At 44.5% G+C, this 249,315-nt stretch overlaps 2 protein-coding genes and 2 long non-coding RNA genes across 55 annotated transcripts; 2 read left to right on the top strand and 2 right to left on the bottom strand.

The window, feature by feature from the left end:
- Nucleotides 1-22,465: 22,465 nt before the first annotated feature.
- CLRN2 (clarin 2) lies at nt 22,466-34,966 on the bottom strand. Its single transcript, XM_003482347.3, has 3 exons — nt 34,714-34,966; nt 25,695-25,874; nt 22,466-22,731 (listed from the first exon to the last, which is right to left on the bottom strand). The coding sequence occupies exons 1-3, from the start codon at nt 34,964-34,966 to the stop codon at nt 22,466-22,468; spliced, it is 699 nt and encodes a 232-aa protein (XP_003482395.2).
- A 2,292-nt stretch (nt 34,967-37,258) lies between these two features.
- QDPR (quinoid dihydropteridine reductase) lies at nt 37,259-57,623 on the top strand. 4 transcript variants are annotated; one of them, NM_214343.3, is given in 7 exon segments: nt 37,259-37,521; nt 39,828-39,920; nt 45,737-45,833; nt 48,480-48,620; nt 53,621-53,729; nt 55,298-55,381; nt 56,962-57,623. In NM_214343.3, coding segments are annotated over 7 exon segments (732 nt in total). In that variant the 5' UTR covers nt 37,259-37,419; the 3' UTR covers nt 57,068-57,623.
- Nucleotides 57,624-61,574: 3,951 nt separating this feature from the next.
- LOC100739688 (uncharacterized) lies at nt 61,575-249,003 on the top strand. Of its 49 annotated transcripts, XR_014813640.1 has the most exons (12): nt 61,575-61,774; nt 80,104-80,278; nt 92,294-92,382; nt 119,517-119,674; nt 151,555-151,753; nt 188,524-188,748; nt 218,550-218,642; nt 221,025-221,297; nt 236,386-236,426; nt 237,182-237,239; nt 239,178-239,335; nt 248,397-249,003. It is a non-coding gene; the product is annotated as an uncharacterized LOC100739688 (long non-coding RNA). The 49 variants fall into 49 exon arrangements; XR_014813654.1 differs by lacking the exons at nt 236,386-236,426; nt 237,182-237,239; nt 239,178-239,335; nt 248,397-249,003 and adding exons at nt 75,371-75,603; nt 205,500-205,604; nt 220,320-220,481 and having other exon boundaries at nt 218,550-218,630; nt 221,025-223,170; XR_014813647.1 differs by lacking the exons at nt 236,386-236,426; nt 237,182-237,239; nt 239,178-239,335 and adding an exon at nt 220,320-220,481 and having other exon boundaries at nt 221,025-221,099; nt 248,402-249,003.
- Nucleotides 188,099-204,922, bottom strand: LOC146400326 (uncharacterized). The gene is made up of 2 exons (XR_014813685.1): nt 204,575-204,922; nt 188,099-191,516 (listed from the first exon to the last, which is right to left on the bottom strand). It is a non-coding gene; the product is annotated as an uncharacterized LOC146400326 (long non-coding RNA).
- Nucleotides 249,004-249,315: the final 312 nt, after the last annotated feature.

The raw sequence follows: 249,315 nt of genomic DNA, 5'->3' as shown, positions 1-249,315 counted from the left end.
CAGACCCTTATCATCACCCCACCCGCCTCACTGGAATGCCTCCTCCCCCACTTGAGCAACCTGGCCTACTCCTTCCTACCCCTGCTAGGAAAGGTGTGTGGCCCACTCCTCACCCTGCCTCCTTAGGGACAGTATACACGCCCAACCAACCAGCAAGTGTATTGAAGACCCCCTCTTTCCCCAACCAATCAGCAGGTCAGCAGGTGTATCATGAGACCTCTCATCTCCCTGGGTTATAAAAACAGACCATGAACTCTCTCTGATCATTAGGAAGTCATCCCTCTACACTTGCAGCATCTTTTATCTCAGTAAACTTCACTTCCTCTTCACCTTGCCATGCGGGAAATTATTCTTCTAACCCACATGCACTGACCATGGCAATCCCTACATTCATTTAAAAATGTTTGCGTAGCATCTACTAAATGCAGAGCAAGGTTCTAGGCGCTTGGGGTTCATTAGTGAGTAAAAGATATCCTTGGCTTATGCTCATGGTTGCATGTGAATTCAGGCATCATATCCACACTCAGGGCAGCGGGAAACAGGAAGAGCGGCACCAGCCACACTGGTCTTTTGTCTGAAGAGCAAAAACTTTCCCAGAAGCCCCCTAGGTCCACTTCCACTTACTTCCCATTGGCCAGAACTATGTCACATGGCTAATTCTAGCTGTGAGACATGGAAGTATTTCTTTTCCCCAGCTTATTTATTTATTTATTTATTTATTTATTTATTTATTTATTTTTAAAGTATTATGCTGGAGGCCAGCTCCGGTGGCCAGGGAGTGCATGTCCTGAAAGGAGATGGACAGCATTGGAGAATGCACATGGAGACAGCCTCTTTGTCCCTTCTTTCAGGGCTCTGGATGGCTCAAATTTTATTGGCATAAGTGCTTGTTATATAGACAGTTTCTAACTGCAGATTACATGACAGTGTTAAAAGTACATTGGTTAATTTTTACATTTTGTTTTTTAGTCACATGGTACAGCAGCAATACATCATGTTCTAAAATCTTCAACGTAACTAAATTTAGTGAGTGCAATTCAAGGACAAACAGGCACAACATATCATGTGGGAAAGAGGAGACCCAGCACAAACCATCCCATGGCCAGCCAATTCTGACAAACTGAAGAGGCCACATAACAATTCTTGCCTTCAGACTAGTGTCTATCTTCAGAGGGTCCTTGGCAGAGAGACAGCGTGAGAAAATACAAATTAACTTAGCCAGCTATCCCTAAAAGCTTCTAAAATCAAGGACAAAACTCACAGCTAGGTTTCTTTTGATCATGAATAATAGGTGTCTAACTTCTATAAACTTCATTAAAATCCTAACTCTAAAGTTTACTGTATAACTAGTTAGTAGATAAACACTATGTCTTAATTAAGTTGGATTTAAATAGGGGAAAGTCCTTTAGAATGAAATTCTTATTATGTTATTATTGTAATTTTGTTAAATCACAAATCACTACAGGAAAATAAAAATGGGAAATAAGAATAATAAGCAAATAATCAGGAAAGACTGAAGAAAACTGAATAACAAATAAAACAACAGGAAAGACTAAGTCACCCGAGAAACAATCCATGTTCTCCGGCGCAAACATGGAAATTGTTTTCCAAGGAAAGCCCCAATTCTTCCTCATCAGTGTTGACATGAGAGCCGTGTAACCTGAGGCCTGCCCTCGGATTGCACCCTACAGGCAGGCCTCAGCCTGTCCTCGGTTTTTCACCATAGAGGCAGGCCTCAGCCTGCCTTCGGTGTTTTACCATGCAGACAGGTTTCTATCCTGACCAGAAGCCCACCTTCGGCTTGCACTGTTCAGGTGAGCTCCCTTCCTTGGTTAGGAACCTGCCTTTGGATTTGTCTGCCGTCAGGCAAGGTCCCTTCCTCGAGTCCCTGCATCTCCTCGGCTCCCCGCAGTATTATTGTGATAAAATGACATATAGCATTCTGTAAGTTTAAGGTATACCAAATAATGACTAAACTCACGTGTATTATGAAATAATTACCACATAAGTTTTGTCACCATTCATCATCTCATGTAGATACCAAAAAAAAAAAAGGGAAAAAGAAAAGTGTTCCTTCTAATGAGAACTTTTGGGATTTATTCTCTTGGCCACTTTGAAATAGACCATAAGCAGTGTTAATTCTAGCCACATTGTACACGATACCCCCAATTCTTATTTATCTTATAGCTGGAAATTTGTACCTTTGCTCATCTTCATTCAGTTCTGCCCCCCTTCATCCTCCTCCTCTAATAACCACGAATCTAATCTCTTTTCCTGTGAGTTCAGGGCTTTTTTTGAGGTTCTGCATATGAGATCATACACTATGTGTTCTCTGATTTAGTTCACTTAGCATATTGTCCTCATTCACAATGACTTCGTTATAAGTTTCTCTGTGTCATTGCACATGGCAGAATTTCCTTCTTTTTTATGGTTGACTAGTATTCCATTACATATGTATGTACGTATATATAACATTATATTTATATATAATTATATATATGTATATATTTCACATCTTTATCCATTTATCTGCCAATGGCTACTTAGGTTGTTTCCACTGACATTGGCCATTGCAAATAGTGCTCCAGTGACTATGGAGGTGCACGTATCTCTTCAACACAATGATTTCATTCCCTTCTGATATATCCCAGAAGTGGAATTGCTGGATCTTTGCCAGGTTCTCTAGCAGAAGCAGGCAAGAGGGGGAGGGGATTGGGATGGATGTTGTGATAACCAACCATTGGTGTTTAAGGCTGCCTTATATCTGTCTATCTAATTTTATTTTTTATGTTCCTAGTTTCAAGAACATGATGGTTTATGGAATGTAAAATACTGGGAGTGAGATCTATTAAAAAGGAGTTACAGGAGAAAATAGCGCTGACAGTGGCTCCATACAGGCAGCAGAAGCCAACCCTGGCTGATTCAGCAGAGGAGTTTATTGGAAGGGAGGTTTGTGGGCTGGAGAAAAGACCTGAGGGGCAGAGCTTCCTGAAACAGTGCCCTAGACCTGCCACAGGACTGATCTGATGAGACAACTCCCCATCGTCCCCACTCAAGCTCCCACGCCAAGGTGATATTGCCCACATGTCACCAAAAACTCCACCTCCCAGCCGCAGCTACCTTGGAGCATCATGTGTCTCCTCTACCAAACTGCCGGTAGCTCTGATGCCACAGGAGCCTCTCTCCTCTGGTTCCTCTCTGAATTGGAATCTGTGAGGGTGCTGCTGGCTGACTGGCAGGACTGGGCACGTGCCTGCCTGGACACTGGGAGAGGGAGGCATCTGGCTGCTCCCAGGCAGGGGACCTTCCCTAAACAGCAGAGGGGTGGGTAAGAGGTGCTGGGAAACCAGCAAACCCGAGAGATGTCCACGGCAGTCCTGTACTTCTGGATGAGGAATTGGACAGCCACGTAGAGGAAAGAAATAGGAAGGTAGCTGAAAGAGGCAAGAGGCATACATCGTTCTTTTTTATGATTAGAAATTATTTTAAATGCATTATTTTGTACACCAGAAGAGTAAGTGTAATGTATATGCTACTTATAAAGCATAGCCATAAATCAGACACGTGTGCACCCAATACTTAACCTCAGACTAGAAATTTCCAGCGCCGTTGCAGTTACTGATGTGCCTCTCCCTCATCCTGTCCCCGAGCTTTATTAAAAGGTGTTTATACTAGATAGAGCTTTCTGTGATGTTTTTCCCTTAGCATTTTATTTCTAAGCGTCAGTCATGCCACTTTATGTATGTGCGGTTGGATCAATTTCCTCGACGTACAATATCCCATTTTATTTTATTTATTTATTGTCTTTTTAGGGCCACACCTGCGGCATATGGAGGTTCCCAGGCTAGGGGTCCAATTGGAGCTATAGCGGCCAGCCCGTGCCACAGCCATCACAACACTGGATCCGAGCTACATCCATGACCTATACCACAGCTTGCAGCAATGCCAGATCCTTAATCAGCTGAGCCAGGCCAAGGATCGAACCTGCATCCTAAGAGAGACAACATCGGGGTTTTTGTTTGTTTTTTAGGGCCACAAAAAATAAAGGAGCATATACCAACCCTGAAATGGAAAAATATTTCCACATAAGGTGACAAGTCCAGCACAGGCCATGTGGATTCTTTCTCTCTGGGTGAGACACTGTTCCAAGCCCAAGGGTCACTCTGTGTGCTCATAAAACACTGCGTGCATGAGACCGCCTTTCCCAATGTTTAGTGCAGAGTTTCCAGCTTCGAGGTTATCAGGCTGCTGAAACATCAGCCACCACCTCTACCTTCCAGATAAGAGGCAGGGTAAAAGAAAGAGCAAACCACCCTTCCTTTCAGGGGAGTGTTCCCTTTAAGGAATGCTTTGGAAGCTCCGTTCAACAAATGTTGCTTTAATTCCCTTAGCCATCCCTATCTGTAATGAGGGCTGCTCCCCAGGCTAAGATCAGTGTTCTAGGAGTGCCCGTCATGGCTCAGCAGTTAATGAATCTGATGGGCATCCATGAGGACGAAGGTTCGATCCTTGGCCTCTCTCATCGGGTTAAGGATCCGGCATTGCCATGAGTTGTGGTGTAGGTCGAAGACACGGCTTGGATCCTGCATTGCTGTGGCTGTGGTGTAGGTCAGCAGGTGGTGCAACTCCGATTTGACCCCTAGCCTGGGAACCTCCATATGCTGTAAGTGTGGCCCTAAAAAGCAAGCAAGCAAGCAAGCAAACAAACAAACAAAAAAAACAGAAAAGAAAAAAGAAACAACAAAGGTCAGAGTTCTAAAACTAACAAAGAAAGGGAGTCTGGATATTGTTTAGGCAACCAGCAATGTCTGCCTTCATAGTAATTGCTACTCATCCCTTAGGTCCCAGCTCAAAGTTCAAACAAAGTTTGAAAAAAAATCAAAACTTTGGCTGCCCTCATATCCAAGCCACAATAGTGACAACGCTGAATCCTTACCCACTGGGCCATCAGGGAAGTCCAAGCAATTCTTTCTCCACGCCCCTACCTATATCAGGTTTCCTTTGTCTATATAGGGGAGATAAAAATTTCTCCTCTACCCTTTTAGGGTCTCCTGCTGGACCTAAAAATTAGGCCAACATGACAGACTAACAGAAGGAAAGCCTACAAATTTTATTTAGTCATTTTTACGTGTTCAGGGGAAACTTCACAAGAAAAATGAAGGCCTAGAGAAGCAGTTAGAGCTGAGAGCTGATATACTAGGTGGTTGATGTTTTTTAAATCAATGCAATTCCACTGTGTATTTTCAGTGTTAAGTTCATGGTCATGTACAAATCTAAGTTCAGTGTCTAAAATGAAACATAATGAAATTTATGTTTGAATGAAATAGTCCTACAAGACACATTCCAGTTGGAAGGAATCTCATGTCCTTTTTGTCCCTTTTTTTTTTTTTTTTTTTTTTTTTTTTTTTTTGTCTTTTTAGGGCTGCACCTGAGGCATATGGAATCTCCCAGGCTAGGAGTTGAATTGGAGGTGTAGCTACTGGCCTACATGACAGCCACAGCAACACGAGAGTCAAGCTGTGACTGCGACATCTACCACAGCTCGTGGGAACCCCGGTTCCTTAACCCACTGAGCAAGGCCAGCAATCAAACCTGTGTCCTCATGGATGCTAGTCACATTCGTTTCTGCTGAGCCATCACAGGAACGCTGAAGGAATGTCATGTTCAAAGATCACTGACAAATTTATTTTCTGAATGATATAATAATAGCTCCTATATACTGAGGATATGCTATGAGCAGATAGAGACTGAACATATCCTTAACACAGATTTTTTAATGTGCATCTTTATCCTATCTCCTTGTCTTTTTGTTCTATGAATTTCTTATGTCTGCTACCACATATTTTAATGTTTTATATTAAATATCCAAGAGCTCTCTCTCTTCTCCTTGATACAATATTTACTGCTATTTTCTGTAAACATTAATTATAGTTCTTCCGAAGCTTGCTTCTGCTGTCTGAATTGTCTCTGTTGCCTCTGAGTCCCTGTTTCTTCCTTGTTTTGGCCTTTGACTTTAATATTGGCGGATTTCCTCGAGTGTCTGGCGATCTTTGGCTGTCTAATAACAGTTAAACATGGAACAGTGAACGTCTAAATGGAACCCCTTTGTATTCATGAGAAGACCTTGGCAATTTGTAGCCGTCACCTCAGGGCAGTCAGGTAGGACCCCGTCATTTCATTGGAACATCCCCAAATGTCAAAATCTATAAGTGTTTTCTCTTGGGGTGCCCCTTCTCCACCAAAAGGATCCTTTACTTGCTTGTCAGTCCTTCAAGAGCCTGACTGCTAATTTTTTGGAATCAAATCAGGAGAAATGTCTGTTTTTTTCTTGCTTTTTTAGGGCCGCGCCTGCTGCATATGGAGGTTCCCAGGCCAGGGGTCTAATCGGAACTACAGCTGCCGGCCTACACCACAGCCACGGCAACGCAGGATCTGAGCCGCATCTGCAACCTACACCACAGCTCATGGCAACATGGGATCCTTAATCCACTGAACGAAGCCAGGGATCAAACCTGTGTCCTCATGGGTATGTCAGATTTGTTTCTGCTGAGACACGATGGGAGTGCCTATATTCTGTTTTTTTAAGAAATGTCAAACTATTTTCTAGAGAATCTGTACTGTTTTACACTTCTAGTTTTTGTTTTTGTTTTTTTTTTCCAAAGGTGGGGTGACAGAAAGCCTGATTGGGTGTTCTGGGGCCAGCCTGAGCCAGCCACCAGGAAGGAGAAGGAGAAGGAGAAGGAAGGGAGAGTGAATCCAAAAGAAACAGGTGAACGTGGAGCAAAGCAAAGAGATGGTCCTTCCACTGCAGGAGGAAGGAGTGAGGTCAGAGGCGGGTGGCGTTATAGGTTGGTGAAGGAAACTTGATGGCTTCTCTTTGCTCAATGGAACAGGGAATGAAAGCCATGCTGAGAGCCCAGAGCTCTGGCATCAAAGGGCTCTGTGTCACACAAGGTTGGGAAATGCTTCTTTTCAGTGCCACACCCTAGTGAGTTATTAGTGCATTAAATTTAGAAAAATCCCAGAGTAGAAGAGAGACTTGTCACACTCTGTGGCTTGAACAAATGAATTTATGCGATGAAGGATTACTTTTTTTTCCCTTTCCACTTATATGTCTAAACCCTCTTCTCCATTCCCCGCTCCCAAAGAACACTTTTCTCTTCACACCAATTTGGAAAGCTCTGGAATAGTATATAGCTACAATGGAGTATGGCATGTATTTCATGCAATACATGGAATCTCACCCTCTCCACTAGTGGCACACACCACATTGAAATACGCATGGGATCAGAGGATCACAGTCAGATTTTTAGTAACATCTCCTAATGTTTAAAAAGCATTCCAGTGTAATTTAGTTAATGCACTATTTATGCCAAACACACTTAAAAATGAATTAACGGAATTCCGTGGTTGCTCAGTGGATTAAGGGTCAGTTGTCACAGCTGTGGCTCAGGTTCGATTCCTGACCCTGGAAATTCTGCGTGCTGCAGGTGCAGGCAAAAGAAAGGGGGTGGGGGAATAACTAACATTCTTAGATTAAAAACTTGATATATTATAAAAGTGTAACTGCAGAACAAGGGAGAAAGAGCAGTCTTTTTCAAATAAACAAAGCCCTTTGATTTCAATAAATGAAGCTGGTTAAACTGGATATTCATATGGGAAAATGTAAGTTTGGACCCTTACCTGACATCAAACACAAAAATCATTTCCAAGTAAATGTGAAAGGTAAAACAATAGAACTTGTAGAAGATGACATGGGAGACTATTCTGATGAATTTGTGTATAGGTAAAGATTTCTTTTTACTTATTTATCTTTTTATAGCCATGCTTGTGGCAGCTAGGGGTCAAATCGAAGCTGTAGCTGCCGCCCTACGCCATAGCAACACTAGATCCGAGCCGAGTCACCACAGCTCTCAGCAACGCCAGATTCTTAACCCACTGAGCAAGGCCAGGGATTGAACCTGCATCCTCATAGAGACTACATCAGGTCCTTAACCTGCTGAACCACAGTGGGAACTCCAGATTTCTTAGACTACAAAGAGCACTAACAATAAAGGAAATGATTGATGAATTCAGTTACATTAAAATTAAGAACCTCTTTTCAGAAAAAAGACCCTGAGAGTGAAAAGGCAAACTGTTGCATGGGAAAAGACATTTGCTATCTGTGTAATCAGCAAAGGATTTGTATCTAGAATAAATAAATACTATACATCAGTTATACACAGACAGTGCAAAGGGAAAACTGGAATCCAGGGCCAGAATGCCTATAGCTACCGTGTGGTGTGACTTTGGATTCGATATTCAATGCTTGTTTGTTTCCTCATTGGAAAGGGGAATAAGTGTATACCTACCTCCTACAGCTGCTGTGAGAAATTAATCAATATGGATAAAACACTTTAATTAGCATTTTGCATATTAAAAGGGCCCACCTGAAGTTAGCACTTCCTATGTGTCCTCTGTGTTTTCAAAAAAAGGTGAAAGCTTGAAGCAGAGAATTGAGTATTTAAGTGCTTTCACTAAATACTAAAGTGAATAAAGTGCTAAATCAAAGCAAGTGTCACTCAAGTACCTGACTTGCTTGGCTATCACTTTTCCTATTACATAGCAGAGGTGTGTGTACACACACACACACAAGCGTGGTGTAATGCCATTAAATATGACCCACCCCTTCCATAGTAACTGAGGGGCATTCTAGCTCAACTACCAAGGACCTGCAATGAGCTTGGCTGTATCCTCCTTCACCCAATAATTATGACAACTTTATTATGCCATTAAAATAAAATCATAGCATCAACTGCAAAATTGTGCAGTTCACTGCTTCTATCAGTATTGCATTTGGACGCTTTTCCTATAGATATATACAGAATTACTAGAGAATATAAAATCCCTTACATTTCAGGCCTAACTTTATCTTGTTATGGTTTGTGTTTGTACAGGTGTTTCTGTCCTAAATAACATGCTTTCCTCACATTTATCATTTCCAAGTGAGTGGTCCTGAGTCAGTGTTCTTCACTGTGACTGTCAGAGGCTCAAGTTCAAGGCACCTCCTGCCATCTGGCCGTGGTTCACTAAGCAATTTTCTCTAAGTTGTGACTAGCTCCACCGGATTTCATTGGCATCGGAAGTGCTTATAAAGTTTTAACTAACCCGTCATCGCTCCTTGAGAAGTGATCTGTGTGAGTATGAGGTAATCATTAACAACCAGACCCATGATTCCCAAGTGTGACTGTGGTCCAAGTTCAGAAGATTCACCTGGGATATTTGCTAAAAATGCAGATTTCCATGTCTCATGCCAGACCCTGGGAATCAGAGCCTCTGGGACTGTCTATTGAAAGTTTACACTAAAAAAAGGCTTCCTTGGGGATATTAAAATGTGAGGAGTTCCCATCATGGCTCAGCGGTAATGAACCCAACTACTAAACATGAGGATGCAGGTTCAATCCCTGGCTTCACTCAGTGGGTTAAGGATCTGACATTGCTGTGAGCTGTGGTATAGGTCGCAGATGTGGCTTGGGTCCAGTGTCGTGGTGGCTGTGGTGTTGCGCCAATTTGACCCCTAGCCTGGGACATTCCATATGTTGTGGGTAGGGCCCTAAAAAAAAAAAAAAAAAAAATTGAGAACCATTGAAATGTATGTTGCTGAATCTGGTTCTAGAGTTTGAAAATTAACGCCCAAGAGCTTGAGTAGGATACAGCAAAATACGAGTTGTGAAAATGGAGGCTGGTTGAATCTATGCAAGGATTAAATTCAAGGAAGAAGGGGTATGAGAAGGGGGGGCGGTGCCTGGCAGGCGGTGAGCTCAACACACGTGATGTGATTTTCCTAGAGTGGAGGGTGTTTTGCCTTGTCTCTGAGAAGTGAATTACTCAAAAATAGACTTACTTCATCATTACCAATTTTTACCATGAATTCATTTACGGTAATTACTATGGGTATGGACTTACTGCCATTTTGTTAGTGGTTTTCTGGTTGTTTATTTCCCAGTTCTTTCCTCAGCCTTCTGTCCCACTGACCTTTCTGTGCCTCAGACACCTCTGGTTTTAATGACCTATTTTGGCAGGAGTCTCACTGTGGCCACTGGCCTCCCTTCCACCTCCCCTGTCGTTCAGTCTCAGCAGGGAATCCGGTTCTTTGGTTGGTTTGTTTATAAGAACCAAATGCCAAGGTCTCTACACTTCAATATGCGTCCACCTGTTGTTGAAAGAATTTTCTTGCATTCTTCTGCCTCCATGAGCTAAGAGCAAAGAAAGGTCACCCTTTTCTCTTTTCTCATCTCTATCAGGTCCGGGATCGTCCTTCAGTAGTCCCAGAACTTTACCTTCTTGGAGAATAATTTGCCTTTGTAATGTGAGTGACAGTCCTGGGAGATGCTGTAAGGGGTATTTTTGTTTGTTTTTACTGTGAAGGTCTTTAGTAAATAAGAATTCTTATTCCTCTGTTCAGCAGTTTGTTCATCTTTATGTACTTTAAGAGATAAAGCGTTGTCAGCAGTTGAGGTTGCAGATAAACTTTTTTCTCTAGTAGCATATCACAGACAAACGCATTATTGGAATTGTCAATGTGTCAACTATACACCTTCCACAGTTTTTCCTGTAGCAAAGTATTGTTTGTCTGTCTTTCTGTCTTTCTTTCTTCCTTCCTTTCTCTTTTCTTTCTCTTTCTTTCTTTCTTTCTTTCTTTCTTTTTTTCCTTCCTTCCTTCCTTCTTCCTTTTGTTCTTTATTTTTCCTTCCTTCCTTCCCTCTTTCTTTCTTTCTCACTGTGCCTACAGCATGTGGAAATTCTTGGGCCAAGGATCAAACCCATACCACAATAGCAACTCAAAATGCTCCAGTGACAACACTGGATCCTTAACCCATTGCACCACAAGGGAAATCCTGCAAATTATTTTTTGAAAAATAGTTTAATTCTAATTTGATTTCTACAATTTGGGTTAATTAAAGTACTAAACAATTCAAATGCTCTATATTTTCTGTGGCATCACCCACACTTTGACTCTAAATTATCATCTGAGGAACTCAAAACAAGCACATGCAGAGAGACATAGACACACACTCAGGAATCCACTTCCTCTTCTTTTCTTTCCCTCTTAACGGTGGGGGGGGGGGGGATGTGCTTGGGCTGTGGGATGGAAATCCTGTGAAATCATATTGTTATGATCATTATATAACTGCAGATGTGATAAATTCATTTGAGTAATTAAAAAAAAAGCTCACTAGGTAATTTTGACTATCAGCCCATTTGGAAACTTTTTTTTTTCTTTTTCTTCTTTTTTTTTTTAGGGCTGTGCCTGCAGCATAGGGAAGTTTCTAGGCTAGGGGTCGAATCAGAGCTGCAGCTGCCAGCTACACCACAGCCACAGCAATGTGGGATCCAAGCCAAGTCTGTGACCTACACCAGAGCTCATGGCAATGCCAGATCCTTGACCCACTGAGCGAGGCCAAGGATTGAACCTGCATCCTCATGGATACTAGTTGGGTTTGTTTCAGCTGAGCCACTATGGGAACTCCTGGAAACTATTGATATGGTTTCTTGTCTGTCTGTCTCGCTCTACCTCTATCCATCCATCCTCCTTTCCTTAGTCTGGAAAAGATTTAAGGTATTGTCTTAAAAATAGTAACTTAGAAAAGTAACAATTTAGGAAAATAGATAAAAAGATCAATAATGGTTTAATCTTTATCATCTTAAAATTTTAAGTGTTTCAAAATTTATTGCCATGTATTATCAAAATGACAATAACTTTTAAAAAGTGTGAATATTTCTATGGATTAAAAAAAATCGATCCAGTGATTTATTGGCATTGCCCTGCTTATGCATTATTTTATACTTGGTAAGTTATTGGTTAACTAAGTATTTTAATTTTTAGGACGGTCTGTTCCCTCGGAGGATTAGAAAGGAAACCTTTGACCCTTGTAACTTTACAGATTCCTGGTAAGATGGAAGACCTCTGAAGTTCTAAGAGTTTCTGTTATTTCGGGTTACGCAACGCCCCCACCCCGCCCCGGAAGAATGACACATATTATCCTTAGTCAGCGATGTTATATAAAACATAAAAAGGGCTTTCCTTCTTTGATTGGGATATGAAATTGTCATCTAGCCTATGGGCATCATAAAAATGAATCTGCGGGAAGAACTGTTTGAGGTCCCCACCCAACCAGTCACACACCCCTCAGGCGCAGTTCATTTGCTGTAGTGGATTGCTACCCTCTAGTGGTGAGGGGTGGTCATACCACTTCAATTTTAGCGTTTGGGTTTTTAGTCTCACATAGTTTATAAATTATATTACACCGTGTATTGCTTTGATTATGATTATTACAATCTATGCTTTGGTGATAATGTCACATAACATGGATGCTAAAACCATTAGCTCATGAGTTTAATAATCAAAGGAGTCGTAGCTTGTTACTTCTCTAATTTCTTTGACTCACTAATTGTTTCAAATGAAACGACTTAATCTCTGATTAATAATACGCCTACTGTTAAGACATCTTACAGAAGTGTATGTAATTGTTATAGTTATAAATTGGCTCTTATCACTAGGCAGCATTATAAGTGATTATAATGTGATTACATTTCCAGAAACACAAATTGCCATCCTGTGGTCATAGCCTTTGGTGACAAACAGAACAAAACAAAAAGGAAGGATTTGGACACTTTACTACCAGATCCCAGGATTTGATAAACAACTCATGTCTAGAAAAAACTTTGTCATTTTTTTGTTTGTTTGTTTGTTTGTTTGTTTTTGTCTTTTTGCCATTTCTTGGGCCGCTCCCGTGGCATATGGAGGTTCCCAGGCTAGGGGTCCAATCGGAGCTGCAGCTGCCAGCCTACGCCAGAGCCACAGCAACGCGGGATCCAAGCCGCGTCTGCGACCTACACCACAGCTCAGGGCAATGCTGGAACCCCGACCCACTCAGCAAGGGCAGGGATCGAACCTGCAACCTCATGGTTCCTAGTCGGATCCGCCAACCACTGCGCCAAGACGGGAACTCCAAACTTTGTCATTTTGGATCAAATTACTCTTAAGAAACTCAAGGAGCTCAGTCAAGTGTCAATCATTCTTTGATGTCCCTTTCACTTAAACTCTCAATAACTCCAAGGTAGAAGGAAAGATATTATGGTCCTATCCTTTTTGAAAAAAATTAATTAATTAATTAAATTTGCTTTTTAGGGCCGCACCTGTGGCATATGGAGCTTCCCAGGCTAGGCGCTGAACTGGAACTTCAGCTGCTGGCCTACACCACAGCCACAGCAACGCCAGATCCAAGCCGACTCTGCGACCTACACCACAGCTGATGGCAATGCTACATCCTTAACCCACAGAGTGAGACCAGGGATAAAACCCACATTCTCATGGATCCTGGTCAGGTTCGTTACTGCTGAGCCACAAAGGGAACTCTCTCTCTCTCTCTCTCTTTTTTTTAATGGTTGGGGAAACTAAGGCTCAGGGAGCACACAACCAAACAGCCCCAGAAATGGGGCAAGAATCACGGTTGCCCCACTCTTTGTGAAATGCTTCAGCCTCAACATTCAGTTTTCAGCTATGCATTTTTATTTTATTTTATTTTTATTTTTTTGGCTCTTGTCTTTTCAGGGCCGCACCCACAGCATGTGGAGGTTCCCAGGCTAGGGGTCCAGTTGGGGCTACAGCCCCAGGCCTATGCCACAGCCACAGCAACGAGGGATCCAAGCCTCATTTGCAACAGCTCATGGCAATGCCAGATCCTTAACCCACTGAGCTAGGCCAGGGATTGAACCTGCAACCTCGTGGTTCCTAGTCAGACTCATTTCCGCTGCGCCACTAGGGGAGCTCCTCGGCTGTGCATTTTATTTGGTCCCTCAGCCCAAACTCCTCCTCCTTCAGGACAGCTGTCACAGGGAGCAGCCTTACCCTCACTAATCTCAACAGACCAGAAGTCTGACAGACCTCCCGGCCTTCTTCCTCCTCTGCCCCCCCTTGTCACCAACAAATCCCACTGGATCTTCCTGACAACCCATCCCCTGCCCCACCCCACATCCTGTTAGACCTTTATATTACTTTCCTGGGGCTGACACAGCCCAATTTCACAGATTGGGTGGCTTAGGCCTCAGAAATCCTTTTCTCACCGTTCTAGAGGCTGGAAGTCTGAGGTGGATTCGTTGGCAGGGTTGGAGTCTTTTCCTTGGCTTCTCCCTGTTTCTCCACATAGTTGGTTTTTTTTTTTTTTTTTTTTGTCTTTTTAGGGCTGCACCCAGGGCATATGGAGGTTCCCAGGTTAGGGGTCTAATCAGAGCTGTAGCTGCCAGCCTACACCACAGCACAGCAACGCCAGATCTGAGCAGCGACTACGACCTACACCACAGCTCACGGCAACACTGGATCCTTAACCCACTGAGCGAGGCCAGGGATCGAACCCGCAACCTCATGGTTCCCAGTTTGATTCGTTAACTGCTGAGCCATGACGGGAACTCCCACATAGTCTTTCTTCTGTTCGTGTTTGTGTCCTAACCTCCTTCCTTCCTTCCTTCCTTCCTTCCTTCCTTCTTTCTTTCTTTCTTTCTTTCTTTCTTTCTTTCTTTCTTTCTTTCTTTCTTTCTTTCCTTTCTTTCTTTTCTCTTTAGGGCTGCACCTGTGGCATATGGAACTTCCCAGACTAAGGGTCAAATTGGAGCTGGAGCTGTTGGCCTACACCACAGCCACAGCAATGCCAGATCCGAGCTGAGTCTGTGACCTACACCACAGCTCATAACAATGCTGGATCCTTAGTCCACTGAGTGAGGCCAGGGATCGAACCTGAATTCTCATGGATACTAGTTGGGTTCTGCTGAGCCACAATGGTAACTCCTTAGTCTCCTCTGAGCCCAATGGTAACTCCTTAGTCTCCTCTTCTTATAAGGATGTCAGGCATATTGGATCGGGGCCACCCTGGTGACCTCATTTTAACTTAATATCTCCTTAAAGACCTATCTCCACATCTGGGCATATTCTGAGGTCCTGAGGGTCAGGACTTCAACATAAGAAATGTAGGGGGAGTTCCCATTGTGCCTCAGCGGGTTAAAGACCAGACACTGTCTCCATGAGGTTGGGGTTTGATCCCTGGCCCCAATCAGTGGGTTAGGTATCCGGCGTTGCCACACACTATGGTGTAGTTCTCAGATGCGGCTCAGATCTGGTGTTGCTGCGGCTGTGACATAGGCTGCCAGCTGCAGCCCCGATTTGACCCCTAGCCTGGGAACTTCCATATGCCGCAGGTGCAGGTACAAAAAGAAAAAAAAAAAAAAAAGAAGGAAATGTGGGGGATGCATGTCAGCCCATAACAACCCTGTTACAGTTCTGAACTGGCTGGGGGCTGCTCTCTTCAGCCCCACGCTCTGCAACATGCTCCCCACCTGGCTCTTTTGTTCCATTTCACTGTCCACAGGGATCAATTCAATGAACAAGTCTGATCGTGCAAGCTCCCCCTGCTTCTATTTTTATTTATTTTATTTTATTTTTTGTCTTTTTGCCATTTTGGGGCCGCTCCCGAAGCATATGGAGGTTCCCAGGCTAGGGGTCTAATCGGAGCTGTAGGAGCCACAGCAACTCGGGATCTGAGCCGCGTCTACGACCTATAACACAGCTCATGGCAACACTGGATCGTTAACCCATTGAACAAGGGCAGGGATTGAACCTGCAACCTCATGGTTCCTAGTCGGATTCGTTAACCACTGTGCCACTACAGGAACTCCTCCCCCTGCTTCTAATCCTTCAGCCAAAGCCATGTTCCTCCTGGACCGAAGGGAGTTCTCTTGGGCCGGGCTCTGCTTTCTCTTCTGCCTCGTTTCTCCCCGCACCTTTGCCTTGCCCTTGACCCCCACGGATGCTAAATGCTTCGTGAGCAGGCCATGCTGTTTCATGCCTCAAGGCCCTGGCTTATAGTTACGCCCTCTTGCCAAGACCTCTGACTTCACCTGCCTGCCTCTTCCTCCTTCTTCAAAACCAGCACAAATGAGAGCCTCTCCTGGTTCCTTCAGGCTCATCAGAGCTCTGGCTCCCAGAGTGACCTGTGGGCAGAGAGTGTCTTGGGGCTTTTATGAGCAACTGAATAGGGGAAGATCACTACCAATCTCTGCTGGGACAGTTTGCTAAGGGAACGATGCTCCAGCTCTGACATTGGGAACTTACTGCCCCAACAAGCTGTCCCTGAATTTCTGGAGAGGACAGCTGCCCTAGATCAGGTGGCCTCTATGACCCCTGGATGCATGAAGCTTCTTCATGGTTTCACATAGATATCTCAGTTTCTTCCCATTATGGTTGATTACATATGTATTTCTAATTTATTTAGTTAGTTTTTTTAGGGCCACACCTGTGGCATATGGAGGTTCCCAGGTTAGGGGTCTAATCGGAGCTGTAGCCACTGGTCTGCACCACAGCCACAGCAACACAGGATCCAAGCCACAACTGCGACCTACACCACAGCTCACAACAATGCCAGATCCTTAACCCACTGGACGAGGGCAGGGATTGAACCTTCGTTCTCATGGATGCTAGTCAGATTCGTTTCTGCTGAGCCATGACAGGAACTCCTGTATTTCTATTTTATATTCTCTTTTTATTTATTTTTATGTATTTATTTAATTTTTTGGCATACAGAAGTTTCCGGGCCGGGGATCGAACCCTTGCCCCAGCTATAAGCAGAACCATGGCAGTGACCACGCAGGATCCTTAACCTTCTCTGCCGCCAGGGAAGTCCTATTTTATAAACATTTTTACTTAGATTCCTACCTGTGAGGTGGGTGCTAATTTGTAGAGATATTCATTTATATTTTCTTTTTTACCACCCCTTTCTCTTTGCTGCTTCCAATTGATCCCTGGCCCCACTTCCCATTGCCTCGGGGGTGGATTGTGACAATGTGGACAAGCAGAGGGCTGTCACAGCGGCTTTGCTGTACATCTGAATTATGCCCACATGCCTGACCAAGGGTTCAGTCAGAGAAGTGGCTCTGGGAGTTCCCGTCATGGCTCAGGGATTAACGAACCTGACTAGTATCCATGAGGACGCAGGTTTGACCCCTGGCCTTGCTCAGTGGGTTAAGGATTCAGCGTTGCTGTGAGCGTGTGGGGTAGGCCGGCAGGTACAGCTCCGATTCCACCCTTAGCCTGGGAACTTCCACATCCTTCTAGTGCAGCCCTAAAAAGACAAAAAAAAAAAAAAAAAAAGAAAAGGTTCTGCTTTCACATTTTAATCAGCTCCCACCCCACTGCAGGAGTTCCCTTAACCTCAGCTAATCTTTAAAATGATATCACATAAGCACTTCCACGCCAAAAAGTTTAGGGGACCCGTTCCCCCCACCCAGCATATGGTTGCTATTAATGATTTATTTACAAACCCCACCACCGCTCGTGTGAAGATGTGTCAGGAACCAGCTTTGCCCATCCTCCAGCCTCGTGCTATAATCAAATGCAGTATTTGTGTTTCGTGTTCCTTGTGTGTCAACTGCCCAGACAATGTCCTATTCATGTTTGGATCCAGCACTGCACACGGAGTAATTCTCCCCACCTATCTACTGCAAATAAAGTAATCAGAGCTATGGGAGGACGGGGCACGGGTGTCCAAGCAATAGTTCAGTGAGAAGCCTTGGGTAACGGAGGTGAAGGTACAGATGGAATAAGATCAGCCATGTGTTGATTATCGTGGAAGCTGGATAATGGGGTCGATTTATGGTAACCTCTTTGCTTTTAAATATATTTGAAATTTTCCCTAACTCCCCCCCGCCACATACACACAAAAGATCTATTTGTTTATAAACGGTCGTGAGAAAGAAAGCTTTTCTTTTCTTTGCCTCACTTGTCACAATGGCCCTTAGTTGAGGAACAAGGGCGGTGACCTCCATCTCGTCTGGGGAGAAGCCCAGATGGGGATGTCACTGGTGTGGCTAGTCAGTCCTCGAAGGGTGTCATAGTTGCCCGAGAATAAAACCTTCATTTAGCTGGAGGAGGGGAGAGCTGTGTAATGAAGTGATGATTGTTTATTGGCTCTGATTTTGTAGGCAGCTTTGTCTTTCATGACGGCATGAGTGGAAGTTTACAGGAATTTTCCACGGCAGGGGGATCCCGTGAGATGTGGTACCCATATGCCCGTTAGAAGTTACAAAGAAGAAAACGACAGAGAAATGAGAGAAGTAGATTGGCTATTTTAATGTGATGAAAGGGGGATGCAAATAAGTAAACAACGTATACTATGTGGGACAGAACGATGGCGCACAAAGATTGCAACATTGAGACATTATGCTGCAACATGGATGAACCTTGAAAACATTAGGATAAGTGAAAGAAACCAATCACAAAACCCATGTGTGGTATAGTTTCATTTATATCAAATGTCCAGAGTGGGCAAATCCAGAAGACAGAAAGTGGATTAGTGGTTGCCTAGGGTGAGGCTGGGAAGATGATGGAGAGTGACTATAATGGCTGTGAGGTCTCCTTCTGGGGTGAAGAAAATGTTATAAATTGTAGTGGTGTTAGTGCAATGCTGTCAATTCGCTAAGAACCATTGAGTCATACACTTTCAATGACTGAAGTTTATGGTGCGTAAATTAATTCCCAATAAAGCTGTTAAAAATGTTGGGGTTTGGGGAGAAGAGGGTTTTTAAAAAATGATCTTATCATGTCATGTTGTACTCCATTGCATTATCTCTTCCATAAATGCTGCACAATGCATTGTCACCGGAAGTAAAAAAATCCATCCCTTTCACTAAAGATAATGTATTTTTCCCAAAAGCAAATCCCAGACAGCATGTTTCTGATCAACGCTATACTTGGAGAGTCTCAAAATTAAGTTCAACCAGTTTTTCATTAAGTGCTTGACACTTAAGCACCTGATGATGGTCAGGTGTTTGGTTTCCTAGCGGAGGCTGCACGGTCTTTGGACACCGTTTTCTCTCTTCTGTTTCTTTGTCAAGGAAGAGGGTGGCAAGTGGGGTTCTCCTCCAGATCAGCCCCAAATGGGAGTTAAACTGGTCTTCCACATCGCTGCAACAGCCCAGTCGCTATTTTGTTTTTTTGTTTTTTGTCTTTTCTAGGATGCACCCGTGACATACGGAGGTTCCCAGGCTAGGGGTCTAATCAGAGCTTTAGCCGCCGGCCTACGCCACAGCCACAGCAATGTGGGATCTGAGCCATGTCTGTGACCTACACCACAGCTCAAGGCAATGCTGGATTCTTAACCCACTGAGCAAGGCCAGGGATCGAACCCGAAACCTCGTGGTTCCTAGTTGGATTTGTTAACCACTGAGCCATGACGGGAACTCCTGGGTCTGCAGTTTTTAAGGTGTTACAGACGCTTCTGAAAGCTTTTGTAAAGGTATAGAGTCTGTCATTGGAAGAAATACACATTCATTCAAAAGCCTGAATGAATACACATCTTGAAACATACACATCTTGATCAAGATTGCCATCTCGATAAGATAATTCTGTCAGAAGCAAAATAAAATCCATTCTGCCCGCACCTGATGGCCTGCACGCATCTGAGGTGGCCATCAGGGCAAAGGCTATGGCTGGGCTAACGTTTTTCGTAGCTCCATCGCCAGCTGGCTCAGTGTGAATCCCCACTAGCTGCTCAGAGAATAAAAATCTCTGGAGGGCAGGAATTTTTGTTTGCTCATGGCTCTACTTCCAAAAGTTTCAACACTTGTTGAATGAATGAATAAATGTACCAAGAGCCTCAGAGGTTTATCATATAAACTGTTGCCAGAATCTTCTATGTTTATGCTACTGTTTTAAAAAGAGCTGTCAGCAGGAGTTTGTTAAACATGATAGAACATAGACATTGCCACTTGTTTTCAAGATAACACTGCAGTCTGTCGCTATCTTTTGGATCCGTCTCCTATCACATTGACTATCCCTTCCAGCCCTGTGCCATCAGCATATTTAATGAGTGACTGCAGTCTGCTAAGTAGGACCGCAGCTGTGTCTGGGTGGGGTGAGAGGGCTAGAAGGCGTAGAAGAGCTCAGCAGGGAACTACAGGCAATTAGAATGGAAGAGATTCCATAGAAACTTTTTTTTTTGGTCTTTTCTATGGCCGCACCCGGGGCATATGGAGGTTCCCAGGCTAGGGGTCGAATTGGAACTGTTGCTGCCGGCCTACGCCACAGCCACAGATCCGAGCTGCATCTGCGACCTACATCACTGCTCACGGCAGCACCAGATCCCCAACCCACTGAGCAAGGCCAGGGATCGAACCCGCAACCTCATGGTTCCTAGTTGGATTCGTTAACCACTGAGCCACGACGGGAACTCCCGTGGAAATTTTCTGAAACTCAATGTTAAATAAAGGTAGAGTGGATCCAAATCAGGTGTCATTTTAGATGAAACTAATGTGGGGGGATTAGATAACTTTCACTTGGTGTTAAAACAGGAGAGCTGGGAAGGGAGGCACTCCAGCTGGCATCGTGGGAAAATGAATGACTACCTGTATGGGTGAGGGTTGGTCAAAGAAATAGAACCAATAAGGTGTGTGTGTGTGTATGTGTGTGTGTGCATGTGAGAGAGAGAGAGAGGGATTCATTTTATTTATTTATTTATTTTATTTAGGTCTTTTTAGGGCTGCACCTGAGGCATATGAAAATTCCTGGGCTAAGGGTCGAATCAGAGCTACAGATGCTGGCCTACACCACAGCCACAGCAATGCTGGATCCTCAACCCACTGAGCAAGGCCAGGGATTGAGTCCTCATGGATGCTAGTCAGGTTCATTACCACTAAGCCACAATGCGAACTCTGAGAGAGAGATTTATTATAAGGAATTGGCTCACATGATTGTGGAGACCAGCAAATCCCAATCTGCAGCATAGGCTGGCAGTCTGGAGATCCAGGAAGGAGGTGCAGTTTGGGTCCAGGGGCAGTTTGCTGGCAGAATTCCCTCATTCTCAGGGGAGGCCAGTCTTTTTCTTAAGGTCTTCAACTGCTTAGATGAGACCCCGCCATGTAAGGGAGGCCAATCTGCTTTACTTAAAGCCTACTGATTAACCCCATCCAAAAAATCCCTCCATAAAAACATCTGGAATAGTGTTTGACCAATATCTAGGTACCGTAACCTAATCAAGTTGACATAAAAATCACCATCACAGAACCCCTAGGGAAATCCCAACACAAAACAGCTGGGTTTATCCAACAGCTGCATTAGAGTAATATTCTAATCCCACCGGGTATTCACACACATCCAAGCCCTCTTTGTAATTTCATATCTTGTTCTCTCTCCCCTCTCCCCATTACTGTCTCATCCTGGTATGCCCTTCTCCAACCTTGCTTCCTTCACCACTGGAAAAAGTCTCCTCATCTTTCAAAGCTCAGATCAAGTGTCAGCTCTGGGACACTCTCTAATACCACATCCCATTCTGAAGAATGAATTCCTTCTTGGGTCCTAACTCCTCCTTGGGTCCTTTCTGCACGTGCTGTTAGAACACTGATCACATCGCCTTGCAACTGCTTGTACATCAGATATCAGATTATCAAAGTGATTAAAAGCATAAACTCTGGATCCAGACGGCCTCCATTTAATTCCTGACCTCGGCAAGTCACCCAACTTCTCTCCATGCCTTTGTTTCTGCATCTCTGAAATGGGACTAAAGGAGTATTACGCCAACAATCGGAGTTTGTAAAGAGGACCCGATGACTTATATGTATGACTTCTAGAACTGCACATGATGATAACCACTCCAAGAAATGGTAGTTATTTTCATTCTTTTTTCTTTCTTTTTTTTTTTTTTTTCGGGTCACACCTGTGGCATATGGAAGCTCCCAAGCTAGGGGTCAAATCAGAGCTGCAGCTCCCAGCCTTCACTACAGCGCATGGCAACACTGGATCCTTAACCCACTGAAGGGAGGCCAGGGATTGAACCCACATCCTCATGGATACTAGTTGGGTTTGTTCCCACTGAGCCTGACTGGAGCTCCCAGTTATTTTCATTCTTAGTGTTATTGTTGCTATCTGATTCCTGTGTCGTGTGGAACAGGAATGGAGGCCAGGGACATAGCGTATTCCTCCTTTTTGCATCCCTCCTAATATTGTGTGCAGTGGACCAATGATCCATAGCTATTTCCTGGAGTGTGCAGTACTTTATATTCATAGGGTGCTCTACAGTATACAAAGGCTGACCCCATTAGCACCCATTTAAGCCTCATGACAGCCTTGTGAGGTTATTAACATCCCCATTTTACAGAAGAAAAAACTGAGACGTGGACATTAAGGGAATCGTCCAATGTCACACACAAGTGGCAAGCAAGAGGCTCTAACTGCAAGGTAGGTGAGAAAGAAGGACAGGGATGCCGAATTTGGGAAAGTTTTTTTTTTTTTTTTTTTTTTTCCTGGCCCTGGGCACCACCCTTTCTCCTCCCGCTTCCTTCTTTTTACTGCCAGGAACACAGAGAGTCTGAGCTGTGAAACCTGGTAGAGGCGGTGGGAGGAGGAGGTTTCCCTTTGCACCACCGAACGGATTTTAGAAGGTCGTCAATACAAGATGTCCTCGGCCGTGACCGTGACCTCTTCTATTTTGGTCTTCATCTCCGGGAGTGGAATCTGACTGATGGCCACCACAACCAGGTTAGTGGCGTGGGCGGAGGCGCTGGCCACGCAGATCCAGAACGACTCTTCGTACTGTTCCTCCACCACCACGAAGCGGAAGAGCTTCTCCTGGAAGTTGGCGATTCGTTCCGTCAGGTCGTGAAATTTCACCGCGGCCACGAAGCTGGCGATGGCCAAGGCCACGACTCCGCCTGAAACCCCCAAAGGACACCCTCAGTCACCGCCCCTTTTTGCAAATCGATGACCACGTGTGAGGTGGCATGTCTGTGGCCCAAGCCACAAGTTCGCTTAGGGTTTCAAACATTCTTAGGGCGACCCAAGTTTTAATTTGCGTTTAGAAGCGGCAGATAATCCACAGTGGGAGGGGCGGAAGGTGTGGGAATGAGCCTCGTGTTAGATCCACTTTGAATCTCGACCTCTCTAATTTTTCCCTTCCGCGGTGGGCGCTCTGCACACGTGGGTAAACTCAGTCTCTACACTTTTCAGCAGGTGGGTGCCGACCCTGAGGGCTGTGATAGACCATCTTACTGGGCAGACTGGGGATCCCTGGAGGGCTAGATTGCTCTGTCCTCTTTAGTTGTCTTCTTTCCAAGCTTAAGGATAAGAGGACATAAGAGGAGGAGGAAAGGAGGGGTTGGGGGGGGGAACCTGGATGGATTTCAAGTTTCATGTCCTTCCCTACCTGTTTCTTCAGCCTTTAACCTTCCAGGTTCCCTCTGTTTCTCTCTCTCTTTCTCTCTCTCCCTCTCTCTCCTTTTCTCCTGCCCTGATTTTAATTCATATTTTAAAAATACATTTATTATGGTCTCTTTTTAGATTATTACTTCTTCATTGAAGAAATGTTGGACACCAGGGAAAATCATTCAGCTGAAAAGACAAATTTGATTTTTCCTAAAAGCCAAATATAAAGACTTTAAATATTTTAGTGTATTTCTCTGCGTTTCTCTCTCTTTAACAAAATCAATACTGTGGAACTCTTACCATTTTACACTTGATTTTTCCTCCCTTACTTGAATATTTTTCCATGATGTTAATTATTCTGTTACAGCAATTCTTTAAACTGGCGAATGATGTTTTATCGAAGCGACACTCCAAATTAATTTAAGTTTAATTAAATGTGACCTGTTTTTTAGACATCTGGATTGCTTCTAATTTTCCTGCTGCGGGAAACACCTTTCTTTCTTTCTTTTTTTTTGTCTTTTTGTCTTTTCTAGGGCTGCACTTGTGGCATGTGGAGGTTCCCAGGCTAGGGGTCCAATCGGAGCTGTAGCCACTGGCCTACACCACAGCCACAGCAACGCAGGATCCGAGCCACGTCTGCAACCTACACCACAGCTCATGGCAATGCCGGATCCTTAACCCACTGAGCAAGGCCAGGGATCGAACCCGCAACCTCATGGTTCCTAGTCGGATTCGCTAACAACACTGAGCCATGACGGGAACCCCAGAAAACACCTTTTAATGGACATTTTTGTTCTCTTTCCAGTTATTTCCTTAGCACATATTATTGTTTGGAATTGTTTAATCAAAGGATAGTCACATTTTTAATCCCTTTTGAATACTTTTTTTTTTTTTTCTGGCTGGCCTGCTGCATACGGAGTTCCCAGGCCAGGGATCAGATCTGAGCCACAGTTGCTGCCCGCAGCTCCAGTAATTCAGGATCCTTAACCCATCGTGCCAGGCCAGGAATCAAACCTGCGGCCCAGTGCTGCAGAGACTCTGCCAATCCCATTGTGCCCCAGTGGGAACTCTTTTATGTCTTTTTGACAGTAAAGCATTGTCAAATTGCTTTATTTTTAAATATTCTTGTTCGTAGAGCTTGAGAGTGTTATCTCTCTGAGGAAGGAAATTGACAGCGATGAGTATGTATTTAAAAGGCAGGACTTTCCACCTGCCAGCCACTGTGAGGATCAGGCAGAGGTAAACAAGTCTAGTTGGGGGTGAGCTGTGTTTATAAGAAATTCTACAGGATGGCCACAGCCTGCAAACTTAGGCAAATAAAGACAAAATAATCTATTTACTGCATTACATTCTTTTTTTTCTTGTCTTTTTAGGGCCACACCTGAGACATATGAAAGTTCCCAGGCTGGGGGTCAAATTGGAGCTATAGCTGCCAGCCTACCCCACGGACACAGCGACACCACACTCACGGCAATACCGGATCCTTCACCCGAGTGAGGCCAGGGATCAAACCCTTGTCCTCGTGGATACTAGTTGGATTTGTTGCGGTTGAGCCACAACGGGAACTCCGACTTACTGCATTCCATGCCCTGTAAACCATCACCTGTTTATCTGCTTTATGGTCATCCTGGATAAGGTAAAGGAAGGGAGGGGCTGTCGCCCTCAGGATCCCGTGATCACGGGACCTGGGTTTTCTGAAAGCATTCTTGGGATTTTGTTACTTTCGTTAGAGGTGATGTTTTTCAGCCCCTACCTAATTAACTAAATGTGAATTGATATCTGTGTATCAGTATATGCCCCCAAATCCACACACACACACACACACACACAAACACACACACACACACACACTCACACACACACATCTTTTGTCTTGGTTTCTATATTGGAAAATAGCTCATGATGGTCATAGATGAAACCATGGATTAATGAAAAGACAAAAGGCTTAGCGTCATTTATGCCTGGGTTGGAATCCCAGCTCAGTGCTTCATCTCTGCGTGACTTTGGGTGCATCTTCCAACGTCTCTGAGCTTCAGGCTCTTCACCTGTAGATATGGGTCTAATAACACGGCCTCATAGGGAGGCGGTGAGCTCTACAGAAATTGAGGCATATAAACCCCTCAAGTCCTTCTCTACCGTCATTTGTGAGGTTCCTCCAGGCTCAGCACCACTCTTCACTTGTCCCATGGTCCCTGCCTCCCAGCCCCCAGCTCGCTGTCTTCTCCATCACCCCGACTTTTCGTTGTCACTCTATGTCCTTAGCCCCTCGTGCATGCTCACAATTTGGTTCCTTATGATGACAGAGATGCTGCAACTTTTAGTAAAAAAGACATTAATGCCTATGAAGAAGGCCACAGGCCCTGGGAGGGGAAGGAGGAGGCATTTTGGTTCCTTCACACGTCTGCCCCCCTACTTGGAACTCAGCCTCCTGATGGCATGGACAGGAATCTCTCTCCCCAGGGGCTTTCCTTACCTGCAAGAACATTCCACAGGCAGATGCCGCCGGGGCCGTTGACCGCGCGGTACGGGACCTGGATCATGTTGAGAATGGCAAAGCCCGTGCTGACCAGAGCCAGCGCCAAGGCCAAGAAGAGGAGCAGCAGAATCATCACGTGCAGACCTGCGTTGAGCTCCCGCACCAGGTGTGGAAAGACTGGGGAGAGAAGACACAGCCGACACATCAGCCTCAGAGCTCGGTCACGTTCATATGGCCCAAGCTTGCTTACCACGAAGGCTTCTGTAGACGGGAGTGAGGGCCAGGCTGCAAGTGCTGGGTTTTCAAAAAGCAGGAGACTTCCTGAGAGATGACTTCGTAGCCCCCAGATTCCCTCCGTGTCTGTTGACCAACACTTGTCTCTTCCCTGGAGTGGATGCAAAATCAAAATGTGCCCTGGCCGGGCACTGAAGATGATGGACCTCACAGCTCTGGGATCTGGTATGAGTGGATGCACACAACCCCCAGATGGTGTCTCTTTAGCAAAGGAGGCTGGCAAGAGAGTCTGTCGGTGAAGGTTGATCACAGTGCTTTATTCTGGATCAGAGAGAAGCCTTCATTAAATCAGAGACTTCAAAGAACTCGGAGGCATATCTTGAAGAGTGCAGAAGCGTGCAGCAAAGTGAAGCCTAGATGTAGCATCCAACATTCCGAGTTCAAATCCTAGCTTTACTGTTTTGCATCAATTACAAAATGAGGTCATCTAAACCCTACTTCTCCTACTCACCTTACATATTGAATGGGTCAAGTGAAGTGGGGTAGGAATAATTACAGTACCCACTTGGTGGCACTAATTCGTAGCCAGGAGCATCATGGTTTTTGTTTGTTTGTTTGTTTGTTTTTTTAGAAAGAAAGATTTTATTGGTGCTACGTACCCATGCGTTCTATTCTCAGCGGCCAGGAGTCTCCTGCATCCTGGGGATCCTGTGCACAGAGCTGCCTCTGGCATCTTGGGTTCTTCATGACTCACGCTGCATGATACTGTATTAGAATATTCACTTGCCGTATTAATGTGGCAGGATAATCTAGTGAAATATTTGGGTTTGTTTTCTCTATATTTGTCACCACATACTGTCCGTGAAGATTAATGATATACCAGAGTAGATTCAAATATTTTCTGGGAAGGAGTTCTCAAAAATGGTGCCTGTGGTTGTTGCTATTATTTTGCTCTCTGACTTGGGCAAAGTCAAGTGATCTCAAGCCTCAGTTTCCTCATCTGTATAATGGGGATAGTAATTGTTGTTTATGAATTGAGAGTAACTAGCACTTACTGCCCCTAGCCGTGGGCTGAGCACTTTTCATCTGTTATCTCATCCAATCCCTTTTTTTTTTTTTTTTTTTTGGCTTTTTAGGGCCACACCTTCAGCTTATGGAAGTTCCCAGGCTAGGAGTCAAATCGGAGCTACAGCTGCCAGCCGACACCACAGTCATAGCAGCTTGGGATCTGATCTGCGTCTTTGACCTACGCCATAGCTCATGGCAACGCCGGATCCCCAACCCACAGAGTGAAGCCAGGGATCGAACCCCCATCCTCATGGATATTAATCAGATTTGTTTCCACTGAGCCACGACGGGAACTTCTCATCCAATCCTTATGACAAGGATATGAAGTAGATTTTATTAAACTCCTTTCCCCACAGGCCTGGAGACGCTTAGTCCCTTATCTTCAGGCAAGGTGACCCTGAGCTCTATTTAGGACCATAGTCCTATATGCCAGGTGGTATTTAGAGTTCAGAGTTAATGATTTTAGTTGTTATAAATGAATGATTTAAAATAATGAAAGCTTGGAGTTCCCGTTGTGGCTCAGTGGTAAAGAACCCAACTAGTATCCATGAGGATGTGGGTTCAATCCCTGGCCTTGCTCAGTGGGTTAAGGATCCGGCATTGCTGTGAGCTGTAGCATAGGTCGCAGATATGGCTCGTATCTGTCGTTGCCGTGGCTGTGGCGTAGGCTGGCTGCTACAGTTCCAATTCGACCCCTAGCCTGGGAACTTCCATATGCCACATGTGAGGCCCTAAAAAAAAGAAGAAAGTAAAATAAAAATAAAAATAAAATAATATGATGGAAGCTAAAGAACTCCTGGGCATCCTGGGCACCCCTTCCTCTGCATCTCCTCTACAGGTTTCTACTGAACACCTCCTGGTCAAATCTGGGTCCATCTCTTGAACTCCGATCTCTCTGCGTTATTATGTAGTACCACTGACCAGCCTGGCTTTGGCCCCGATCAGAATCCAGGGCTCAAAGCTTTCCTGATTCCACACGTTCCCTGACCATGTTCCCCTCTGGCTTCTTTGCTAGCTCACCTGCCCACCTTTATCCATGGAAGACTGGTGATCAAGAATTTTTGCCTTCTCCCTTTCAAGTGTCCTTTCCACTCAGGAGTTTCCAGACACTCCATGCTTACGTCTTTAGTTCCGATCTTTCTTTCCAGTTCTGTATTTCCATGTAGTTTTATCTCCATGTAGTTACCTCATGGGCACCAGAAACTTTACCCTGGAAAATGAACTCCTTCTAAGGGGTTTGTTTCTGTGGACTTTTCTCTTTTATTACTGTACCTTACATCTCACTGTCCTTTAGATTTTCTCTCTCTCTCTCTCTCTCTTTTTTTTTTTTTTTTTTTTTTTTTGTCCTTTTCCCTCATCTAGGGCTGCTCCTGTGGCATATGGAGGTTCCCAGGCTAGGGGTCGAATCCGAGCTATAGCCAACCTGCCTACACCAGAGTCACAGCAACGAGGCATCTGAGCCACGTCTGCAACCTACACCACAGCTCATAGCAACACTGGATCCTTAACCCACTGAGCAAGGCCAGGGATCAAACCTGCAACCTCATGGTTCCTAGTCAGATTCGTTAACCACTGCGCCACGTGGGGAACTCCAAGATTTTTTTTTTTTTTCTTAATTGCAAACTTAGCCCCTTTGCATTTCAAATTTGGTAGCTTAGGCCTGATTACCTAATTGTCTCATTATCCCCTTTCTTGCACATACAATCCTCAGGACACAGTATCAGCCTAGTAATCTTCACCAAACACTTAAAATAGAAAATGACCACCTATGTGATGGGCAAAGATCAAAAGGTTTGCTAATACACCGTGTTGACGAAGGCATGGGGAAGGCGCCGCTGTCAAACCTTTCAGGGGTATTAATTCATACAACCTCCTTAGAGGGCAGCCTGGCAACCTCTATCAAAGCAACTTCACGTCCAGGAAAAGCACTCCCATGTGTGCTCAAAGCTGTATCTATTGGATATTCATTACAGTAGCAAAAGACTGGAGGAAAACCAAAATATGAATCAATAGGAGATTGATTTAATAAACTAAAGCACAGTCACACGACGCAACTTAAAAAAAATCATATCCGTATAATGATATGAAACCCATCTCCAGATTTGATTTAATAAAAAATTGAGAAATAGCCATATTACAGTGACAGGGGGGAGGGGGTTTGGGGTACATGGAGTGATGTGGAGAGGCGTGGGGAAAGAGTGCCCTGGCCTTAGCTTCTACAGCAGGATAGGTATTGACTATAGTAAAAAAATCTTTACTGGCAAGGACTGAATCTCATTCAGCCCCCACGGTCACAGGCCATACCCCAAGGCTCCGGATCTCCTAGTTAATTGAGATCTTGCTATTTTTCATGTGTCGTTATTTAGAAATTCAAATCTTTTCTCAGGAGTTTTAATGTGTCAGTTCCTTCTGTTGATAATCTTTTTAAGGGTGACTCTATATTTGCTTTTGTCACTCAAACGCCATCCCAGGAAAGCTGTTGCTTGCTTGCCTTTCATATTCATACCCAGTTTCCAAAAGTTTGGGACATCTCTGACTTAAGGATTAAATTTAAGTTTCCAGGAGTTCTCACTGTGGCACAGTGGATTAACAGTCCCACTGCAGGAGTTCCCGTTGTGGCTCAGTGGAAACGAATCTGACTAGGAACCATGAGGTTGCAGGTTCCATCCCCGGCCTTGCTCCGTGGCTTAAGTATCTGGTGTTGCCATGACCTGTGGTGTAGGTCGCAGACATGACTTAGATCCTAGGTTGCTGTGGCTGTGGTGTGGGCCACTGGCTACAGCTCCGATTTGACACCTTGCCTGGGAACCTCTATATGCCATGGGTGCGGTCCTAAAAAGTGGGGGAGAAAAAAAAAAAGAATCCCACTGCCGCAGCTCGGGGCACTGCAGAGGCAGGGCTTCAGATCCCAAGCTTGGTGCAGTGGGTTAAAGATCCGGTGTTGCTGTAACTGCGGTGTAGGACACAGCTGTGGCTCGGATTCAATCCCTAGCCCTGGGAACTTTCATATGCCTTGGGTGCAGCCACAAAAGAAAAAAAAATTAAGTTTTCCAGCTTGAAATCCACAACCATAAAAGCATACGATCCATAGTGACAAGTGACAATAGCTACATGTATTGAGTACAGACTGCATGCCAGCACATACACACTTTTTTCCCTTTTACTGCTCATGGCTACCCTCTCTCACTCCTAAAAATGAGTCTTAGAAATGGAAGGTTAAATAGCTTAGCCAGGGTCACATGGCCAGGAAGGGCTGCCTTCAGGATATTGCCAAAGGAGCTACTGCAGGAAAATCAGATAACTTGGATAAGCAAGGATTTAAAACATTTAATCCTAGGAGAGCTGGAATTTTAGAGGTCTTATTTTGAATCTGAATAACTATTCTTATTGTATATGTATTAAACCTACCTCATTTGAACCCCAGAAGTCATTCACCATTGTATCAGCATCTCTAATTAGATAATTACCTGATTATTATAAAATTTGTTTGCTCCTCACTCCAGAAAAGTCCATCAGGGCCTCTTGCCATGGCAAGGCAAAAAATATTGAATTTTCATTGTTTTAAATTGAAGTATGGTTAATTTACAGCTTTGTGCCAATTTCTGCTGTACAGCAAAGTGATCCAGTCATATATACATATATATATATGTATGTATACACACACATTCCTTTTCTCACATTATCTTCCATCATGTTCTATCCCAAGAAATTAAGTATGTGAACAATATTAAGAAAGTAAATCACTGATATATTGGATTTCATTAAAATGAAAACAATCTGCTGTATGAAAGACAATGTTAAAAAAAATGACAACACAGCCCCTGAATGGGAGAAAATTTTTGCAAAAGACACATCTGAGAAAGGACAGTTATCTAAGCTAGATAATGATAAGGAAAGCATGTGATTTGAATACAGATGCAGGTCCTGGCTGCAGATGGAATGTGTAGGGGGGCGGGAATGAGGAGGGAACCAAAACTAGAGATTACCAACCCCCTGCTATGTACACCTGGCGTTTCGGCAGGTGCTTTTTCACTCATTGATGTCTCTGCTTTCCCCTGAGAAGGGAGAGGGCTGAGGGAAAGGACCTTTTGCCCGCTGAGTTGCTCCAGTGGGCAAACAGGAAGTGCTCCTTTGCTTCTTCTGGCTAGAGGTAGTTAACATTTCTGTGAGCTGAGATGGAAGGGGTTTAGTTGGCACCACCGTGGAAGGGCTCAGCCTTGTCCTGCCCTCCTTCAGCCTCCTCTGTCTGCAGAGACTGCCTCTGCTTTAGCTGCTTCTCCAGAAACAGTGCTTGTGCCGAGACACACCTGCACAGAGAGAGGACCGCGTGAAGAGAGATGGGGGGAATGCCATATGTAGGGTGGAGTGATGCCGCCCCAAGCCAAGGGGCATCTGAGGCTACCGGAAGCTGGACAAGGCAAGGAAAGCTCCTTCTAGAGGTTTCAGAAGGGGCCTGGCCCTGTCGACCACCTGATTTCTTTTTTTTCCTTTTTTTTTTTTTTCAGGGCCACACCTGTGGCATATGAACGTTCCCAGGCTAGAGGTCAAATCTGAGCTGTACTTCTGGCCTGTGCCACAGCCACAGCAATGCTGATCCTTTAACCCACTGAGTGAGGCCAGGGATGGAACCTGCATCTTCATGGATACTAGTTGAGTCTGTTACCGCTGAGCCACAACAGGAACTCCCCCCACTGTTCTTTGTTTGTTTGTTTGTTTGTTTGCTTTTTAAGTCTACACCTGTGCCTTATGGAAGTTCCCAGGCTAGGGGCTGAATCTGCGCCGCATCTGCGACCTACCCCCCAGCTTGCAGCAACAACGCCGGATCCTAACCCACTGAGTGAGGTCAGAGATTGAATGTGCCTCCTCGAAGACCTTATGATGGGTTCTTAACCAGCTGAGCCAAAAATTTAAAAAAAATTAAAATATATTTTAGACAACCTGATTTCTGACTTCTAACCTCCAGAACTGTGAGAGAACAAATTTCCGTTGTTTAAGCCACCCAGTTTTGGTACTTTATTATGGCAGCGTGAGGGAGCAGATACACGATGCACCCTCTCAAAATGACCCCTTAGTCATTTCCAGCAGGAGCTGTCATTCTACATCCCCCCACTCTGGAGAATCCGGTTTCATCTGCCACCTCCCCAACATCCTCTGCTCAATTCCAGGAGACCAGTAAAGACTGCTGGGGTGACACTCTGCCTTGGGAAAGGTGCCAGTCACAGATTCCAAAGGAACAACATGCAGTAGTGGAAGGTGGGCTGACTTGTGTTGGGGCTTGGCTCTGGGCACTCTTGGCTCTTGAGCAGGTTGCTTAGCCTCTCTGAGCCTCATTCTTCTCCTACCTGGCAGGTGGTGGAGGCTTAGTGTCATAGGTCCCATGTCTTGCGTCTTGTATATGGACATTCCATATGAATGAGTTTAAAGGTATTTTATCGTTAATCATTCAGCCACAGTTTTTGAGCACCTACTGTGTGCCAGACACTGTTCTAGGGGTTTGGGATCATCACTTGGACAAAATCCTTGCCCTAATGGGGTACATACTAAACGGATGGAGACAGATAATAATAAATATAACAGATAAATAAATTATCTAACATGTAAGGAGGTGGTTATGAAGGTAACATGATGTTATCTATCATGCTATATAATTACATGGGATATTTTTATTATATTCCCTAGGCACTATCTGACTTATTAAAGTCTTTGTAATATTACTACTTTTGCTTCTGTTGCTCCCTTGCTCAAGCTTTAGAAAGTCTTTCATGAAGTTTTTTTTTTTTTTCTTTTTTTTTCTTTTTAGGGCCGCACCTGTGGCCTATGGAAGTTCCCAGGCTAGGGGTCGAATCAGAGCTGTAGCCACTGGCCTATGCCACAGCCACAGCAACGCCAGATTCGAGCCACATCTGTGACCTATACCACAGCTCATGGCAACATGGGATCCTTAATCCCCTGAGTGAGGCCACGGATCGAACCTGTGTCCTCATGGATACTAGTTGGATTTGTTTCCCCTAAGCCATGATGGGAACTCAGTTCTGTTTTTTTTTTTTTTTTTTGTCTTTTTGCTATTTCTTTGGGCCGCTCCTGCGGCATATGGAGGTTCCCAGGTTAGGGGTCTAATTGGAGCTGCAGCTGCCAGCCTACGCCAGAGCCACAGCAACTCAGGATCCGAGCCGCGTCTGCAACCTACACCACAGCTCACGGCAACGCCGTATCGTTAACCCACTGAGCAAGGGCAGGGACCGAACCCGCAACCTCATGGTTCCTAGTCGGATTCGTTAACCACTGTGCCACGACGGGAACTCCTCAGTTATGTTTTTAACAGAGCTATTTTCCAGATACTCCTTGTCCAATTTAATTTCTGGGTAAATATAAATATTCCCAGAGATTTTTTTCACCTACTATACATAACATATATATATATCCTTCCTATATATAAATGATGCCAATTTGCATTAATTATTTGTCAATGTTTCCAGCTTTGTCTTTATGTGTTTAATAAGATATCCTGCCCAGGATTCTAAAAACTACAATTCTGAAATATAAAATAAAATAAAAGTTTTTATCCCTTTGTATTTGCATTATGTTGACTGATTATGATTTTGTAGGATACTGTTCTGTCACCAGCGATCTCATTGTATGATTCCAAAAGCTTGCACAATATGCCTTTTTTCAGTTTTTCCTTGCCAGAAGATCCTCCATAAGCTGGAGTTGGATTCCTGCTCTGTTTACCTGCAGAGCAGCTCTGACGTGACATTTGGATGCCCGCCAGCCCATGTGGGTTCCAGCTCACGTTCGGGGACAGCGGCCCTGCCAAGGTCTCCCTGCCAGGAAACATCCGGGTTGGGCTTTGAACCCAGGAAGTCTGACTCCAGAGCCCCTTTGCTTTTTCTCAGATTCTGAAACTTTTATATAAACAGAAGTGGAGAGTTCATTTCAGCAGGCAGTCTACACCCTTGGGCCAGGCTGGCCAAGCATACCCAAGTCACTTGGCCTGGGTCTAAAGTCTGGCTCTCTTTCCTGCCAGGCTGACCTCAGACACGTTATGTAACCCTTCCAAGCCTCAGTGTAGTCCTCTGCAAAATGGGAAGGTTTTTAATTCCTTCCTTATAAATTTGGTATAAGGCTTAAAAGAGAGAAGCCATGTAAAGCATTTAGTGGAATGTCTGACACATGTAAGCATTCTATATATATATATATACTGTCTTTTTAGTGCCACACCTGTGGCATACGGAGGTTCCCAGGCTAGGGGTCTGATTGGAGCTGCAGCCTCTGGCCTACACCACAGCCACAGCAACGGCAGATCTGAGCCGTATCTGCAACCTACACCACAACTCATGGCAATGCCGGATCCTTAACCCATGGAGGAAGGCCAGGGATGGAACCTGCGTCCTCACTGGTGCTAGTCAGATTTGTTTCCGCTGAGCCATGACGGGAACTCCAGCACTCAATATTTTAGTAGTGATTATTCCTAGGCATAAACTACAAAAATATACAAATCCCTATTTCTAATGTTTCTATAAGCTTTGGCAGGGGAAAAAAAAACAAGGTCTCTTTTTGGAGCTGAACAAGATTAAGTCCTTGGCTTATTGTGGACTTTATCACTATGCTTTAGATTGAAGCAGCACTTGAATTCCTCATTTGGACATAAGCACTCTTATAAGTACTTAAAAATAAGTGTTCGAAGGCAGCTTTCCTGCCCCCCCAGTGTACTCACTTGTGAATTGGGACCGGCGGCCCCCCAGCCCGCACTGTCGCACCTTACACCCGCGGAAGAGTCCATAGTAAATGTCCCCGATGAATTTCACCAGCTCTGGATCCGTGGCGTTGACGAGATCCACTCCAGTCTGACAAAGAATTTTCCCACTCAGCCAGTGGGGTACCACCAGAGCAATGACGATCAGGATGAAGGAGGAGAAGCTGAGTAAAGATGCCAGCCCATACCACACCTTTTTGAACCATCCAGGCATCCTAGTGGGTGCAGGTCATGCCCCAGGTGTCCTAGCAACAGTGAGGGTCCTTGGCATCTTTGGGACACTCGAGCATCCTGTGCGTCAACGTCAGCTCTTCCAAATGCACCGTTTCAAGATTTCAGGTCCATCTCCTGAAGGGAGAGACTGGTGGTCCTCCCTCAGCGCCTGCGTCCACAGCCCGTGTTTCCTACGACCTCAGCGCAGGTCTCTACAGAGACAGTCTTCATCTGACTTGTGTGTAGAGGAGTGTGTTACCGAAGGAAGTAACCCTATCTCTCCCACTAGACTAATGTTTCAGCAGAGAGTGTAATTGTTCCCCGTTTCAGGTATTTGAATAACCCTGGTGTGGACCTCTTAATGAGGAGGAAGTTTTTAGCAGGCAAAATTGGGTGGATCTGACTGTAAGAGACCCTAGCCAGTTGCAAAAAATACACATGGTGGAAGGAAAACAAAAATGGAATGATGAGCGCTCGAATATTGCCAACAAGGCACAGTATCGAATGTTGATCTCTGATGCAAGCCTCGGCATTTCTGTCTCTAAAATGTCACTGCTGTCAGAATCCCCCGAGATGTTATTAATTCCATGAAATGATCTCTGTTCTCTAGCCTTTTAATTGAAATGTGTAAACAAGTCTTTATGATTCCGAGATTTATCATCCGGTGAATCTGAGGTGGGTAAAACTGCAAAATGGGTCAGAGTCAATTTGTGACTGCTGGGGCTGTCTGGACCCCAACACTTACAGCCTCCCTTTACCTCCCATCTGTTGTGTCGTCTGAAATGGGAAAGTGTCAGAGTTCCCATCGTGGCTCAGCAAACCCGACTAGCATCCATGAAGACTCGGGTTCGATCCCTGGCCTCGCCCAGTGGCTTAAGGATCTGGCGTTGCTGTGAGCTGTGGTGTAGGTCACGGACAGGCTTGGATCTCATGTTGCTGTGGCTGTGGCATAGGCTGGTGGCTACAGCTCTGATTGGACCCCTAGCCTGGGAACCTCCATATGCCTCGGATTCAGCCCCCCAAAAGACAAAAAAAAAAAAAAAAAAAAGAAAGAAATGGGAAAGTATCTTTCTAATGTGTTAGCAAATAATAATCACCCATCACCTTGCTGGGGTCTTTGTCTCTTCTTAAAAGTGAAGATCTGTCTTTTTCTTTTAAATTACAGGCACAGAGAATTAAATACTCTCTAATTTCTATCTTATACTGTGGCTTTAACATTTTGACTTTTAGTTTATTGCGGAATGTCAACTTTATGTCATGTGAGATTGGCAATCACCACTGTCAATAGCTTTGGGGGGGACAAAGTGGGGCAGAAGTGGCATAGTAAAATTCCTTATTTGGTCACAGAAGTCTCCAGGGGGTTTAGGAAACAGCATGTTAACCAACAGGAGTTCCTGAGAGGTGCTATTCCAGCCATTTCTCTCAGGAGAAAACTGGATGTTAGGGTTGGGGCTGGAGATCAGGTCTTTGAAATCCAACAACTTCATCACAATGACCTTGACATAGCAAATGTTTTTCTGGTAATGAACAACAGAACACATATAAAAGGCTTAGAAAAGTGCTTGGCCCATCAATAAACCACCCATAACATTAGCTATTGGTACTGTAATAACATTAAGCCCGCTTTGAGAAGGAAGGCCATGTGTAATACCTTTGGGTCACATCTCTGATCCAAATGATGAACCTCTGGGGTTCATTCATGGCTCAGAGGTTAAGGAAACTGACTAGTATCCATGAGGATGCAGTTGGCTCCCTGGCTTTGCTCAGTGGGTTAAGGATCCAGCTTTGCCGTGAGCTGTGGTGTAGGTCCCAGACGCGCTGGATCCAGCATTGCTGGGGCTGTGGCTGTGGCTGTGGCCTAGGCTGGCAGCTCCAGCTCCAGTTGAACCCCTAGCCTGGGTGTGGCCAAAAAAAAAAAAAAAAAAAAAAAAAAAAAAGACGAAAACCGAAACACAAACGATGAACCTGTGTCAACTTTTGGTGTTTTAGGGGTTAAGCACTTATTTTTAGAAAAACTATGGGAATCAACAGATTGTCAACAAGCTCGTGCTCCTCCAGGCTGAGAGGAGGTGCGGTTAGGCAGAACTCTGTTGAAGACCGGGTTCAAATTCCTATTCTTCTGGCTCACAGCCCGAGACGCTCATGTTTCAGTTTCCTAATCTGTCATGGGTTTGCTGTGCAAGATACAATGGAAGAGCACCTGGAGACGGCTTCTCACAGTGCGTGGCATAGGAGGGCCAGGAAATAAAGGGTGTGAGCCGGCCCCTGGGGCGGGGCCGCGGGCGGGGGGCGCGGCGGGGCTGGCCGAGGGCGGCGGCGCGCTAGGCGGCAGCAGCGGGCTCGGCTGGCAGCGCGGACACCGCGCGGTCCCTCTTGGCCGGGTCGGCGGCGGGGCGGGGCGCCGCGTTCTTGCCGGGGTGTCCGGAGTCGCGGGAGCCGAGCCGGAGGAGCGGGATGGCGGCGGCAGCTGCGGGCGAGGCGCGCCGGGTGCTGGTGTACGGCGGCCGGGGCGCCCTGGGCTCCCGATGCGTGCAGGCGTTCCGGGCCCGCAACTGGGTAACTCGGTGGGACTGCGGGCGGGCACCAGGGTGACTGGGGCGCGGAGGGGCTTATCCGGTGCGCCGCTGGAGGGTGGTCTGGAAGGAAGCTGGGGACCTGAGCTTCCTGAGCACCCCTAGACGTGGGTGCTTGCACGTGCAGGCACGGGCCTACACTTGTTATGTCTTCGAGTGCGTGCGCACTCTGCGCCCCGTGCAGGGCCTTCGCTCTGCAAGGCGGATGGTGAAGGGGTTGCTCCCTTGGCCTCCGCCAGGCCCAGAAGTCGCGCAGGAGTCGCGAGAGAACAGAGAGGGAGGAAGAAATAATGGGAAGGAAGAAATAATGAGAAGGAAGGATCTGGAATCACACTGCCTAACTCGGGTTACCAGCCCTATGGCCGTGTACTGATTGCTTAACGTAAGCAATCCTCAGTTTCCCCATCTGTAAAATGGGGATGATGATAGTATTTAGCATTGGTGGGGTTATGAGGATTACATGAGGTAATTGGTAGCTTGCGGATGAATTGTAAATTACCCGCCTCGTGGTAAAAGCTCTTTAAATGTTAGCTATTCTGTATATGATATATATTATATATCATAAATAATATTATATATGTAGATACATACACACACACACACACATCCCCCTGTTTCATTAGCATCCGTTGGACGCGATACTTTGAAGATTCAGCCTTAATGCTAGTGGCCTCTTCGTTTTTGTGAAAATTACAACTTCTTGCATAATCAAGTATCCCACTCCCCAGAAGGGGGCATTGTGCCTAGGACCTTGACCCCAGCCGCCCACCATGGCTCTGGGCTTTTCTAGTGGAGACTCCGCCCAGTGTCTTCTGGCTGCTGCTGTTCTTGCTCAGAGACTCCGCTGTAGCTGGGGGAGCTTTTCTGGGTGTTTACACAGCAGCAGGAGCAGCAGTAGTAGTAACCTGAGCAAGGGTAGGACCAAAGAGAAAGCGACTCAGAGTTTTCTTCTTAGCTCGCAAACTGGTTTAAGATTGTGCTTCTAAGGGCACTCAACACACACCACCTTCCCACAATGTACCTGCTTTGGGGTGTCTTCCCAGGTCTGCAGAGGTGGATGGTGGTGACAGTGGGCACATTTAAGGACTGCCAGAAGGCAGGGCCCCGTGCTCCTACATCCCAGAGCCCCTGTGTTCTCTTGGTTTCACTTACTCTTCCCTGTAACTTTAATACAGGGCTCCTGTGTCTGCATGTTACAGATGCCAAGGCTGTGCTTCCTCCTGGTGGGGGCGCTGTGGGTTGCCTTTGACTTGGTGGGGTCTGGCCTGCTGATTTATCTTTGACTGTCTTTCCCTCCCCTCCTTCCTGGGAGTTCTGGGCGGCTGGCATGGAACCTTTTCTTTGTCTCAGTAAACTCCCCGTGGCTGTGACACCGAAGGAGTGAGTGTTTTGAATGCATGGCATGTGGTGTTGTTCTTCACAGCTCTTGGTAGAGATATTTATCTCTGGGGCCTTCAGACTGCTGAGCCCTGGAGCTTTCTGAGCAAGAACTGGGTGTCTGTGGTGCCAGCATCCTGCATTGCATTTAATTTTCCCACAAACTCTGTTGTTGACAACCCCCATTTTACAGGCGAGGACGCTCTGCAGAGCGGGTGGGTGAGGAAGCGCCTCTTTGGCAGAACCGGGATTCAAACCCTGATCCGATTCCCAAACTCAGCAGTCCCTCTGTGCTCTGGGGCAGGAGTCCGAAAACGCCAGTTCTCCATGGACCATATCCTGCCTGGAACCTGTGTTTGTACAGCCCAAGAGCTAGAAATAGTCCCCCACTTTTAAATGGTTGAAAAGAAAGCAAAAGAAGAGTAATATTTTGTGACATGTGAACATTATGGGAAATTCATAAATCAGTGTCTCAAGTTGCATTGGCACATAACCATGCTCATTCTTTGACCCTTGTCTCTGGCTGCTCTCTGGGTCCAAGAGCAGAGTTGAGTAGTTGCCACAGAGGGTGAATGGCCAGCAAAGCCTAAAATATTTACTCTCTGGCTCTTTACAGAAGAAGGTTGCAAACCCCTGGTCCTGGGGTGGGGGTGGGGGGGTTTGCACGTGCAGGGCTTGGCTTTCAGAGGTGAGAGTGGACTAGGAAGAGCTGTTTTGGAGCTGCCATGGGCTGGCCGGGGACTCAGGAAGCCAGACGCCCCGTGTGGAGTGTGACAGGTTTGGTTGCTAGATGCTTTTTCTAGTGGCTTTTCATGTAAGCCTCTTACTCCGCCCACTCCCCGTGTCTCTGGGCATGGAGCTCTTACAGCTAGGATGGTCTCCTGACCAAAGCTGTCTTCTCCTTTGCTCCAGTGGGTCGCCAGCATCGACGTGGTGGAGAATGAAGAGGCCAGTGCCAATGTCGTCGTTAAAATGACAGACTCGTTTACGGAGCAGGCCGACCAGGTAATTCCTGGGGTAGGGGTAGGGGAACCTTGGGGAGAGCGTTCCCCTGGCTAAGTGTTCTTCCTTTTTTTTAGCTATTGTTTCTCTAATTATTCAAGCCATTGCGCTCATGGAGGGAAATGTGGGAAAAAATACTAATATAAATAACCCATAATTCATGTCTAGTTAGTTCCATTTTGACCCATTTTCTTTCTTTCTTTCTTTTTTTTTTTTTTTTTTTTTTGTCTTTTTGTGTTTCCTAGGGCTGCATCCACGGCATATGGAGACTCCCAGGCTAGGGGTCCAATCAGAGCTATTGCTGCTGGCCTACACCACAGCCACAGCAACTCAGGATCTGAGCCACGTCTGTGACCTACACTACACTACTCACGGCAACACTGGATCCTTAACCCACTGAGCAAGGCCAGGGATCGAACCCGCAACCTCATGGTTCCTAGTCAGATTCGTTAACCACCGAGCCACGCCGGGAACTCCTGACCCATTTTCTTATCTTTCCTACTCACTCTATATGTTATACGTTTTACGAGTTGAGGTAAATTCATATTTATATGCTAGAGTCAGCTTTAAAAAAAAAAACTTAAATACTTATTCAGATCACTTGATTAAATCTCTGTGTCGACATGTAAGTTTTCTTTGGGTGCCTATGTCACCATTTCTTTAGTTTGCACTTATTGTACATTTACATTTTTTTCAGTTTTTTCTTTTATTTGAACCATCATAAAGAATTCTGTGGTGAACATCTTTGTCTTATCTCTGACCATTTATTGAGAATACGTTGTAAAAAAGTGGCGCTCCCCCCATTCAAAGCAAGAATACTAACAAAGCAGGTGGGCTCATTGTAAAATAAGACGTCAAACAAAACTATGCAAATATATGTGTAAATTGTGAAATACCCCCTTCCTCCCCGTGAGAGTGTCACCTTCAGAGGAAGCACTGTTGACAGTTTGCTGGATGTCTTGGTAGGCACGTCTGAGATGCTCTTACGTGGTTCTGTCTTTCTGAAAGAGCTGTTCCCACCAGCTGCGTGAAGGATGTGCATTATGTGGTTCTCATTCCAGCCCAACAAGCCAACAGGCCCAAGGAACTTTCCACATTGTTCTTTGTGTGATGCACCATGTTTTTCACAAGCATTTAATGAGGCAGGCGGGCAGGTGAAGGTAGACTCATTTCATAGTTGAGGAGACTGAGTTTCAGACACTTAGTGGCATAGCCCTCGAGCCTAGTGGTGGAGATGGGATCATGGGGCTCCTAACAAGAGACACTAACAACTTTTAAAAATTAAAAAAAAAAAATTTTTAAGGGCTGAAGGTGCGGCGTATGGAGGTTCCCACGCTAAGGGTTGAATGGAGCTGCCGCTGCCAGCCTATACCACAGCCACAGCAGCTTGGGATCTGAGTCTCGTCTGCAGCCTACACTGCAGCTTGTGGCCATGCCGGATTCTTAACCCACTGAGCGGGGCTGGGGATTGAACCTTCGTCCTCATGTATACTAGTTGGGTTCACTACCGCTGAGCCACAGCGGGAACTCTGAGACATTAACAACTTTGATTAAAGTTCCACTTCTGCTTTTTGTTTAGTTATACTCTCCTTAGTAATCTGAACACTGTTGGGGTTCTGATGCTGTATGGTTCTTAACTATTTCTTATAATAAATTATTTAAATGTTAAAAGTGGGGCTTTTTTTTTTTTTTTTTTTTTTTTTTTTGGCTTTTTAGGGCCATAGGTTCCCAGGCTAGGGGTCAAATCAGAGCTATAGCTGCCAGCCTACACCACAGCTCACAGCAACGCCAGATCCTTAACTTGCTGAGCGAGGCCAGGGATCGAACCTGTGACCTCATGGTTCCTCGTTGGATTCGCTTCTGCCTCACCATGACAGGAACTCCCCCAAAGTGGTACTTATGTAGAAAGTAGAAAATACAGTAAAGGAAAAATGAGGAGGAGTCATCTCTAGTCCCACTGTGCAGTTAATACTTTATTTCCTTCCAATCCATTTCTCCAAACATATACGTGTAAATATCCAAAAAATTAAAAAAAAAAAAAAACAAACCCAAAACACTGAAATTGTGCCTCTACTGTACTGCTCACTTGCTCTTCTGAAAGCATTGGTTTGGCTTAGGTTAGAACAGAAATACCCAGGAGAGGTTTCGCAGGGCTACCTGAGATGCAGTCTCCTGGGCTTATTTCCTGATTTTGTCCCAAATAAAACTTAACCCTCAAAAAGAAAAAAAAAAAAAAAAAAAAAAAAAAAAAAAAACCTAGCTGACTTATTCCAGAACACAGAACATAGATTTTCTGTTCTTACTTTTCATAATATGCTCCTAATGTTTCCTATACTTAGTGATATTATCGGCCTTAATGGACTTAATAGTAAAACTTGACATGGCTTTATCGTCTGTCGGGCACCATGCTAAGTGCTTTATTTGCATTAACTCAATTTTCGTAAATCCCCAAACCAAAGTTTCTCATTTATCTCCCTTTTGGAAATGAGGACTGAGGCGCAGAGGTGCCTGGTATTTGTTCAAGGTCGAACAGGTAGTAGGCGGCAGAGCTAGGATTAGAACCTGGGTGGGCAGTGGGGGTTTGATGCCTGTGCTCTTAACTGTACGCTAAGTTGCTTCCCAGCAAAATAGCTTCAGGTGAATAAAGTGATCAAAACTAAAACCAGAGGCAAGGGAGGCACCTAGGCTTGGGTAGCAGCAGCATTTCTAGAGGCAGTTCTCTGTAATCACTGTTTTTTCAGTGTCTGTTCCTGTTAATTCTATCAATTGCAGGTTTCTGATGTCCATGTCATTTTTCAAATAATTTTTTTTTTTTTTTTGCTTTTTAGGGCTGCACCCATGGCATATGGAGGTTCCCAGGCTATGGGTCTAATCAGAGCTGTAGCCACCGGCCTACACCACAGCCACAGCAACCCTGGATCCGAGCCACATCTGTGACCTACACCACAGCTCACAGCAGTGCCGGATCCTGAACCCACTGAGCAAGGCCAGGGATCGAACCGACAACCTCATGGTTCCTAGTCGGATTCGTTTCCGCTGTGCCACAATGGGAACTCCTGTCCATGTCATTTGTAAAAATTTTTATTATTATTATTTTTTAATGGATGCACCCCCGGCTTATGAAAGTTCCTGGGCCAGGGATTGAATCTGAACTGCAGCTGTGGCAACGCTGGATCCTTTAACCCACTGAGCCAGGCAGGGGATCGAACCTGTGCCTCTGCAGCAACCCAAGGTGCTGTGGTCAGATTCTTAACCCACTTTGTCAAAGTGGGGACTCCTCTGTACCCTTTTTTGAACATGAAGTTGTATACATCTGAGACTTGAATATACAGAGCATCTTTAAGACAAAGGTCAGGAAATGCCTTAGTTATTGTAAGCTTGGCTTTTAAAATCTTTAACCCCTTCCTACTCCCTCTTATCCCCCAGTCACCCAATTAAGAATTTCTGGACAAACAACATGACAACCAGTTTTTGCTTTTTAAGTCCAGAAGGGGAAATTCAATCCTAGTAGATAAAAATTAGCCCCCTAGGCTGGAAATTCACTAATGACAGTGAGAAGATGTGAGAAAGATACTAAATCTATAAAAAAAAGGTGAGACAGAAAGCAGAATTTAAGGGGGAGGAGTTTTATTTTATTTTTATTTTTAAAGATTTTTAAAGTTACGGTTGATTTGCAATGTTCTGTCAATTTCTGCTGCATACAGCAAAGGGACTCAGTCATACCTACATAAGTGTGTGTGTGATTCTTTCTCTCACATTATCCTCTGTCATTTTCATCGCAAGTGATTAGATATAGTTCCCTGTGCTGTACAGCAGGATCTCATTGCTTATCCACTCCAAATGCAATAGTTTGTATCTACTAACCCCAGACTCCCAGTCCATCCCACTCCCTCCTGAGGGGGAGGAGTTTTAGAATGCCTCATTTGAATTTTATTATAAAAATAAAGCATAGGCAGATCAAGCAGGTGCATTGTTGCTGGGGGCACCGTGCTTCCGTAAAAGTAGGGCACAGGTTGTGTGTACATACAGAGGTCAGGGGAGGTGATCCAACCACCAGCAGCTGGGATCTGGGCTCTTGGCAACAGGGCTTGGCTTAGAAATGAAGTGGGTGGGGTGTGGGGGGGTGGCAGCCGGGGAGCCAGGGTAACCAGAGGAAGGTCAAGAAAAGCTAAACCAGGATTAGGTGAGACACCTGCAAGGAGATAATCAGGAATCTTCTTTTTTTTTTTGTCTTTTTGCTATCTCTTTGGGCCGCTCCCACGGCATATGGAGGTTCCCAGGCTAGGGGTTTAATCGGAGCTGTAGCCACTGGCCTAAGCCAGAGCCACAGCAACCCGGGATCCGAGCCATGCCTGTGACCTACACCACAGCTCACGGCAACGCTGGATCGTTAACCCACTGAGCAAGGCCAGGGACCGAACCCGCAACCCCATGGTTCCTAGTCGGATTCGCCAACCACTGCGCCACGACGGGAACTCCAGGAATCTTCTTAAAAGAAAAGACTTAGGTATGGAATCGGTTTCCATTGCCAAAGCAGTCTCTTTGAAAGAGGAATTTGAGGCTTAGAAATTTTTAGGAAAATTAATCAGGGACTGAAATATTACTCCGGGAGAATAAGTTAAGTCGTAAAAAGATTGATCTTAACAAAGCCATTGAGGCTGGTTCAGCCATTCCAGAAAAATAGGGAAAAAGGGTCGTGGATGCTGACCAGGACTGCCTGTCTTGCCAGATTTTTGCTTTAATAAATTGTAACAAAAGGACATGTATATATTTTCAACCCTCTAAATATTTTAATCAAATAGAAGTAGAGAATTAAAATCAATCCCCATGTACTCATCATGTGCCAGCATTTTGCCACTGACTATTTTTTATCATTTTTAAAATTTATTTTATTGTATTTTTGGCTGCACCTGTGGCATATGGAAGTTCCCAGGCCAGGGATTGAATCTGAGCCACAGCTGCGACTTAGGCCACAGTGGTGGCAATGCCAGATCCTTAACCCAGTGTGGGGGGCTGGGGATCAAATCTGTGCCGCCACAGACACAAGGTCAGATCCTTGGCCTGCTGTGCCACAGTGGGAACTCCCTATTGCTTTTTTTTTTTTTTTTTTTTTTTAAATTATTTCTTATTGGCTTTTTCTTTTGGAGTTGCAGTTAACGGGATGTTTGTATTGGAGGGAGAGTAGACTTGATTATCTCAGATTATGATTCTGTGATTTGGAAAGAAATAATACCCAGAGGTTAGCTGTAGGGAGCACCCTTTTCCTACTTGATTATTTTATTCCAGGGATGTGTATGTCTCCACCCTTTAGAATGTTCAGAAGAAGACCCTAGGTTACTTGATAAAAATCACAGGCTTCTCTATCCAAAATGTTCATTGTGAATTGGTCCTGCACCTAATTTTCAAAGTGTTAATTGCCAGCTACTGTAGACTGACTTCAAAAGAAGGAATAAACAGAGGTGATGATAAAGATGCCAGCCTGCTGGAGTTCCTATCGTGGCACAGTGGTTAACGAATCCGACTAGGAACCATGAGGTTGGGGGTTCAATTCCTGGCCTTGCTCAGTGGGTTAACGATCTGGCGTTGCTGTGAGCTGTGGTGTGGGTTGCAGACACGGCTTGGATTCCATGTTGCTGTGGCTGTGGCATAGGCCAGTGTCTACAGCTCCGATTAGACCCCTATCCTAGGAGTCTCCATGTGCCTCAGGAGAGGCCCTAGAAAAGGCAAAAAAAAAAAAAAAAAAAAAAAAAAGCTGCCCGCCTGTTGAGGTTTGCCTGACAGTTTGTGCATCTTTCTGACCCTTTTTTTTTTTTTTTCAGGTGACTGCTGAGGTTGGAAAGCTCTTGGGTGCAGAGAAGGTGGACGCCATCCTTTGTGTGGCCGGAGGATGGGCTGGGGGCAATGCCAAGTCCAAGTGTGAGTCCTTTTATGAGTTCATCATTCTTTCTGCTGCACACTTAGTCCACCTGCAGGGGTTGGGTCTGTCCTGTGTGTTAGGCCAGAGGTTTTCTCCCAGAATCTTTACAGTGGCTGTTTGGTAGGGATCAACACCCCATGGACTGGTGTTAGAACAGAGCGACCTTGAGGTTGAAGTTTAAAGGAGAAGCAGAAGGAAATCAGCATTGTTCCTGCTGCAGTCTTTCAGGGCTTTTCGCTGGGAATGGGGGGATGTGTATGGAATGGAGAAGTTATTCTGAAGGTCAGAAGGACTCAAGATTGAGCTCTTTGTTAAAGCTGAGTGTATTTTTCTTTCTTTCTTTTTCTTTTAGGGCCACACATGCAGCACATGAAGGTTCCCAGGCTAGGGGTCAAATTGGAGCTACAGCTGGTGGCCTACGCCACAGCCACAGCAACGTCAGAGCCGAGCCTTGTCTTCTACCTACACCGCAGCTCATGGCAACGCTGGATCCCTGACCCACTGAGCAAGGCCAGGGATCGAACTTGCATCCTCACGGATACGAATCAGACTTGTTTCCACTGTACCACGACGAGAACTCCTGTTTTTCATTTTTTATTATGAACATTTCCAAATATGCAGAAGAGTTGAAAGAACGGTTCAGGGCACACTTTCATGCCCCCATCAGTGCTTGTTAGCATTTGCCTTTCCTGTGCTTTCTTGCTTTCCTGCATGCGTGTCTCTGTGTATGTATTTTTTGGATAATCATTTGAAAGTAATTTGGCACTTCACTGTGTTTCAATAGCATCTCCAAAGATGAAGCCATTCTGCTACATGATCATGATACCATTCTCATACCGAAGAAAATTAACAGTGGTTCTATAAGATTAATAGTATCAGCCCATATTCCAGCTACCTCAGTTTATTCCACATCTTCCATATTTTTTCCCCTAAATATTCCAGTCAGGGTTTATGTACTGCATTTTATTGTTGCTTTTAGTCTCTTAATCTAGATTTTTTTTTTTTTTAATCTAGGCTTTTTTTTTTTCTTCCCCCCGGGATAGACTTGGTGAGTCCAGGGCAGTTTTCATATAGAATGTCCCCCACATTGACTTAGTCGAGCTGTTTCTTTAAGGGATCATTGACCTTGTTCTTCTGTCCCTGGTATTTTCTCTGAACCCGAACGTAGGTCTAGAGACCTGCTTAGATTCAGGATAAATATTTTGGAGGTAAGGATGCTTCCTGTGTGGTGTGGACTTGACATTGCATCCTCCTGGGGGCTCACCACGTCAGACTGCCCTTCCCATCCATAGGGATAACAGTTTGATGCTTGGTTAAAGTTGAAGCTGATAGATTTCCATCGTAAAGTTACCTTTTTCTGTTTGCAATTAGTAAGTGACCTGTGAGGTGGTACTTGGGCATCATGTATGAATATCCTATTCCCACGCACCTTGAGAACCCCAAATCCGCACACCCAGTGGTTGTAAGTGTCTATTGATAGTCTCTACCCGAGTCAGTCATCTCACTGGGAATTGGAAATGGGTAATTTTCTAATTCTATCATTGCTTCATTGCCCGTCAAAAAGCAAAGGCCCCTTGACTTTCTGTAGACCACACTGAAATGTGAAATTGGTGTGTCAGGTGGTGATCAGGTTGGCAAAAGATCCAAATGGTCTTTTGTGTGTATGAGAACAGGAAGTGATAAATGTGGGTCCATCTAGGAGTTCTCATCATGGCACAGTGGAAACAAATCCGACTAGGACCCATGAGGTTGTGGGTTCGATCCCTGGCCTTGCTCAATGGGTTATGGATCCAGCGTTGCTGTGAGCTGTGATGTAGGTTGCAGATGTAGCTGTGATCATGTGTGGCTGTGGCTGGGGCATAGGCCGGCAGCTACAGCTCCAATTAGACCCCTAGCCTGGGAACCTCCATATGCCACGAGTGCAGCCCCAAAAAGCAAAAAAAAAAAAAAAAAAAGAATTCCCCTTTGTAGCAGGGCAATGCAGTACTTGGTTGACACCTACTGCAGACCCTCCTCCTGTGTTAGGAGGGCTCTCTTTCTGGGTCATGGGTACTGCTTCGCTGGGTTCTGGGTGCCTTGAGAGAGAGGAAGGGGACAGCTGTTCGGCTGGTGACGTGACATCCTCTCCAGTTACTCCTCCTCACGTCTCTGGCAAGGCCAGAGGCTGACAAGTGCGAAATGGTTGTTATTTCAGCTTTCTTTTAAAGAGTCTTTAAAGCTGACCTTAAACTTGCAGCCATGAAAAACGTAGCTCCATAAAACCCTCTTTATGTCTAGACAGTAATGGTCAGATTTTCATCACAGTGAAACCTGGCTTAGGTGTACGTTCTGATTACAGATCCAATGAATGCCCTTTATAAGGCAGGACAGCATTTGAGTTAGTGCCAGGCCCCCATATCCGCCAAGAGCCCTCACGTGTCGCCTGGCATTTTACTAGTTTACAAGTGAGGACGTTGAGACTCGAGTGGTCACGTGGCCTGGATTTGAACCCGTGCCTCTGACCGCAGGCCTGGGCTGTTTGTATTAGACCTCCTTGCAGACGCGGAGCGGAGGACGGGGCTTCCCTGGGTGTCAGGCGCCAGGAGGTGGGAGCATCGTCCGGTTTCTGCCCTGCCAAGGCTGACCTTGCGCGTTTCTTTGCTCAGCTCTCTTTAAAAACTGTGACCTGATGTGGAAGCAGAGCATGTGGACGTCAACCATCTCCAGCCACCTGGCCACCAAGCATCTCAAGGAAGGAGGCCTCCTGACCTTGGCCGGGGCCAAGGCCGCCCTGGATGGGACGCCCGGTAAGCCTTCTCTTCCCAGTCTGGGAGGCGGGAAGGCTCACGCCTGCTGGCCGGGGATGCTGCGCGCTTCCGGGAGAGGCGCGGTATTAAAGCCCTTTATTCTCTGAGGTGCTTTACAGGTGGGTGGATGCTGCGTCCTTTTAGGCCTGAATCTTTTAAGGGAAAAACTCCTGATCCTTTCATTTGCATTGTCCTTGTGTTCATTTCGGTCCAGGACTGATGTACTCCCGCACCCCCCCCCCCCATCTGCTGTATCTATCTGTGAACCACGAAGGGTGTTGCGGGAGATGTTAACTCGCTGATAAGCACGTGTTGTTACCGTCGCGTTCTGTTCACGTCCCAAGGAGGCAGCTTGGCTGCTGGCAGCAGTGGGCACAGTAGAATGAGAGTCTGGATTCTTCGCCCTCGCTGGGTGGCCTTGAACACATTATTTCCTTTTTAACCAAACTTCTGCCATAGTTTCCTTAATTGTAACATAGGAATTAACATCTCTCTTGAAGGTAGCTGGAAGGCCCTAGAGGTATTGATAGAGGCCCAGCGCGCAGTAAGTCTTAATACGTTCACTCTTTTCATTTCACTTATGTTCTCATTTAATCCTGGGGTAGAGGTTATTAGTATCATTTTCTTTCTTTCTTTTTTTTTTTTTTTTTTGTCTTTTTGCTTTTTTGAGGGCCGCTTCCGAGGCATATGGAGGTTCCCAGGCTAGGGGTCTAATCAGAGCTGTAGCCGCCAGCCTACACCAGAGCCACAGCAGCTTGGGATCCGAGCCGCATCTGCAGCCTACACCACAGCTCACGGGAACGCTGGATCCTTAACCCACTGAGCAAGGCCAGGGATCGAACCCGCAACCTCATGGTTCCTAGTCGGATTAGTTAACCACTGAGCCACAACGGGAACTCCCTTTCATTTTATAGAGAAGGAAACTAGAACTTAGAGAGGGTAGGGTATTTGTCTGGGTTATACAATAAGTTGAGCTGCAAATTTTTGGTTCATTTTCGAATGATCCACACATAAGCTGCAGATTTACTGATCATTTCCAAATGTTGTGCTTTTTCCATTACCTCAGGCAGATCTCAGTGCCCTTGGCATTTTGTACCCCCTCTGTCAGTGTGCTCGGGCTGCCATGACAAAGCACCACAGACTGGGTGGCATACGTAATAGAAATGTATTTTCTGACAGTTCTGGAGGCTAGGGGTCCATGACCAAGGTGTCAGCAGGTTTGGTGTCTTCCGAGGCCTCTGGCTTTGGCTTGGGGTGGCCGCTTCCCTCTGTGTGTGTATCTGTGTCCTCATCTTTTATCGTCTAAGGACACCAGTCACACTGGATTCGGACCCACCCTCAGGACCTCGTTTTAACCTAATTACCTCTTTAAAGACCCCCACCTCTGAATACAGTCGCATCCTGCAGTGTGGCGGTTAGGACTTCTGAATTGCGGGCCGTGGGTGGGTGATGGGGTGGGGTGTGTTGGGGAATCGGGGCCGGAAGAGGCGGGGAGTGCAAGTCAGCCCATCACACTACCTTGGGATGGGGCTAAAGGGATTTAAGCAGCATGTGGGGGAGTTAAACACAGGGAGGCAGAATCTGTCTACCTCTGCTACCTGAATTAAACTCTTCTCTAAAAAAAGACATGAGAGCTTTTTGGACCTCTTTAGTAGACGGTAGAAGCCTTGAACACCGTTTTCCAGGCTAATGTAACTAACTGAACTGAACTCTTACAAATTAATAATTTCTTGCCACTCATTTTCTTCTTACGTTTTCCAGAGCCTGTGGTCTTGCACGTCCATGGCTGCTGCCATAATTAAAGCTGTGTAAATGTTAGATGGTAGTTTGGTTGAGATCTGATTTTTATTAAAGGTGACATAGAGCAGAGTCTCTAGAAAGTAAATAGAGGAATGAGTAATAGCTTGACATTTAGAAAGGCAAAACCCTAGGATTGAAAGGCTAATTTTTCTAAAGGACACAAGTCTCCTCCTTGCCTTTGGCTTGTAAATTTTTTGTTTTATTTTTTATTTATTTTTATTTCATTATTTCATTTCATTTATTACTTTTATTTCATTTTTTTGTTTATAGTTTTGGGTACTGGTGAAGACTCTAGGCCCTGGAACTACACAGATTGCTTTTGTACCATGGTTTTGCCCTTTAGGTGCTGTGTGATATTTGGCAAGGTCCTTAATTTCTCTGAGCCTCAGTTTTGTCATCTGTAAAATGAGGATAAATAGGGATACCTTCTTTACAGGGTTGTTGAGACTTGTAAACATCTCATTGGATGTAAATGGGTTAGGAAAGGTATTAGAGTCAGTAGAAAAAGCGAATTATTATTACTCTTTACTCCAGGCTTACTTTTGCCCAGTTGGTCCTGCTTCAGATGCTAATACATTTGTTCATCTTTCAGCTCTTTTGTTAGATGTGGTTAAACTTATTATTATTATTATTATTTTTGTCTTTTCTAGGGCGGCTTCCCGTGGCATATGGAGGTTCCCAGGCTAGGGGTCTAATCGGAGCTGTAGCCTACGCCAGAACCACAGCAACACTGGATCTGAGCGGTGTCTGCGACCTACACCACGGCTCATGGCAATGCCGGATCCTTAACCCACTGAGCAAGGCCAGGGATCGAACCCGCAACCTCATGGTCCCTAGTTGGATTCGTTAACCACTGAGCCATGGCAGGCACTCCAGTTAAACTTATCTGAGTCATAAAATTTTTCATCTTTGATTCAGACCCCAGGAAAATCTGGCGAAATTTATGAGAGCAAGGGATAAACATGCTTAGTTGCTCTTCAGAGCCAAGAGGAATTGTTCAAAAACGGGATGGTTTTGGAGTTCCCGTCTTGGCTCAGCAGAAACGAATCTGACTAGTATCCGTGAGGAAGCAGGTTCACTCAGTGGGTTAAGGATCTGGTGTTGCCTGTGAGCTGTGGTGTAGGTCACAGATGAGGCTCGGATCCTATGTGGCTGTGGCTGTGGCTCAGGATTTCAGCTACAGCTCCAATTTGACCCCTAGCTTGGGAACCTCTCTATGCTGCAGGTGCGGCCTTAAAAAGACGGAAAAAAAAAAAAAAGAAAAAGAAAGTTACTGAAAAAAACACCCAACCTTCTATTTCCCCTGTTGTATTTACAGACTGTCCACTGGAGGATCAGTGGTGCTTTGGTTTACCGTTTAAGGATCTGTGCTGTGTTTGGAAATCAATCAGTCTGTCTTTAGGGACTACCTTGAACATTTTGTAATTGGAAAGACAGTATTTATCTTTTTTTTCTCTCTCTTTTTTTCTTCTTTGGCTTTGGCTCCACCTGTGGCATGTGGCAGTTCCCAGGTCAGGAATCAGTCCTGTACCACAGCAGTGGCCTGAGCCACAGCAGTGACAACTTCAGATCCTTAACCCTCTGTGCCACCAGGAAACTCCCAGTATTTATCTTCTTAATGAAATGCACTTTGTTCTGTATCTTGCAAATGATCCATGACGGGCGGGGCTGCTGGTTTCGGGTTGTTTGTTTTTTTCTTTATCGGATTCCCTGCTCTTATGCTGTTTGAATGGAATGGAGAGGGTCCTGGGAGTTTGCTGGGGCCCTGGGTTGGACGCAGGAGATTCACACACTGGTTTATTTTAATCCCTACAGAGTTTGTTAGACCTACATGCCTCTAATTAAACAGAGAAGATGGGCATGGTGAAATATTCTTCCTGTGCTTTTAAACAACTTTTTGAGACTTTGACCCTCTTTTGCAATTTGAGGTTGCTGTTGAAGTAGTGCAGTGATTGGTTCCTTGGCTGGGGTGTGAGCCCCACCTCCCCCTGGATCTTTGATGCCTCCTCAGCTGTTATACTTTAAACAGCACGCCTGCTGGGGGTTTTAAGGGGGCTGCTGACCTTTGGAAGTAGTGGTTTACTGACGGTGGAGGGGTGTTTACAGCAATTAACCATTCTTTGTTGCTGTGATGGCAGTGTTTAGTGCGTCTGCCGATGGGTGCCCTGATAGACTCTGGAGAGAGATTTTTGCCTACAGGTGTCTGCAGGGCAGATAGAAACCTGTCGGAATAAAAAGCACGCTTTGCTTCAGTTGGCAAACTTGCAGAGTGGTAGAAAGAAAGGAAGGCTAATAGGTAGCATGTATATACATATGTCACGATAGCTCAAATGGTATACTTTATTTTTTATTTTTTGGCTTTTTTAGAGCCACAGCCACGGCATATGGAGGTTCCCAGGCTAGGGCAAATCAGAGCTGCAACTGCCAGCCTACACTACAGCCACAGCAATGTGGGATCCAAGCCGTGTCTGCGACCTACGCCGCAGCTCAGGGCAACTAACCCACTGAGCGAGGCCAGGGATGGAACCCGCATCCTCATCACCACTGAGCCTCGATGGGAACTCTATCAAGTGGTGTACGTTAACTGGGGAGTCGGACTCCAGGGCACAGCACTTGTATTTATTCGATGGGAGATGTGTGTGGAGGTCCTATCCTGTCCTGAGCCCAGCGTGAAGAACTTTATCCCTACTTTACAGATGGGGTAACTGAGGATTAGAAGGGTTTTTGAGAACTTGCCTAGGATTTCTGTAGTGGCGAGTCCAAGAGCTGGGCTTTGAACCTGTGCAGCCTGCACTTCAAATGATGGCTTGATTTTGCCAACCCCCTGGGCACCCAGAGGGTGTGTGCCGGCTGCTCACAAGCAGATATTGATCCCAGGGTTCAGAACCCGGCTTTTGCCTGGCTTTTAACCTCTCCGCTGGCCTGGGCGCGAGTCTGTATGTGAGCCTGGGCGCATCGCTCACCCTGTCCGAGCCTCGGTTTCCTTGTTGATAGAAACAGGGTTAACCTCATGGCTTCTGTGATCAACGATAAGTGCCAGGTCACTAGCAGGTGCGCTCGAAGTGGCCTGTCCCCTTCCCTCTCTCTCAGTAAATGTCCCTGTTCTCTTTGCCCAGCCTCCTCTGGACGCTGGCGTGGTGTTCTTTGGACAGACCAGGGGCGGCCGGTGGTCACTGCAATGTTTTCTCTCCATTCCGCAGGGATGATCGGCTATGGCATGGCCAAGGGCGCCGTCCACCAGCTCTGCCAGAGCCTGGCCGGGAAGGACAGCGGCATGCCATCCGGGGCTGCCGCCATCGCCGTGCTCCCGTAAGTGGCTGGGGAGCCCCCCCTGACCGCTGAGAGTCCCCAGTGCCCTGGGGTCACTCTCCGCCAGGCGTGCTCACCTCAGCTTCTAAAATTCACCCATGGCCCTGAAGATACTTGTTCAGATTTTAGGTTTTCCGGGGCTTTCCAGAATGGTTGCTTGGCTGATGGGATGTGTCTTTCTTCCCTGCCTTTGTCTTTCTTATTTTCTCTCCTTTCCTCCTTCTGTCCTGTCTTCTCTTCCTATTAAAAATTAGTCTAGACATTTGTTTTTTTAATTTTTTAATTTCTTGGCTTTTTAGGGCTGCACCTGCGGCATGTGGAGGTTCCCAGGCTAGGGGTCAAATCGAGCTGCAGCTGCTGGCCTACACCACAGACACAGCCATGCAGGATCCGAGCCACGTCTGCGATCTACACCACAGCTCACGGCAACACTGGATCCCTGACCACTGAGCGAGGCCAGAGATTGCACCCGAATCCTCATGGAAACTAGCTGAGTTTGTTACCACTGAGTCACAACGGGAACTCCTAGACATTTAATTTTAGTATCTGTAGTTCTGTCTTCAGGTCATTATAAGGTTGGTTGTGAAAGAGAGACCGGTCTGTGTGCATGTGGGGGGCGGGGGAGGATATGGGAAACCGGGAGACATTTCTCGAAGGATCCCAGGACCCAATGGCTTATCTCTTAGCTGTGGTTCTGTCACGAGGACGTCGGTCTGCTCGAGGATGGGACTGTCTGCTTAACCTTTCATTGATGAGCTTCTGTGATTCTGTGACCTGGTCCCACAGCTATTTTGAATGATTTCGGAGGCCCGAAAGCTCTTGGGAAAGTCATGCATCTCTGAATTCTGTATTCACCTTGTTGAACATCTTAAGATTTCATGGAAAAAACAGGCACAAAATGAAGGATGAGGCTGTTCTTCCTCATATTTAAAGGAATATTATTATTGTACCTAAAATATCCTGAGACATGAGTGTGCCGCACTTTAGGGAGTGACTGTAGACATGCACAGCAAAACAGTTTACTTCAATAAAGCATGTATTTCAGAAAAAGGCAGGAGTTCCCGTCGTGGCGCAATGGAAGCGAATCCGACTAGGAACCATGATGTTGTGGGTTCGAGCCCTGGCCTCGCTCAGTGGGTTACGGATCTGGCGATGCCGTGACCTCTGGTGTGGGTTGCAGATGCAGCACTGATCTGGCATGGCTGTGGCTGTGGAGTAGATTAGACCCCTAGCCTGGGAACCTCCATATGCTGCGGGTGTGGCCATAAAAAGCAAGAAAAAAAAAAAAAAAGAAAGAAAGAAAGAAAGAAAAAGGCACATCATGTCTCCTTCGTTTTGCTCCTGTCGGCCTGGAAGGTGGGCCCCACGGGCTGGGGGCTGGGACCTGAGCTGGGTGAAGGTGGATGGTTTTCTGGCCTCTCTCTGATTATCTCCGTGTGCTCTCACCACATCATTGCTGGCACCCTTAGTGCCAGTGGCTCACAATGCATTTTCCTGGCTGAGGAGGACCTGGCAGCTGCTGCTCTAAGGGAGACGTGCCCGTGATATGCTTGTCTCTGTGCCCGCAGGGTCACCCTGGACACGCCCTTGAACAGGAAGTCGATGCCCCACGCGGACTTCAGCTCCTGGACGCCCTTAGAATTCCTGGTCGAGTGAGTGTCCCAGCCGTGTCAGGGGCTCAGCAGCTTCTGGCCCCTGTCCCCTGTCCCTTGTGGGCGAGGGGACAGGCTCGAGTTCTCTCGGCTTAGCGCCCTGGGTGGGTGGTGAGGTCCTGGCCTCTGAGGGCATCGCGCACATCAGTGTGAAGCTCACGGGAGAGGGGTTGATGGTGCCAACGGGAATCGTGGCTCCGCTTCACCAGCCGGCCAGTCTGAGCATGTTGTTTAACTGCTCTAGGCCGCAGTTTCCCCATCTGTGTAATGGGTCCGAGATGACTGTTTGGAGGATAAAGTGGGCAGCCGTGTGCCAAGCGCTCGGCACCGTGTCTGACCCACAGAAGTGCTGGGTGAACCCAGCTCCTGTTAATCTCATTACCTCTGGTAACGAGGAGCAGCTGCTGACCTGGGTGGACCATCTGGGTCCATATGTCTAAGTTGTCTGATGCACAGAAAGTGTCCTGTGTCCCTCAAATTATCTTCAGCCCTTTATGAACATTGGTGCCATTGGAAGGTCACCATTGGAAGGAGGGTGAGCTTTCTAGGTCTTTTGTGTTTGCCTGGACCTCAGCTCCCCATACCCCTTTATTCAAGGGAGTATTTAACACGTGTTCGCTGAGCACCCACTGGGGCAGGTGCTCTGCTGGTGAAGCAGGTGCAGGCTCTGTGCTCACAGAGCAGGGGTGGTCACCCCGCCAGAGCCAGTGTGTGAGCTGCTGTGATGGCCGTTTGTATGGGATGTTTGGAAAGCTTAGGAGGCCCCCCACTCCCCAAGCACGGCGAGCTGCCTCTCTCCACGCAAAGCTGGTTTTAAATGCCCCTTTCCGGCACTGAACATATTTTCTTGTAATAGACCGTTTTTTTTTATATCTTTTTACATTGCTTGGCAGAGCTGGAGGTGCTCCATAAATGTTTGTTAAGAAAGAAAAAAAGGAATACTTGTCTTTTTCTTTCTTTTGAAATTTCTGGGAAGTAATATAGCAAAGTATAAAGTATTGTGCCTGCATCCGTTTCTTAGAATTAACTAATTAAAACCTTTTCTTTTTATAATCACATAAAATCGTACCATTGTGGGGAGTTCCCGTGGTGGCCCGGTGGTTAGAGAACCCGACTAGGAACCATGAGGTTGCGGGTTCGATCCCTGGCCTTGCTCAGTGGGTTAAGGATCCAGCGTTCCCGTGAGCTGTGGTGTAGGCTGCAGATGCGGCTCGGATCCCAAGTTGCTGTGGCTCTGGTGTAGGCTGGCGGCTACAGCTCTGATTAGACCCCTAGCCTGGGAACCTCCATATGCCGTGGGTGTGGCCCTAAAAGAAAAAAAATCATACCATTGTGTCATAAAGGATTCCAACAACGCACAAAAATAGCCAAGTGGCAATCTTGCCAAATCCTGCCACCGAGGAGTTAGAACCAGTAAAGTCCTAAAGTGCCTCAGGACCTGGGTGTGTGTCCATGATGCTTTAGTGGCTTTTTTAAATAGCTGCTTCTGTGCTCCTCGCCCCCACCCATTCAGGTGCATAAAATAAGCATGTGTCCGGATTGTTGCTTTTAAAATGTACAGCTTCTCTTCTTTGTTCTAGAACCTTCCACGACTGGATCATAGAAAAAAACCGACCAAGCTCAGGCAGCCTCATCCAGGTGGTGACCACGCAGGGAAAGACAGAGCTCACCCCGGCGTATTTTTAAGCTTCATTTTGTTGTCTGTGAGGGGCCTGTCAGAGAAGTCATTAATCCATCCGTGGGGCCCCGCCCGGCCCTGCCTTTTCTGTAATCCTGTTCGTGGTAGGAGATAGTCCTATTTGTCTCCCACCTCATGTGCATTTGTTCTCCCAGGACAGTGGCAAAGGTTTAAGTGAAATAAAAACACGTGAGGCCCACAGCACGGTCAGTTGGTGTCAACCACGTAATTGAGGCCTCAGGACGGCCCCCTCTGTGTCCACGTTGAATTGCATTTGTGATGCTGTTTATGTGTCCCCGATGGTGGCTGTCCACCTGTCTAGGTCAGAGATTTGCTGGGATGGGGGAGGTTTGGAGCTTGAGTTATTTTTGAATGTTATGTTCATGTGACTGATGTAGTTTTTGGAGCTTCGAAGTAAACTGCCTTAAAACGCCTCCTGTGCTGTAAGCCAAACCCTGTGGACTCTGTTAAGATATCTTTTTCCTGTGCAGTCGCCACGTGCTCAAGAGAACTACTTGTGATTGTTTGGAATTTAACTTCCTAATAAATGCCCTTCATTTATTATGTTGTCGTCTCTAATTAAAATGCATCTTATAAACAGTCACAGATGAATGTACAAGGATTATGGGCTGCTGGTGGTCTTTAGTCCGATGTTCACGAAAGGGGGCTGGACTCAGACCCTGAAAGTTTTTGCAGCACAGTGACACGGGTGCAGTTCCCTCTTGGGCATATCAGGATTGAAGGTGCTGGGATGACCCTGTGTTTTTTTTTTGTTTTGTTTTTTTTGCCTTTTTGCCTTTTCTAGGGCCACTTCCTATGGCATATGGAGGTTCCCAGGCTAGGGGTCTAATTGGAGCTGTAGTTGCTGGCCTACACCAGAGCCATGGCAACGCGGGATCTGAGCCGTGTCTTCGACTTACACCACGGCTCATGGCAACGCCAGATCCTTAACCCGCTGAGCGAGGCCAGGGATCGAACCCGAAACCTCGCAGTTCCTAGTTGGATTCATTAACCACTGCGCCACGACGGGAACTCCGACCCTGTGTGTTTAGAAGCAGCATTCCACCTGCCTGATACAAGCTATTGTGATTGAGAACTAGTGATCTGGTCCAGCTCATCATTTTATAGATGAGGAAACTGAGGCCTGGAGCAATGACTGTCCATCCTCATGGCCGTACGTGGCAGAACTGAACCCCAAACCCCAGTTACCATGTGGCTGCTGTTTACAAAAGCCTTTACCATGTGTTTTCTTTTTCTTTCTTTTTTTTCCTCTTTTTTTCTGTCTTTTTGTCTTTTCTAGGGCCACTCCGATGGCATATGGAGGTTCCCAGGCTAGGGGTCCAATTGGAGCTGTAGCCACCAGCCTATGCCAGAGCCACAGCAAGGCGGGATCTGAGCCGCATCTGCGAACTACACCACAGCTCACGGCAACACCGGATCCTTAAGCCACTGAGCAAGGCCAGGGATCGAACCTGAGCCCTCATGGATCCTAGTCAGGTTTTTACCGCTGAGCCACGATGGGAACTCCAAGGTCAAAGTCCTTAAAATGCACACTGTTTTATTTTCAAACTGCACCAAGGCACCCCAGGGAATTCATAGGAATAGCCCAGGATAGTTTCCATTTTCTAGGTTAACAGCAATATCCACCCATGATGACCCTTGAACTGTTAGCATCTCACTCCTTAGAAAACCACCTCCTGGCCCAGGTGGGCCCACTGGGCTCTTCCCTTCAACTCAGCCCTTGGGGTGGCAGTGGCTTCCCACTGTTGCTAATCTTTGGGTCACATCACCATCCTCTGTTTGGATTCTGGATTTTTCCATCCCACGTATGATTCATTTCCTTTATTAAATCCTCCTTGTTTGGGTAGTTTCTGTTTGCAGGCTGGTCCTTATCTGTAAAATGGGAGTGATCAGATCTGCCTTATGGAGTGGCTGTGGGTATTCTGTGAGAAAGTACATGATTATTTATTCTTATGCTCATACTTTGGGGGAAATAGTGGGCTTATTTTGGGAAAGAGTACCTTTTTTTTTTTTTTTGCTTCTTAGGGCTGCACCTGCAGCATATGGAGGTTCCCAGGCTAGGGGTTGAAATGGAGCTGTAGCCGCCAACCCACAGCACAGCCACAGCAACACAGGATCCGAGCAATGTCTGCAGCCTACACCACAGCTCAGGGCAACACCAGATCCTTAACCCACTGAGTGAGGCCAGGGATCGAACCCGCAACCTCATGGATACTAGTCAGATTTGTTTCTGCTGAGGCACAACGGGAACTTCAGGAAAGAGTATGTTTTGACTTCTGAATTTTTTTTTTTAGTGGCTGTGCCCAAGGCATATGGAAGTTCCTGGGCCAGGGATCAAACCCGCACCTCTGCTGCAACCCAGAGCCACTGCTCTCAGGTTCTTAACCCACAGTGCCACAGCAGGAACTCCCTGACTTCTGCTTTTTTCTTTTGCCCTCAGAGTCATTAGTCCTCAAGTTTGCAGCTTCTCACTCTAGGGAGGTGGTGGCAATGTCACCACCTGCTCTCCTGGACGCTCATTTGGGGCTGGACCAGAGCAGCTGAATAACCTGGGATTGGAGAGAGGCCCTCCCAGTGTGACCACGTTTTGTGGCAGGTCATGGCTCAGCAGGGGACGTGGGGATGCAGCGGTGCTAGTCTGAGCATGTTCAGGTCACCACTGCTTAAAAGCCCAGGACCTGGACAGTTGAGTGCTGTGTCTCAGGAAGGCGTGAAGGCAGGTCCTTCAAAGTGTAGCCGAGAGCCCGTGGGGGCTGGGAAAGAGGGCCGGGAATGTTCTGCTTCCAAGTCTCTGTTGGTGGGAAAAAATCAGGGTTGAATCCAATTTTTTTTTTTCCATAGATCAATTTCTACTATGACACTATATCACTTAGATTAGAATAAATACCACTTGAGATGTTCTAGGGGAAAGAAAGGGGAAAAAAAATCTTCCATTTCTAAAGAAAGGGACTAAAGCAAACACATTGAAATAGAGTTTTAACTAAAGAACAACCCCCCTTGGCTAAGAAGGCAGCTGCAAGCCTTTCCAGCTATGCTCCTCACTATACCACCCTTCTTGTAATAATGTAACAACTGTGTGCCCTATGTCCAAGCCAGCAGCCCTGCTAATCATGTACCCAACATTGCTTATCAGTTCTGCTTCTTTAACCTTGTTCGCTCAGTTTCTTAGGAACACTGTCTGCTTGGGGATGGGGGGAGGTCCGGGATGCTTACATGGGAAAATCAAGACCTTGTAGTATATAAAAGTTACTGAGAACAAAGACCTGGTGCTCCTCTGAGCCTATACCTGTGCTGAATAAACCTTGCTTTTCCATATCTCCGAGTGCTGTTTGTCTCCTTCCACTGCCACGGTTTTTGCAGTTTCTGCAACAACATTAGCTAGAGAATTCTACTCAGCTTTCTGCTGTCTTGGGGTCCAGCCCAGCCTTTGTGCAGAGGATTCTAGGTAGAAACCTGACATGTTTCTAGAATGTTCTTAGCGTTGAAAGACTGCCTCCTGGAGCATACTCCTAAGTTAGGCTTATCCCTTTCTGACTTCTGTCTCAGTTTCCTGGATATACGTTTACTCCATTTTCAGGGAGGATTTCTTACTAAAATTTTGGCCAATGATGTTATCTCTGCATAACGTAATTTGGACTAGAAATTTGAGAGAAAAATGAAACTGTCCCACCTCAATGGTTATCTAAGAATCGTAGACTGAAACAATGGGATGGCAGCAGCAATCGTTGACCAGTGCAGGGGTGCCCAATTCGCCACCCCCAAATAGATCTCTTTGGCGTGAGGATTAGGTTAGGCTGATTACCTCTAAGAAAAAGAAGATTCAGCAGTTAGGTGGTATCTGGAAACTGGAGGGGAGAAGCCCAAACGGAGGAGGAACAACCATCCCATCAAGAGCCCACCCAGGCTGCAGACACCAGACAAACAGGAAAAGCAGACTCCAGCAGGGCTGAAGGCCCCAGGACCAACATAATTTAAGGAGCTGTTAAACCTCAAAATAAACAGAGCCACAAGGACGGTTCCAGTTCGCACTTAACGACCGAAATCCTCCTTCCCTCTTTCCCAAGCCCCCTTCCCTTTTGTTTCCTTGAGCCCACGTACCAATCACGAAACCCTAACTATAAAAAAGCCCTCGCCCGGGTAGCGGTAGCGGGAGCCCAGTTCTCCCTGCTCAGGGCTCCAGCCTGTGGGCTTTAACTCCGCTGTCCCAACAGGAAGGCATTTTTTTTTTTCAGCCTCTCCCTTAGCCGCCTAAGGGATTCCCGTAAAGGACCTGTTCCTGGAAAAGAACTACCGCCAGAGAGATTTGCCAGAAATGTGGGCTCGGTGTGGCCAGGGGAGATACGCCTCAGGTCATTGGATGGGGATGGGGGGAGGCCTGCCTTCAGGTTCACACCCAGGGCAGGAGTTCGAGGACTGCCCTCCTGCTGATTTGAATAAACACCGGAACCGGATACCAAGGAGGAGCTGCTACTCAAGAAAGAGGAAGAGGCGGGCTTTTCCGACCCCCACGCCCCTGGGATGGTAAAGCTGCAGCCCACCTCGTCCTGGGGCAGAGTCTCCTTGCCTGCCTGCTTGCATCGCTCACCAGCGTCCTATCCTAACACCTCTGTTTCGTGCCCATCACTTTGTCTCTCGCTGAATTCCTTCTGCGTGGAGACATAGAGAACCTCAACCTCAGTGAGTCCAGACGCAGGGTGAGTGATTCTCATTGAAAACTGTGTGTTTAAGCCCCAGTTTGGGTTTAGGCTGGCTTTCGAGTCTCAGAACGTGGGTTCAAGTTGCAATCTGTGTTCTGCCCAGGTTCAGGCCGTTGGCACTGTCAGGTTCAGCTGGTTCTAACCAGGTTTTGCGATGACAAAGTTTTTAAAGTTTGTGCCTTGCGCCCTTTCCTCCAGTTCCAGAAGAGAGAGGGCAGAGGAAAATTGCGTCCTGACGTGAACTAACAACTATTTTTTTTTGGCTGTACTCACAGCATGTGGAAGTTCGAACTCATGGCACAGCTGCGACCTTAACCCACTGAGGCACCATGGGAACTCCACAACTATTTTGGTGTTTTTTTTTTTTTTTTTTTTTTTTTTTTTAATGTGTGTGTTTTTTTCAGGGCTGTACCCATTGGCATATGGAAGTTCCCACGCTAGGGGGTCATATCGGAGCTGTAGCTGCCAGCCTACACCACAGCCAAAAAAAACACCACCAGATCTGAGCTGCATCTGCATCCTACACCACAGCTCATGGCGATGCTGGATCCTTGACCGACGGAGCAAGGCCAGGGATCAAACTTGCATCCTCTTGGATGCTAGTTGGATTTCTTTCTGCTGAGCCACAGCAGGAACTCCTTCCACAACTGTTTTTAATGCATGTGCTGACAGGTGTTTCAGAACCCCGCTGTTGGGAGGGCCAAGGAGAGATTTTTTAGAAGAGTAATTTGAGGGCCTCTATCACTGCTGCTAAAAACTTTATACATCTGACCTAGTAACCCCATATTTTAGATTCTAGGAAATAATCAGAAACAAGGACCAACAATGATAACAAATATATCAATTTCTGCATCATCAATTGCTGGAAACTTTGAAACAACTTGAAAGGCAATAGAGTATTGTTAAGTAATTGCCATAGTGAATACTTACACAGCACTTTCTAAGCTGGAGGCAGTGCTTTACAAGGATTAACCAAGCTCACAATTCTGTTGAAGAAACTCCTATTTTTAAAAAATTGATGGACAGTGGAGTTCCTGTCGTGGCTCAGTGGTTAATGAATCTGACTAGGAACCATGAGGTTGTAGGTTCCATCCCTGGCCTTGCTCAGTGGGTTAAGGATCTGGCGTTGCCGTGAGCTGTGGTGTAGGTTGCAGATGTGGCTCAGATCTGGTGTTGCTGTGGCTCTGGCATAGGCCTGCAGCAACAGCTCTGATTGGACCCCTAGCCTGGGAACCTCCATATGCCGCGGGAGCAGCCCTAGAAAAGGCAAAAAAAAAAAAAAAAAAAAAAATTGATGGGTAGTTGATTTAAAATGTGTTCGTTTTGGGTGTACAGGAAAGGGATTGAGTTATGCACACGTTCACCTTTTATCGGGTTCTTTTCCATTGTGGTTTCTGACAGGATATTGAGTATCGTTCCCTGGGTTCTGGAGCAGGACCTTGTTTACCCATCCTATGTGTGGTGGGTTACACCTGCGAATCCCCAACTCCCAATCCAGCCCTCCCCTGCCCCCCTTCCGCTTGCCAAACGCAAGTCCGTTCTCTATGCCTGAGAGTCTGAAGGAACTCCTATTTTTATGTCCATGTTATTATAGCTGAGAAGAATGAGGCATAGAGAGAAGGTACGTGCTCAGGTTGATACTGGGAGGCAGTAGAGAGAGTCAGGATTTGAACAGGTGTTCTACAAAGTTTGTGCTCGCAACCACTGTAATAGAGCAGCCTGCGAATAAACCACACATTCAGTGCAATTTAGTTATGCTAATAACACAGAATATTGTGATTAAAGATGAAATTTTCAGACAATTCTTATTGATAAGAGAAAGTCTTCATGGCATGTGAAAAGATCTGTTGTGGAGAAACAGATTTTTGGTTGATAAAAATTTTAAGCAGAAAGCCCATTCTTCCTTTTTTCTTTCTTTCTTTCTTTTTTTTTTTGCTTTTTGGGGCCGAAACTGCAGCATATGGAAGTTCCCAGGCTAGGGGTCGAATTGGAGCCACAGCTGTCAACCTACACCACAGCCACAGCAACGCCAGGTCCTCAACACGCTGAGCAGGGCCAGGGACACACCCTGTGTGCTCAGGGTTACTAGTCAGGTTCATTACCGCTGAGCCAAACGGGAGCTCCTCTTTTTTTTTTTTTTTTTTTTTTAATTTCCACAGGCAGAAGCAGACCCACCCTTTTGAAAATGATTTTGTAACACCCCCTTTTTTGGTGGTGTTTATTCTGACTTCACAGTTTTCCTGTCTGATCTTCTAAACCAGACCTCTCGGGAGGCAGATGAATAGGCTTCAGCTTAGGCAGCCAATGGCTGGTGAGCAGCAGAAAGGCTTCAGGCTTTGAATCCGATTTCAGCGCTTGGAGACGGTGGGCTTTCAGCTGCCTGGGAGGGCCAGTGCAGAAAAGGAAAACACTCCTATGAGAGAAATGTTTAAAGTATCCACTTGGGGGTGCTGTCCGCTTAGGTGGAAGCGTGATTGGCTTAAACATTTGCAGATCCTTCCAGGGCCGTGTCAGTGACTATTAGAGGCTGAGGTCCCTCCCAGACCACTTCCTAGCTCCTTCAAACACTGACTCCACAATTGTAAGTAAGCAGCTTGCAACTAGAAGATGACTAAGAGATCTGGAAATCTAAAGCACAGCATACGGATTATAGTCGACCATGCTACATGATATACTCCATGTTCTAAGAGAATAGATCTTGAATGTTCTCACCACAGAAGAGAAAATGATAATTTTCTTTTATGATAACTTAATGGTAATTTCCACAGTCTTATGGAACTCTGTGGTGGCCATTGTCTGGCGATATACACGTATATCCAGTCCACACCTTAAACTTACACGATGTTATATGTCAGTTATAGGTCAATAAAAATAAAATCCCCAAACCGGAACCACTATTTGCTGTGATCATCTCCTGTTGCACCCACAGGACCGAAAGCTTCCTGGTGGCTCTGAATGTCAGGATGCCAGAGATACAGCCTAATCCTCTTCTTCCTCTAACTCCAGGTAGTCCTCCAAAGTATAATTTAGGGAGCTTATTCAAAGCGAATTCCTGGACCCAGGTCTGCATCATAGCTGTGGGCGGAGCCATGTATTGACTGTCTACTGCACAACTAATAGGGGCTTAAAAGAGCAGTGCTTATGATCTGTTACAGTTTCAGTGGGTCAGGAATTAGGGAGTGGCTAACATGGGGGTTCTGGCTCAGGGTCTTCCAGGAAGTTGCTGTCAGATGTCATCTGGGGCTACATTCATCTGGAGGCTTGACTGGGGCGGGAGTATCACTTTCGAGGGCCCTGGCAAGCTGGTTCCAGGACGGGTCCTGGGCAGGAAGGATGTGCTGGACTGGTTCAAATACATTCAGCCACAGCGGCTGTCCGGGAGCAGCAGAGTTTTAAATGCTGGTTTTTTGATTGGGTGCATTCCTGCTGGCGTCCTCTGACCACAGCCTCTGACCAGCAACCCTGCAGTAGGTTTCACCTCTGGCAGATGTAACACTCGGCTGCTAAGTGGCCATGGTTCCCTTCTGTGCCGGGCCACTTTGTCTTTCCAGGCCATTCTCCTGGGCAGTGTCCTTTTCAAGATGCCTTGAGGCTGGCTCCGTCCCACAGAGCGCACATCTGGGCTGTGCGCAGATATAAGTCTTTGCCTCCTGTCGCTCACAGAGAAGGGAAGGGAAGGGCCGCAGTGCTCCAGTGGTTCTCTCCCAAGACGTTTTCTCTCCCTCTCCCACCTCTTTTCTGTCACAGGCTGGGCGTGGGTGACAATGACTTCCCAGGCTCTTGATGGGCCCTGCACAGATGGTCTAATGCTGAGCTTGGGAATGTGGGGACCTGTTGTGTTCTATCATGTTCTCACCTGTGGGCATCAGCAGAAGGATGGACACACATCAGTTCCCTTTGGACATTCTGGGCCATCTCTCCAGACTCCAAAGCTAAAGCTTCTCTAAATGCCAGGCTCCAGTTTCTAGGTGCTACTTTTTTTTTTTTTTTAAGGGCCGCTCCCATGGCATATGGAAGTTCCCAGGCTAGGAGTCAAATTGGAGCTGCAGCTGCTGGCCTACACCACAGCCACAGCCAAGCAGGATCCTAGCCGTGTATTTGATCTACACCACAGCTCATGGCAACTCCAGATCCTTAACCCATCCAGCAGGGCCAGGGATCAAACCCTCATCCTCATGGATACTAGTTGGGTTCATTACCACAGAGCTGCAGTGGGAACTCCCTCTAGGAGCTGCTCGACCCATTCCACTTGGGTATCCCAGAGGTAACTTGAACATGGAATGTCAGAGCTCAGTATCCATCCCTGTTTTAGTCCGTTCTAGTTGCTATGACACAGTACCACAGACTGGGTGGCTTGCAAATTACAGAAATTTATTTCTCATGGTCTGGAGAATCAGGGTACCAGCATGGCTGGGGAGGGCCCTCTTCTGGGCCTCATACTCCCCCTTGGACCCTCAAATGGTGGAAGGGGCTAGGGAGTAGTCTGGGGTCTCTTATAAAGACACTAATTCCATTCATGACAGCTCCAGCTTTATGATTTAAGAAATTCCCAGAGTCCCACCTCCACATGCTGTTCTATCAGACATTAGGATTTCAACATATGAATTTGGAGGAGATTCAGACATTAAAACCACAACAATTTTTCTTTTCCTTTTTTTTTAGGACCGTACCCTCAGCATATGGAGGTTCCCAGGCCAGGGGTTGAATCAGAGCTACAGCTGCCGGCCTACGCCACGGCCACAGCAATGCCAGATCCGAGCCATGTCTGTGACCTGCACCCCAGCTCATGGCAATGCCAGATCCTTAACCCACTGAGCGAGCCCAAGGATTGAACCCGCAACCTCATGGTTCCTAGTTGGGTTCATTTTTGCTGCACCACAACAGGAACTCCAAAACCATGACAATCTTTGAGAGTCAAATTTTTCTGTCCCGGATGGTGGCACTCAGGTTAAGAACCAAGTGTGACCCTGGACCACTGTAGCTGTCTTGCATGCGTCTGTTGTCTCACCAAATCCTGCCTATTTTGCCTCCTAAGCAAATGCCTTGACTGTGCCCCCCCTCCACCTCTGCTCCCCATCCTCCTGGCATGGCCCAGCTCAGCCCCTCATCCGCCTTTTCTCCCCACTGCTTTGGCTAATTTTGTCCCTAGCCTGGGGTAACCGGGCATCTTTATAGGATGAAACCCCAGCTCTTTGACCAAAGGCTGAGCCATGTTAGTAGCTCCCGTGATTTCCTATGCCATCACTGATGCCTCTCATGTCTGGCCTGGCCTCCTGTCAGCCCTTGTTTAGTCCAGCTGTTGCTGGGGCTGCCAGCTCTGAGCAGGTGCCAGCTGCCCACACTTCCTCAGCCATCCTGCTAACTTGGCTTTCTGCTTCTGGGCTTGCCTGACCTGGGGGCTCAGGACGCCTGCAGAAAGCCAGGGTCCTTGCATGTGCACAAACCTGGGAGAGTGAGGGAGTCTGCACTCCAAGGGGCAATTCATGACCATTGAGGCTTAGGAGCTGGTGGGTAAATGTCCCCTCTTCTGTCCCCCAGGTGGTCAATATGAGGCACATGCCTTGTGGTTCCTTAGAGAGTCCCCGTGGGCTCAAGCCCCAACTGTCCGTGTGATCCAGCTTAATAAAGCACCATGTACTGGCTTTCCAGGAAAGCCTCTGTCCACACTCTTCCCAGGCCCCCAGCATCCATCCTTTGTCCTAGGGCTACTTCCCCCAATAAATTAAGGTCGGCAATTCCTTAACTTAGGTTTGCTTTTTTTGAGGGGGGGGGCGCTATCTTTAACTCTACTACTACCTTTTGCCAAAATTAAATATTCCTCATCTATATTTCTTGCTCTTCCACTTGACAACAGGGTCTTTAAAAACTGTGTCTTATTGTCATCCATGTCATTTATAACAAATGCTTGGGTTTGTTTTTTTTTTTTCTTTGGTCTTTTTAGGGCCATACCCATGTCATACGGAAATTCCCAGGGTAGGGGTCCAATCAGAACTGAGGCTGCCAGCCTACACCACAGCCACAGCAATGTGGGATCCGAGCTGCGTCTGCAGCCTACACCACAGCTCATGGCAACCCTGGATCCTTTAACCCACTGATTGAGGCCAGGGGTCAAACCCACATCCTCATGATACTAGTCAGGTTCATTACCGCTTAGGCATGACGGGAACTCCACGAATGCTTGTTAAATGAATGGCTTAGAGGTAGAAAGATTATGATGAGTTTGCAGATAGTGGCTAAAAGATATCAGGGCCTGGGACCTTTGTAAAGACTCTTCCCGTGGTTGTCACATTTAACTCTACAGCAACTCTAAGAGGGAGGGGCTGTCATTAGCCTCATTTTACAGATGACAAACAGTCTTAGGGACGTTAGGTATCTTACCCAGAATCACAGCTAGGGAGAAACGAAGCAGGATTTTGAACTCTGGTCTAATTCTCAGGTCGGCCTCTGATGAAAGCTGTTCTTGGGGAGCGAATGGAAGCTTGTATTATTTCTGCATAACATTCTGGTGGGGGAGTGCTTGGAGAGAAGTCTTGGTTGGCAATGGCTGGGTCATGAAGGAATCTTTGTTTCATGAATTTATCTTGCAGTCAGTAAGGAACTTCTGAAAGCTCACAGCATTTTCTCTTTGGGAGCCCGTTTCCTTGTTTTAGAAAATCCAACAGTGTGAAGAATGTCCACCAGGGGGCAGGCGTTGGTAAGAGATGAGGACACTGGTGCAGAAAAGCAGCCTGTAAAACAGGTTCAATTTTCTTTTCCTCGTGGGGCCTCTGCTCAGCTCTCTGAGTAGGAATAAGATCGATAAGCAACCTCAAGCACTGGAGACTTGCTGCTGTTCATTCTGACTTTTTTCTCCCTCCCTCCCTTCCTCCTTTCCTCTCACCCTTCCTCCCCTGCGTTCCTCTTGCTACTTTCTTCACTGAAACGGAAACTCAGGTTCAAAGAAGTAGTAGACCCTTCTTAACCATGACCATGCTTGCAACATCTTAAAAGCCCAGTCCCCATGCAAACAGATGACCACACACACACGAACAGTAAGTATTCAGATCGCTAGAGTGTACAACAGCCCCTGGGAAAAGGACTTGTCCCCTGTCAATATGTCCAGTCCTTGTAGAAGTTCCATCACTGTACACACTAGGATTGATCCCAGTTCAGGCCTTACTGACATTTATTGATGAGCTACCGTGTGTCAGGCTTGGTGCTGGGAGAGCCAGACTTTGTGGAGCTCCCCTGTGGCTCAGCAGTAACAAATCTGACTAGTATGCATGAAGACACAGGTTCGATCCCTGGCCCTGCTCAGTGGGTTAAAGATCCATTGTTGTCATGAGCTGTGGTGTAGGCCAGCAGCTGCAACTCTCTTTCAATCCCTAGCCCGGGGAACTTCCATATGCTGCAGGTGTGGTCCTAAAAAGCAAAAACAAACAAACAAACAAAACCAACAAAGAAACCCCCCGAAAAACAAAAACCCAGCCATTGCACAACATTGTCAATCAGCTTTACTTCAATAAAACTTTGAAAAATGAAAAAAAAGAATACACCGGAATAATAAGACAATGTATATATATGTATGACTGAGTCACTTTGCTGTACAGCAGAAATTGGTACAACTATAATATAAAAGTAATATAATAATTAAAAAAACCCAACAAACAAAATAGCAGAACAGCCAATACAACATGGAAGGGAAAGAACAGTTATAGACTGATGTTACTTGACTTCAAGACTTACTGTGAAAGCCATGGTAATCAAGACAGCGATGGGAGTTCCCGCTGTGGCACACGGGAATCTGTAGCATCTCTACAGTGCCAGGATACAGGTTTGATTCCCCGGCTCGGCACAGTGGGTTAAAGGATCTGGCTTTGCCACAGTGTAGGTTGCAACTCTGGCTCGGATCTGATCCCTGGCCTGGGAAGTCCATATGCCACGGGGTGGGCAAAAAATAAAAATAAATAAATAAATAAAAAAGACAGTGAGGTACTGGTGAAAGAATAGACAAATCAATGGAACAGAATAGGGAGTCCAGAAATAGACACCGATAAATACAATCAACTGATCTTTGACAAAGGAGCACAGGCAATATTATGAAGCAAAATCGTCTCCTCAACAAATGTTTTTGGAACAGGAGAACATCCACACGCAGTAAAATTAACCTAGATGTAGACCTACATCCTTCTGAGAATTCACTCAAAATATAGGATCATTCCTCATTTCACAGACTCAAATGTAAAAGGCAAAATTATGACCTCCCAGAAGATAACATAGGAAAAAACCTAAATGACTTCGGTTACGGTGATGCCTTTTTAGATACACCACCAAACACCTGATGTGTGAAAGAAATAATTGATAAGCTGGACTTCATTAAAATTAAAAATTTCTGCTCTGTAAAGAAATCATAAGTGAATGAGAAGAAAAGCCACAGACTTGCAGAAAATATTTACAAAAAAGACACATCTGATAAAGGACTGTTATCCAATAGGTCAAGAACTCTTGGAGTTCCCATCGTGGTGCAGTGGTAAATGAATCCGACTAGGAACCATGAGGTTGTGGATTCAATCCTTGGCCTTGCTCAGTGGGTTAAGGATCCAGCGTTGCTATGAGCTGTGGTGTAGGTCGCAGATGTGGCTTGGATCCCGTGTTGCTGTGGCTCTGGCGTAGGCTGGTGGCTGCAGCTCCGATTAAATCCCTAGTCTGGGAACCTTTATATGTTGCAGGAGCGGCCCAAGAAAAGGCAAAAAGAGAAAAAAAAAAAAAAATGAACACTTAAAACTCAACAATGAGAAAACAAACCACCCAATTAAGAAATGGACCAAAGACCTCAAGACCTCAATAGACAGCTCATCAAAGAAAATATGCGGATGGCTATTAAACCAAGGAAAAGCATGCTCTACCTAATATGTCACCAGGGAAATGTAAATTAAAACAACTGCATACACATTAGAATGGCCAAAATCTGGAACACAGACAACACCAAATGCTGGTGAGGCTATGGAGCAGCAGGAACCCTTGTTCATTGCTGGTGGGAAGGCAAAAATGGTACAACCCCTTCGGAAGACACTTTAGAGTCTCTTACAAAACTCAACATACTCTCACCCTATGATCCGGAATCACCCACCGTGGTATTGACCCAAAGGAGGTTTATACAAAAACCTGCGCATGGGAGGGACCACGAGCCAAGGAAGACTGGCAGCCTCTAGACACTGAAAACGGATCCTCCCCTGATCCCTGCAGAGGGAATGTGACGCTAATGACACTTGTTAGTCATGACCTCCAGAACTGTAAGAGAATAAATTTGTGTGTGTTTTTTTAAAAAAACAAAACACCTGCACACAGATGTTTATAGCAGCTTTATTCATAATCACCAACTTGGAAGCAATCAAGCTGTTCTTCAGCAGGTGAAAGGATAAATCAACTATGGTACATCCAGACCATGAGATACTATTCAGCATTAAAAAGTAAGGAGCTATCCAGCCATGACAAGATATAGATGAACCTTAAAGGCATATTATCAAATGAAAGAATTCAATCTGAGGGGGCTACATACTGTGTGATTTTACCTATATCGCATTCTGGATAAGGCAAAACTATGGAGGGAACGGGAGGGGCACCATAGAGGTAGGAGGTTAAGAAATTCCAACTATTATATATAAAATAAGCTACAAGAATGTATTGTATACCACAGGGAATATAGGCAACATTTTACAGTAACTATGAATGAAGTAGAACCTTTAAATATGGCGAATCACTATATTGTACGCCTGTAACTTATTTAATATTGTACATCAACTACACTTCAATAAAAAAGAGATGGTACAGGAGTTCCCGTCGTAGTGTAGTGGTTAACGAATCCGACTAGGAACCATGAGGTTGCAGGTTTGATCCCTGGCCTTGCTCAGTGGGTTAAGGATCCAGCATTGCTATGAGCTGTGGTGTAGATCGCAGACACGGCTCAGATCCAGTGTTGCCGTGGCTCTGGCGTAGGCTACAGCTCCGATTAGACCCCTAGCCTGGGAACCTCCATATGCCATGGGAAGTGGCCCTAGAAAAGGCAAAAAGACAAAAAAAAAAAAAAAAAAAAGATGGTATAGATATTTTAAAAAAGTTTCTGCAGGTAAGGAAAATATTGAATACCAATTTATCTTATCTGTCCATCCATCCATCCATCCATTTTTTTGCCTCTATCCATTTTCGGCCTCTGTCTCATTTATCTATCTATTTACACCTTGTAGATCTTCTTAGAGCCTCTAACAGGTGCACTGGGAATCTCCAAGAGGGGGGATGTGACAGGCAGGCAGCTTTTCCGTGGGGATCAATATCTAGAGAGAATGCGTGCCTGACACAGAACAGGTGCTTCGTGACTGTGTGTAGCATGAATGAGTGAATGAACGTTGTGGACAATGTCTTGGAGGTGTTCCCAGAGGGGAAAAACAAAATCTCTGATCAATATGTGGCTCAGGACTATGATAATGATCGAATCCAAAAATATTTATGAAAAAAAAAAGAATTAAAAAAAAAAAAGAAAAGTTTTGTGGAGTTCCTGTCATGGCGCAGCAGAAGCAAATCCGACTAGGAACCATGAGGTTGTGGGTTCGATCCCTGGCCTCGCTCAGTGGGTTAAGTATCTGTCATTGTCATGAGCTGTGGTTGCCAATGCAGCTCGGATCTGGCATTGCTGTGGCTGTGGCGTAGGCCTGCAGCTGCAGCTCTGATTAGACCCCTAGCCAGGGCTGCACCTACAGTAGGTAGGAACGAAAATATTTATGAAACTTTTACTATAGTTAAGTTGATAGTTGATAGTTACCATTTACTAAGTACCTACTGTGTGCCAGGCATGCTGCTGCTGCTTTCTTATATCATCTCCTTAGTTAAAATGGGATCAGGAGATATAACCAGTCATCTGAGAGGGCGTCTTCAGGCTCTGTCTATAGATGTAAACTTTACAAGCCATTGTGACAGGCTGACAAAGACTTACCCCAACCTGTGGTCATAATAGGAACGACTAAGGACAAGCTGACCCTTCAAGCCACTTGAAATGCTAGCAGTTAATGGCAGAATGTTATGGATAATTAGACACACAACGCATGTGCAGCTTTCTAAAAAATACAGGGTTTCCACTGGCTGTCAGTCTTTCCTTTAGCCAGGGAACCACCAGTGTACCGTGCACTGTTAAGTGAAAGCCGGCAGCCGAGTTAAATTCTAATTAAATGTTACCATTGTTATTTGAAAAATAACAGCTTACTATTGGTGTCAAATTGACTGTTATCAGTAGATGGAATTAGAGCATTTTGTCATTCTAGGGTTGTCTAATACATGTGACTAACGCTGCTCAGGAGGCCTTGCTTGACTTCAGCTAAGGTTGAAACAAAGAGAATTAATATCGGGAGGATGTAAATGAGAGTGTTATTTAACACAAGAGAAGGATTATGTTGCATCTGGTTTTCTTTGAGCCTCTGCCGGAGCTTTGGAAGCGGGCTGGGCCTTTTCCTGTGCTGTGAATTCCCAATCTAGCTCAGGTTCCCAGGGAGCGGTTCAGTGGACTCTCGGATCTCTTTTCCTGCGTACACCTGCCCTAAACTCGCTGTCTGAGCATGGAGACGAGAGGCCTTTCCCAAGGCGCAGAAGGATGAAATATGGAAGAGAACTTTGAACTCCAAGAGGGCAGGTGCTTATCAAGAGGACAAGCTAATCAAGAGTCCTCTTAAGGAGTTCCCCATTGTGGCTCAGGGGTGATGAACCCAACTAGGAACCATGAGGATGTGGGTTTGATCCCTAGCCTCGCTCATTGGGTTAAGGATCCAGCATTGTCATGAGATGCGGTGTGGGTGGCAGAGGCAGTTTGGATCCTGTGTTGCTGTGGCTGTGGTGTAGGCCGATAGTTGCAGCTCCGATTTGACTCCTAGCCTGGGAATTTCCATATGCCTCTGCAGTGGCCCTAAAAAGCCAAAAAAAAAAAAAAAAAAAAAAAAAAAAAAAGAGTCACCATAGGATGGGAAGTAACTACACGGCAGAGTTGCATGTTTCTGCAGCTGTCAGGGAGGTGGCCTGACTGCAGCCAGGGACATCAGAGATCTGTTCCTGGTTCCTGGGCAGTCCTCTTGTGTCCATGCTGTGTGGTGTCCTGTGTCCCAGATTCCAGAACAGTGGGGGAGACCGACTGACTCTGAAGTGGTTGGCAGCACCCAATCCCCAAGGCTTTCTGCTGCTCTCTCTGTGAACCTGGCCATGTTACTTCAGCCCCTGTGGTTCTCAGGCTCCTCATCTGTAAAATGGGAGCACTGACATCTACCTCACAGGTTCTTTGTGGGGGTGAAAGGATGAACGGGATTAATCACTCCCCGTATACACACAGCAGGCTCTCGGGAACCTGCTGGTTGCCTTTCTCCCAGTGTCTCCCTTCTTAGAATAAAGAATGACTAACGAATCTGACTAGGAACCATGAGGTTTCGGGTTTGATCCCTGGCCTCGCTCAGTGGGTTAAGGATCCGGCGTTGAGCTGTGGTGTAGGTCGCAGAGGCAGCTAGGATCTGGCATTGCTGTGGCTCTGGTGTAAGCCAGCAGCTGTAGCTCCGATTAGACCCCTAGCCTGGGAACCTCCATATGCCCAGGTGTGGCCCTAAAAAGACAAAAAAAAAAAAAAAAAAAGACTTTGACTGGACCAGTTAGGAGGGGATTGTCTCAAGAAAACAGGTCACACCCATCCTTGGCAATGATAAAGAGGAGGCAGGAGTTTCCACTGGGGCTCAGTGGGTTAAGAACCTGACTAGTATCCATGAAGATGTGGGTTCCATCCCTGGCCCTGCTCAGTTAGTTAAGGATCCAGTGTTGCTGCAAGCAGCAAAGTAGTTTGCAGATGTCCTCGGATCTGGCATTGCCGTGGCTGTGGCATAGGGCTGCATCTGCAGTTCTAATTTGCCCCCTAGCCTGGGAGCTTCCATATGCCACACGTGTGGGCCTAAAATGGAAAAGAGAAATGAGAAAAAAGAGGAAGCAGCTCCATTTTGTCTCTTCTCGTGGGGGTTGGCATTTAAGCATGTCACATTCCAGGTCTGGGAATGATCTCAGAACAACGGTTCTGTCCTTTTTCAGTATCAGCTTAAGTCACGAATAAGTGTTGACATCATCTGTTCTTTTATTCTGCAGACATGGGTCGACCAGATGGGCGGTGTGGGTGAGGATGGGTGACTGACAGGGAAGCGGGAGGGGCTCGCGCTCTGGAGTTGGGCTACTTGTTGGGACATCCTTAGGAAAGTCACTTAACATCTGTAACACATGAAGGATAATTTCTCTCTCCTAGGGTTGCTACAAGGTCTAAATGAGATAATATATTTTAAAAAGTTAAAGGAGACAATATACGTTGTATAATTCATCTACACACAATATATATGTATGTCCGATAGAGAAAGGAGTTGGTACCAAAATTTACATTCCATATCTGAAAAACCGTAATCTCTGCACGTGCAAGGCCATGTCTTATTTGAAAACTTTGCAATATTGCGCTCAAGTGGACCTGTTCCGAGCCAATCTTGGAATTTGTTAACTTCGTTCTGCTATTTACCAGCTGGTGTTTTTGTTTGTTTGTTTGTTTGTTTTGGCTTTTAGGGCTGCACCAGGTTAGGGTTCAAATTAGAGCTGTAGCCACTGGCCTACGCCAAGGCCACAGCAACATGGGATCCGAACCGCGTCAGAAACCTACAGCACAGCTCATGGTGATGCTGGATCCTCAACCCACTGAGCGAGGCCAGGTTTCGAATCTGCATCCTCGTGGATACTACTCGGGTTTGCTAACCGCTGAGCCATGACAGGAACTCCACCAGCTCCTGTTTTTGAGCAAAGTAGGTGTCTCTGAAACTCAATATCCAAAACTGAAAATATGGAGAATAATTTCACCTTACAGGGTTTTGTGAGAATTCAGGAGTGTACAATGCACTTCTGCCGAAGGACGGCGGGCAGGGCCAGCTGGTAAGAGACCAACCCTGCCAAAAACAAAAATATCCAAGTTGGAAAATTTACAAAAATGACTGTTTGAAGGCATTCAGAGAACAACCAAGGCTGCAATGAATTTTGATAATATCCTGATTCTTGATCCAGGTAGGGGTTGCTTAGATGTGTTCACTTTGGGCAGATTGATCAGGCTGTACACTCATGGGCTTTTCTGTGTGTAGGCTGAATTTCAATAAGAAGGTTTACAAAAATATGGAGCGGATTGTTAGAAGCACTGATTATGTGCCATTTGCAGCTTCATGGATGGACCTAGAGATTATCACAGGAAGTGAAATAAGTCAGAGGAAGACAAATGCCATGTGTTATCACTTATATGTGGAATCTAAAATACAGCACAGGCGTTCCCATCGTGGCGCAGTGGTTAACGACTCCGACTAGCAACCATGAGGTTGCGGGTTCGATCCCTGGCCTTGCTCAGCGGGTTAAGAATCCAGCATTGCCGTGAGCTGTGGTGTAGGTCACAGGCATGGCTCGGATCCCGCGTTGCTGTGGCTCTGGCATAGGCCGGTGCTACAGCTCCGATTCGACCCCTCGCCTGGGAACCTCCATATGCCGTGGGAGCGGCCCTCGAAAAGGCAAAAAGGACAATAAATAAATAAATAAAATAAAATAAAATACAAATGAACCTATCCACAAAACAGAAACAGACTCACAGATAGAGAACAGACTTGTGGTTGCCAAGAGGGGTGGGGAGTTGGGAGAGGGATGGAGTGGGAGTTTGGGGCTAGTAGATGCCAACTATTATATATAGAATAGATAAACAACCAAGTCCTACTGTATAGCACAGGAAAGTATATTCAATATCCTGGATACCAGAGTGGAAAAGAATATGAAAAATTATGCATGGATGTATGTGTAACTGAATCACTTTGCTGGACAGCAGAAATTAACACAACAGTGGAAATCAACTATACTTCAATAGAATTAGAAAAGAAGCCCTGATTATGGCACTAGAATGGAGTATATACACCCAAATATTATCTGGTCTTTTTTTATGCCCAGGCCTCGTCCTGTCCTGTGTCCCACACATGCATATTCAGCAGATTTCTAGAGACTCTGAATCGAAAGCTGTTTTGCTGCTGCTTCTTTTTTTTTTTTTTTTTTTTAGGGCTGCACCCACTGCCTATGGAAGTTCCCAGGCTAGGGGTTCAATCAGAGCTATGGCTTCTGCCTTATACCACAGCCATAGCAACGCAGGATCCGAGCCATGTCTGCAACCTACACCACGGCTCATGGCAATGCCAGATCCTTAATCCACTGAGCGAGGCCAGGGCTCGAACCTGCATCCTCATGGATGCTAGTCACATTCATTAACAGCTGAGCCATGATGGGAACTCCCCTGGTGCTTCTTGAAAATATATTTCTTCTCCTTTGCTTTCCCTCTCAGGAACACACTGGGATATCAATGCCAACTTCTATTGTTTTTAGCAAGTTGATTATTTTGGCAGAAACTTGAATTGCACCCCTTGTTTCTGGGAGGAATCAATAGAATATGAAGTTTGATTAGAAAGAGATAATTTCTTCAATACTATCCAACGGCCTGCCAAAGCCGGGGCTGAGTTTTCAGCACGCCTTGAACATGACAGTAAACCCATGTGTGATGTCCTCATGACCACTCACCAGCGGCTTCTCCAAGTGGTGTGCTATTCCCTCACATGAACTTGGGATTCGGAGGTGTCTCGGATGAAACCTCTGAAGGCAAACGGGCTTCATTGCCCCATGGGAAGTGGGGTATAGAGCCTGGGTTTCACTCCAAGATTTTGCACTTACATCCTCCCTTCCCTTTTCAGATGCTCCCCTTCTGAACAATAAGTTAATTTCTCGTTTGTCTTTTAAGTGAGTTATAGCCCTTTGCAGAACCAGCTTTAGATGTAGGAATTGGAAATCCACCTTAGAAAGGGGTAAAATATAAGAATTGGCCAATTGGAGCAGACTCAGTTTTGTTTCCATTCTTTCCAGCCACTGCTGAGTGGGATTCAAGTTCTGCTGAGTCAGAAAACTTGAGTGAAAGCTAGTTTTATTTTATTTTATTTTATTTTTTTGTCTTTTTGCTATGTCTTGGGCCACTCCGTGGAGTATGGAGGTTCCCAGGCTAGGGGTGGAATCAGAGCTGTAGCCACCGGCCTATGCCAGAGCCACAGCAACGCGGGATCCTAGCTGTCTGCGACCTACACCATAGCTCACGGCAACGCCGGATCGTTAACCCACTGAGCAAGGGCAGGGACCGAACCCACAACCTCATGGTTCCTAGTCGGATTTGTTAACCACTGCGCCACGACGGGAACTCCATGAAAGCCAGTTTTAGAAGTCAGTTGTTCCCGTTGTGGCTCAGTGGTAACGAATCTGCCTAGTTTCCATGAGGATGCGGGTTTGATCCCTGGCCTCACTAAGTGGATTAAGGATCTGGTGTCACCCTGAGCTGTGGTGTAGGTCATGGGCATGGCTCAACCCTGCTTTGCTGTGGCTGTGGTATAGGCCGGCAGCTACAGCTGATTCAGGCCCTAGCTTGGGAACCTCCATATGCGGCCAGTGCAGCCCTAAGAAGCCAAAAAAAAAAAGAGAGAGAGAGAGAAAAGGAAGTCAATCACCTCCTATTACCACAAGCTGTGATTTAGGTTGCAGATGTGGGTGGCTCAGATCCAGTGTTGCCATGGCCATGATGTAGGCCGGTAGATGTAGTTCTGATTCGACCCCAAGCCTAGGAACTTCCATATGTCCCAGGTGCAGCCCTAAAAAGAAAGGAAGGAAGAAAGGACAACAATTTATTTTAAAAAAAGAGAGCTAAAAAAATATTATAAAAGCTCTATTTACATTTTAGCTCAAAGAGCTAAAAAAAATTATAAAAGCTCTATTTACATTTACTTTTAGCTAAAGTTTTGCCAATACCTTTCCAACCTTTCAGAATATTTCTAAATTTGTTTTCATTTTTGCTTTCTCATAATGGAACCCACCATGGGTATGTTAAACCCGTGAGTCCATGCTTGAGGCTAAAGATTTGCTGCTTAAGATATGTGTATAATGAGCTCCATCTCGTCTCAGGCCTCTCAGGTTTAGGATATTTACCTTTTTTCCAGAGTATTCAACTTCGTTTTTCCAGATTTGTACTCGCTATATGAGAGAAGGATTCAATGTTCAAGCAACATAATAGTTGATCTTTTTCATAAACAGCTTACTTTGCTATGGACACTTTGGTAAGTGAGCTTATCTCATTTCATCCTGGGAGAGGAGTTACATGGCATCTCTGGACCACATGATAGAACTGCATTCCGTCCATTGACTTATCTGAGAGAAAGGGAAGTTGACAGAGTTGGAAAGATCACCATGGCCCAATGAACAGTGCCTAAAAGAGACGATTCACATTCTTTCAAATTTCAAATAGAACTGTAGTTATTTCAGCGAATGAATAATCTCTTGGTTATACTCTTCAAGTACATAAAGGCTAAAAAAATCAGGTCGTCAGCCAATAACTTCTGAGTTCTCATTAATCTGGGGTGAATACGTGGGATTCCCTCATGAGCCTGACAGATGTGGGTTGAAAGTCCCCCTTGCCCACTATTTCCAGCCACAGCCTGGGATGAACTACTTAAATTTTTGCACCTCAGTGTATTTGGCTGTAAAATGGGAACAATCACAACAGCTTCGAAGTGTCGTGAAAAGGATAAAATGAAATAATTTGTTGTTTGTAAAGAGCATATAGCGTGAAACTGGGAACGTCGCAGTTGTTCACAAAGTGCATGGGTCCCCGTTTTCTGCAGTCAGGTGCATTGTGGGTATTTAATGAATATTTGCTGGAGGTGTTGAGTTGGGATATTAAGAATGAAAGTCAGGGTATAATATTTAAAATGAGTTATTGATGTTTGAGAGAGGGCTGAAACCTTTCAAACGTTACTCGTTCTTCCCCTCGTGGTCAGGGAGCTCCTGAAGGCCAGATGTCCTGCAGTGGCTGATTGTTTGCCTAATTGCTTTGTTCCTGCATCCCCACCTGCTTAGAACCCCTCCGTTTCAGGAACATGCTGCCAGGTGAACGAGAGTGTAGATGAGAAAGGGGAGGAAGGATGCTCTTCATCCTTCTGCTCCGGGCAGGTAAGGTCGGATTCAGGGGATGCTGAGGCCACTTTTCCTGGCTTCTCAGGTGTGTCTTAGGATGAAAGGCAAAGGGCAGAGAAGCGAGCTGTCTCTTCCTCTGCCCGATGGGCGTAGAGGTTCACAAGGGGAACAGGCTCGATGGGAAGGGCACGCACACGTTTCTAACCTGCAAAGTCCTTGAGAAGCCTTGGGAGTGAATAGCACCAGAGCACATCAACATCTTGTTTCCTCTTCTTGTTTCACAGAGGAGAGCGTTTCCCAGACTCCTTGCCCCTGAGTGAGGATACGTGCCTGGTTCTGGCCAAGGGGCTGTGGCTGATACAGCAGGTGTCACTCTGAGTCAAAGCAAAGGATGTGCAGACATGAAGTCTCCACGCTCTCTCTTCTTCACCCCTTGTCTCAAGGTGTCAGAGGCACCAGGTGAGCCCCCTGCATCCCTGAATTCATGCATTAGTCACAGGTGCCCTGAGAGTTGCCCAGACCCACAGCAGACTTTACAAAAGCGAGAAATCAACTATTGGGCATCCAGGCACTGCCATTTCTTGGCATTTGTTACTGCATCATAATCTAGTTCATCCTGACCAGCAGAGACTCTTTAGGAACGTTTCAAAGAAGATGGGGAGCATTCTGTGCTACCAACAAAATAAATACCTTAAGATTTTTCTAGATAGGGGTTCCCACCGTGTCTCAGTTGTAACAAACCCGACTAGTGTTCATGTGGATGTGGGTTTGATCCTTGGCTTCGCTCAGTGGGTTCAGTGGGTTGCCACGAGCTGTGGGGTATGTTGCAGATGTGGCTTGGATCTGGCATTGCTGTGGCTGTGGCATAGACTGGCAGCTCTAGCTCTGATTGGACCCCTAGCCTGGGAACTTCCATATGCCGTGGGTAGGGCCCTAAAAAAAAGCCAAAAAAAAAAAAAAAAGATTTTGCAAGACAAATAGTCCTCTCCTACCTTAGGGGGGATCAAAGCTTGAGGTGGGAGGTGAGAACAAGGGAAACAAGGCGTCAAGATAAGCGGTGACAGAATTACTCCATAAAACAGTGCCCGATTATTTTTTCTGGGTTTTGAATCAGTTTATAAACTTTTTCCATTCCAGAAGTCTCACATAAATTCTGTATTCTTTGCCTGGCTCCAAAGAACCCCCCCTGGAGACCACTGTTTTCAAAATGCCTTGATGTTTGCTTGCAGCAGAAAGCTGCTGAGTGCTGGGCTGTGGTCAGGCTCCTTTGCAAGCTGGGAATGATAACTGGGAGACTTCAAGCTACCGTTCTCCCTTCCCTTGAAGTGAACAAATTTGGCTCAACATGTACACATGGGGGGCTTACTGCATCAAGTTGTGAGTCTGGCTCTGGAATGCAAAGATGAATGAGGCAAGGCACTGGGAGAGATAGATGCATACATAACTAGCTGCAAAACAAGTTTGCCTGGGGAAGCGCTTCAGTGGAGGCAAAAACAACAAAAAGCCAGGGTCCTGAGCAGAAAGAGATTCATTGGTGGTGGGGGGAGGGGATTGTGGGAAGATGAGATGCTGAGCCGGTGCTTGAAGGATGAGAAGGACCTTGACAGTTTTCTGTGAGAAATGAAAAACAGCCAGGGTGGTATCTCTAGCTGTTCGGGTTTTTATTTCCGTGCTGCAGAAACATTAGTTCAGAGGTGTGTAATTTGGGCATTTTCAAAGCCCATGTAAGCAGAGATCTGGGCTAATGGGAAAATAGTCATAACATTGTCACTGAATGCAAGAACATGTTGATATATTTTGCTAAATTGCCCTTATTAATGATTCATCAAATCTTTTTTGCTTTCTGTACGAAAAATAAAAAATAAAAAATCTTGCTATAGGATTTAACCCACACGTATACATATCCAGTTGTTGGCCCTTGGCAGCGTTCCTGAACAGTGTGCATTTTCTAGATGTGGTTGCTGGCGTGCAAATTTTGGAATTCAACAACAGCAAACATGCATAAGGGGGATGGAGGCTCAGAACAAATCTCCCACTTTTGAGAAGGATCAGTGTTTCTTAAACCGTGGTCCCCAGAAGGTTATTTTTGGAAATATAAATAGATGTAATAAAAAAGGTTTATGTGGTGTGTTTTAAGTCAGTGTGTCCGTTATCAGTTTACTACCTCTCAGTTCCAAGTGCACCTAGAATATTGCTGGCTCCATCCCGAGCTTTAAGTAATTCTCCTTTGTAGCGAACGTGATATTCAACTTTGTCCGTAGAGGGCGCTGAAGAGACGTTGCAGGAAGAAAGGGAGGAGCTTCCTGATTTCCAGACAACCGTGGGTTCTTGCTTCTGAGGCACCCTTGCCAGCAGCCTTCGGCCCCAGCTGCAAGCCCAGAGCACGCAGTTCCTGAGCAAGCTCACAGCCCCTGCCCAGCCTGATGACCAGCTCACACAGTCCCCATGATGCAGATATTGTGCACTCAGGCTTTGTGCCACCTGCTCCTGGTACAGCCTCGCAGCCTGTCCCTCTGTGCTTTGGAGGGGAGTTTCCTGGACTGTGGGCCACCTCCAGTCCGGGGCCCTTCTTGACTATCCCGTGGGCTGCAGCCACACCTTCTCCTCTGAATCCCAGCTGTGGAAAGGGCCCTCTCTTGCAAGACTTCATCTTCCCTAGGGTCCTTGGCACTAGAGCATCGTTTAGAGTTCTCTATTCATCTTTAGAGTTACTCCCTGATTACGTTGAAAAATTCTTTATAGGAGACCCTGTTGTGGCTCAGCAGGTTAAGAACCCAACATAGGGTCTGTGGGGATGCCGGTTCAGTTCCTGATCTCGCTCAGTGGGTTAAGGATCCGGCATTGCGGGCAAGCTGGGGTGTAGGTCACAGATGCAGCTCAGATCCAGCCTTGCTGTGGCTGTGGCATAGGCTGCCAGCTGCAGCTCTGATTTGACCTCTAGCCTGGGAACTTCTGTTTGTCTTGGATGAGGCTGTAAAAATTGGGGGGGGGGGGAGAAAAAATTATTTATAGTTTGTAATCTTTCTATTCAGCGTTCCCTGTTCAAGTTTCCCTGTGGTTTCTGTCTCCTCATTGGATTCTGACTGTGACAGTGTAACAATAGTTCTTATACTTTGATTCTCAGGACCCCTTTATGCTGTTAAAATTATTGAAGACTCCAAAGAGAGTCGTTCAAGTACATTATATCCATTGATATTTACCACATAAATGTAAACAAAATTGAGACATATTCATTCATTCCTTTAAAGTGATAAACCTATTACATGTTAAATGGTGTTGAACCTATATTTTTCAAACCAAAAGTATTAATGAAAAGAGTAGTATTGATTTACATTTCTGCAAGTAGCTTTCATGTCTGGCTTAGTGAGGACAGCTGGATTCTTATATCTGCTTTGTATCTCTTGTGGTATGTTGTTTAGTTTGAAATTTATGGAAGAAATCTGGCTTCTCATAGATACATACTTGGAAAGGGGGGAGTGTTTTTAAGACTTTTTTGTTTTTTTTTTTTTTTTTTTTTGCATTTTTCTGGGGCCACTCCCGCGGCATACGGAGGTTCCCAGGCTAGGGCTCTAATCGGAGTTGTAGCCACCAGCCTAGCCAGAGCCACAGCAACGTGGGATCTGAGCCGCGTCTGCAACCTACACCACAGCTCACAGCAACGCTGGATCCTCAACCCACTGAACAAGGCCAGGGATTGAAGACTTAACCTCAAGGTTCCTAGTTGGATTTGTTACCCACTGCGCCATGACGCGAACTCCAAGACTTTTATTGGAATGTAGTTGACGCACAAAGTTGTGTTAATTTCAGGTGTACAGAAAAGTCCATCAGTTATTCTTACACACACACCCGTTCCTTGAAGATTATTTCCCCATATAGGTAAATGTCCCTGTGCTATACAGTAGGTCCTTGTTACCCATCTATTCTATATACAGTAGGGTGTATATATTAATCCCAAACCAAGGGGGTGTATTTTTAAGATAATTGTGGATATTATTCTATGATGTAACCTCAACATTCAACAACTGGTCATTTTCAAGAGGTTAGTTGCAACTTGAAATCTGAAATTAAACTTCATTGATCTCTCTTGTATTTTGAGCGTTTTTACTCTGATTTCAAATCATTTGGAATCATTTGGAAAACACTAGCTCGCTGAGGTAGGCAGATCTTCCAAATGGTGATGTATTTTGTTACATAATATCAGAAAACCGTGTCCATTAATTAATATCACCACTGATCTCATCAGCAAAAACACCTTATTAGAAAATGTCACCATCACAGTGGCAGATACAAGCTTAACAAAATTCAAATATTGACTTGAATATTAATATTCTAATATTGAATTCTAATATTCGCTGAAGTTTCTCATTGGCAAGACCATCTTTGACAATTGACTCGGTCTGAATAACCATAGTTTGTCAGTCATCCTTTCAAATAAAAAAAATTGGCAAATGAAAGAGTGTCTAATTCAGCTTGTCACTCCAAACAGTCACAAGTGCCTTTCCGCATATCACAGCACGGTACTTTGGTGTCAGCAAGAGAACGTTAGGCCCACTCTCCTTTTTATCACAAAGAATATTAGGAAGATACGTAATCAAGGGTGAGATTTAATAAAATTGGTCCTCTTTTTCTGTTCCATTAAGGGATGAAGTGAACCTTGCCTTTTTTTTTTTTTAATCTTTTTAGGGCCGCACCTGAGGCATACGGAGGTTCCCAAGCTTAGGGGTCCAATCAGAGCTGTAGCCGCCAGCCTACACCACAGCCACAGCAACTCGGGATCCGAGCCGCATCTGCAACCTACACCACAGCTCATGGCGACGCCGGAGCCTTAACCCACTGAGCGAGGCCAGGGATTGAAACTGCATCCTCATGGATGCTAGTCAGATTTGTTTCAGCTGAGCTGCGATGGGAACTCTGAACCTTGTATTTTTAACAGTTATGAGGGCCTGGGGGTGAAGAAGACAACGAATATTAGTCCGGCTTTGATATGCGATAAGGACCAGCAGTTTTACCCACCACTGCTCTCCCACCGTTAAAGTCAATGTCGACATGGTAGAAAAGGCAAACGGTGTCCTAGAATTATTATGAAAAGAGTTTTCACTTCAAGGATGTCCTGAAAAAGTCTGAGGACTCACAGGAGTTGAGGACCACCCTTTGAGAAGCACCAGGCCAGTTATGCCATGATGACAAGTGACTACAGACTTTCAGAGGTGGAGTTCCCGTCGTGGCTCAGTGGTTAACGAATCCGACTAGGGACCATGAGGATGCGGGTTTGATTCCTGGCCTTGCTCAGTGGGTTAAGGATCCGGCGTTGCCGTGAGCTGCGGTGTAGGTTGCAGACGAGGCTCGGATCCTGCGTTGCTGTGGCTGTGGCGTAGGCCAGCGGCTACAGCTCTGATTAGACCCCTAGCCTTGGAATCTCCATATGCCGAGGGCTCGGCTCAAGAAATGGCAAAAAGACAAAAAAACAAAAAAAACAAAAAAACCCCAGAACATCAGAGACTTAAAATGCAAGTGCTCGTATAACATCCGTATGGAATGGGGAAGGGTCTGGTCTATGTCATCTTTGCTCCAGGACCCAGGAAGTGGATCCGCCTGCTCCTGGAATATTGCTGAGTGCTTTGTTAGAGGGAGTCACGAGGAGGCATGAGTTGGGTTTTAAGGCCTCTGCCTGGAATGACCGCAGGCAGGGATATTTGTCACTTCCAATCACCTCTCACTGGCCGAGCTAAGCCATATGGCCACACATGAGCTCATCCATATAGAGATGTGTACGCTTCCTTCAGGGAGGGAAACTGGAAACGTGGCAAATAATTTTGCCTTCGATCATAGTAATCATAAGAGAGTAGAAAATATTACATAATATACTTCTTTCCTGGAGATTCACAATACATAAAGGCATTTTGATAAAGACAGGGAGAAATCCTGCACTAAAGAAACACGGCTTTTGCTTTACCTGAGAAGAGGTTACTGAGAGGGAAGTTTAGAATTATGGCTTGGGGGCTCATTTGCCCCTTTGCTGGTCCTGGGCTAGGAAAATGCCAACCTTGACCAGTTCTCTTCCTCGGACTCAGCAACAGGTGCAAAAACATGTCATTACTCAGGGACTGACCAACAGAGGCTCAGCCCGAGACTTGCCTGATTCTTACCCACTACCGTGCTAGGCAGCAAGAAACCCGGATGGGACTACCTGCAGCCCAAAGACTGAAATAGCGGATGAGACTGGCTACCGTCACAGTTTGGAGGACTTGACAGGTGGGAGTGGATCTGAGAAGAAGGTACATAGCAAACCTATGCCAGACAGAGTGAGCCACCAGCTTCTGGAAAGGCTCCCTAGTTGCATGACCTGCTAGGATCACTGTCTGCTGTGACCTAGAAGTCATCATAAGTGCCTTGGGTTCTTTGAGACCCTCTTGAAAGGCCCTCATATTCAGATCACCTATTTTTATTTTCTCAATTATTTTATTTTATTTCATTTTTTTTTTTTTTTGTCTTTTTAGGGCCACACCCGTGGTATACAGAAGTACCCAGGCTAGGGGTTGAATCGTAGCTGTAGCCACTGACCTACACCATAACCACAGCAATGCCAGATCCGAGCCGCATCTGCGACCTACACCACAACTTATGGTGATGCCGGATCCTTAACCCACTGAGTGAGGCCAGGGATCGAACCTGTGTCCTCATGGATGCTAGTCAGATTCGTTTCCACTGAGCCACGATGGGAACCTCTGGATCACCTATTTTTTAGTTCAGACTCCTTTGACCAGGATAAATCTTTTTTTTGCAGGACCCTTAACCTACTGAGCAGAGCCAGGGATGGAACCCCCATCCTCATGGATTCTAGTCAGGTTCTTAACCTGCTGAGCCACAGTGGGAACGCCATGCTGCAGGCTTTACAGAAATGTGTGCATTCATGTTTGGATGTGTCAAGTATTACATGATTTTGAATTGTTTAAACATTTGTAGATTCTATCAATAATTCTTTAAGTTCCTCGAAAACTAAGGATCTTGCTTCATTCTTTGCCCTTCCACGTGGCATCAGTAGTTTCTGGGACTCCATAGGTGCTATGTAGATATTTGATATTTTTGTCCAGCTGATCATCACTTTGGCCCTTTCAGCCATTCAAGCCTTTAAAGTGGGCCTTGAGTTATAGCTGGATTATGAAAGGCACGTTGTGCAGAGAAAGATGGCTTCACAAATGCCATTTTCATTCCTGCTTGAACTTTGCTCAGGCTTTTCTTGGTCCTTTCCTTTTGCATCTCACGCTTCAAAGTCTGGTTCAGCTTTTACCTTCTCCATGCGGCTCTTCCACATTACTGCAGCTTATGGTGATCTCTGATGCTGCGAAATACCTCACCTGTGTTATTATTTTATCATAAAATAGCTGCTGACTTATAGCACAAAAAGATAAACTCACTCAAATCATGAAGGGCTTCCTGGTTTAACTTGCTTTCCTAAGGATATAATTAGCTTCATGAAAGCAAAGACAGAGTCTTGCCCATTTTGGGCAGAGCTGGACCCTGCTCCACAACTGAAGTCATCAGGAATCAAGTGACTCTGCCTCTGTCGGTGTTGGTTTATCCTCAGGCAGGTTGTTCCTACTGGTGACAAGATGACTATCGACAGAGCCAGCCCAGCAACCTCAGTGAAAAGGAAGCAGCTTTTACTAAGACTTCCAGCAAAACATCATTGGTTCAACAAGAGTCATGTGTTCAACTTTGAACCAATCACTGTGGCCTAGAAGTTGTAGGGCTCTGATGGCCAGGCTAAAAGCTGTGTCCACCTCCATGGTGACCAGGTGTTCTGGTTTGCATGAGACAGTCCCCAAGTTTGTACCTGTTAGCTTTCCTAAGTGGTTTAGCATTTACCCTTGTTTCTTTATTATTATTATTATTTTTGCTTTTTAGGGCTGCACCTGCAGCATATGGAGGTTCCCAGGCTAGGAGTCCAATCAGAGCTACAGCTGTCTGCCAGACACAGCCACAGACACAACAGTGCAGGGTCTGAGCTGCATCTGCAACCTAACACAGCTCATGGCGACACCAGATCCTCAACCCACTGAGGGAAGCCAGGGATCAAACCCACATCCTCATGATATTTGTTGGTTCATTAACTGCTGAGCCACGACGGGAACTCCTGTTTCTTTATTTTTAATATTTTTTTTTGTCTTTTTTTTTTTTTTTGCTATTTCTTGGGCCGCTCCCGCGGCATGTGGAGGTTCCCAGGCTAGGGGTCGAATTGGAGCTGTAGCCACAGGCCTACGCCAGAGCCACAGCAACGCAGTGGCTGCAACCTACGAGCCGCGTCTGCAACCTACACCACAGCTCACGGCAACGCCGGATCGTTAACCCACAAGCAAGGGCAGGGACCGAACCTGCAACCTCATGGTTCCTAGTTGGATTCGTTAACCACTGCGCCACGACGGGAACTCCTATTTTTAATATTAACAGTGACATAAAATAAACAAAAGTGGGTTTGATAGACTCCCACTTTGCCCTTCCAACTTGCCACGTGTGAGAAACATATACAATAAACAGAATTTTGACTTTAGTTGTTTTAAGAAGATTGTGGCTGATGATGACGAATTGGTATGTGCTGTGGCCATAGGTGCTTTTGCATCACTCTGTGAAGCTTGTCTCTTCATTTAGATTAAGTGACTGCTCTTCCCAATGAACTGTGCTCATCTTCTATCCAGGTTTTCCTGTGCAGTAGAAAATGTAATATGATAGCTGTTTAATGGGTTTACTTCTTTAAGAAGAAATTTGCAAAGAGTTAAATGGTGCTAACTTCATATTCATGTCCTGAGATGTTTCCAATAGATGCTATAAATTACTTAATATCTATAATGGTTTGAAATTTTCACCCAATTATTGGAAACAAAGTAAATTTGGAAGTTCATTTTATTCAAGGTGAATCGTGACATTATGGTAACTCACTGTACATGAAGTTCAGAAGTTCAATATTAAAAATAAAATTATTTGTCTTAAAATAGTAAAACAAATATATATGTGTATATATATATATATTTATTATTATTATTATTTTTGGCCACACTGTGGCATGTGGAAATTCCTGGAGCAGGAGCTGAACTCTAGCCACAGCAGCAACCCTAGCCACTGAAGCGACAATGCCAGATCCTTAACCTGCTGTGCCACGAGAGAACTCCATAATTTCTGATGTAACACAATGTTAAGGTAAAACAGTATTTTCACTAGGTTATGAAAACCTTGGAGCAAACTTCTTACCTGGAATTTGTTGTATTATACACATAATTCAAAATTGCCCCCAAATAGGCTGTGATATTCTACTAATTAGAGATTTTCCTGTCAAATTTCTAAAATAGTTTTTTTGTACATGCACAGTTTGAGCAATTGAATGACACAATTTTTTTGTAATTAAGCTAATGTCCGATTTAAAAAAACCCTCAGTATCTCAGAATGTGCCTTTTTTCTTAGCTGCCCACTAATGATCAGATATTAGAAATGTTTGAATCTATAGACAAGTGTCAGATGAAGCTTTCAACAATTTTAAATTTATTAAATATATAATGCAGTTTGGAAAAACAGGGCAGGCAATTTTATGAAAACATTAACAATGATAAAACCATTAATTCTTTAGAAAATAACTGACATTTTACTATGGACAGATATGGTTAAGAAATTGAGGTACTTGATGTGTGAAGAATAATTATTCTTAATATTATTATTCTTATGTTATTATGCTATTCTTAATGCTGTTATTATTATTTGCTTTTTTTTTTTTTTTTTTAACGTCCACACCGAGGCATATGGAAGTTTCCAGGCTAGGGGTCAAGTCAGAGCTACAGCTGCTCGCCTACACTACAGCTCACAGCAATGCCAGATCTGAGCCATATCTGAGAACTACACCACAGCTCATGGCAATGCCGGATCTATAACCCACTGAGCAAGGCCAGGGATTGAACCTGGGTCCTCCTGGATACAAGTTGGATTTGTTAATGCTGTGCCAAAACAGGAACTACTTAATGTTATTATTTTTAATGCTCAGAAAATCAACCTAGAGAAAATTTCTCCCCTTTTGCTCTGATGATTACAAATACATTTTTTAGAAAACATTAACTTTCTGTTTTCTTTTTCATTTTTTAAAGTTTTATTGAAGTATAGCTGATTTATAATTTTGTGTTAATTTCTGCTGTGTAACAAAGTGATTCAGTTATACATAGACACATATCCACTCTTTTTCAGATTCTTTCCCCTTCATAGGGAAAGGTTATCACAGGATTGGTTACTACAATATCAAGTAGGGTTCCCTGCGCTGCACAGCCGGTCTCCATGGACCACCCATTCCATATACAACAGTGTGCATATGCCGGTTCCAAACCCCGACTCCATCCTTCCCCACGCCCCCTGCTTTCCCCTTTGGTAACCATAAGTTTGTAGAAAACATTTCCTTTTTTTTTTTTTTTTTTTCTTTTTAGAGCATATGGAAGTTCCCAAGCTATGACCTAAACCATAACTTGCGGTATCACCAGCTTCTTAACCCACTGAGTGGGGTCAGGGATCAAACCTCATGGATACTAGTTGGGTTCATTACTGATGAGCTACAAAGGGAACTCCCAGAGAACATTTACTTTTGAAAACAGTTTTTGAATAGAGCAATTTTATAGGTCTACCAATGGAAGAAAACCAATTTTTTGGTCAGTAAATAAATGCTTCAAAAGTTACATACTTTCTTTTTTTGCTTTTTAGGGCCACAATCACAGCATATGGAAGTTCCCAGGCTAGGGGTTGAATCGCAGTAACAGCTGCCAGCCACAGCCACAGCCATGCCAAATCTGAGCCATGTCTGCAACCTACACCACAGTTCAGGGCCACGCCAGATCCTTAGCCCACTGAGTGGGGCCAGGGATCCAACCCAGTGTCCTCACAGATACTAGTCGGGTTTGTTACCGCTGCACCACAGCAGGAACTCCTTCATAATTTCCTCTTAAACAGTTTACTCTCAAGAATGCACCAGGTTGAAGGATAAATTATAGAGTCATTCTAGGGATGGGTGTGATCACAGCCCCCGGAAATCCACAAGCCGATAACGAGGCACATAAAGGAGGGCTGCTGGGCGAGCAGAACCATCGGTGATCACCCACGTTCCAGATCAGGACTCAGGTTTTCTGTCTGTACCTCAATGCTACGGCACCAAATTACATTTTTCATTCTTCCCCATGGGTCATAAGAGTTATTCCCCTTGGCGCCTGTTTGCTAGCTCCTCGGGGCAGCTCCAAAGAGCACAGCTTCCTTTAGTGCCCTGACAGCAGCCAAGAGGCTTCTTTAAACATTTTTAAAAACTGTGACTATCATGTCTCAATTCACTGCAAAACAGATTCATATTGTGTAAATCACTGTCCTTAGCAACGCGAGTTGAAATGGAGCAGTGGCAGAAGCTTTCAAACAAAGCCTCAGGAAAATGAGAAGACTCTAAAATACTCAATATAGGAGTTCCCACTGTGGCTCAGTGGATTAAGAACCTGACTAGTATCCACGAGGATACTGGTCTTGCTCAGTGGGTTAAGGATCCGATGCTGCTGCCAGCTATGGTGTGGGTCACAGATGCGGCTCAGATTTGGTGTGCTATGGCTGTGGTGTAGGCCAGCGGCTGCAGCTCTGGTTCAACCCCTAGCCTGGGAGCTTCCATATACCGAAGGTACGGCCCTAAAAAGGCAAAACCCAAAACCAAACCAAACCCCAAAAAACCCAGTCAACCAAACAACCAAACAAAAAAATACTCAATAAATAAGTAGTATATTTCACTGGCTTCTCCCACTACCACCCTGTGGGTTTTCCTCACTCCCATTGTAAGTTGTAGTTGCCAAAGCAGTCACTTCATTATTTATAAAGTAAGGAAAAAAGTGGGTATTGATCTTAAGCAGTTCCATCTACTTGTTCTGTATTAATTGAAAGTTATTCCTTTGATACCACTTAAAAGAAATCTGAGGCACTCTAGAAAATAATGTTTAAAATATTCATTCAAGGTTAAGTGAGCTGAGTGGAGCTTCTATAATCAAGATATTTAAGATATTTAGAAATTTGAATTGGATTGTATGTCAGCGACAGAATGATTTCTGAGTTCCTTTTAGATCTCGTGGTTCAAGAACTTACCCGCTGATGAGCACGCCTGGGGGTGGTCATAGTGTAGGTCCAGCCAGGGCGAGGGTAATGTGCCCGCGTCACGCTGCCCCTTACTCAGAAAGGCCACTTGGGAAAGCAACTTCTAGTCGTTCACTTGCTGATTTATTCCATCAGTCTTTATGAGCTCCAGGATCTGGGTGGGGCATCAATTTAGGTATAAGATTATGCCAATCTGTGTATAATATACCAATCAAGGTATAGAAATATGCCAATCTGGGTATAATAATTTAGGCTAATGCTTATTTTATGCTGACTATATGCAATAAATTGTTCTGAATGCTTTATGCATATTAACTCGTTTAACCTTTCCTGCAGCTTATGAGGGATGTATGATTGTCAGCACCTCCACTTTACAGAAGAGGACACCTGGGTATGATGATAAGCTGCCCAAGGTCCCATATCTGGTAAGTAGTACAGCCAAGATCTTAACCCAGGCAGCCTAGCTTTAGAGTCTGTGCTCTTTTATTTTTGGTTGCACCCACAGCATGTGAAATGTGGAAGTTCCTGGGCCAGGGGTCAAACCTGCATCCTGGTTTTGACCTGTACCACAGCTGTGGCAACGCCAGATCCTTAACCCGCGGTATCACAAGGGAACCTCCTATAGTCTGTGCTCTTAACTGCTACTCCCTACCATAACTATACAAGTTGTATTTTCTATCTGCAGGAATATCCAAGATGTTCTTTGGGGACTTTAAAATTGCTTAGTTAAGGAGTTCCCCTTGTGGCTCAGTGGATACGAACCTGACTAATATCCATAAGCATATGGTTCGATCTCTGGCCTCACTCAGTGGGTTAAGGATCCGGCATTGCCGTGAGCTGTCGTGTAGGTCACAGATGAGGACTGGATCCCATATTGCTGTGGCTGCGGTGTAGGCTGGCTGCTGTGGCTCTGATTTGACCCCTAGCCTGAGAACTTCCATATGCCACAGGTGTGGCTTTAAAAGGCCAAAAAAAAAAAAAAAAAAAAATTGCTTACTTGAGAGTAAACTTCCCCATGCTCTGGAACAAGAGCTAAATACAGCCAGGGTAAGCATAATTTTATACAAGAATTATGATATGGTGGACTTTTGATATTTATTTCCAATTCCTATTGCATAGAGTTGGTGAAAACCTTTATGCAGAAATGGCTAAATCTCTGTTTATATCATTTCTGGACTACGTTAACTTTTTTTAAATGGAATGCATGTAGACTTGGGAGTAAGAAAGACCTAGCTTGTTATCTAAACACCACCACTCGTATCCTTACCAGTAAAACAAGTATATCTATGCCAACTTTGCAGGGTTGTTGTGGGAGTTAAAAGAGACTGTCATTTCTTGACTCTGGGGACTTGCTACAATTTATTTTTTGTGGTAATTCAGTGCCTCATTTAGTGTCTATTATATCTCAGGAGTACAATAAATATCAATTGAGAGATGAATGAAACTGCCTGGAACAAACTGTATTTCATTGGCTCTCAGAGGACCCTTTTAATGCTCTAAAATTGGGATATATCCCACAATCAATGGACTATTACAATAGGTCTCAACCAGATGACTATTGAGTTGTGGTTGTCGTTGCCCATAGAGCTATGAACTTGGTTGTTCTTCCAGGAGCATTCAAAGAGTGAATATAAGTCTGGCTGCCATTTGAAAACCTTCCATTGATACCTTTTGGTAAAAGATGGTTAAGTAGCATCAAAACGTACAGAATGAGTGTCAGTGGTCTAGAAGGGTCTCTGCCCTGGGTACAGTAGTACTCTGCTCTTTCAAGAAATGCGGTATCATCAATGCATTTGATGGCCCAGGGGCCACCATGTGGAAAAGGAAGAAATGGACATATCTACTCTGAGTCAAAAAAAGGATTTAGAAGAGTTGAACCCTGAGTGTAGGCACCCTAAGTAATACTTCGGGCAACTTATCTTGTGCATCTGTTCCATTTTGTGTTTGTACAAGCAGGATGCAAGATCAGAGTCCATGCTGAGATGAGTCTACAAAACACTTTCAAATAAAATTATGAGGGATACGTAAGCATAGTCCTGTTTAATTGGCAGTGTTTTTTAGTGTCGTGTATGTTAAAATGTACATAGTATGGTAGGTTTTACAATGATGCCATGTTAGACTCATGAATAGGCTACTATCAAAAATATAAGAAACGCAAATGCTGGTAAGGAGGTGGAGAAAAGGGAATGCTTGTGCGCTGTTGGTGGAAATATAAATTGGTGCAGCCACTATGAAAAACAGTATGTAGGTTTCTCCAAAAGTTAAAAATAGAACTACCATATGATCCAGCAATTCCACTTCTGGGTACTTATCTGAAGGAAATTAAAACTAGAAAATATATACGTGCCCCCCCACCCCAGGTTCATTGCAGCATTATATGCAGTAGCCAAGACATGGAAGCAACCTAAGTGTCCATCAATAGATGAACGGATAAAGAAAATGTGGTGGGTAGGTAGGTAGATAGATGATGGATAGACAGACGGGCAGACAGTGGAATGTCGCTCAGGCACACAAAGAAGGAAATCTTGCCGTTTGCAACATGGATGGACCTTGAAGCATTAGGCTAAGAGGAATAAGTCTGACAGAGAAAGACAAATACCATATGATCTCACTTATATGTGGAGTCTAAACAAATAATAACCACGGAACTCATAGATACAGAAAGAGATGGATGGTGGTCAGGGCTTGGGGCTGGGGGTGGGGAAAATGGGTAAAGGAGGTTAAAAGAGACAAACTTCCAGTTATACAATAAATAAGTCATGGGCCTGAAACGTCCAGCAAGATGACTATACTAATAACACTGGATTGATTGCACCTTTGAAAGGTGAGAGTAAATCTTGAAAGTTCTCAGCACAGGAGAAGTAATTGTAACTACATGTGATGACAGATGTTAACTAGATTTATTGTGGTGGACATAAATATTGAATTATTACATTGCACACCTAAACTAATGTTAATGTCAGTAACACCTCAATTTTTTAAAAGGCACAGGAAGGAAGTGAACCTTTTTTCAGAGTGAAACTAATTGATGAAGAATTTGCTGTATGTCCGGATTTGTGTTAATGCTTAATACACTCTTATTAAACCTTCAAGGAATTCCCACTTTGGTGCAGTGGGCTCAGGATCAGGCATTGCTGCTGCTGTGGTGTAGATCACAACTGAGCTCAGATTTGATCCCTGGCATGGAAACTTCCACATACCACAGGTGCAGCCAAAAAAAAAAAAAAAAAAAAAAAACGAAAAACAAAACAAAACAAAAAAACACCAGGAGGTAGGTGTACTTATATTCTCTTTACATGAGGAAAGAGAGGGTCAGCAAGCAGGGTTAAGAACCTGCCCCAAGCAGTGATGGAGCTGGGCTCAAGCCCACATCTAACTCCAAAACCCACACACACTCCCTGCATCTGACAACCTCTGGGTATCAGTTAGTCCCAAAGGCTCCTACGTCCATGTCCCCATAAAGATTCTTGCACAGACTTCCCTACACACATGGAATGTGTTTGCTCTGTTATTTAAGATTTTCAGTGCTGCTAGGTAAAAATCAAAAACACAAAAAAGGGGAATAAACGAAGCTAAGTACACAAGCGAATAGCTTGTAAGACACAGGCAGAGTTCATGAGCTGTGTTAAGTATATATAAATAAGTTAGTTACATATGGAGACATGTTAGCATAGATAAGGGAGGAAGAGCATGTGCGTGCTGAGCATAGAAAAGGGTGAAAGACCAAGAGGCCTCAGATATTCTCGTGACTCACTAAATATACATGGAGCACCTGAGTTTTAAATACTCCTAATAGATTCAGTACACAGGAGGCACTCAGTGTTTAAGAGCTCTTAAATCACAGACCCAGTGGTGGCTCCCATTCTAGCCCCAGGAGTCTTCCCAATGAAAGCCAGAGCTGCTCCTCAGGGTAATTGGTGAGCTACAACTAGGATCCAGGCGTAACTGCCCCTGCATCTCTCAGAGATGATACACTGTGTTGGCCCCAGGCGACTTTCCCGCGTCAGGCTTTCCTTCAGCCTCACCTCTGCTCCTTGTAACTGTTCTACCCGGAGGGAAGGCGGATGAAACAGACAGAGATGGGACTGGGGGCTTCGCAGAATCCAGGGTTCCGGCGCTGTGGACCTTCTCTCCTACTCGCTCCATATCCTAAATGTATCAACCACCCACCCTGTTTCTCTTGCTTTACACTGTGTGTTTTAAATATCCCCACTAAACCATGTGATTCAAGCATCTGAACTTAGTCCTTGAGCCTTTCTGTTGCAAGAGCTTTGCGACAGCCTCCTCTAGTCTTAGCATTGTAGCAAGATAATTTCCCATGGGACACCTTTGGGCAATTCTTTTGTCTCCTCTAAGGATGCCCTTGACACCGCGGATGAGAAAGTAAGCAATGGATTTGGAGCTAGGCTCCTGGATTTCAACATCACCTCAGCCACTAGTCCCCTCTTTAAGCTTTCCTTCTCTCCAGATCTGTCAAATGAGAGTGATAATCCTCTCACAGGGTTGTCGCTAAGATTAAATGATGACATTTGTGAAAGTACGTTGCAAAACCATGTAACCTGTATGACTTTTTCTGTGACACTCAGACGAAATATGCTTCTTACTTTCTATCTCAGCATTGAAGGGAATCCTAATCCCAGTCTTTGGGTGGCAGGCTTACTCTCCCTTGACATAGGAGAGTCCCAGGGCTTTAGCAGGAAACCCAGGGAGGTTCTGCAGGTGCTCAGTCCCCATGGAGGCCCCCGGGATGCACAGTATTGGAGCTGGCGTGGTGTGAAGGGAGGTGACAGCTCAACTGCCCACAGCACTCATTCTTCTAGGGCCAGATTCAAGTCTTGGACCTTTGCCCCAGCTGGGTCCAGGCTTCATGCAGGGGCTCCACTACCCTTAAGTCCAGCTGGATGCATGGAGACAGAGTGGGTGAAGGAGAAAAAGGTAGCTTTATTGATTTGCCAGCCAAAGGGGGCCACAGCGGGCTAATGCCTTAAAAACTATGCCTCCGCTGGGACAGATGAGGAAGAGGTCTTAGAGTTTGAGGAGTGGGAAATATGGCCCTAGATAAGGATCAGGGGAGAGGCAAGCTTGCATTGTCTTTCAAAACTGGTGTTTAGTGGCCCCAGGATGGGTTCTGGTGGTCCTCCTTCTTCCAGGAATGAAGAATTGCTTCATCAAGGAGTGCTTCCATTTGTTGGGGGTTTTAGTTCTGCAGAAAGGCTCCAAGATATTGTTATATATATTCCTTCAGGAGGAATCAGGACCCTGCCCCAAGGCTGCACTATTGTCTCTTGACGGCTCCTCCCTGGTCTCTGCATCCCCTCCCTGCCCTGACTAGCTACTGCCTTTTGGAGCTGGGGTGGGGGTGGGGGGCAGGAAGATCGTGGAGGCTGAAGCTTATTCCCTAAAGATAGAGGACATGGGAAGGCTCATGTGCCCAGCAGCCCTACAGGGCTGTGCTCCGTTACAGAGTTCCTGGCAGCGAGGTGCTGTGTTGGGGGGATGGAGCGCAGGATCCTCTCCATCCCACAGCTCCAACTCTCCCTGGAGTGGAGTTCTCATCCCCCTCCAACACCCAAAACATCCCACCCTCTCCCCCACCAGCCCCAGCTTCACTGCCTGGTGTTGGAACTCAAGGTGCTTTGACCTCTCCCCTGGGATGTTAAGTCAACGATGCACAAGATCCTGGGATAGAACGAGGGCCACGGGGCAGCGTAGTGGTCAACAGCCGAGGAAGATCCCTGCCCTGGCTCTGTCGCTGTACGATCTTTTGCCAGTTATTATTTAACCTCTTCGTGCCTTGATGTCAGTAAAATGACTTGAATAATAAACCTACCTCATAGAATTGTTAGGAGAATTAGATTTTATAGTGCTTGGAATTGGGGAGGGGGATGAATAGGCAGAGAACAGAAGTTTTTAGGGCATTTTAAAAATAAAAAGATACCACAGTGATGGATATATGCCATTATACATTTGCCCAAACCAGTAGAATGTACAACACCAAGAATGAGCCCATTGTAAACTGCGGACTTTAAATAACTGTAAGTTGTCAATGCAGCTTGTAGCAAAGGTACCACTTTGGGGGAGGGGGAGCAGGGAGATAAATCTCTGTGCTCTCACTTCAGTTTTGCTGTGAACCTAAAACTTCTCTTAAAAAGTAGTCTTGGGAAGTTCCTGTCCTGGTGCAATGGGATTGATGGCATCTTGGGAGCTGGGATACAGGTTCAATCCCCCACCTGGCACAGTGGGTTAAGGATCTGGTGTTGCTGCAACTGCGGCTTAGGTTGCAACTGCAATTTGGACATGATCTCTGGACTGGGAGGGAACTCGATATGCCTTGGGACAGCCAAAAAAAAAAAAAAAGGAGTCAATAATTTTTTTTTTTTTTTGTAAATTACCAAACTCTCAGAACAGGAGTTCCGTCCTGGCTCAGTGGTAACAAACCCAACTATTGTCCATGAGGATGAGGGTTTGATCTCTGGCCTCCCTCAGTGGGTTAAGGATACAGAGTTGCCATGACCTGTGGCATGGTTTTATTTAACTAAAAACCATGGGTTCAACTCCAATTTGGGTTTAGGCTGGGTTCGAGTCCTGGCACACGGGTTCAAGTCTCAGTTCTGTCTGGGTTCTGTCTGGTTTCAAGCCATAGGTGCTGTCAGTTTCAGTTTCCCTGGATATACTTAGAGAAGCAATGTGGGTTCAGGGTTATCACCATGACTTGAAGCCCCCCCCGCCCCAACCCCGCCCCGACACCCGCTGTTCCTGGCTTTACCCAGCAGGGCAGGAATTGGGGCAGAAGCTGCAGAGGGGAAGGCTCCTATGGCTGAGCAAGAGATGCTGCTTGAACCCCGGGTGTGATCAATAATTGATTCAGAGAATGATTCCAAGGGTGATGGAGATGCAGCCTGCAGACTGAATTCTGGTGCCCTGCATCAGGATGTGAGGCCTCAGGCAACAGACCCCGTGCAGGCCTCTTAATAATTTTAACTCATTTCATGTGCATGGTTTGTTTCACCTCTCAAATAAATTAATTATGGAGACTTTAAAGGATTTTCAGAGGGAATCTTATTACTAACCCCACATTCTGCCCTGCCAATCAATAGTCTTTTCATTTTTACATAGCAAGTGGGAGAGTAGAAGGAGTTTTTAAAAAGAAAAACTTCTTCCATTTCCCATTTCATCATCTCCAGCCTTGACATTTAATGAGTTCTCTGAAACATGTTCAGACTCTCAATTCCCACTGTGGGACCTCGGGCAAAGTGGTTAAACTTCTCTGAGACTCACCTTTAGTATATCCTTACTTCTCCCTCCACCTTGACTGCCCATCACCCTTGTTGGGTAGATGAGAAACTCCTATTCATTCCACAAAACCCTACTGCATTCATAATGGGCAAGGGTTTGGCGTGGTGATAAGAAGACTGAGGCCCTAACACAGTCAAATCAATTGTAGCTGGACTTCATGATATTCATGATCTGGCGCAGTAACCTAAACAGGGTGTTATTCAGTCAATGGTCACAGGACATAACGTGCGTACACGTGCGTACACGTGCGTACACGCGCGTATAAGCAAGTAAATTATTAGCTCATTCAAACCCCCCTTACCCCCCATTAAACTTATGCTCTGCACACCCCATAACGCCTTGCCAAACCCCAAAAACAAAGCAAAGTGTACAAATACAATAGCTTAACTTACACTAGCTTACACTAACTTACAATAGCTTTAGAGTCAGATTATCCTAGATTCTTATGCTCCTCCAGCACTTACTAGCTGGGGCGACTGTGGGCAACGCCCTTAAGCCTCAATCTCCTCATCTGTAAAATGGCATCACTATACATAACTCACAGGTGGTTATGCAGAATAAGTGATAAAATGCATGTGAAGTCACTTACCACAGGGCTAGGCACATAAAACCTGCTCAATACCTATTGGCTATTATTATAATGCACTTATTTTTTTCCAGAACTGTCTATGGCAAGTCTACTATGTGATAGTCACTGTGTTTAGACAGAAGGCTTGCGTGAGCCACTGCCCCCACATAACCAACATCTCTCCACTTCCCTGTTTTGTGTTTCTTCTATTTCCATATATGTCATTTATTGTATTTGGTGGGTCAGGGGACTCTTGGCAGGGACTGTTCTTACTTGGTTTGCACCCACAGAGCACCCCCATAGTCTGAAATGCTGCTAGGAGGGCCCCTGGCAGCAGATAATCCATGACCCTCGGGCCTAGTGAGGGGTGAGGGCTGAGGGCTGGAAAAAGCAGAAGCCAGATCTCAGAGGACCTTGCTGTATGCTAAGGAGCAATGAAGTTATTGGGGGGAGGGGAGGAGGAGGTTCCTCTAGAAGTTTCTAAGGAGAAGAGAGACACACTCAGACTTATTCTAAAACGAATGCTTTGGGAAGGCAGTACAAGAAGGCCTCTAGGAACTGGCAAGGCTGGAGGAAGGCTGTGAGGACTGGGAGGTGGCCCGTGTCTGACACTGTTCACTGCTGCCTCCCCCAGTATCTCGCACTTGGGAGATGCCCAATAAATATCTCCTGCGTGAACAAGGATGGCATACCTTGAACCAGGAGATCACTTAGGAGATGACAATGTGAGTGAGAAACTGTAAGAACCCAGACCTGGGCTGTCCAAGAGAACTTTCTGTGATGTGATGGCCAATAGCCACGTGGGGCTACTGAGCTCTTGGGATGCAACTAATGCCATTGAGGAACTGAATTTAATTTTAATTAATTTTACTTGAAGTAGCCACATGAGTCTATCATAGCACAGATCCATTCTAAGACTGGGACAGCATAAACAAAGTGGAAGGGCTGCCCTGTGGACCTCTTGTTTTGAAATATCTAAATTCCTAGGCTTTATATAAGTACTCTTTCTTTCTTCCTTTTTTTGGTCTCTTTTGTCTTTTTAGGGCCACATGCATGGCATATGGAAGTTCCCAGGCTAGGGGTTGAACTGGAGCTGCTGCTGCCTGCCTACACCACAGCCACAGCAATGCGGGATCTGAGCCGGGTCTGTGACTTGTACCAGAGCTCTCGGCAACACCAGATCCTTAACCCACTGAGCAAGGCCAGAGATCGCACCTGCATCTTCATGGATACTAGTCAGACTTGTTTCTGCTGAGCCACAACGGGAACTCCAAGTATTATTTCTTTTTATACATTTTTACTCATCACGTTGCCATTAAGGGTCTCTTATCAGCATGATGTAGTTCCAAATAAAAGTTAGATACTCTGGGCAGTGAATGATAATAATAATTACCACTTCTTGAGTAATTGCTATATGCTTAGAGCAGCAGTAGTAGGTAGTGTTTGGGATTGCAGGATCTGCAGCCAGATGGCCTGTGTTTGAAAGTTGGCTCTGATTATACAAACTCCCTGTTTCCTTCTCTGTAAAATGATAGTCCCTACTTCATGAAATTGTTACAAAGATCAAATTGTTTGATGCCTATAAAAAGTCTAGCAAAAAGTACTTCATTCATAAGAGCTATTTTTGTGTGTTTTGCGTGCATTACCTCATTAACCCCCTCAACAACTCTCCCAAATCAAGCATTAGCATTCCCCCTTTGCAGATGAGGAAATGGTCAATTTAGATATTTAGAAATATTTAGAGATAAATTATCCCGTGTTGTACAACTGGTAGTAAGCAGCATAGCCAGGACTCAAACCCACATTTACCTAAACCCAAATCTCTAAACTAAAACAAACTGACAACATATATGAAATTACCATTTTCCTGGACTTCAGGCAGTGCAGAACAGGAATCCATGAAAAAAGGGTAAACAAACAAGGGAAGCCCTGTAATTACACCAGATTACCCTCTTGGAGAGCATTTCCAGGCTGCAGTGCAGGCAAGGGGAAAGGTAGGAGAAGCTGGCAGCATTTCTGATTTGAGTGATAAATCTGGGAGGTAAGAGAGGCCAGGGAAGCTAGAGCCTGCAGGACAGTGCCGGAAAAGAGAGAGCTTCACACACACACAAAGAGAGACAGAGACAGAAGATGGAGAGGCGAGAGAGCGTGCTGAAGATCTGCATAAGCTCCCCATGAAATCTCCAGCTGAGTTTTGGGGGAGGGATTTTTTTTTCTTTAGGGCTGCACCTGTTGCATAGGAGGTTCCCAGGCTAGGGGTAGAGCCACAGCTGCTGGCCTACACCACAGCCACAGCAATACCAGATCCGAGAGGCACAACTCACAGCAGCACTGGATCCTTAACTCACTGAGCAAGGCCAGGGATCAAACCCATGTCCTCATGGATACTAGTCAGGTTCATTAACTGCTGAGACACAACGGGAACTCCTTCAGCTGAGTTTTGATGCTTTTGGAGAAACTACCTTAAATGCTCTAAAGGAGCAGAGAGGAGTTCCTGTCATGGCTCAGTGGAAATGAATCCAAGAAGTATCGATGAGGAGGACACAGGTTCAGTCTCTGGCCTCACTCAGTGGGTTAAGGATCTGGCCGTGCTGTGGGCTCTGGTCTAGGTGGCTTGGACTACACACTGCTGTGGTGGTGCTGTAGGGCAGCGGCTATAGCTCTGATTCCACCCCTAGCCTAGGAATGTCCATATGCTACAGAAGCAACTCTAAAAATAAGTAAATAAATAAATAAATAGCAGAGGGATCATTACCAGGACTCACAAAGTGTCAAGAATCGTTTGTTTCTACAGTCTTGCCCTTCCTGTGGCATCAGCTCAAGTGGTTAGAAAGACACTGCCTCTGTACTAAACCCAAAGTCTCTTCCAGGCCTGCCTAACAAGGTGTACATGTCATCTTCGAAAATCTCAAACTAGATGTATGCCTGGGTCACTTTGCTGTACAGCAGAAATTGACAGAACATTGTAAATCAACTATAAAAAAATTTTTTTTTTAGAAGAAAAGATCCAACTGTTCTCACATAATGAACTGCATCCAAAACCAAGAATGTTTACAGGGATACAGAAATATCTAGCATGTAAAAGGGTAACATTCACAATGTCCAGCATCCAATCAAAAATTACCAGGCATGGATGGATCATAGACCAAAGTGCAACCTATATGACCTTGGGTATGATGATGCCTTGGAGATACCACACAAAAGACACTATCCATGAAAGAAATAATTGATAGCTAGACTTCATTAAAATTAAAAGCTTCTTTGTGAAAGACTTTATTAAGAGGATTAGAAGAAAATCCAGAGTGGGAGAAAATATTTCGGAAGATATATCGGATAAAGGACTGGTATCCAAAATATGCAAAGAACTCTTAACAATAAAAAATAAAAGCTAAAAAATGGGCCAAAGACGTCAACAGACGCTTCATCCAAGAAGACATATGGATGGCAAGTAAGCATATGAAAAGATGTTCTAAATAACATGTCATCAGGGAAACACAAATTAAAACAATAGCAAGGGAGTTTCCATTGTTGCTTATCAGGTTAGAAACCCAACTAGTATCCATGAGGATGTGGGTTCAATTCCTGGCCTTGCTCAGTGGGTTAAGGATCCAGTGTTGCCATGGCTGTGGCGTAGGTCTCAAGTGAAGCTCTGATTTGACCCAGAAGTGGAATTGCTGGATCATATGGTAGTTCTATTTTTAACTTTTGGAGAAACCTACATACTGTTTTTCACAGTGGCTGCACCAATTTATATTTCCACCAACAGCACATAAGCATTCCCTTTTCTCCACCTCCTCACCAACATTTGTGTTTCTTTTTTTTTAACTTTTTATATGATTTTGATTTTTTTCACTATAGCTAGATTACAGTGTTCTGTCAATTTTCTACTGTACAGCATGGTGACCCAGTTATACATACAAGTATACATTCTTTTTTCTCCCATTATCATGCTCCATCATAAGTGACTGGACAGTTCCCAGTGCTACACAGCAGGATCTCATTGCTTATCCATTCCAAAGGCAATAGTCTGCATCTATTAACCCCAAATTCCCAGTCCATCCCACTTCCTCCCCCTTGGCAGCCTCAAGTCTGTTCTCCAAGTCCATGGGTTTCTTTTCTTTGGAAAGGTTCATTTGTGCCGTATATTAGATTCCAGATATAAGTGATATCATGTGGTATTTGTGTTTCTCTTTCTGACTTACTCCACTCAGTATGAGAGTCTCTAGTTCCATCCATGTTGCTGCAAATGGCATTATTTTGTTCTTTTTTATGGCTGAGTAGTATTCCATTGTGTATATATACCATGCCTTCCTAATCCAATCATCTATCGATGGACATGTCTTGGCTATTGTGAACATTTGTATTTCTTATATTTTTGATAGTAGTCATTCTAACCAGGGTGAGGTGGTACCTCACTGTGATTTTGGTTTGCATTTCCCTGGTGGCAAGTGATGTTGAGCATCTTTTCACGCACCAGTTGGCAATGTGGAAATCGCCTTTGAACAACTATCTCTTCAGATCCTCTGCCAGTAGGATGGTTGGAGTTTCCATCGTGGCTCAGCAGAAATGAATCCGATGAGTATCCATGAAGATGTGGGTTTGATCCCCGGGCTTGTTCAGTGTTGGGGATCTGGCATTGCCATGAGCTGTGGTGTAGGTTGAAGACATGGCTCGGATCCCGCATTGCTGTGGCTGTGGTGTAGGCTGGCAGCTGCAGCTCCGATTCAACCCCTAGCCCAGGAACCTCCATATGCTGTGGGTATGACCCTAAAAAGACAAAAAAAGGAAAAAATGGATTGTTTGTTTTTTGCTATTGAGTTGTATGACTCTTTTAAAATATATTGTGGATGTTAATCCCTTATGTGATTTGCAAATATTTTCTCCCATTCAGTAGGTTGCGTTTTCATTTTGTTGCTGGTTTCCTCTGCTGTGTAGAAGCTTCTTAAGCCTTTTTAGCCTCATCGATAGCTCTCCTGAAGCGCACGTTTTCGGTTACCCAAGACAACTTTTCCAATCAGAGAATATGACTGAAGTGTGTTTAAATTTGTTGAACCCAGAGCAGCTCTTCTCGTCACTGTGTGCCACCTGGGCGGGAAGCACAGGTGCTGTAGAGACACAATTTAGCTCATCGGGAGCAGGAGGGAAGCTCTGGGAGGGCTTCCCAGAGTAGCTGAGGTTTGAATTAAAATTTATAGGATAAGCAGGCATCAGCTAATTACAATTGGGAAGGGGAGGCTGGGAAGTCCTGCTTTGTAGAAGGAGTGGCACTGATAAGGACTGAAGTCAAGAGTTAGCCTAACGCGTGTCGAGAACCTGCAGGTGCCTCCAGTGAGGGTCAAGTTGATGAGTGACTTCTTGCCTAACGTGGATGTCAGTCCTGAACTACTGAGGCCCAAAGATGAAGGTAGAATTGAAAAACTTATCCGTGTCTTTATTCCAGTCTAAGGAATAAGCACTGCATTGAAATTAGGAAAATAAAGGAGGAGGAGAAGGAGTGAGAAGTGTTTGCGATTATGGAGATTTTTTCTGGATGTATTGCGATGGTTCTAACCTCCAATGAACAGTGTCCAAGATAAAGGTTTAATTTTATGTTAGGAAGGTGATAAAATAGAGGATCTGAGATGTCTCTTCCAGGATTCTTAGTTAATATGCATGAGGCTAAGATGACAGGGCACATTTTCAAACTTGGCAATGGCGGAATTAAGAGGCGTTTCATTTTTTTCTCCCCTGAGGCAACGTGGAAAGGTGGAAGACTCAGCATCATTCAAATTCATTCTGATTTCTTCCTTTTGGCATGTATCTCCTGCGCCTTGGTCAGTTGCAATAGAAAGCGGCCTTGAGAGTTGGGGTGGAGGTTATTTTAATGTAAATAGAACTTTAAAAAATTCTTCCAGGAAGCAGCACTCAAACTCTCTGACAGGTCTGAGATTTTATTGTATTAAGTGGTTCTTCCTGGGAAAAATGTGGGCGAGTCTGGTCACCTCTTATCCAGACACAAGCTTTCTTCAGGAAGGGATACAAGAAATGTCATTAGGGAAAGTAGAAGGACCATTATGAACCACTTTAATATAGCTTTTATTCCGTTGGCCATTTGCTAATTTAATAAAGCTTGCAATATCCTCGGTGACGGATACTCAGAAGTTTGAGGCTGAAGAGTTCGGCAGAGTAGCTTAAAAGAAAGCTAGAGATAACACACCCCAATTTTTAGAGAGTAAGAATGTGCCTGGCTCATGATCAGAAAGGAAAGTCCACCAGGGCCAAAAGAACAGTGGACCCAAAGGCACTGTCTGCGGTTGGAGTCCTGACCTTGACATCTTCAGGCTACGTCACCTCTCCGAGTGGCTGTACCTCTCTGATCTTAGTTTTGTTATCTGTAAAATGGATATAATAATATCTACCTTCTAGAACTGTGCACACGGAATGAGATGAGGTATTAGCCTCAATGCGATGAATGCTTAGCCTTGTGTTTGCAGCACCAAGTCTTTGTCTTCAAGTGAGTGGGCACCAAAAGAGGAAAAAGAGGGTGTTCCGGGCCCAGCGCACAGGATGGAGAGAGCCTTGCTTGAGTGGATGCCTGTGGCCAGATGCCTGCAGCCATGAGCACCATGCCTGGTGCAGGAGTGGGTGGAGGGGCTTGCTGCACTGTGGGAGGGGGCCACATCTGGCTCTGGCTCACCCACCTAATAAGGGGCAGTTTTAGGCAGGAAAGGACGTCTAAGCAGGCATGCTGGCAAAACTCAGTACCAAGGCGGTTAAGGAGAAGGTTCAAGTGCTCTCTCATCAGGGAGAGAGATGGAGCCGGGAGCTGACTGTGAGACTGTGCGGCACGGCAGCATCTCCAGGACGTGGAGCTTGAGACACGGGGACCAAAGGTGATGGTAACGCTGGATGTCGTCTATACAATGGTCAGTGTCAGAGATATGATGGTGGAGGTGCCTCTAGGAGTGTAGGATGGGGATTCAGGCTGTGGGCAATCCCCACGGCGAGTTGCAAATGGGGAGAAGCTAGCGATTGGAGAAGGGTCGGACCCTCCATTGGAAGCCAACTCCTGCTAAAAATGGCATCACATCCCCAAATTACAAGTGAACTGCAGAGTCAAAGTCTGAGGATTCAAGAAAGGGTAAAATTTATACTTTAGAACTGTAGATCATAATGTAGATCATAAAACAATCTAAGAAAGACTTTCAAATAAGTACATTTATCATCTTCTAAGAGATAAAGGAAGGGACAAAGACCAGTAGGTAGGAACAGGACATCATGACAAAAGAACAGGCGAATTTGAGGAAGAAGGAAATAGAAATTAAAGCAACAAATACGCAGTCCTTGAAATGAGGGAAAAAAGGACTTATTAAATGGCACTAAAATATTTGACGAAATAAGTAATGAAGTGGAAGGTAGAGCTAAATAAATGAGCAAAATGGAGCACAGGTATGAAAGAGAAATTTAGAAAAGGATGATAGATCAAAAAACTTAAGAATATTTCCAATAAGACTGTCAGAAAATTCTATTGGATACGCCAGAGGAGAGGTACCTCTTCGAGGTAAGACGATGGAGAATTTTTCAGTTTTGAAGAAAGTTGTAAGGTGTGAATGGAATGCTCAGAGTTTTAAAGTGTTAAGTAAAACAAATTAATTCACAGCCATGCCATAGAAAACTAGAACATCAAAGAGAATGAAAAATATTAAATTTTGCAAAAGAGAGAGACGCATTATTTATTAAAAATGCAGGCTCCTGGTAGAAAATTTGAAATATAAAATATAAAGAAAAGCATCATGCATAATTTAGTTACAGTCAACTAATATATTTTGTATGTACCTTTTTTAAGATTTTTTTTTTTCTGTGAATGTCTCCTTTTTAGGAAAGTTTAACTTTTCAACTATGCACAATTTTATGTCCTGTTTTTTCATTTAACGTATCATGAATTATCCAATATCTATCTATCTATCTATCTATCTATCTATCTATCTATCTATCTATTTTGGCCACACCCAAGGCATATGGAAATTCCCGGGCCAGAGTTCGAATCCAAGCTATAGCTGCAACCTACACCACAGCTGTGGCAATGCTGGATCCTTAACCCACTGTGCTGAGCTGGGGATTGAACTGGCAACTCCACAGAGATGAGCTGGATCATTAACCCACTGTGCAACAGTGGGAACTCTTATCCAATATTATTTTGAAAAACAATTTTTAACGTTGAAAAATCTCAAACTTTCAGAAATATTGTTGCAAGAACAGGAAAATATCATCCCTTCCCCCAAGTCCGTGAGAGGCAGTTACCATTGATGCTCCATAGGCTCCACATACTTGAGTGTTTATTTCCTACAAATAAGGACATCTTCTCATATAACTCTAATGCAACAATGAAAGGCAGAAATGAATGTATTGCATCTACTCATCAGACCCTAGCAAATTTGGTCAACACAAATGGATTCAGCCGGTTCCGAATCATGTAGTTGTCAGTTTGGAACAGCTTTTTTTTTTTGACTTTCAGGACCTTTACACTTTTAAAGATTTTTTTTTTGTTTTTGTATTTTCAGGGCCACACCTGTAGCATATGAACATTCCCAGGCTAGAGGTTGAATTGGAGCTGTAGCTACTACAGCCACAGCAACACCAGATGTGAACCACGACCTACACTGCAGCTCACAGCAATGCCAGATCCTCAACCCACAGAGCAAGGCCAAGGATTGAACCTGAGTCCTCATAGATACTAGTCGGGTTCGTTACTGATGAACCACAACAGGAACTCCTACACTTTTAAAGATTAAAGGCCGCTTGGTTTACATGATGTCCTCAAGTTTCAGGTTTTGCTCTTTCCTCATAGCTGGATTAACATTATGTTTTGGCAGGAATATCTCAAAACTGACACTAGGTTGTCATTGCACACTAGCAAGGGGGATAGTTTCTTTTTTTTTTTTTTTTTTTTTTGCAATTTCTTGGGCTGCTCCTGCGGCATATGGAGGTTCCCAGGCTAGGGGTCAAATCGGAGCTGTAGCTACCGGCCTATGCCAGAGCCACAGCAATGCTGGATCCAAGCCGCATCTGCAACCTACACCACAGCTCATGGCAACACTGAATCCTTAACCCACTGAGCAAGGCCAGGGATCGAACCCACAACCTCGTGGTTCCTAGTCGGATTCATTAACCACTGCGCCACGACGGGAACTCCAAGGGGCATAATTTCAACTGACCCCAGAGCTGACGATGCTCCCTCACCTGCACTTTTTTTTTTTTTTTTTTTTTCCTGCTTTTTAGGGTCATACCCGCTGCATATGGAAGTTTCCAGGCTAGGAATTGAATCAGAGCTGTAGCTGCTTGCCTACCCACGGCTACAGCAATGCCAGATCTGAGTTGAGTCTGCCACCTACATCGCAGCTCATGGCAACGCTGGATCCTTAACCCACTGAGAGAGTCCAGGGATCGAACCCTCGTTCTCATGAGTACTTGTCGGGTTCGTTATCACTGAGCCAGGATGGGAACTCCCTCACCTTGCCTTCTTAATTAATATGCTGTTGGCCAGGCGTCTCCACTATAACGTTGCACCTTTTCTTTTTGCAGTTAACAAGCATTCGATAGGGAGGTACTTTGAACTGTGTAAATATTGCATTCCTCACCAAACTCTTCTTTCTCACTCTCTTGTTCTCCTTATTCATATCCAGGGGACTCATGTTCTCTTGTTTTATTTAATGAATATAATCCATATCTTTTTTAATACTAAAATTCCCCAGATTTAACCAGTGGCGTCCATTAAACCTGGCTCTGTGAGCTGTGCCATGTTCACGTGGTGGGAGCATTTCCTGATCATCTTGTATTTTTCTTCCTCCGGTGCTGGAATCAGCTACTTCTCAGGTAGCCTTGATTCTTCTTCCTGAAAAATGACATTTAGAAATCTAGATCTGGACACTGGGTGTTCTCACTGTTGTTGCTGTTTCCGGGCATTCTCAGTGGACAGAGCAAGGAGACGTATGTATATGTACGTACACAGACTCTCATATCTTCACATTCACAACTCTGTCTGTCTATCTGTCTATCTATCTATCATCTATCTGTCTATCATCTATCTGTCTATCTATCATCTATCTATCTATCATCTATTTATCATCTGTCTGTCTGTCTGTCTGTCTATCCATCCATCCATCCATCCATCCATCCATCCACTATCTATCTTCTATCTCTTACCCACTGGAAACCATGCATTCACATCGATGCCTTCGTTCCAAACCAGTAACACAAAGTTCATTCCTGTTTTCTCCCTTTTAATACATATAAGTTCTTTCTGGGCCAGCGAGATACCTGCCTCCCATTATCTCTAATATATTTGCTTATTCAGTCAATCACCTGGTACAAGACGGATCCCTGTTGGTGTGGCTGCCCCTTTCCCCTTGCCCTACTCACTCTGCATAGGCTGCCACCTCTACCCCTTCCAGCCCTGCGTGGAAGCCCTCCTCACTCACCCTGTGTGCAGACACCCCGTGCTTGCTGCCCCCACCTGCGGACAGTCTCTCTCCCAGATTTTGATGATTATTTTCTTGCTACCGTAATTTTTTAAATTGCAGTAAAATGTGCACAACAGAAAACTTACCGTTTTAACCATTTTAAAGTGTATGATTCAGTGGCGTTAAGTTCATTCACATTGTAGTGCAGACTGTTCAGCTTCAGGACTGGAGCCGTCCATCCTCCCAAACTGGAAGTCTGTCCCCATCAAACAGTAACTCCTCAGCCCCTCTCCCTTTAGCCCCTGGCAACCGCTCTTCCACTTTCTGTCTCTATGAATTTGACGCTTCTAGGTACCTCATGTAAGTGGACTCAGACCATGTATCTTCTTTTATGTCTGGCTTATTTCATTTAGCATAATGTTTTTGAGGTTCATCCATGTTGTGGCATGTATCAGAACTTTTTGCATTATTGTTATTTGCTTTTTAGGGCCACACCAGCGGCATATGGAAGTTCCCAGGATAGTGGTCGAATTGGAGCTGGAGCTGCAGCTGCTGGCCTACACCACAGCCATAACAACGTGGAATCTGAGCCTCGTCTTCAACCTACACCACAGCTCAAGGCAACACCAGATCCTTAACTCACTGAGCAAGGCCAGGGATCAAACCTGCATCCTCAAGGATACTAGTTGTGTTCATAACCTGCTGAGCCACAATGGGAATGTCTAGAACTGTATTAATTTTTAAGGAACAATACTCTAATATATATATGAGGTATATGTGTGTAACATAAATACACATCTCTCTCCATTTTGTTTATCCACTCATCTACTGATGGATGTTTGAATCGCTTCATCTTTGGCTTTATGAATAATGCTGTTATGAACATTCTTGTACAAATATCCATTTGAAGAGTTCCCGTCGTGGCACAGTGGTTAACGAATCCGACTAGGAACCATGAGGTTGCGGGTTCGGTCCCTGCCCTTGCTCAGTGGGTTAACGATCTGGCGTTGCTGTGGCTCTGGCGTAGGCCGGTGGCTACAGCTCCGATTCAACCCCTAGCCTGGGAACCTCCATATGCCGCGGGAGCGGCCCAAGAAATAGCAACAACAAAAAGACAAAAAAAAAAAAAAAAAATCCATTTGAATCCTTAATTTCAGTTCTATCGGGTATATAGCAAGAAGGGAAGTGGGATCATATTACAATTCTATTTTTATTCTTTTGAGCACCTGTCATACAGTTTTCTACAGTGGATGTACCATTTTAAAGTCCCACAAGCAATGTACGAGTTGGAATTTTTCCACATCGTCACTAATACTTGTTATTTTCTGTGGGGTTATTTCTTTTTTGATAATAGTCATCCTAACGGGTAAAGAGGTATCTAATTTTTATTTGTATTTGTATTTCTCTAATGATTATTGCTGTTGAGCATCTTTTCACATGCTTGGTGAACATTTACATAAATAGCACAAAATATTCCATTGTTTATTAAACATATTTAACTATGCAGTAAATATAATATCTGTGTTTCACAAAAGTGAAATTGTGTATAGTAACATACATGTACTGTATACATATGTCTATTTTCTATGTTCTTTTTTTTTTTTTTTTTTTTTTTTTTTGGCTGCATGTGGTATGTGAAAGTTCCTTGGGCCAGGGATTGAACCTGACCCACAGCAGTAACTTGAACCACAGCAGTGACAAGTTTGAGTCCTTAACTGTTAGGCCACCAGGGAACTCCTATAAATTTTTTTAAACAGAAAAAAAATTTAAATTAATTCTTCATAAAGATCAGGAAACATGGTAAAAAGAAAAATGCTTGAATCTGCACATTCTTTGGACTGTAGTTAGTACGTTGAATGTAAAAGCTCTAAAATTCCATTGCAGAATAGTGTCTGAGGGGAGGCAGGTGGTGATCAATGTTTTCATTTGAAGGAGGCACATTCCCTGGTTTATACGGCTGGGATTTATTCTTTCATCTGGATGCACTCACCCAGCAAGCACATTGGGAGCACATCCTTGCTCTGCCTCAGAAGTGCTTGTGCTTATTGGACAGTTGTATGTTGTCTGCTGGGAAAATATCTATTCGAGTTCTTGGCCCATTTGATCATTGAGGTTTCTTGTTGAGTTGTAGGAGCACTTTATATATTATGGATACTAATCCCTTATCAGATTTATAATTTGCAATATTTTCCTCCATTCTGCAGATGGCCTGTTCACTCTGTTAATAGTGTCCTATTTAAAATTTTTAAATTTAAACACATATTTAAAAAAATTTTTCAAAGTCCTATTTATCTTTTTTCACTTTTGTTGCCTATGTCTTTTTGTTTCACGTCATATCCAAGAAATCATTGCCAAATCCAGCAAAAGGAGCAGAGAACAGGAAGGTCAACAACATTGGCTAGAGGGATGGAGGGAGGAGGTATTGTGGGTTGGCAAAATCTCTTTCTGCATCAATTGGTAAGACCATGTCCCCTCCCATCCCCTGGCTTCCTCCTTTAGTCACTGCCTGCTCCTGATTTGGAGGTGGCCTGCAGAACTTTATTCTCCCACGAGAATGATTTTATTCCCCCATGATTATTTTGTCAGGCCATTGGTCCTCAGGGTGATGCCAGTGGTTTTGTTGGAGCCCAGAGGAGTAAGGCCACTTACAAATAGCTACCCCTAAGGATGCTGATCAGAGAGATCAGCACTGCCAGAGAGGAGATTACTTAACCCATGATCTAGGGTAATGATTTTTCCCTAAGACATCTCCCAGTTAGAGTGCTTAAGGAAGTTCGATTGTAACTGCTTGTCATACCCTGATTGATTTGGAAAATGGAAAAAAAGATTGCTCATTGCTGACTTCCTCTACAAATAGAGGCCAGTGGGGAAAATCACAGACTCTTGGACAATTAGAACTGGAAGGACCTTGGAGATATCATCTAGGGCAGTGTTTTTAAAACATTTTTAGCCACTGTTTTTTTTTTTTTTCTCTCTAAGTGCAATCAATCATATGATCAATCCCAACAAATAAATACAAATGAAAAAGGCCATTTGCTTAGACATCTCTCCTCCTGCTGAGAAACCCTCTGTGTAGTCCAACTCCTTCAAATTGAGTCCCCCAGAACGGAACTCATGGGTTCAGAGTCAACCAGCTTGTGATGGTGGGTGGAACCGGAACCTATGTTTTCCAATTCTCTCTCTCTCTCTCTTTTTTTAACAACTGCACCTGAGGCATCTGGAAGTTCTCAGACCAAGGACTGAATCAGAGCCTCAGCTGCAACCTATGCCATAGCTGCGGTAATGCTGGATCCTTAACCCACTGTGATGGGCTGGGGATGGAATCCACGCCTCTTCAGAGAACCAAGCTACTGCAGTCAGATTCTTAACCCACTGTGCCACAGCAGGAACTCTTATTTTCCAGTTCTTAAGTCAGAGCTCCTTAAACCAGACAAGGCGTGTCATGCTATTCTGAGGTCTTTTGTTCTTGCAGGGCTCGGATGTAAAGAGAAGGAAAAAGAAGCAGCAGATTAATCTGGTACCTTGAGGTTATCCTCCCAACTCAGAGGGAGTGTAATTAGCTAAGGCCACATAGCTGACCCTGGTGAGAGGGCCTCCTGGCGGGGGTTGTCTAAGGGTGCCTCGGAGTCGGATATAAGGCATTTACAAGATCTGGGGATGAAAACCCTAGGAAAACGATACAAGTTGTCCTGAAGTAGATACATGTACAAGCAGATGGAACATTCCATTCATCAGAGAGTCTCCACCAGAATATGGAGGAGGGGGTTTCACCATCTCCCTCCCCTGGGGCGTGAGTTGGGTGGTAAGGAGTCCTTGGTGCTCCCAGCCAGAGGAAGTAAGCCTGCAGCCATGGCTTCCACTCTCTTGGAAGCTGCTGTTGCGGTGTGGTGGGAGCAGGAGGCAGTGCAAGGGGCAGGGAGGGAGGGATCAGAAGGAAAGTTTGCTGAGCCTCTACGATGATTTCGAAGCTTTGGGCAAAGGCAAGTAGAGCCCCTTGGACTTAATTTTAGTAGGGAGAGTGGGAGATGATTAGAGCTGGAAAAGAGAATTTTCAGGAGTCACCGTCAGAGGGAGAATTTTTCTGGAGTCCATGGCTGGGAGGGGGAGAGAGATGGCATGAGGACAGAGACTGACCAAAAGAACTCTGCTCAAAGGGCATTTAGAATATTTTGCTGTGCATGAGAACGCACTGGCCTTCTTCTTTGCCATTTCCTCAAGGGTTGAGTGAAGATTTAAATTGGTTTAGAGCACTTTTTTGGATGGCTGGACTCTGATTCTTTGAAACAGAGAAATCACAACATGTCTGCTGTCGATTGTGTTTTGGCTACTTCTGCATAGTCATCTGGCAGAGATAGGAAGGGACCTGGGGCAAAGCGCCTTGGCTGTATTGATTTAAGGAGTTAGCACGTCTAAGGAAGCAATGAATTAACTTAAAGTAGTGATCAGAAGCCTATGAAAATACAGTGGTGGAGTGGCTTGTGACCATTTGTGCCTGTTGACAGCGGATGGCTGATTGACTGATGGATGGGCTGAGGCACAGCTCAAAGTCTCTTTGCAAGCCCCTCATTGTCAGCCTACTGGGGTTCTCTCAATCCCTAAACCTGAGGTTTCCCTGGAGGCTGGAGTCCAGAATCCTAGTTTTTCATGCACTCTGCTTTGAGACTTAACGTTCACATGTAGAGCTGTTGCTAGCCAGCCTCTCTTCTGATTGCTCCATGCCCTTCCTGGTCTGGTTGTTAAATATTTAGAATATCATCCCCAGTTTATCTTACTTCTCAAGTGTGCTAGGTGCAAAAATTTATCTTCCTGGTGAACATGTGAAATTAACATTCTGTTGCAAAAGATGTTTAAATCTGGATAGTTTGGAGTGCTGGGTGTGTATATGGGGTGTGATTGGGAGATGAAGTTAGTGAAATTGACAGACTAGATTCCTAGTAAGACTGCTGACTGTGTGTCTATGTTTAGGTTCTGCACTCTTGCCTAGCAGGTTTTGGCTGCAAGATCTTTTTTCCAAATGCAAATATGAGTATGTTGTCCCTTTAAGTGGTAAATAATAACCATTTTTTTTTAACATTTATCACATCTCTTCCAGTCTGTGTTTGAAATTACACTAGAGCTGTAACTTCATATAATGGGGGCTCCAACAAGATTGCCAAATTTGTGAATTGAGCTTTCCTCAAAGGGATTATTTTTTAGATTAGTCAGGGATTTCCTGATGGAAAGTGACAAAAATTCTACTGGAACTAGTTTAGGTAAAAAGAGAAATTAATTTTCTTGGATAGATCAGAAGAGAGAGGTATAGCTTGGGGCAACTGAAGCCAGGAACCTTCTTTCTTTCTTTCTTTCTTTCTTTTTCTTTTTAGAGCTGTGCCCAAGGCATATGGAGGTTTCCCAGGCTAGGGGTCCAATGGGAACGATAGCTGCCAGTCTACACCACAGCCACAGTAACGCCAGATCTGAGCCGTGTCTGTGACCTACACCACAGCTCATGGCAATGCTGGATCTTTAACCCACTGAGCGTGGCCAGGGAGCGAACCCGCAACCTCATGGTTCCTAGCTAGTTGGATTTGTTTCTGCTGTGCCACCACGGGAACTCCGGTACCTTCTTTCTTTGGGCTTGACTTCTTTCTGAAGGTCAGCTTCATAATTCTCAATGCATCTAGCCTTCTGAGGAGCAGAAGGAGCAACGATTAGTAGCCTCCAGCAGGGCATGAGAACAGTGGTCTGCGTTAGCAGTAAACATTTCGAAGCAGACTTGTTATATGACGCCATCTACCTACAAAGAAGGTAAGGGAGTGTAATCCTTCTGAGCCCAGACTAACAAAGCTTGATAGGAAGCACGCTAGAAATCCTCAGCATTTCTTGAATTAAGATACATGGTTATTTTCGGGAGTTCCCGTCGTGGCTTAGTGGTTAACGAATCCGACTAGGAACCATGAGGTTTCGGTTCGATCCCTGGCCTTGCTCAGTGGGTTAAGGATCCGGCGTTGCCATGAGCTGTGGTGTAGGTTGCAGACTTGGCTTGGATCCTGCATGTTGGCTCAGACCCTGCATTGCTGTGGCTGTGGTGTAGGCCGGCAGCTACAGCTCCGATTAGACCCCTAGCCTGGAAACCTCCATGTGCCGTGGGAGTGACCCAAGGAAAGACAAAAAGACAAAAAAAAAAAAAAAAAAAAAAAAAAAGAAAGAAAAAGGAAAAAGATACATGGTTATCTTCCTTCTTTCCTCCCTCCCTCCCTCTCTCTTTCTTTCTTTCTTGAGGCATGGAGGTTCCCAGGCTAAGGGCCAAATTCTAGTTATCAGCCTACACCACAGCCACAGCAACACAGGATCAGAGCCACATCTGTGACCTATTCCCTGTGACCTATTCCATAGCTCAGAGCAACACTGGATCCTTAACCCACTGAGTGAGGCCAGGGATCGAACCCGCCACCTCATGGTTACTAGTCAGATTCGTTTCTGCTGTGCCATGATGGGAACTCCTGGTTATTTTCTTCCTTCCCTCGCTCTCTTTCTTTTACACCTTTCTTCCCCCCTTATCCCCTCCCTCCTTCCCCTGTCCCCACTCCCTCCCTCCTTCCTTCCTTCCATCCTTCCTTCCTAACCTCCCCCTCTTCCCCTGCCTCCCATTTGCCTTCAGGATTGGCTCTAGACTTATTTCTATACCTTGAACATGACTTGCAGAGACATCTGAGTGACTGACCCTTGTTTTAGCTCTGCAGCTCTAACTGCAGAAACTGTAACATCTGGACCAGGCTGCATTGATCCGAGGAGGCTGAAGGTGATGAATGCTGGTGCTTGTGTTTGAATATGCAGTGTTGTACCATATTTATAGCCATATTTGCACAACTCCAAGATTGATGAGGTGCACCTGCTCCAGGTGTGATGGGCTCCAGGAAACATCCAGAACTGCTCCAGGCTGGGGCAGAGCAGCTGAGCCACCAGAAAGTCAGATGTCTTTAGCAGTTGTTCAACTCTGAAATTCAAACTGTGTGGAAAGTCTCTCAGGAAATAGAATTTTAAGGTTTTTTTTATTTTATTTATTTATTTATTTATTTATTTATTTATTTTATTTTATTTTCCCACTGTACAGCAAGGGGGTCAGGTTATCCTTACATGTATACATTACAATTACATTTTTTCCCCCGAATTTTAAGTTTTAAGGCTTCTTTTTTTTTTTTTTTTTTTTGCATGGTTGGGGTCTCCTGTGTATGATGCCCAAACTATTATGCATTTTTTATTGCTTCGAAGTGATAGTTTTCAGTTTACCTTGGCAACTTCTTCATCTGGTAGAAGAGAAACTGTATGTCACCCTTTTATTATTTGAATTATTTCAAATCCTACTCTTGGATGGCCCTCTGTGGTGGCCAAGGAAGTGATAGTGACCCAAAACCATAGTCTTCTCAACACCCCAAAGAAACTCACACCCGTTTCCTACCATTAGGCAGCACAGACACAAGAAATCATAATATTTATTTCCTTTTGTTAGGAGCGTGTTGGCAGAATAACATAATGACTGAAACTATGGTTCCCGAAATCAGACCCGGGTTTGAATTATGTTTGGCCACTCACTGATTGTGTGACTTTGAAGACATCACTCTTTGATCCTTGATTTTCCATTGATAAAAATGGGAGAAGTGATAGTTCTGATCCCATAGAATTGTCATGGGACTCAGGGAGTTAATGCATAGAAAGTACTTAGCACCACACCAGGCAGTTAGTAAATGCTCAATTTACATTGGGCTTTTATTAGTAATAAACCCTATCTCATGCTCTTCTTCTTAATCTGCTTCTTTGATTAATAAAACTTTGGAAAATGAAACATTACTTAATAAATAGCATTTATTTCCTTGGATCTATTAAAACTGGGGGAGGGGGTTCTAAGTAGGGAAAAATCATAAGGGGGTTTTGGTAGTGAAAAAAAGCTTGGGCATCAATGCCTGTACTATGAAGCAGAGGCTGCAAACGATAGCCCACAGGCAAACGTGGCCTCCGCAGGAGTTTGATTTGGACAGTATTTGCTTGGGGTTTAACGTGCCTGGGCTGGTGACGTTTAAGAATCAAAAGATTTCACATGACAATTAGCATCTCCTTTTGATCTTGTGTCTGGCCTGCTTTCCTCTTTCACGTTACCAGCCTAGGGAAGATGGAGTAATGGTCCCCCAGAGAGGTCCATGTCCTAATTCCTGGAACCCGTGCAGGTGTTAGGTGACATGGCGAAGGGAAATTGAGGTTGCTGATGGAATTAAGGATGGTGTCATCTGACCTGAAAATAGGGAGGCTCTACAAGGGGAGGGGGGAGGGAGTGGGATGGATGGGGAGTTTGGGGGTGGGTAGAAGCAAACTATTCCATTTATAATGGATAAGCAATGAGGTCCTACTGTACAGCACAGGGAACTGTGTCCAGTCTCTTGGGATAGAACATGATGGAAGATAGTATGAGAAAAAATGGATATATATATATATATATGTATGACTGGGTCACTTTGCTCTACAGCAGAAATTGGTGCAACACTGTAAATCAACTATAATAAAAAAAAAAACAGGAAGGTTATACTGGCTGGTCTGAGTGAGTCCAGTGTAATCCCAAAGGTCCTTATAGGTGGAGAGGGGTGTAGAAGAGGAAGTCAGAGGGAAACGTAGTTATGGAAGAAAGATCGGAGAGATGCAACATTGATGATCTTGAAGATGCAGAAAGAGACCACAGCCAAAGCATGGAGGTGGCCTCTAGAAGCTGGAAAAGGCAAGGAAAAAGATGCTGTTGTAGGGCCTCTGATGCAAGACACAGCCCTGTGAAACCTTGGTTTTAGCCCTGGGAGTCCTGTGTTGGACTCCTGATTTCCAGAATGGCAAGATAAAATATTTGTAGGAGTTCCCGCTGTGGCCCAGTGGGTTAAGAACCCAACATAGTGTCTGTGGTGATGCGGGTTTGATCCCTGGCCCTGCTTAGTGGGTTAAGGGTCCAGTGTTGCTGCAAACTGCAGCTCAGATCTGGTATGGCTGTGGCTGTGGTGTAGGCTGGCAGCTGCAGCTCCAATTCGACCCTTGGCCTTGGGACTTCCATATGCCATAGATATGGTGGTTAAAAAAAAAAAAAAAATATATATATATATATATATATATATATATTAAGCTATTAAGTTTGTGGTAACTTGCTGTAGCCACAATAAAAGCAGCATGCACTGTTGCATTCCTGTAGGATAAAACTATTTTTGCCTGTTCTTGATCTTTATGTTTTGAACCTAATTCTTTTGAGGTGCTTCATAATCCTGGCAAAGCCACTAAGCTGAGCAGAGCTGCAGAAATTCCCTGGCTTTCCTGCTGGAAGATGTCGATCAATGAGGGCGCTCGCGGCCTTTGATGTCAGGCATCCACGCCCGCTTCTGTAAAGACTCTCGGCTCCACAAGAGAACGGTACTTTTGATATTTAGAAAAGTATTAAGTGATAATGATTACTGTGGGATGGTTGTATTCCCTCCTGTTGGGATTCTAGCACTCCATTTTCACATGGTTTGGAAGAGCTCAGCACTTTTCTCCAACCCCGATGGCCTGGGCTGAATGCGTAATACTAGTTAGGAGGAGAAGGGCTTGTCTGAGAAAGTATGTTCTCATCGTCTCTGCATAAATGACCATGGGGACCCCTTGGAAGGAACTGGGACTGAGAGAGGCAGGAAGAAGCAGAGTTCTTTCCAAGAGGTCCTGGAGCAAGTGGCAAGGACCTTGGGAGCAGATACTGTTCTCAGGTGGCTGTAGGGTGAGAACACTGAACTCTAAGCAGTCCCCAGACCTGGTCCCTGTGGAGAAAGAATTCTGCAAAGAGACAGAGGGTAGTGAGGGAAATAAGTGTTTACTAAGAGAGAAGAGAGAGAAGACAGATGTGGATAAAGCCCAGGTGGGCTGGGGGGTGTGGGGCTGGAGAGGGATTGAGAGACAGAGACAGACAGAGAAAGGGCAAGAGAGGAAGAGAGTGACGCATGTGCTGGAGGTCATTTAAATCCCTTGCGTGGGAGCAGTCCTTCCGGGATGCCTCTGGCCAGTCGTCTTCCTTGGTCTGGCTTTGAGTCCACATGTGGCCTGGCTCAGGGTCCTCCCCTGTGTGCGCGCACCTTTTAGCCAGGATGGAATCCAGCACAAGGGTGATGGGAAGTTGACAGGAAGTACTCTGGTCTGGTGCCCCTTCTTTCTCAGACCCCCAAGGACCGTGTCCGTGAATGTGTAGTTCCTAGTTCTGTTCCACAGGTCTCCTTGACCTCAAGAATGAGAAATAGGTGGATGCAGGATCCTTTATCCAAGCAGGATGCAGATGGATAAAGTTATCTGTTCATAGGGAACACATTACAGTTGCTCAGCCTGGGACCCATCTGTCTCCTGCTTTGACACCAGACGTGACCCATTTAGGAACATGAGGATAGGAGTCCCGTGGATGGAGGGTTGCAGTCAGGGGACCTTTGGGAGATTTAGGGCAAGGCCCTTCTCCAGGTGGGTGCCGTGGCAGGGTTTCAGCCGCCTCCCCACCCCATCCTACCCTAAGCTCTTTTGGGTAGGGCCCAACTTCTAGAGATGGACGTGGCAACCAGGTCTGTTGGCGGTTTGCAGAGTCATAGGTGACATTCTTCTCTAGGCCTGAGATCAGGACCTTTGGAGAGACGGGGTCTGAAAAATGGAGATATTAATTCCACTCGTGGGTTTATACCCCAAAGAATTGAAAGCAGGGGCGAGACAAGATATTTGTAAACTTCTCTCTCTCTCTCTTTTTTTGGGGGTGGGTCCTTTTTGGGGCATGTGGGAGTTCCAGGCTAGGGGTTGAATTGGACTTGCAGCTGCTGGCCTGCACCACAGCCACAGCAACACCAGATCTGGGTCACATCCACAACCTAGAGGCACTGCCAGATCCTTTAACTCACTGAGCAAGGCCAGGGATCGAACCTGAATCCTTATGGATACTAGTCCAGTTCTTAAGCCACTGAGCCATAGTGGGAACTCCTGTACACCTCTCTTCGGCAGTATTATTCACAGTAGCCAAGGGTCGAAGCAAACTTTATCCACCCACAGATAAATGATTAAAGAAAATGTGGTGCATACATACAAAAGAATAGTATTCGGCCTTAAAGAAGAGGAAATTCTGATGCATGCTAGAATATGATAGGGGCTGAGGGAGGGGGCGATGAGGAGTTCCTGTTTAATGGGTATCAAGTTTGAGTCTGGGAAGATGAAAATGTCCTGGAGATGGATGGTATTGATCTTTTGTAACAGAATGAAGACACTTAATTCTACTGAACAGTACACTTAAAAATGTTAAGATAGTGGAATTCCCTTTGAGGCTCAGCAGGTTAAGAACCCAACATAGTGTCTGTGAGGATGTGGGTTCGATCCCTGGCCTCACTCAGTGTGTTAAGGATGTGGTGTTGCCACAAGCTGCTGCACAGGTCGCAGATGTGGCTTGGATCCTGGGTTGCTGTGGCTGTGGTGTAGGCTGGCAGCTGCGGCTCCGATTTGACCCCTGGCCCGGGAACTTCCATATGCCACAGGCGTGGCCCTAAAAAGAAAAAAAAAGTTACAATTTTATGTTATGGGTGTTTGAGTGAAAAAAAAAATGAAAAAAGAGAAGAAGAAAAATGGTAAACACTTCTGCTTGTTTCTAGCGAAGACTGGGTTGGATGATAAAACTTGGTCGTGTGGCCATGGAGGACTTGCCAGCACTCTTTGAATGGGTGGCCCTCCTGTCACCTCCGCAGCTGGCCCCTGCTTCAGGGGGAGAGCGTGCCTGGAAGCTGCCCCGTGTGGATGAACAGAGAATGTGAGGCTTAGGTTGGCTTTTATACGCATCCCCCTCACCGGGCCTGAGCTGGACGTCTCAGTGGTCCCCCGACTCGCTTAGACCCTAAGTTGGAGGAGTTATTCTCCTCTCTTCTTGGACTTGAGGGAGGAGGCGGGGAGGGATGCTGAAAATGCTCCTCCTGTCATTTCCACTTTGGGCAAAATGGGTGGTTCATTTTTTGTGTCTACCTGACTAGGCCATGAGATGCCCAGACATCTGTTTAGATGTTCTTTCTGAATGTGTCTGTGAGGGGGTTTCTGGAGGAGATTAACATGCGAATTGGTGGGCTGAGTAAAGCACAGGGCCCTTCCCAGAGTGGGTGGGCCTCCCCTCATCAGTTGAAGGCCTGAAGAGCCCAAGAAGGTGGAGGAAGTTGAATTGGCTCCCTGCCTCCCTGACCCCTTGGGCTGGGACACGGATCTTCTGCCTTTGGCAAACCTTCTTCTGAGGCCTTCAGACCCAGATGGTAAGCTATGCCATTGGCTCTCCAGCTCTCAGGCTTTAACTGTACCATCAGCCTTCCTGGGTCTTTGGCTTGCAGACAGCAGATCCTAGGCCTTCTTGGCCCCCATGATGACCTGAGCCAATACCTTCAATAGATCTCTTCGTCTATATGTAAATACGCTTTATTGATTCTGCTTCTCTGAAGAACCCCGACCAATACAGGAGGAGACGGTGGAATTCTCTCCCTGCTACAGAAGCTCAATGAGTAGAAAATGAATGTGTTCCCCTTACGTGTCCAATAAACTGTGGGCTCATGCTGGGCAAAGGTATCCTTTAAAAAATACCTTGGGGGGAGTTTCTGATGTGGCGCAGCGGAAATGAATCCAACTAGTGTCCATGAGGTTGCAGGTTCCATCCTTGGCCTCGCTTAGTGGGTCAGGGATCCTGAGTTGCCATGGCTGTGGCTGTGGCTGGTAGCTGTAGCTCCAATTAGACTCCTAGCCTGGGAACCTCCATATGCTACAGGTGTGGCCCTAAAAAGCAAAAATCACACAAACAAACCAAACCAAACCAACAACAACAACAACAACATAATTTACTGCTCTGGACTCTCTCTCATGTTCTCTCCGAGTGTCATCATATTCCTGTGGGGTGATGGCCAAGGGCACTGAGGCTTGGAGATGGGCAGACTGCAAGGTGGGGAGGGATGGGTATGACCCCCACCTCCGGCTTCTGCTCCATCTGACCCCCAGAGGTAACATCCCACCACCAGCCCTGCTGGGGCCTGAATCTCAGCATAGATGTCCAGAGAATGGTGAAGTCCTGGGTACTCCTCTCAGCAGAGAAGCTTTCCCCGAAAATTATTTTTCTTTTATTGTGAGCACTTAAAACTTGGAAGCACTGAGGCCCTTCAAATACAGAGTCTTGTATTCCTTTTTTTTTTGCTTTTTGGGGCCACACCTATGGCATGTGGAAGTTCACACGCCAAGAGGTCAAATCAGAGCTGCAGCCCACACCACAGCCACAGCAACACGGAATCCAAGCCGCATCTGCAAGCTGCACTGAAGCTCGTGGCAACAATGGATCCTTAACCCACTGAGCAAGCCTAGGCATCGAGCCTGAGTCCTCATGGATGCTAGCTGGGCTCGCTACCGCTGAGCCACAACGGGAACTCCAGAGTCTTGTATTCTAATGCTTTGCTTGCCACCAAATCCAGAAGTTTAAAATTCACTCCGGTGTTTAAAACCTGCCACTGAAAGGAATGTCTATCATTTGTCTTTGTATTTTAAAAATAGGTGACTTGACAATTCCTTCCTATCTTCCAGCTTTTGCGCCGTGACACTGAGCTTCCCCCAGACACAGCCCCACCCCTTCCTTCAGCGTGACAAATGTGGAACGCATTTTGTTAGATACACGCTGACACCAGCCTGATCTCCCTGTGAAGTCTTAAAGCCAGGATGACTGAGGAGGTCAGCTTAGCAACTTGGAAATTGCCTGAACAGTGGTTTTCCGAGGTTTATTACCTAAGCTCAGGTTCCATTGGGGCTTGTCTGGAAGGGAGCAGGGAGAAACCATACCAGCAATAGCCATTTGAAGTGGAGAGGCTGATCTGGACACTGTCTGCCCTTCTCCTGCCTTATGGTTGGTAATTCACCAGGTAAAATGCGGGACTCAGTGATGCCCGGAAAAAAAAAAAAAAAAAAAAAAACAAGCAAAGCAAGCAAAAGTCTGATGATAATTACCTTTTGCAGGGGCAGAATTTACCTGAAATCTGTGGGCAGAAAGAGGGGATTCCAGCTCTCAGAAAGGATGCAGCTGAAATGCAATTTGGAAAGCGAATCTGCAGGCAGGGCTTAATGCACCCGATTTACGTGCCCTGTCAGCTTCTGAGCAACATAATTATTGTTATTTTTTTCTGCCTTGAGCTACTGCCTCCCAGTTTCTGGGAACAGAGCTCCAATATTTCCCACTTGGTGGCACTTATTACTGCCACCCCTCATGGCAAATTTCCCCCTTGGTCTTCCATCTCCCCCAACTTCCACTGAATCTCACGTTTAAAAAGAGCTGCTCTTCCTGTTTTCAGTTGGTAACACAAATATGCATCAAGCAGCAAGGATCCATTTGTGCAGTATTGTATTGGAGTAGATTTTCTGGTCTCAGGCAGTTGAGAAACCGCCGATGGTTTCAGATCCCTGTAAGCATCTGGGCTAAAATGATGTGTGATGCCTGCCTTGTGGTATAGACAGGTCTGCGAGGGACTCCATAATAGATGCTTTGATTCATGAATGCATCATGCTGGGGGACATTGCCCTGAGAAGACTGATTTACTGGAGATGAAATTCTCATCTGCATGTATGTGCGTGAGCATGTGCATCAAATCTCCGGCCCTCATTTCCTGTCCTGTCCTGACTCTGGCTCAGGATTGGTGGCTGTGTGACACTTGCTTACTCTTTTTCAACTCTACTGGCTGAGCAGCCTATTCAGTGGGACTGTGCAGATGAGGAATAGCTGGACCTGGTCCTCTTCTTTCAACAGCACCATCCTCATCCTTATCTTTGCTTTCATCTCCATCACCATCGTCATCACCATAGCGGTTCCCTTTGCCGCTATTATGACCATCATTCCTAAAGTTTATTGAGCCTCTTCTCTGTCCAGTATGGTGCCAGGCACGTTAGAAGCATCATGTTATTTAACTCTTAAAACAACACTGCAAACTAGATATGATAATTGTCACATGGTCGTGAGGCATCGGCCTCTCAGGGTGGGTTAAGCATCTTATACTAAGTCCAAGGTGAGAACATTGATGTTTTGACTTTATTTTTCTTTAAATTTTTAAATTTTATTTTATTTTATATTTTTATTTTTTATTTTTTTTGTCTTTTTTTTTTGCCATTTTTTGGGCCGCTCCCACGGCATATGGAGGTTCCCAGGCTAGGGGTTGAATTGGAGCTGTACCATTGGCCTACGCCACAGCCACAGCAACACGGGATCCGAGCTGCATCTGTGACCCACACCACAGCTCACGGAAAGGCCTGATCCTTAACCCACTGAGCAAGGCCAGGGATCGAACCCGCAACCTCATGGTTCCTAGTCGGATTCGTTAACCACTGCGCCACAACGGGAACTCCCCGAATTTTATTTTTTAATGAGAGTTGCAACATTTATTTCAGGCTATCTCTCTCTCTCTTTTTTCCTCTTTTTTCTTTTTTGTCATACCTGCGGCATGTGGAAGTTCCTGGGCCAGGGATCGAACCTGCGCCATAACAGTGACCGGAACCATAGCAGTGAAAACGCAGGAGCCTTAACTGGCTAGGCCATCAGAGAACTCTCAAGATTTCTTTGACTTTAAAGCCTATATCCTCATTCTCACACCATGCTGCCTCTCTTAGGGGTCTAGCTAACCATTTTTCTAAATAGAGGTTTTTGTCATGCCCCAAATCAGTGGGATTGGTAAAGCCAGATTAAACAAACAAAACTTTCTTAGAGCTGCATGCTGAGATGAAACAATGAGCTCTTTTCCTAAGCTCATTACAGGTATTAAGTGTTTAGCAATTTAATTAGGACACATCTAGATTTCACTATAGTCTCTAGAATACAAATGTCTTTGAACTTGGCATTCCTGTTTGATTTTGTGTGGCTTTGACCCCTTTATGGAGCTACCTGCAAGCCCCTTTAAATGATATGCTTCTTCTCTGTAATGGAGCATTTCCAGGCAGGCATTTTATTCATTTTCTTGACTTTAAGGTAGGGAGAAGTTGGGGAGATTTTTCAGCTCCTAAGACTTCATAGGAAACAATGACCAGGAATGTAAAACAAACAAACAAACAACAAAACAAAACAACCCCCCCAAAAAAACAACAAACTGAATTATTCAACTCTTCTACCAGATTAATGAGCAACATGGAGGCGTCTGGGGGAGTGTGGGAAGCACAGGCGATGATGCAGGAAGGCTGGCTACATTGTGGGATAAAATATAACACTTGTGGCTCATAAAACTTTTCTATGAGCTATTTTCTGCTCAACTCCATCATTGTTTCTTGACATGTGCAGGCATTTGGCCTGTGCCTGGTCATTTACTTTATAACAGAAACACTGGATTAAGGTATAAGGAAAAAGTCATTCTGGTGATTGGCTGAAAAGGGAAGGGGAGTTTTGCCTGGAGAAATGTGTGGGGGAAGCACATAAACTGTCATTTGCTCTACTTTTAGTTATTTCTAAAAAAATTGCAGGGGAATACAATGGTCTCAAAGGACTGAGTTTTAAATATGAGAATCATATTTAAGAGAAGAGAGAATTATTTAAAATTGGGACTGAAATATAAGATAGTGAGGATCTCTAGGTTCTAGAGGAATCTGGGAAATGAGTTTTTCTTTCTTCCTTCCTTCCTTCCTTCCTTCTTTCTTGGCCACACGCACAGCATATGGAAGTTTCCAGGCTAGGGGTTGAATCAGAGCTACAGCTGCTGGCCTACACCACAGCCACAGTAACATGGGATCCTAGCCACGTCTGCAACCTACGCCACAGCTCACGGCAATGCTGGATCCTTAGCCCACTAGGTGAAGCCAGGGATTGAACCTGTGTCCTCATGGATACTAGTCAGGTTCATTACCACTGAGTCACGATGGGAACTCCAGGGACATGCATTTTCTAAGCTAAGAGAAGTCTTGGATTCTCCTTACATCCACCTGCCATTGCTTTGATGGCCTCTTCTGGGTGGGTGCCGGGGGGTCAGGTTTAATCAGGGCAGAAAGCTGGTAACTCGAGCCAATTTTCAAACACCCAAGGGGGACGAGCTCTCTCTTGGCTCCAGAGTTTTCTTTCTTGCCGTGGTGGTGGAATAAATCCGATGAGGTGTGCTGGCCTCACAGACTTTTAAATTATTTACGCTCACTGCAACCTTGTCAATGGAAAATGAACCGCAGAGGCCAGGAAATTCTCAGACTTCGATGTAATTCTTGTTGTTTACAACCAAGTTCATCTCTTTATGATCCCATCTTTGCCCCTGCACACCTGCCTCCCAGACTTCTTCCAAGACCCTTCCTTAGGTGGAGCTAATTAAGCCAAATATGGTCCTTGTGTCCAGTTTCCTTCCTTGGCCTGTAGCTTTTATTTCTTTTAACGAGAGTATCGTAGACTGGGGAGGGGCCTTGTTACCAAGGCAACTGGATCTGTTGCCTGTGCTTTTCAGGTATCAACTGGACGCTCTGCTCAGTGGGCTGGGCCTTTGGTGGAGGGCGGTTTCTATGCCGTGTGACCTTCGTAAAGCGTTAATGATCCTAACATTGCAAACTTCTAATGATTCCCAGAATGGCCAGTTCCTGGGAGCCCAAGGATGGAGGGATCTGAAAAGACAGATTTGAGCCAGGCCAAGTTCTATTTATCCCTTATGGTCTGGGGTTTGCACACCTGACCTTAGGGATAAGGTGCTGCCTGTACCATTAGGTCTCTGCCTGCATCGTGCAGCCGGGATCCTGGGATCATTTACACAACTGAAATCCTCCCCTGGGCTGAAATCTTCCCCTCCTCCTGGGTCCCAGAAATTTTATTTTATTTTATTTTTTATTAATTCTTTTGCTTTTAGGACCACACCTGTGGCACATGGAAGTTCCCAGGCTAGGGGGGTCGAATCAGAGCTGCAGTTGCCCGCCTATGCCACAGCAACATGGGATTCAAGTCACATCTGTGACCTACACCATAGCTCACGGCAATGCTAGATCAGATCTTTAAGCCACTGAGCAAGACCAGGGATTGAACCTGCATCCCCAGGGATGCTAGTTGGATTTGTTTCCGCTTCACTCCCTGGCAATTTTACATTTCTCGTTTACATTGCAGCCAACTGCTGTTAGTTCACCAAGGTGGTGCAGCCACATTTTATTTATTTTTGTAATGTTTCCAGTGCTTAGCTCAGGGCCTGGCATATGGCAGTAGTTGGTAAATATTTGTTTAATTGCGAGTGAAATAATCAATTTTCCCCTTTACCTTCCTGAGATCCAAGTAGCCAATATATCAATCAAGAACAATTCATTAGACAGTGTGTTAGTCTGCCATAATAAAATACCACAGACTGGGTGAATTAAACAATAGAAAGTTATTTTCTTACCATTCTGAAGGCTAGAAGTCCAAGGTCAAAGTGTTGGCAGGTTTGGTTTCCTCTGAAGCCTTTCTTCCTGGCTTGGGGACGGAGGCCTTCTTGCTGTGTCCTCACAGTCAGCCCTGGTGTCTTCTTTTGGGTCTAAATTTCCTCTTCCTCTAAGGACACCAGTCCGATTGGATTAGGGCCACTGTAATGGCCTCATTTTTACTTAATCATCTTTTAAAAGACCCTCTGTCCAAACACAGTCATATTCCGAGGTACTGGGCAATAAGATTTCAAGACATGAATTTTGGGAATGCAGTCCAACTCATAATAAGCAGCTACCATTCGTCAGGATCCATGCTAAGTTCTAAAGGCAAAAGAATGTAGTTTTCTTTTTCTTTTCTTTTTTTTTTTTTTTTTTTTTTTTTTTAAGGTCTGCACCACTTGTGGCATATGGAAGTTTCCAGGCTAAAGGTCGAATCGGAGCTACAGCTGCCAGCCTATGCCACAGCCACAGCAATGCGGGATCCGAGCTGCGTCTGTGATCTACGCCACAGCTCCTGGCAGCACCGGATCCTTAACCCACTGAGTGAGGCCAGGGACTGAACCTGCATCCTCATGGATTCTAGTTGTGTTGGTTAACTGATGAGCCATGAAGGGAACTCCCGACTTGAGACAACTCTGAAGGGCTATCCCAGCTCCAGAGCTCCCCAAGGAGTGTGCGGGGGCCTCTGTCGTGGCTGCATCCCGGTGCGGTACACCTGCTGTCTAGTCCTGCAGCCTCACTACCCCTCAGGTGCTGGCTTTGAGGAGCACTGTCTAAAACGCTTCCTGTGCACACTCTCCATCTGAGGGTCTTAGATGGGAAACTTGACCCAAGACACATGCATTTCAAGAAAAAAATCCCAACCACAACTGATGATGCTATGATATTCTATGATACCCATTTTACAAATCCGGAAATTAAGGCTTAAAAAGGCTGAAAAACTTGTTTCAGATCATAGAGCTTAAAAGTGATAAAACCAGAACACAAACCCATTACTGTCTGATACCCTTAAAAAAAAAATGTGCTCTTAGAGATTACCCTACTCTGTCTGGAAGGTGGTGAGGTCACTGGGTCTTAAGGAAGAACTGGACAAGCCTAAGTCTTGAGGACAATTTCTCCCAGCTCCCAAGAGTTAACTTGGATGCGCTCATGGCCTGGGTAAGAATCAAGTCATTTACTATTGATCCTAAAAAAACCACTGTTCTTTTATTCCTAAAGTGTCTCTATAAATGCGGTGTATTGATTTCAGAAAGACAATTGAAGCCAGTTTTTGTATAAACTATGAAAATATAGATTTTGCTAAAACTTGAATCTCTAAAGCCATTTTGCTTTCTCATTTATTGGGATCTCACTGCTGACTCTCATCAAAGAAGACCAAATGGTAACCAAGTCTAGGAAGGACTGGTAGTATTGACATATTTTATCTACATGGGGCTGAATCCTCTTACTAAGGCACGACGGGGCCGGGGGCCGGGGTGGGGGGCAGGGGAGGATTCTTAAATCCCATTGAGTGTGTGTGTGTGTGTATTTCATAGCCAATATATTTTTCTGTTCATCCTCTCACTTGAGAGTCACATCAAAATCTGGCAGGGAGATTTTGGTCGCCCTTTTCCATAGATGAGAAAACTGAAACTCAGAGGGATCAAAGGGCCCCAAGACTGCACAGCTAGGGAGAGAAGATCCTGTACTTGAAACCTACAGCATCTGTCTCCCACCTCCTTACAACTAGAGCTACTGCTCGACAAAGGCATCTTTTTCTAGGTCTTGCCGGCACGTCTGAAACTGAGTTCATCACCCATCTCTCAGCCAGGCTAATGATACATATGTCCACTCACTTATCTATGCCGGACACCACAAACCTTCTTGAATTTTCCACTTCCTCTTCCCATCCTTGGCTTCCTCCTCTCTCTAAAACTCTTATTTTTTGTCTTGCACCTAAGTATTTCTCAGACCTACTGTTACATGTCTGTATCACCATCATCAGTCACATAGACTAATATTAATTTAATAGTCCCCTCATTGGTACAGAGTTAGGTGACCCTTTCAATTCAAAGGTGTCACTGTCAGTTCCTACTGTGGCTCAGCAGGTTAAGGACACAATATAGTCTCTGTGAGGATGTGGGTTTGATATGTGGCCTCACACAGTGGGTTAAGGGTCTGGTGTTGCCACGAGCTGCCGTGTAGTTCACAGATGCAGCTCGGATCTGATGTTGCCATGGCTGTGGTATAGGCTGATGGCTGCATCTCTGATTTAACCTCTAGCCCAGGAACTTCCATAGATCACAGGTGAGGCCATAAAAAAGAAGAAGGAAAAAAAAAAAAAACACCCAAAGAAAACCAAACCAAAAAACCAAAGTTGTTGGCGTCAAGTTGTGGAGTCTGAGGTCAGATTGCTTGGATTCGAATTTCGTTTTCACTAGTAACTAGCTCTGACCCTCTGCAGCTTAGCCGTCCCTGCCTGAAGTTCCTCATCTCTTCGACGGGGGAAACAGTGGTTACTACGTGTTGGGCGGTTGTGAACATTGCATGAAATACGATGTCATGGCCTCAGAACAATGCCTGGGATATAGTGACTACTCAGTACATGCTAGCTGTTATCACTCGACTTCCTCTCGGATGCTGGAGAAATCTTTCAAAATCATAAATCTGATCAGACTAATTTCCCATTGAAAAACCTTCAGGTGGAGTTCCCGTATCCATGAGGATACGGGTTTGATCCCTGGCCTTGCTCAGTGGGTCAAGGATCTGCCGTTGCCATGAGCTGTGGTGTAGGCTGCAGAAGGCTGGCAGCTGATTTGACTCCTAGCCTGGGAACTTCCATATGCTCAAGTGCGGTCCTAAAAAGCAAAAAACAAAAACAACAACAAACAAAAGAAAACAAACAAAACCCCCCAAAAAAACCCTTGAGTAGCTTCCAGAACTTACAGAATACCATTCCAAACATTTTTCCAAAGTTCCAAAATAGCTAGCTACTATTTATCATATTCTACCTTCTGACCCAAGCACTTCAGATGTGATATTTAACTATTTAAAAGATAAAGAGAATTATGCTACATATATTCACTACAACTTGTTCTTTCTCCTTCAATTCATTACCCTCTGTTTCTGGGGTCAACGACATTCTGACTCTGAAAAATCTCTTTTCTAATGGTGTCAGAGGCCATGCGATTATCTGCTCAGCAGCTTCTTGGTTGGCTGGTTTCTTGCCCAGTTGTCTCAATCTCGATAGAGGAATTATAATTCCTGAAGTTTGGCCTAGGTGAGGCTTGTTTCTCCAGGCTTTCTAATAATTTTGCAAACCTGGAAATAAATTTCTTGCTGTTAAAAACCCAGCTGGAGAAATTTTCATTGTCTGCAACTGGATTCTAGGTGAACAGGTATCCTTTGTGATACTTTGTTAGTGCTGGTGTTTAGAGAACTGCTAAATTTTCCAGGTTGATCTTGTGTCTGGTCATGTTACCAAATGCTCTTATTCTAATAGTTTGGAAAATGGATTTTCTTGGAGTTTCTAAGTGGATTATAGTGTTATCTACCATCGTGGGCTGCTTTGTCCCTTTCTTTCTAAAAAAATTTCTCTTTTTTGTTATTTATTATTGAGGTTGCAGGACATGTATTTATTTTAAAAAATATATTTTAGTTGATTTACAGTGTTCTGTCAATTTCTGCAGTAAACAGGACCTTTAGTATAATATTGAATAATTGTGACGATAACTGGTTTCCCCATTGTTTCTGATGACTGGGCATTATTCTAGTGTTTCACCATTGAGTGTGACATTTTCTGCTGGTAGATACTCTTTATTAGCTTAAGATTTTTTGTTTGTCTCTGTTTTCAATTAAGCTGAACACTGAATTTTATGAAATACTTTTCTAGGGTCTATATATCTAATGTATTAAGAAATGTAGTTTCCCCATATCCAGTGTTGCTTTCTGAGGTTTCAGTTACTGGTAGTCAATGATGGTCTGATAATATTAAATGGAAAATTCTAGAAATAAGCGATTTGTAGTTTTGAATGGCAGGCCGTTCTGAGGGCTGTGATGAAATCTCAGGCTGCCCACCCAGCCCCACCCAGGAGGTGAATCATCCTTTAGTCCAGCGAATCTGTCCATTAGTCACTGAGTAGATGTTTCTGGTTGTCAGAGTGGCTGGATATCACACTGCTTGTGTTTAAGTAACACTTATTTTACTTAAAAATGGCCCTTGAATGCAATAGTAAGGATGCTAGTCATTCAGTTTTGTTTGTTTGTTTGTTTGTTTGTTTTTTGCTTTTGCTTTTCAGGGCTGCAGCCATAGCATATGGAGGTTCCCAGGCTAAGGGTCCAATTAGTTCTAAATCTTTGTATTTTCCATTTCTTTCTTAATGATTAACCTATTCGGTTTTTAAAGTTCTTCTTGAGTTGAATTTGTTCGTTAATATATTTTTAGAAAATCATATCTTTCATCTAGATGAAAGCTGGAATTGTACTCTGGTAATAAGTGCTAACCTTTATACATTGCCTGCTATGGTGGCAGGCATAGTATTAAGTACCATATATATATATTTATCTAGCACAAAATCCTCCCTGAAGTTGGTATTGTTTTATACCCATTTTACAGGGTATGAATGTTGAGGCCCAGAGGAGAGATTTAGTAACTTGCCCAGCAAATGGTGGAACTGGGATTCAAACCCTGGTAGTTGGCTCCAGAGAGAATTATATATTTTTTAACATCTCTTGATCTGCAGCTATGCCTGTCTTCTCTTTCTTTCCTAAGAGTTTGTTTTTTCCTTCTGTTTTTCCTTGTAATCAAACATGCTAAAGCATTGCCAGTTTTATTACTGTTGCTGTTATTTCTCTGTCCAAAGAACCCATTTTCATTTTAGTGATGAAGACTATTTTTATTATTTTAATTTTATTATTATTATTTGTCTTTTTAGGGCTGTACCTGTGGCATATGGACATTCCCAGGCTAGGGGTCAAATTGGAGCTGTAGTTGCCAGCCTACACCATAGCCACAGCTATGCAGGATTCAAGCTGTGTATGCAACCTGCACCAGAGCTCACATCAACACTAGATCCTTAACCCACTAAGCCAGGCCAGGAATTGAACTTGCATCCTCATGAAAACTAGTTGGATTTGGTACCGCTGAGCCACAACAGGAACTCCCAAGACTATTTTTAAAATTTATGTTACACTTATAGTTTCTTTCACATTTGATTAATTTACATTTTAATACATTATACCTTTCCTTTCCCTTCCTTTATATTTATTTTTAATTTTTTAAATTTCCTGACTTGAGCACTTGTAATTTAACCTAATAAACACATCAAAGACCTCTAAATACCACCGAGGCTGCGTCTCAAAGACTTTGCTGTATAACATTATTATTAGTGTTAATATTGAAAGAATCTAATTTTGGTTTGGGTTTCTGCTTTTACTTTGAAATATTTAAAAAGAGCATCTTAAAATTTCTAAGTTGTTATTTTGGGGGTTGGATGCTGCTCATTATCTTTTGTTATAAATTTCTAATGCCACTGAATTGTGGAATAATCTCTCATTTAACCGAGATTCTGCATGCCACCTTTATTTCTAAATGTTTCATGAGTGCTTAAAAATGTATTTTGTCTGTTGTGTACAACTTCTTTCTATAGCTGTTTGATTAAGCTTGCTAATTGTGACATTCAAGCCTACTTTTGTATAGGAAACATAATTTTTTTAAGAAATTCTATTAATCCACCCACGACTATGGATTTGTCCATTTGTGCAGCTGTTCTAACAGTTATTGCCTTACATATACTGAAACTATTTTATTAAGTGTTAATGTAGGTCTGTGGTTGATTTTGATACTTATCAGCATAAAATTTTTTGTCTCATTTAATGTTCCACTCCTTTGTATTTTATTTCACCTGAGATTGATATTGTGACACTGTTTTCTTTTGAGGTGTTCAGACTGAACAATAGGAGCTAGCATTTGCCTGATTTGTTTTTCTACATCATGTTATTTTTAAATTTCCAAGATCTTATTTTAATGTGATTTGCACAAAAAGAACACAGACAGTTTTTATTTGTTGGTTTGGTTTTCATGACCAATCTGGGAGTTTCTTTTTCTTTTCTTTTCTTTCTTTCTTTCTTTCTTTTTTTTTTTTTTTTGTCTCTTTGGGGCCCGCACCTATGGCATATGGAATTTCCTAGGCTAGGGATCGAATAGGAGCTGCAGCTGTTGGCCTATACCACAGGCACAGCAACACTAGATCCGAGCTGCATCTATGACCTACACCACAGCTCAGGGCAACACTGAGTCCTTTCACTCACTGAGCAAGGCCAGGGATCGAACCCGCCACCTCATGGTTCCTAGTTGGATTCGTTAACCACTGCGCCATGACGGGAACTCCTTCCTCTGTTTTTTTTTAACACACCCATGCTATTTACATTCTTCTAGTAGTTCCTCTTAATTATTGATGTACTTTTAAACGTCCTGAAAAATCAATATCTAGAATTATTCTGAATGTGCTTAATCTGATACCATATTCAATTACCTAAATTTCTTGGTAATACCTTGTTCAATTACCTAAAACCACCATATGGCTGTGGTTTCCTGTCTCTTACATTTTATGGAGCAGTAATATACCTGAAAAATAAACTGTGGACCTATATAGGGTTATCAAATTTTATTTTGTTAAATAAGGAGGTTAAAACCTACCTGTCATCTGTCTTCTCCTGTTTCCCAGCACTTTGCAACAGGATATTTTAGTGTCTTCCTTAAATTAAGGAAGACATGGGATCATTTGAAACTATTAAACCCTTTACATATTTAGCTTTATAGAAAACACTGTCTCTGTTTTTCTTATTTCACTGTGGATTGATGAAAACTTCACCATGACCTGGTAGTGAAATAAGGACCGGCTTTTGGGAATCACTGGTTTACGACTAATGTTCTTTGGTCTCATTTGTCCCTGCCCCACTTCTCTCTATTTCTTGAATATTTCAAACTCTCTTTCTTCCTCTCTGCCTTCCTTTCTTTGTTCCCCTCATTCCTTTAATTCTTTCTTGCCTCTTTATATTTGCAAATAGTTTTTATCTTTTCCTGAAATGTCTTTCCTCTGCTCTCAGACACAGAGTGATAGTTTTAATGAAGGATAGATTTTTGAAGAATTTGCATAATTCAAAATGAACATAATTAAAGATTTTCTCTCGGATCTGGCAAAAGTTATTCTGATCATGGGTATTTCTGTTTACCAGCTTGAGTGCTAGTGGTGTAAACACTGTCTACAATTCACTTGGCATTATAACACTGAAAATAAACAATTCCTGATGAATTAAACAAAGGTTTGAAAATTGCATAATTTTGAATTTTGTGCATAAATTGAGTTTATTAATATTTTTATATCACATAGTTTCACATTAATTCAATGTTGCATAATATGCAGTTGCCCTTCATTATCTGCGTATCTCTGATTTCTCATTAGTGCTTGATTGTATCTGTGATATAATTTCAATGGCTGCAGCAGCAGGAACTTTCTCTCATTCTCCTCAAGAGCAGAGGTGTATTCTGATTCAGTGGAGCCTGTGCCCAGCATTTTCCTGAGCAAGGGTATTAGGCATTTCCAGTTTCTGTCTCTTCTATTAATGTCATGCTTGCGTTTCCTCCCAGTGGCAGGTGTGTACAGACATACCACAGAGATGTTGTGGGTTCCCTGCAATAAAATGAATATCACCATAAAATGAGTTGCATGAATTTTTTTCTTTGTTTCTCAGAGCATATGAAACGTATTTTACACTATACTGTAGTCTATAAAGTGTGCATTATGTCTAAAAATAATGTACATATTTTAATTAAAAAGTACTTTGTTGCTGGGAGTTCCTATTGCGGCTCAGTGGTAATAAACCCAGCTAGCATCCATGAGGACCTGGGTTCGATCCCTGGCCCCGATCTGTGGGTCAAGGATTTGGTGTTGCCATGATCTGTGGTGTAGGTTACAGACACGGCTTGGATCCAGTATTGTTGTGGCCATGGCGTAGGCTGGCAGCTGCAGCTCCAATTAGACCCCTAGCCTGGGAATTTCCATTTGCCATGGGTGCAGCCCTAAAAAGACAAAAAGAAAAAAAAGTACTTTATTGCTAAAACATGCTTGCTATCATCTGGGCCTTCAGCAAGTTGTGATCTCTTTGCTGGTGGAGGGTCTTGCCTCAGTGTCAATGGCTGCTGACTGATCAGGATGGTGGTTGCTGAAGGCTGGGGTGTCTGTGGCAATTTCTTAAAACAAGACAGCAATGCAGTTGGCTGCATTGATTGGCTCTTCCTTCCAGGAATAACTTCTCTGTAGCGTGCAATAGTGCTTGATAGCATTTAACCACAGTAGAACTTCTTTCAAAATTGGAGTCAGTTCTCTCAAAACTTGCTGTTGCTTTATCAACCAAGTTGATGTGATATTCTAAATCTTTTGTTGTTATTTCAATGATTTTTACAGCATTTTCACCAGGAGTAGATTGCAACTCCAGAAACCACTTTCCTTGTTCATCCATGAGAAGCAACTCCTTATCTGTAAAAATTTTATTGTGAGATTGAAGCAGTTCTGTCACTTCTAATTCCAGTTCTCTTGCTGTTTCCACAACCTCTACAGTTACTTCCTCCATGGATGTCTTGAACCCCTCAAAGTCATCCTGAGGGTTGGAATCAAGTTCTTCCAAACTCCTGTTAATGTTGGTATCTTGTCCTCTTCCTGTGAATCATGAATATTCGAAATGGCATCTAGAACGGTGAATGCTTTGGAGGAGGTTTTATTTTTTTATTTTTGGCCTTACCTGTGGCCTGTGCGAATTCCCCAGCCAGGGATCAAACTCGTGCTGCAGCTACATCCCAAGCCGCTGCTGTAACAACACCAGATCCTTAACCCGCTGCACCCCAAGAGAACTCTGCCATACTTTCCAGAAAGTTTTAAATTGACTCGGCCCAGCTCCATTAGAGGAATCCCCATCTATGGCAGTTATAGCTTCGCAAAATGTGTTTCTTAAGTGACAGGACTTGAAAGTCAGAATGAGTCCTTGATCCCCAGGCTGCAGAATGGATGCTGTGTTAGCATCACGAAAACAACATGAATCTTGTCTATCTCCATCACAGCTCTGGTCTTGGATGACCAGGTGCACTGTCAATGAACAGTCGTGTATATATATATATATTTGTCTTTTTAGAGCTGCACCTGTGTCATATGGAGGTTCCCAGGCTAGGAGTCAAATGAGAGCTGTAGCTACAGGCCTATGCCACAGCCACAGCCACGCTGGATCTGAGCCAGGTCTGCGACCTACACCACAGCTCACAGCAACGCTGGATCCTTAACCCACTGAGCAAGGCCAGGGATTGAACCCGAGTCTTCATGGATCCTAGTCGGGTTCATTAACCACTGACCCATGGTGGGAACTCCTGAACAGTCATATTTTGAAAGGAATCTTTTTTTTGAAGCAGTAGTTCTCAAAGGTGGGCCTAACCTAGCAAACCATGTTGTAAACAGATATGCTGTTATCCACGCTTTGTTGTTCCATTTTTTTAGCACACAGGCGGTGTAGACTTGGCATAATTCTTAAGGGCTCTAGGAGTAGTGGGATGGTAAACAAGCATTGGCTTTAATGTGAAGTCTCCAGCTGCATTAGTCCCTAACAAAAGAGCCATCCTGTCCTTTGAGACGTCGAAGCCAGACACTGATTTCTCCACTTTGTTTTAGTTATTATTATTATTTTTTGGTCTTTTTATAGCCACGCCTGTGGGATACGGACTTTCCCAAGTTAGGGGTCCAATCAGAGCTGCAGCTGCCTGCCTACACCACAGCCACAGCATCGCCAAATCCAAGCTGAGACTGCTCCTATACCCCAGCTCATGGCAACGCCGGATCCTTAAACCCCTGAGGCCAGGGATGGAACCCACATCCTCATGGTTACTAGTCAGCTTGTTACTGCTGCACCACCATGGGGACTCCAGAATTAGCATCTTGCTCTGGACCAGACGTTGGCTTAAGGGGATGCTGGGACTGATTTGATTCTCTATCCACCACTAAAACCTTCTTCGTATCAGCAATCAGGCCCCTTCACTTTCTTATCATTTGTGTGTTCCCTAGAGTAGCATTTTTAACTTCCTTTAAGGACTTTCCCTTTGCTTTCACAACTGTTGACGGTGGTTAATGGGTGCTGGAGGCCTAGTGTTAGGCCTATCTTAGGTTTCTGTATGCCTTGCTGCCTCAGCTTACTCTCTCTAGCTTTTGATTTAGAGGAGAGATATGACTCTCCCTTTCACTTGAACACTGAGAGGTCATTGTGGGGTTGTCCATTGGTCTAATTTCATTGTTGCTGTGCCTCAGGGGATAGGGAGGCCTGAGAAGGAAAGAGATGGTGGAACAGTCATTTGATGGAGCGGTCAGAACACATACAACATTTATCAATTAAGTTCACCATTTTAGGAGTTCCTTCTGTGGCTCAGTAGGTTAAGAACCTGACATAGTCTGTGTGAGGAGGCAGGTTCAATCCCTGGCCTTGCTCAGTAGGTTAAGGATCTAGCGTTGCCATGAGCTGTGGTGTAGGCTGCAAATGCAGCTTGGATCTGGTGTTGCTTTGGCTGTGGTAGAGGCTGGCAGCGGCAGCTCCAATTCGACTCCTAGCCTGGGAACTTCCATATGCTGCAGGTATGGCCATAAAAGGAAAAAAAATTCACCATCTTACTTACATGGGCATGGTTCACGGTGCCTCAGAACAATCACAATTGCAACAACAAAGATCACTGATCACAGATCACCATAACAAGTATAATAATAATTAAAAATTTTGAAGTATTGTGAGAATGACCAAAAGGTGACACAGGGACATGAATTGAGCCAATGCTGTTGGAAGCATGGCGCCTGTAGACTTGCTCTGTGCAGGGTGGCCTCAAACTTCAATTTATAAACAATGCAGTTTCTGCAAAGTGCAATAAAGCAAAGTGCATTAAACAAGGTATCCTGTACCGCTCCCTCCGCAGAGCAGGGAGGGCGGCGGGAGTGTGGAATCAGCAACAGCCCCTTTCTTCTTCCTCACAAGCTCATCCCGGTGTTTGGTGGCTGGTTGTAAGGCAGTGTGGTCCTCTCCTCGCCCTTCCAAGTGGAAGTCCTGAAGCTCAGGGGCTGTGTCTTATTTATATTTGAGGCTCAGTCCCCGCAGGCTCTGATGCTCAACATCCCTCTGATTAAATGAAACTGCTTTCCTGTTAAACCATTACCTCTGAATAGCTAAGTCTTCCTTCTGGCTAAATGAAATATCTTCCTTGCTGTATATTAAGTGTAATTTTCTCCTCCGAGTGCATGGGGACCATCTGGCAGATGCCACTGATTGTGACTCTTCTGGTACCCGAAGGCAGATATTGTTACCCTCAAATTCTATTTCTCTGGATTAAAAAGCCACAATACATGCAAGATTTCCCCTCGTGACAGGTGAATCGTTTTGTTCTTCCTTGGACCTTCTCCAATTCCTTCTCCTCCCTCTTCAGATGTGGAGGCCAAAATTGCGAAGCCAAGTCGAGAAAAAGGATCCCTCACGGGCACTTTGCTCTCGTTAACTCTCAGCTCAGCCCTGATCATCTTCATTCGAGACACGTTTCTGGCTCATTCCATTTGCTGCCCCTCGTGGTCCCTGGGAGCTTGTATTCTCTTTCTACTCGTTTATTTATTTATTTTTGCAGGTCATCGACCCTCTTGTATCTGTGGGTTTTCTTTGTTTTGGTTACAGTCTAATATCTTATACTTCAAGCCTATTCAACGGCATCCTTTGATTTTGTGGTTTGTTGACGTCAATGTCTACTTAGCAAATTAGACTGTGGAATTTTAGCGAGGCTGCCCAAATCTTCATAAAAGGGTTGACCGCTGCTGGTAACTGATGGTCATGCATGTGTTGCAGACTTTCTTCTAGGGTGGCTCTATCCGATACAGTAGCCCCTAGTCACATGTGACTATTTAAATTATTAGGATGAAATAAAGATTAAAATTCAGTTTCTCTGGCCATGTTTCAAGTGCCGAGGTGTCACATGGGGGCGGGGGTGACCACGGTGAGCAGCACAGGTGCAGGTTTTTCTTATCACAGAAAGTTCTGTGGGCTGGGGCTGGTCCAGAAGGTTTTCCGGGTTGAAGAGTTTTCGTGAAGGAGAAAACTCACAGAATTGGAGATACTCTTGTAATTTTTCATACTTTTACTTCCAAGAACTTCCTTTTATTTTCTCCATTAAAAAGTCCTGCCCTGCAGGCTTCTTATTGCTGAAAGACAATGTCTTCCTTCACCTGTAAATCAAGGCATAAACAAATATAAGGCCACCTGTTAGGAGGGAGCTATGACTACATTGAGCGGATAAAATTCCAGCCAAGTTTGCTTTTATTTTTTACTTTTTGCAGCACCCATGACATGTGGAAATTCCTAGAACAGGGATTGAACCTGTGCCACAACAGCCCCCTGAGCAACAGCAGTGACAACACTGGATCCTTAACCCACTGAGCCACAAGGGAACTCCCTCTAGCTGAAACTTTTAAAAAAAAATGATGATGATTTTTCAGTTCTGGTGGCCTTATCACAGGTACAGATATATTTACACTATAGTCTTGACTTTCCAAAAAGGGTTTTCAGATCCTTATTATCTTCCCTCCTTCTAATTCTTTTTTTTTTCCTTCCCATTTATTTATTTATTTATTTATTTAGTCTTTTTGCCATTTCTTGGGCCGCTCCCACGGCATATGGAGGTTCCCAGGCTAGGGGTCGAATCGGAGCTGTAGCCACTGGCCTACACCACAGCCACAGCAACGCGGGATCCCAGCCGTGTCTGCGACCTGCACCACAGCTCACGGCAACGCCGGATCATTAACCCACTGAGAGAGGCCAGGGATCGAACCCGCAACCTCATGGTTCCTAGTCGGATTCGTTAACCACTGTGCCACGATGGGAACTCCCCTCCTTCTAATTCTTTAAACCAGCCCAATACATCCATGCTCTACAGCCCCAGATAGGGAGCTCTGCACATTTGCAGCCACTGCTTTGGCTGGTTCCCTTCTCTCTCTCCTTTTTTTTTTTTCCAGTCTTTTTAGGGCTGCACCCAGGGCATATGGAAATTACCTGAGGCCTATGCCACAGCTTGCGGCAATGCTGGGTCCTTACCCCCCGGAGCAAGGCCAGGGATTGAACCCGTATCCTCACAGAGACAATGTCGGGTCCTTAACTCTCTGAGCCACAACAGGAACTGCAGGATGTATAATTTCAATTCTGTCCAATCTCTCACGGCTTCCTGTGTGCGTGGTGCTCCTGCTCCCGGAACGCTGGCCGCCGTAGCGAATGGGCAGCATTGGGCAAGTCTCTGCTCTCTGTCCTTCTCGCTCCTGAGCCCTCACTTCAAGCTGCTTCGTGGACCTCTGTTCATCCCCATACGCCTGACTCTCCATCCACCCTCCTGGCTCAGTTTTGGTTTGGGTTTTGTCTGTCTTTTCATGTTCTTGTCTTTCTGGGTCTGGACTTGCCTTGACAAGGACCTGGACCTGCTCCTGGGCTGCTGGGTAGGGCTCTTCTGGGGAATAAACTGCCCAGGTTTTCATACCTTTTACCGACCTGGTCACTAGTCTCATCTCATTTATCCTCGAGGTGATGTCTGGTATTTTCTTCAGCCTTCTCACCTTTGTATTCATTAGATTTTCTCAGATCACTTCATTTACGAGTTGGAAGAGACCTCAGAGCCTGTCTAGTCCAACGCCTTCATTTTCTCAAAATATGAATTAAACAGAAGGACTCGCTCGCTCGCTTCAAGCTAGACAGGGAACTAAAAGAGAGCTAACCTTGGGCTTTAGTCTTCTGAACTTCCTCCTGGATCTTTTCATTTAAGCAATATTCCTAAATTATTCTTGCTTTAAAAAAAGAAAGGGGGGAGTTCCCATCATGGCTCAGCGGTAAGGAACCCAACTAGTATCCAGGAGGATGCGGGTTTGATTCCCGGCCTCACTCAGTGGGTTAAGGATCCGGTGTTGCTGTGAGCTGTGGTGCAGGCTGGCAGCTGTAGCTCCAGTTCGACCCCTAGCCTGGGAACCTCCATATGCCGTGGGTGGGACCCTAAAAAGCAAATAAATAAATAAATATAAGAGAAAATAAAAAGTTTAAAAAAAAAGGTTCTGGGGGGTTCCCATTGTGGCTCAGCAGTAATGAACCTGACTCGTATCCATGAGGACGTGGGTTCGATTCCTGGCCTCACTCAGTGAGTTAAGGATCTGGTGTTGCTGTGAGCTGTGGTGTAGGTCACAGATGTGGCTTGGATCCTGCGTTGCTGAGGCTGTGGTGTAGGCCAACAGCTGCAGCTCCAATTTGACTCCTAGCCTGGGAATTTCCATATGCTGTGGGTGCGGCCCTAAAAAAAAAGCAAAAATGTTCTGGGGTCAAATAAATTTTAGGCAACAATGGATTAACCAAATTTAAATAGGTGTTTCTCCTGCAAGAGTTTTTTGAGCCCTTAGGATGGAGCTCCCTAAAGTGAAACGCAAAAGTGGGTGGGGCTGACTCTATTCAAGAATTCCCAACTTATTTGAAAACAGAATTCTATGGAGTTCCCCTTGTGGCTCAGTGGTTAACGAATCTGACTAGGAACCATGAGGTTGCAGGTTCGATCCCTGGCCTCGTTCAGTGGGTTAAGGATCTGGCATAGCTTTGGCTGTGGTGTAGGCTGGCAGCTACAGCTCCGATTAGACCCTTACCCTGGGAACCTCCATATGCTGCGGGTGCCGCCCTAGAAAAGGAAAAAAGACAAAAAAAGGAAAAGGAAAAAAAAAAGAAAAAAGGAGAAAGCAGAAGTCTATATTCACCCAGAGCTACCCTAGATATTATTCCTTAGAAGAGTTGGAAAATGAGAAACTATCATTTCTTCGAGGCCAAGGTCTTTGCATATTTTCATGGATAATTAAGTACTGCTCAAATATACCGTTTTTTCTTTTACCCACTAAAAAGTCTTTTTAATAACAGACTCTTTGATTCTTGAACATCTTTACAGGCTGAGGTCAAAGTGCAAGGTGGTAAAAAAGAAACAAACAAACAAAAAGGCGGTCTCATTCATCTCTGTATCCTCACCCCCACCCGGGGGAGTACGTGTAGGATTTTTGGCATATTCTGCTTTGGGTTTAAGTCGGGTTCCTGTTTTGTCAAACCTTTGGATTCAGTTTGTGAATGTCAAGGTTAAATGGAGGTGAAACCGAACACGTCTAGGAAAGCCAAGGGGCAAACGCTCCTAGTTAATCCAAGTGTGCTCTCAGAGCCTTTCCCAGCATCGGTACCCAGACACTGTCATTAGCACATAAACACCCAATCACCCCGTGTGCATTAGCTAAATTGACTGTGTTGATTAAAGATACAAATTATGTGACATATTTAAATATGAAAATAAGGTGGTTTTAGCTTGACAGGAGAGCATTGCTTTGCTGTGTGTGTGTGTGTGTAGGTGTGTGTGTGTGTGATGGACAGAGAGAAAGAAAAAAAGAGAGAGAGAGAAAGAAGAGATGTGACGAGTTACTTCCCAAACCTCTCTTTTGCCATTTTAAAGAAGTGGTTTCTGGCAAAAAAAAATCGATTTTCCACTCTCTACCGTGGTTGGACAACGAGATTATTTAAAAAAAAATTAGTGCGACTATACTGTGAAAATTCTAACAAGTGTGACATCAGCTAAGAAATCGAATAAATTAAACATTATACCTGCCAAAAGGGACGTTGCCTTCTATCGATGAGTATTACCGATCTTCAGCTTCTGGGTCACTCAGGACGTGTGCTTCTAGCTGCAACTGTGTCATTTTAAGGAACATTCTCGTTTCACAGGAGGCGTCTTCAGTAGAACTAATAAATTGTTTATTGCCTTTCAAAATACAGCCACACATAGGCATGATCTTCGGGCAGGGGAAGAAGTTAGTTACAAAGGGCTTCGCAAGAGAGCTGAATTATTTTTTATCTTTCATGAAATTCATAAAACAGGGTGGAAGAGGCACAAGATCATCTGCATTTAGGAGAGCATAAAAATGAACGTGAGCATTTTACCAAATCTTCAGATGTAGTTACTGCAGCGTGTGCTGCTTCATCTCGTAGGTTTTAGCCGCAGAGGCTGTCAAGATAAGTTCTCTATGCTCACACTGCATCAGATATTCACCTTGGGCACTGAGAGGCCAGAGTTACCTTCCAAGATCTCTGCAACCAAGGATTTTTAATTACTTGCTACAGGAGAGATTAGCAAAGTCCTTATACATCCAACCCTTAAATTCTCTGATATTTCGTTGAAGGAAGACATGCATATACGATAATAAATTTTGTATTTATAATAATTTTAAATATAAATACTAATGATAAAAGGTTAGTTTTCCTTAACCCTTCCCCTTATCTCCTCATGGATTTCACTGAACACCATGGATGATAAGATGCATTAGTGTTTCATGTACCTAAAAAGAAAGATGTTTCTGCTTAAACTGTGATGTATCATTATTTACAAGGTGCATCATAAGTTTGAATTGTTGAAATTTGAGAAAATGTGTTAACATCAAGGAAATATGAGCCTTAACCTCTGGACCCATGGGAAAAGACTGTTCTTGGAAATAATATTTCCAGTGCTTTTTTTTTTGCTTTTTAGGGCTGTACCTGTGGTGTATAGGGGTGGAATCGGAGCTACAGCTGCCAGCCTACACCACAGCCACAGCAATATGGGATCTGAGCCACGTCTTCAATGTACACCATAGCTCATGGCAACGCTGGATCCTTAACCCACTGAGCAACACCAGGAGTCAAACCCACATCCTCCTGGATCCTAGTTGGGTTCCTTACCACTGAGCCATGACGGGCACTCCCTGGGTTTCCTTTTTCTGTGGCTGAATATTATCACAATGACGAGAAAAGGCACTGAAATTTTGTGCAGCAGAGAGGAACCCTGGGAGGTGAGCTTAGGCAGGTTTGGAAGGTGGACACCTTTACCTAAGTTTGGGCACAAATACAAAATGAGTGTTGGGTGTAAATAAAAACCAAATTCTAAGCTGACCTCACTCATCTGTTTTCATCTTCCCCTGCTGATTTTATTCTGTGTATGTCCTCACCTCCATTTACTTTGCTGGAAGCTTTTCTTTCTTTGAAGCTGAGCCAGGAGGTAGCACCATGTATTCCAGTTGTGTTCTAAGATTCTCTGACATGATTGCAATCTCACTTCTCAGAGAAGTGATTTTTAGCAAGGTGGGGTACAGTTTTAAAGAATTAAATATGCAGTCATTTTTATTTTTATTTATTATTTATTTATTTATTTATTTATTTGTCTTTTTGTCTTTTCTAGGGCTGCTCCCACGGGGCATATGGAGGTTCCCAGGCTAGGGGTCTAATTGGAGCTGTAGCCACTGGCCTACACCACAGCTCACAGCAACGCTGGATCCTTAACCCACTGAGCAAGGCCAGGGATCGAACCTGCAATCTCATGGTTCCTAGTCAGATTCGTTAACCACTGTGCCACGATGGGAACTCCAACATGCAGTCATTTTTAAAGCAATAATCTTTTTCTTTGAGGACAAAATGTGATTTACATTTTTCTTTTTTCTTTTTTTGGGGCTGTACCTTTGGCATATGGAAGTTCCCGGGCTATGGGTTGAATTGGAGCTGCAGCTGCAGGCCTACACCACAGCCGCAGCAACAAGAGATCCAAGTTGCACCTGTGACCTACGCCACAGCTTGCAGCAATGCTGCGCCCTTAACCCACTGAGCGAGGCCAGGGATCGAACTTACATCTTCGTGGATATCATGTCGGGTTACCAACCCACTGAGCCGCAATGGAAACTCTGATTTACATTTTTGAAAGTATTTTGACAAGCAGGGTCATTGACTGGACTTCAGAATAGGCTCTTAAAGTGCTGATGGTTGTCGCTGATTTCAGGAGTCATGAAAAGAAACACGGAAGCTCCATAACCCAGCCCATTTCCTGCTGAGACTTGGGAGTGATTTCTTACCACCTGGGTGTCTTTGGTGCCACGAGTGAGAGGAGATTGGCAGTCTGGGTCCTTTCAGTGTGTATGGGTCCTTTCAGTGGGTATCTGTTGGCGCCTCCGTGTGAGGGCTGAGTGGAACCTGGGAGTTGCTTCCAGAAGTCCACAGCTCGAGGTCTCCGTTCAGCCTGCTACTGAATGGGTGACCTCAGATTGGTCACGTCACCTTGCTAAGCTTCAGTTTTCTCGTGTATACCCAGGGTCCACAGCTGTGGCAGACACACATAAGGTGACACTCATGAGCCACCACCTGGACCGGCCCTTCTGTCTGAATGTGGAAGGCAACTGTAAGTTGCTTCTAGCCAAGGGAGTAGGGCAAAGGTCACGAGGTGTCATTTCCCTGACTTGGTTACATCATATCAGACTTGCCCGGCTGGCAAGAGAGATTCCCCTCACCATTTTTTAAAAAAAAATTTATTTATTTTTGCTTTTTAGGGCCATACCAGAGGCATATGGACGTTCCCAGGCTAGGGGTGGAATCGGAGCTGCAGCTGCTGACCCACACCACAGCCACAGCAAACAGCATCTGAGCCGCGTCTGCGACCTACACCACAGCTCATGGCAACGCCGGATCCTTAACCCACGGAGCGAGGCCAGGGATGGAACCTGCATCCTCATGGTTCTTAACCTGCTGAGTCACCATGGGCACTCCCCCCTCACTGGCTTTGAAGGATAAACAGCCAGGTGAGGGGGTGCCTTATGGAGGGGGTGTTATAGACTGAATGCTGGTGTCTCTCGCCCCCCAGATTCATATGTTGAAACTCAGTCCCCAAGGTGATGGATGGTGTTTGGAGGTTTGGCCCCTGGGAGATGACAAGGTCATGAGAGTGAAGGACGAAGGGGTTTGGTGACCTTACAGAAGAGACACCGGGGAGCACCCTTTCTGTCTTGTGAGGACACGGGGAGAACATAAGAAAATGGCCCTCTGTGACCGGGAAGTGGCTCTCAGCAGACGTCGAATCTGCAGGTGCCTTGACGTTGGACTTCCTGGCCTGCAGAACCATGGGACGTGCTTACTGTGTAAGCCGCCCCGACGGCGGTGGTTTGTTGCAGCAGCCCAGCTGAGGCAGAGGGCCCCGGGCAGGGAACTGCAGACAGCCTGGGGCCGAGAGCAGCCCCCCTCCCACCCCCGCTGACAGAGAGTGAGCAAATGGCCCTCGGTCATTCAGCTGCGAGGAAATCTAAGCTGCTGACAGCTTGAATAGACATGGAGGTGGATCCTTTCCCAGTTGAACCTCTGGATGAAAATGCAGCCATGACACCTTGATTGCAGCCGTGTCAGACCCTGAGCAGAAGATGGCTAAGCTGAGCCTGGACTCCTGACCCTTGACCCATGGGAGCTGTCGGATAATACATGTGGTTTCTTTCCTCTTTTTTTTTTGGTAATTGGTTAAAAAAATTTAAAAATCGTGGTAAAATACACACAATATAAAATTTAATGGTCTTGGGCGTTCCCATTGCGGCTCAGCAGTAATGAACCCGACTAGGATCCATGAGGATGTAGTTCGATCCCTGGCCTCGCTCACTGGGTTAGGGATCCGGTGTTGCCATGAGCTGTGGTGTAGGTCGCAGACATGGCTCGGATCCTGAGCTGCTGTGGCTGTGGTGGAGGCCGGCAGCTGTAGCTCGGATTCGACCCCTAGCCTGGGAACGTCCATGCAGGTGTGCCCCCCACCCCAAATGACCATCCTTACCATGTTTAAGTTCAGCAGTGTTAAGTATATTCACTTTGTTGTGCAACCAGTCTCCAGGATGTCTTCATCTTGCAAAACTGAAAACTCGATACCCATCAAACAGCAACTCCCCTTCCCGCCCCCCACCCAGCTCTGTCGACCGCTCTTCTACTTTCTGTTTCCATGAATTTGACCAATCTGGATCCTTCATAAGAACGGAATTGTATCCCATTTGTCTTCTTGTGACTGACTTATTTCACTCTGCCTAGATCTTCACAGTTCACCCATGTCATAGCACCTGCTAGAATTTCCTTCCTTTTTACGCCTGAATTATATTCCATTCCTCTGTCCCAGTGTTCCACTATTGGAATAATTTATTCCAATCGACATTTCATTTATTCATTTACCTCTTAATGGACACAGGTTGCTTCTACCTTTTGATGATCATGAATGAATGTATGTTTTTAAGCCTCTTAAGTTTGCGGTCATTTTTTTTACCCAGCAAACGAAAATGAATATAACAATAACAAAACCACACAGGGACATGGTAAAGATTAATAAATAAAATTTATAAACCGCAAAGTATAATATAATTTTACAGTGAGGTCCTATCATCTGCACACTTAACTGAATAGAATTTAACAAGGTAAAGTCTCAAAAAAAAAGGGAATCAAAGCATATTTTAAATTGTAAGTAATTCTGCCATCGCTCCATGTGGTGAGCTTATACCATGGAGTGGGCTTGAAAAGGGGAGCATGAATCTGTTGTTTCCTTAGCTGCATGAGCACCTCTAGCTGAAAGCGGGCCTCATGTTTTGGACATTATTTTTAGCTGCACCTGCAGCACGCTGAAGTTCCCAGGGTCAGGGGTTGAACCCATGCTGCAGCAATGACAACACCGAATCCTTAACACCTAGGCCATCAGGGAACTCCTGGACATATATTATTATGCCTTATAATAAATTACTTCAAGTGCAGCCAGCGGCTTAAAAACCACCATAGTTATTATCTCAGTGTCTCTGGATCAGGAGCCCAGGCACAGCTTCTGTGTGTTCTCTGTTGTCGGGTCTCAGGAAGCTGTAATCAGGTGTTAGGCTCAACTGGAGAAGAATTTGCTTCCAGATTCACTCCTCTTGTTGGCAGAATTGACTTCTTTTGGTCTCAGGACTGAGAACTAAATCTTTTTGCTGGTCGTGGGCAGGTGTCTCCCCCAGCTCTGTGCCCCGTGGTCCCTCCACAGGAGGTCTCCTCGAGGCCATTTGCTTCCTCAGGGCCTGAGGGAGAGTACTTGTTTCTAGAACAAGCCTACGGGCCAGACAGAGTCCTTCCTGATGGAGCGGAACCATGGGAATGACAGCTCATCCCCTTTGCCCTGTTCTTCTGGTCAGAAGCAAGTCACAGGTCCTGCTGCCTGCACCCCCACCCCCACCCTGCGGAGGAAGCTATACAAGGCATGAGGACCAGGAGACAGAGGTCATTGGGGTCCCCTTCAAACTGTCTCCCACACCAGGTCGACTAGAAATACAGATGCGACACTTAGGAGGGGCCTAAAAGATAAAACTGTCCAGGGCCCTCAGCCTTGGCCATGCACACAAAAGTACGGAGTTAAACAAAACGGAACAAAACGCAAAAAGGAAGATCCCTAGGGGCCTCTCCAAACCCTCAGCATCCTCTCGACAGGTGGAATCCAGTCATCTTTTAAAAAAAGTCCACAGCGATTTGAACATGTAGCTGAGATTGACAATTGCAGCTGTGTCTCAGTCCTGCCTCTTAGACATGAGACACTTAGGCTCCGAGTAGGAAAAATATCGCATCCCAAATCACACAGGATGTCCCAGGCGGAGCCAAGCCTAGCACTCAGGGTTCCAGAAATTTCATTCTGTGCTTCTTCTATTCTATTATGCTGTCTTCTTACCTCATAAGTTGTGGATGCCATTTTGCTTCTTCCTAAGCTATGAGGGAAAGCGCTTCCCAAGCAAGCTTGTGGTTTTCAGGGGTGTGCTGGGTGCTGCCTGCCTCTGGCTCCTGGCATCTCTTCTCAACTCATTTCAGGGACTTCATAGTGGCAGCTCAATATTGGCCATGGGGGAAATCTTTACACCACAGAAATTGGCAAACCCTATATATCAGGCTTCTTACCATCCACTCCTCCTTGGAGAGCTGGCAGACCTTGACCAGAACGCCCCTGCTTATTTTAATTTGAAAAATGCAGAACATGTGGAGTTCTCATCGTGGTGCAGTGAAAACGAATCTAACTAGGAACCATGAGGTTTCCCGTTCGATCCCTGGCCTCGCTCAGTGGGTTGAGGACCCAGCATTGCTATGAGCTGTGGTGTAGGTTGCAGATGAGGCTTGGATCCCGCGTTGCTGTGGCTGTGGGGTAGGCAGGCAGCTGTGGCTCCGATTCGACCCCTAGCCTGGGAACCTCCATATGCCATGGGTGCAGCCCTAAAAAGCAAAAAAAAAAAAAAAAAAAAAAAAATGCAGAACACATATTTTGAAAGTAAATATTATACAACTGTGTTTACTCTCGGTCAAAATGCAAATAGAGTCAGGTAAAGTATGAAAAATAATGCAACATGTGTCTTCCTTCTAAGCCAGACACAATATTAGTGCTTCGTGAATGTTTGGTGGGTGGCGGGATGATTGGGAGTTTATTTCCCACTTTTCTTGTCTGGTTGTGTTCACTCCGAAAGCTGTTAACTTATCCACAGAGCAGTCAGGCTGTGCATCGCACGGACTGTGTAAGGTATGACTTTGCCTGAATTCGAGGTGCATCTCTGCACTCCAGATTCCTGAAATGGAAGCTTCTGGTCCTTTTACCGGCTTCTCCGGGCAGAGACTTTGGTAGTGGGGTAGGGGAGGAGGGAACCAGAAAACTGTTTATAGACAATAAATTCTGTTGGACTCAAGAGTGAAAATTTCCACTTACTTCTGCCCCGAGGGGGCCTCGAGGAAGTGTTTCTGTCAGTTCTGTTTCACAGCTACGCAGTGTCACTGCGTTGAGCTTTGATTTCACGGGAATCTCGGAGGCCTGAAGCCTCAGGATGGAGCAGTAAGCGGGACTGTCTCTGAAAACAGTTCTGAGGAATGTTCCCTTGATGTGAAGGCCTTCCTTATTCTGCGGCTGGCCAGGGCTTTTGACCCCAACTTGTGGACCATGAACTTGGTACAGATCTTCTCCTTTCCTTCTCCTACTTATTAATCCTCGACCGCTGTGCTCTTCTCTCTTTGTTTTTCAGGGAAGTCACTGTGAAGAAAGAGGCAGGCGATGTAACCGGAAAAGCGCAGGTTTGATGTCAAACAGACCTGCGTGGTTCCACCGCTTTCCGACTGTGTGACACCTCCCCCCCCCCACCACCGGTCCAGTTGCTCTCTGAACCCAAGTCTTGGAAAATGGAACCAATAATACCTGTTCTTCAAGACTGTTCCTGCTGGAAGGTAAGTGGAAATTCCTTGTAAAATGCTGAGCCCTGTGCCCTTGATACCGCCGAGTACTCAATGAATGGTAGCTCCCTCTAGTGGAGAATCCCCATAATAGCAATAGTAAGCATTTATAGAATGTTTGCAGTGTTTATGAATATTCACAGTTCAGCAATTCACATGCATGCATTTCCTTTCACAACACCCTCTGTAAGTTAGAAGATCAAATCCATCCTCAGTGAGGCTTTTATTGATAATTTTATCTAAGGTTATCTCACTTATCCATCATAATATCCTAATACCCTAGTATATTTTCTTTGTGGCGCTTACCATTACCTGGAATTACATTATTTATCTGTCACATATTTATTGTTTGTCTTTATCTGTTAAAATATAAGCTCAAATAAGGGAAGAAACTTTATTTTGATCTCAATTGTGCCTGGCATATAATAAATAATCAGTGAGTATTTTTTGAATGAATGAGTTAAGGACTGTTACTCTCTTCATTTTGCCCCACAGAGAAGCACACACTTAGATATGTGAAGTGAATGGTCTAAAGTTATGGAGCTATGAAGAGGTGGAAAAAACCCGGATTGGAATTTGCATTGTTGGACGCTAGAATCCAACTTAATTACTACCTTAGGCTTGTATTCCACGGGTAAAGTTTTTAGAGTCAAGGTGTATCTCAAAGTCTAAGCCAAGCTAGAGGTATGAGCCCAGCATTGCAGTGGGGCATGTGAGATTTAGAAAGGAAGCTTGACTCCAAGATCTTTGTTTTGGAATCTTACATCCTAACTGGTTCCTGCAGAGAACTGGCGAGTGTCTGCACTTGGGCCGTGGTAAGCAAGATGGGTTGGGGATTAGACGACCAGGTGGGAGGCAGGAAGGAGAGGGAGTGTCAGGTGTCTGCCTTGTCTGCTGCAGCCGATACCTGAAGTCAATCCATGAGTAGGTCTGGCTATTGGCAGGAAGCACTGAGATGGATTTAAGCAAGCAGGTTTGAGCTACCCATGGGCCACCCAGGTAGAGACATCGAGCAGGCATCGGGCATGCAAATCTAAAGCTTAGAGAAACATGAGTTTGGAGTCATCAGCTTAGAAGAGAGTATGGAAGCCAGAAAAGTGAATTACTCATCTGAGGGGACTGTGTAGAATGAACACAACAGTGGGCCCAGCCTAGGACTCCCAGAAAAACATGCAGTGAAAGGGCAAACAGAAAGAGCAGAACCCCTGAAAGAGACCAAGGGGCAATATTCTGAGAGGCAGGAGGGTTAGGGGGTGGGGTGTCCTGGAAGCTGGGGAGGGAAGGTTGTGAAGAAATGAATGTTCAGCAGAGTCTAGTATCGCTGACACAATTCCCAAGAGGACAGTGAACAGCCACTGAGTTCGGCAATTCACACCCTGGGTGACTTTGGCTAATGCATTCGGTTGGTTTGATGGTGGCAGAAGTCAAGTGTTGGTGGATTGAGGGGTGAACGGAAATGGTAGACATGCAGATAAGAGGGAATAGATTATTCTTTCTAGAAGTTTGGCTGAGAAGGCAACGAGAGAGAAGGACGTGGGGATAAAGGGTGTTAACAACTTCCCTCAATTCGGTTCTGTCCCACTCCTTGGTTCTTTTTGGTTAAGGTCGATCTGTGTGAGGGTGACCAGGGTTCTCTTACTGTCTCATCGCCATGTTATCAGGGGAGCCAGGGTTAGACCAAATTCTGAGTTACGTACAAATATTTATTCACCAAGCATGTATTATCTAGCAGGCAAGACGATGCATTCAAATGCCCTGGAATTCTCACAAACTCCCAACTTTCTGAACTCTTCAGTGCTATGACCTTCACTTTGATGAAAGGTTCATGTAAGGCTGACTTGACTGTATGCTATAGGTACAATTCTATTGCCACGCAGTTATTTTCAGGCAACCAGAAATCCAGGGACCCAGTCGGACCCTGATTTCCCCTGTTAGAAATGAGGTCTGAAGCACCATTTCTATGATTAGAGACGTGTTAGGGTCTTTTTTTTTTTCTTTTCTGTTTCTTTTAATGGTTGCACCTGCAGCATATTAAAGTTCCTGGGCCAGGAGTCATAGCAGAGCTGCAGCTATCGGCCTACATCACAGCCGTGGCAACACCAGATATGAGAAGCATCTGCAACCTGAGCCGCAGCTTGCTCTAACGCTGGATTCTTAACCCACTGAGCCAGGCCAGGGATGGAACCTGCATCCTCCCAGACACATGTCAGGTCCTTAACCCACTGAGCCACAATGGGAACTCCTTGTTAGGGTCTTATACCTTCTTTGGACATGGGCATGGGTGGATTGTATAGTATCCCCCCAAATTCCTGTTCACCCAGAGCCCCAGCATGAACCTTATTTGGAAATGGGTCTTTGCAGATGTAGCTAACTGAGGTCATAGTAGATTATAGTGGACCCTATGTCCAATGACTGGTGTCTTTAGAAGAAGATCATGTTAAGATAGTGAGACAGAAGGACCAGATATATAAAGATGGAAGCAGAATTTGGAGCGATGCAACTACAAGCCAAGGAACACCAAAGGTTGCAGAGCAGCAGAAAGCGATATAGCCGGAGTGTCTCTAAAATAGTTTTCCACTCGCATATCTTCTTGAACACCATGAATATCCCAATGGGAATCCCTTCGTAATAGTCCCCCAGGGTAATTAACAAATCACTAATTTCACCAGTGGTTGCTCACTTCTGACCCTCATGCTGTTAATTATCAGAGCTTCTGGTGTGAGCTGAGGTAGGGGTAACAGAAGTGCGTGCATAGCAACCTCCTCAGGGTGTGAGCTCCATTTAGAAGGCTCCTGGAGTGACACTTATCTGAACATGTGCTTTGTGTTGCACTTTCTATGCTGAAGAGTTTTAAATTACAGGCACCATTGGCAAGGGAGATTTTTATTCTAGACGAGAAAGAAGTGGGCTTAGTGGGGAAATTCAGGAGGGAGGAAGATTTGGAAGTGACAGAAGCAATGGGCAGCAGTAACTGATATTCATTGATAAACTTTTCCAATCAGGGGAATAGCCAGGAGCCTCTTAATATGCTTTTCTCTTTTCATTTTTGCAGAAATTGCTTTTTCTTTCTTTTTTTCTTCCTTTTTTTTTTTTGACTTTTGTCTGTTTAGGGCTACACCTGCGGCACATGGAGGTTCCCAGGGGGGTCAAATCAGAGCTGTAGCTGCCGGCCTACACCACAGCCACAGCAACACCAGATCTGAGCCGTGTCTGCAACCTACACCACAGCTCATGGCAACGCCAGATCCTTAACCCACTGAGCGAGGCCAGGGATCGAACCTGCAACCTCATGGTTCCTAGTCGGATTCGTTTCCGCTGCGCCGCATTGGGAACTCCCCCCCCCCCCATATTTTTAAACTAAAAATACTAAGTAATTGGTAAGCTCTTGTTCGTTCCCGCCTCCTGATGCGGGACAGTTTAGCTGCATTGAGCCTGGGGAAGGAAGGGGTCTTAAAGGGAGAGTTACTATCTGGGGACCTTCTGGCATCCGGACAGCCATGATTCTGTCCTGCCATTTGCTGCTGGCTGTAAGCACCTGCTGAGCTTCTGAAAATGTCATAAAGCCCTGAGGCGATGGGGCCATTGACTGCTTGACTCAATTTGCTGAATTCCTCAAACTTAGATCTAAGTTGAAGGACATTGACTAGAAATTCTTACTATACGTAATGTAGTTAGATGGATCTGCAAACTGGTGTGCATTAGTGGAGATAAATCATTTGCATGAGAGAGTTTTGTTTTCCTTGGACCCGCCTTTTCTATTGTCCCCCAAGCTGTTCAAGAACGGCTTTCTGGAATGTACTTGATGACTAGGCAGATGGATAAAAGGCTTCTCAGCAGCCAAAGAGGGGGTACGGATTGAATATAGTAAATTCATGTAATTTAAGTCATGGCAGAACCCTCAGACCCTCACTCTTTGTCTACAGATTGTTTTACACACAATTTAAAGACCACTGTTACCCCTTTTTAAACTCTCAGCGATTGAAAGCGGGGCAGTGTGGCTGCTCCTGGAAGGCAGCCAGTGGAAAGGAGAGGAGGCCACACACCCGGGTGACGAGGAGACAGAAAAATGGTAACGTGCAGTCACAGAACCTGCAGTAGTTTGGGGTCATTTTGTTAAAATCGGAGAGCATCGTGGTGATAATAATGATGCTGGCATTGATCAGAAATACGGCACTGAGGCGATTCTAGACCCAGAAGCTGATGGCCAGATCCTGTAAGGTCTCTTGGATCCAGCTAGCTGAGCTTCCCCCGTGGTGTTTTGCCCGTGTGCCTTTTTTTTCAAACGTCAGTGCCACCTACAAGTGAACAGACCCGAGGGTCAGAGAAGATAGGATAGAGACTTCGAGAAAATGAATGAAACGGAATCTTTTATTTATTTATTTTTTGTCTTTTTTTTTTTTTTTTTGCCATTTCTTGGGCCACTCCTGCGGCATATGAAGATTCTCAGGCTAGGGGTCTAATCGGAGCTGTGGCTGCCGGCCTACACCAGAGCCACAGCAACGCGGGATCCGAGCCGCATCTGCAGCCTACACCACAGCTCACGGCAATGCTGGATCGTTAACCCACTGAGCAAGGCCAGGGATCAAACCCGCAACCTCATGGTTCCTAGTCGGATTCGTTAACCGCTGCGCCACGACGGGAACTCCGAAACGGACTCTTAAGTAGTCGCCTAACAGACCATGATCGGCAGCCACGAAACCGTAGAGAGCTCCCCCCTCCCCCCTCCCCAAACAAGAAAATCAGGATAATATTAACACTTTCCAATTTGGAAAGTAAAATAATTTTGTGGATTTTATGGCGTTTGGAAGCAGGGACGCAGCCCTATCACCAAGCTCATTTCGGCAGAAGCATGTGTGGCATGATTTGGCCAAGAGCCCTAAGCAAACCACAGTCACAGCTTAGAGATGTGGATTCAGTTGCAGATCTTATTTTATGCAATAATTTCCCCAACGCTTGATGTTTGATCTAAGGACACCCAATGGGGGCTTCAGAAATCCGTGGGTCCAGGCTTTTGGGAGTTTCTCACCACTTCTGGATCATTGAACCCTTTCATAGCTGCATGATTTTTCCACTTTTGACCCCTCCTCTGTGACATCCTTCCTCCACGTTCCGTCTGGAAAACTCTCCTACGCAACAGTAGGGCCCAGTTCCCATGCCTCTTCTGAGCGTGTAATTGATCTATTTATTCATCTATCTTCCACTAGATCAAGGACCAGTAATTTAATTATTTTTTTTTTTCCGGAAAAGGGCCAGAGAGTAAATATTTTAGGCTTTTTGGTTCATTTGATCTCTGTCACATCTGCCCAACTGTCACATTTGATCTCTGTCACATCTGGGGCTCAGTGTGGTGTGTGCAAGAAGCCCCAAAGAACAATAAATGAATGGGTGAGACTGTTTTCCAATAAACCTTTATTTATGGACGCTGAAATTGGTATTTGATGTAATTTCCACGTGTCCCAAGGTATTCTTCTTTTGAGTTAATGACTTAAAAATGTAAAAATTGGCGTTCCCTTGTGGTGCAGCAGATCTGGTGTTGTCACTGCAGCAGCTGGGGTCACCGCTGTGGCAAGCGTTTGATCCCTGGCCCTGGAATTTCCACATGAGGTGGGTGTGGCCCCAAAAAGGTAAAAAGCATCCTTAGCTTGCAGGGCATTCGAGAACAGGCTGCAGAAGAGCTTTGGCTCATAGGCTCTAGCTGGCTATGATAGTTTTCTAAGGCTATGGGACAAATTTATTACCACCAATAGAGCCGCTGAAAACAACACACAGTTACTATCTCACAGTTTCTGTGGGTCAGGAGGACGGGCACCGCTGAGCTGGGTCCTGTACTCTGAGTCTTAAAAGGCTGCAATCGAGGTATCAGCCAGGTTGCGTTTTCATCTGGGGTCTTGACTAGGCAGGCAGCTACTTCCAGGCTCATTTCCTGTGGCCGCATGACTGAGGACCCCGATGTTGAGCTCACAGTCGGCTCTAGCCCCTTGCTGTGCGAGCATCCTCGCTGTGGCTGTGTGTCTCATCAAGCCCGCAAGAGGGAGGCTTAGGGGGTGTAACCCAGTCACGGGCAGTGATGTCCCAGCATCTTTGCCCTGATGTATTGATTAGAAGCAAGTCACAAACCCCATCTGCATTCAAGGGCAAGGGATTCTCCAAAGTCATGAATATCGGGAGGTGGTAATGGTGGGAGGAGCGCCTTCAGTCTGGCTGTTACACCAACCCCTAGCACGAGCTCTGGAGCCAGGAGCTGTGGAAGTGACTATGAATCATTTTGGTATTTTCAGCATTTAGCCCAGGGCCTGGCAGAGTGGGGGCTCAGTGATTGCTGATGGAAAAAAAAAAAAAAATTGTTGGATGGTTGCTGACACCTACTCAAAACAGTAGAATAAAGTTCTTCTAATTCTCCAGGAAAATAGTCATAATATTGTAATCCTTCCTGATTCAAGGCTGTTGATAACAGTAAGACATGTTTGTGGGGCCCAGGATTTTAAGCAGAAAGCTAAATGTGGCCTGCACTCTTGGAATTTGGTTAATAGCTAGATTGAGCAGAGCATGTATCAAGAGAACTTTCCACGTGGTGAATAATGTTACTCAACCACGCTGCAGTCCGTCAGCCTAATAACAATATTGAAATAAGGAAATCCATTTCAAAGCTATAAGCAGGCTGCTGATATGGTGAAAAAATATGCGGAATCTGTTTCCTAAGACATGCCAAAGGTAGCTTTTCTGGTGTTTAGGTCGCTGAATGAACGTAGCTAAGAACAAAGTGAATTTTTATTTAAATAAACGCTACAAACTTTTAAGCAGTAATAGGAAGTCAGAAAGAGCTAGCATGGCTAGACTATGACATCAAAAGTCCCCAAATTAATGATCCCAAAGTAGGAATCTAGTATCTAAGAAATGAACTTGACTGTGGGCAAAAGCTTCCCAACTGCCAGACTTCCCCCAAAGCCTCAGTTACTGAGAATTTTCTAATTGAAACACATGGAACCGCAGTCTTACCACCGGTTCCATCTGCCAACTTTCATCAAACACCTACCTCTAGTGCCATTTCTGCTGTGTCATCCATTTAATTACCTATCTCTTCAACTTCTGTTTCGTGACTTACCCTATGATTTCTTCTTCCATTCAGAGAAGGATTTGGGGTGAGAGTTCCCCTATATGTGGTTTATTTTGCATCCTGAATGGAACAGATGGTTTCTCTAAATGCATATCTGCTTGTGGACTATAAAAGGTTTCAAACTGAAGAGAAAGACAAATACCATATGATTTCACTTGTATCTGGAGTCTATTATACGGCACAAATGAACCTCTCCATAGAAAAGAAAAGCATGGACTTGGAGAATAGACTTGTGGTTGCCAAGGGGGAGGGGGAGGGGGAGGGAGTGGGATGGATTGGGAGCTTGGGGTTAATAGATGCAGACTATTGCCTTTGGAATGGATAAGCAATGAGATCTTGCTGTGTAGAACTGGGAACTATATCTGGTCACTTATGATGGAGCATGATAATGGGACAAAAAAGAATCTATACATATATGTGTAACTGGGTCACCTTGCTGTATAGTAGAAAACTGACAGAACACTGTAAACCAGCTATAATGAAAAAAATAAAAATCATTATAAAAAAAGGGGGGGGGCTCAAACTGGGCTCTCCAACTTGCCAATAGAGGGCAAGACTTGGCTTTCCTTTTCTTTGGGGGAAATATACTTTTTTACTGAGATTAAGAAAAATCTTCTTTTAATAAACAAATAATAAGCCAGGGCCTGAAAATTTTAGATTCAAATAGCCCCATGATTTTCTATGAGCTTTGATGTGAGTTGCTTTGTGTCGCCTTCCCCACACATGGTGGTGGACTGGGTGGTGTCTGCATGGGTCAGAAGTTGGGCGTATAGGTTTCGTTCTGGTCTTGAACCCTCAGTTTCTCTAGACTTGCCATCACAGCCATTCTTTGAGATGACTGAACTAGGTCCTCTTTACATCTTTTTCAAACTCAAACTCGAGGGTTATCATCAGAATGTAGTAAAAAATTAGGTGAGTTCATTTGGAAAAATTAATTATTTTTGCCTTCATAAAATGCATGTTCAATTAAAATTATGTCTCTGTTCATGAAAGACATACAAGAAAAATACCTTTGTATTATGTATCTCTGACTTACACCCCTCTGGCCTAAAGCAGGTGTGTTTTAATGAGATTTTTAATACAATGATGTTGCTTGGGAATCTCATTTTTCTTTTTTTTTTTTCTTTTCAGGGCCTCACCTGAGGCATATGGAGGTTCCTAGGTGAGGGGTCAAATTGGATCTACAGCTGCAGCCAGAGCCACAGCAACTTAGCCCACTGAGCAAGGCCAGGGATTGAACCCACAACCTCATGGTTCCTGGTTGGATATGTTTCCACTGTGCCATGACAGGAATTCCAGGAATCCTATTATTATTTAATAGTAGATAAGACTGTCCCATGCTAGCCATTGGGGGTACAAAGCTGAGTAAGACATGGGCTCCACCCACCTTAAATCCCCCCTCAATGCTATTGTCATGGACCTCGATGATACATGACAGATGTCTCTCATCACTCTCTCGTTTAAAACTCTTCAGTGTTCTTGGTTTTATCTATTTACTCAAAAGATTTTCATGGAGCGTGTACAGTATACTAGCCATTGGGCTTGACGTTGGGCTAGAGAGTGAATGGGTCAGCCGAGTACCCACCTCCGTGGTGATTACTTTCCTAGTAGGAGAATTCACGTAACCCAAACAAGCTCTTTTCAGATTGCTCCAAGTGCTTGAAAGAAATAGAGTGATGTGTGAGATGGTTAGTCTCGATCCTAATTTACTCATGTGATCAGGACACTCTCATAGGAGGTGCCATTTGAATGGATCCTTGAATGACGAGAAGGAGGAGACAGACAGATATATTGGGACGGTTAGATGTGAAAGGCCTGAAGCAAAAAATATCTCGATGTGTTTAGAAGAAAAACATTGGAAAAACCAACGGAAATCAGTTTCTGAAGCTTGGGAAGCAAGAGGAGAGTCATGAGAAAAGTTGGAGAGAAATCAGATCACATCAGGGTACTTTTTCTTAAATGCAATGGGGAAACATAATAAGGTTTTAGATGGGTGAATGGCATGACAGGACATGTTCAAAAGGATTATTCTGGCAGCTCTGAGAATAATGACTGGGTGTACATGTTTGCTGGAGAGGAGAAAAGGGAGGCGGTCAGGAAGAGTGGACCGAGGCAGGACAAAGACGCTGCCGCTGTGGATTTAGGGTGATGACAGTGGAGAGGTGTGGATAAGTTTGAGACAGAGTTTGGCATCAGAGAGTGTAGGACATGAAAGAGTGAATGAGGGAACCAAGGGAAAGGAAAAATTATCAGGGGTAATTCCAAGTGTTTGGCTTGAGGAATGAGGGGAAGGGTGTCATTTACCGAGATGGGAAAGGCTGGGGGAAAGAGATTTAGGATAGAAGGTGGAATTAAAGAATTCTTTTCTTTCTTTCTTCCTTTCTTTCTTTCTTTCTTTCTTTCTTTCTTTCTTTCGTTCTTTCTTTCTTTCTTTCTTTCTTTCTTTCTTTCTTTCTTTCTTTCTTTCTTTCTTTCTTTTTTCCCTCCTTCCTTCCTTCCTTTCTTCCCTCCTTCCTTCCTTCCTTCCTTTCTTTCTTCTTTTTTTTTTTTTGTCTTTTCAGGGCCACACCCACAGCATACGGAGGTTCCGAGGCTAGGGGTCGAATTGGAGCTGCAGCTGCTGGCCAACACCACAGCCACAGCAACCCCAGATCTGAGCCTGATCTGCAACCTACACCACAGCTCACTGAAATGCTGGCTTCTTAACCCACTGAGCAACACCAGGGATTGAACCTCTGATTCCTCATGGATACCAGTCATATTTGTTACCACTGAGCCACAATGGGAACTCCCATAATCGAACAATTCTGACAGATGTGGAATTCTGATGGATGTGATATGTTGGGAGGTATATTTACTCAGTTCAAACGAAGATGTGAAGTAGGAGTTGGACACGTGAGGGAAGAAGGCAAATGTGGCACTTGAGAGAATATAAATGGTATTTTTATCCGGGGGCTGGGTGATGATTAAGAAGAAAGAGAAGATGATTAAGAGAAGGGGGACTTTGGACAGAGACATGAGACACATCAACATTTTTGGTAGCAAAAAACAGACACCAAGTCAAGCCAGCTTAAGCATATAAGGAAAAAAGAGAATTTTCCAGAAGGAATCTGGGGTATTTCAAATGACCAGAGGCAAGACCTGGAAAGAAGCTTTCATAGGCTCTAGACTGCCCTTTTTTTTTTTTTTTTTCCTGGCTGCTCCTTGGCAGGGCCTGTTTGCTTTATTCTTCTCATTGTGAGAACATCTTTTTGTTTCTTCATTTTTTTATAGTTTTATTGAAGTATAAGCTTGTATAAGTACAAGGTTGTGATAATTTCTGCTGTTGGACAAGGCGATTCAGTTATACGTGTACACACATCCATTCTTTCATACTTTTTTTTTTTGTGCTTTCCCCGGGCATAGCCCCTGCATAGCTTTTTCATGTTCATCTCTATTCAAGAGAACAGCCTAGTCTTGCGGGGAGATTCTCATACCAATTCCGAATTTACCAGAGAGGATCTGATGGGCCCCAAAGGGTCACAGGATGGAAACAGGGCTGCCGGGCGCTTAATCCTGTGCAGGAAGATGGCGTCTCACAGAAGGGGACGGGGTTCCTGTCAGCTGGGTGCTGACTGCCATCATCACCTGGCCGCACATTCTCGCTTATCTCAACTCGGCACACTTGTCACCTGCTGTCCTGACACGTCCCCCCCTGCTCGGTGTTGATTCGTGCCACCATGCCTTTCCTCTAGCTATTGCTTCTGACAGAAATGCCAGGCCCATCACTCTTTGCCCATCTGTCTCAGTCTGCTCAGGCTGCCGTAACAAAATAGTGTAGACTGGGTGGTTTAAAGTACAGACATTTATTTCTCACAGTTCTTTTTTTCTTTTCTTTTCCGTTTTTTTTTTTTTTTTTTTTTTTTTTTGTCTTTTTGCCTTTTCTAGGGCCACTCCCACGGCATATGGAAGTTCCCAGGCTAGGGGTCGAATCGGAGCTGTAGCCACCGGCCTACACCAGAGCCACAGCAACACCAGATCCGAGCTGCGTCTGCAACCTACACCACAGCTCACGGCAACGCTGGATCTTTAACCTACTGAGCAAGGCCAGGGATCGAACCCGCAACCTCATGGTTCCTAGTCAGATTCGCTAACCACTGAGCCACGACGGGAACTCCTCTTTTTTTTTTTTTTTTTGTCTTTTTTTTTTTTTTGTTGTTGTTGTTGTTGCTATTTCTTGGGCCGCTCCCGCGGCATATGGAGGTTCCCAGGCTAGGGGTTGAATCGGAGCTGTAGCCACCGGCCTACGCCAGAGCCACAGCAACTCGGGAGCGGGATCCGAGCCGCGTCTGCAACCTACACCACAGCTCACGGCAACGCCGGATCGTTAACCCACTGAGGAAGGGCAGGGACCGAACCCGCAACCTCATGGTTCCTAGTCGGATTCGTTAACCACTGCGCCACGACGGGAACTCCCTCTTTTTTTTTTTTTAATATTTATGGCTGCACCTGTGGCATATGGAAGTCCCCAGGCTAGGGGTGGAGTCGGAGCTGCAACTGCTTGCCAACACCCCAGCCACAGCAATGCCAGATCTGAGCTGCATCTGTGACTGATGCCACAGCGTGTGGCAATGCCTGATCCTTAACCTGATGAGCGAGGCCAGGGATCGAACGGGCGTCCACATGCGTACTAGTCAGATTCTTAATCTGCTGAGCCACAACTTGAACTCCTCTCACAGTTCTTGAAGCTGGAAGGCTCAAGGTCAGGGTGCCAGCGTGGTTAATTTCTGGTGTGACCTTAAAAAAAAGACACACACACACACACACAAACACACACACACACATACAATCACCACAACCCTTTTTTGTAGAAAGCGTTTTAAGGTGAGAACGCAGAGGTCCAAAGAGCGTAAGAAATTTCCCTAAAGTCACAGAACGACGGTTGGAACTAAGTTTCAAACCTACTTCATTGGGCATTTCCCACGGTACCATGATAGGTATTTTCTTTATGAAATCCTGACCAGCTTTCATATCACTCAAGGCTAAAAGGTCATGTGAGGATAAAAACAATAGACTTTTCTCTCTCTCTCTCTCTCTCTTTTTTTTTTCCAAATCCTAGAAGGCAATGTTGGAGCTCTTTTTGTTATAATGAGGACAAATAGAAAATAAAGTTGAAGAAAATTCATTACACCAATTAGTGGGCATCACAGGCAATTCTCCATGCTCCAGGAAGCAACATTCTGCCAAGAAATTCAGCTTTTAACTTGACAGTCTTGAGAAGACCAATCACCGATGCCTTTCATCAGGCAGCACAGCGGTTCTTTCCACACCCCAGTTCATCATTGTCTTTGCTTATGATCATGGAGAGAGTAACTGTACTGAAAATATAGAGGCTTTGCTGACAGCACAACCTGACAGCCAGTAGTGACATCCTGAACAAGGCACTCATTCCATCAACATACACTTCCTTGGCACCTCCTACGTACCAGGTTCTGACCCACAGAAACTACAAGCCAATAAATGTGTGCTAGTTTGAGCAAGTTGGTGGGTATTTGTTACACAGCAATAGAAGACTGTTACAAAACACAAGAACGGGCTGCCATGAGAAAGCCAAGACTTGAGACTAAATGGTGAGGACAGGCCCCTCGGAGGAATTATGTTTAAGTGGAGGCCTGAGAGAGGAGCAGGATCAGCCAGGAATGTGGGGAAGAGAATTCTCAAGTCTCTTGGCCTTAGCCTTAGCCAAGCTCATGGTCTCCAGATCGAAAATGAGAATTTTCTCTAGGCACCCCCCAATAATTAGCTGCCTTGATAGTTGTTCTGAGGACTGAGATTGTGCATGAGAGGTGCTTTATGTGGTGCAGATAACAACCCAGTTACAGTGATGGCTGGTGGAGGTGTCATTACCACCAGGATTTTATGAAAAAATACCACGACCAAATGGCTCCCAAAGGCCAAAAAGTATAAGAAGGAGCATTTCCTGTCCATGGCGTCTTCTCTTTTTAACCCTGCTCTGGCAGGTCTGTGCCTTTCCCTGGTCAGGCTTTCTTAGACCTTCTCATGCAGGCAGGAGGAAGGGGGAGGGTGAGCCCTGTTCTAGTCATTTTGCAGATACATTTGTTTCTGGGCAGCAAACCACTGTGGCATGACTGGCTGGCTCTCTTATCAACAAATAGCAAATAATTCTACACTTAGCTCTGGCAGCCCTGCTTTGTGATTCAATTCACTCCCATCTACCTAATTAAAATGTGCTTCTCAAAGGCAGGGATTGTGACATATCCCTTTATACGTTCCCAATACCAGGAAAAGTACAGGAGGGTCTATCCCAACCCCCTGCCCGCCACCCCCCCCCCCCGCCAAAGTCTGATGGAGCAGTTCCTAAACGTCCCCCAGATCCCAGCTCAGAGTCACAGTCCCCAAGAAATCACCCCCCACCCAGGTGGCAAAATTAATAACCGCTTCTCTCCACAGCTTGAACCTGCTTCCATTGTGGCACAGATCAGACTGCATCATGGTTTATTCATTGGCACTATCTCCCAGCTAGCTGTTTCTTTTCTTCTCTTTTCTGTTCTTTTTTTGCTTTTTAGGTCCACACCCATGGCGTACGGAGGTTCCCAGGCTAGGGGTCCAATCAGAGCTATAACTGCTGGCCTATGCCACAGCCACAGCAATGCAGGATCCAACCTGCGTCGGTGACCTACACCACAGCTCAGGGCAATGTCAGATCCTTAACCCACTGATCCGGGCCAGGGATCGAACTGGCAACCTCATGGTTCCTAGTCGGATTCATTTCCGCTGCGCCATGATGGGAACTCCTCAGCTAGATGTTTCTTGAGTTCTAACAGCATTTTGAAAGCCTACTGTGTGCTAGAGTCTGGGGGATACAGAAATGAATCCAACACAGTCCCTGCCCTAGGGGTGGAGGATGGCGGGGGGCAGCATGCCAACAAGGGGTTTGGGCATAATCTGGTAACTGCTTCTATCCATCAGTGCCCCAGTGCTTTCAGTCTGAAAGGACAGTCGCTGAGCCCTTAGTTCCCTGGAGAATCCTCAAAGTCTTTCTGTAGGAAGCGGCGGGGGGTCCGAGCCCTGAAGGGTGGAAAGGGGTTAGGTAGTGCTGTAGACTAGATTGTGTCTCCCCGCAATTCCTCAGCCTCCATTTGGTGTGGTATTCGATTTTTTCAAAGATTAGTGCCTGAAGCTGCTGATGTGTTTTAGGTTCTCAAAAAATGGTCGTTACTCTCCTTTCTCACCAGAGACTCTAGAACAATAAAATAACTTCAAAATAGTGAGAAAATGAAATGGGAAGAGAAGGCAGGAACTATAGCTACCACTTCATTCAGCACTAATGACTCATTGTTTAATAAGTTATAACCAATATCATAGGCGTTCCTGTCGTGGCTCCGTGGAAACGAATCTGACTGGCATCCAGGAGGACCTAGGTTCCATCCCTGGCCTCGCTCAGCGGGTTAAAGATCTGGCGTTGCTGTGAGCTGCGGTGTAGGTCGTAGATGAAGCTCGGATTCTGCGTTGCTGTGGCTGTGGTATAGGCTGGCAGCTACAGCTCCGATTTGACCCCTAGCGTGGGAACTTCCACATGCCATGGGTGTGGCCCTAAAAAGACCCCCACCCAAAAAAATTTTTTTTAACACATGTTCATTTTATATTTGTATGAAAATCATGATTATAACATTAATTCTGACTAATGTGAAAAACATTTGTCTTCTAACACGACCCAGATTACATTTTCTCCAGCCCAGGGTGTTGGGGGCAGAGTTAGATTTAAGGAGGTCTCCTGTGTTAGGTGACCCAGGAGCTTGGTAACACTGGTGGTCCCCTTCAGGGATGGAAAATGGGTGACTGGGGACTGAAGTGAAAGGAGAAATTATTTTCCCTTTTGGATTTTGTCTTTATTTTTTTTTGGGGGGGGGGCGCACTTGCGGCACATGGAAGTTCCTAGGCTAGGGGTCGAATCAGAGTTGTAGCTGCCAGCCTGCACCACGGCCATAGCAACACCAGCTCCGAGCCTCATCCACAACCTATACCACTGCTCATGGCAATGCCAGATCCTTAACCCACTGAGCGAGGCCAGGGATTGAACTAGCGTCCTTATGGATACTAGTTGGATTCATTACCACTGAGCCATGATGGGAACTCCCCTTTTGAATTTTGAATGGTTATTTATTCAAATGAATTGAAATTATCAGGGAACAGCTAAATAAATTAAATTAAAATTTAATTAAAGTAAATTTAAAAATTAATGAAAACTAAAAATGAATTGATAATAAGTTTTTTAAAAATTAGTATTTCTAGTGGTCCCTCTGGGTAATGTCTTTGAAGTAGAGAGAAGGTGGAAAATTTTTACTCATTTTGGTTTTTAGGATTTCTTTCGTGGAAAACTTTTAGAAGTACTACAGGTATTGAGAGAGAAATTAATACGCATATTTTAAACAAGGATAATCTTGGTAGTTGCACACAAGCATAGCAGATAAGAGTTCTCCACAAATTCAAGTGTGGTGCCAAAAGCTGTTTATTTCAGTTTTTCTAAATCATTTCCCACATGTTATATCTTAAAAAGTTAATTTTCCAAGAGGTAACATATTAAAATGGTGCAGAACTCAAAAGGTATACAAGTTAGGACAGGAAAAGGAAGGCATTTGAGTAGATGACAGTTTTTTATTTCAAAAAATGATGCAATTGTGCTTGCTATGCGATGTAGCAGTGATTGCTTTAGAGTAAACATATATCTGTCCTCTGCTCAGAATGGATGACCTTGGCCGGGAGGTGGGGTTGGGGCAGGCCACTGTGTCCCTCTCATCTTCTCACCCCACCTGCCACAGAGCCCACCGTTCAGGAGGCCAGCCTCTTCACTGAGTGTTTATTATTTTACTTTTGTTAGGAACTAAATGAATTAGAGCAAAGTCAGGCTGGCTTTGTTACCTAATTGGAAAGGAAAAAAAGTTTTAATTTTATTGGGGTTTAAACAATGAGCAATAAATTTCTTTTTTTTTTTTTTTTTTTTTTGGTCAAGGTTTAATAGTTGAATCACTTAGTCAGTGGAAGGTTTACTTCCACATTCTGACAATAAAAACAAATTCAATTCGAGGTTCAACTAATTACTTGTCGAATGCTTTAAAAATGTAATGTGCGTATATAAATGCTTAACAACTATAATGTGGTGTTGTTTTGTTTTCTTAGGAGTAGGGATTCCAATTTTCCCTTTGACTATCTGGGTAAAATAAAGTAATAACATTGATTTTTATTATAAGATGTTAAGTACCTGATGAAATAGCGTGGTACTTAAAACTAAAATGGTGTATATAGGGTGGATTTCCCCCAATTCTTACTGATGTGTAAAGGCAATTAAAGTGCTTAGCAGATTCTGGAATTTGAGTTTTAATCTAGAACACACATAAGTCAGCTTCATGTCTGCTTTTTTAAAATCCAAATAGCTTTACCTGAAATTGCATCGTTCCCTTTAATTGCATCTTATAGTTCTTGCCTCTAGAGAACGACATTGGTTTTAAGTTTTTTTGAAACATAATTTATTCATCGAAACAGCTAAAGTTGTACCTTGAGTGAGTGCTGCATACATACACTTATATTTGTTTAGTTTAAAATGTTGTCTGAGTACTCCTAGATTCAGAAATTCTAACAAACTTAAGCAGCTAAGTTGTTTGTTTATCTAGAAAATGGAGGCATCGGTCACTGCCTCGTAGATTTGTTGAACGGATAAAATGACCTATCTATGTAACATGCCCATATGGTTGTTGTTTGGCATAAAATAAGTGCTACATGTGAGTCATGATGATACGGATGGTAAGTGGTAACAGTACAATATTAATTGTCCTGGGGAAGGATCAGGTGATGGAAGTCGTGCAGAAGAAGGTGATATTTTGAAGCTGGAGAAAGGAGAGAGAAAGGATTGGTGAAATGAGAGAAAGGCGCAGGAGGATCAAAACAGCAGAAAGGGCTAGCGGTGAATATGGGGAAACAAAAGGGCAGAGGGAGATAAGGCTAAGAGTGGGTTCAGCTCATGCATTTTTTTTTTTTTTTTTTTTGGTCTTTTGTTGTTGTTGTTGTTGTTGTTGCTATTTCTTGGGCCGCTTCCGCGGCATATGGAGGTTCCCAGGCTAGGGGTCGAATCGGAGCTGTAGCCACCGGCCTACGCCAGAGCCACAGCAATGCGGGATCCGAGCCGCGTCTGCAACCTACACCACAGCTCACGGCAACGCCGGATCGTTAACCCACTGAGCAAGGGCAGGGACCGAACCCGCAACCTCATGGTTCCTAGTCGGATTCGTTAACCACTGCGCCACAACAGGAACTCCCCCAGCTCATGCATTTGCCATTTATCCTAAAAATCACAGGGTGACGTTAAAGGGCTCGAAGCTAAAGGAGACAATCAGACACTTGTTAGAATGTATCCCAAAGACATGATAAAGCAGGTGCCCAAAGATGTATGTTCAAGAATGATCTGGAGTTCTCTTGTGGTGCAGTGTATTAAGGACCCAGCACTATCACTACAGTGGCTTGTGTCACTACTGTGGGGTGGGTTCGATCCCTGGTCTGGGAACTTCCATATGTGGCAAGTGTAGCCAGAAAAGGGGAAAAAAAATCTTCAAAAGAATGCTCATAGGTGTTGCCCATAATCTCAAAGATTTGGAAATCACGTAAATATTCAGTAATAGAGAACTAAATAGTTTCTGCCAAATTCATAGTGATGTTTATTTTCTATGCTTTTATGTATCAACATGAAAAGCTGTGCATGGTATTTTGAGTAAAAAATAAGCAGGTTTGTTTGTTTGTTTTTTTGGCTTTTTACGGGCCGCACCTGCAGCATATGGAAGTTCCCAGGCTGGGGGTCAAATCGGAGCTGCAGCTGCCGGCCTACACCACAGCCACAGCAATGCAGGATCCAAGCTGCATTTGTGACCTGCGCAGGAGTTCATGGCCATGCAGGATCCTTAACCGGCTGATTGAGGCCAGGGATTGAACCCACGTCCTCCTGGATACTATTGGGTTCCTTACCACTGAGCCACGACAGGAATTCCAACAAGCAAGTTTTAAAGTGATCATATTCTGGTGTTGTTTTGTAAAGGCTTATATGTGTGTGTGTTTGGTGCTACAGGAGAAGTCTGGACATACACCCGCATGTTAATAGTAAGTAGTTATGGGGAGTTCCCGTCATGGCTCAGTGGAAACGAATCTGACTAGTATCTGCGAGGATGCGGGTTTAATCCCTGGCCTCTTTCAGTGGGTTAAGGCTATGGCCTTGCTGTGAGCTGTGGTGCAGATTGCAGACACTGCTTGGATCCCACGTTGCTGTGGCTGTGGAGTAGATCCGTAGCTATAGCTCCGATTTGACCCCTAGCCTGGGAACTTCCATATGCCACACATGCAGCCCTAAGAAACAAACAAACAAACAAAAACCAGACAAACAAATAGTCAGTAGTTACGTCTTGGTTGTGGAATTTTGCGAGATTTAAAACTTTAATAATTTGTAGTTTTCTTATCCACTTTTTCCAGTCATTTAACAATGAAGAAGAATTAGCGATTTGATTGAAATGACAATCGAAAGAAGGGATAGTGCTTATAGTTTCTTGTACTAATGTTATTTACAAGTGAAGGGAAAACATGCTTTTGTACCAGAGAGAACAATTTCCCGAGTGATGCTGGGAAGGCAAATTGGGGTGAGTGGGAGGCGAGGAAGTGGAGAGTCAGCAAAACTGCCTGGAATTGAAGGGATGAAAGGAAAGGGCTGCAGCCGCTCCAGGAGCTGGGGGTGGGGTGGGGGAGGGGTGGGGGGGGGAAGGCCTGACAAGCTTACATCCTACTTCACTTATTCTTCCTCGAACCCCATTTGCCTCCTCCTCCTCCTCTTGAAAAATCTTTCTACCGAGACGGGTCCTCAGCTGGCCTGCTGCTAGCGTACTGTCGATTTTCTCTTGTATCCTGCCCAATTTTGATCAAAGTGCAAAAATGTAGTTTTGGACAGCTGCCTATACCATGGCAAGGCCCATCGGGGGGTGGGGGGTGGCAGTTTAATCTAAACCAATCCGTGTCACTTCTGAATTTTTTATACTTCTGTAACAGCATGACACATACTAGTCTTGAATCTTGAGATGCGGTATGGGTGGCATTTGTGTCATTTATTAGTCTGGTGATAATTTGGGGCAAGTCCTGAAACCTATAAGAACTTCAGTTACACTAATGCTGAAATGAGACTGCGTTAATGAAACTTCACTCTAGTGAAGCGTAGTTTGAAGCTTAAAAGCCATATAATGTATTGAAGGTGCTTAGGAAACCCCAATGCTAACAAATATTTATGGAACAGCTTGTACATGTTAGGTGACTTAGCTAATGTGCTGCCTGCTAAAACTGAAGAGACCTACAGATGCAATGATGCCATGGATTCTTCTGGGCGCCAGATACTGCTAATAACCAGTGTCTCTCCCATCACGTATACAAGAAGATTTGCGCACATATGGTCTGGGTCTCTTTGTGTTTGGAGTTTAAGTCATTGCCCTAAACTCTTTTTCTTTGTTCTTTTTAACATTTGAAGTTGCCATTGAATTGTTGAAGTCACAATTTATGGACTGATTAGACATGGATTCCTAGGTACTGAGTCAGCGAATTTGGGGTGAATTCCATGGCGATTTTTCAGAGGATTTTTATGACTGGCATGTGGTTTTTCATGGCCCAGACTTCATGTCTGCTTCTGAGAGGGAGCAGCAAGGAATGATGATCTGGAGTTCCTGTCGTGGCTCAGTGGAAACGAATCCGACTAGCATTCCTGTGGATGCAGGTTTGATGCCTGGCCTTGCTCAGTGGGTCTGGGATCTGGTGTTGCTGTGATCCGTGGTGTGGGTTGCAGACACGGCTCGGATCTAGCATTGCCGTGGCTCTGGCTGTGGCCGGCGGCTACCGCTCCAGTTCAACACCTAGCCTGGGAATCTCCATGGGTCGTAGTGCAGCCCTAAAAAGACCAAAAAAAGAAGGAATAATGACCTGTGAATTGGTGGTGATCATTGAAGGGTTAATGCTCATTCAGTGCTTCATACGCTAGAAAATGCTGTTCACGTGGTTCTAGTCTTCACCGCCATCCCCAGGAAGTGGTCGTCATTCCTGATGCTGAAGGTGACAGAAAGCAGAATGAGGACCTCAATTTGGTGTCTAGGGCTGGGCGTATGTTGAAATGCTTTTTAAAAAACCCTCTAGGCTCCTGTTAGAAAATTAGCAGAAAACTTGTGGACAAGGCTCATTCCACAGGGCACCAGTGTCTTTGGATAAGAGTTTTGGCTTTTTAAGGGCTTTCACCTCATAATAACTACCACTTCTGGGAGTTCCTATGGTGGCTGAGTGGGTTAAGGACCTGATGTTGTCTTTGTGAGGATGCCTGTTTGATCCTCGGCCTTGTTCAGTGTGTTAAGTGTCCAGAGTTGCCGCAAGCTGCGGGGTAGATCACAGAGGCAGCTTGGATTGAGTGTTGCTGTGACTGAGGCATAGGCCACAGCTGCAGCTCTAATTCGATCCCTGGCCTGGGAACTTTCATATGCCGCAGGTACAGCCATAAGAAGAAAAAAAAAAAAAAGGCATAACTGCCACTTCCATCAGCACTAACTGTACAGCAAACATCATTCTGAATATTTACATATATTAACCAACTGATCGTCACAACAACCTTCTGGCATAGGATCTTTGCTTTTCCTTGTTTCAAATAAGGGATCTGAAGCATGAACAAGTTAAATTACTTGCCCATAGTCTTGTGGCAGAGGTGGGGTTTGAACCCAGTCGGTCTGGATCTTGAGTCAGTTTTTAACCATATTGCCAAGTTGCCTCCTAAATTTCATCTTCATAATGACCCTTGAAATAGTCAAGATAGATGTTATCACTGTCTCGTTTTTGGATAAGGAACTCAAGTTTTGGTGAACTTAAGTAACTCAACTCAATTAAAGTCAGTGGCTCAGGAGTTCCTGTGGTGGCTCAGCGGTAACAAATCTGACTAGTATCCATGAGGATGCGGGTTTGATTCCTGGCCTTCTCAGTGGGTTAAGGATCTGGCATCGCTGTGAGCTGTGGTGTAGGTCGCAGATGTGGCTTGGATCCTGTGTTGCTGTGGCTGTGATGTAGGCCCGCAGCGGTAGTTCCGATTCCACCCCTAGCCTGGGAAATTCCGTATGTCGCACTGTGGCCCTAAAAAGACAAAAAAACAAAACAAAACAAAACTCAGTGGCCCAGAGCCTGCCACATCTTGTGCAAACCTCTCTTCTGCATTAAGTCTTTTGATTGCCAGGAGACAGAGGCAATTCAAAGGGCTTTATGCATACAGTGCCAGGCTATAACGTCCAGTTACTACCTTCTGCTGGGGGTAGGGTGTGATCTTCCAGTGTCAAATGTCTCTGAGCCCCAGGGTTGCTCAGTGGGGTGGGGAGGGATTGGGGAAAAGAACATTAGTGGAATCTTGCCTAAAGTCTAACAGCCAAAGCCTGGGAAGGACTGGTTCTGCAATGTAGAAGCTGTCTTTAAAATTTCCCCTAGGATAATAAATAAATTGTGAGCCCATGTTGACATGTGATTGTAAATTTTCCTTTCGGAGGACGTACGTAAGCAAGCCAGATTTCTAAACAAAGGGGCTTTGAGGCAGGAAATTTGCAGATGGTATTTATTTTCCTCTTTCAGTGCAGCTTGTATCCTATCTTTCAGGAAGGGACACAGGGATCTTGGCATCCCCGCTTTCAAGATCAGTGGTGCCCATGTAGCACGTGCATACGTGCCTAGGAGAAGGGAACACACAGCTGTCTCTGACCCATTGGGGGTCTCTGGAGGGTTTTCCACAACAATGACCAAACGAGTAAATGATGGAGCCTAAAGCTTTGGTTCTCCCATGTGGTACTATTTCCATGGGCTCCAAGTGCCTCTTTCGAGTCTTTTGAAAATAATTTTAGCATAAAAGTTCTTCTCTTGCAACAGAGCCACCTCAACTGTGTCTCTGACCTGTCACTTTTTGGTGTTTGGTTTGCCACTTTTCAATCCCTTTTATCCCAAGTTTCATCTATAAAATAAAACCCATTTCATGGGACTGCCGTGAAGGTTAACGAATTTCATAATGAATATGAAACACATACAGTAAACGCCAGCCCTCCCTATTGTTAGAATGGGGAAGAGAACGGGCATCTTTGAGTATCTGTTGCTTCTTGCTCCGGGCTGGGCACTTAGTCCATCACTGGACTCCGTCTGAGGTTACACAATTGCTCTTATTTCATTAGAGCTGAGGAATCAAGTTTAGAGACGCTGTGGGTACTTATAATGGTCACATCATCTGGTGTGTCTCTGAGATTATGCGGTTTCCACTCTTCTCTCCCTTCCCTCTATGTATAGAGGTAGAAAGTGGTTGTGAGAGGGGCAGGTAGGAATCCAGTTTATGATCCAATTCCCCAAATTTTACATTGAAAATATTCATTGAAGGTATCAGTTCTGAAGATGTGGTAGGTGATGGACACAGGGATGGGTTATCCAGGAAGAGATATTGCAGAATTTGGAAATGCTTTTTGAAAGCCAATGTAAGACTGAAGTTATTATTTTTTTAAATTTATTTTTTATTTATTTATTTTCTTTGTAGGACTGCACCTGTGGTGTATGGAAATGATCAGGCTAGGGGTCGAATCACTGGCCTATGCCACCGCCACAGCAATACGGGCTCTGAGCTGCGTCTGTGACCTGCACCACAGCTCACAGCAATGCTGGATCCCTAACCCACTGAGCAAGGCGTGGGATCGAACCTGCATCTTCATGGATACTAGTCAGGTTCTTAATCTGCTGCACCTCAACGGGAACTCCAGACTGAAGGTGTTTTGAATTATGATGTGTGAGCTTCAATAACTGAGAAAAGATTGATGAAGAAGTGTGACAGGTGTAAAGATGGCGTCAACAAAAGTACTAAGGGTTGTGATGGCCTGAGGTGGGGTGGCTGTAAACGCCTCACTCCAGCTTCACTGGGTCCCCAGATGTCCATTTCTGCACTGTCTCTCATCTCAGGGCTGTGAGCATGCTTGTCCATGAAAGCCCTGTTCTTTGTTCTGCTCTCATGTGGTGCTGTGAACTTGGCTGTGAGAACCACTCTCAGGAGCAACCTGAGGAAAGCAGTGACTCCACAGAGAAGAAAAGACTGAAGTTTGGGTTTTTTTTTTTTTTTATGCCTGGGAGTCTGCTTCTGTTTTATGGATAGATTCATTTGTATTATGTTTTAGATATTACCCAAGTGGAACGGGCCCCTCCCTTTCCTGGAGGGATAAATTAAGAGTTAGGGATTCACAGATACTACTATACATAAAATAGCTAAGCAACAAGGATTTGCTGTATAGCACAGGGAACTATATTCAACATCTTCTAATAATCTATAATGGAAAGAATATGAAAAAGATTATACATATAAGTGAGTCCATTTGCTGTACACCTGAAACTAACACAATATTGTAAATCAACTATACTTCAAAAAAAAAAAAAAAAAGCCAGCAGCTCAGGGGATGTTTAACCAACCACTGAACCACTGGGAATGGACTGGACTGAGGCCAAGCACATCCCAACAAGTCAGAGAACAATCCCCTAGCTGGTGCTCCCAAGGGCCTTTCCTTAGCTCCCAGGGTCAGCACCTTCTGCAGCCACAGAGCTTGTCCCCACTGCTGTCTGCTGGGATGGTTCTCAACCCACCGCAGCATCAAACTCAGTTGTCAGAGCCCATTTCTCTTACTTACAGACTCAAATCCTTCCGCTCCTTAACTATAAGCTCTTCTGGGCCCATCTCTTCATTTCTTATTACCTCATTTTCCCAAGTGCCCTAGTGAGTCAAAGAATGCAGTTCCGTACAAAATAGACAGTGTCTTTCTGCTTGTTCCCTCATTTCTTCACGGATGTGTTCTAGGAAAACATGTTTGAAGCCCTTTTGTTGCCTGATCCGAGGCACAAGGAGCTCTCACTCTCCTCCTGAGAAGCTGACTGCAGCCCCAAACCCAGTAATTATAGGAATGAAGACAATTAACAACAGAATATTATCATAAAGGAGGAAGATCAAGTTGGCCTGGGGGAGCACGGAGGAGCCCATGGAAGGTCAAGGGGATGTCTGATCCGGGGCTTGAGACTCACTGAGGGAAAGGAAGCAGGACAAGGACCGGAAAGGCTAACAGATGCAGCAGCGTCTCCCAAAGCTCACTTAGGATCCATTTGTCCCATGACGAGGTGACTTAAAACTCGGTGGAAACATTTTCACCCTCTCACATTTGCATTTATTCTTTAACCGATCGATTTGAGAAAAAGTTGGCAGACACCATGTCACAGCCTAATATTCCAGCAGGGGTCTCCCAGAACAAGGACATTCTACAACATAACCACAAGACTGTTAGGGCATGGGCATGCACCCCCCTGCCCCCTGCATCCCCCACCCCACGTTTTTGGCTTTTTAGGCCTGCACCTGCAGCCTATGGAAGTTTCCAGGCTAGGGGTCGAATTGAAGCTGCAGCTGTTGGGCTATGCCACAGCCACAGCAATGTGGGATCTGTAACCCACTGAGTGGGATCGAACCCACATCCTCATGAATACTAGTTGGGTTCTTAACTCGCTAAGCCACAAGGGGAAATTCACATGTATATATTTTTTAAGGTTTTTGCCTAAGTTTGAGGAGGCTTTTTCTGTTGTCTTTTCAGTATTTTAAAAACAATACAAATAAAATAAGTGATAGTAAACAAATAGTTTAAATGATAACTAAATTTTCAGGGAAGGTGATGACCATGGGCTTCGGAAGTAAATGAAATAGAGTGCTAGATACATAACCGACAGCCAAACAATCCCTCAGTGCAGGACATGCTGTAAATTGGCAATGAGAGAAATGATCCGGAAATTCAAGTGACCTGGATGGGGTTTGAGCTCAGCTGCACCTGCTCCTAGAAGAAGGGCGAGGCTGCCATGGCTGAGGGTGGTGGGAGCTCCCAGATGCCCTGCCAGGCAGTTCAGAGGTCAGTTTTGAAGAGGGCGTGACTTGTTCAAATGCATCCTATGGAAGGAAGCTCTAGCATCTCCAGACTGATGGATTGAAAGGCTGTGGGAAGGGCGGGGGCAGGTGGCTTTAAAAATCGACTGAGGGAGGATAACAAGGCCTTGAACCAGGAGGGGAGGACCCGCCAGGAAAGATGTTCCTGCTGCAAATCAGAGGAAACCAACCATCTGCTGCCCGCCCTCTGACCTTCTGGAAAATTACTGAGTTGTGTCAAAATGACAAAAATAAACCCTGGAGTTCTCAACAGTGCCCTTCCTGCATCCTGGAGAGAATGGCTAATATTGCTTCTGGGTGTGAATCTTATTTTCACGTGGACGTATTCCTAGTGATGAAAATCTCCTGTGGTGTTCTGGGAACGGGGACCCTTCACTTGGTTTGTCTTCCTTGCCTTTTTTGAAATCTGATCTTTTTTGGGGGAGGGTGGGAGTGCTGGGTGAATTAAAGAGTAGGAATATTACCTCCCTGCATGCAATTAGCAAATAAATTATGGTGGGATTAGATATTGACTTTTTAAAACTGTGCCTCACCCAAGATACCATTTGTGGAGCCCAGCATTTCTTCATATTTATTCAGACAACCCCCAAGTTTCAGTTGAAGAAGTGAATAAGAACGTTTTCAGGGAAATGGCATCCTTAAAGATACCTTGTATGATTCTGAGATTTTGAACCTGAAAATGTGTTGTAAGCAGACAAGAAAGGATCCTCGTCTTTAATTAATGCTGCTCCAAATTAGCAATTACCATCATTATCAGTGTATTGATTGCTCATGGAAAATGTGGAAAATGTGTTTGCTCATTACACACTCAGAGGTTCTGTGTGCTGGAGTCTGTGCTGCTGCATGTATGTACCTGGGGGAGCGGGAAGGTCAGGGTTGGGATGGGGTGATCTTAGAACTCACCCTGGCAGAGGCATGTGGCCTAGAACCAGGAACCTGCAGCACCTGGTATTGGGAGGAAAGCCAGTGGTTGAAGACTGGGGATGGGGGGAGAACTGCCTAGGGTGCAGGGGCTATACAAGGTCACAGTGTCTGACCTGACTCCACGGTGGGGAGGGGGATGGAACAGAGCGGGAGGGAGTGGGAGAAACAGGGCAGTCAGGTCACGAAAATGAACCTGCTTATTTCTAGCAAGATGCTTGCTTTTCCATCATGCATGAGTCTCCCAGCTGCGGGGGTGAGGTGTTGGGGCTGCAGAGAGAATGAAGCCAGGCTAGATACTTATGGCAATTTCCCAAATTGAACAATATCATAATCAGGCAGGGTTTTTTTTTTTTTTTTTTTTTGCTCAGTATATACACATCATAGGTTTGTTCACATTCCATGTCACCATTTTTTCGTATTTCTTTTCTTTTCTTTCTTCCTTTCTCCCTTCCTTCATTTCTCCCTCCCCCCTTTGTTTCTTTCTTTCCTTCTTTCCTTCCTTCCTTCCTCCCTTCCTTCCTTCTCTCTCTCTTTCTTTCTCTTTCTCTTCCTTCCTCCTTCTCTCTCTCTCTTTCTTTCTTTCTTTCTCTTTCTCTTCCTTCCTCCTTCTCTCTCTCTTTCTTTCTCTTTCTCTTCCTTCCTTCCTGCTTTCCTTCCTCCCTCTCTCCCTCTCCCAGCCTTCCTTCCTTCTTTCTTTTGCTTTTTAGGGCCACACCCACAGCGTATGAAAGTTCCCAGGCTAGGGGTTGAATTGGAGCTACAGCCGCTGGCCTATGCCACCGCCACAGCAACATGGGATCTGAGCTGAGTCTGTGACCTACACCACAGCTCACAGCAATGCTCGATCCTTAACCCACCAAGAGAGGCCAGGGATTGAACCTGCATCCTCATGGGTGCTAATTGGATTGGTTTCTGCTGAGCCACAATGGACTCCCTATTTTACAGAGCTGCTCTGATTAGTTACCACACATGTGGTGGCTTAACCAGCAAAAATTTATTCTCTCTTGAGAGGCCAGAATTCTGGAAGTAAGGTTTTGGCAGGACCATGATCCCTCTGTAGGCTCTGAGGGACAATCCTTCCTTGTTTTTTCCCTACCCTTTGGTGATTCCCAGCAGTCTTCCACATTCCTTGGCTTGAGGACAAGCTACTTCAATTTCTACTCCCTCATCACATGGCCTGCCCTCTCTGCATCTCCGTGTGGCTTCTCCTCTGCTCACAAGGACACCAGTTGTTTGACTTAGGGCCCCATCCATCCGGGATGAATGCCTCTAGAGAGCCTTAATTGAGTCTGCCAAGACCCTATTGCCAAACAAGGCCACCCACAGAAGCAGGGGTTTGAACTTGGCCATATGTGGGGGGCCATTATTCAACCCACTCTGCTCCTGTTACCAAGAGTTTGAGTAAGACACTTTACTATGACAGGGGTGTTGGACTCCGGGCAAGGAGAGAAGAGGATGATAGAGATGTGAGCAGGAGGCAGGCCCTTCTAATCCAGCGTGGGGAGGCCCAGGGAGGACGTGGACAAGTGGCTAAGGGGCTCAGGGAAGGGACGCCTAACTCAGTCTGGGGTGGGACTGGGAAGGGCTCCAAAGTGTTGGGAGGGGAGACGTTTAGGCAGAACAGAGACAAACAAGGTGAAGGAGGTATGAGAAGACTTTCCAGGACAAAGGCATAGCATGTGCAGAGGGGTAGACAGAGGTGAGAGAAATCCAGGTTTGAGATGGGGGAGGGGAGGGACGGAGTGGGGAGGGAGTTAGGTCAAAAGAGCCTGGCATATCACCAGCAGGGGTTGGGACATTGCCTTATTTTATTGTTATTATTATTTGAGGGGGGTGGTATTGCTTTAAAAGCAAATGGGAAGCCATCGATGTGCCTTGGAAACAGAAAGTGTTGTAAAAATGTGAATAATGCTTCTATGATTTTTGGTGTATGCTGGACATTTGCAGTTAATATTGGAAATTACATTGGCTGGAAATATGTCTTTGGCGTTAGAAGGAAAATATGAGCGTTCTGGTATCATTAAAGTGAGTTTTTCTAATCAGTTTGATATAACGTTTGAGAAGAAAAAACTATTTAAGAGGAAGGACTGGAAATGACTCCCTTTGCTCTGCCTTCTGGTAGGAGAGAACATTCAAGAAGGCAGACAGGCAGATGGGCAGCTGTGGTTCTGCCCAGACAGAGCCACTAGGACAGGGGCTGACAGGGGGTGGGTTTGGCCCCAGGAGGCCTTTAAGTCAGAGCAAGGGGTCAGGATGAGGCCCCAGCCCAGAGGAGGGCTAGGCCTTGATAGGGCAGCTGGGTTGGTTAGGGAGAGAAATTCAAGGTCAAGCCTCTTCCTGGGGCTGTTGGATGTGGCAGGCTGAGGTGGTTGATCCCGGGTGAGTTTGCAGATAGCATGGCTTCCGTGTGTCCCCTCACTCAGCCGGACTGGACAGTGGGAGTCAACCTTTGCTGGAACCTTCTTCCTCTTCCCTCACACCTCACTTCCCGTTGCTTACAAGTTTTGCCGATTTTACCTCCATTTATGGTGTCTCCTCCCTGCTGCCATTGTGGTGGTCCAGGCACCTGCCCCTCTCCCATGGGTGTGGTTCTCTTTTCCTAACTGGTCCCCTCACATTGTCAGTCTGTCTGGTTCCAATTCACCCACCATGTAGGAGCCAAAATGGCCTTTCTGGACCATGAATCTAATCCTCTCTCTCCTGTTTATTCTCTACCATGGCCTCTTCCCTCTGCTTCCAGCTCCCACTACTACTCCCAGTGCAGTCTGTGGTCCATGTGCCCTTGACCAAAGAGAGGCCCGCCCCTCGCGGCATCTGTGTCTGCGGCCCCTTCTACTGCCTCTGCCAAGATACTCCATTCATCTCCAGGTACAGCTCAATGACCGCTCCTGCAGGAATCTGCTTTATCAGTGCCACTGTGCTCATCCGTGTGCCAGTCATCACAAATGATGGTAGTCACCACGCCTGCGATGTGCTGTTGTGATCCTCTATTTTGGTGCAGATTGGGGGTTTGGATTGGCATATGCACACGGTGCTCTGTGGAATGATGGGTCAGTGGGGACCTGCTGTCTAGCACAGGGAATTCTACCCAATACTCTGTGATCACTTATGTGGGAAAAGAATCTGAGAAAGAATGAATGTGTGTACACATGTAGCTGAATCGCTTCGTTGTACAGCAGAAATGATGACAACCTTGTAAATCAACTAAACTTCAATGAAGCTTAAAAAAAAATTCCTTTCCTTCACCCCATCATCTTCAGCCATCAATCAAGTGCCTGACCAATGACGATGGCTCAGTGAGCAAAAGAGGAGCAAAGGGTGAATATTTACTTTCTCTGTGGGGGCCTTTGCAGTCCCAACTTTAAAATATGACTATGTCAAGCTCTAAGGCACACTAGGGAGACCTTGATTCTCCTGGCATCAGGCTTTCAATGTTGATTCTTCTGTTGCTACTGTACAGTGCTGTGCTGTCTTTTTGGGGAGTCACTGGATGCAGGTGGCTGCGGTGACCTTAAAAAGTGGCCAGTGGGAAATACAGCTGGTGTTCTAAGTGTAAAATACTCCCTAGATATTTCTGAAGATTTAGTCCAAAAGAGAGACGATAAAACATCTCACTGATAATTTTACATTGTGTGCACATCCAAATGATAATATTTTGGTAAGTTAGGTTATATAAAGTATATTATTAAAATTAATTTTACTTGTTTTTTCATACATTTAAAATGTAAAATTATATATGTGTGTTGCCTGGTATTCCTGTCGAATGTCACTGGGATATAATAGCCCACCCTGGTAAGAGAAAATATTTAAATCGTTAGAGTAACACATTTTTTAAACTGCTTATAAATATTTTTGTTCCCTCTAGTGAACATCCTGAAAGTTTAATGATCGAAGATAGAAATATTCTGCAGTGTTGTTTCTCTGAGATAGGCAGCCACACATTTTGGGGATATTTTCTTTCATTATCCTTTCATTTTATAAAACAAAACTGAAACCACACTGCGTATCCTCTTGAGCACTGAGCTTCCTTTCCCACTTACAGTTATGTTGTAAATATTTTACCTTGTGATTAAATATTGTTAGAAAAGATGATTTTTATGGGTGCAAAGTATTCTGAAAGTGGTTCAGATTTCCTCTTCTCTGAGCTTCTGACCAGTGGAATATACACCTAGGGATCAATAGCCAATGATGGATGGAGAATGGTTTTATTAAGTGGTCTTCAGGCAGGCTCCCAAGAATCCATCTTTTATTACCTGGTGAAAGATGGATTCGAGAGCATAATTTAGGCTTGAATTTGAATCTCGAGACCTGCATGATGTGTGTGTGTGTGTGTGTGTGTGTGTGTGTGTGGTGGGGGAGATTTGCCTTCCTCACACTTCCCCATAGAAGGAAAGATGAAGTGCCTTCTCTGTGGGCTGAATGCAGGTACAGAGGCATAAACATCCTTTTCCGCCCAGCATATTCCAGTACTAGTAGTTCAAGCTCAGCTGCTGCAAACTGTTCTGCCAGCTTGGCTGTTTGGAATCATGTTGTTTGGTGGATATTGGTTGCCTCTAAGGATCGTAGGTAGGTGGGAGCCATGGTCTCTTCCCCATGACCTTGCTACCTTGCTTCAGATGTTCCCCCCAAGTTACAATGAATTCTGCTGCCGTGTAAACCTTTATCAGCAAGCAAGGCCCATGGCAGTCGTTGCTATGACCTTGTCATCTTGGTGAAGCTCTGGTTCTCTACCCTTTGACATGTTTGAAAGCACCTTGCAAGAAAGGTTTACTGCAGGCAGATGTAGCAGTGTTACAGAGGTAGGATGAGCCAGCTTTCCAGTTGGATCAGGGACTAGAATTCTCTATCAAGATGAAAATGCGACCAAGCTAGGCTGCCCCACTGAAGTCAACCGTGAGGCTCCTCAATTCTTAAACTCCTTGTGTGTTGTAGTGGGGATACCTGTGTGGTATTTGGAACCAGTCTACATGTTTGCACACTGTTAATTTCAACAGCGAGGAATTATTTCAAATATTCCTTATGCTAAATGAATGAACCCTATATTTTAGATCAAGAATTTGATATTTGAAGTGATTGTCATGGAGCTTCTGGAGTTGGGACTTCTAATTAGAATCTTTCAAATGTTAATTAATACTCCTGGGGCATGTATTTCTGATAAGGGTTCTGCAAATGTTAACTAACCTCCCCTATGGAGTAGATTGAAACTAATTTAGACACATCCACACACGCATGCACACCCATGCACGAAAGTGTGCACTCTCACACACACACACACACACACACACACACACACACACGCAACAGTTCTACGCTGATGTACCTTAAAATAAATTATAGACATTATAATATGAAAAGCCTAAATTTGGAGAACTGTATAATCCCGAATTCACTTTTCAAAGCCTTTAAAATTGAAAAATTGGTCTAGAAACATTGTAAGAACAGGTTTATTAATGAGTTTCCTGGTTCAAACTGGGGCTCCGTGTCAAAATAAAATAAACCAAGCTGGAATAGGTTGCGGCATAAACCATTTTCTAGTTTTTCTTTCCCCAGCTCATTTTAGGTTTTTGTTTGTTTGTTTGTTTGTTTTTAGTATCAGATATTTGTTGGACAGACGGGGGCTAAGCTATTCAAAAATTTATATTCAAAACACAAAATGAAGTAAAAATGACTACAAACAAGAACTGAATTAATAATGGTAGGAAAATGAAAAATCGAGTCCATAGTCTCTCTTCCCAGGTGAATTCCCTTTGCTATTTAGAGCCGCTGCTGTCCAGACACATGTCTTTTTGGAGATGTGCAAGGAAAGCTCACTGCTGTTTGTTTCTGCCAACGCAGCTCGATCTGGGATTCCTGGGTTGGAGTGGGCATATTCTTTTATGAACTGAGTAATTAGCCCATCTGGTTACAGTCTCAGAAAGGTGCTGGGACTGGAGAATTAACCTCAATACTTATTTCACGTCTGTTATGGGAGCTAAGAGATAAAGTTTATGAAGGTGCTTTGTTCATTGTAAAGAAGTATTTCTTTATCATTACGAAGATTACCAATAGCTCCATAAACCCTTTATCTACACAATCTGGCTGCTTATGTGCATTTTATTAACAGTTAATATGTGCCTATAGACCCTCCCCTTTTTGAGATTTGGGTTTCAGGCCATCGATACACATGTATTGAACAACTGCTAGCAGCCAGGGGCTCAGTGCAAGGACCAGCTATGGCTTCTGCCTCTGAGACCCATTGATACACTCAGAGAAACAAAGCATACACTGAACATTCAGGGAACAAGGCAGCATCTGCTTACGTGTCAATTTGTTATGTGGTTTAAATAACCAGAGAAAGGAGTTTCTGGAGGCCGGATTCAAAGGTAACACATTCAAAGGGGTGCATGTTCATTTTAAATATTTCTAGGAAGGTTGCAAGATGCTTTAGTCCACCTCACCTTCCTGCTTCCTGGGGTTGGAAGTGGACGTCTGTATTTGGAGCTAGTTCCATTTTTTTTTTCCCTTGGGTTTTCTCTAAAAATTTTCCACGGGCCCGAGAGCCAAGGGGTGTGTGCCGTGTCCCTGATTTATGTCCGTTCCTTCCCTTCCCCCAAACACCCACCTTAGGTCACCTATTTCCTGTGCAAAGGGCAATTCCTCAGGACAGCATCCTTTGCCTAAATCTGTCACAATCAGTTTCAAACCATTTCCCGCTCTGTTGTTTGGTGCTTGATGAGACCTTTGGTGATTTAGTGACAGTTTCCCGCCTGTTGCATGTTTTGTCCAGAAAGAAGTGTTATGGAAGCTAGAGAAAAGTAGGAAAGTTTTCTGAATGGATGCTCAGGTGTCACCGTAGGTGATCCAGGAAGGGAGGATGAGTGTGAGTGTGTGTGTGTTGTGGGTGTGTTCCAGTGTGGTGATGGGAGAGCAGAGGCGGGTCTGCGGTTTCCCCTCCTTTTCAGTTTAGACTCTCAGTTTTCCTAAATCTACTGTACAATATTTTTCCTAAATCTGCTGTACATTTGACTGAAGCTGCCAGGACCTCAGACTCTAAGGTATTCACAGATGAAGCTTAAGAAAGATCAAGCCATTTTATTTTAGTCTTTTTAGGGCCACACCCAAGGTATATGGAGGTCCCCAGACTAGGGGTAGAATTGGAGCTATAGCTGCTGGCCTACACCACAGCCACAGCAATGCCAGATCTGAGCCACGTCTGTGGTCTACACCACAGCTCAGGACAACACCAGATCCTTAACCCACTAAGCAAGGCCAGGGATCGAACCTGTGTCCTCATGGATGCTAGTCAGATTTGTTTCCGCCAAGCCACAACAGGAACTCCAAGATCAAACCATGATGACTACTAGTGATTTTAAGGCTTTTGTCGTTCTTTGGGTAAAATCACTAGTTCCCACCAGAAATAAGCAACAGGCAACCTACAGCCCATTGACAGGAATCTGCTTTCTAAGCAGGGCGATTTAAGTCTCAAAAATCCCTTCCCAATCCTCTTCCGGTGCCTTTCTCCTAACCCGCGTCACTTGTCACTTGTGGGGGAGGGAGGGGTCCTTATCAGGAAGCTCAGGTCAGCCGGCACCACCCAGTGCACACACATCCACCTTGCCCAGTCTCCCACAGTTTCCTTCGACAGAGTTCTTGCCTCTAACATTCACCATCAGTGCAAGAATCCTGGAGAAACGGCTTCTCCCAACGTCTCGGCATCAGTGTGCATCTGGATATTCCCTTGCGTCTGTGCCATCGAGATCTGAAGAGTGACCATCTCAGGCAGCCCTAGTCCCCCTGAGCGTGGTGTGATCATAGCTGATACTCTTTTTATTTGTATGATTATTTATTATTTGCGGCAGCCCCTCTGCCCCCAATGCCGACGCCCTGAGGGTGGGGACCTGTTCTTGTATCCTGCTAGAACAGGGCCTGGACACTCCATAAATATTAGGCAAATGGATTCCAAATTTACAAAGACCCTAGCCTTTCAACCAAGAGAAAAGAAAAGAACCTTCTAAGATGCTCGGTATGTAGGTCTGGCCGGGTTGCTCTACGGCGTGGTAGGGAGTTGAGATGGGGAAACTTCATTTTGATAAATGTGATTCCGAGGGGCCCTTGGAAGGGTCCCCTCATTGCCTGGGTCTCTCAGGTGGACTAGCAGAAAGTCCAGGAGGAAGGTCCAGGCAGGAGTGAGGCCGGTGGAGGACCATGCATCGAGCTGAGCAAGGTGAAGGCAGAGCAGGGGAAGGAAGATGTGGCCTGAGGAAATGCAGCAGCTTTGGGGCTACAGGGTCAACCTCTTTAAAAAAGACTGTTTTATTTTCAGATTGTAAATTCCTGCAGCCTCACAGTAAAACTAAAACAAAAAGACAAGGAGGAAAGACATCAATGTTAATCCTGCCACTTGGTCCTAACGACTGTGAACATGTTAGCAAGTTTCTTCTCTCTTTTTTTCCCCTCTACACTTGTACTTCACTTATTTTGGTTTAAAATATTTGATCGCATCAGGTGTACCCCTTTTGCACCCTGCTTCCTTCACTTAACACCATTTGAAATGCTTTTTTTCCATTTAGTGTCATTAAAAATACTTTGAAAATGTCTTTTTGATGGTTATGTATGCTTCCATCTTCTGGTTATGTCGTAAGCCCTATTGTTGTATAACTTGCCTCTGTCTTTTTGTTTTTTTTTTTTAAGTAATCATAGCAAATGAGTGATGGTAGTCTTTGCGTGTAAATTACCAGCTGCAATTTTGGTGATTCCATTCGGGTGCATTGCCAGACGTGGACTTACTGAGCTAAAGGGTAGGACTCTTTCACAGACCTTGAAGCATGTGGCCACACTGTTTTTGCAGAAGGACTGTGACAATTTACACGGAGGGTTTTATCGTAAGACTCTTCTGGGAACAGAACAGGATTTGCTAACTCTGGAGAGAACCACTTCTTGAAAAATCTGGATGAGAATTTCAGGCTTTGTAAACCAGATGGATTTTAGGTTTCCCTCACACTCTTTGTGTTCACTGACCTTCTAGTCTCCTGCAGTAAGTGTAAGCATGGCATTGGGAAAATTCCAGACTGTGTCCATGGAGCTCAGAGCCGACAGTAAAGGGAATTCTGTGCATTCCTGGGACAGAGCTGCTGAGGGGAGGGGGTGTCAGGCCAGGGGCCAGCCCACTGTACAGGAGGAGAATACTTGAGACACTCAAGGGAGAGGTGACACTGTGGGGAAGAGTGGACCAAAGCCTTAGAGGTTCCAGATTTTAAGGTCAGTGGGCTCTCCTGGTGTTCATTTAAACAGGACCCATATTGTCTTTGATGGACATTATCACAAACAAACACTTTTTGTCTGTTTTATGCACGAGGGGTCTATTTGATTTGGAAGGGGGCTCCTCTGAGGCCCCTTTCTACATTGACATTTTCTGGGTTTATAGGTAGGTTTTTACTATCCCATTTGATGGATAGGTAAATCAAGGCATTCACAGAGAGCTGGCTTTGCACTTTAGTAGCTGAGTGATTTGAGGCAAGTTAAGTTTTCTGAGCCTCCATTTTCTCATTTCTTTCTTTCTTTCTTTCTTTCTTTTTTTTTTTTCTTTTTAGGTCCGCACATGCAACATATGGATGTTTCCAGGCTAGGGGTCCAATCGAAGCTACACCTGCCAGCCTACGGCATAGCCACAGCAAAGCCACAGCCACAACAACACAGGATCTGAGCCGCGACTGCCACCTACATCACAGCTCACCACAATGCCGTATCCTTAACCCACTGAGCGAGGCCAGGGATCGAACCCGCCACCTCATGGTTCCTAGTCGGATTTGTTTCCTCTGAGCCATGACTAGAACTCCCATTTTCTCATTTCTAAGGTGGGAGGGATAGTGTCCACTCAGCAGGGCTGTTATGAGGATGGGAACCAAATGCCAACTTCTTGACTCGAGGCCAGGCTCAGGCTTTGGGAATTAGCATCTAAACCACATTTGCCAAATTCTGACTTTCTCTTTCTCTCCCAGGCTGGCCCCACACTTGTCATGATTAATTGATTAATTGTCATGATCAATTTAGGCATAGACGAGGAAAAGAAATGTGTGCATTGATTGTGTAGCCAGTGGAACTTCGGGTCTGTTGGGACAGGCGGCTTTGTGAGCTGTGGTGTAGGTCGCAGACGTGGCTTGGATCTGGTGTTGCTGTTGGATCAGCCGCAGCTCCGATGAGACCCCTAGCCCAGGAACTTGGATGTGCCATGGGTGTGGCCCTAAAAAGAAAAAAAGAAAACAAAACAAACAAAAAAAAACATGCAGCTTCACCGTGGTGATCTTTCATAATAGCAGTGTTTCTTTTGTAGCCTGGGAGAAAAAAACCTTTTGTCCCTTCTGTTAAGGAACTAAAATCTGGTCCCACAGAGTCTCTTGCAAACTTTCCTTGCTTCCCAACTTGATCCTAACATGCTGTGTGATTTTAGGAATCCCTCATTACCTCTCTGGACCCCTCCTTCCTGTAAAAAGGGGGATTGGGTCAGGTGACATTAATGGATCTTTCAGCTCTGCAGTTTTTAAATTCTATCAGGATTTAGGAGTAAAAAACTTTCTGCAGAAAAAAAAAATGACCATCATCCAAAGTTGGCCACTTGGGGTCGCTAGTGATCTGAGAGACTAGCTGGTGAAGGCGTAAGAGCGTGTGGCACTTCAGCGAAGAGATTCTGGGTGGGTTATGAAATTTTCTTTTTGTCTCTTCCTTCAGCTCCAAGATTCATCTGAAGGCGTGATCACATCCTCAATGTTGAGTGGACTATGAACCGGCTGCCAGAGACAGGGTTCCAAGCCGGGCCAGGCCCATCCCAATGCCCACCCGAAAAGACGGGACAGAGGAAAGAAAGAAACAAAATCCTGGGGCTCCATTGGCTTTCTTTTTGACTCCAGCTGAAGTTGCTGCATAGTGTGGCCTTGCCAGTCCTCGCCTTGAAAAGTAGGTCTTGCGAAGTGAAACTGCGTGGCACAAAACATGCCTTAGAGAGGCGGGGTAAACCTTTGTCTCCAAGAGTCAGGAGTTAGCAAAGGCAGATGCACGGGAAAAATTCCCGCCCAGGAGCTGCTGGGTGTCCCTCCTGGCAGTTTTCCTGGTGGGCCAGTGGTTGAGGTGGAGGAGGGGCAGCCCGGGAGGTCCCTGCAGAAAACAGGGAGGGATCACTGAACAAGAAAGAAGTAAAATAAAACAAAGATCTAAAAAGCTCAGGATCCGCCCACGCAGGGGACAGGGTCCCAGCAGCATACTTAGCGCAGGCCAGGCCCCTCTGGAAAGTTGGCTGAACCTTGCCCTCTGGGCACAAGGAAAAGCAGCTCTCCTGCCAGGACCGCTGTATAAACATCCTTTTCCTACAGGATCTCGTGGCTTGGGGTTCCAGTGGAGGGCAGGGAAGGTGTCCTAATGCAGACAGATTTCAAACTCCCGCTGTCCCTTTTCAGATCATAAATTACTGTTAATTTTGTTTACACCCCAGCCCCCTTCCTCTCTTAATAGTTAGAGAAAGAGCAATCACGACAAAATCAAGGCTCCAAGGGGTATATGGCAGCCCCGCTCCGCTGGCTGAGAAGCAGCCAAGTGTTGCCTCATCCTGCACTTCCCTGCAACAAAAGTTAAATATTTATGTACCACAGGTGCCTCGCCTTGCCTCCTGCAATATCCTTTTGTAGTTTTGCTGTCAGGGAGCAGTGCGAGAGCTTCCATTTCTGTTTAACTGGAAAGGGAAACTTGGTTTGTTTGTTCCCTTTCTCTCCCTCCTCCAACTCCAGGAGGCTCCATGAGCCAGGCTGGGAGGCCTGGGGTGGAGGCTGCTGAGAAGTCGACCCAGGATCTGTGTGGTTTCTCCTTGTTCAGGCATCACCTTGTTTTGTAGTAAGCACTTCCCGGGGCCCTTTGCCCAAGCCATCCTTGCCTGAGAGGTATGCCCGAGCTTGAAGTTGGTTGGGTCTGGGTTTCAATTCTAGGTCAACCCACTTATTTAGCTGGTGACTCGCTCTCTTAGAGTCTCAGTTCTCATCTTTAAAATGGGGATAATAATAATATTTTCCTAAGAGAGTGGTTGGGAAGATGAAAAATAGTGTATAAAAAGTGACTGAGGCCACGTGAGATTTTGGTAAATGCCAGGTCTTCTAAAACATTTTTGTTGAAATGTAGTCAATTTACAAAATTATGTTTGTGTTGGGTATACAGCAAGGTGTTTATATATATGTGTGTGTGTGTGTATATATATATATATATACACACACACTTTTTAGTGTCAGGTATACAGCAAAGTTATATATATATATGTGTGTGTGTGTGTATATATACACTTTTTAAGATTCTTTTCCATTATAAATTATTATAAGATGTTGAGTACAATGCCCTGTGCTGTACTGTAGGTTTTTGTTGGTTATCTATTTTACATGTAGTAGTATGTACATGTTAATCACAAATTCCTAATTTATCCTTCCAGGCCCTCTCTCCCCTTCAGTAACCATAAGTTTGTTTTCTATGTCTGTGAGTCTATTTATGTTTTGTAAATAACTTCATTTGTATCCTTTTCTTAGATTGCACATATAAGTGCTATCATATGGTATTTGTCTTTCTCTTTCCGGCTTACTTTCACTTAGTATGATGATCTCTAGGTCCTTCCATGTTGCTGCAAATGGCACTGTTCCATTCCTTTTTATGGCTGAGTAATATTCCACTTTGTATATGCACCACATCTTCTTTATCCATTCATCTGTCAGTGGACACTTAGGCTGCTTCCATATCTTGGCTGTTGTGAATAGTGCTGCTATGATCATCGGGGTGTAAATGCCAGTTCTTGCTTCTTTCTTGATTGTGTTTCCAAGATAGTAGCCATCACCCACATGTGGCTATTGAGCACTGGAGAAGAGCTGGAAGTTAAAATACACAAAGGATTTCAAAGACCTAACAAAGAAAAAAAATTTTTAAAAATCTCATTACTAATGTTTCATACTGATTACATGTTGGAATGACAATCCATTCTAATAATGGATTAAATAAATACATTTTTAAAGTTAGCCTTCATTTTACTCTTTAAAAGTGTGGATATGGGAAGAGTTTAAATGATGCCTGTGGCTTGTATTTGGGGCATCCATTATATTTCCATCAGGCTGCCTTGCTCACCAATTCCTCTATTCAAAATTGTTCCTTTCTTCAAAGCCTAGCTCAAGCTTTCCTGTCTTCATGAGGCAGTAAGGTCAATCTCTTCCTTCTCTGAAATCTGCTGGAGGTTTTGTTGTTGGAGAAAGTCACAACGTGGGTGTTTGTCAGCTGAATTCCAGCAGGAGAAGCATGTAAAGTGTTCAGCCCAGGGCTTGACAAATTGTAAACCGATACATGTTATCATCCTATTTTTCTTGCTATTTTCATTAGCGTCTGGATACTAAGTTCAGTACTGGTTATATGCTGTCTCAGATTCTTCTTCGGTTCTTTCTTGTGTGTTTAGTTTTGCTGAATATGACATCTTAGAGGACAGAGACCACATCACCTATCTCCTGGGTCTGTCCTTAACCCACAGAGCCATGCTAGGCACAGTGAATTCCCTCCCATGGTCATCCACGGACAAAGGCAGAGCCTATTGACTGAATAGCTTGGCTTCTTAGAGTCACTGACATTGCTGCTTTTACTCCACAGATACTTGCTCTTCCTGGAAAGCTTTCTTCATTTCCCTTCTTACTTCATCGAGCTAATTCTTTTGCATCCTAAAAAATATTAATAGTTGTTAAGTACCAGTAGCACTTCCTAGGTGCTCCCTCCCACTCTAAATATAGTTTACAGCTGCCCTGTAAGGTATTATCATTCCTCTCACTTTACCGATGAGGTAACTGGGGCACCGAGAGATTAAGGAACTCATCCAAGTTACCCAGTTGATAAGTGGTAGGGGTGGTGTTCAGACTCAGGTGGTTTGGAGTTCCCATTGGGACTCAGCAGTAACAAATCCGACCAGTAACCATGACGATGTTTGATCCCTGGCCTTGCTCAGTGGGTTAAGGATCCTGGGTTGCTGTGAGCTGTGATGTAGGTCATAGATGCAGCTCAGACCTAGTGTTGCTGTGGCTGTAGCATAGGCCGGCAGCTGAAGCTCCGATTTAACCCCTAGCCTGGGAACTTCCATATGCCGCAGGTGCAATCCTGGAAAAAAAAAAAAAAAGGCAAAAACCTCAGGTGGTTTGGTCCTAGACCCCTTGGTGTACTGTATCTCCAGGCTCAGTGTTACTTTCACCAGGGGCCCCTCTGGAGCCCTTCTCCGTAATCTTAACTTATTCCTTTTCCCTCTCCATCAGAACTTTGTCATAACTCTTACATCCTAGATTAGAATCCCTGGTTTATTTATTTATTTATTTATTTTTAATTTATATTATTATTTTTTGTCTTTTTGCCTTTTCTAGGGCCGCTCCTGTGGCATATGGAGGTTCCCAGGCCAGGGGTGGAATTGGAGCTGTAGCCGCCGGCCTTTGCCAGAGCCACAGCAACGCAGGATCCGAGCCGCGACTTTGAGCTACACCACAGCTCATGGCTACGCCAGATCCTTAACCCACTGAGCAAGGCCAGGGATCAAACCCATAACCTCATGGTTCCTAGTCGGATTCATTAACCACTGCGCCACGGCAGGAACTCCCCGAATCCCTGGTTTACAATCAGTTCCCCTCATTGACCTGAAATCTCCCCAAGAAACTCAGCACCTGAGGCCTACTGAGCCCTTTGTGGGTATCCCAGGGAAGAAGGAGCATGGCTTCAGGTGACAAGTTCTGCGAGCCTCCCAAGAGGTGGGTCTAACAGATTTTTCTCTTCCATGTCATCATCCTGTTATTTTTTCATTCCACTTATAGCAATCTTTAACCATCCTTTTTTTTTTTTTTTTTTTCCACTTGATTAAAAAAAACCCTTTCTTTCTCCCAAGAATGAAGGTGGGGAACTTATCCATCTTGTTCACTGTTTCACTCCTATGCCTGGCACAGAATGTATGTTTCAGTCAATATTTGTTGAGTTGTATAAATGAATGAATGAATTCACTGAGCGTCTACTCTATGTGCCAGGCACTGTGAAAATACCACAGTTCTTGCCTTCATGGTTTATAAGTTTATGGTGTGACAGTGATGGTGGGGAAGGTGGGGCCGGAGGCAACAACATCATAGAGGTAGAGAAAGGACAGGAAAGGACTTAGCATGCAGGGCTGCGGGAGTCCAGAAAGGATTCCTGCAGGAAGTGACAATGGAGAAGAGACCCAGCACATCAATGGGAGACAGGCAAGCTGAAGGGGAAGGTGAGAGATGAGCGATGGGGGAGATGGGAAGTGATTCCAGGTAGGGGGGAGGAGAGTGGGAAAGGTATGGCAGAAAGTATGACAAGTCCATTGGGTGCAAAGAGTGGAAGGAAGTGTCCTGAGAAATGAATCAGGATACCTGGCAATGTTGTACTTTCTCTTCACAGATTCCTTTCTCCACCTCCAGCCGCCTCGGTTGTCCTTTTCATCTTTGTTTCTGGCTTGACTAGGTTTAGTGAATGGTTTCCGTAGACAGAGTTTGCATCGCTTCACTTGCTCAGGAAGCCGCAGCCCTCCCAGTTGCCTATGTTATCATAATTCCCTACAGTTATCTCATGATCTACCCTTTTCTGTCTATTTTTTGCATGAGTTATCATTTGATCCTCACAATAACTAGCTGAGTTCTCTCAATTCTCAGCCTGGACCTAAAACTTGGCTGTTATCCATCCCTTACCTCCATCCTATCATGATTCTTATAATTTTATGACTCTTCTTTGCTCTTCCCTGCACAGATGCTCGATCTGCCAATGAATTTGCATCCCTCTCTCTATGTATTTCATTTAAGAACCTCCCAAGTCAAAAATCCACTATCTGATGAATACTTAGAGGGTAGAACAATATAATAGTTATACTCAGATCTGTTCTGGGAGGTCAAGGGTATGTGTTCTTAGATTTTATGTTTTGTGTACTTCCGTTGTTGTACCTTGTTGTAGACTGTCTATTATGTATTTGGAACGATCCTACTCTTTAGAAATTTCTTCTCATAGAGAGTTTTGATGTGTCTACCTAAGGCATCTGTCCTCTGGTCTTGGTTCTAATGTTGGTCTGTCAGGCACAGAATAAAAGAGTAACTAAATGCATCTGTGGCATACTTTTTTTTTTTTTAAAGAAGCTATAACTTTCTGTACATTATTAAAACAATGTCATAATAGTGTTGATAGTTGTAAGAAATAGGTGGTGGTGGCTGTCTTTTTGCAGGGAGGAGGGGTACAAGCATGGATGGCTTTATGCCCGGGGCATATCCAGATGTGGTCCAGTGACCTTGATCAGGAACTTGCTTCTCACCTGTGAGCCACTGTCAACACCCAGCAGTGAGGCCGACAGCACATCCATCAGTATCAAAGGGTTATTCTTTAGTAAAATACCCAGTGAGGAGGCAAAGGTGAAACCACTGCCATGAAGGGAATTGGGGGTGGAGTATATCCAGGTCACATGACTCCCTCCCACACCTATCCCCAAATGCCACAATGGGGGGTCTCCCTCCCAAGACAATAGGCATGCTGGGATGTGATAGTCAGATATGGGGAAGGGCTCCTGGAAGGGAAATTTGGGGGCGCTCAGGGGTCTAAGAGACACACAGCTACCCAGACTCCTCAACACAGGAATTGAACACTGTAGGAAAATTTTACTGAGATCTGAACTCAGCACTCCTGCACCCTAGCTAATCTTAGAACGCAAAGTGAGGACATGAGTGAGGAAGAGAATGGAATTTCCTTCCTTTTAGCAGAACAGAGATCTCAAAGCACCTAAATGGAAACAAATCAGTCCATTTCATTTCCTTTAAATTCTATTTACACTCCCTGCATTCAGAATTCAAGCAATGCAGTCTCCTAAGACCCTTTTGTTATGAAAGGCATCTGAATTCAAGATGACAACTGATTTGTAGGGCTTTAGCCAGAGGAAGTGAATCTGAGCAAACAACCCCGGATGCTGTCATTCTGTTTGCTAAAAATTATATTTCGATTTCTGTTTCTAGTCGGCTCTTGGGCAAAACAAATGCATAATTAAGAACTTCACCTCTGACAGCTTGGCTCTCCTTTCTTTTTCCTTTTAACACAAATAGGAAATTTCCATTCTCGTATAGTAATATCAAGATACCCTGCTACATTGAATCAACTGGTAGGTTTTGAAAATAAGCATAGCAAACCATATAAAAATACGAAAATCCACTTTTAGGGTTTTAGATTCATGCCGTTTAATTGTTCGTCTATTTCCATGATAAGGTGAACGGGTCCTGTGTCACCGGAGGGACTGTATCCTGCTGTTTTTTTCCCATCCTCATTTACAATGATTATGTTATCAGGCTAGCCAGGCAAAAGGGTGGAGCAACTATAATTTCAAAGCAGGATTAGGTTGAAATAACGAGGTCACCAAGTTGTGGTTACCAAGGCAACGTCACATCTAAGAATATGGGATGCTTCTAGGAGATGAGGCAAAGCCTGGAGCCTTTTTTCCCTCTTTGCACAAAAATCACTCACTTCCCAGATAAAAATTGCTTATTAATTGCTTTTAAATACATCTATTCTTTATTTTTAGGAAACAGTTTTTAAAATATAACCTTGATTTAACGTTTTAATTTTTATTATTTTTGTAGCCAGTAATACACGTCAGGATGATCAACTGGATCTTTGTTTACGTCGCCTTTGGGAATTATGTTTACTTTCTTTTCTTCCAATGTTTTCCTTTCTTTCTTTCCTTCCTCTCTCCTCTGTCCCTCACTACCCTTTCTTTCTCTGCTAATAGTGCAGAGAAAAGACATGGAACGAAAAGAGAAACATTGAAAGTTGGGTGCTCTGCTCCGATTTTGAGATCTACAAAATTGTGATCAGTGACGAGCGCTATACCCTGCGCCCAGCATACGCATTCCATACCCCCTGGCCACCTGAAACGTACTGAGCTCAAGAGAGACTAACCTTTGGTCTGCATTGTCTCTCCTTGAAATTTCAATCCTTATTTTAAATTATGGACCATGGAGGCAAAGCAGCCAAGGGGGAGAAGATCCAGCCGTGGGTGTTTCTGATCAATATTAGCTATGGGTCCCAACCAATTCCTTTTTCCTTTGAACTTGTTTCTGGCGTCTGAATTTTCTGATAATGGCTTCAAGTGTTCTTCATCTTAGTTTCTTTTCTTTTCTTTTTTTTTTAAAAAAGGAGGCTTATTTTATATGGGCTCATGTTGGTGCGGCACAGATTTTGCTTAGGTCTTTTTTTTTAATTTAAAGAACATTTCTGACCTAGTGTTGAATCAGTGGATACGGAGATAGGAACCATCCGTTCCCTCACATGACAGCACGACTGCCCTTTAGGGCATGTTAGCTGTTCACCTTTTGCCCTGGTTTTGCATAAAGAGGAGGAAGTGTGCCGGCAAAAAGAGCCCTGTTCCTGCGCCAGTGTTTCTACCTCCTGGACCTCGCGTCAGAGGAGCCGCATTGTCTTCAGTCTTGAGCCTGTGGTGATGGAAAGCTTATGGGTTTCAGAGCCTGCCTGGTCCATGTTTGAAGTGTTGCTGTGTGACCGTGGACAGGTGAAATCCCCTCTCTGATGTTCTCCCCAGCACCCGGTAAGGACTGAACAAGATGTCCTGGGAATGGCTCTTAGCTCAATTTCTGACACCTGTAGGACCTCAAAAACACCCTCAGTTTCAAAAATAATAAGAATGTCTATGAAGTTCACGTCTATCCTCCCTATCACCCATATTATCTTCAGAGGTTTTCCTAAAATATAAATCAGACGAGATCATCTCCCTGCTGTACTGGGTTCATGTCCATGTGCAATCTGTGAATGTGACCATATTTGGAAATGGGGTCTTTACAGATGTAATTACACCAAAATGAAGTCATACTGGATCAGTGTGAGTCCTAAATTCAATATGACCAGTGTCCCTGTAAGAAGAGGGACATGTGGGCACAGAGACACAGACACACAGAGAGGAGAAGGCCATGTGGTGAGAAAGCGGAGATTGGGGTAATGCGTCTACAAGCCAAGGAAAGGCAAAGACAGCTAGCAACCACCGGAATTTGGGAAGAGGCTGGGGAGGGTCCTTCCCTAGAGCATCTGGAAGGAGCATGGCCCGTGGACACCTGGCTTTCAGACTTTTAGCCTTCAGAACTGTGAGGAAATAAATTTCTGTTGGTTTAAGCCATACCATTTTTTACAACTTGTTACAGCAGCTCGAAGAAACTAATACACACGGTTACAGTCATGCTGTGGCTCTCTCTGTCATTAGAATGAGGTCTTGAGTCCCTAATCCGGCTCAGGTCCCCCAGATCTGCTCCCTGATGGTCTCTCCAGCTTCATCACTCTCCATCCTTTCCTCTGAACTTAATGTCTTTCAGTCTCTCCCAGCACAGCTCTCTCTTTCCCGGAACCCTCTCTTAGATACTATCTGCCCATCTCTTCTTGGAACAAGTCTTACTCTCCCCAGTCACCTGGTTACCGCCCACGTATCTTACAGGTATCAGTTCGAACATCCCTACCTCCAAGGTTCTTCCCCAACACCAAGACTGCTGTAAGCCCCTCCAAGTACTTCTCAGAACCATCAACATTCGTCTAGTTACTTACATCCAAGGTTGTATTCTCAGTGGACCCTGATCTCAAGGAGGTCAGGACCTGTCTTTGTTCTTGCTTACAGCTGAGATCCTATGACACAGGACCTGGCATCATATAGGCTCACAGTTAGTGTGAACTGAGTGATCGAATGAATGAGTGAATGACTGAATACATGACTGCTTGGCATGAGGTTAAAACTCAGTAAGATTTGGTGAGACATCAAAATGCTGCGGATGGGGTCGGAGATAAAGTTGTAGCAAATTTTCAATCTGAATTGATTACCATTATCTGAAAGTGATAGGAATTTTGATTGTTTTTATGAAATATAAACCCAAAATTCCTCCTTCCTCCCATTTCATTGTCTCCTTTTATTTAAACATTAATATATGTTCATGGTAAAAAATGAAAACTTCTCAGTGAAAAGTAAGTTTTCTTTCTATCTCAAAACTATGTCTCCTGTCTTTTCCCACATAATTATTTGAGTTAAATAATAATAATAAATATTATGAAATTAAAGTAAGTATTAAATAAAAATAATAAATCATTATGAGTGAAATATTTCAAGCATATAAAATGTGTATTATACATAATATTCTGCAGTTTGCTTTATTCACTTAAACTATATCTTAGAATTCACTTCGTATTGGCAGGGGTAGCTATATCTCATTTTTTTTAATTGGCTGCAATTTGCTTAATTTATTTAACTAGCCCTCAAATGCTGGAGATTTACATGGTTTCCTTTCCTGCCTTTTGGTATTACAAAAAATTCCATAATAAGCCTTTTTGTACATGACTCTTCATGAGAATATAACTCTAGCATAAGTTTCTAAAGGTGATATTGTTGTGCCCTTGAAAACATTATATGGTCAGACTAACCCGACCACAAATGTATGAGGCCAAGTGATCAATTGCAGAATGAGAATAATTTTGATTTAAAAAAACTTTAAGGTATTGATAAAGTATAAATAGAAAGTGAAATGGCTATTTAGTGGATTGTTACAGGTTATTATTATTATTATTTTTTGTCTTAGAGCTACTTATTTCTTTTTCCAACTTGGGTCAACAGATTCCAAGCAAGCGGCATCTTGACAAATCCTGAAATTAATATTCCATTTTCTTGCTATTGTCAACCATATGGTTAATTCTGATATTGGCTAGGTTTTTAATGAAGTACATTAAACAGAAGAATCAAATTAGGATAAAAAAAGGAAGTAATGGCCTAAAATAATTTTTTTTTTTTTTTTTTTTTTTATGGCTGCACCTGTGGGGTATAGACGTTCCTGGGCCAGGGTTTGAATCAGAGCTACAGCTGAGGCCTACACCACAGCCAAGGCAACATGGGATCCGAGCCGCCACCTGTGACCTATGCCACAGCTTGCTTCAATGCCAGATCCTTAACCCACTAAGCGAGGCCAGGCATTGGACCCAAATCCTCATGGATACTATGTTGGGTTCTTAACCCACTGAGCCACAATGAAAACTCTGTCATTTTACATTTTAAAAAACTAAACACAAGCAAAATCTTAACTTGAATTTCAGGAAGATTTAGGTAATCATTGTGAATTTATTATGCTGGTCAGTAGTATATGTGTTAAGATGCTTTAAAAAATGAGCCTGGGAGTTCCTGTTTTTGTTCAGTGGTAATGAATCTGACTAGTATCCATGAAGATGCAGGTATGATCCCTGGCCTTGCTCAGTGGGTTAGGGATCCAGTGTTGCACAAGCGGTGGTGTAGGTCATAGAGGCAGTTCAGATCGTGCATTGCTGTGGTTATGGTGTAGGCCAACAGCTGCAGCTCTGATTTGACCCCTAGCCTTGGAACTTCACTTCAGCCCTAAAAAAAAAAAAAAAGACTTTCACAGAATTAGAAAATTCGTAGAACCAAGATTGTTATAACATACACAGCATGATTTTGAAGACTTGAGTTATTTATAAGTCAGAAGAAGAAGGACTTATAATTCAAGATATAGTGCAGCTTTCTTAGCGATAGCGGAATAAAAAGTACCTATAAAAATGACTAGTTTTGAGCACTAGCTGTCCTAGGAATTTAATTCAATAGTCATTTATTAAGGACTTATGGAGTGTGTAGTTTTAAAGACTATAAGACAGATGACTTTTAACTGGAAGGAACTGGAACTTACCATCTAAGACAACCATTTCTAAGGACAACACTGCTTTATTCTTCAGAATTTCCCCCTGGAAAAGAAAAGTGGGGCTGTGTATTGCTAGAAAACATTTTACCTGAAACAGTGTGTAACCTTTTATCCAGTAATTTCAGTTTTGGAAATTTATCCTAAAGGAGACAATCTTAGGTGAGAGAGGGAGAAGGGGGAGAGAGAATGAGGGCGAGAGAGAGAATGTGCCTATATCACTCTCCAAAAGTTTGTTTTCAGGTTGTTTTTGCAACCAAACGTGACCTGGCTTCTTCCTGCCCTGCGCCTTGGAGATCAGGATGATACTGGGCGATGTTCTGACTTTTTGCCTCCTGCTTTTTTCTTTTCATGAAGCTTCTTTTTTTACATGTCAATCCAGATGAAATCCAGCTCTTTCCTCAGTACTCGAGGGAAAATCCGCCCCCCCTAAATCTTATCTAAGAGCCAGGATTCATGGGGACAGGTGCACCACAAACCATGTTCTGCCCTCCATAGTTTTTTGGCCACCCTGTGCTCAGGGCTCCTCTTATAGCCCACCTAGCACCCACCATCACATCCTGCCTGCCTCTCTCTCTTCACTCCTTCCTTCTCGTTCTTCTATTCACTCACTCTCTCTCTCAGAACAATGAGAAAGTCCATTTCCTATTTCAGTGAGGGCAGTTAACTCCTCTTCTTTAAAGGTTTGGGGGCCAATTTCCATAGATCCCTAAAGTATCAGAGCATCCCAAACTTTTCATAAGTGTTTTCCCCAAATAAAGTTGCTCTCCTAAAAGAAATTTTGTTCTATATGTTTAAATAATATTTTTGTTTTTATACCTCTTTCTGTATTTTTGGCATAGTAGTAAACATTTGAAAACAATTTAGATGGCCAGAAATAGGAGAATGGTTGAATAAATTATAATCATACTTTTATTGACTATTATACTGTCCTAAAATTTTTGTTTGTAGAGATAATTGTCCGTCCGTCCATCCATCCATCCATCCATTTATTCAGTCAGTAAGTGTTTACTGAAGTCCTATCATGTCTTACGAGCTGTGTTACACACTGGAATTAGAGTAGCATGAACAGAAGAGACAAAATCTCTGTTACCATCTAACAGGAGGATAAATATAAAACAAATAGTTTTATATTCACAAATGAAGTACAGTTGCGACAGGTGCTATAAACCAGCAGTGCCAGGTGCTGAGAAATTGCAGAAGAGCTGAGCTGGAGGAAGTAAACTTTGGAGGTCGTATCTGAAACCCTGTTGCCTAGGCAAGTAAGGAGTAGGTGGTGGTAGGAGAGTTCCAGGCCAAGGGAACAGCATGTGTAAAGGTCCTGGGGTAGAAAGAAATAAGATGAGTTTGAAGAACAGAAAAATGCTGGAATATAGAGAGCAAAACAGGGATGATGTAAAATATACTTTAAGAAGGTGCTGCAGTGAGAACATGCAGAACTTTTGGAGCTGCATTAACAAATTTGGATTTTTGTCTTAAAAATAAGGGGAGGCCATTGAATGTTTTAAGCAGCATAAGCAGCAGGGTGACATGAGATTTGGGTTTCAAAAGATTATTCTGGCCACAGTATAGAATGAACTGCTAGAGGTCAGGAGTCGATAAGGCCAAGCCCACCGAGGTGTTATTAAAGATGCTCTGACAAGAGATGAAGGTGGTTTGCCAATTAGTCAAGCCAGACATACCTGGGAGTCGTCTTTGTTACACACACTCCCCCTGCTGCAGAATCCAATCCCCAACTCTTATCAATTCCACTTCCTAAATGCATCTCAACTCATCTTCTTTCTTCCTTCTCCATTGCTTGTGTGAACATTTTACTGGTACCGATATTACTAGCTAACAGAGTCTCTAGAATATGAATCTGACCTTATTCTAAGTAGTTATTTAGGCAACAACAACACGACAACAGCACAACTAATATTTTGGTAGCCACAAGAGGTCCTCAGCTGAGGTATCCTTTTCCTTCTGGGCACATGATAGGATTGTATTTCTTCAACCCTGTGTAATTGGATGAGGCCATGTGACTACTGCGGCTAAGGAATTTTGAGTGGAAGTGTGACATATCATCTATAATGTGGAATAGCTACTTATTGGTGTAAGACCTTCTGGGTTCTCACCCCCTCCAACAAGGCAAACAGCAACATTCAAGATGATGTTGATGGTCAGCCTGGGTCCTTGAGTGATGTGCTGAGCAAAAATTCCTTTTAGAGCCATTCAGTGTGTAACATGAAAAGGAAATCAGGAGTTCCCGTCATGGCTCAGTGGTAATGAGCCCAACTAGTACCCATGAGGATGCAGGTTTGATTCCCAGCCTCGCTCAGTGGGTTAGGATCCAGCGTTGCCCGTGAGCTGCGGTATGCATCTCAGAGGACTCGGATTTGGCATTGCTGTGGCCGTGGCATAGGCTGGCGGCTGTAACTACAATTTGACCCCTAGCCTGGGAATATCCATATGCTGCAGATGCAGCCTTTAAAGAAAAGAAAAAAGAAAAAGAAATCAATCCGACTTATTTTAAGCCACTGAAATACTGAGGTTGTTTGTTAACGCAGCACATCCTAACTTGTCCTGACAGAAGTGCTGGTTAAACTCTTGCTATATCCCAGGAACTTAGGAAGTGCTTTGTCTGTGTCATCTCACTTAATTTTCATAGCAACTTTATGAAGTAAGCATGGTTATTGTCTTCATTTTTACATGAGGAAATTGAAACATTGAGCACGTTTGCCCAAGGCAGCAAGTTAGTGAAAAAGCTGGGATTCGAAGTCTGGCTCAACTAAGCTGCCTTTTTCTGATGGACACTGTGCAAGTCTTTAGAGTTCATAAAAGAAGAATGAAATACAGCTCTTGCCTTTGAAGATATTCCCAATTTATTTGGGAAGAGCGAGGCACGTATTTGTGAAAAAAACTTAAGTGACAAAATTAGCTGCAGGTCTCCTAATAAATAACCCAAGAAAAGGCATTGTGAACACACACTTTGACAGTAGTGTTCAGAGGGGGGATAGATAACTATGAGATGTGGGAATAGAAGAAGCCATCTGCACATGGGCACTGACCTTTACCATGAAGGAAAAATGGGAGTTTGGAGAAGATTTGAATAGACAAAATTTTATTTATTTATTTATTTACTTATTTATTTATTTATTTTTAGGGCCACACCTGCAGCATATGGAGGTCTCCAGGCAAGGGGTCGAATTGGAGCTGTAGCCACTGGCCTACACCACAGCCACAGCAATGCCAGATCTGAGCCACGTCTGCGGTCTACACCACAACTCATGGCAATGCCAGATCCTTAACCCAGTGAGCAAGGCCAGGGATCGAACCTGTGTCCTCATGGATGCTAGCCAGATTTGCTTCCGCTGAGCCATGAAGGGAACTCCAGAATAGGCAAAAATTTTAGTTGAGGTTCTCTAGAAATATAAGTTCCAAGAGGATACATATTTTTACTCTCTCTGAATACTTGTCAAACTTTCTAAACATTTTAGGAACTAAATCATAAGAAATGACAACAAATAAAATACCCTACTACAAATAAAATGTCTTACTACAAATAAAATGTCCTAACTAGATTAATACTTTCCATTCTTTATTGGACAGCAATGCTTGACTTCCCTTTGGCATCTCATACCCAATCTGTCCAAACCTGATTCTCCTTGATTAATGATGTCAATTTCCACCCAACCAGTCAAGATAAAAATCTCGCCATCCATTTCTCCTCTCTTCCTTTATTCTCCCTATTTAATTAGCCAATGTATTCTACAATTCTAAATCAAAATTGTCTTTCTGATTTACTCCTGTTTATTCCTCTTGCTGATACTTCAGGTCAAGCCAGAATCATCTCCTACCTAGACCATTACAAAAGCGTCTATAAATGTCTTTCTCTCTTCTCTCTCATCCTCTACACAGCCCCCAGTGATCCAGTCTCACTCAATTGCTCCCCTGATTTAAAATTTCCCTTGGCCTTCCACGTCAACTCCAGAATAACTCCATCCTCCTTCGCGTGGTAAACAAGATCCTGAGAACCTGTCCCTCTCTACCTTCCTGGTTTCTTTGTGTGTTGGCACTCCCACCCTGCTTACTCTTCAGGGACACGATCTGCACTCTGCACTCAAATACCTTGATGCCTTTGAATGCCGTTTCCTTATGGCAGAGTGTCCTTCCCCCGCTTCTCCAGCTGACCAGTTCCTGCTGGTCATTTATAACCCAAGTCAATGACGCTTTTTCTGGGAGACTTCCATGACTTTGATATAGGCGTTGTGGATCCCTTTGTCATGTCACATAACGTTTTCATTTATCTCAGTGTAAAACCTAACCCAGTATATTTAATTACTTGCTTCCAGACCTTCCTTCCCCATTAAGCTGCATGGTGTCTTCTTATTCTTTCAAGGAAGCACTTATCCCAGTGCCTTTATGTAGGCATTAAATATAATTCCTTAGGTTGTTATTGTGAGGAATTAAGCTCTTGTCTTGGTTTGATCTTACTGGTGAGAAGAAAGGAAGATGCCTACTCCATGCATTTCTCTTTAGGTCTTTCTAGTCATGGGGGAAGACTTCATGGACAAGGAAAAAGGGAATCAACACTTGAATGCTTTTCTCCGTTCTCAGTAGTAGAATTAGACCTTGTGTCTTTGACCAACAAATATAAGACATAGAATGGTTTGGCCAGAGTGTTCCAGCTAACAGCGCCCCCAGAATTACAGGGGTTCCAGACCACAGTTTCAGAAATCTTTGGTGTATGCCTTCACTTGTTGAAGTCTTTGGTATAAGAAGGGAGGTGTTCACAAAGAGGAAACAGTGGGTTCTGGGCTTTTCCCCTCGCTTTGTAGTTTCCTCTTAAGTGAAGGTGTCTTGCAGTCATGTGATCATCCACCCCTTAGCAGAAAAGCTCATTTTGCATGTACTGTATCTTGAATGTTTGCTATGTGTGTTGACTCTGCATGGCTTGGATAATTTAGATGTGGAACAAAACCTTAATTGAAACATTACCCTCCCACCTCCCCACAGAAGCCAAAGGATCATTTCATTACCTGATGTGTCTAGAATTCCCTCGGTTGGCAGGTGAGCACAGTTGATCTCTTAGACTAATGGCTGACCTTCTGTGTTTGTTCATTTTCATTTTCTTTTCAAACTAGTTTACACAGGAATGTAACATGGTGAAACAACTTGAACTTGCATCCAAAGTCCATTGCCCAATTCAGCAGTGCAGACATAGCCCCAGATCCCAGCCTCCTTCCCCAGTTGGAGATTCTCCGTAAATATTGCCTTTGCGTCTCTAGGCATTGCTATTCCTTGCTTTTCCAGTAAAATTGATTTTCCTTCGGATGAATCTCTCCTCTGTACTTACTCAGAGTCTCGTTGATGGAATATGGAGTTCTAAGGAAAAAAATATTATACATTCCATGTGGAAAAAAGCTCCAAGGCTATGATTATTTTTAACCATGTGAAGTTTCATGAAATATACAACCATTTTGGCCAGAATTTTGAGATAGAACAGGTGCTGGACTCTGTGATCGAGCCTCCAAAAGCATCCAGTCTGCTCTGGAGGTTATCTGTCCTCAAGGCAACCAAGTTTTCTTTCTTCATATTCCTTCTGCCCTCTTCTCCTTCCTCACCCTGGATTTTCAAGGGTTTGGTCCCAGCTCAGAGGTAGAATCAGGGGGGAATCAAGAGGGAGAAATAAACTGAGGGGCAAATGGAGCAAGTAAATTCAGCCAAACGTCCGAAAGATATACAGCATCGATAGCTTTTAAAAATATACCAGTAAAAAGCTATGTAAATAAATAATCTTTATAGCTGTCTAGAGCAGGAAAACAGTCTTATTTAGTAAGACGATATTTTTATTAGCTGGACTCCACCTAATATATATTTTTTAAAAGCAGCAGTGTATCTGAGAAACATCTAATAATTTGGCATTAATGACCAGCCACTGGGTATTTTTAAATAATTCCACAGATGAGCGGAGCTCCTTTCTTTATGAACTTTGGTGACGTGGCATTATGATGTTACGGCAGAAGAGATTAATAACAGCGCCTCGTTTCTGTTCCGCCACCATTAGAGGTGAGGTTACAGCCTGGTTCATTAATCTTTCAGATAAGAAATAAACGTGTTTTCCCTAACCTGTTAAGAGATTGATACCCTCGCTCCTGTTGCGTTTTGTTTATTTGGCATGTAAACTGTCTGGGCTTGTGGGCACCATACTTGATTTCTCACCTCGGGAGAAGATAATTTGGGATCTTTCACGTTTCCAAAGCCTGTCGTGCCGGAGCTGTTGAACCAGCTGACAAATGAGATGCGCCTGCAGTGCAGCTCCAGACGGGGGACGAGGCCACAGGGGGCTGGCAGTGGGAGCGGTGTGCTGGTTTATTAACAGACACTTTTCATTCCAGCGGTTAATGTTTTCGTGCACAAGATTACGCAGAACACAATCTGCATCTGGAAAGGAGACCCAGGGCTGCGGTGGGGTGGCTTCGTGGGGAGCGGCCTGGTCATGGTCCTTGCAAGTTCATGCTCCTGAGTTTCTGGAACTGGACTCTTTCTAGCAGTTGCGGTTTGTTTGCCTGTCTTCAGTTCCCTGTTGCCTGTAGAAGTCTCTCTCTCTCTCTCTCTCTCTCTCTCTCTCTCTCTATATATATATATATATATATGTATATTTTTAAAATTTAGGGTAAGAATTTGGGAACCCTGCCAGCTTATGTAACCTGTTGCATGCCCCTAGTCTAGTATGGAGTTGTGTTGCTGTGTCAATTACGTACAACTGTATGTCAGTTAATAACAGTAAAAATAACTAACTTGCATTGAGCGATTGCTTTCTGTCAGGCACTGTTCTAAAAGTTTTCATGGATTAATTGATTCCAGCCTCATGTCAAGGTGAGGCGAGTACCATGCCTCTCACCATGTCATAGACAAGGAAACTAAGGCACAGGGTGACTGGCCCAAGGTCCTTACTTAAGGGGAGAATCTCAGCAAGTGACCCTTCCACTCAAATAAAGGCAGCTGCAGGGCAGCCTGGGGTGTGGCTATCCCTCTGAGCTCTGGTGACAGGTACTTCACCCAGGTAGGGATGAGATCATTTGAGGGCCATTCAGATTTCATTTGTCCTGCTGGGCCTTAGAATCTGGCATTTAATATAATCACCTGTCGGGAGCGACTCCTTTGGCAACACAAAAATATGGCTCCTTGACTCCTAGCAGAAAGGTGTCTGCTGAGAATCAAGGCGTTTATCCCCGGGGCTGAGAATGCTTAGTCTCTTTCTCTGCCGTCGTTCCAAGCATCCTCACTCACTGGGTTTCTATAGCTCTGGGTTCCCGTGATAGCGACCATACAGATTGTGTAACAAGACAGTAAAGACATCGCTTCCTTTCCTCCTCCTTCTCCTCCTCCCCCAGTGCACTTTCTGTTAAAGGGCCATTGGGCTTGGAACTCTGTCCCATGGCTGCTGCTGTTCACCTGGCCTGCGCCTTTTCCTGGAAAGGCGAGAACCTATTGATAGTCTTCCTGAGCACAGGTGGCTGCCAACTTGACTGCAGTCTAAGATTCCCGCCTGCCCCAAAGTCATCAAACCTGCGATGCATTCTGTGCTGTAAAGAAACATCCCCTTGTTCCTCTTTGTCTCCCTCCCTTCCTGTGGTTATCATCAACAACTCTAAGGTTAGGCCATTATCAGTTTCCTGGCTGTGCGGGGCAGGGGACCCCACGGCAGAGCAGCGCTTCTGCAGCGTCTCAATTCTCCGGCCACGCCCCCACATTTTAACATCTCTGCGATTGTGATGTATCTTGCAATCAATGGCTCGCCAAGTTTAGATGGCACCATTTGTTTTTCTTTCTTAGAGATACATAAAATAATAGTGGGTGATAGTAATTGATGGTAACTTCAGTTCAGTGAAATGTACTATCAGGTACTTGAAGACGGGGCGGGGTGGGCAGAGTCTCTTACTACACCAGGATCTGTTGAACTCCTGCGAGATGCCAGACCTTGGCCAAAAGCTGGGGGGACAAACATAACCAAGGCACGACCCCTACTCTGAAGGAGTGCATAGCTTCCAATTTCATAGGAGCAATAACAGGTTTAGAAAGCGAGAACGGCATTCATGCATGTAAAAGGGTTTTGTAAAGGTTGAAATAATCGGGATTAAGGTATTAGTATGATTTCTTGAGTTTTATAATAAGAATGCCTGCAGAACGACAGTCAGGACTGTCACTCTTCAAAGCTGTCAGGGGGCTGCTTTGATGGGATATTTTTCTGACAGGAATCTGACAGAAGTTGACGTGTCCTCAGAGCTTTTACTCTTGGAGATTCAGCCAAAAGAGGAATCCTTTATCTTAATTAGGTTTAAATATATCTTCTTTTGACCCTAATCAACCTCTAGTGCAGAGCTATGCATGTCTTAGTCCTCTTTTTTCTTTCTGTCTCTCTCTCTCTCTCTTTTTTTTTTTTTTGGTCTTCTTTTGATTGGCTTTTCTTAGCAACTTCTTTCAGCGAACAGCCCTTTAGAAAATGAGCAAGGGGGAGTTCCTGTCGTGGTGCAATGGAAATGAATCTGACTAGGAACCATGAGGTTGTGGGTTTGATCTGGCACTGCTGTGAGTTGTGGTGTAGGTTGCAGACAGGGCTCAGGTCTGGCATTACTGTGGCAGTGGCTGTGGCTGGCAGCTGTGGCTCTGATTCAGCCCCTAGCCTGGGAACCTCCATATGCTGAGGGTGTGGCCCTAAAAAAAAAAAGAAAGAAAGAAAAGAAAATGGACAAGGAATAGGGCATAGGAGAGAGAGAAGCAAAATTCTATGGACGTGCTTGGGTGGCCATTCTCCTCAGTGTGTTGAGTCCGTGATGCTCCGAGAGTGGTCCAGCTCTGAGAGTGGTCCACCGACCAGGCCATACCTGGGGTATATGGACGTTTCCAGGCTAGGGGTTGAACTGGAGCCACAGCTGCCGGCTTATACCACAGCCACAGCCACAGCAACTTGGGATCTGAGCTGAGTCTGTGAACGACACCATGGCTCACAGCAACATCAGATCCTTAACCCACTGAACGAGGCCAGGGATCGAACCTGCATCCTCATGGATACTAGTTGGGTTCGTTAACCGCTGAACCACGATGGGAACTCCAGTACTGACATTTTTGAAGAGCACAGGCCCCTTATTTGGTGGAAGACCCTTCAATTTGAGTTTGCCTAATGTTTTCTTACAAATAGATTTGCGAAGGGCCTTTGGGGCTGGAATACTACAGAGATAATGCTGGGTCCTTCTCAGTGCAGTAATTTATTTTCAAATACTGTTGCTCATCCACTAAGAGGAATGAAGGCTCCTTCCAGGGCTGGGCAGGGAAGTACAGAGAAGCTTGGAAGATCTTGGTGTTCAGAAAGCAGGACATGCGAAATGTTCCAGGAGCCAGGGGCTACCTCTGCTCAAATTTGGGAAGAAAGGAGCATTAAAAATAAGTCACAGTAATGGATCAATTACCCACTGAATAAAGTAAGTACCCATACTCAATCAATGGCAGAGAACTTCCTTAGAGTAAAATGTCAGCTGGTAAATGTAGAAAGGGACAAGGAAGAAATAATATATCCTAACTAACAGGTCTAAAGAAATAAATGTGAACTAATAAATATAGGAGTTAGAAAAATCACCTTTGTACAACCATGATAGTGATAATGGGTTCAGATAAGGCTCATCCATGGCTGTTAAAACTAGGGGGTAAAAGTTGAACCCAGAGCAGGATATTTACATAATCTCATAGTATCTCACCCCATTGTCTATTTTTTTTTTTTCTGTTCATGGCCACACCTGTGACATACGGAAGTTCCTGGCCCAGGCCTACATCCCAGCCACAGCAATGTGGAATCTGAGTCTCATCTGGGACCCATGCCCCAACTTGCCACAATGCCAAATCCTTAGCCCACTGGGCCAGGTCAGGAATAGAACCTGCATCCTCGCAGAGACAACGTTAGGTCCTTAACCCACTAAACCACAGTGGGAACTCCCCCATTGTCTAATATAACCAAATGGACAGGAATAACTTTATCTGAAATAACTTTAACACTGAAAGGGGCTAGCTTAAAATGAAGATTTCAGGCCTGCCGCGCCAGGCTCAATGAATCAGAATGTCTGAGATTAGGTCCCAGGAATCAGCTTTTTAATAAGCATATGACAAAGTCGTAACCACTGACTCAGTGCTTCTGATCTTGGGGTTGACGAGAACTCCACCCTTGTTGCTTCTTCTGTCCAGGGTGGGCCGGGAGGGGGCTGAGAGGTATCTGAATCACCAATTTCATTTCCTCTTGATTCTGATTTTGATCTGATCATTTCAGATCGGGGTGAAATGCTCTTTATTAATTGGGGACCTTGTGCTTGCTACAAAGCATCTTCCCTTTTTTTTGCCAACCCAGCAACGAAGAATTCAGGTTACTAAACATATAGTGTTTTACTTGTTATCCATGTGGTTTTAATTAAGTTTTAACTAATTCCCTTTATCTTGTCATGGCTATTATGACCCTCCCAGTCATGTCACATTAATATGTGAAAACAGCTCTCTGGCATGTCGGCCAAGGAACAAAGCCATTATGACCTGTCTTGCTAAATTAAAGTGGGGAGATTGATCAACTCGTATGTTGTTATCTTCTTTGATAATTGATGCCGAAGATGAGCAAAGGTACAAAGGAGACAAGGCATGGCAGCCTTGTCACCCCTGCTGCAGATCCAGTGTGCTGAAAGTATCACAGACTTTTTCCATTTACATACATCAAGAGAGAGGAAAAATGACACATTTTAGGGAAGCTATTGAATTGATCTCTTCCAACTCAAACTTTGAGGAGCCTTTAGGGCTCTATAGCGACCATGTTTTCCCTGAGACAATACAAGGAAACAATATAAAACGTTGTAAAATAATATAAACACAAACTATTATAAAAGAAAAGAAAGATAAACAAAGGGAAATGCACGCAAATAAAAGGAAATGGCTGTTTATTGATAAGAATGAAAAGGAAACTTACCTGGGAAAATCTGCGCATTCGAGTTACTGCAGTCGGAAACTATGTTTGGGGGAAAGCCGAACAAGGTAGCTTGGAAAGGACAGTGAATATTCCTGTGACTGCTCTAAACAAATGCTGACCACCCTGGATGTGTCTAATGCAAGCACTTTCGAAGCCTCTTGCTGTGCTGACCCTCTCTCGGCCTCACAGGACAGGACCTCTAAGCCTCATTAAATCCTTCCGCTGATGGATATTTTGGTGCTTACTCACCAAGTGGCTTGTGTGTGCAGTTTAAGAGATCCTTAATTTAAAAAATTCTCATTGATCAATCTTTATATGTAGCTGTCTTTAATTGAGCACCCGTGATGAGCCATGCACCATGCTGAGTCCTGTACCCCACACTAACCTACTTCGAATAGTAAACCTGGAAGGTAAGGATCACTGTCCCTCCGTGACCGAGAGACCCAGCTCATGGACGTTAATAACTTGCTCGGTTTGTCAGAGGTTGCGTAAGGACTGGAACCTAGATCTCTGATGTCCAAACCCATGGTGGCCCATCCTCGTGCAAGAGTGATGCGCCTCAGTCATGCTGTCAGCTTCTCTGTTCTGGCTTTTTTGATCACCCTTTCTCTCTGTGAGCAGGACTTTATTCTGTGATCCGTGCACCAGGTCAGCCACAAGTCCTCCCCATGATGCTCCTGTGGCTCATTTATTTTCTTTATCATAACCAACATCACGCCTTCTTAATACGACACATTTAATGTTCCCATTCACCACTAGATTGTAAGCTCCTTGATGGCAGGAGCTGTATCTCTTTCGGTCTCAACTATATGTGTTGTAGCTCATGGCACATAGAAGATGCCCAGTGAACAATGAATAAGCAAGTGGATGAGTGTCGTACTAAACTCTTCCCTGCATTCCTGTCCAAGTGCAGAGTCTATTCTTCAGACTTGAGATCGATCCCTCGTACCCATTACGCCTTTTCTTTCTCTCCTATCTTTTAGTTCCATCAGAACATGTAGCACATGGAAGAGCCAAGGTTCAAGTGCAGGTTTTTCTTATTTTGGGGTTTCCATCCTTTTCTTTATCCTGTAGTGTGTTTACAAGTGTGGGAGGCTTCTGGCCGGGGTGCCTCTCAAACCATCAGATGGTTTTCCTTTTGTTTCTTATTTTCTATCCCCAACACTGATTTTTAACTGGCTGCCACACCATAGCTGGAAAGTGCCACCCTTGAATGTCCTGCTTACTCAGCTGAAAGTGGCAGCTGTTCCAATAAGCAATTTGATGTTCCGCACCTGAGATTGGCTCCCTCCTTCCAGCAAGACTGCAAGCTCAACAGAATGAAGGAAAGCGTGAAAAAGTTGCCTAGCCTGTATCTTTCAATGCAGCGAGGAGAGCAGCACAGGTTGAGGAAGGATATTTGCCTCCTGGGCAAGAAGAAATGGCTCCCACATGTACAGTTTCACTTGAACTTCTTTTGACGCAGTGCTAGGAATTAAAAATGATTTGTTTATCAAAGGCTATGAAAAAAGACTGTCTAAGAGATGGATTTGTTATGATCCCTATTGACTGTCTCAAGTGGTATACTGGCATATGTGGTTTTCCCTCCAACAAAGCCCCAGTTTGTTGTGTCTGCCAATTTCTGTGGTGTAAATACTCCCATGGTGGCTAATTTCAAGCTAGCAACACGACGTCTTGAACATATAATAGAGAGGTGGTGCACAGGACTGGCTCCCCTAAACCATGACAAACTAACGGAGCACACCATAGTCTCTTGATCCCATTGTCTCCTACATGGACACAGAATGGTTGTTTAGGGCCTGAGCCAGTCCTGAAATTTCCTGTGGCGGGTAACAGTGGATGGTGAGGCAAAGGGCCAAGCTAGTGCCTATGGCAGGCAGACAAGGCCCATGAGTTAAAGGACTAAGGCAAACATCCCTTCTGGTGGACCTGGGTGGGCAGTGCATTGGAAGTTAAGGTTAGGTTCCCAGATCCAAAACTTTACCCCAGAGACAGATGGATTTAGAGTAGAAACACTGGTGACGCCACTGGCCATCTGGTCAACCTTGGACACATTACTGAAACTCTTCATGCTTTAGTTTCTTTAGCTCTAAAATAAGGATATGTAATAATAGCTCTTACCTATTGGGTTATTGTGATGATGGATTATTATAATATATGTAAAGCGCTTAGTATGGTGCCTGGCACAGAACAAGTGCTCGATATTCTATTAAAGGACTTCTCTTGAGGTTCACAATATAGAAGCTATTAAAATTTGGCTAGAGTGAGTAAGAATGAGAGGGTCTCAAACACCAGGAGGTGTTTGCAGTTCACTTCAGGGGCTGACAGTGGGTCTGTGTGGATCCACTAGAGGTGGCTTGTTCGGTTGGTGAGAAAAAGCATCACAACATTTTTTTTCCTGATTATTGGCAGCATTTTTTCTTTTGTTAAAAAAACCTCATTCTTCCCTTTGTGACAGATTGTGCAAAAAAAATCTTTACAGTGGATTTGAGATGGCTCATGAAAAACCAAAGCGTGCATTCTCATGTTGAAATCATGTTTAAGTTGTGGTTAGAAATGGAATACATAGAGTGACGAAGAAGAGGTGAGAAAATTACTGCACTAGAACCTAAAATCTAGTTCTGAGCTTCCTGGTGATTGAGAGAGGAAGCATCTATGTAGGTATGTAACACATTATGTAGCTTTCATTAGGCGGGGAGTACTTCCCACAAGAGACTCTTTTCTGTTTCTTTATTTCTGTTTTTGTCAAATTTCAATAGATTGCTTTAGCATGAAGAGCCTGAAGTACCATGGCCATCAGTCTTTCTGATTTTCAGAGTCTGTAAACCTGAGAAAAGCAACCACTGAGAATTTATTGTGCCTCTTCTGTGAAGTACATTGCATCCTTCTAGTAGGCCTTGGCTTTTGCTCCTGCCCCCAATCTATTCTTCAAACAGCATAAACGGTGATCTTAGACATCAAGTTGTACTATGTCATTTTGCAGCTTAAACTCAGAATGCCCTGGGAATCGAACCGAACTCCTTACAGTGGACCACGTTGCCTTGTATGATCTGGCTCCAACATCATCCCTGTGTCTGTCCTGCTCGTGACCCTGTAGTTCCATGGCGTCCTCTTTTCTGCCTCAGGGCCTTTGCACGTAAACTTCCCTCAGCCTGGAATGATCTTTCCCCCTCTTCACAGAAAGGGCTCCTTCTCTCCCTACCCGTTGCCTCCTCAGCCTTCCGTGGTGGCACTTTCCAAAGCAGATTTCATCCTCGTTTGTCTCCCTCTCAGTTTCTTTTTGGCTTCTCTAGCTGGCATTGGAATGAGCTATATTTGGTAAGATAAGATCATAAAATAACTTTATTTTTCACCTACCACAGCTTCAAACCTGCTTGGGTAGGATTTGCCAAGGATGATATTGCAAGCAGATTCCATGGCTTTTATGATAATTTTCATGTCTTAAAATCATCTTGTTTTTAGATAGGAAATGGTCCTATCCAATTTAATGTCAAAACTTCAGTTCCTCATCCAATTTAAGAAGAGTTCCGTTCTTCTAGGCTCAAGCTTGACCTAAGGTGCTATTGAGCCGAAGTAGGAGGGAGCATTGCTGTCTGATTTTCCATTTTGCGCCGTCTTCCTCACTTCCCACCCTACTTCTACTGCATGGTGGGGGTCGGGCTGAAGGGGAGGATGAGGAAGGAATGAGAGGCATAAGAGATCTTCTTGGATAACTGGGGCTGTTAGTATTTCTCTCTCAACGGTCAAGGGTGGGGAAAAATTGCTGGTTCTTCCTCTGGACAAGACCTCCCACTGGAAGCCTCCACCCTGCCGTCCTCTGTTCTAGGTGCGCTGCTGTGAACTGTGGCCCCAAAGGTCCTTCCAGATGCTTTATTTCACAAAACCTCTGTCTGCTAGGGTGGGCTCACTCCACTGGGCCTCCTTCTGAGAGGACTAAAGCCAGGTGGTTCTGTACGGTGCCCACTCTGCCCACTGGGAATGTCGGGCATCTTGCCCATGACACTCCAGAAGGACGGGAGCCTCTCTTTGCTCTGCCCTCACAGGCAGCTCCAACCAGCCTCTCCCCACTGGACTCCTTCTCTGGTCTCTGCGCAGTGGGATACTGGAAACCTCCCCCAGGGCTCTGCCATCGCTCTGCTCTGTGCCATGGCAGCCCCGGGGAGCAGAGAGCCCTGCCACCACCCAGCTGCATCTCCACTCCCACTCACCAGGCTGAGGGCACAGGTGGGACTGTGGTCACCAGTCCAAAGACTGGCTTGGCTGCCTCTTAGGGAATAGTGACTGGCTGTCTACCCCTAGTACCTTCTGTTAGAGTTTGCTCGGGTGTGGACTGTGTTTTCTTTTTTTTTTTAAATTTTCCCACTGTACAGCAAGGGGGTCAGGTTATCCTTACATGTATACATTACAATTACATTTTTCCCCCAGCCTTTCTTCTGTTGCAACATGAGTATCTAGACAAAGTTCTCAATGCTACTCAGCAGGATCTCCTTGTAAATCTATTCTAAGTTGTGTCTGATAAGCCCAAGCTCCCGATCCCTCCCACTCCCTCCCCCTCCCATCAGGCAGCCACAAGTCCCTTCTCCAAGTCCATGATTTTCTTTTCTGAGGAGATGTTCATTTGTGCTGGATATTAGATTCCAGTTATAAGTGATATCATATGGTATTTGTCTTTGTCTTTCTGGCTCATTTCACTCAGTATGAGATTCTCTAGTTCCATCCATGTTGCTGCAAATGGCATTATGTCATTCTTTTTTATGGCTGAGTAGTATTCCATTGTGTATATATACCAATCATCTGTCGATGGACATTTGGGTTGTTTCCATGTCCTGGCTATTGTGAATAGTGCTGCAATGAACATGCGGGTGCATGTGTCTCTTTTAAGTAGAGTTTTGTCCGGATAGATGCCCAAGAGTGGGATTGTGGGGTCATATGGAAGTTCTATGTATAGATTTCTAAGGTATCTCCAAACTGTTCTCCATGGACTGTGTTTTCTTTCTCACCTATTCTTCTCAGCTCTGGGGCTTTAACCCAAGTTCTAAGACAACACAAAATTTCCATTTGATATTTTACTCCATTCTGTTTAACTATTTATTTCCTTATTGATTATTCATTTATTTACTTCCAAGAAGAGCTCAGCAAGAGAGTGCTGAGCTGCCAGGTGTAGGAGTGACCAATTAAAGCATCAAGGAGCCAAAAGGAAAGAAACAGGGGGGCCTTCCACGATGGCATTAGCAAGAGGCTGAACTAGGAGAAAGCGGTGGCCTCCATCGGGGTGTGGGTCCTGGAGGCAGGTCAGGTAGATGAGCAGAGATGGGGGTGTTGCCTGGTTGTTGAGGGAATTTTGAATAAAAGGCTCCAGCAGTTTTATGGACTCTGGGGTCTGGGGGAAGGTGAGGAGGAAGAGGAGGGCTGAAAGGGGAAATATACTAGTACCAAGAGTATTGTCTTCAAAGTTTCTTCTCCCTCATAAGGAGGCCTTGGCAGAGGTGCTGGAAGACCCGTGCCCATGGTCTCGGATAGAGACTTAAGAATGAAGGTGCCAGTTAGGGATGAACACGTGGGGAGAGTGTGACCAACCAGGAGAATCTGAGCCTGCAATGGACTGGCTGAACTGTGCCTGCAGTGGGGAGGGCCAGCTGGACACACGGACCCTCTTGTGATCTGTCAAAGATGATGCCTAAATCATACATAATGTCTCACAGGGCAGCCCAGGCTCAGCCTCCAAGAGCCGTTTATTCTTATTAGAGGAAAGAAAGATTACTGTGCTTGAAAGGGCAGCAAAGACTGCAGAGGTGGGCATGGCTTGAGTTAGCGGGTCTGTTCTGGAAGGAACTCAGCAAATGCCATTTGGCTCTTAAACTTGGCATCAGACTCACCCACACCTACTAGAGCGTCTGCTCTGATAACCCCCCTTTCCCCAGCGGACACGCAGAGCCTGCAAATGTCCGCTGGCCATGCCTGCTCTCAGCTCCCCACCAGCCCTGAACACAGAGGAAAAGCAGACAGTGGTATTTGGAGACCCAAGTCCTGAATCTCATTTAGTCAACTCCTTTTTCTGGTGTGGGCATTTTACTCCCTGGGGCTATAGATCCGTGCTTATATATTTTTTTCTCCAAATCACTTTTACTCTCTTTCATCCTTTGTCCCTGCTTCATGCTTATACTGGATTTGAAGCTTCTGTTTAGTGAATAGGGATGAGCATATATTCAGGTTTGTACAAATGCCGAAAGAAGGGAGATGTGCAAATGCACGGCAGTCATCGCTGCATTCTGGAAACCTTTGATCCACACATTTTTTGGCTCGCAACCCCCTCATACAGGACTGTGGAGTGGGGTGGATTTGGGTTCATTGTTTCTTAAGCATTTAGCTACTTGAAGACATTTCAGGTAAAACCACAGAATCGTGGAATTGCAGAGTCAGAGAAGACCTTTTATTTATTGATTTATCTTATTGATAAGTATAGTTAATTTACAATGTATAGCCTGGTGTATAGCCAAGTGATTCAGTTTATCCATAGAGTTTGTATCTGCCAATCCCAAATATCTCATTTATCCCTCTCCTTCCCCTGTGTGGTAACCACATGTTCATCCTCCATGAGAGAAGACCTTTTAACGTCTACTTTATCTTAAAGGCAAAATGTATCTCTTGGGGAGATGAGTTTATAGGAAAATTCTTTGATAGGCCTTTTCATTGCAGAAGGCAAGCGTTTCTTTCTGCTTCCCAACCCCCTCCTGGGCACACACTGGGTAAAAATAAGAACCACAGAGACCCCAATATACAGTAGAAGGCAGAAGTTTGCATATCCAGTTGAAGTCAAGACAAGTATTTATCAGGGGCCCAGGCAGGTGGTGTAGGGGTGTTGGAGGGACACGAGTGACTCTGTGGGGGGCTGGGGCAAAGGAAGGAGCCACCAAGCCAGAAGGCTTTCTTTTTTTGGCAGGGAATGGACAATGTCTTTCCAGGGGTGGGGGTGGGGCAGGATGTGTGTGGATACCCGATTTTTAATTTGAAGCTGCTTTCTTCTCAATCCCCAAAACTTTCCTCCTCTGCAACCCTCTGAACTTCAGTAGAACAGGCAACACCCAGAGGAAACGTAGACGGTGGTATGTGGGGACCCAAGTCCTGAATCTAATTTTGTCTTGTGTTGGTTTTAGTCTGGGGAATAAACGTGGCGTGGAGAACTGTAAGCCGGAGGGTCCATGTGGCTCTTGACGCAGCCAAGAGCATGAAACTGGTACGAAGGCGGACGTGAAAGAGGCCAACACCAGTAACATTTCATGTATGAGAAAAAGGTGCCCCCTGAAGCGGCGTTGGAAGAATGTGATTTTGAGTTCACCTTAGCTATGAATCCCATCTTTGAAAAACCCATACATCAGATGAAATTTTTTTTTTTTTGGTGGGGGGGGGGTGCACTTGCAGCATATGGAGGTTCCCAGGCTAGGGGTCGATTCAGAGCTACAGCTGCCAGTCTTTGACCTACACCCACAGCTCTCTGCAAGGCCAGATCCTTAACCCGCCAAGGGAGGCCAGGGGTCAAAACCCACATCCTCATGGATACTCATCGAGTTTGTAACCTGCTGAGCCACAACGGGAACTCCCTGAAATGCTTTCTTGGTTATCATCCAAATTGTTGACACAGAGCAGCAACAGGCCTGGAAGAGGCTGCTGTTCATGGGGCTGTAACTCCAGGGGCCGCCTTTAGAGCTCTGCAGCTACGTGCCAGTCAGGATTCTTGGGTCTCAGCAATCAACGAGTTACAAACCGTCCAAGGAGGCCCTCGCCTCTCCAATTTCCGCAGAAGGACATTTTGATGTGTTTTGTCAGATGTATCTGGAAACTGGATCATCCCATGTCTGATGGGTTTCCTTTCCTTTCTCAACTGGGAACATCATTTGAGATGGGACTCGATCAATCAGATGTGACTGATTTTTCATAAACAGGCTGCCTCCCTTTGGCTGTATCTGGTGTGCTGAATGATCACAAACCTGTTTTCTAATAGATTGCTTGTCTGTCAGGGCTGGAAGCGACTGCCGTGATGGATCATCTAATCCCACAGCCTCATTCTGCAGAGGACCCCGAGCCTCGACTTGGCCAAGGTCACACAGCTGGTAAAACGCAGGGGATTGAATTTAGGTTGTGATAAACATCTCCTTCCCCAGTTTTCTACTACATGCTTTTTGGGTAGGGAATGGGGGGAATGCATATTTTCTTTGTAGCTCAACTGAAGTCTTTTTATTTTAGCTTTAAAATGTGCTTATATTCATACCAACTAGAGGGAGAACATCTCTAAGAACAGGTACACTTTAATGATCTATACCAGAGGCCATCACAAAGAATTATCTAGTTCCAAATTCCCCTAAGAACAGGTCTGTTATCATTTGTAACACAGTCCCTCTTTGCACCCCACACCAAAGAACTCAGCAGAAAACATTCAGTCCTGTGTATTTATATTCTACTAAAATGATGTAAGATTTTACTTCCAAGTGACTGGAACTCTTGAGTTTGGCCATGATGAACAGGGTCTTTTCAGATCAATATTTCTGCTGAGAACTAAAAAAGCAAACAGACAGCTCGAAGAAGGCACCAGAGGGGCTCCCAAGGCGGGGAGAGGGCCTATGAGAAGGGAGACCCAGAGATGTGAGTGGCTTTTGGGAGTGGCTGTCACCTCATCCCAGTGAAGCTGAGACATGAGTGGGGCTTTGACAGTCCGAGGGGCTGTAGGCTTTGGGGGGAATCCCATAGGGCCACAATGGGGCTGCTTTTCCTCCTTCAGGGGGCACTGGACAATGTCTGGAGACATTTTTGGTTGTCACAACGGAGTAGGGCATGAGTAGATGCGTACCCTCTGGTGGGTAGAGGCCAAGGATGCTGCTAAACATTGTGCCATGCACACACAGCATCCCCATGACAAAGAACGATCTAGTCTACAATATCTATGGTGCAGGTTGAGAAACCCCACCAAGAAATTCATACCAAGAGTGAAGGAGAATGGGAAACAAACCAGCCCTCACAAAGACTGAAGCCCAGCTTCAAATCACCCAAATCTCTGAAAATCTCTGGCTGGATTTTCAGCCTAAGTTCCTGACTGAAGCAAATGCACATCCTTCCTGGAGCAGAATAACAGTATCCAGAACTTCATATTACACACCAAATACTACACATAGTGGGGGGGAAATATGTCAAAGTCAAGGATTCTGTGTCTTGCGTTGTCCAATGATAAAATGCTCATTTACCTTAGACTTTAATCAATTAGGGATTCACGTGGTAATCTTTAGAGTAACTACTGAAATGATATTGCTATGTATAATACATAAAATATATTATAAATTATATTTGTTAAATTACATGCACTTAGAATATATACTATATATTGTACATACATAAATATACATATTTAACAAGAGAGGAAACCGAACACTTAATCTATCTCAAAGGAGACAGGAATTAAAAGAAATAGAAAAACAAAACAACAGCGTGGTAGAATCAACGCCAATATATCAGAAATGCATTAAACAAAATCCACTATTCCTGTTAGAAGGCAAAGATGATCAAACTGAGTAAAAGAAACAAAAGACTGATTCATTTCAAAGCTGCTGATGCTGAGCAGCAAACTGTCACAGAAGAACACGATTTAAAATGGCTAATATTAAAATGCATGATTTCTCTTTAAGCCCTTTACGTCTGTTTTGCCATTTAACACTTTGAGATTGATTTCATTATTTTCATACATCTGTTTTGCCATTTAACACTTTGAGATTGATTCCATTATTTTCATCTTCTTATAGATGAGGAAACCGTGACACACATGCTTAATGTCGCAGGGCTGATACATGGCGGCATGAGGCCTTCTGACCCCAGGACTCAAGTGCTTCACAAACTACAAAAGCAACTGAGATATTAGGACTATCCTTTTTTTTGCGGCATTTCTGAGAGAGTCTCAACTTATGGTATCTTGTCCCCCAAGGAACTAAACTATATTTTTCAGAACATAGTCCCTTATTATGTTGTTCAGATAATACATAATACCGCTTATGGTCCTTACACTTAAAAAAAATTAACAGCTTATTACACTCAAATCTACAGCCCTGCTGCTCTGGGACAGACTTAGCTGATCTTGGCTGGACTCAGTCATGGATCTGCAGTCAGCAGGAGGTTCAGCTGGCGACTCCAGTCTAGCGTGGCCTCAGTTAGGATACCTCTTGTCTGACTCTTCAGTGGAGCAGAATAGCTCAGCCCCACTCTCCTGGAGCAGGCTGGGACCCAGGAAAGCAAGTGGAAGCACCCAAGGCCTCTTGAGACAGATTCAGACTGGGCACATCTTATTTCCACTGCACTTTGTTGGCCAAAACAAGTCACAAGGCCAGCCCAGTTTCGAGGGCGGGGAAAGAGACTCTACCTTTTTAGAAGAGATGTTAAAATTTCACATCTCTGAGAATATATTTATATGTAGGGGAGAAAAACAAATACTTTTTTTTTTTTTGGCTTTTTAGGGCCACACCCATGGCGTATGGTTTTCACATGGAATCGGAGCTGCAGTTGCCGGCCTATGCCACAGCCACAGCAAGGTAGGATCTGAGCCAAGTCTTTGACCTACACCACATCTCACGGCAATTCCAGATCCCTGGACCCACTGAGTGAGGCCAGGGATTGAACACGCACCCTTATGGATACTAGTTGGATCACAACGGAACTCCCTGAAAAATCAAGGTCTTTAAAGCAATTCATCAACCCCACCAACATCTTGGCATAAGAAAATTGATTCTGTAAGTCAAAAGAACTTATAACATGGTATATTGGGAGGATGGCAGGGCTTGGTAAGTGGTAGCAACGCAGCTGGTAGATTTTTCTTTGTTGTGTCCTTGTCCTTACGCTCTTTTAGCCACATTTTCATTCAGGATTCTTGGGTTGGAAGCAACAGAAATGGACTCTTTTGGCCTTAAGCAAAAAGAAAATTTGTTGAAAGGGCATGGAGGAGTTCATAGGATTGACTAGAAGTTTGGAGAAGTAGGCTCAGGAGTCAAGGCATTTATAGAGGAGGGTAGGGTAGAGAGGTGATAAAAATAATGCAACGGTCTTATTTGGAAATTGTACTGGAATGTAAGAGTTTCATCTTTCCTCCTCCCTCCCTCTCTCTCTCTTTCTGCCACTTCATTCGAGATTCCAATTTCAGCGAAGGAGCATCCAATTGGCCTGTCTTGGTCAGATTCCCACCACCCCCATGGTTAGGGGAACACAGCATATTCGAAATGGCATTCCCACGAGGTACATTCCATGGAAAAGTAATACCACAAAGAAAATATGGACACAGTTATCAAAGGAAGATAAAACAGGTGCTGGGTAGCCAACAATAGCCTATTTCCACTATATCCTTTAAAAAAAATCCCAGTAACTCTTCTATGATTACTGATTTTTCAGGAGAGAAATTTAACAATGGAAGAGTGTATACATAGTGATGAAAAGAATGGGAGGATTTATAAGATACAAGTCATTTTCTTTGAGTTGTGGGACAATGGTTGGGTCCATTTTTCTTCTGTTGTTTTTTCCTATAGAGCACATTTATAACCTTTTAAAAGTAAACTATATTTTCTACTTTAAGATGAGTGAAATGAGGGGGGAGTGTCCCTTTTGACTGGGGACATAGTCACTAGTTACTCTATGTTAATAACAGAAGCATACGTTCCTCTCGAGGGGCAACAGTGTTCTTATACATTAAACTCTCAACAGAAACCAAAAGAACCACCACCAAAAAAATCCCACCCAGTTTGGAAAGGACTTGTGCTTGTGGGTCGGGGGCAGAAGGAAGCAATTTCCCTCCATTTTCTGCCTGAGCAGGCCTTTTGCACTTTGATATTCGTTTCACTAATAAGGTGTTTCATTATTTCTCCCACAAAAAGAGCTGGTGCTGTTATGAGATGCTGTTGAAGACTCTGGTTTGCCCAGATGTGCCGCAGTGAAAACAGCCTTTCTCTGACGTGCATGACTTGTGAGGATGATGGGACCTGTGGGAAGAGGGGATCCTTTTTCAGAGTTTGGAAAGAGAGACAAAATAACGCCATCTGCCCTGCATGGCTGACAGAAACACATTCTTCCCTAATCAGTGGGTCACTCACTTCCGCACTATGTTGCAGGGAAGCATCATCTGATTCCAAGCCTAAGGCTGGGTCATCCGCGGCACTGACTTCTCCCGACCCTTCTCCGAGCTTCCTGTGCCAGTTTTCATCATCAAATTTCTCTGCTCCCTTAGACCAGCGGAAAAGAAGTTATGAGCTCTCTCCATCATTCGCCGGTCTCTTCGGCCCTTCCTCCTTTGAAGTTTTCTTATTCGGGGTCTTTTTTCGCTTCTTCTCCATGTTTCATCCTCTCTCACTGTAACCTTTTTATCTCTGGAGAGTTCTCTCTGTGCCTCTGGGCCCTTCTCTTTCTAGTTGGTTCTCAGAACCCATTCTGGGATTCTATTTCAGTCCATCCGTCTCTCCAACAGACCACGGGTGAAACCAGGGCCGGTAATCAGTCCCAGCTGCTGGAGGCGTCCGTTTGTGGGCTGATGTTTTGCTTCCCATAATGCTCTGGGAGTACTGCTGCTCAGAGCTTGGCTTGTGCTTTTTCTTCTCCTGCCAAGGGGCCCTGCTTCCAAAACCCAGATTAGAAAACATGGGACGTTAAAAAAAAAAAAAAAAAGAATTTGTCCTATTTCGCATTTCCTTTTCCAACAGCAGAGTTCTTACACTTTGATAATTTCAGAGTGAGAACACAAATTAAGCGGATCGGAGGGGAAGGGCTCGTTGGAGAGAAACCCTCTGTCCTTTGAGCCGTCTTGCTGCACCCTGTACGCCTTCCTAGCTCTTCTCGCTCTGTTTACGCCACCACGCGTCACCCTCCAGCTAGAAGGCTTTGGAGGACAGGGACTCCGTCTCCCAGGTCCATGCATAGAGTAAGGATCCATATGAAGATTTTTTCTGTCTGAAGATTTTTCTTCAGGCAGAGCCCCCCCCCCGAGTGTGTCCTGAGACCGTAGCTGGTTTCAACTGAGTCCAGCTGAGAGGAGCCACGCTGAGGGGGAGGCAAGCAGAGGACAATGCAGGATAGGAGGAGGAGGGCAGCAGCATGTGGCCCGCAGAAGTCAGGACTAGAAGGAAAGCTGCTGAAATAGAACCAGAGCGAGAGTCCCATTAGTCCTCCCATCTTGGACAACGTGGTCATTTCCTTCAAATCTCCCCATTCTCAGGGACAGAAAAAAATGGTAACGACAATGATAATAGTAGCTAATAACTGATACTGATCTCACCTTGCAGGAACTGTTCTAAATGCTTTATACTTACTAACCCATGTTGTCTTCACAATATTATTTATTTATTTACAACCCGCAGTTGCAGCATATGGAAGTTTCTGGGCTAGGGATTGAATTGGAGTTGCAGCTGAGGCTTATGCAACAGCCATGGCGACACCAGATCTGAGCTGCATCTGTGACCTAAGCCACAGCTTGCAGCAACGCCAGATCCTTAGCCCACTCACCGAGCAAGGCCAGGGATGGAACCCATGTCCTTACTGAGACAATGCCGGGTCCTTAACATGCTGAGCCGTAACTGGAATTCTTCTCAATAATTTAAATGTGTGTGTCCTATTTTTGCCACTCCCATTTTACAGATAAAGAAATGGAGGCTCAGAAACTTGCTGAAGGTCACCCTACCAGTAAGTGGTAGACAAGAAATCATGAGTCCTGGGGAGTTCCCGTCATGGCGCAGTGGTTAACGAATCCGACTAGGAACCATGAGGTTGCGGGTTTAATCCCTGCCCTTGCTCAGTGGGTTAATGATCCGGCATTGCCGTGAGCTGTGGTGTAGGTTGCAGATGCGGCTCGGATCCCGCGTTGCTATGGCTCTGGTGTAGGCCGGTGGCTACAGCTCCAATTCAACCCCTAGCCTGGGAACCTCCATATGCCGCAGGAGCAGCCCAAGAAATGGCAAAAAGACAAAAAAAAAAAAAAAAAAAAAGAAATCATGAGTCCAGGTAGGCAGTTCCAGGGCTTGGTCTTCTAACCACCATAGTCTCTGGTGACCCTCAAATGTTGATCTCCAAGAAGAGCTTGTTTCCGCCGACTGCAGCCTCTCTGGGAAGACTACATGCTAGAACACTGAGGTCCTATCTTTGTGCTCCTCCAAGGCCATCTAGAACTGCTCAGGGATAAAATTGAGTGAGGGCCTGGGAATGGGCGAAGGAAGGAAGGAATGGGTAGCCCCTTATGCAGACCTGCTGGTCCTCCTTCCCCATCTCTAGCAAATGGCACCTCCTTGCAACCACTCTAGGGACAAAGGAGCCCATGAATTTCCTTGTGCTTCCTCTGCCCTCACTCCCTGTGTCACCCAGACTCGCTCTTCTGGCCTCCTAATGCTATCACGTTCTCCCCTGGCAGGGACCACAGCACCCACTTTCAGGTCCCTTCAGTCTTCTCTAGGGCCCCTGCAGCAGCTTCTAATGGATTAGGAATTAGACCAGTGTCTAACCCAGTGCTTCCCACACTTGTTAAAGCAGAGACTGCTCGGCCTCTGCCCCAATTCGGATTCACTTGTCCTGTGAATTTGCCTTCCCAACAGGTTCTCAGGTGCTGATGATACTGCTATTTGGGGGTTGGTTGCACTTGGGGGACCACTGTGCTAACCTGCTCTCTACACAGCCTCCAGAGAAATCATCTCAAACTGGGGAACTCCCATGCTTTGAACCCACCATGGATCCCCATTGCCCTCAGAAGAAAGTCCAAACTGTTTAGCATGGGCAGTAGCCTACTCACTTCTGCAGCCTCATCCTGCCTTTCGGGTTATTAGACTGCTTCAGTGCAGCACTGTTCCTGGCACTGCCCTCCCTCCACCCCCAACTGCTGTTTTCCCCTATTTTTCACAGCACAAGGAACACATCCATGACATCTATTGTTCTTGTTGGGTTGGAACTGATATCCGCAGTTGGAACTGGTGGTGTCAGGGTCCGAATCGTCCTTTAGGTTACAGCCCTGACATTCGCCTCGCATGGTCTGGCTGTAGCTATTACTCCCAGAGGCAGCATTTGCCCCTTGGTTCTCCACTCCCCCTTGCCCAGGCCCTTTTCTCTTTGAATCTGACCTCTTCATACGTGCACGTGGTGGAGGGGGGGCATCTGAGACAGATGAAATGCCAGCTTTGCGGTGGGCAGCTTCCTTCAGGGGATGCCTGCTAATGATGCTATTGATCCAACAAGCCAGCTTGGCTGGCCAGGATCCTTGTCCCTGCAGCCTGCATCCTATCCCCTTCCAGGGGGAAACTCCCTGCTAATTGCCCAAGTGATTATTACTGTCACTGTCTCATGTGCTCTTTTGGTGCCAAACCAATGGGAGAAGGAGTCGCAGAGCCGAGAGAGGAGACTCACGGTGCTTTTGAAGACACTGCAGTTGCAGTGTTGTTCTTCTCTTGAAATCCAGGTAAATTTTGTACACTTTGGAACAGATCTGAAGTTCCCAAAGAAACCTGGATGACTTCACTAATTAAATTCCTCCCTCCTCCTCCACGCCAGTGGGCGAGTCCTTGCATTTCCCCAGAGGCTCCTGTTCCTCTTCCACAGAATAAGAACTTTGGAGTAATGAACACTAAGGACTTGTCCTTAAAAGTCCTGAAGCCTGTCACTATGGGAGTTTTGCCTGTTCCTAATTAACCCTGACCTTGTTCTCTCTGTAGCCTCAGGCTAAGCCTGCGCCTTGAGCAGGATGCACTAGAGCTGGGTAAGAGGGAGAGGCATTTGCTTTTAGGAAAATCAATTTGGATTCAGCAAATATTTGTTGAGCTCCTACTATACGTCCATTTCCTGGGGTAGAGTCACCCTCAGATACCCAGATTCTTCCTTAAAGTCTATCTTGCACCAAGATGGCCACATAAATTAGAAAATAAATAAAACAATGAGATAACGGAGTTTCTGTCATGGCTCAGTGGTTAACGAATCTGACTAGGAACTGTGAGGTTGCCAGTTCGATCCCTGGCCTTGCTCAGTGGGTTAAAGATCTGGCATTGCCGTGAGTTGTGGTGTAGGTCGCAGATGCAGCTCGGATCCCTATATGCTGTGGGTCTGGCATAGGCCAGCAGCTACAGCTCTGATTAGACCCCTAGCCTGGGAACCTTCATATGCCGTGGGTGAGGCCCTAGAAGAGACAAACAAACAAACAAACAAAAACAATGAGATAACGACATTCTATTTATCTTCAAGACCCCCCCCTTAACTAGTTGCTTTTCCTGTCATATGTTAATAGAATTTGCATTTTTGATTTGTTTTTGAGGGGCCTTTGGTTTTCTTTGACCCCACAATTTAAAAACTTGCTTTTAGATTAAAGACATGTCACAAGGTAGTCTCTTACTTAAATATCTTAATAGGATTCAGGGAAGTGGCCCAAATTACAGAAAATTCTAGAATCCACCTACGGAGGCTCCCCTCAGTCTTGTTGTAAAGCCAGCTGCATGTACGATTTTCTGATGCAAGAGCAGAAGCTCCCTGGGGACAGGGACAAGATCCTACACTTTTCAGTGGCTCATTGCTGGGCAGAGGGTCAAAGCTCACTAAAGTCCTCTTCAATGTGGGGGGGGGTCCCTCTTCTCCACCCAAAGCATCTCATGGAGCATAGAACAGCAAAGCAATCAGGTGCCACTGTAAATGAAGTAAAAGCCAAACAAAAACAGGCCAGACAGAAAAGTCTCCCTAAACCTTCCATCACCTGCCCTGTTCCCCACCCACTTCTCAGAATCTAAGGGCCCTGATTTCCTTCTTCCCCCCATTCTATATGGCAGCCTTGCTGGGCACTCCCCGCCATGGGTTTGATGGGGGCAGCTGCTCCGTGCTGTCTGCCCCGACGCTGAGTGTCAGACATATGTTTGTTGTGTCTACTCTTAAATGGTAAACACTTAGGGTTTGAAGAAAGTCCATAGCTTGGAATTCTTGTTTTCAACTTTTGGATTCCAATGAAAGTCAACTACGAGCATTCAGGAGTGAGTTGTTCAGTAGAATTTAACCTGAACGAGAGCTTTTGGGACTGTTTATTCTCTGCCTATTCAACATTCCTCTGCTTCATCAGAGGAGCCTCTTCACACCTTCCCTATTATCACGCACAGTGTGGTCCAGCTGGGGTAAAGGAAAAAGTGGGCTCATAGGAAAGATGGTGTTGAGCATGTACCAGTGTGTGGTACACAGTAGGTGCTTAGCACATGTTCGTTCTCCTGGGTATTCTCCTAATGTATGATCTTTCTATAGAGTTTCTGAAGCAGAGGTTCTAACCCTAGTTCATGAGCATGAATGGAAGAGAACTGAGCCGTCATTTCCACTGTTTTTATCAGAAACTTAGGATGTCTTACCATACCTGATGTGAGTAACAAACCACAGTACTATCAGGAGCACCTGTAACTTTCTCATTAGAAATACTTTCCTATTCTGTTACAATTGTGGCAGATATCCTGAACTATCATTTATGTTTCCTTACTACTTCAATTAGGCCCACCATTTATTATTTAAGGCTTCAAAAAAAAAAAAAAAAGCACATACATCACTTAATCTCAAATTTGTGGTTTGTAATGTTTTGGTAACTGCATTTTCTATAATTGGTTTCTTTTGTGAGCTTATGCACTTTAGTTTATGCACCTAAGAACCTTGTTCTGAGAAGGGCTCCATAGGCTTCGCCAGACGGCCTTAATCTCAGCACAAAGATTAAGGCTTTCTTTTCTGAAGAACTTCTTCTCTTTATATGGCTTATATTTCTCGTTCTAGCCCTTCTTTTTAAATGTTGCTCAGGATACTTAAATACATCTTTCTCTCTCTCTGTCTCCCCCCACCCTCTCCCTTGGGTAAAAATAAAAAGTTTTAGGGAAGAGAGAAAACTGTCCATTATGTAAGACGTCAACATCTTGGTGAAATCTGAGAAATATTTATTGCATGCATTTTTTTTTTTGTTTCGAACGTATTTGTAATCAAATGGTAAATTCCAATTCTGCAACATGCTTCACTTTTTTAAAACCACTGAAATATCATGTATCATCTTAGCTTGAGGCACCCTCACCCCTTAACATGGTTAATGATTATGTTGCTGTTTATTTGTCCTGAATTATAGCTGACTCGTCTCTGCCTTGGAAATTAGGTAAGGACACCATCTTTGGTATACATTTGGCTGCCTTTAGGCTCTTCTATTCTTGGTTTATATGTAGTTTTGTTTCTTGCATATTTACCACTTTCAATAATGCTTTCATCAGACTTGGGGGAGAACTGTTGTGGGAAGTTTGAATCCATAACAGCTTAATTGGAAGGATCATTAATTTTTTGGATACACTGTCTAATCTCCTCTCTCAGATAGCCAGGCTCCAGGGCTCTGATATTATGGGAATTTAGGTCAGTCATTGGCGTGGGGGAAGGAAAAAGAGCATCTTTTTTCCTGACTATACTGCATGGAACTTAGGGGTAGGGTGGAAGGCAGCATTTCAGGGAGATGTCAAATCAGATCAAAACCAGACAAACCACTGGTTTGAACAATCAATCCCCAAGAAGCTGGACTTAGAGGGAGCAGGGGTGGAAAAATCATATACTTTTGAATCCAAAAATTTTCACTTAAATCCATTCACTCATTTAGGGATCCCAAGAAGGTCAAACTTAATGAAGCTCAATTTTCCCATCTATAAAAACAGAGTCATGCGAAAACCCATCTTTTGGTGTTGGTTTTGTGGATCAAATGGGATCATATACGTACAAGTATAGTGTGATGTTCTTTTATTAATAACTATTAACCGATTTGTTGATATATCGGTAAATGTGATGGGTGTTTGGATGAAATGTTACAAACTAATTAAATAATCCTCTCGTCCATGAAGACTTCTAAATCCCTTTGAGTTATTAGTTGCTCTTTGTCTTCTGTGTCCTCAGAATGTTTCGTTCATGTCACCGTAGTAGCCGTGTCACACTGTGTTGTTACTTCTGGCCCGTATATCTCTCTCTCGATACCAGACTCTGAGCTTAGTGTATTCCATTCACCTCTCTACCCCTGCACCCAGCACCATACCTGGCACATAAAAGGTCCTCACTGAGAGAAGGAATAATGAGGCAAAGTAAAGATGCAGCAGTTTACAACCTGGCAGAGGAAAGACGCTGTGCCCAAATACCACTTTAGGTAGGTTGAAGATACTTAGACTGATGGCATTGAGTAGCTGAGCAAGGAGAGGCAGATTAGGGTGTAGGGAGAGTTCAGGGAAGACTTCCTGGGAGAGGCAGAATTTGAGCCGCACCTCATGCGTTATTTGCATATCAGCTGTGCTATAATAAATGGATATAAAGTTTGCATATATTTTCATAAGGGCCTCAAAATTCATCTCAAGCCAGTGTGCGTGATGTTCAATGTGCATGACTTTGCCTGATTAAATGAGTCCCAAAAGAGAACTGTTGAAATTGCTACATGGTATTAAGAGACAACACATATTCTGGAAGAGCTCTTTGTTTCACAAATCCAATCACTGAAAAGCCAGCTCTGTCAATTTGACATGAGAACACCCCACCCCCTAGCAAACTCTATTAGTTAGGGTAAAGGCTAAGGTGCTGTCACAAAGACAGCCAGAAATACAATGCCATAAGGAAGATAAGTCTACTGTACTTGCATGGAATGTTTCCAAGGTGAGCAGTTGAGGCTGGGGTGCTTCTTGGCATCACATGGCCATTCGTGGACCCAGGTTCCTTTCTCTCATGTTATTGCTCTGCATTGCCTAGGGCTTTGTCCTCATCTGCATGGTCCCTCTGTGATGGGATAGGAAACAGAGGATCGGCAGGGCAAGTGGCTTGGAGATGGTACAGAAGTTCCACATGCCATTGCCATTGACATCCTATTACTCTAAACTTTGTCATATGCTCAGTAGACAGAGCTACCTGTACGAGAACCTAGGAAATGTAGTCCTAGCCTTGCAAGACTAAGTCTTAATATCCCAGCTTAAGTCCTATTCCTAAAGACGAAGGAAGAAATGGATTCTGGTGGGTAGTCATCAGTGTTTGCCCAAAGAGGACTGTGTACAAAACCATCAACCATTTACAAGCATATCCAGTGAATTTTGGCAAACACTGAATCATTCTATTACTATAGGCTAAAGAAATACATATACTCCCAATTGTCCGGAATCCACAGGGTGGTAGAGTTTTCTATGGCTTCACTAATCCAATTATAAGTGGAATGGTTTAGTTTTGGTCTCTCTGGACCCATCCAGAACTTCTTCCTTTTTCTTCCCTCTTTTCCCACACACTCTCCTGCCATTTTCATATACTGCTGCTTTCTTTAAGCTCCTGACTTCTCCCAGTGTCTTGCCTTAAATGTATGTTGTTAGTCAGCCCCTCCTCCATCTGTTCCCGTTGCTGGGAAGGGGCTTCACATCTCACCATGAGAAGAAGGAAGAGGAAAGAGATCCCCACCAAGGCCTGGCTTCAGGGCAGAGGGTCTCTAAGACATTTCACCCTTTGCACCAAGAGATTCAACTCCTGCTGTGCAGTTTACTTAAAGAGTTTGTGAATCTTTCTCCTCTCTAAGCTACAAAGTACTGTCCGCACTTACAAACATAGTCACTAGGGGCACAGAGAGAAGGTGATGGAAAGAGGGGTGAAAAGCCCACTCCACAACCACAATGGAAAGAATTGATCAAGGAATGAATGAGGGAGTTGAGTCAATGGAATTTTTGCCCTGCCTCCAGTTCTCCATTGTGCAGGGGTATAGGAGGTTGCAAGTCAGATGTGGTCCTTTCAGTCTAGTGCTGAAGACAGCCCCTGAATCAACCATTCTGAGGGGGCAGAATTTTACCAGGGTAGATATACAAGGGGCTTTGACACTTGGAAGGGGTGACCTAAGTTAGCATGTGAGGTGAGGACAGGCTTATCTTTTAAAGTAAGGTTTAGGCTGTGATTTAAATAACATGGAAGAATTAACTAGACGAGGAGTGAGTGGGTGAGTGCAGTGGAGGATGGGCAGGGAAGAAGACAATTCTAGGACCAGAGAAAAGCATCATGAGAATCCTAATGCAGGAGAGACAGTGTGGCCCCCCAATGGAACCAAGAGATGTTCACTGTGGCTGGAGAGCAGAAAATGATGCGGTGAGGGCAGAATGATGCCCTGGCCAAATAATTCTTTCCAGGGAGTTTGAACTGATTCTGAGGGCGGGAGGATACGATGGAAGAATTTTAAGTAGTTAAGTGATATGAATAGATTTGCACTTTAAAAGAAATCCATCTGGAATCAGAGTGGGGAAGAAATTGGTAGAAGGAAGGGAAAAGGGCAAAGCAGAGGCCAAGGCTGTAAACTCAGAGTGAGAGGATGGCAGTGAGGGGGGTATGGAGAGAATGGGGGGAGGTTCAAGGGTCCTCAGGTTCCATCCAGAGGCTACATCAGAAGATAGGGAGATGAAAGAGGGATTTTCCCAGGGGTTTGAATTGTGGATACGTGGGGTCTTAAGACCTCAAGCTCTAGGCTGCACTGTCCCTCTCAACCAGCAGCTGGGAGAACATATTCTTCTTGTGACAACTGGTAGCAATGGTTGTTACAGATGAATAAATTGACCCTCTGAAGGGTTAAATAATTAGCTCAACATTGAATAGTTGGAGCTGGCTGATCAGGACTCAAGCTGAGGCAGAAGAACTCATAAAGCCTGCATCCTTCTCCTTCACAGCAGTGTCTAAGGAGAAGCCCTGGGACCGTGCTGCTTTTGAGTTTGCTACACAGGTATCCTCCTCTCACCGTGAGGACCAAAGAGTTATGCTCAAGGGCTTTGTGGTTCGTTCTTTCTGAGTTACAAGCACAGTTATCTCTTACAGACTTAGTTTCTGGAGGTAGCAGAGGAGGAGTGATGGAAAGGGGAGAGATGTGCCCACCCCACCAAAATGGAAACTCGTCTCCTGGGGTTTAGAGAGTGGACGGGACCCAGCAAAGAAAAATCATGAGTTAAAGAAATTTAGCAAGAGAGATGAGAGGGGGAGAAATCTACCCCTGAGGCTAGAGAACCATCAGCCCTCCCATTCCCACTGCCCACCGTGATCCGACCACAGAATAGAAAGAACAAGACTATGAAACTACACAGTTCAGGATGTGAATCTGGCTTCTACTTATTATGGCTCTGAAGTTTTCAGACATTTATATAAATTTTCTGAGCCTCAATGTCTTCATCTGTAAAATAGGGATAACAATACCCATATTCAGAATTTTGAGGTAACTTGACAAAGAACATGTATGGAAAGAACTGGTTGAGGCAACGGGGGCACTGGGTTTCCACATTTCCAAGGTGATCATTTAATTTATCATCCAATGGGGACACTTGTGAGAGTGAAAGGAGATGCTATTATAATAATACTGGGACAACAGGTGAAAACTGTAACTGTCCCAGCAAACTGGGACCTATAGGTAGCCTGGGACAGATAGGCACCTACTCTTACCAGAAGCCACTCAAATCACTGCTACACCTGTTTTGCCTGGGCCCAGATTTCTGCTCTGGGGCTGTCAGAACTCTTCATTCCTTCAGGTCATTCACTTATCCACTCATTCAGCAAAATAAATTCAGGTCCAGTGGTAAGTGCAAAGGAGGCAGCACCTATCAAGACCCAGTGCATGCTACTTCTTCTGGAGGAACTCAAAGTTCAATGGGGAAGACAGGCAGTGACATCACACTGGGATTATTGTGATTTAGGGACGATGGCAGTGTGTCTGGGGGTGGACTGTAGATGCATGGAATTCAGAGTTGGAAGAAACTCTTGAGGTTGAGTGTATTTCCTTCATTTTATAAGCAAGGATACTGAGAGCCAGAGAGGCAAGCCAACTCTGTTGAAGTCATCCAGATAATTAGGGCTCCCAAGGGAGACTAGAGCCCCCAATTTTATCCTGATGCAGGATAGCCAGGATACCAGTGACACAACAGGACACAGGTGGCACAACAGCTTTGACCAACCACACTTCCGCCCTGGGCCCTGCCCACTACGTCCCCCGTCGTGTTGTCTACCTGTTGCTCTGGACCATCCCTTCTCCTCTATTTCCCACCTCTCTTCACATTCCTCTCTTCCGTGAATTTGATTGGATGCTATGGGGGAGGCAGACAGGAGCAAAGAGCTTCTAGCCTTTAGGGGAGATGGATAAATAAATACATGAAAAAAAGCAGAAAGAAGAAACCGTTCACTGGCAATATGAACAATGTGTACTGGTAGTTTAAGGTTATTAATTCTGGTGGAGGGACTGGAGATGACTTCTACTGGAAAGTGACATTGAAACTGAGCCAAGACACTTACTAGAAACTTTTTCCATAGATGGGAAAATGGAAAGACAGGTCAAGACCAGCATGAATGAAAGCACGGAGAATGAAAACACATTTCATATTTATGTGATTATTGGTGTGTGGTGGGGACAGGCAGGCAGACCCATTAGGTTTGAGGAACAATGAAGTAACTAGATGGCAGAGGGTCTGAAATGTCTTTTGGAGGGGGCATTTCTTAAATAACGTATCTGAGTTTCAGATAACGACAACAATGTAGTAATGCTAATACTACTACTACTAATTCAGTGCTTGCTACAGGCCAGGCCTGCAGGTGATCATAGTTGTTTACATTTAGAGCTCATGACAAATATTTAAGTTGGAAGTTATCATTTTGCAGATGAGGCAATCTAGGCGCACAGAGATTACCTGTTCATCTAAGTTTGCATTGATGGCAAATGACAGGCCCAAGGGCTATTAGGTTTTGGACCTCTTTGCAGTAAGCAGACACTTCAGAGAAATGTGGAGTGAGATGTGGAAGTGGCCTTTGTCACCAAAATGACCTGTGTCTGAATCTTGCTGATACTACCTTCTAACCGTGTAATTATGAATTTGTCATCTAGCCTTTCTAAGCTTTAGTTTCCCCCCCTCTCTTAGAGAGCATAGTCACCATGTGTATTCCAGGAGTGGTATGAAAAGGATTTAACAGCTGGCTGGCATGGCACAGCCTAGTCAGGATAGATGCCACCTCAAAACAATCAGGGTGGCCATTCTGAGGACCAGCTCTGCCCACTTCATTAGGCTGTTGTGAAAAATGGAGTGAGATTGTGCTTGTAAATCATTTAGAACAGCGCTTAGCACATTGTAATCACTCAATAAATCTTGGCGAATCAGAGAGTTTAGGGTAGAACCAGAATAGAATTTAAAAAGGAGAGGTCAGGTGGAAGAGCCGACATGGGGTAGATTCTAAAGGGACCGACATTTGGGAAACAGCCCCACATGATGACAAGAAGTCAGGATTATGGTGCAACAGATCTAGGTGTAAATTTCTTCTTCCTGCTTGATGACTAATTTGTGATGTGACCTTAGGCGTATTATTTATCCTCTTTGAGCTGGTCCTCATATGTAAACAAGATTAAAAAAGAGAGAGAGAGAGAGAACAGCTTCCTATAGAGTGAATCTAAAGACCATGTGCTATGGACTGAATGTTTGTGTACCCTCAAAATGCGTATGTTAAGATCTTAACCCCTAATTTGATAGTATTAGGAGGTGGGGTTTGGGGGAGGCAATTAGATCATAAATATGGCATCCTCAAGAGTGGGATTGTAAGAGACAGAAGATGGATCTCTCTCAAGCTTTCTCTCTCTTCCCTTTTCACTTTCTCTGTTCTCTACCACATGAGGATATGTTGAGAAGACGACATCTGCAAACCAGGAAGAGGGCACCCATCATATACCATGTCAGTCAGCATCCTGATCTTGAACTTCCCAAGCTCCAGAACTGTGAGAGATAAATGTCTGTTGTTTAAGCTACCCAGTCTGTGGTAATTTATTACAGTAGCTTGAGCTAAGATACCATGTTGATGATACTGACGAAAGACCAGCCTTCATGGGTTCACACATATTCATAAAAAATGACTTCTTTCACTGTGGAGTAACTTACTACTTATTTACAAGGGGGTTTGATTTGATTGGGATCTTCATTTTCTCTTCCCCACCATGTCTGGTGGGAAGATATTTCTTCACAGACGGAAACTTGAAATGGACCTTGAAAATATCTTGGTGTATCGTAGTAAAGTAGACCATTGTGATAGGAAATATATTTTTCCTTAGTTTATTGTGCCCAAGATGGTGGGTGTTCCGTTGGTATTTTCTGTGTGTTGTAAATCAACACACGTGACAAGCTTAGGCCCGGGGAATGCATATGGTGGCTACTGATTTGTTTGTTGCCTGAAATGGTGCAGAGAAGAACGAAGGTCACTTGGTGGCATTAGCTTGTGCTGCTTCTTTTTTCCAACGCTCCTGGTTGCCTAGCAATGTGTGTATGCTTGACTCCCAGGATGGTTAAAACTAGAGGAGACAGATGATTCTAGTGCAGGAGGAAAGGGGATGTAGGCAGCTGATCTTGGCTGAGTGGGAGCCTTGACGTGAGAGAGATTTCAGGCTGAGTCCAGGCTCTGAAGAGTATGTGTCCGTGGGCAAGTAGCTGTATGTATCTGAGTAACCGAGAGTAAACGTGGCGTGCAATGGGCAGTGGAGGGGTGAAAAGACTCGAGCAGTATTGGAAGAAATATGGTCCCTCAAGGGACCAAGAGTACTGCCTACATCTCAACATCATGTTTCAGCATCCCAGAGAAGATGTCTGAACAGGCTTCATCAGCTAGAATTTGAAACTGAGTTTTTCAGGCTCCAAAGCTGAAGGTCTAGGTTTCCTTTTCTGAACTTTTGTATGCTTTATCCTTTTGGCATGTTTATTCATGAATTCCCTTACTGGGAATGCCTTCAACTTTGCATGTCCAAACCTTACCACTCTTTCAAAACTACCTCAAATACTACTTCATCAAAAAAATTTTTTTTCTCTCTTTAAACACTTTATTTTTTTTTGCTAGATTATACATATTGGCTCCCCTGCTAAACTGCAAACTTCCAGGTAAGCTCACCTCTGTATCTTCCATAGTACTTAGGATGGGATAATGCTCATGATAGATGTTTTATTCCTGTTTGTTGGATTGCTGAATGTTTGCAGAAAGAATGGCTATTTGTTGAAAGGATTCAGGAAGCAAAGCCACAGCATAAGACAGTAACTTGGAAGACATTGAAGATCTGAAAGTAGGTTTAAGATACTGCCTGTTGAAGTATTGGTCATTAAGACTTCTTAGACTTCTCATTCTTGTAATGTTTTAAGGGGGAGATCATGCTCCTGCATATTGATTCTGTTGGCTTTAATACTGTTTTTGTCACTGCCAAGGCCAAGTGGATTTCCATTATATTTATTTCCTAATAACAAGGCCTTGTTTTGTTATTGGCTTTTTACTGTGGTGATCAGAAACTCTCTCTACTTTGAATAAATTGAAATGAAGCAGGCAGGAAAGAAGAGCAGTGCCAGTTTAAGAAATATTTGCTGTGATTCTCTTAAGCTTTTTTGGGGGTTTTGTTTTGTTTTGTTATAATACAAGCAAAATGATTAGAATTCTTAGTTAAAGCAAAGGCCAGAATTAAGAGTAAAAGAAAGCAAATTTGAATTGAAAAACCAAGGTGAGAGGAATATTGAAAGTGAAAGGAAAACCCAAAGAGACGCTGTGTTGTGTGGTGTGTATATTGACAATAATAGATTCAAGCTGCATCACTTGGGGGCAGTCATTAAGTCATGACTTTATTGAATAAAAGCAGTTTTGTTTTTTGCAGATATTCTCCTGCTTTTTTTGTACATACAGATTCCTAAAAACATGTAACCTAACCTCAGGTATGTGAAAGATATAGACATTCATGTTAGGGTGGGAGCTCCATTGGAGAGAGCCTAGAACTCTATAAAATCCCACATACATCTTCACTTTTAGTCACAATCTTCAACGACATATTATTCATGATATTTTTTATGTTAAAATTTCATTTCTTTCTCTTTATAATTAATTGCATGTCTGGTTGACCCAAACCAAGTTCATTAAACATTGAATTGAAGTGAAGCTTTGCTGTTTTAGGGCGCTGGAAGATTTCCATCTTAATTTTGATTGCAACATGTTTATGAGGCTTATGCTTGCTATCGCTTGTGTCAAGACTTTTATTTTTCCAATTTATCCTCATTCTTATAAAATAACGAGGACAAAATATAATGAAGCAGTAGTTTTGTTTGAAACAAACAATGGAACTCTCTTCCATTGTTTGCAGGATCTCTAGGATCCTAGAATCTTCCCAGGATCCTAGTCTGTAAAACATATAAAAACAGTACAGTCTTGATTAGAATTGGGAAAAGGACACAGGGATCTCAGAGGCACCTCTACGAGCTCCCTAGAGCCCTGCTTAGTGATCTTTGCAATACCGTATTCATATTTATGCATTAAACACTATTGCATGCCCCAGATGGCGACATTATTAGAAAGAACTTAGGAAGTACTACTATTAAATAGTTCAAAGTGCTCATTTGTCAGCTCATAGAGGAAAGTTTTTCTCGGATATAGCAAAGGCAGTTTATGATGTCAGTATGTGGTCTGTAAAAATGCAGGTTGTCTGAAAGTAGAAGTCTGGGGAATGGATGACTGCATTTCCCTGGTCAGAACCATCTGTCTGTGTACACTCCTGGGACAGCTCTGTCCTCTTCCTTTCTTTGACAGGTGTCCTTATCCTTCTACTCACCGGTTCTTGGCTCTGCAGTAACTTTTCTCTGCCCTGTTCTCTCTGGCACTAAGCTACTTCATAGATATGGAATTTAAAAATTGAGACAGATCTTTGAAGGATTTCAAGTTCTTAAGGCCTGTATAGTATGTGGCCAGTTAGACTTTCTTCACCAACCCCGCACCAGTTGTTCCATTGGAATTGCTGTGATGTCAGGTGTTTCCCTAAGTCTTTGCTCATTTGGAAAATCAGTCCTGTGTTCACATCCATTCACTCTTGTACTCAACACACATTTGCTGAATTCCTGACACAGGTGAACACTGTGCTAAATGTCGTGGGCCCTCTTCCTCTTTCAAATGTCTATGCAAATAGGACTCCCTCTGTGAGCTTTTCCGGCCTTCATCACATAAAATTAGGGCTCCTGGCCCTGGGCTGGTGCTTTGTACATAACTATATGTGGACATTTATTATAAGTTACAATGAAGCTGTTTACAGGGTTGTCTCTCCTGCTTGTTCCTGACCTCCTTAAGAACAGGCACTTACCTTAATCATTTTTGTCTCACTTAACACAGTGTGATTTGCACATATCAGGTCATGTACATATGGAAGGAAGGAAGGGGGCCTGTGTGGGGTAGACACACCCTAAGGTGGCCTCCAACGTATATCCCTCCCCAAAGTGTAGGGGAAATCTGTGATTTGCTTCTAGACAACAGAAGATGGTAAAAGGGATGTGATCATCACTTTCATAATTGCCCTGTGTTACATGAGACTCTACATGGATGGAGTGAGAGACACTTCTGTTGGCTTTGAAAAAGTAATTGGCAATTTGCAGGAGGGACTGTGGCCGGGTTCACGTGGCAAGGAACCGAGGGTGGACTTTTGGAGCTAAGATTGGTTCCTGGCTAAAAGCAAGCAAGAAACCATGGGCCCAAGTCACAAACCTGCAGGGAAATGAAATGTGACAATAACCTAAACAGGCTTGGAAGTGGAGTCTTCCCTAGTCAAGCCTCCAGATAAGAATGCAGCTCAGCAGATGTCCTTTTTGTTTGTTTATTTGCTTGTCACTTGCAAGGTTTATTCACTTTGAGAGGAAGAAAACCATTTGGGTTTTTCACACGGCTGCAGATGACTCTCTCTGATAGCCCCCAGCCCATGTCTTGACTGGAGCTCGATGAGACCCTAAGTGGAGGACCGTGATTATCCATGCCTGGCGGACTCCTAACGGAAACGGTGAGATAATGAATGGACATTGTTTGAAGTGGCGAAGTTTGAGGTCATCCATTATACACCCTCAGAGAGGATGTTCAGCAGGACTTTCTCCTGTGGCTGCAGAAGAGGCAACCAGTGTCCAGAGTAGGGAGCAAAGCGGCAGTATTTTCCTCTGTCTAAAGACTGGGTCACTTTGCTGTACAGCAGAACTTGACAGAACATTGTAAATCAGCTACCATAGAAAAATTAAAAATCTTAAAAATAAATAAATAAAGAGAGCTGCCAACATTCCCCAAAGGTGAGCAAGAGAGACTGTCACCTGTACCCCTCTTTTGTTCGTCACCCAATCTCTAAAGGAGACGACTGGGGAGGAAAAAAGGAAGAGACTCTTTGGGGCTTCTTGTGTTGATGAAAGTGTTCAGGCAAGAGTTGACTGGCTCATCCCTCTCCCCTTGGAGTCAAGTGATAAGAGCTACTAGAGAAGCCCTTGGAAGAGAGGGACCAGCCACGAGAAGCAGTGATCATCTTAGCCCTTAGTTACACCTGCACTTAGGTAGTGGATCTGCCTCTTGAGTAGAGGAAGAAGGAATGGAAGTGAATTGGCAAAGCTTAGGAAAGGCTGGCACCTGGGCTCATCACTTGGTTTGCCCAGAATTGGGAGTGTCCTGGAGGTTAAGAGGGTGCAGCAGGACATACTTGAACTGATCAACTCAGGCTATTTACTCGGTAGGGAGACTGAAACACCAGCAGGAGCTGAGTGGGAGACTGAAGAGGCCAACCCATATTTCCCACCGAAGGGATCTATACTTTGGGGAGCCTTCACAGGGCCCTGGAGGAAGCCAGGTAGGAGAGTCAGCCTGTAGATGCCCACCATCAAGGGCATCAGTGGTCCAGAGCGGTGAAGGTAGAGAGGATTCAAACACATCTAATTAAGGAAGGAGACCTCTGCCCCTTTCGCATTCCTATCATTTCTTCTCTATCCCCAACCAGTGAGGAGCTAGGAGCCTATCTTGAGGGAGAAGGGAGGGAGGAAGTGAATAATTAGACTAAACACCTTCCCACTCAAATCCTCTCAAACCCCGTGGTGAGTCCATGAGATAGAAGAGGTTAACTTGGTGTCAGAGATGAAACTGATGTTTTTAAAATAGAAAGGACTTTTTTTTTAAAGGGCCACAGGTGCGGCATATGAAGGTTCCCAGGCTAAGGATTGAATCAGAAGTTGCAGCTACAGCAATGTGGGGTCCAAGCTGCATATGCCACCTACACCATAGCTCATGGCAACACGGGATCCTTAACCCACCGAGCGAGGCCAGGAAAGGAACCTATGTCCTTATGGATACTAGTCAGATTTGATTCCATTGAGCCACAACAGGGACTCCCAGAAAGGACTTTTAATTACTGGAAGTATCCATGATGTTATGTATTCTGTCCAAGTTTCATCAAAGGATAGGAGAGAGGGATTTAAAACAATATGCCTGAAAGCAGAGCTTGAGAAAGAGAATGATTGTTCCACGTGTGTGTCTTTCCAATGAGTCAAGATTCCCTAATACACTGAGGTTTGCTTTCAACGAGTTCGCAGGTGACTTGGGGAGCTATAATAAAGTCAGAAATAACTTAACATATACCAGAGAGGATGAGATGAATGTGCCATATCAAGCATTCTGGGAATTTAGAGGATAGATGGACTTTCTTCATTGGCAGACAAAAGAAGGCATCACATGTGGTTCATAAATTCTCTTTGATGTCATTGCAACAATGATGATATGTGTTTGAAAGCAGAAAGTTCTCCATGGCTAACATCCCAGAATTATAAAAGATGTTGGACTATCTTTGTTTCATTTATTTTCTATATTGATGGATTTTTGCAGGATTGGACTATGCACAATTGGCTGAGTATCAAGCTGAAAATCCCGAGTTATGCTCTAGCTATTCTTCCATTGTTGAGAAATGGCCATTTAAAGCAATAGCTTAAACTGTCTTTTCTCTTTCCTTGTCCTCTCGAATGTAACCTTATCGAAGATGGAAGAGGCAGAAATGTTGTATGTTCTGGCTATGATAGTAATTCAAAATAGTAATGAACTTGATCCTTTTCTTATAGCTGTGTTTTAATGCTAGGTCGTAGAAAATAAGAAAATATGAGTCCAAGTATGATAGAAAGTTGTGTTGTCAAAGCTATTCGAATTTATTTAACACAACCTAACTGAAGAAGTGATAGTGAAAATTGGGGGGGGGTGGATTTTCAAGTTCTTCAGGACTTGACTGTTGGATGTGGGGGTCGGTAAGCGAGAAGAAGGGATGGGGAAGATACTAAAATTCTGCCTTGGGCATCTGGGTATAATTACAGAATCAGAGAATACTGGAGAAAGAACGAAACTTAGGAGGAAAGTGTTGCATTCATTTTAAAATTCCTTGTAACGGTTTATTGAAATCATGAAAGACATGTTCTATGAGCTTAGTGGCTGTCTCCCAAGGTTATGGTCATTGAAATGGGGATGGTTTAGTCTTGGTGGATTTTTCTGCTTGTCAAATTGAATATAAAACTACCACAGAATGTGCAAAGGCAAAATAGGCATTGGTGTGGGCACATTCATGCAGCATTTATTTAAAAATATTCATTGTGTGCTGACTGTGTGTCAAGCACTGTTCTGGTGCTGAGAACCGTCTGGTGAAGCAATGGGCAAAGTTCTTTTCCTAATGGAGCTCACGTTGGCCTGTCAGTGACCATAAACAAATGAACAAGCAGAAATATGAGGCTGAGCTCTGTTCTATGCAGAGCTTAGAAGGTCCATTGTGCTAGAGAGTGATAGGGGCTATTTGGAATTGGATGTTGTGGTCATTGCTTCTGCTTGTCTTTTAACACCCACTCCTTCCCCATTCCTGGGCTGCCTCCTTGTCTTGCTGGCACAACTTCAATTTTCCTTGGGTGCTTACCCTCTGGTCATCTTAGGAAATGTGACCCTTCTCCAGACCCCCTCCTAAATATCAGTCATGGTTGTTGCTTCTTTCCTACCAGTGATTAGTTTTGATAAAGCAGAGCCTGGTCAATGGGATCTGACCTGCTAAAGACGGCAGAGTAAACATTTGGGAAGGATCCGGGTCTTTGATGAAGTCTTAATTCTCAGGTCAGGGATTGAACCTGAGCCACAGCAGTGACCAGAGCCACAGCAGTGACCAGATCCGGCAACACTGGCTCCTTAACCCGCTAAGCCACCAGACAACTCTTGTTGGGTCTTCTTTGTTACTGTGCTAAAGGCATCCTAACTGGCATGCTGAGAAGGTGACATTCAAGCTGACATATGAATGGCATGAAGGAGCTGAGTTATGTAAAGAGCTGGGGGAAGAGCTTTTCAGACAATGGGAGCAGTAAATACAGATGCCCAAATGTGGAAGCAAAAAGCATGAGGAAATGAGAGCAGGCCACGGGTGATGTGATGAGTTATGGGAACATCAGTGGTGAGGAGGTCAGAGGGGTAGACCCTGCCAACCTACATAAGGAGCTGGGGTTTTTTGTTTTTGTTTTTGTGGTAAAATAGAGTAGCTTGGGTTTTCATCTAAACACAGTGGAAGTTATTGGAGAAGTTGGTCCATTTCTTTCATTTTTTTCATCCCCTAAACCTGGCACAGAATTGAACTAAATTTTAGTTTACAGGTTTTCAGTTTGATCAAAATAATTCCAACAATAGAAAGATCATTTGAAAGTGAATACTTTTCTCTAACGCTCTAGCGTAAAGAGATAACCTTCTCCTTGACAACAGGCAAAGGGGTTTCTCACAATTCTTTTATCAGAAACAACTTCAGAAACTAAGTTTACAGGTAAAGAAAGTCAGCAGCACACGCAAAACTGCAAAGATGACGACTCTTAATTAGCTGCATCAAATGACTCTTGGCATTCCTAATTTTCACCTTTTTGTAACAATTCAATTCATTCCAAGGTTTTACCAGAGTAGACAGGCATGAAATGAATTCTCCACGGTAGGTTACCAATGGCAAAGAAATTGCAAGCTTTGAAATGGCTGGAAGAAATCACGTGAGCACTGGCTCTTGCTTTTCCCTAAACTCTGTGAATTCTGTCAACATTAATTCTGAAAAATATGTAGGCTGCCTTATTTGGGAGAAACGAACAGTTTTATTTTCTCTAAGCCTTATCTGGATTCTGTCTTTTCCCTCAGTCCTACTCTCATGACAAGGGCAGTCTCTAGTGGGCATGCAGTGGAGTGGATGAGAACCACGAATGGGGACACCTAGTTGGGTCCAGATGATGATGTTGGGGGCTTCCCTTGACTGTTTGTTCTCTGGGAATTAGTGTGGTGGGGCAGCCGTAATCAATGTAATGAGCTTTCTCCTCTCTCATACTGTAGTATGCGCCATGTGCCAGCCACGTGTTACTATTTAGACTCTCCTGAAGAGTCCATACAATTTCCTCCAATTGGTCTTTATTTTTTTTAATTTTTTTTTATTTTCCCACTGTACAGCAAGGGGGTCAGGTTATCCTTACATGTATACATTACAATTACATTTTTCCCCCACCCTTTCTTCTGTTGCAACATGAGTATCTAGACATAGTTCTCAATACTATTCAGCAGGATCTCCTTGTAAATCTATTCTAAGTTGTGTCTGATAAGCCCAAGCTCCCGATCCCTCCCACTCCCCCCGCTCCCATCAGGCAGCCACAAGTCCCTTCTCCAAGTCCATGATTTTCTTTTCTGAGGAGATGTTCATTTGTGCTGGATATTAGATTCCAGTTATAAGTGATATCATATGGTATTTGTCTTTGTCTTTCTGGCTCATTTCACTCAGTATGAGATTCTCTAGTTCCATCCATGTTGCTGCAAATGGCATTATGTCATTCTTTTTTATGGCTGAGTAGTATTCCATTGTGTATATATACCACGTCTTCCGAATCCAATCATCTGTCGATGGATGTCTGGGTTGTTTCCATGTCCTGGCTATTGTGAATAGAATGGGAGAAAATAGTTTCAAATGATGCAACTGACAAGGGCTTAATCTCTAGAATATATAAACAACTTATACAACCCAACAGCAAAAAAACCAATCAATCAATGGAAAAATGGGCAAAAGACCTGAATAGACATTTCTCCAAAGAAGATATACAGATGGCCAACAAACACATGAAAAAATGCTCAACATCGCTGATTATAAGAGAAATGCAAATCAAAACTACCGTGAGATACCACCTCACACCAGTCAGAATGGCCATCATTAATAAATCCACAAATAACAAGTGCTGGAGGGGCTGTGGAGAAAAGGGAACCCTCCTGCACTGTTGGTGGGAATGTAAACTGGTACAGCCACTATGGAGAACAGTTTGGAGATACCTTAGAAATCTATACATAGAACTTCCATATGACCCCGCAATCCCACTCTTGGGCATCTATCCAATTGGTCTTTAAAAACACACCATGCCCTCCTCTTGGAATGTCCTTACTCCACTTCTCTTTTAAAACCCAGAGCTTCTCTGTGAAGCTTTCTGTGTTGAGTATAAAGCTTGTGTGCCTTCTCAAATTCCCTTGACTAACCCCCTCCTTTTTTTGGCCCTGCCCTACGGGCATGTTGGGCCAGAGATTCAACCTGCGTCACAGCTGCAAACCAAGCCACAGACGTGAAAACACCAGATCCTTAACCTGCTGTGCCACCAGAGAATTCCCATCCCCCCTTTTAAAAATGCTGCTCAACACCGTCTGGATAATGCCTTCCCCTCCTTTGCCAGTATCCTTATGAACTCCCTGAGCTGATTGGAATTTGAAAGGAAGCCCTGAATCTACCTTTCCTTCAGGCCTCACATGCCAAGCCTGTAAGGACTTTTGAGTGTGAGACTTCAGAGTCCCACTTTGGGATGTGGGTTTTGGGTCCATGATTGGGCACTGAGGGCATGGAGGATGTAATGTAAATTGTGGAGGAATCAACTCACTGTGGGATGACCTCTCACCAGTGGAAGTCAGGGGATAAGGGAGAGGAGCCAGGTTGATACATTCCAGCTCCTTTTGGCCTTTCTTGGGTTGTTCAGAAATGTAGTTTCCTCTTTGCTAATTTTTCAGAGAAATCTTTCTGGAGGCTGAGTAAATATGCCTTGAAGTATCATCTGTGTCTCTTTGCTGCACATTGTAAAGTGGTAGCTGCTGCATTGCATTGTGTTGTTTGTTATCTTTCCTAACTGCATTTCCCCCTTTTCCCCAACCCATACTCCCCTTGGCTTTCATATCTTATATAAAGTGGCAACACTTCAATTCTTGTCTTGGGAACTTCTTGAATGATTCTCACTGGGCTTTGTCCATACCTCTACTGGGGACATAAAGCTCTCTCAACCCATCTCCTCTTACCAACTCTTAGATTGTCCAGTGCTTCCCATTTCTTCTGTAAACCACTCTGAATGCTCATGACCAGTAGACTCCTTGCTGTAGTCTCATGTGCACTTCCACTTCCACCTGAATTGTGTGCTTATCCAGAGTCACTTATATTTTCTCCCGTTTTGTGTACACAGTGTTCCCTTGTTACTATAATCATATAATGTAATTAAATGCTACATAAGCCAATACATTATGTATGTGCAAATAATAAAGAGAGTTGTTTCTATGAAAATCTAGTTGAATAATTTAGATTAAAGGGAAAACTGCTTTAAAAGGAACCACAGTCAAATTAGACATGGTAAAGTAATTATAAAATTTTGGGGGGAAAATTGTGACATCTAAAATTTTTGGGAAAAATTGTAATCATACAGCTTTCTAAGTGCATTTAAATTCCAGCTCTACTTTAAGTAAACCATTTAATGATCAGAGTCGATATATTATTAGAGTAGTTTATGCAAGAAAGAATACACATAATGCCAATTCATCAACTAATAGTTACAGAAAAGGTCTTGGTTCTACATCAGAAGATTGGTAACACTGAAAGCTTCACAGCAACTGATGGATGATATAAATGTAGGACTGAGTCATGGTACCCAGGCAGTGGGCCCTGGAGGGCACAAATTACCTACCGATCAATCTGCTGCTCAAAAACGTGTAGAGGAGTTAAAGTCACTTATCAGTAGGAAAACTTTAATTAGGGGATAATGGATAACTCTCCATTAAAGTTGAAACAGTTCTAACTTACATTTTCCAGAAAACCATGGGGCAAAGGGTAAAGCAGGAGCTATGATTATACACAAAATCCAAGCACAGATTCTCAGGAGCTGCTGGGAGCAGTGCAGGTGGAATTCCAAATTTTGACTTTTCATTATTGGCAAAAGAAAGGGCCTCTGAAATTGAAGAGATATAAATTGTTTGTTTTTACAAGATAAGTACTCTTCACAAAAATCAGCGTAGACAGATTCTGAATTATTCTAAAATTGATTTTTTTCCTGTGAATATACACATTCTGTGAAGAAACACTTGAAGAAAATAGACATCTAAAAAGCCTATGCTTTATCAATGTTTTTAAAATTATGGGTTTTGACTCTTGGTGGGTCATGAAATAAAGTTACTGAGTTCTGGAAAAGGATTTGAAACATAAAGTGAAGTAGAATAAAACAACAGAAAATATCAGTGTGCATTGTATGTTGTTTAAGGTATTTCATGAAAATTTGTCTCATTATATGTGTGTATATGTGTGGCATGTGTGTGTATGTGAGATAAAATTTCTAACTGTGATGTACAATTTCTCTTACCTTATATTTCTGGTCAAAACTTTGAAGGCCTTTGGTCTAATGTAATGCTTCTTCATGTTTTAGTTATGAATAATATAAAGAAGTAATATAAAGCCAGGTTTTCACAACATAATGCATCTTCTTTGTTTCAAGCTACAGATCCTGGGATTATAAAAAGTCTGAAAGATAATTTTGGAGTTTCATTTCAGAAAAAAAGGAAGACACATATATATGTATATGTAGGTTACATATAATCATTAAAAATCATTGACATTAAAGGAAATTTTCCTTTCCATTTAGCGGGTGTGAAATTCTCAGTTGGCTATTTACTAAATCTCAGAGAAGAGAAAAATGTTGCCTGAGCTTGACAACACTGGAAAAATTCTGAACTACAAGAGAATAATTAAGAATACCGTGTAGTAAAAGCCCCCAGACAAAGTGAAGGTTCCAATGATTTACAGAAAGAAGATTATTTAGCAATGATATTTAACGATTCCTACTTATTGCAATATATACTTAGTGTCAGGGATGAAATCCTTCTGGTCATGACAGAAATAGACAAATTAAACAATGGAGGAGACAGGGAAAAGGAAGTATGATATCAACTCAAATCTTCTCATCATGCAGAAGCCACAGTTGTACTTCGTTCTATTGAATTGGTGGTCAACTATGTTATAATGTATAAAACATGCACATGCTTCAAAAACATGTTTCTAGAGCTGTGTTCCTTCTTCAGCTGTGTTCCTTCTTTGAAACACCTTCCGAATATTGGTTATATTAAGTGAAGGAATAGTTACATATTTTAAATTAAAGAAATATATATAGTTTTAGATGTATCATTTTATGATACTCTGCTTTAACTGACGTTCCACTTGTGGGAACAATACTGGTCTTGATGGTTTGCATAAGAAGGCTTCTACTGTTGCTATCACCATCTATTGCCAGTGTTTGTTTTTCTGTCTTTCATGCCAGGACCTAGTTTGGATTCAGACCTCCTGGGTGAGACCCTAGCTTGTCTACCACCACTAGAGAGGCTCTGGATATGCAATTCAGTCTCTCTGAGCTTGAGTTCTCCCATTGGAAGAATGAGGCTGGGATATTACTTGATTTTATTAGATTGAAGCTCAGATAATGTATGTGACGCCCTAAGTGTAGGATCAGGTGGACAGTAAATATTCAACAATGATAGTTTTCTCTACTCTGATGTCTTCAATTTACTATAATATGATTGCTATTGTCTTTTATAATTTCAAAACAGTTTTCCAGGATAAATTTTAGATTGCCTGCCATGGCAATCATTTCCATTGCTCCCCAAATCTTTAGGAGTTTTCTCAGAATAGCAACAGTTAAAATGCTAATGACAGCTTATATTTTGATGGCATTTGATAACTTAACTTTGATGTACGTGGTATAATGGGCTTCATTTTCTGGGTTTCATAGTTCAGGATCACAAGGCTCCGAGAGGTTAATTTATCCACTCCAGGTCACCCAGATCATGGATGGGAGAAGAGGAGGGACCGAAGCTCTCCTGGCACCGTGCCCAGTTCTTTCCAGCCCTTTCTGTCACGTATGCAGTGCTCTGCATGAGCCAACGTGGATCGCACAGCATGTGAAGCAGCCTTCCCGGAGAACTCGGAAACCGGTCCAGCTTGGAGGAATCTCATTAGCACTTTTCAAAGCTTTACCCCGACTGCATTTTAAGTTGTATAATTTTTCTGGATCTGGATCTCGAATGAATGCTGGTTATTGGCAAGCACTGCATCTCATTCGGGGAAAGCGTTCCTCATCACATGATTCAAACTGTATCCAAAGACTAGAGAAGAGGAAACACAAAAACGCTTCAAATGAAAGGCATTTAGAGAGTCTCCTGCTACTTGACTTATAAAAATAATGGCAATGATTCATAAAGGTCGCTGTCTAATTCCTTCAAGACCCAAGAATTCGTGCATCTGGACCTCCTGGTTGTTCTCTGTTCAGTTTCTCCACGAAGCCCCTTGCCTCTGTTTTGCCACAGCTAAAATAAATTACCAGGCTTCTCTTGTCCATATACATGACAATTTGAGGCTTTAAAACAATGTACATTAAAAAAAAAAAAAAAAGGATTTCGGCAGCTTGGAAATTTGCAATGTTAGTAATGCTTGGTACTTTTTATCTTGATATATATATTTTAATCACATCTACACTGTTGGCTGGGGTCAAGTCATTCTGCATTTTTTGCTGGGTTATTTGCTTTTCTCAGCCTTCCTAGATTTAGAAAGCTTAATTTTATTCCTTTCTCCATTTTGTTAGGCTCATAGTCACTCTTAAAAGAATCAAAATCTCACCCAGAAACAACTTGCTGGCCATTTCCTAGAATTTA

This window comes from Sus scrofa, chromosome 8 (genome assembly GCF_054392235.1).
Source record: "Sus scrofa isolate SSC_HxYL_T2T_F1_AM1 chromosome 8, Sscrofa_HxYL_maternal_Yorkshire_Landrace_v2.0, whole genome shotgun sequence".
In the NCBI taxonomy this organism is placed as follows: Eukaryota; Metazoa; Chordata; class Mammalia; order Artiodactyla; family Suidae; genus Sus; species Sus scrofa.
The sequence above is the reverse complement of the archived record's forward strand: the minus strand, read 5'-3'. Positions and strand labels throughout refer to the sequence as shown.

Excerpts from the sequence above, each read along its gene's own strand:
- CLRN2 (XM_003482347.3), bottom strand. The coding sequence starts at position 34,966 with ATGCCTGGATGGTTCAAAAAGGTGTGGTATGGGCTGGCATCTTTACTC. Across the intron at positions 25,875-34,713 it reads CCGCCGGTCCCAATTCACAA|TCTTTCCACACCTGGTGCGG; the intron begins GTGAGTACACTG and ends TTCTCTCCCCAG. Across the intron at positions 22,732-25,694 it reads CCTGTGGAATGTTCTTGCAG|GCGGAGTCGTGGCCTTGGCC; the intron begins GTAAGGAAAGCC and ends TGGGGGTTTCAG.